The sequence below is a fragment of the Mesoplodon mirus genome (genome assembly GCF_964341445.2).
Source record: "Mesoplodon mirus genome assembly, chromosome: X".
NCBI lineage: Eukaryota > Metazoa > Chordata > Mammalia > Artiodactyla > Ziphiidae > Mesoplodon > Mesoplodon mirus.
In genome coordinates, this window is record NC_138981.1 from 13,631,966 (window position 1) to 13,920,323 (window position 288,358).

General features: G+C 40.5%; 1 protein-coding gene across 2 annotated transcripts; it reads left to right on the forward strand.

Annotated features, from left to right (window-relative positions):
- Positions 1–15,436: 15,436 nt before the first annotated feature.
- Positions 15,437–195,162, forward strand: GLRA2 (glycine receptor alpha 2; the record flags this gene model as incomplete). Of its 2 annotated transcripts, none has more annotated exons than XM_082610713.1 (9): positions 15,437–15,512; positions 17,656–17,789; positions 52,010–52,077; positions 60,269–60,492; positions 78,609–78,691; positions 81,358–81,495; positions 83,111–83,325; positions 158,636–158,785; positions 194,884–195,162. In XM_082610713.1, 9 exons carry the CDS (start codon positions 15,445–15,447, stop codon positions 195,160–195,162), a joined length of 1,359 nt encoding a protein of 452 aa, XP_082466839.1. The 2 variants fall into 2 exon arrangements, with proteins under 2 accessions (XP_082466839.1, XP_082466838.1); XM_082610712.1 differs by lacking the exon at positions 52,010–52,077 and adding an exon at positions 51,847–51,914 and having other exon boundaries at positions 15,445–15,512.
- Positions 195,163–288,358: the final 93,196 nt, after the last annotated feature.

Here is a 288,358-nt window from a genome sequence, read left to right on the forward strand (position 1 = left end):
TGTGTTCTGGTGGATGAGGCTGGATCTTGTCTTTCTGGTGAGCAGGTCCACGTCTGGTGGTGTGTTTTGGGGTGTCTGCGGACTTTTTATGATTTTAGGCCACCTCTCTGGTAATGGGTGGCGTTGTGTTCCTGTCTTGCTAGTTGTTTGGCATAGGGTGTCCAGCACTGTAGCTTGCTGGTCGTTGAGTGAAGCTGGGTGCTGGTGTTGAGATGGAGATCTCTGGAAGATTTTTGCCGTTTGATATTATGTGGAGCTGGGAGGTCTCTTGTGGACCAGTGTCCTGAAGTTGGCTCTCCCACCTCAGAGGCACAGCACTGACTCCGGGCTCCTCAATTTGGGATGATGTGTTGTCTATTCATGTATTCCACAGATGCAGGGTACATCAAGTTGATTGTGGAGCTTTAATCCGCTGCTTCTGAGGCTGCTGGGAGAGGTTTCCCTTTCTCTTCTTTGTTCTCACAGCTCCTGGGTCTCAGCTTTGGATTTGGCCCCGCCTCTGCGTGTTGGTCGCCGGAGGGCGTCTGTTCTTCGCTCAGGCAGGACAGGATTAAAGGAGCAGCCACTTCGGGGACTCTTGCTCACTCAGGCCGGGCGGGAGGGCGGGGCATGGAGTGCGGGGCGAGCCTGCAGCGGCAGAGGTCGGCGTGACGTTGCACCAGCCCGAGGCGCACTGTGCGTTCTCCCAGGGAAGCTGCCCCTGGATCCCGGGACCCCGGCAGTGGCGGGCTGCACAGGCTCCCGGAAGGGCGGTGTGGGCAGTGACCTGCGCTCGCACACAGGCTTCTTGGCGGCAGCAGCAGCAGCCCCAGCGTCCCACGCCCGTCACTGGGCTCCGCGCTTTCAGTCGCGACTCGCGCCCGTCTGTGGAGCCCCTTTAAGCAGTGCTCTTAATCCCCTCTCCTCGTGCACCAGGAAACCAAGAGGGAAGAAAAAGTCTCTTGCCTCTTCGGCAGCTCCAGAGTTTTCCCGGACTCCCTGCCGGCTAGCTGTGGCACATTAGCCCCCTTCACGCTGAGTTCTCGCCGCCAGCCCCAGTCCTCTCTCTGCGCTCTGACCGAAGCCCGAGCCTCAGCTTCCAGTGCTGCGCGCCCCGGCGGGCGAGCAGACAAGCCTCTCGGGCTGGTGAGTGCCGCTCGGCACCGATCCTCTGTGTGGGGATCTCTCCGCTTTGCCCTACCCAGGTATGTGGGGAGTTTCTTGCCTTTTGGGAGGTCTGGGGTCTTATGCCAGCGTTCAGTAGGTGTTCTGTAGGAGTTGTTCCATGTGTAGCTGTATTTCTGGTGTATCCGTGGGGAGGAAGGTGATCTCCGCGTCTTACTCTTCCGCCATCTTTCCCGGAAGTGTCTCTCATCTTAATTTTTAAGTGGCTTCTGGAGACCCAAGAAAATGATTCATCATCCATTATTCATATTTCATTTTCATTCTTATCTGTATCAGTGTGACTTTGTATACATGACATTGAGAATTGCATTTACCATTTCTTTATGGTATCCTATAAATAAATAGAAAAGCTTATTTTCTAATTATATGATGGGAGCCTGTGCAACTAGATTTGTCTAGTATTTACTTAGAAACTGATTTAGTTTTACAATATAATTTAGCCTTATCTTGAAAGCATTGCAAACCATAACAAAAATAGATTTCCTTAAAAGGAGAAAGATGAATGGTTACTCAATTGTTTCCTTCTCTTTAGTTGATTACATTTCTTGGTGCGCTGGTTAAGAAGCAAACACAACTCAATATTTTCCACAGAGTCGGTCTAATGTTTACATTAAAGTATCTGCAAGGATTGAAGACATGCTAAAAGGGAAGATTACGTTTTTAGCATGTCTTCAATCCTTGCTAATCTTCCCTTTTAATAGAGAGGGAGTGTAAAAAACTATACCTCAATTAAAAAAAAAAAGAAAAAGATGGAAGCATTTTCTTCCTCTTTCTAGGAAAAATAAATAAAGAGGGAGTGGGCAACAGTATACAGCTAGATTTTAATCATATTGCTGTTCATTGCATTTATTTTTATTTATTGGTAGTAATAGTATAGGTTTTCCATTTATGGTAAGGACAATGATTTCATTTTCAAACCTATGTTTCTTAGTAAATAAAAAGAATCAGTTTTAAGAATTAAAAATAAATAAATAAATAATCTCCAGCTCCCTTCAAAAATTTTTCTCTGACAAGAAACCCTTTCCTTTGTGTCAATTTAATTCTCCCCTCATTCATATTTAGCAATTTATCCAAGTCGTTTGGCATGATTACTCAACATACTTTTTATTACTAAAGTTAGGAACATAAAAGTTGAATTAGGTTTTCTTTCCAGAAGCTCATATGATAATTTCCCATCTGAAAAATAAAAGGATCTTGTTTTCTTCATCCATATATGTTTTGCATATACTATCCATCATCACTAAAAAATACATCTCTGTTTTTTTCTATTTTCCTAAATTAATGTGAAATGTTGAATACAAATTATAATCCTCTCCTTAGAATTAAGTAAATGATTAAGGAAGCTATTACATAAATGGCCTCATGTGACTGTGATAATGAATGCATTTATTCAAGAATAACAATAGCTTACATTTATTGGAGTCCTCGAAGTTGATATAGCCCTCTATCCCATGTCATTGGATCCTTGCTACCACCAGGGGTGGTAGACAAGGAAGGTGATACATCTCCCATTTTACTGAAGGGAAACTGGAGCTCAGAGAGCTTAGTAATCTATGATTGTGGAGCTAGTAAGCAGGAACTAGAACTTGGATATACATCTTCTCAATTCTCAATATCATGTGCCATAGATGCACAAGCCTGGAGGGAAATAAGTAGGTTTATGACAGACCCACACTTTTTTTTTTAAAGGCTCTGTTAATAGAGATTCCATCCATTTTTCCTTGTCTGGTACAACAGTCAACCATTTGGCAGGAATTCCCATCATTTATGTATCCTAGACCCATGGCCCCTATACAGCTGTCCTGAAAGATGGAGATACGCATCTTTGGCATATTTTAGAAAATGGACTTTATACTCTTGAGGGCAACAATTACATTGTCCTTTAACATTTTTTTTTAATATTCCTGCAGCAGACTGGATGAGTGCACAGGGATGGAATTTTCTAGAAGGAGCTGTGCTGGATACTTAGCTAATGTGGTAGGTAGTGCTTTTGATTAGATAGGACTCAGTTGGGGTCTGCAGTGTTGAAAACATGGGATCCGGAGCAGGGCTGCCTGACTTTGAATCTTTTTTTTTTTTTTATTAGTCTCTGCTTTACAACAAAGTGAATCAGTCATACATATACATCTGTTCCCACATCCCCTCCCTCCTGCGTCTCCCTCCCTCCCACCCTCCCCATCCCACCCCTCCAGGCGGCCACAAAGCACCGAGCCGATGCCCCCCGTGCCACACGGCCACCCCCCACCATCCATCCACCCCACGCCCGGCAGTGTATACACGTCCATGCCTCTCCCCGGCCCCATCACAGCCCCACCCCCTCCCCATATCCCCAAGCCCACCCCCAGTCTCTATTTCTGTTTTACCCCTAAGTTCTTCATGACATTTTTTTTTCTTAAATTCCATATATATGTGTTAGCATACGGTATTTGTCTTTCTCTTTCTGACTTACTTCACTCTGTATGACAGACTCTAGGTCTATCCACCTCATTACAAATAGCTCAGTTTCGTTTCTTTTTATGGCTGAGTAATATTCCATTGTATATAAGTGCCACATGTTCTTTATCCATTCATCCGATGATGGACACTTGGGTTGTTTCCATCTCCGGGCTATTGTGAATAGAGCTGCAATGAACATTTTGGTACATGTCTCTTTTCGAATTTGTCCTTTAACATTCTTATATGAAGTGAACTAATTCTAGCATCTTGGTGTCTGAGAACCTGGAGTTAAGAGAGGGAGGGGGAGGAAGAGAGGGAGGAGAAGAAGGAAGAGGAAGAGGGGGAAGGGGGGGAAAGGGGAAGGATGAGGAAGAGGAGGAGGAGAGAAACCTTTGATGAATGTGTTAAACCTATTAATATAGTCAGTTAACTATGTTAATCCTATTTAACTTCTTTTTTTTTAGCATTTAACAACTTGTCAGGATGCCCCTCTGACCTTCTACTTCTTCTATTATTCTCTCTGCTCATCTTCATCCTCCTTAATTTTTCTTTCTGCTCTATTCCAATGTGATGTCACAGTATAGCTTTAATCCAGATGATCTGGGTACTAATCCTGGTTGTTTGTAGTAAGATTTTTTTCACCTTAAAACTTACTTTTGTCTGAAATTAAGATATACCATTATTATTTATTCATATTTACCCATTTGTATAGCAATTTCTACGTTCACTACTTTTACTTGCATCTTATACCTTCCTTCTGGAGTCATTTTCTTTTTTCTTGAAATAGTCTTTCACTCTAAATTTTATTTCTCTTTTATTCCTCTCTTGACATTTCCATTGTCAGTAAACAGTCTCAGTTTTGTTTGGAAATATATTTATTTCACTCTTGTTTTTGTTTTTAAAAGAATTTTGCAGATATATAATTCTAGATTGGCAGCTATATTCCCTCAGTATATTGAATAATTAATTTCATTATCTTCTTGTCCTCTTATTATTGCCGAGAATTCAGCTGTCAGTCTAATTGTGGTCATGTAGTAATTTTTAAAAAATTGATTTCTGACTGATCTCAAGGTCTTTTCTTTGTCTTGAGTGTCTTCAGTTTTGCTTTCAGTACAATTTATTTCGGTGTCATAGTTTTTTTCATTTATTCTGCTTGGATTTCATTTGAATTTCTGATTCTGATGCTTCAAGTTTTTCATCAATTCTGAAAAATTTTAGTCATTGCTTCTTCACAAATCACCACTCCTGAAATCTATTATTTCTTTGAAACTCCTATTTGTCATGTGTTAGATCTACTCTCTCTATCCTCTATGTTTCTTAACCTCTCTTTCATGTTTTCAAATTATTTGTCTCTTTGTGTTATTTTTCCAGATAATATCTTTGGTCTCTCTTCCAGTAATCTTATATGCTATATCTAATATGATATTTAAATAGCTCATTGACTTGTAAATGTAAATTATTACAATTTTAATTTCTAGGTACTGTATTTGGTTCTTTTTTTTTCTCTCTCTTTTTTTCTTTTGCAGTACGTGGGCCTCTCACTGTTGTGGCCTCTCCCGTTGTGGAGCACAGGCTCCGGACAAACAGGCTCAGCGGCCATGGCTCACGGGCCTAGCTGCTCCGCAGCATGTGGGATCTTCCCGGACCGGGGCACGAACCCGTGTCCCCTGCATCGGCAGGTGGACTCTCAACCACTGAGCCACCAGGGAAGCCCTATTTGGTTCTTTCTGAGTCACTTATTTCTCACTCATTCTTTGCTTCTGTAATTGTTAAACATAATTAATATATTTATTCTAAGTCTGGCAATTTTAATATCTGAAGTGTTTGAGTATCTTCCTTTATTATTCATTGCTTCTCCCAGCTCTTACTTTTGGAGGCCTCGTTTTGTCATATGTTCTGTGATTTATATTTGCAAATCATAACCATTATAACTTTAGCTGAAAGAAAACTTTGAAGTGTGTGTTGAAATTTGTTTCTCCCAAGTGGATGAGCATTGCTTCCACCAGAGATACTTACTTGAAGCCACCAACTCAGAACAACTTTAAATAAATTCTTGGTTTGAGTTATATGGATTATAGATTTAGGATCACAAGCCCATATGATGTTTTCTTGTGGTTACAAATTCTCAGATATGTTTTAGTTCCATTTAGAGTCAAGTTTTGGGTAGGCAAATGATTCTGTGTTATCTCTCCTTTTCTGTGGTTTATACAGAGCGTCTCCAAATAGACCACCCACCTCGTCCAGGCTCTAGGCCTTCTCTCTCATTCTCCCTTCCCCCTCCCACCAAGCTGCCATTAAAACCGAAGTCATAACTCTTGGGGGACAAAGAGATACTCTAGGATAACTCCTGTCTTTAGCATTTGAATTTTAGTTTGGATTCATGCTCTCTTGTTTCGGGTCTCTGAGAATTTCTCTTAGTTCGTGGCCAGTTCAACTTTGTTTTTAAAAACATATCTTATCCACTAATTTTAGGTGTTTTGTCTTGAGAGGTTTTTTTCAGTCTATCTACTCTTCTTTATTGCTTGAACTGGAAGATGACACAACAGTCTCTGTAAACATTAATACTGACAATCCTTTGACATGGTTGCTATAGTTAATCTTCCAAGACAACTGCCCAATGAACCATACCCTCTAGTATTCACACCCTAGAGAAATTCCCTTCCACATTGAAACGGAGCTGGCCATGTGTAACCAGTAAAATGCAGCAGAAGTGACACAGCATGACTCCCAAGACTGGGTCATAAGAATCCTTGCAGCAGTATTTTCCTTACTCTCTTGGAATGCTCACTGTTGAGACACACCTTCTCAGAACCCAAGGCACCATGTTGTATGAAGCCCAAGTCCCAGGGAAAGGCCATGTGTACGTCCACTGGTTGACTGTCCCAGCTGAGTTCACATCCAATACCCAACAAGTAATATCAATACCAGTCAGGCAAGTAAGCCATCTGGAAGTCTGACCCAATTGAGCCCTCAGATGACTCAAGCCTCAGCTTCCATACAACAGTTTGAGAGCCCCCAAACAAGAATGTCCAGATGAACCCACTCCACGTACAGACCTTGAGAGACAAATAGTTGTTTTAAACCATAAAAGTTTGGGGGTACTTTATTATACAGCCACACATTACCAGAAGAACACTTACGTCTTTTTAGATTAGGAGCCATTTTATCTCTTTGAAGTGCCTTTGCAAAATTAGGCTCTAATGTGTTATTCTGATATTATAGGGCATTTTAATTTCCAAATTCTTAGAAGGACAGCACCTGGTTCCTGTTTTCATATATGATCTACACCTATCAATTAACAACTAAAAGTGCATGACACTCACATAGACAATTACAATGGACAACATTTGCTCTAGGTATTAATCATTTAAATGTGAATGATATTAAAAACTTTGAAGATAACAGAAGAACACATCTTCACAATTGCAATACTGATACTTATATTACAAGACAAAAAGAGCAAAAATCGTAAAGGAAAAATTAATAAAGTCATATTAATAATACGATAAAGAAAGTGAAAAGCCACAAACTGGGAAAAGATATTTGTAACATATATGACTAGCAAAAGATTGCTATAAAATAGTTTTACACAAAAATAAGGAAAAGGAAAAACCTAATTGAATAGTTTTCAAAGGAAATAAACAGATGTTTCACAGACATAACACAAATGGTCGGTAAACATATTGAAAAGGTACTCAGGCTCATTAGTAATTAGATAAATACAAACTGAAACCACGAGATGCTATTTAACATTCTCTAGATTGGCAAAAATTAAGAAGTCTGACAATGCCAACTGTTGGTGAGTATATAAAGAAACTAGAACCCTTCTCCACTATGGTGAGAGTGTAAATTATTAGTACACTGTAAGAAACAACTTGGCATCATCTAATAAAATGAAGCTTTGCATACCTTAGGATTCAGTAATTCTTCCTCTAAATATGCACATGTACAGGAGAAGAAAGGCACAAGAATATTATGCAGCATTATTTATCATAGCAAAAAACCTGGAAACAACCCCAAAGCCCATCTATCAACAGTGGAATGGATGAATAAATTGTGGCATGCTCAGAGAACGGAGCAACACAGTATGAAAATGAATGACTTCTTGCTACGTGGCAACAATATAATATGGACCAAACAAAACAAGTCACGGAAGAATACAAACAATCTCACTCAATTTATGTACAGGTTAAAACATGAGAAAGTAAACAATATGTGTGTATGTGTGTGTTAGAATAATAAAGCAAAGCAAGAAAACGATGAGATTAGTAGATTAGCATTTAGGGGGCTTCAGAAGTGTGGGTTATTTTCTATGTCTTATGCTATGTGTGGTTACATAGAAATTTGTTTTATCATTATTATGTATATTTTATAGATATTCCAGATATATATTTTTATAAATATCCAATACTTCATAATACACCATTTTCAAAAAGCAATTTAAGGTAATAATTAGCAGTGAAGTTTAATTAGAAATAGAGCATCAAAGAGAGAGGTCTGAGAGCTAACTCAAACTCCAATCCAAGGAGTGAATAGTAAGAACAGATAATATAAATGTTCATAATGGGTATTATGAAGCTGGAGATGGCTCTATGAGTCTATTTGAGATAGGTTCTACTCAACTTTTTCACATTTCAACCATATGGTCAGATGGTTGACTATAACTCTATAACTCTAACTTCATGTTTATCATGAAACCTTCCTAGGCAGAATGCACCCAAGAAGCTTACACATCATTCAGTCCACATGGGTTACTTGGCAGCCTGATAGCTACATTTTCATTCTGGTTTATATGTCAGGTTTATATGACATATAGTTGGCATGTCACATCCTTGATTAGTAACATATTTGGGGCACAGACAAGATTAATTTTGTGAACCTGCCAAGCTAAGAACCAGAGTTTAAATGGTGAAGAATCCATAGGTGAATGCCACATTTTGAAGCTCTTGGGTGTCAGTAAGCTGACCTCCCCAGATGATACTCTGACCTAGAGCCCTGATCCCATAATATTTATTTTTCTTACCTTCACATATAGATCATAAGTCCCTAGAGGGCAGAAATAATGTCTTATATTACTTTGCCTCATCTTCAGAGAAATACACAGTACTTTGTATATAGTAAATGCTCAATCAATATTTGTTGACTGGTCGATTGACAGGACTGTTGATTACCTACATCCTTTCCCATTAGTATCTATGCTATGCTTTACAACAATAATAAAAATGTTGTCATTGAATATAATGAATGGAACTCCACTTCAACTACCAAGTGCTAGCTTACTTGCAAATATAAAACTATTGCTATTGTCCAACTTAAAATAATTCACTCTTTCAAAATCAGCTTCTTTTTAGTCTTCTGTGAACCAAGAAGAGGCATTTTATATGGGGGGGGGACAAACATTATCAAGTCAATAATAAAAATTTAAAATCTGAGAACTCTCCAAAAGAAAATTTCAGCAAGAGTATCATGATAACTCAGGTGATGTCGAGGCGGTTTTCGTGTCAGTTGTAGAGCCAAACCTAGGAGATTCTAAGAGAAGTGATACTGCAGCAGTCAATCTTACTGTTATTCGTTATTTTCATTTTGAGAATTGTGGCAAAGAAGGAACCTTTCCAACACATTCAAGTAGGATTATATTTGATTTATCCTCCCAATTATTGTTTGCCTACTTGATGTTTATGAAAAGAAATGCTGCATTTCTCACGTTAGCCAACAGAGAAGCAATCACTTGTATGAATCATCACTGGAAATAGAAATTGTTTCAAGTGCTGGACACTTTTGTGGTCTATGAACATTGAGCACTAATAAGCAGAAGAATTCCAATCCTAAAATGATTTTTCTGACATTTAAGTCATTTAATCCAGAAATGCTCTGGACAGACATCCAGTTGTCTGCACGGAACCTGGAAGAGCAGTGATTTCACATTTACACTTCACGGCCTTGAAGCTTGCCTCTGAATGCTGAGCATCTTTATTCACTCCACAAGATAAAGAAGAGAGAAGCAAGCTAGATTTCTAAACATTAGAGAATAAATGCAGGGTGACAGCAGCTCTTTAGGCATCCCTGCTCTGTAGACAACGCTGGCCACTGAAAACTGCTTTAAGTTCATCAGTACTAGTGCTTGCAGCAGCCTGCACAAATCAAAATGTGGGAACTACATTTTCGTTACCTCCCTTTTAAAATTCCTGTCCTGGGGCTTCCCTGGTGGCGCAGTGGTTAAGAATCTGCCTGCTAATGAAGGGGACACAGGTTCGAGCCCTGGTCCGGGAAGATCCCACATGCCACGGAGCAACTAAGCCCGTGCGCCACAACTACTGAGCCTGCACTCTAGAGCCCATGAGCCATAACTACTGAGTCTGCGCTCTAGAGCCCGCATGCCACAACTACTGAGCCCACGTGCCACAACTACTGAAGCCCATGCGCCTAGAGCCCACGTTCTGCATCGAGAAGCCACCGCAATGAGAAGCCCTCGCACCGCAACAAAGAGTAGCCCTGCTCACCGCAACTAGAGAAAGCCCGCGCGCAGCAGCAAAGACCCAATGCAGCCAAAAATAAATAAATAAATTTATAAAAAACAAATGGGGTTTCCATTTGTCATTTTTGTGTATGAATTTAATGGAGACCAAAATTCCATCAACAAAGGGGCACTTACTACAATGGACTCATAAACATAGTTATTAAAAATAGTGTGGGTATATAGTAGTTTCTCTGTGACTTGAAAAGTATCAGTCATACATATGATGAGAAATAAGTCTGTTCCCTGGATAGGAAATATAGAAAGTATGACTTTGTCACTTAATAATCATGTGGACTTGGGAGAATTGATCAACTTACATGAGCTTTAAATTCCTCACTGGAAAAAATATAGTGATTAATCATTGTTCTGCCTACTACATAGTATGGGTATTTTGAAAACTACAAAGCATTATGTATATGTTAGAAATTTATCAGTGGCAGTAAATGATACTGATGTTCAAACGATTCTGATGTTCACAAGAAATGTCTGTTTGTTTACATCTGCTTAGAATTCTTTAATATGTGGCATCATATAGACCAAATATTGTGTATTGATCCTTATGATGTTATAGGATGGGTCAGAATCCTCTCATTTCTCTGATAAGGGTACAAAACAAGGGTGCCGCATGCCTCAACCAGCTGTGATTCAGTGAATTAGAAGCTTAGGTGGATTCAACTTCAGGATTCTATTGCATTGCAAATAAGAGCTTTTCCAAGCTCCTGAGACTTACTGTCTTTGAAAGTGGAATTGTCCAAGGGACAGTGAAAACATGAATTGTAGCAGTCAACACATGCTCAGAACTGAGATTACGAGCCTAAAACACACAGTCAGCTATGATGTGATAAGACTTTCAAGAGTATTCCGTATTTTCTGTAGCAATATCATCATCTGTATTTTATATATTATGACAATGAGGCTCAGTGGTATTAAATGACTTGCTCATGGTCATATGACTGATCAGTGTTAGAGGTGGTACCTGGATTAAGGATATCAGATTAATAGTCTCCTAGTTGTATTTTCATCTCATGCTATAGACTCCTGAGCCACTGAGCTGGGTTTCCTTTCAAATCATCATAGTTCTCAACTTGTTAATTCCCTAACAAGTCATTTTTTTTAGATTTAAAATGATTAACAAGTAATTTCTGACAGAACGATACATATGTAAGTATATCGGTTTTTGTAAGCAGCACTTCTGGGTGCATTCAAAAAATTACATTCTCATCACCATCAGTACCATTATGATTCCTGTCATTAACACTGAATGGATGGATATACCATGGTAGACAAAACCAGATGCTGCCCCTGTCCATTACAAAGCTCATTATCTAAGCAATTAATCATACACATGTACATGTGCAATGGTGACAAGCTCTTTGAATCAAAGTTGCTGAGTAGTAAGGGAGCCTGTAATAGATAGAGGTGTGCAGGTCAGGAAAATCCTTCTTGAGAAAATAACACTTGAGAAGAGATTTGAAAAATAAGCTGATGTTAACAAGACAAGACGGGAGGCATGAGCACTCTCTGGGATTAAGCAAGATGGCAAGCACGAGGGACTAAAAACAGGCCGGTATGGATAGAGGAGAAGGAATGAGATGAGTAGGGAATGAGATGAAAGACAATGTAGGCATAGGCCAGACCACGTGGAACTTCTAGATCATGTTAAGCAGTTTTCTTGTTCTACCTAAAGATCAGCGGAAAGTCATCATGTTACTCAGAGGGTATGACGTGATCAGATTTTGATTTCTGAACAGTCGTTGTGGATGCAGTGTAATCACGAGGTGGAGGGGGATCTGCTGTTGGCGCAGGTAGAGGAGTTGGGTAACTGTTGCCGCAGTACGAGCAAGAGATCAGGGTAGCTCAACTAGGGTCATGGAGGCAGAGAGGGAGAGAAGTGGACAGACTTGGTAAATATGTGAGAGAAAATCAATAGAGCTTCGTAGAGAACTGAATATGGTAGGCGATGGAGAGGGAGTCTTAGCGTTGATGCCTTGGCTTTTGGTTGGTGATCATGAAACTGGCACAGCAGAAAAGAAACAGGATTTGAAGGAAGTATTAAAAGTTTGGTTTTGACCTGTGGACTTTGTGGAGCCTTTGAGACATTCAACAGGAATTGTTTAGGATGTGCAGGTCTGGAAAGAAATATATATTTGTGTCATCTGCATAAAAGGAAAATGCAAGTTACAGATGCGTATAATATTGTCTAAGAGAGTGTAGTATGAGAAGATAAGAGGACCTCGAATACAGACTTTAGAAAATCCAACTTTTACAAGCCAGGTAGAGGAGGATATGGCTGCCAAGGAGACAGAATAGGAGGCAAGCCAGGAGTGTACTGTGTCACAGGGTCGAGGGAAGAAAGCCCTTCAAGAGAGCAGAATGGTGGCTCTTAGGGACAGAAGAGAGGAGGAAATGAGGAGCTGCTAATCAGTGGGTATAGTTTCAGTGATGCAAGATGAGTAAGTTCTAGAGATGCACTGTACAATATTGAGCCTATAGTTAACAACATTGTATTTTACACTTAAAAATCTGTTGAGAGAGTAGATTTCAAGTTAAGTGTTCTTTCCACAATAAAATAAAAATAAATTTAAATAAAAGAAGGGAAAAGAGATCGATGATGTTAAATGCCATGTAAATGTCAAGTAAGATGACAACAGCAAAAATATCTTTCGGCCTTAGTTACAAGGAATTCATTGGCAGACTTAGTGAGAGCTGTAGATTGACGGAGCTGGAATCCAAATTGAGGAGAGCTGAGAAGTAAAACGAGGAGGATACACTAGATCCTCTCTAAAGTTCCTTCCAACTCTAAAATAATACGTGCTTTGATCTCATGCTGCTAGCCAGAGTCTCCCTTTGTCACAGGTTTCCCTACTCACCCTACTCTTGTTTAATAACAAAACTCTGCTGTTGAAAGAAATGACTTGCAAAGACTGTATTACTTTAAGCATCATTACAACCTCAAAAAATTTTAGGACGAATCATTTTCATATACTTTTACATATATATTTTCTCTTTTGGAAAGAATCTTGAGCACAAAAAAATCTTGTAGGAGTTTTCCATAGCACCAATTGAAGAAATATATTTCCAAGAATTGATTTTATTTTTTGGGTCAGGACTGCAGGGATAAAATCAGGTCTAGAGTTTCCATGTGGATGAATTCGGAAGTGGACAGATTTAAAGCTGCAGTCCAGGGATGTCTCACCCTACACCATACTGTTTTCCTTTTAAATTGAATCACTTTTTTCTGGGCTTTGGGAGTTAAGAGAACACTTCCAAAGAATTGATTTTGTATGTAAGCAGAATGCTTGGGCACTGCTGCTTTTCATCTAAAGAAAGGTCCTACATTCTCACTGTCTTGGTGGGATACATTTCGGATAAAAGGGCATACAGACCATTGCTACTTGACGTGTGATCGGTGGACCAGCAGAAACCACCTCAGCTAGGAACCTGTTGGAAATGCAGAATCTCAGGCACCACCTCAGACCTACCAGATCAGAATCTGCATTTCAACAAGCTCTTCAGGTGATTTATGTTAAGATTAAAAGGTGAAAAGAACATATATTTTTCCTCAGAATCGACTTTTTAAAAACATAGAATTCTCTGTTACTCTGCCATAATATTTAAACTTATCCATGGGCATATTAGTCATTTATGGACTGAAAATTAATCATTTCATTTTGTTTTAAAATTAAGATCTGCAGTGGAGTGCCAAGGTGACAAACAAGGTACATTTTACAGACAAAAAGTAGGTTACACACCCAGCTCATGGCAGAACATGCATTTTTCATTCCCCCTTGCCAGAGCTGATAATTACTTACACTGAACTATCTACCCTTCCTCTTTTTTATTAATAACAACATTTGTAAGTTTAATTTGAAATAGCAAGGTTACCTGTCATGCTTTTGTACAGGATTTATAAACTTTCACTATTTTCTGTCTCTTTAGCCAATTTAGGAGAACATTTACACTTTATTACATGACTCCTCCCTGGTGATTAACATCTGGAATGCGCAAATGAAACTCCACCCACAGCCTCACCCCTTCCTTGCTCCAGTTCCTACTCCGCGCCCTACTCTCTAACCTTTAACCAGGGCAAGAAAAGATTGCTACTGCCCCCTGCCGGCCCATTGTATTTTTCCTCCTCTACAAATCCGTGACTTGGAGAGGATGCCCAAGGATTTTGAGCCGCTGAAGAAAGCTCAGAGAAGGGGCTTTCCCTAGTAAAGAAGTAGAGAGATCCTTTGGGAACCGGCAGCTAAAATCAAACGAAAACACTCAAGGGGCGAAATTAAATTATCGATCCTCATGAACCATTTTCTGCATATGGGCTTCTCTATGCCAATGAAATGTCCCCTCCTCTTCAGCACAGGATTCCTCTTTTTCCTCTAGCTTTCACTGATAACGAGCAGACTACCCACTCCCCTATTATAATTTCAGTACTCTAGATCCTGTTCTCTGCTTCGCCCAATTTTCTTTTCCCACGCCTAGACCTTATTTCCCTTCTCTTTTCTGCTTCAAACTCCCGTCCCGCCCACCCGCTGACAGACTCGCATTTCCAGGAGCTCAGACCCTAGCCTTCTTCACCCTCTCCATCTACCCTGACCTCTGCTCTTCCCTGGTCATCACCGCACCCCTTCGCGCGGAACGGCCAGTCACTCTTTGCCTTGGAATAGCAGGAACGTCCCCTCTGGAATGCCTCTCCCCGACCCCCGCCCCAAGCGACTGAAAAAGGAAACATGCGCACTTCAGAGCTAGGAGCTGTCCGAGTGCTGAAATTTATAGGCTCGGTAAGATCACGTCTCCGTCTTTCTGTAGCCCTCATTCCAGCACAGGATTTCAGCAATTTTGCCCTCTTCTTCCTACCCACTCCAGCACGCAGAGTCCTTTCTTCTCCCTCGTTTACAACTTCTTTTAAAAAGAGAACATCTTCTAGAGAAAAGGGATTTGCTAAATAGAAAGGACGTAAAACAAAAGCTACAGCAACCCGACTTCCAGCATGGCATTGTCACCAGCCCCCTTTGCATGGTGATGCGATTAAGGTAGCAGCATTTTTATTATTCAGGAAAAGCAGCTGGGGGATCCATCAGTTCTAAGGCTTTGTCTTTCCCAGGTTAACTGATGGTCCTAAGCCCCCGTTTGACCTGACCATGATGCCCAGTACTGGCACTTTTTGTTTTTTCTCAGCAAACTGTACAAACCCAAATCTCTTTTTGATTTTCAAGGAAACTAGATTCCTGCCAGATTTTGAGTCTGGACAATAAATAGATACTTTGTCCTAGCTTCTTTCTGGAATCATTTCGGGAATATTTTCCACAAGCATCACAGATACAGGAATGAACCGGCAGCTAGTGAACATTTTGACAGCCTTGTTTGCATGTTTCTTAGAGACAAACCACTTCAGGTACGTGAAACGACTTTGCATGCTGATATTTTCCACATGAAAACTGTTTGAAAGAGAACGTGTCATGCAATTTTTATCTATTTCTCTATGCCCCGGACCACATTATATTAATTTTATAAAGGAGAGTTAAGAGTTCTTTTGTTCTTTAAAAAAGCTTAATTATGGTGGGAAGGTGGTAAATTTTTACAAAGGCAAGTTTTATGATGCATAACCCCACTCTGTGCATTTCAACGTATTTTCACAGCCAATGTGATATTAAGATACTCTGACGAGTTGCATGCTCTTTACATTTCTATATAATGGTGATTTTTTTCTTTTTTGCTTTCAACTTCTTCTGGAAGTCATTTAAAGGGATTATTGAATGCAGTGCTTTTCATATGGTGGAAGTGATTAAATTAATTTGCCAGGAGCATGCTCATTTTATGTAAAATATAAAAGAACCCAAATTCTTAGCTAACTTGGGACTTCTATTGTATTTCAGCAACTAGATGCATATTATGAGAACTACAATTCAGGAAATTTCTTGAAATACCAAAAACATTTAAAATCTCATTTTACCACTGTAGTCTACTGTTCAATATATTTAGAAATGTATTACCTATCAAAACTGAATGACATCTTTGTATTCATGCAGGCATGAGAAATGGACTATGCATAATTTTAAAAAGTGAGAAATCATTATTTGCATGCTTGCATTTTCTACTTAATTTACAAATCGTCTAATCAATTGATATCTCAAAATACCAGATTATTACCAGTAAGTGAAATAGCCATCCTAATGGCTAAGAGGTTCTAAGACAAGATAGAGATAAGAGATGTTCATACAACAAAGTGTAGGACTCTTCATTTAATTTTCACCAAATTTTATGGTATTTTTTCACAGAACCAAGAGAAATGGCACATATAGCAATAATGCTATGAGTACTGGGAAAACCCACTATGTTCCTTTCAGGTTCACACCTCCTACTATGATTAAGAAAAACTGTAGGCTGGGTTTTATTAGAATCATCATCATCATCATCATCTTCATCACCACCACCATCACCATTATAATCAAATAATACTTGATTAATCAGATGAACCTGCATATGGGAATGTGAGTATTTCTAGGTGATTGTATCAATTTTTAACTCTTACTGAATGTTTATATCATCTTTGTACTTATATTTAATATTACTTCTTTGAAAAACCGGCAAGAATGTGGTATTTTCCTAGTGGTAAGAATTAACAATATTATTTGTTAAAATACTGAAAAGAAAGCTTGTAAAATATATACTTTATGGAAGAAATCAACATTCAGTCAACCACTATGTATTGTCAAAGAATTCATTTCACTATAAACCATATATGCTCTTTTTATAAGCCTTTTAAGGAAAATGAAAGTCTGATAAATTTTCCAATTACCATTTAGTGTTTTTGATCATGCAAAAGACAAAATGCTTTAGAAGTTCTTTTTCATTAATACTAGAGAGTCAACAATTTAAATGCTAATACATAAATAACAGCTGATAAAATAATAGAAGTATAGACATGCTCATTGTTGACCTATTTTAAAATGAAGTTAAATTTCCAAGTGAAGATTTTCTTTTAGAAAACACATTGGAAATTATTAATAGCTGAAAGCTGGAATAGAATCTAGCAGGTGACAAAATAAGCAATGGGATACTTAGTTCATGATTTACTTTGTTCTGCCCATCTTATTAAATATTTTTTATAAAAAGTAGAGGACATATTAAGGGCCGAAATGCTGGAAGAATGTTTTGGAAGTCATGGGGAAATAATTTAAGACAATCACATAAATTTTAGAAATTATCTTCATTTCTCTGATGACACTGGAAAGAAACAGCTTTATATATCTGTAAAACCTACAACCTAAAGCTATGCATGTTGTATCATCTTAAACATCTTATGGCAAAGTTTGGTAACTTAGGAGATATGACTCAGGATTTATACCTTTCGTCACTTAAAGTTAACTCGAGACCATGTACAGGTTAGGAAGTTGACCAAAGAGTTTATAATTTTCCTTTTCTTCTTCTTAACATATCAAATATATTTACGAAACATGATGTAAAACATTCTGTGAGCATTAGTTCTCAGGTGATAAGAATGTAATTGTTGCTAAAAGAGTTAATGATGTGTTTAGGGCAGCTTTCTGCAAAGACCATGACTCCAGGTCTGGAAAACAACCTTCGCAGACCCTATCTCCTTCAGATTTCCTGGATAAATTAATGGGAAGGACATCAGGATATGACGCAAGAATCAGGCCAAATTTTAAAGGTAGGTTTCACTGAAACTTACGTTAATTAAGCCTGTGGGAAATCTAGATGTTTGAATACTCTGAAAAAAAATTTTCAGGGCTTTTTATTATAAAATGAAAACAACAAGCATAGTATTCATTTCATTTTGGCATTCTTTGGAACTAGTTGATTTAATAGCTTAAATTTTACATGCTGCTTGCCACTTTCAAAAACTTTCCTCATTTGTGTTATGTTCCACAAAGAAAACTAACGTCAGAGATTATTGCCACATTTCCTATGTTATCTAAAGTGGGAGTGGGACTGGAAATGAATACAAGAACAAATGATGGACTTGATTTGTATGAATCGTTACACCAAAATCTTTGGTTTGGGTTTTAAATACGTACTCCCAAAATGAAGTTTACATCTCAATATATAACATGCCCTTTTATACACTTTCAGGCCTCTCTCATTTTTAAACCTTGTGAGAAAAGGCTCTAACTGAATATATTACAAAGTTTTGGTTTCCTCTTGTTTAAACATTCTAATTCTTTATTTGAAATTATTTATCTGAAGTTAACAAAGAAGATCATAGAATTGCAAATTGCGTACGTCAAAGATGGTGGATACTTTCTTTGTTCAATTAGAAACAAACCAAAAAGTTTGGTGTTTTTGTATGTTTAACATTACAAAAATGTAATTAATAGAAATTACTTTTTAGAAATTACCTTTTATCTATTTGATTTATTTTTACTCTGAATCAGAAAAATACTGATATAAGAAAGAACCAACTAATTATTAATTGAATTGTTTTTGATGTTTTAATTTTTAGATACATATTTTAAATAAATGCATTTTATCTTGTAATTTAACTTAAAATAATGCATTGTGAAGTGCTTATATTTTATAAAAGGATAAATCTATAATATTCTAGGTATTATGTCATAATTCATGCATCGCTTTGGTTTTGCTTATTAGCTATTTAATTGGATTGCTTTCCTTGAGGTTTGATTAATTTTTATTATTGGCAAATATGAGCATGAAAACTAAATTCAAAATTCCTTTCTTCTTTAAATGCTGCACCTCTGAATATACCCAGCTAAGGGCACATTTCATAAAGAAACATGTCAGAATTTTGACCAAACAGATGTTTTTGACTTATAGAGTACTTCCAAGAGAGACAACAGAACTTAGTTCAAAAGCTTGATTTTGCTGAAAACAATTTTCATGTTCGCCCAATTTTATATTCATTTTGTGGTCACTGGAAGTCAATATTTGAAATAAAATCCTATGAGTAAGTATTCGAGAGTCAGCTTTTTCAATGGGCCTGCTCACTTGTACATTTATTCACTGAGCCATTCAATAACTTTTGAGTCTGAACTACACACAGGATACTAACTACTGCATGCTTTGAAAACTTGAGAGTTGAAACAGGTTTGGATGCTACCATCAAACATTTCATTGGAGAGAGCAGATGTTACGTGAATACTTATACAATAATATATAATACTAGATAGAAATAGTTAAGTATTTAATGGTTAAGTAACATTAAGAAGTACAGATAAAATACTACAGGAATCCAACAAAAGCAGAGATGCTTTCCTATTAAGCTATTCACGGAAAGCTTCATAGAGAAGGACCAGAGATGGAAAATTGTTTCAAGTTTATGAGCATCTTGTTTAATAGCAGCTATTATTCATTATTTTCTAGAAATAATTTTTTAAAAGGGAAGAAAAGTGCAAAGAGTAATAAAACAAACACCCATGTTGCCAATGCTACTTTAAGTGACCACATAGAATGAGCAATAATTTCCACACACAGCTTTTTCTTCTGGTTCTTCTGGGGATGTCACCCTTTGGAAATAACATTTCTCATGATTCTAAAGAATAAATAAATGAGGGGAATATCAAGCATAGCAAAGCATGGCCATGTTTTTGAGATCTGTCCTAAAGACCTGAGTACAGGATGTTTTAAAGACTTATAAAAGGGAAATGGGTGAATATAATTTAAGACTCTAACATTAATGAACTTTACTGACTTTGTCTCCCTCTTCCCTTAACTCTCCGATTCAATGAACCCTGATATTCTTTCATAACTTTTACTTACATGGACCATTTATATCAGATCAATTACCTAACAGCTCTCACAATTCTCTTTACTGTGAGGATCTTGGCTTTTCCTAGATGTAAAACATTCCCCATTATTTTAGACTAAAATGATTTTTCCTCCTTGGTGTTCCCATGAAACTTTATATGTCTAATATAGTTCTTTTGCATACTTATGTTTTATCTACTCACCCCCGCACCGCATCTGAGAGGGCAGGGAGGTACCTTATTTATATATATATAATAGTATAGTTTCAGGTGCACAGCATACTGACTCAGGTGTTTTTTTTTGCAGATTATATTCCATTAGAGGTTATTATGACATATTGGGAAGGGGTGGGAACTTTTGAGGGATGAACCAGTGGTCGTAGTGGCTAGCAAAGATGATTTTAGCTGAGCTGAGGAGAAAGAAATAAAAGAAAGAGATAATAGGGAACTTGTAACAGCAAAGAGGCTAGGAAGACTATAGTACCTGCTGCAGTTGATTAGCAATGTATCGATGAGAAATTTTATAGAGTAGGTAGAAATGAAAGGTGATTAGGAAATGTGATTGTATCTGGAATAGTGATAGGCTCCCTGTAAATGCCAAAAACCAAACTGACTATGATAACAATAAACATGGTGATGACGGTGACAATGATATTGAAAATAACAATAATGGTGATTAATAAGAAGACAAAAGGGCAAAATCTGACCACAAGAATATAAGCAAGAGCCAAACATGGGCTGTTGAGATAAAGGCTATGGCTTTTCTAGAAGTCTTATTAAATATTAGCACATTTCTCTGTTTTCCTTGCTGCCGTGCATTGGCAAGGGAAAAGAAATGTATATGCGCAAGTTTTCTTATTGGAAGGAATTTTTCCTGCATCCTTTCAAGTCAGTAAAATATTTCATGTCTATTCCATATCCCTGATGGGCTCTGAAAAATGTCATAATGGGCATATATACAAGAAGGAAGATGGATGTAAGCTAGAAAAGGGAACCAGAAATGATTCAGACTTAGACTCTGTAATTGAGAGTCATTCTTAGAAACTATAGGGAAAAAATAGCTTTTCTGATGTGCTGAAGCACAAGTGTATAAACAAAGTCATGAGTCAGAGTTGCCAATTGCATTCCATCTATGAGAGCCATAGAGACTTGGGTGAGACCTCGTTAAAACATAAATTTTCAAAATCCTCAGTTCAAATAAAAACACAAGTTATGTCCATTCACAATTACCTGTTTCTGAAACCATGGTAAATGTTGATTCTATGTCAACAGAGAAGCCTCCTTCCCCACTTGGGTGATTTGTCTCGTTGTCAGTTGATTCATCATGGTGTTATTCCATCATCCTATCAGATATTCCTTTGTCAGTATTATTGTATCTTGAAAATACCACTTTAAACATTAAGCTTTTAAAGCAGCCAAATGAAATGCTCAAACCTGGGCAAAATGCATTACTTCTGATTCTCTCTCTTTGAAACAAAGCCTTTATCTATTTTAATGAAATTTTCTTTGAAAAGAAAATTAACTTAGAGTTATATCCTAAGTTTCATCCCAATGTGAATAAATACATTTCACCAGAACATTCATTTTGGGATAGGATCTGGAATAGATAATGCCAGGAGATAATTATTCCCTCCACTTCTTTGTGCAGGCCATGCACACTAATCTTTTTTCCATATCCGGAGACGTAAATTTTAAAGTGTGATGTGTGATATTAAAACCTACATTTGCATGCAGTATGGTTTCCTTTATTTTCCAAGGAGTTATCAGCTCAAAAGGTGTTTCAGATATAAGTAAGAAACAGATCCACTTCCAAAAAACTAGAGGTCTTCATGTTTCTCCCCTTGTAAAGTTTCTTGTCTGCAGCCAAGTGGAGCTCAAGCTCATGTGTTGTGCTTACCAATCCCTGGAGGGGGGACTTGAGCACAAATGTGCAGCAGAGACACTTGGAAAGAGTGATTCTCTCAGTTGGTGATAACGTAGCCCTAGTGTGATCATTTCTTTGATCACTCTGGCAGATGCGGGCATCAGATATTACCATGGATTCTGAGGAAAAGAACAGAATGCTTACAAGTCTCAGAAGGTTTTTTTTTTTTTTTTTCAGAAGTATTTGACTTGAGTGCAGAAAGTAGTGGAAACCTTCAGGCACCTGAAAGGGTACAGTCATCATTTTATATGGAATAAGACAATAGGAGATAAAAGGGGGGAAATGATTATTGAAAGGAAAAGCTGGGTGTATCAAAGAGAAATTTATATATGACAGTTTTGTTCAGGGATGATGTTGATGAAGATTTTTGAATATCCAAAATCCACTGGCTGTGTCACAACTTATTTTAGCTTTTGTGTACTGTATGTATACCAACCAACATATTTGTATATACTAGGCTGCTACGATGGGCCTGCAAGTTGCTTGTCAGGGATTTGAGGTAACATCAAGAAGGAGGCACCTACAGCATTCTAACACACTCTGGTAAAGTCTATTCCAAAGGATAAGTTCATTTATTGGAGTACGTCTTCCATTCCATGGTGACAGAGTAGTAGAGCGGGAGGGGCCTTGGACTTGGATCCAGAAAACCCAGGTTCATGTCCTGGTTCAGCCACTTTGGAGAAAAGATGTCTCCACCTCTCCATGACTCAGGTTTTCTTCTGACTTTGCCCACCTCATGTGGGTTGTTCTGAGCATCAAATGAGATCATACATCTGAATGATTTGTTTCCAACTATTAAAATTATTACAAATAATTTGAATTATTATTACTAGTCTTCTATTTCTCTTTGATAACTGACACTGACTATGTATTCTCAAAGCTTAGCCTTCATGGTGATTGGGTCCTTAAAGTTGTTTGGATTTTTTTTTAATGGAAAAAAACGAGTCAAAGAAGTTCTAGCATTTGAGAGTCCTACCACAGTAACCAGGATGTAGATGTCACATGTCTCAGCAGGTTCTCCTTTATTAGTCTGGTGGGAAGATTTCCAACCTGAAAGGGCTATTTCATATTCCTAAATATGAGACAAAAAGGGAGCCATTTGTGGGAAGGAATTATCTTTATCCATTCAAATCTTATCCCTGATTATTTTCTTAGACTCATTTTTTAAATGAACCAAGTAAAAGACATAGGACCAATTTCGCTTGGTCCTAGAAAGGGCTCTAAATTTAATGGAAGATATATGACTGTCATTTCTGATGTATTTTCTTGTCCAGTTACTGTAGTTGCAAGGGTCACTGCACAAACGTGAATTGATTTTCTATTTTAGAGTAAGTATTTTAAGGAGAACATTTAGTTTCTACAACATGGCAGGTTAAGAGCACTGGAAATGGAAGCCCATAATTTAGTTTTTGAGAATGTATTGTTCCTTGGTTGATTCTGGGTGATTTCATGTCCTTAATTTTCATTAATAAAAGAGCCTAAACATTTTATCCTGAGTTCTATAGTGCTTTCTGTTACTCCCCACGCTGAAGAATAATTCAGTCCATTTTGCTGATAATCTGAGACTTCATTTAAAAAAATAATGGCATATATATCAGGGTATCTCGGTACTTAGAGAGTGGACTTAGAAAACATTAGAGTCCACTTAGAGTGGACTTAGACACATTATAATGTGTCCAGTTGGCACTATCAGGCTTAGAGAAAGAATAGTTATTAGCTTGTTCTTGGTGGTGTTGGGTATTTTTCTTGGTGTGTTGGATCAGACACGTTTGGAACAGGGTCTTAAAAATGAATATATGGTTGATTAAGCCTCATAACAAGGTCTTTGGAAGCATTCTGTGTTCTCCTTGGAGTTAACACCTAAGAGGCCGTCTCGACTGTAGGATGCAGCATATTCCTCATTGACTTCTTTCTTGAGAGGGCTACTCTGAACACTTGTGACTGATTGCAGACACTTTTGGCCATGTGAAGCCCATTAAAGGAAGGACATGAGCAAAAGGATTAGGTCTCTAACTGGTATTCTTAAGTGTGAAGGACCTGTAAGAATAAAGTCACTAGATTTCCATTTTGGAGTCTAGCCTGGCTAGCCAACCAAATGTGGTCATGGGGCAAGTATGAGAGGGAAACTGGACACTCTCTCTGACTCATGCCCTGGCTTACGCACTCAGCACTCCTTTAGGAAGTATAATACATGAGTACACCAAATGATGGCTCTGTTTTATTAACATGTCCATCCAAGAGGGAAAAATAAAATCCTGGATCGAGTCAAAATGTGGAAACTCAATAGGCAATTATCATGAATGTGGCTGGATAAGTCTTGTTTTCTATTTCTTCTTTTTTTCTATCAGGAGGTGGCTCATACTTTCTTGAGGAAAAATAAGCTACACTTGCCCATGCATTGTCAAAGCAATAGAATAAATTTGCAGCAAGGGAGCACATACGTGAGCACAAAAAAATTACATGTAAAGGTTTTCCATCTTTATACTTGAATCTAAACACACAATTCATTTGTTTATTCCTTTAATAAATAAGTAGTGAGCAGTATCTATATGCCAGGCACCATGTTCCTTGCTAAGTATACAGTGGTAAACAGAAATTTAAGCTTTTAAATGTCAGTTCTCACTTCAGTAAAAACTGGAACATAATTTGTAAGCTTAATGCTGTACCATCCAGGATCTTTGCAGGAAAGAAATGACACACTCCAACAGGGTGTGGGAGGGTTTGGAAAAAACCAATCCCTAAAGGCAGAATGTAGTACTCTGGGACTGCCAGCAGTAGACCTGAAGAGGCAAGGGAGGGAGTAGCTGCCAGAACCTAGAGAAAGTGGCTCTACAGAGAGGCCACCTAATGAGATCTATGGAGCAATGTGGTCAATCTGTGCTGGCCTAGCAGGGAGGAAGCTAGGGAATAAATATTCTGACCTCACTCTCCTCCTGCATTCCTTTTCCTCGTGGGAACCTCTCGTTGGCCAAATCCAGCTCGAAGTCTGAGGGCAAGGGAGCTCAATGATGCAAACCCGGAAGGTCAGCTTCCCAGAGCACAGAGAAGAACAGAAAAGAGGAGAGTCTCTGGGGGCAAATGGAAGATAATCAGCACAAAGTCAACATATGAGCAAAGCCACCCTTCAACCTGGTCGAGCAGACAGCTCCCAAACTGCTAATCCATTTAGTAAGCCTTCCTTTATCAGTCTTGGGAAAGCAGGGAAGTGAGAACGGGATATCATCTGGATATACTATCCCAATAGATAAATGATACCTCCAAATGCAGAGAAGAGAGAGGAGGAGAGTGGAACGTGGTGGCTGTTTCCTAAGCAGACAACTGAAAGATGTGCAACCAATGGACGGGGGTGGGGGCGGGGAGGGAGGGCGGGAAGGGAGGAGGGAGAGATCTTCCTGTGGAATATATGAAAATAATTAATATAGCTTCCTTTCTATCTGATTTAATATGTTAATATGTTTGCTAATATTGTTGTGTTTGCCCCACAGTCAATCCCCTCCAGGCTCTCCATGCTGGGATGGGTTGTGGACTTAGATTTGAGCACAAGACTTAATGCCAAGTCTCTTCGGGCAGCATTTCTGAGACACAGTCTTTCCTCCGTGCTCTTCTGTCTATACAGAGCTGAAGTAGAAGTGTTAGAAGAAAAAAGGACTGGGTGGGAGGGTTAGAAGAACATGAAGCCCAGGGGCAGAGTATTGTGCATTTTGAGGAAATGGCAGGTCTAAGGGAGAGTTGCTTGTTTCCCACTCCTTGGTTGGTTTGATTACTGCACCTGGAATACAGCTACTACTCGTGGCAATTCTGCTACTTTAGGAAAACCTCAGAACCACTTTACCACTTAATTTTTCTTTCACTTTTAAAACCCAAGTATACGTAGACGATAATATAATCTATCTTCTTCTGATTTATTTACATTTAAATACTTCAAGATGTTGATTTCTAAGAACCAATTCATGCCCAACAAGGCAGCTGAGATTTCTTTTATCAGGCTTTCTCTTAGAAATAGCATTCTTTGCGCCCCTCCGCCTCAAATGTATTCAGAAAACAAGGGGTCTGTTTATTTAGCTTTGAACCTCCAAGTCTCTGAAAAGTGAAGGATACACACATTTGGCAAACACACTGTAGCAACTCCAGTTAGATGATACAATTCAGGATAATTTACACATATACTGCAGAGCTCACAATGGATTTCTCATATTCTACTTTTTCCTTTGAATTAATTGTGTCTTTCATACTTGAACGTTGTATAGAGTACGCCAAGTCAAAGGACTTAGGATTTAATGCTAAACTAAACTGGCAACCAACCAGATGTGTTTCTCAAACCACGCTTTTCGGAATACCTGCTTTAGAGCCTGAGTCCTGTTAAAAAGGCACATATCTAGGCCCCGCATTTCTCCAGCTCTACCTCTCCAGAAACACTGAACGATGGGATCTGAAAATACTGACTTTAACGATTTCATTACTCCCTATAGTTTAAGAACTACAGGACTAGAATGAGAAATTTTTGCTCCTGTATCTGAAGAATAATATCTTCCTTAAAGTATTTTTCCCAAGATACTGTGGGCCAGCATTGCCTTACCAAATAAAGGCGGGGGGAGATCCTACAAGAAAAGAAAAATCTAAACTGAGACTCATGAGGCCTTGTTTTAACTACACTTTTGCCAGCTGTGACCTAGAGCATGCCACCTAACCTCTCTGGTATTAATTCTTGTCATCTCCAAAATAAAGGACTTGGACCAAGATGTCTAGGTCCAACTTTGATAGTCCCTAGTCTTTACAGTCCAACATCTTTGAGTATGTCCTTTTGTAAATTATTGATTCACCCACAGAAGAGCTTGGATGCATCCAATCTTCCTAGAGAACTGGTCTCTGAGAAATTATTAATTCTATCCAGAATTCTTAACAGTTGCTGATATCTTATTTCGACTCCCAGTATCTCAAGGATGATCATTATTCTCTGGAAGACTCCGGAAACTTATGAGAGGATTACTGAAGAAATGAGCCATTCACAATTTTTGTCTTGTTTTTGAAAGATTCGGAGGTAGCAAATTCATGTACAGAGGCTGCTTCTAGGAAAAGTAGCTACCATGTTTCTTTAGTTCAGCATCTGGCCAAAGATGTTTCTCGAAAGTCTAGTCCCATGAGATGTTCTCAGATATAAGGTTTAAAATGTGAAATAAGAGTGGAAATTCTGCAAAACAGCCTCCAAAAGACTCCCAATATTCATTAGCATATTAAAATGTTTTGAGAAAACCTGCAGTAAAAATATACAAATAAATAGATGTTTTTAAAACTTTTACCCAGGGGCTTATTCCCTACTTATTAGATCATAGATTCCTTAAATGAGTAACATTCTGGGGAACTGGTGTTTCATGGAATACACTTTGGAAAATGTGGTCTTGGTAAAATCCATAAACCTAAAAAAATTTTTTTGCCATGAAAATAGGTGATGATGATGGGAAACCTACATACACATAAAATACGATGATCTGCTAGAAAGATAACATTCCTAAGAGTGGGAAGGCCCCAGCATTCGTAAATGTGGCTTTCATTTTGATACATGGTCAACATTAGCATTCTGATGCCACAAGAGAATTACTCTACAAGTTAGATTATTATTGCAGGCTATTTATCTCCTGCTTCATTTACATGAATAAACAAACAGTGGCATTTTGAAAAACAAACATTGAAGACAGTACAGCAAAATACTTTGATCTGATAATCACCTTCCGTTTTAGTCTTTATGATTCTTGAATGCTGAGTGACAAATATGCACTTAAACAAGTGACCTTTAACCCTGAACTAAAGACGTTTTTTAGCAGGATATGACAAAGTTGCATGCCTGTATGGAAAATTTCCTTTTGGATTGCCATTCTCTTTCGGGCAGTTTTCCAGGACGGATAAATCTCGTACCATTTCCATTCAACTGTTTGTTGAGAATGTTTTCCCCATCACTTCCTTGAAATTTAAAAAAATTTGAATCCATACTAAAAAAAACTTCATATAATAATTGAAAGTATGCAATATTTATCTCAAATAACGTGTGTAGATTTAAGGTTAAGGTCTTCACTTATTAGTATTTTTTTATAAATTTATTTTATTTATTTATTTTTGGCTGCGTTTGGTCTTCGTTGCTACACGTGGGCTTTCTCTAGTTGCATCAAGCAGGGGCTACTCTTCGTTGTGGTGCACGGGCTTCTCACTGCAGTGGCTTCTCTTGCTGCGGAGCACGGGCTCTAGGTGCGTGGGCTTCCGTAGTTGTGGCACATGGGCTCAGGAGTTGTGGCTCACGGGCTCTAGAGTGCAGGCTCAGTAGTTGTGGTGCACGGGCTTAGTTGCTCCGCGGCATGTGGGATCTTCCCAGACCGGGGCTCGAACCCATGTCCCCTGCATTGGCAAGCAGATTCTTATTTTTTTATTTTTATTTTTATTTTTTTTAATTTTTTTTTTGTGTGGTATGCGGGCCTCTCACTGTTGTGGCCTCTCCCATTGCGGAGCACAGGCTCCAGATGCGCAGGCTCAGCGGCCATGGCCCACGGGCCCAGCTGCTCCGCAGCACGTGGGATCTTCCTGGACCGGGGCACGAACCCGTGTCCCCTGCATCGGCAGGCGGACTCTCAACCACTGCGCCACCAGAGAAGCCCTGGCAGGCGGATTCTTAACCACTGTGCCACCAGGGAACTCCCCACTTATTAGTATTAAAATATATTCTAAGTTGGTCTGCTCAAAATTGATGTTTCATATAGTTAGATATATAAATTCCCAGGAAAAACTATTGAAAATTGTTTTCAATGAAGATGGATGCAGAAAGAGAAATGTCTTTGAAATATCACTAAATGTCTTGGGAAAAGAGTTATCTATATATAAAACTTGTTTATTAGTAGTTCTTCCTTCATACTTTCTCTGAGTTTGTTAAATAAGCAAGTACGATTTTTTCTTCCTGTTTCTTACTCTAGGGTCTTAGTAAAATATAGAGAACAAAGTAGGGGGTGGGGAAATACTAAAGCTACCTTAGCCTTAATGGCTCCTGATCCACGTCATTTATAGTTGACCCCTGAACAATGTGGGTGTTGGGGCACCGATTCCCAGCAATTGAAAACTCACGTATAACTTTACGACGGGCCCTCTGGTATTCACAGTTCTGCATGGGTGCATTCAACCAAACATGGAGCGGATTGTATAGTACTAGCAGGTATTTACTGAAAAAAATTTGTATGTAAGTGGACCTGTATAGTTCAAACCCACATTGTTCAAGGGTCAACTATATCTCACACAGTAGATGAAGACAAATTGATGATGGAGCCACTACACATTCTGTATCAAACAAGTCCTTTATTTGAAACATTGCTACAAGGTATCCATGTGATGGCACTGGCGTTGCTGATATTCCACTGTACAACCCACAGATAATGGAATACCAATGTTTAAGCTTTTCTGGTAATTGAGGGTTGGCATATACTGGACCTTGAAGAGGAACTGAGAGAAGATTAACTATAAAGAAGTGATTTAGCACGCACACGGTTTGCTTACTCTGTCTTCAGACTTTGTATCATATAGCCTGGGTGCCTGACTCAGGTTCCTTGTTATCATTTGCTTCCAGTATCACTGAGGCTTCTGCATTTCTAGGAGGCAGACAGTGGCATCATAGTGGCAGATGGGGAGATGGCTTTGCTGAATCCTTAGTTATAGAAGTCATGGAATATGAATAAGAGGATAACAGTTTCCCCAGCATTTTCTGAGATTTGATTTTAAAATGAAGTATATAGTGTCTTCTCAAAATATAAAAATTTAAGAAGAGATCGTCTCTGTTTGAAAAGAAATGTCACACAGGCCCAATGCCATGCCTTGTGAATAGGAAACCCTGGCACCAAATTTTTTTTCAGGAAGATTTTTTATAGATAAAATGCCACTCTGCTTGTTCTCTCTAAAATTTGAGGTCATAGCTTGTTACCAACAAGGTTGCTATGCTATTCAGTATTTATTTTCTCTGGAATATTCCTATTATATTTTCTGGAGTTAGTGACCTCTCTGTGACCAGTGGCATACATGACCTGACCCTTGCCAGACTAATCCTATATTATCAGACGTGTATTCTCTAGTTCTCCAAAAATAGGAGGAATTACCCACAATCTGGGATACGTATTCCTTTTATTTCCCCCAAGCACCTACATTTCCAATATTCACATTTGTTTATCGTGCACATATGCCTCATTTAAGCTCATCCTTTATTCAAATCTTCTGAGCAAATATTCCCACTTAAAACTCAGCAGGCGGCTTCCTGTTCCATACATCTCATGATGCCAACCAAGCTTGTAACATGCAGGGCTTTCAGCAAAATGTATAAATTTCTGACTTGGGGCAAATATCCCAAAGCCCATTAAAGAAAGGATTTCCTCAGCAAGAGAATACACTTATCTCAAGGAAAAAATTCCACATTTCTACTTGTCAACAAGGCTCTGCAAATAGCATAATCACAGGCACATTTTTTATTTTCCTCCTACTGGAAACTGGGCTTCTGTGAGCCCCTGGGTGAAAAGTCTGCTACAGTACCCATTTGCCCAAACTGAGTTCATTTAAGAGATGTCAGTGTACAATTAACAGCAATATAGCTTGCATGAAGGAGTCTTTGCAGAACTCAGTAGAAGTGGATGAACATGTGAAGCGTCCATGATTGTTATGAGTCCTGCACCATGGGACCTTTCTCACTCCTCCATACATTGAGAGAGCATAATTATTATATAAGAATCTGGAAGCAGGTGCTAATATTGTGCCATAATAACTGCATATGTAAAGTCCCAAGAAAGCAGGTATCCCCTCAGTGTCTAACTTTCCATATAAATGTCAGAATAAATTATCTGCTTCAGTGATGAAGCAAAGCAGTTGAGGGTATTAACAAAAAGTGTCCATCAGTGACATCGTGCAAAATGCCACATAAATTGCAGAATAACGCCTCTGAAAAAAGTTACTGACTTCTGAGGGGGGATGTGGCAGGTGGAAAGAAAGCAAAGAAATACAGAGTGAATAATAAATAGATCCTTCAGGAAAGCTGAGATCAGAAATAAACTCCTATGCTTTTTTTTTTAGAAAATCCATAGTGCAGCTGTTCCGGGTGCCTGATTGGTTATGTCTTTATCTGAATGCACAGGAAAATCAAGCTGAGCTGTCACCCAAGGGAGTGAAGAGCTCGGATACTAGTATCCTTGAATTTCTAGGCCCCTCATGCCTCTTGAAACTCTCCTGGGACTTCTCATCACTTCCGGATAAAGTCTGTACACCTGTACATGGCTTACCGGGGTTTTCACGGTTAGGTTTTTGACTACATCTGTCTGAGGCTGGGTTTCTGAGAAGCAGATGCTGTGTGGAAGTGATTTATTAAGGATAAGTGAGCAAGGGAGACATAATAGAGTGATGAAATCAGAGAAGGACGTGGGGGGAAAGCCCAGTAAGGGTGTGATCTCAAGCAAAGTCCAACAGTGGATGAGTTCGACCTGACCCCTCTGAGGAACTCTGGAGTGTAAGACACACCTCAGAGCTGTCTGAATGGAGGCAAGAGAGCTGACTTTTCATACCCCCTCTGTTAGTTATTGGGTAAAGACGGCCCTCAAGGTATGCATGAGGGGCACGGTAGGGAGAGTAAATTCCCACATGCTTCTATCTCTTCTCAGGTGCGTAAAGTGAGCTCCAATAGCTCTGAGACAGTCCTCTGTGAAAAAACACATGTTTTGGCTACTGGCATGGAATTTTGCCATCTGCAGCAACATGGATGGACCTAGAGGGTATTGTGCTAACTGAGATAAGTCAGACAGGGAAAGGCAAATACTGTTTGGTATGACTTATATGTGGAATCTAAGAAATACAACAAACTAGGGAATATAACAAAAAAAGAAGCAGACTTACAGACCTAGAGAACAAACTTGTGGTTGCCAGTAGGAGGAGGGAAGTGGGGAGGGGCAAGACAGGGGTAGGGGATTAAGAGGTACAAACTACTATATATAAAATAAATAAGCTACAAGGATATATTGTACAACACGAGGAATACAGCCAGCATTTTATAATAACTATAAACAGAGTATAACCTTTCAAAATTGTGGATCCCTATACTGTACACCTGTAACTTATATAATATTTTACATCAACTATATGTCAATTAAAAAGAAAAAAGCATACTGAGGTGAGAGGCACAAAATGGCAAGTGGGATCTAAGGAACTTGAGGGGGAGCATCAACATCGTCTTCTTCATCGTCACCATTCCACATGCCCAGCCATGCCCTCCCACTCTGTTCCAACCTCAGTGCCCTGTTTCCTGTTCTCAAACCTTTTATTCTGGTGCTTTGCACTTTCATTTCCCTTCACCATGCCTTCCTTTTCACCAGCCTAATTCCTACTCATCCTACAGACTTCAGCATCAATACCATTTCCTCTAGAAAGCTTCCCTTACACTACTAAGTCCATCCTCTCCTACATGCTCAGTCTACAAGCTCTCTTGTGACTGGCTGCTTCCCTGTCCCCTTCCCTCCTAGACCAGTTCAAGGAGGCCAGAGATTGGACTTATCTCATTCTTCATTGTACCTCCAAACACCTGACAGTAGGCAGAAGCCAATAAACATGCATCAGGTGAATATAAAAATGTATAACACCAATCATTAATCACAGAATCTGTACTAATGCAAAGGTGGGTGTGAGCAATTGAACTAAGATAATAAATTATTATCTAATATTTGTGATTCTTTGAAAATGCACAAAGTCTTTTGCCATGTATGATCTCATTTCACTCCTTACACATTTCTCATAATGGAAAACAGCTGTAATTTTGTTTACCATTCTTGTTATTTAGGGGGGAGAAAAAGTTATCTTGTTACCCGACAGGACTTAGACCAACACTAGCTCTCCAGATACATAAAGCCTAAGATGGGGAGGAATGTAGGCCATCATTTAGAGAATGATGACAATGACACTCATTCTCAATCTGCAATACTTTACTGAAGGTATTTTTAACATATGTGTCCCCCCTTTTTCTTACAGGATGATTCTAATTTACCTTCAAAGTTGCAGGTTTTTGTGTACTTCCTGTCTCTGTAGGAGTTTAATAAATGTTTAATGTTGAATGAGATGAGTGGATTCATTCACATATAGATACATATCAAGCATTGATTATGCATATGTCACTGTGCTAGGCACCAAGTAGAGGAGAATTAAAAGGCAAATTGTTAACGTACCAGCTTTCTAACCTCCAGCCTTTCTATCCCAGCCCCTCTCCTTTGCTACCATTTCAGGACCAACATCCCATGTCTAAAAAGCTTTATTTTCCATGCCCAATACTGAACAGGGATTATGGTGGCATTAAGGTTACCCAGATAGAATCCACTGGCCTGAGGCAACTCTCCTCTTCAGTGCATGAAATGGTTAGTGAATAAAATCAATACACCCAAATGTTAATTTTGGATATACCTGAATTACCAGTAATTTCCAACTGCTAAAGTAATATCAGATTTACTTCATGGTTATAGCATTTAACTCCGTCCAACCAGCAAGCCTGTGGTTGATTCTCCTCTAGAATTCTCCTTTTCAGCCTTATCTTCCATCTTCATCAAAACTTGCAAAGTGGTTCTCAAGTTACAGGATTCTCCCAGATTATGAAACAATGGACCAAAAATCTTTATAAAGCCTGGAAGGCCCAACTAAGGTAGCTACTACTAATGATAATGTTTATATTTCTCTGGAGCCTTTAACATGTGAGAGCTCAATCTGCAGAAGAGAAAAAGAAGTAGCTCTAGGCTTCATATAAAAGGTGATGTTTTAATTGGGTCTTGAGAGATGCATAGGCGTTCAAGGAATGGAAAGGGGGACTTCAGGTAGGGAACTCTCATGTCTGGAAAGAATTTGATTATTTGGGGGGGATAACAAAACATGAGTATAACTGAAGGAAGTAAAAGGATGGAAGTCATAGAAAATGAGGCTAGAGAATAAAGTTAGTTAGGGCTAGAGTGTTAAGCTGATTATTAAGGCATTAAGATCTAACCATAGGTAACAGGAAGTCAAATCAAGGTTTTTAATCAGAGAAGGGGCATGATTAGATGTGGATTCTAAGAAGATAACTCAAGATGCCTTTAGAAGGATATGCTAGAAAGATGGGGGTATCAGGGAATCACGACAATCACCCACAAGAGAGAAATGATGACAGTTCAGGCTTAGGCTGTGGGATTAGAAATGAGAGGCTAAATTAACAAGATAAGTTCAAGTCAAATTGCATCAGGCAAGATATAGAGGGTACAAGAGAAAGAGTAATGTTTGACTCAAGGTTCCAGGTTAAGCAACTGAGCAGACGGTGTTCTCATTTACTCAAAGAGGAGACATTAGAGGAAGAAGATGCTGAGGAAGATAATGAGTTCAGCTTTGAGCATGTTTTTGAGATGACCGCCACAAATCCACATAGAGATGTCTAATCTGCTGTTGAAAATCTGGAGCCAAAAAGAGGTATCAGGGCTAGAAATGTAGGAATGGGAGTCATCAGATCATGCGAGTATGAACTAAGATCACTCAGTGCAAATGTGCAGAATGAAGAGAGAGAGGAGTAAGGATGAGACTCCCATGAACATGAACACTGATGGAACGGGGGGAGAGAAGGACTCGACAAGGAATACGAAGGAGTGGTCACAACATCTGGAAGAGAAGCAGGAAAAGATGTAGTCATTGATGTCAAGGGAAGAGAGAGCTTTGGGGATGAGGAAATCAAACCTGCCAAGGACAGCAGGGATGTTGAATAGAAAGAGGCAAGGAAGTGGGCAGTGGGGTTTGGTCAGTAGGACATTTTTGACCTTAGCGAGGGTGATATCTCTAGAGCACTGAGACCAAAGCCCAGATTGTAGCTGGTTGTAGAGTGAATGAGATTGGACAAAGTAGGGGAAAGTGAGTGTGTAGACTTCTCATTTAAAAGACTAATGCCACATATGGTATTTGTTTTTCTCTTTCTGACCTACTTCACTCTGTATGACAGACTCTAGGTCATCCACCTCACTACAAATACCATATGCTAACATATATATATATGGAATCTAAAAAAGAAAAAAAGGTTCTGAAGAACCCAGGGGCAGGACGGGAATAGAGACACAGACGTAGAGAATGGACTTGAGGATATGGGGAGGGGGAAGGGTAACCTGGGACAAAGTGAGAGAGAGGCATGGACATATATACACTACCAAATGTAAAACAGATAGCTAGTGGGAAGCAGCTGCATAGCACAGGGAGATCAGCTCAGCACTTTGTGACCACCTAGAGGGGTGGGATAGGGAGGGTGGGAGACGCAAGAGGGAGGGGATATGGGGATATATGTATACATATAGCTGATTCACTTTGTTATACAGCAGAAACTAACACACCATTGTAAAGCAATCATACTCCAATAAAGATGTTTAAAAAAAAAAAGACTAATGCCAGGGAGAAAAAGGGAGATCAGATATCAGTTCACAAAGTTTGAGGGAAGAAAGGTTTTTGGTTTTGGTTTTGGTTTTGTATGAAATGGCCTCCATTTTCTTGGTGAAGAAGTGCCCTGTCGTCTGCCACAGAGGGGCCACCACCACCGCCTAGGCTGGCTAGTCCTGAGTATAGTCAGCATGAAGCTGAAAAAGGGCACTAGGCTCTTGATGTTTTGTCTTGATGGCGTTCTTTACCATCAGGACAGATCGCCCAGACATTCAGGAAACATTTGTAAAATTTAAACACATTATAAAACAGAGCTTTCTACTAAAATACACTTCTCAGTAGGCTTATTGAGTTGGGAGAATTTTTTAAATGTAAGACCCAGAAGATGAAGCCAGAAGGTATTAGATGCAGTACTCAAACAGAAGATGAGGGGAAGAAAAGGGGCTCAGGGTCCAAGTTATCCATCATTTGCCTTCTTGGCCAACTCTTTATTCCTCACCGCATCCATCCATATATTTCACACCATTTTAATTATAGCAACTCAGAAAGCGTTAATAACGATAACATTATTTGTTTATATTATTTGAGTCCTTACCATGTGTCAAGCATTCTTCTAAGTACTTTGCATATTCATTCATTTACTCCTCCCAGTAACCTTAGAGAGAAGTGTATTCATGTTATTATTATCCCTGCTTTATAGATAAAGAAACTGAGAAAAGAGAGCTGATGTGTTTGCTCATGGTTATATGGGTAGTAAGGACGCAGTGCTAGCTTTCAATCCCAGGCAGTCTGGCAGGCATCCAGCCTGTTACCAAGAGTAAAGGCATGGAAGATTTGTCTTGTTGTACACCAAATTCATGAGTTAGACTTGTATCTGTTTCTTAATTACAAAGCTATGCTAGGGGCTGTGAGTCTGGAGGCCTGCAAGAGCCTTTGGAGCATTTTGCTTCAGAATCTGTTTATTATTATTCAAATTTGCATCCTCAGACTCGAGCACATTATTAATCCTCCATAAATGTTTGATGAATAATTGAATGAATGAGCAAAGCTGATTTCTCCCCAATCACCCAACAGCTTTCTGCTTGGAATGTATTGGAACCAGCTTGTAGATCATTTTCGGGGGTGGTTCCGTGGGGCATCTGGTGTGTGGGGAGGCAGTCAGTGGCTGAGGAAAGGAGATGGGATACAGCAACTGCTACCTTCATGGGTTACACATTCTGTGATTTTGTCTCTGACTAATGGCATTTTGTAGTCATTTTTTTACATCTTCTTTCAGAACAAATGTGTGATGCATTTAAATATATTCCAGGAAAATGCTGACTATGACATACCAAAAGCATGCCCTTCCATCTGGCATTTTCTCTAGTCCTATAGTCTGCTTCCTAGTACACTTTATTATCTGGGCTCCAGGAAATGTTTTCATTTAATAATCTCAGTCATTTACGCATAGTGGGAGAGAACGCTAAGTCTGAAACCTGAAGTTTGCAATTTGATTCTCCTTATGATTACTTTCCAACATATATGGGGAGTCCAAGCCTGCCAAGGGAACAGAGGAGGAAAGGTTTTGAGTGCTGCTTGCTTGCTGGGGTAGCGTTCTTTAAGAATTGAGACTGCTCTCTGAAATAATGTAGGTGGTTGTTTCTTAAGCACAGGAAGTACTTAGCGCTTATGAACAATGTCAAGTTTACTTTGTAGCAAGGTACAAATGAATCACAAAGTATTTGGGAGAAACACTTATGATGTGCCTAACTTATAGGGGCTTTGGGAACTTGCTGAAAGCAGTATCAGACAACCCCTGTCCTTTAGCAATGTGACGTCTTGCAGAGCAAGTGAAATAGCACACAGAAAACAAGTCTGAGCAACACAAGCCAACTCTTGTCTATGTAAACATGCAGCTACATAGGGAATGATGTCACGGAAACTAGGATTTCTGAGTAAGGGGAGTTGATGATGGCTAAAGTATAAGGAAGAGGTAGAAAATGAGTGAGGACATGAAGTATAGGTGGGGTTTACAGAGAGAATGCGTGCTTCGTGATGTGGCAAGTAACATGTTAGGTGTGTTCCATGCATGATCTCATTCGTTCCCGAGAAAATTGATAAGCACTCCTGTTACCAATTCCCTTTTTCTAAATCTACAAACTAATATTCAGAATCTTTACAGTCGGCACAGCTGTGAGAGGCGGAGCATCTGGTCAAACCCAGGCTATCTGGGGCTGGAGCCTGCACACGTACCCACCGCACTCTTCCTTGCAGTGGTCTAGGCGGGCTACCAGTGTCCAGTAGGGAGCATGCGGAGAGATACGCGTTGACCCAGGCAAATCCCCAGAAAGAAGACACTCTTAGAAAGATTCTTGCCTTTTAACTTGGGGGACACACTCCCTCCATTTCCTGAGAGTTTGAGAATGGGGCCATTTCTCCTCAAAGGATTTTCTTTGCTACAACGCTGCTCTATTGTGTTTGGTACTACAGACAAAATTAGAGCCTTTTAAAAGCCTCAACAAATCTTCTCTCTAGTATGAAAGGATTATGAGTACAAACCCCATTCTGTTTCTTTAGCCAAGCATTCCAACTCCCATGTCTTCGAACTGTAAGCCTCCTGAGGTCCCAAGGTGATGCTGCTGCCCACTGTCATGAGCCCACGGGAAGTGACGGTGTCTCATAGGAGAAGGGCATTCGCCACTCTAAGTACAGACTCAGCAGTGCTAAATGCGAGGAGGCCACTTAGCTTCTTGACTCTTGGAAGGACAGCTCTACTCAGCTCAGCATCAGAGATCCTGTCACACTGAGATGGAGGTGGAAATATGCGATATTAAAATCCAGGGATAGGAATGTTTATCCACAACTTTAAAAAATCTCGAACAATGCAAACTTGGGAGGACCTTCGAATTTCAAGGAAGATATCCAATACAAAGACCAATATGCAGGTAAAACTTTCAATTGCTGATTACACTTTGCCTAGTGATATGTACTTTTTATAAAGTAGAGCCGTCTCTCTCCCTCCCCTCCTCTGTATGTAAAGAAATTCATCAACAGCCCTACAAAGAATCTCTCCTCTCCTTCCCCTTTCTCCTTTTCCCATGCACGATTCATTGCTTCCTCTGCCACATTCCCTTAAAATGTTAGGCTTATTATCATGTTACATCATAATTAGTCTAATTCATGCCTTTCTGCCATGGCAAATTGTGAGTTTATTGAATTCAAGGATCGGCGACATTTTGGTATTCCCAGCACCACAGAGACATCACTGTCGGCTCCCAGCCCATATCCCCAATCCCTTACCACATCGCTGCACCAGCTGACTTCCAAACACTAGCACTTGCATTTCTTTGCTTGAGGGCTTTCTCTGACCTAAGCCACTTTGCCCACCCTTGTGACTGACCAGAAGTGAAGATGAATTAATGTCCCCTGAGAATACTTCCATCTAATGACAGCTGGGTGTTGATATAAAATACCCCAGCTCCTTCTCCCCTTGGGCAGAATAGCTCAGAAGAGTGCATCTTCCAGAGTTGCTTATGGGATAAATCTTCATGTGCTTTTTGGGGATGGATAATAGACTTGCCACAGCACCTTTTCTTGGCTTCCTTCCCTACCCTGTATCTCTTCCCCACTTCCCAACTGGTGTATTATTCGCCTCCTTAATAAACTACCTTCACCTGAATCCTTGATTCGAGGGTAGCCCAAACTAAGTAAGCACCTAACACACAGAAGAAGTCCAGTAAATGTCCTTTTAATTAAACTGAGTTACAAAGCTGGCTAGTGTAGCATGAGATAAGAGAGATGGAAGCCTATGCTACATAAACGCAAGGGGCCTATCCGTCAGATGTGAGCACACGAAAACGCAACAAGCACCACGATTTCAGGGTTTCCCTCTGCAGTAGGGAAGTAGCTGTCCCAGTTGTGCGTAGAGAATGCATGTTAGGAACTCTGGTTTCTATTTTTAGGTATCTTGCTGACATAGAAAACTTGTTTCCTCCCAGTGCAATGGTGACCTTCCGACCCTCTGAGAAATGGTGCAGAATGCCTAATGAGGAAACAGGTTCCCATTTGTGGAAGCCACCGGCGAACAGAGGAGGGATGTGAGAGCTTAGGTACTATTCACTGGCAGACATGGAGCTGTAAGATCTCTTTTGACTGTGGAACTGGAAGTGCTGGGTTGCCCGGCACTGTCATGGCCTCGAACAGGATTTAGGTCTTTAAGCTTCCACAGCCTGGCTCTGAGTCTAACAGTTCCAAAGGGTAATAATTTCTTCTCACAACTCACAGTAAAAGATAATTTTCAAAAAAAAGAGATAAAATCACGACTCTTATGCAGATATAAAATGAATACGTGTTAAATTTTATTTAACTCATTCATCCATGAGGGAAGCAGGCAGATGGCATAACCAGTTCAAAAGAAAATCTAAGAAACAGACACATTTATAGATCAAGACTATTGGCCTGAATGTGCAAATAGAGGCAAAACCAGCCTCTTCACGGTGGGGGAGGGCAGCCACTTGAACCTCTGTGGGACAGGACACGGCAGGATTTGCATGTCTCTAAGCAAGAGATATTTCCCATCGCTGTGAGTTATACAATTTAAAGAGTTATAAAATAGCTCCCATAGAATGAGAGTCAGATGACATGGAGGGGTGTACTATAGACAATCCAGAGTTTTCCCTTGAAGCACAATTTTTCCCTATACTCGTGATTGCTAGATTCAATAATACACTCCTTCTCCAATAAGGAGATCTCTTCTTCTTTGCTAGAGCCTATTTAAAATCCAGGTATTTTTCTCAACACTGTGAGTAAGGGTGAGCATAATAAAATCTAGAGCAGAGATATGATGCTTGAGAAAAGTACATCTAATTGTTAAAGGGAAAATCTCAAGGTTTAGGAGGAAGATCCTTCCTTGATAGGGGAAGGAGATGGTAAGAGAAAAGAAATAGGTGGCATTTCACAAACATTGTCACATTCTGTCCTCCCAATGAACCTGTGAATTAGACGAAGATATTTCTTCTTTTATAGATGACGAAGCTAGAGCCCAGAGTGATTAAATAGCCTACAGAGTTATACAAATAGTACAAAGCAGAGACAGGTTTTAAATCCAGTTCTAGCTCTGAAGTTTATGATTTTTCCCTTTATTCTATGCTGCACTGGTGAGGGATAATGTCAGGAGGCAGGGCAACAGTCAAGAAGTTTCCCGACCCCCACGTCAAACATGGCAGTTCAGTAGTAGTTTCAAAGGGCTATGTTGGGCTTCCCTGGTGGCTCAGTGGTTGAGAGTCCGCCTACCGATGCAGGGGACACGGGTTCATGCCCCGGTCCGGGAAGATCCCACATGTCGCGGAGTGGCTGGGCCCGTGAGCCATGGCCGCTGAGCCTGCGCGTCCGGGGCCTGTGCTCTGCAATGGGAGAGGCCACAGCCGTGAGAGGCCCGCGTACCGAAAAAAAAAAAAAAATGGGCCATGTTGTAATGCTGCTCATTGGTGACTGTCATGTTTTTGTCAGAATTTTATCATTCTTGCTGAGTGCTTTGCAAAGAGAGCAAACAGAACGCACTTTCTATTTCACAGGCTGAGATGAAATAATTGATTTAAATGAAGGACTTTTTCTTTTTTGTTTGTTTGTTTTTTTTTTTTTTTTGGCTGGGTTGGGTCTTCGCTGCTGCACACAGGCTTTCTCTAGTTGTGGAGAGCAGGGGCTACTCTTCGTTGCGGTGCGCGGGCTTCTCATTGCTGTGGCTTCTCTTGCTGCGGAGCACAGGCCCTAGGCACACAGGCTTCAATAGTTGCAGCACGTGGTCTCAGTAGTTGTGGCTCACAGGCTCAGTAGTTGTGGCGCACAGGCTTAGTTGCTCCGTGGCATGTGGGATCTTCCCAGACCAGGGCTTGAACCCGGGTCCCTGCATTGGCAGGTAGATTCTTAACCACTGCGCCACCAGGGAAGCCCAATGAAGGACTTTTTGAATGAACTCCTCTTTGAAGCTGAAGGGATGGAGGCAACTGATGCGGTTAAAATGCCTTGCATTGAAAGTTGCTCTGAAATAGAATGGAAATGCACAGATTTCTTGGCATGCCACTGGCATTTACTTACACAAAAAGGCTTATATTCTGATCAACAGTATTCACTGAGCATTTACTGAATGCCTACTATGTGCTTAGTCCTATATAGATGCCTTAGGAAACGCTACAGGGAATCGGATCTGAGCATACTGTCTAGAACATACTAGATAGAATTAGACAAATATGAAAAAAATTGACTATACTACAACACGGCAAGGATTATAGAGCTCTGGAAGTTCCAAGAAAGATGGCATTCAAGTAGGAAGAATCATGGGAAAATTCACTGTATATGTGTGTGAATTGCACCCACCAATTTCATTATTATAACCTCAAAACCAGCATAGTTCCCTCTTTAAAAATTACTAATGCAAAACAAATCTATTTTCAATTTGTCAGGCCCTAACAAGTTGATGAACTTGCTATTCATTTTGTAAAGTAGTAGAGGATTCAATTAACATGAGAGAAAGTCATCTTTAATCCTACTTTTGTTACTTGCTAAAATGAAAGGAAATATCATTTGGGTTCATGAGAAATTCTCAGATCTCTTCATTTCAAAACTAATTCCAAATGGCATTTAAAATTGTCTTCTTCTAAGGCTAAATGGGCCTTTATTTATTATCCACCCCAATCCCAAGATGGCAAGAATCGCACGTTTTCCAGCAATTCTCCATCTGATGACATTTGATTATAGCATAAATAGAAATATATGTAGATTACACTTACAAATTATTCCCAACATGAAGGTTTCCACTTAGTCTCTGAGATCTTTAAAATAGGAAATGAATCTTGTCACCACCAACAAAGAGCCCTAAATCTCCCAGAACATAAACTGCTCACTAAGGTCACTATGACTCTGCAAACAACAAAAAAGCAGCAGTTTGCTTGTATTAGAAAGAGGCTTAACAAAAATGCCCTCTCTGTGGTGCTTGGCTGGGCACACACTTTTTGTTTCATCTGACATTTCTTGCAGAATGAGTGAAGGGCTTTCCAGAAAATTGTTTCTGACTTGTGCTTAATGCCTGATTTTCTTATACTGTGTCCCACAATTCACCACCTAATTGTAAATGATAATTAGTACAAGACCACGCACATAATGGGTACTCAATAAATGTTTGCTGACTGAATGAATGACTGAAGAGATATAAGATGGAAATGCACAGAATTCAGCAAATGCCTGCAAAGAGGCACCAAATTTAATTTCTTGATGAACAAACCAAACAAAGGAGTACAAATTCCATAATACTGCCATTTACTCATCCAAAGTATGTTTAAATATTTTTAAAAATCCACATTCTTTGTTGAAATACATAAGAGAGATGACTTTCTTATCAGAAAGTCATATGACCAAAACTATTTGAACATGACCCTAGCATTTGTTTGACTAAGCAGAAGAATACTCTGAAGTGCATTTCATTGTTACATAACATGTAATCCTTGTTAAGTTGCCTTTCGACTCATCCAGCATTTTTACCTGCTATTTATAATTTAGTAGTTCTCAACCAGGAGTGATTTTTGTCACCCAGGGGGCATTTGGCAATGTCTGGACATGTTTTTGGTTGTCACAGCAGGGGCTGTGGGAGGTGGGGTGCTATCGGTATCTAGACTAGAGACCAAGGATGCCGCTCCACATCCTATAACTCAAAAGACAAACTCCCACAATAAAGAATGATCTGGCCCCAAATGCCAATAGTCCTTAGGTTGAGAAACCCTATTTTATTTTATATTTATTTATTTTTAAAATATTTATTTATTTATTTATGGCTGCCTTGGGTCTTCGTTGCTGTGCACGGGCTTTCTCTAGTTGCAGCAAGCGGGGGCTACTCTTCCTTGCGGTGCACGGGCTTCTCATTGTGGTGGCTTCTCTTGTTGCGGAGCACGGGCTCTAGGCGCACGGGCTTCAGTAGTTGCGGCACGCGGGCTCAGTAGTTGTGGCTCACGGGCTCTAGAGCGCAGGCTCAGTAGTTGTGGGATCTTCCTGGACCAGTGCTCGAACCCGTATTCCCTGCATTGGCAGGTGGATTCTTTTTTTTTTTTTTTTTTTGAGGTATGCGGGCCTCTCACTGTTGTGGCCTCTCCCGTTGCGGAGCACAGGCTCCAGATGCGCAGGCTCAGCGGCCATGGCTCACGGGCCCAGCCGCTCCACGGCATATGGGATCCTCCCGGACCGGGGCACGAACCTGTATCCCCTGCATCGGCAGGCGGACTCTCAACCACTGCGCCACCAGGGAGGCCCGGCAGGTGGATTCTTAACCACTGAGCCACCAGGGAAGTCCCTGAGAAACCCTATTTTAAATAAAGAAGCTAGCAGCAATGATCTCAAACCCATGGTGCTACGTGGTTGTCCAGACATGAAGAATGTTTATGCATAATTCCTGAAACCAAGAAAGTTATACAAGGTGGTTGGATCCTGCTAAAAATTTCTACAGAGCTGAGAAAAAGCAATTTATGGAGAGAAGAGAGGGGAAATTGGATGAGATGGGCATTATTTCAGGGAAAGCTTAGCACAGAAAAAGTTGGGAAATCTAAGTTGTAGTCTCAACATTTCAGTTTACTCTATATTAAAATGGGTCTAATGATGTACCTCCTTCAGAGGCATACTTTGACAATCCAATGAACTTGTAATAATGATAGTAATACTACTACTATTACTATAAGTAAGCTGCAATTTATTTTACTATCATGGGCTTTCCATACATTACTACCAGTTCTCACAATTAACATCAAGGCAACCATCATTATTCCCATTTTACAGAAGAATTAACAGATACAGAGAGTTTCTATAATCTGTTTAAAATTCACAGGTAATAATAAGCAGAGCTAGTGGCAAAAATAAGACGGACTGGTAGTTACCATACTGCAAATATATCTTTGAGTAGTATGACCCAAAGTCCAGGTTTCTCAGGACAGTACTGGTTTATGCTTGGCATTCTTGTGTCATTATTAATAGCACCCAGTTTCAGCTCGGTGCTTTGTGACCACCTAGAGGGGTGGGATAGGGAGGGTGGGAGGGAGGGAGACCCAAGAGGGAAGAGATATGGGAACATATGTATATGTATAACTGATTCATTTTGTTGTACAGCAGAAACTAACACACCACTGTAAAGCAATTATACTCCAATAAAGATGTTAAAAAAAGTGATCATCTTGCATAAGATAAGGGCCCCTGTCTTATCTCTTCTTTTTAAATCATGGAGAAATCCACAGTATGCAAAGACAGAAACTTGCCAGCATTCTCGAAGCCCTCTGACATGGATCTGAGCCGTGTGCACGTCTGTCCATTCACTCATCCTCGTGTGAGAGCAGCTGACAAGTGGCAGCCATTCGTGGGAAGGGCTCACAGAATCTGCCATTTGGTTCTCTGTATTCAAGCTACCTAAGTTGCTAATTCATTGCTTTGTCTGGCACTTCTATCATTTTATCAGCATGGCTGGTCCAAAGCAAATGGTTTGCTGCATCAGGCTGTGGGAATCAGTAAATATCCAACCTTTTTTACTTATCTGAATAGTTTGCCCTCTGCACAGACCTGGATGTCAGCAACTAAACTGAATGTAGTAGGACTGATAAAATCGTTTTGACCATGTGTCGGGCAGAAGAGTCAATAATATATAGCTCATTAGTGGTGAATTTTCAAGAAGATTTAAAAAAATGCAATGGGTTAGTTTCTGTGACCATTTCTAATTAATATCATGACATAAAAAAACAACAACTTCCTCCATTCTTTAGGATTAGATGCTTCAAATCACCCCTCACAAAGGGAGTACCACCATGAAAAGCCATTCCCTCCCTTTACAACCCTCTCATCCTCCAAGACTCTCTCTTTCATGGGCATCAAATCAAAGTACCATGCAACACAGGAAGCCATCACAAGAAACAGTGCTTCCCCATGTTCAAACAGCAAGTCTCTGACTGTTAACTATACATTTTCTTGATTTCTCTATGTGCTTTATTTTCTCCCTTTATCTCTTGAGCTAATGGTGAGAATCTTCCTGGAAGATAAAAATCTTCTTATTCCAAAAGAAATTTAATTTCTGTATAAATCAAGCACATATAGTTACTGTTCCATTCCCATCCAGGGGCCCCACACTCAATGAGTTGTGATACTCGAGGACTCATTAAATTATTTACAAGGAATAAAATGCAAAATCAAAATGTCATTCTTGTCTATTTGTAACAAGAGAGAAAAAATAATTTTCATCTTAGAACTCAAAGAATGTCCTCTGCTCTCAAGTCTTTTGCCCTAAAATGATGTTGGAAAACAACATAACTGAGGCAAAACTAATGAATAGTGACTAGTTGTTTTGGTGTAAACTCAAGATGAAATAGAAAAATCTCGGACTTATAACAAGTAAAGAAATTGACTGAATAATCAAAAACCTTCCAATAAAGTTCAGGACCAGATGGCTTCACTGGTGAATTCTTACAAACATGTAAGTAAGAATTAACACCAATCCTTCTCAAACTCTTCCAAGAAATAAAAGAGGAAAGAATACTTCCTAATGAGGTCAACATTACCTTGACACCAAAGGCAGATAAATACACCACAAGAAAATAAAATCACCGACAAATAACCTTTGTGGATATAGATGCAAAAATCCAAAACAAAATAGTATCAAGACAAATCCAACAGTGAAGTAAAAGGATTATACATCATGGCCAATAGAGATTTATCCCAGGAATGCAAAGGCCATCCAATATAATGAAATTGATCAAAGCAATACACTACATTAATAGAATGAAGGAAAGAAAACGTGATCATCTCATTTGATGCTGAAGAGGCAGGTGACAAAGTCCAACATCTTTTAACAGTAAAAAAGGAAAACCACTCAGAAAACTAGGAATAGAAGAGAATTTCTTCTACACAACAAAGAGCATTTATGAAAAATTCCCAGCTAACAACATAATTCAACTATATGCCTTCTACAAGAGGCATACTAAATGGTGAAAGACAAAGCTTTCTCCCTAAGATCAGGAACAAGACAAGGATGCCTGCTTCCACCACTGCTATTCAGCACTTTATTGGCAGTTTTTTCCAGAGCAGTTAGATAAGAAAAAGAAATAAAAGGCATCTAAATTTGAAAGGAAGAAGTAAAACTATCTCTATTTGCAGATGACACGGTCCTATACATTTAAAACCCCAAATAATCCAAAAGAAAACTGCTAGAGCTAATAAATGAATTCAGTAAAACTGCAGCATACAAGAGCAACACACAACAATCAGTTGTGTATCTATACAGCTGCAATAAACAATCTGAAGAGGAAGTGAAGAAAACAGTTCGATTTACAATAGCATCTAAAAGAATAAAATACGTAGGAATAAATTAAACCAAGGAGTGAAAGATTTGTACAAAGCAAATCACAAAACATGGCTGAAATAAATTAAAGACTTTAAAAAATGGAAAGACACACCATGTTCATGGGAAGAAATACTTAATATTGATAAGGTGTAAATACTATGCAAAGCAATCTATAATTCAATATGACTCCTATAAAAATTCCAACAGCCTTTTTTTTTGCAGAATTGAAAAAGCCAATCCTCAAACTCATATGAAATTGCAAGAGGCCCTGAATAGCCAAAACAATCTCGAAAGAGAAGAACAAAGTAGAAGGGTTCACAATTCCTGATTTCAAAAATTACAGCAAAGCTACAGTGATCAAAACACTGTGGTACTTACATCAGCATAAACATCAGTTCTATCCAATGGAATAGAACTGAGAGTCCATACATCTATAGCCAATTCATTTTGACAAGGGTAGCAAGTCCATTCAGTGAGGGAAATACCAGACGTCAACAAATGGGGCTGGGACACCTGGATTTCTACATGCAAAAGAATGAAATTGGACCTCTATCTCACATCATATATAAAAATTATCTCAAAATAAATCAACTGCTTAAATATAGGGCCTCAAGCCATAAATCTCTTAAAAGAAAACAGGAGTCAATTTTTATGACCATGGATTTGGCAAATGAATGTCTGTTTGTTTTTGATGACACCAAAGCATGAGCAACAAAAGAAAAAATAGGTAAGCTGGACTTCATCAAAACTAAAAACTTTGGGGTATCAAACGACATTACAAGGAAAGAGTAGAGACAATCTACAGAATGGGAGAAATATTTACAAATTACATGTCTGATAAGGGTTTAATATCCAGAATATAAAAAGAACTCCTGCAATTCAGCAACAGAAAGACAACCCACCCAATACAAAAATAGACTTTTCTCCAAAGAAGATAGCAAATAATCACATGAAAAGATGCTCAGTGTCATCAGTCGTTAGGGAAATGAAATTCAAAGCCACTTCACACCTACTAGGATACCAATTACCAAAAAATGGAAAGTAAGCATTGGTGAAGATGTGGAAAAATTAGAAGTCTTATACATTGCTTGTGGCAATGTAAAATGGTATAGCCAATGTGGAAAACAGCATGGCAGTTCCTTAAAAAGTTAAACATAGAATTACCATATGACCCAGCAATTTCACTCCTAGATATATACTCAAAAGGATTGAAAGCAGAAACTCAAATAATTCATTGCAGCATTACTGACAATAGCCAAAAGTTGAAAACAGCCCAAGTGTCCACCAACAGAAAAATTTTTTAAATGTAGTATACACATACAATGGATTATTACTGAGCCATAAAAAAGAAGTTCTGATACATGCTACAACACAGATGAACCCTGAAATCATTATGCTAAGTGAAAGAAGCCAGACACAAAGGACAAATATTGTATGATTCTACTTATATGAAATATCTTGAATAGACAAATTTATAAAGACACAAAGTAGTTTAAAAGTTGCCGGGGGGCTGGAGAGAGAGAAGTATGGGGCACTATTGCTTAATGGTTACAAAGTTTCTGTTTAAAGTGATGGAAAAGTTTTATAAATAGATAATGGTGATGGTTGCACAACTTTGGGTTTGACCTAAGAAGTTTTATTAATGGACTAGAGTTAACATTTCAAGGAACACTCATGAAAGGCTGAAACAAAGAAATGATTTTGATCTTGAAAGGGAGAAAAAATGGATCTGCAGGAACAAATCCCCCTTGTTAAAGTGCAGACCACTGCAGCAGGACTTGAATGGGGCCTGAGTTTCTGGGACCAACAAGGTCCCAGGTGGTGCTGATTCTGCTGATCTTCCAAGCCTGGTGTGAGTAGCAGGGGATAAAATAGATAGGATGCACTATTCACAGTGATCCTATTCCCTCTTACAGTGAATTTGATCAATTGATCCAAAACTGAAGATGTTAATGAGCAATAATCAATAACTCTATTATCCCTCTCAAGTAGCATAACTGTAATTTTACTTGGGTTACCAAAACAAATGCCTTACTCCAAAGAAGACAGTCTGAGAGAGATATTTAGCAACAAAGAGGATCAGTACGAGATGAGGCTTGTTATACCTTGTGCTGGGGGTCAGGGAGGGCAGCCATCTTTCCAAATCCCTGTGAAGTATTCTAAATATATTTTTTACTTCCATTTATACTTGAGTTATGGCAAGGTTGTTCTTTCTCATAAGAATAAGGAAAAAAATAAAGGAAGAGAGTGAGAAAGGAAGGAAAAGAGGGAGGGAGAGAGGGTAGATGGGAGAGAGGAGACAAGGAAGGAAGGGAGGGAGGGAGGGGAGGATAGGGATATGAGAGATTAGATGTCTACATAATCCTTCTTCCCAGTCAAATTCTCATCCAATTCACTTTGGAATATCTTTGCTGATAAACCAATTAGATGAGGTTAACTAGTGTTAACTCTTTCTACAGTTTATAGAACACATTCATTCGCTGGTGATCACATCTAAGAATGTGTTCTTGTTAATTAGAACACCTTAGCAGATTACTGGGCTAAAACACAGAGGGAAGGTTGTGCTGGCACATGTCAGGATAACTCTTAAAAGTGAAAAACAATTCTGTCATTCAACCCGAAGAACTTGCAGGCATATTCCCATATTTAGGTAACTTCTAAACTTAGAATGAGTCTATTCGCCTCAGGCATTTTATCCCTGTAGTTTAAAAAGGTGTCCCTAAAGTTAAGCAGTTTCTGCCTCTTACAAACTCTGTGACCTTGGGAAAATTAATGAATTTCCTTTATGCCTCAGTTTCCTCATCCATAAAATGGGGGACATGGAAGCATGTAATTACTGAAGAATGAAATAAGGCACTCATTGGCATGCAGCGAGGTTTTAATGTATGTAGGCTCTTATTATATGCATGTGCTAATCCCTTATCAAAAAAAGTCACTTTTTTTCTTTCCAAGGTTTTATATCCAAATGCAAATGAACCTTAAGGCAATGCCCAAGATTGAAGCGATCAGATGTAAAGGATTAAATTATCCCAGAAATGTATAAACCAATGGGAAATACCATGGTTGTCAGGTCAGAGGATATTATGCAATGAATCCAGTGCAGCAAAGTGGTTTAAAGTTTAGGTTTTTGGAATCAGAATGATGAGACATTGAGTCTCAGCTTCTCTAATTACTGTGGCATGACTTTAAGCAAGTCAACCTCTCTAACCCCCAGTTTCCTCATCTGAAAATATTTATTGGAGCAGTAAAACAATTCCTCTTTTGTGAGGATTAAACTAGGTAATTTTTTAAACGTGCTTAGTACAGTGTGTCAATATGTGGTGGCTTAAAAAATATTTTGAATTCTAGAAATATACTCACACTGTCATTTACTGGGAAGGTTAGAAACAGATATACGATGGTAGGACGCAGCCTTCTAATTGGTTTCAAGCCAGGTGGGGAGGCCAGACAATCAGATAATGTACAGTACAAGACAAACTACATTTGGATTTTCAAATTCTTCCTGTTAAGATGACATTTCTCTCTTTCCTGTTTCTTTTCCCACATCATTCATTTTCTGTCTTGCATATAAAAATTCATGGAAGTTTTCCATCCTGAATTGGACCATCTAAAAGGACATATTTTCTTGTGAAGAGGGGGAAAAAAAGCAAAGATACACAATTTCTCATGACGTGCCTCTACCTTGTCTAATTTATTTCTTATTAGCAGAAGAATATATTTGTTATAGAATAAAATTCTATGGCCAAGAAAGAGACTTTTTGTTTTTTGTTTTGCTTTGTTTTGTTTTGAGTAACCAAAACAGAAAAACAAAATCAAGCAGAGTAGGAAGTGACCATGGAGAAGAAATCAATTTGGCAGATGCTGAATAACACAGGGATGAACTAAAAGATGGAATATTTCAAAGATGCAGGCTGAAAATGTTTTGGTAATATGGTGGTGCCTATGATTCCATGCCTGCAAACACTTCTTAAAAAATAAACACTTTTTTTTCATTAATAACAGAAAAGTTAGTTATGTTAAAAAGAAAAACAGCTCAATACATCTCTTTTACCCAAACTCCTTGCTCCTTCTTTTACCAAAAGTCCTTGCCTGGGGGGTACCTTAGCTGTTGAGCCCTTTTCCTTTCCTCACTTTGAGAACTCAACGTTGACTTGTAGAAGTAAAAACATGGCGCTCAAGTGTGGCCACAGCTGTGTTTTACTACCAGCCTTTGAGGGAGGCCTCAAGTCAAACTCCTCCTCATTCAGATCCTACCAGCTTGTTGGGTACTGAGCCAACTGAGGTGTAGCTTGCACCAGGTTGCTGAGCCTTTGTCAAGTGAAAAGAGACAAATTTCCACAGGGGAAAGCAGTGAGTGAATAGACAGTTCATGGCAGTATGAACCACTTCTTATCTCAGAAAGCATTATGGGGAAACTACATGAGGGCAATAAAGATATTGCTCAGCATAACTTGAAACTGGAAGTCATCAGGAAGTGATTTATCTGTTGTCAAAGGGCAAAGAGTCTGTGGCCATACCCCTTGAACACGCCTGATTATACCTGATCTCTGAAGCTAAGCAGAGTCAGGCCTGGTTAGTGCTTGGATGAGACACAAAGGGCAAGAGGAAAGAGAGTTAGTCCCTCCGTCTCTGGAGGAAAAAGTAGGCACTTTGTTCATAGCACATCTAGGATTAATAAATCTTTCTTTACAGTATATTTACTGAGGCAACAATCTGGACTTTAAGTGACACTGCTGTGTTTGGTTCTTAAAATGAGCTAATTTTCTTTGATTTTGTGTTTCTGTGCATCATTTTTCATTGGGGGGGGGTCACAGGATATAAAGAAGAAATTGGGTAAATTCAGAGGTATCAAGAGAATCAAACTAGATCCACTGATTTAAAGGGTATCTCATGAAAGGAGGTGGATATTCCTGACCCATCCACAGTTCAAAACGCAGCTCCATTTGAACTCATAAACGTGGGCTAGTTCATCACCATGGGCGCCTACTGTTGACATCTACAATGTTGATGAGCCTAAGGTCAAAGAAAGCCACCCACCCAAAAGGCAATTTTGATAGCAACTATTGACAGTGAATTCCGTTTAAGAGTCTTCAGCTTATATTTTCCAAACCCAAACCTCTTCAGGGTAAGTTATCATTGCAGAACTGGCATTATTGGAAATGCTGGTGGGAACGCTATCACTGTTAACCTCTCTGGGTAAAAATTTTTTTTCTTTTGCAATCTCACCATCATTTTAATTTTGTTTACATCTCTAGTCATTTGCACAGATGTTGATGGAGCTGTATTTTTGCTTCAATGTCTATTGCAACATTCTTATTGCGTTCTGCAGGTCCTCCAGTAAACGTTACTTGCAATATTTTTATCAACAGTTTTGGATCAGTCACAGAAACCACCATGGTAAGTGCTACAACGCCACTGGCAAGAGCAAAACGTGACTTGATTATGCCATGAACACAACCTGTCAAATTTTCTATTTATTGTTCAACTTGCAGGGCCTCCTGTAAATGTTACCTGCAACATATTTATCAACAGCTTTGGGTCAATAGCAGAAACTACAATGGTGAGTGGGACTGAGCACTGAAGCCATCGTGTGAAGGAATGGGATATGTGATCAAAGAGTACTGTTGTATATTTGTAGGACATTTACTGAGTGCCAATTTCCAAGTTCATTCACCTCTAGAAAACAATTATTTATTTAAAATTCAATCATCTTTTATCCATCATGCCAGAGAAATTTTGGAAACACGTGATGTTCGGTTAGATTTAGGTAGAATTATCAGTATTAAGCATGGTTTATAGTTAAGGATATTTAAATATTTGCATCTCCAATGTTTCAGAAATACAAATTTCAAAGTTTGGGAGATATTTTTCATATAATAGGAAGTTTTAACATAATCAAGCCTCAGACATGCTACATTTAAGACAGGGGTTCCCAACCCCCCGGCCTCGCACTGTTACCGGTCTGAGTCCTGTTAGGAACCGGGCCGCACAGCAGGAGGTGAGTGGCGGGCTAGCAAGCGAAGCTTCATCTGCCGCTCCCCATCGCCCGCATTACCACCTGAACCACCCAACCATCCCCCTCCCCCCCACCCCACCCCCGGTCCATGGAAAAATTGTCTTCTAGGAAACTGGTCCCTGGCACCAAAAAGGTTGGGGACCACTGATTTAAGATATACGCCAAGGAGCTGACCTTACAATGAACACACACACACACACACACACACACACACACAATTTGGTGGCAATAGAAAGTTGTTCCAAGTCCAAATCAATTACATCACATGCATGGCTTTTCGAAAAAAAAAAAAAACCCATAAACATAAAAAACTAATAAAAACCCATCACACTCTAATTACAGACATGTTTCACATACATGAAAAAGATCTCAGATACTGTAAAATCCACCAAGATTCCTTATCAATGTCAAGATGGTGTTGTTGCCTGTGACACAGCCTATTAGATCAGTAGGCTTATAGTGCTAGGCTACTGTGTGGAGATTACATTTTGGGTAAAACATTTTCTTGGCCCCCATACAATTTAAGTCCTAAGTCAATTGGCTGGTTCAAATTTTCAGTACTATGTAAAGTATACAGCCATATTATTGGATGAGATTGAAATAAACTATAGTTGAGCTTGACTATACTACTATGGTGGCCGATGTCCTAGAAACACTCAAGAAGTGAAATAATGAGCATAATGCCATTGAGAAGTAAAAAATAGTGTTCCCCTGTGTTTATGAATTCTCTCTTTTAGGCTACCAGGATTGTGTTTAACAAATTACTGTACTTTTTGGTGTCCTTGATGTTAGAATAATTTACCTCTTATCACTCCTCTCCAATGGCAAGTCAGACATAATGCAACTCCACTACACATTTTAATATTGTTCTGACACAGCATTGTCCAGAAACGAGACTTTTGGGGCTTTGACAGTATGTAGTGCATTAAGAATTTTACCCAACCAGGATAGGGTTGACTCATAAGAAAAGCTGAACATGGAAAGAAGACTCCAACTCTGTACTTGGCATTCAGTTTCTGTCTCTCCCCTCCTGGTTTTATCCTGGTAACAGAGGGGCAAATCTTCCAGCCGCCCAAATCACTATCACCAGCTTTACACGATGGCATTCAATGACAATATTTGCACGACCTAACGCTGATTGCATTAATTAGACCCTTAAATTGCTTTGATTAAATCTCCTCATTGCATTTTACCCTCAATCAAAAATGTAAATGTGCACCTTTTCGGTGTTCATTAATGCAAGAAAAAGCATTTAAGGAGATGAAAATGGAAACGATGGATATCCTTGTTTTCCTGTGCCTTTAAGAGCTACTGAAGGTGTTTAATAAATGGGCTGCTTAGGTGCTTCTTGGCCACTTATTAAGGTGTCCTTTGTCATGTTTCCTATGCGAAAATTTGGAAATCATTGTCCAAATGTAATATCAACGGCCTGTATATTCTGCTGTATGAGACGTACTGAATCGCATGATCAGAAGAATGATGTGTATTGTGCTTCTTTTATTTTATTTCTTGGCTTCTGATGTAATGACAAACTGAATTTGGCTTTTAAAAAATATCTTTTATTTTCTTCAATTATGGCTTTTGTGTGAAACTAAAAAAAAAATGTTTTTTGAAACTCCACCATGCTTAAATCAAAGAATAAACCATGTCATGTAGGGTAGGGACAGGCAAACATTTTTCTCTAAAAAGCCAGACAGTAAATACTTAAGACTTTGAGGACCAGACAGTCTCTGTCACAACTACTTAATTCTGCCCTTTTGGCATAAAAGCAGCCATAAACAATAGTAAGCAAATGGGTGTGGCTGTACTCCAAAAAAAAACTACTTATAAACACAGGCTATGGCCAAATTTGGCCCACAGGCCATAGGTTGCCAACTCTGGGATCTAAGTCATCACTATTTAAAATGGACATTATTCAGGGGCTCATAGGAACATGAGAATTGCTCCACCTTGAAAAGGTCTTACTTTCCCAGACCCCTTAGGCCCTGCCTGGGGATCTACCTGATGTACCCACAGAGTGTCATCACAGCCTGAGCTTCCCTTACCAAAACCCTGAGATTCTACCATCCACGAATATTCTCACAAAATGTGACTCCAAAAAATGGTCAAAAAAGTTAAACAGAAACAGATTCTTCCTTGAACTGTCTTTAGTTGGAGTCAAGACATCAGGCCCTTAGGTTTTATACACAGTAATATATGTAGTCATTGAGGATGCTGATTAGTGCTATGGGCGGGATAATAGTTTTGCTTTCTCTATGTTTTCTGGAATGATTTTTTTTCCAAGAATGTCTCAGAATTTTGAGTTTCTGAGCATGTTGATTTCCCTCTCTTCCCTCATGTCCCACTCTTATCCCACGACCCTTGATAGCATTATTGAAGAATTTAGTTTGGATGTTTGTTTCTAAATAAGAGGCAATAATTATCTGTTTTAAGAATGTGATATGACTTTCTTTTGGTTCTATCCAGTCTGCCCTCTTATGTTTGATGAAATCCCACTAAATTACTGTTGGTACTAACTGCCCACAAAGATTAGGCTCACTTACAGACACAGTATTGCCTCTTACTCCTTTGGTATGTTAGTGTTTAAAGACTGTGCTCACAGGACAATATATTTGTGTTATTCTAAGGAATATTTTTATGAATCATGATCATGCACATTATTTCAAAATATGTACCTCTGTCCATTAAGAGTCACAGGGATCTGGTGATGTTCATTCCTAGCTGACCCTGTGTTAAAAGTATTCAGTGGAACAATTTTTTTTTTCTTATGATTCCAAAAGACTCAGAAGACCAGTAAGGGATGTATGATGAGACAGGTTACCTTTCGGTTTTGGAACGTCAGTTTACCACTTCCTTTTCTTTCTTTCCCCTTTTCCTTTAGCTAGTGATGGCAAGTGAATTTACAGGGTGAGGAGTGTATTTGCAACCGCCTCCTTCCTACTATAAAGGCATAGTTTGGGAATATCGATAATGTCAGTAAAGGTCAAGAGTATTTGCATGCCATCTGCATACAGCTGTCCCCAAGGTTGGGCCATCAGAAAATGGAGAAGAGATAGTCTCCTCAAAGCTTCCAAATGACTGCCTGGAAGGATGTGGGTGAATAGAGTGTGATTTGGACCTATGGGTGCTGGAACACTCCCCATGCTACAGCAGCAGACTCAGACCCTTTCCTCATTTAATATTGAGAGACTGCAATAGGGGGAAGTGGGTAGAAAGAGCTGAAAGTGTACAAAACATGTCCACTTGGAGAGCATCTCCAGAATATGATTCCAGCTCCCCAAACTCTTCCCCAAATTCCACATGCTCTGCTGGTTACAGCTACAGGGTGAAGAGTTGTTTTATCTCCGATCTGACATCACTTTCCTAAAGAACTGGATAAGGTGTAGACAGCCCCTTAGGAGAATGCAGGCTACGCTGTAACTGCTGGAATGACATTACAGGCTCCCTTTCATTCTATAGGTGCATAAGCAACTCATAAGGAGATGCTAACTTACCAGGCAGCTACATTCCTTATTTCTGAATTTTTAAGGGAGAACCAAGAATCTACCTAACATTTTGTTAATCTGAGATATAAGGTGTCCTTGGTCTCTAAATTAACAATGCAATGTTAAAACCTGGATTCATCATAAAGCAACTGCCCCCCCTCCCATAATTTCAAATTCAAAGCTAACTTCCCATATTCAAAGCTAGCACAGACTCAAGATGATGAAAACTTCACTGCAGTGTAGCTAGAAGTTAAAACTAAAGTGCCATATAGGTCTGTGGGAAATCCACAAAGCGTATCTTTGTCTATAATAAATTTATAACATAACTGGATTGAAAAATATATACCTATAAAAATAAAAAGAGAGCAGTAGTAAAGTTTAATAACAATATTTATGAGACACAGTGGCAATCTCTATGTACAAATGCTACACTAAATATAATAGTAACAAAATAATTCAATTTAAGGAAACAATCTTTGTGGCAATGGGCATAGAATTAGAAGGTACCAAGAAAAGTAAAACTTTAGAAATTCTAAATTTGATATGAAATAACAGTATGGAATATAGGTACTTGTATAACTGTGCTAAGAATATAATAAAGATTCTATGACTTACACATAGCTTTTGAAAAAATAAAAGATACGTGTATGTATTTACACACATACACATGTGCACACATACACATATATATATACACACATATATATATAATATATATACATACACACATACTTTTTAATTTGAATGTTTCCATTACCTAATCTAGTACCCAGAGAGTCAATCATAGGAAAACAAATTTTAATACAAGGAAATACATCATTTATTTGAAGTAGAATCTGTCTCCGGAGAGAGAAGGCAGTATAAAAGAAAATTCAATCTACACTTAAGCATGTCTCTTAACATTTACTTCTTTAATATTTCATTAAACCTAGAAGCAAAAATAAAGACAAAGAAAGGCTACAGAGCAATATAACTATCTCCTGTGGTTTGGAATATCCTGAGAGAATAAACCTATCTGTAAACAAACAGAGGTGATGCATAGATAAATCATGTGTCAAGTTTGTACCCTACATTGAAAATGATAGTGAACTGAAAGAATTACAGAGGCACAGCCCCGGAAGATCTTTTCTTTGGCTATCTACTTCTCTATATCCTTGGGTGTCCTTTTCTATTCTTAAAGGTTTTAAGGGTTGCCATTTATTTTGGAATAACGTATAGCATCATGAACAAAATTATGGAAAATTTTAATTCCTATACATTATAAAGAACAAACACTCCCAAAATATCTAATAAAAGTCTTGTTTCATATAACTCCTGTCATTGTGGAGCAAAATGTATTTTCTCCTCTAACTTTTCCACTTTTTCTTGCTTACAAATAGGCTAATTAATTTATTTTAAATTAACTGTTAGAGGGCTTCTCTGGTGGCGCAGTGGTTGAGAGTCCGCCTGCCGACACAGGGGACACGGGTTCGTGCCCCAGTCCGGGAAGATCCCACATGCCGCAGAGCGGCTGGGCCCGTGAGCCATGGCCGCTGAGCCTGCGCGTCCGGAGCCTGTGCTCCGCAACGGGAGAGGCCACAGCAGTGAGAGGCCCGAGTACAGCAAAAAAAAATAATAATAATAATTAAATTAACTGTTAGATATTTAATGGTTCTATTGTGATAAGATAGATTCAGTGCTCTTTTTAAAGTTCTGATATTGGGAGAACCTATTTTATTATTTTAAATATATAAAATTCAAAATAGAAAAGCAGGAAACACTGGAGAAGAATACTTGTGGGAAAGACTTTTTAAAAAGATGTATTAATACATTAGCTGGGACATTTTATATTGAGATTTTTTTAAAAAAGGTCAATGTTTTCATATTGCATGTCACTAATGTAATATTCTCTAGAGTCTCTCAAAATGCATCTTTAAATCATTCTCAGGTTCAAAGGAGGACTGCGACGATGTTGTCCTGGTGATTCTGCTGCCCAGTGCTCGCTATCTGGCGTCTCATGGCCTCTCCCATTCTATGTTTCCTTCCTGGTGGGGGGCCTCAATGGCCTCCCAATGGCCTAAGAAATTTAACCCATTCACCTCTGTTATTTCCAGCTGTGATTACTTCTTATACTTAGAGTTTTCTACCTCCAGAATTGGCTAAGAGATGACATCCTCTTCTTTCCTACTGAAACAAGCTCATAGACCCCCACACACAAAATTTTATGAAGGATAATTGGTTCCCACCCTAAGGGAAATAGCAGGGGTAGATGTCACACAGTGGAGACACTGCATTTTCTTCCTTCAGGAAACCTTAAGAAAATCTCACAGTTGATCTAGCCAGTGCCTATTTATATGCAAATTGGACTATTATATTTTCAATAGCCCCTGTTTTGATTTTCTACAAATCACACATTCCCACTCTTTACTCACACAAAACTCCAAAGGTTCCAGTCACTCCTGTTGCCAATGAAACACTGAACTGGTAATCTCTTTCCAGTTACTACCCTCTGGTCCCTTTGGACAATCCCCAAAATGCAAACTATGTGATGGGGAGAACTTTGAGGCTCTGCCATTCTCTTGGCTCACTCATGGAAGGAGGGGGCAGCCAGTGAGCAAACAGAATGGGATAGAAGCCTGGCTGGCCTCACAACAGCACCCTCTTAGGTCTGGAAATTTGCTGTGCAAGCCTGGTATAATCCCAAATAAAAGTCAGCTGATAAAATTTTCCAAGTCAGAAAGTCCTTATGTTGTACAACAAAGAAACATACAGTTATTTCTTTTAAGATTTCAGCTTTTCCTAATAAGCTGGGTTCTGATGACTGATTTTCAGAAGTTAGTAACTACTTGATTATTAGCATTCTTTAAATCCACAGTGGGCACTCTAAGAACTGCCACTTCCAAAATACTCTATCAGCCTGAACATCAGGATGGCTGTATTTGGGGGGGAAAGTCATGGGAATTTGGAGAGTTTAGTAATAAGCAGAAGGAACTGGATTTGAGGCTCTCTTCCATACACCCTGATCTTTATAACTTACTTACAGATTTTCTTTCGGCTCTAAAGGGATTAACCAAAACCTACCAACCCGAGGTGGTCTCCATTGTACCTTATAAAGTAACCAACCATCTGAGTTTTGCCTAGGACTGAGTGAGTTCCCTGAAAGTTTCATTTTTACCTGAGGCTAAAATGGGAAAGTTCTCAGGCAAATCAAGGACATGTTGGTCACTGTTAGAGAAAAGTAAACAATGACTCAAAATCCAGGTGCCCAAACAAAGGTCTGGAGACAAAGCAAATGAAGGTGAAAAGGGTAAAGGAAAGAGTAAGATGGGATGAGTATATATCACCCTAAATGACCACAGTGGCAGATGTGGACCACTGTTAGCTCTGAACCATAGTCCTGCTTGACTAGGGAATACTGTTGAAGCCTTTATTGCGTCTGCTCTGTCAAGCGAAGCAACAGTTTCCATGAACCTAAAGACCTTTGAGTAGAAATCCTCTGAAGATAAGTTACTGTCCCAAGCTGATTCATTAGCACAGAAATTCCCATGCCAAGTGGGAATGACAGGGTGTACCTGAGGCTCCCACAGGGAGGAACACCTTTATCAAAAGGTGCTCAGATTAGGAAAACATGAAAAAGATTTCTGTTTTGATGAAGCATCCAGTTGACTACTGTAGATACAACCCATTCAGAGAAATGATAAAATATTTAAGAATTTCAAAAGTAAGTAGCTGTAAGGGAATTATCCTGTCAACATGAACCATCTTAATATTTATGTTGATGAATTTTAAAAATATTGCCCCACCATGCCAGAGTTTTATGATAAGATTTCTACTACCAAAATTACAGAGTGGGTTTTCTTCTGCCCAGAGCATCTGAGCAGATTGAAAATAGAGATCATGTCATTTCTGATTTGGAAAATGAATCGGTTTTATTTGACAATCTGCCATCACAGACTGACTCCTATACTTATCATTACCTTTTCTACAGCAAAATCAGATTGAGTTAGTATTATTTCCTCCCAGAACGATTAAGTGAAACAAAAATTCAGTCAGCTCAATTTGTTCCATTAGTGTTCTGGTTTGGTCAGGTCTTCTTTCCTTCTTGCCTCTGTTCCCACTCCTAATAGAATTGAGTGGTTTATTTTGACCAAGATATACACAGCTGGGTTTACTCAGATACCAACACTGCATGCATCGAATCAGGCGGAAGAGTGAGGGGAAAATATGCCAGAGTGGGCAAGAAGTAACGCTTACGCATGGCGTTTCTGTAGGACTACCGAGTGAATATTTTTCTGAGACAACAGTGGAATGATTCACGGCTGGCTTATAGCGAGTACCCTGATGATTCTCTGGACTTGGACCCATCGATGCTGGACTCCATTTGGAAACCAGATTTGTTCTTTGCCAATGAGAAGGGGGCCAACTTCCACGATGTCACCACCGACAACAAGTTGCTTCGCATTTCAAAAAATGGCAAAGTGCTCTACAGTATCAGGTAAGCTTCCTTTGGCTGCCCCCTACTCCCTTCTCCATTTTTCTCCTGACCTAGAGCTGCATGATTCTGCAGGGCAAGATGTATATGAATATTATCCTTTGTGGTCTCTTGTTTATTATTTAAACTTAAAGTTAGTGAGAGTGCCAGTGGTTCCCATGGTCTCAGAAGTGTAATTCTCCATAACCAAAATATATTTGGTAGGATGGTGGGTAGGTGATGGTATCATATAAATATCTGCACAAATATGTTTTTATTTATTTGTTTATTTTATTTATTTATTTTTGGCTGCATTGGGTCTTCGGTGCTGTGCACGGGCTTTCTCTAGTTGCGGTGAGCGGGGGGTACTCTTCTTTGCGGTGTGCGGACTTCTCATTGTGGTGGCTTCTCTTGTTGCAAAGCACAGGCTCTAGCTGCGCAGGCTCAGTAGTTGTGGCTTGCGGGCTCCAGAGCGCAGGCTCAGTAGTTGTGGCTCACGGGTTTAGCTGCTCCATGGCATGTGGGATCTTCCCGGACCAGGATCAAACCTGTGTCCCTTGCATTGGCAGGCAGATTCTCAATCATTGCGCCACCAGGGAAGCCCCACAAATATGTTTTTGATTGGTTCAATAAAGGAAGTGCAGGCCCTTTAGTTCAATTACCACTGAGCATAACATACAAATTCTCATTTCAAATAATTATGCCATTCTATAGCATTTAAACACACACACACACACACACACACACACACACACAAAGATTCAATGGCTCAGTATCGTCACTAACAGCATACTTTGAGCTCAGTGAATGGAAAACTGGTTCTAATCCCAGATCTACTTCTAACTAAACATGTGATCTTGATCTGTTAACATTTCTTGGGCTTGAGCTTGGGATAGAAAATTTCTCAGATGCATTTTTGCTTTTTTATTCAAATATGATCTTCTCCAGAATATGTATCACCCTATAATCAAAATAATCACTCCCTTTTTGGAACTCTAATAACAGCTTCTCTGTGAATCTGTAAGTCTCTGATTTCTTCCTACCCCATATTTTGGCTACTTCTGTACACACATATAGCACAAGAACATAGACTTTTGGAATCAGACAAACCTAGAAGTAAACTGAAGCTTTGCCACTTACTAAGTTACATAAGCTATAACCTTCAGTTACCTTAATTGGAAAATGGGAAACACCATATTTATCTTAGAGTATTCTTGTGAGAATGAATTATATACAGCAGAGGTCACCAAATATTTTCTGTAAAGGGCAGATGGAAAGTATTTTAGCTTTGCCAGTCAGACTGTCTCAACTCTGTCAGAGCTACTCAACTCTGCCATTATAGCACAAAACAGCCATAAACAATACTCAAACAATTAGGTGTGGCCATGTTTCAATAAAACTTTATTTACAAAAACAGGTGGTGGACTAGATTTAGCTCTTTGGCCATAGTTTGCCAACCCCTGATATAGAGTAAATAAAAATACTTGCCACAGTTCATGACACAGAGTATGTTCTCAATAAATGAAATGATGGCTGTTTGCATTTTTCAGAGGAGTTTTTTTTTTTTTTTTTTTTTTTTGCGCGGTACGCGGGCCTCTTACTGTTGTGGCCTCTCCCATTGCGGAGCACGGGCTCCGGACGCACAGGCCCAGCAGCCATGGCTCACGGGCCCAGCCGCTGAGCAGCACGTGGGATCCTCCCGGACCAGGGCACGAACCCGTGTCCCCTGCATCGGCAGGCGGACTCCCAACCACTGCGCCACCAGGGAAGCCCCAGCTGTTTGCATTTTTAAGTTAACATTCTTTCTAAATAATAAGCTCTTTAAAGCCAAGATATTCGGATTTTGCATCTTTTGTAACCCCTCCCAAAGGGCCAAGACAGTGTATTGTATATGAGAGAAATCAAATACATTGAATAAATATTGACATTTTAAAGATCCTTTAGAGAATTCCCCCTTTCTCTCCAATCTTATTACCAAAAAAAAAAAAAAAAAGACAGCTAGTGTCTTTGCAAATGATTTTCACAAGTTTGCTGACTCACCACCACCAAAACTGTATTTCACAACTCTATATACAATTTAGGTCTGTACTGTATATTCCATTCTTAACCTAGTAATATCACAGCTTGCTGATGGCAGATAGCTGCAATGTCTTTTGGAAGGAAAGAGGCTGCTCATTTGTAAAAAGTGGCAAAGTCACCACTTCCACAAAGAACCAGGGAAACTTCCCCCACTTTATTTTTAAGAAACTTTACATTCATTTTTATAAAAATTTTTTTTGGAAACACAGAATATTCCACATGGTGATGCATTTGGTGTAAGATGCAGTATTGGGCACAACCTAAGTTGATGTGACCTGATGAAATGGGACATATATAGAGCATGGTGCTGGGAAGGAGAGTTATAAAAAGCAGCACAGGGTATCAGCTGCTCCAGCTAACCCTCTGGGCCTTGGGTGGCATTTGCTCTAGTAAATACCTGGCATCGTGCACTGCCGAAATAAAACCAGGGGTTTTTTTTTTTCCTTCTGTTCTATAAAGGCCCTTCCATTCTAGAACCATGAAGAATAGAATGTCCCCGAGACTCGATCCAGAGGCAATTCTTCTATCTCTGGTTCCCAGTAGGCTCTGAAATACCCCACAATTGTTTTGGGTTGGGTGGACTTTGTCCTGTGGCAGGCTGGTTTAGACTTTTCCTTCACTGTGGGTATTCTATGAAATCAGGGGAAAGACCCTTGGTGTAGGAGAACTGGGCACGCCATTTTAGGGAAACACAGCTCTTGGCAGATTTGAATTGCAGGAATCTAATTACTCGCCTGGAAGGGTTTTCAATGAGCCAGACACTGTGCTGGGCCTAGAGATCCAGAGGTGAGTAAAATGTGGTCTCTGTCCTGGAAGGGCTCCAGTCTAACAAGGCAGGCAGACATAAGATAAATTGAGTAGTAGGAATAAACAGGGAACAAGGAAAAGAAAAGTGGCTCTAACTTTGCAAACGAATTCTGTGACTCAAATATTGTTAGAATTTGGGGGTCGGCACCCACACTCCTGTTTACTTGAGTCACTGGACTCAATTTAACTAGAGGGTAAGGAGGAATTAGTGCTAATATATGCCCAGCTGCAGGTCCAACTCAAGTTTAAAGTACAGTTTCTGGTGTCTTAAAGGTGCTGGAAAGTCCTTGCTGACATTCCATTAGGAAGGACTTTCCCTCAACTCTAAGGTTCACAATGCAAATATCCCCAGGAGAGGGAATACGCTATCCTCAATTCATACTAAGCCATAAAGAGCTGATACGAAATTTTCTTTCTGATAGTAGGTTTAATGTCTGTGAAGAATAGTGAGAAAGAGCATGTTGGATGCCTGAGAGGAAAAATCAGATAGGACGAAGAGAGTTAAGAAAGATAGAAAGAAGGCATACAACAGAAGTACCAAAGATAAACTCATGAATTGCCTCCACCTGACATATTTTAATAATTACTTCAACGCTGGTCCACATTAAAAAAATAATGTTCTATGGTTATGTTTTGTATTTGAATTTTCCTAAAACCTAAAGCAAATGGATGGTAGCATTTCAGCCAGGAAAAATTCTATGCCTTCTTAGCTTTGTAGGAGCAGAGGTAGAATTAACTCTGCATGGAAACCGAAGCCCAAGGCTTTGATGGCCAAACAAAACACAAAGAGAACTATGCAGCCCACTGACTTCATAACAAGCAAGATCACACTTCCCAAGAGGTAATATATGTTTGCCAGAAGACAAAGATTTAAAAAAGGGAGTGACAATAGACGAGAAATCCATACATGTCCTGCAGATTCAAACACCTGAGGCACCTGAGTAAAATTTAAACAAATCTTTTAAATAGGAACCAAAGGTCTTAGCTCAGTGTTAGAAAATTTCTATCCAGTGATGCAGGACATAGTCTCTGATGATGAAAGTGTCAAATCTATTTCTGTGCACTTATCCTCTGATTACTTTTTAATTATTCACTTCCCTCATATGTTTGATCTTACTCTGTTTTCAAGTTTTTTGTTGACCCACCCCATTAAGTATTGACCATTCTTGACGAAAGTGTAAACAAGGACACACATCTTGCTTTGTATACCCTCTTCAGAGACAGTCAAATTCCAAATTCATATTACTTTAAAAGGCCTGAATCCACAGTGCAATAACGAGGTGAGCCTTGAGTATAATACATATTAGTGCTCAAACAATATTTACTGAATCGAGTATAATGAATTGTAGTATTAAGTCAGGGCATCATGACCTATGGTGTGCAACATGAAAGACAAAAGGAGAGGGTGAGCATTTTTAAAGAGGAGCAGCTGGTCTCATATGTCCACAATGTGTTTGCTAATATTTTTTTTCTTCCCTTACTTCCCACTGCTTCTGAGACTTTTCTGCCGAAACTCTGACTTTTATAGAAGCATAGGATTTTTTTTTTAAATTGAAGGTATTACAGGGCAAAATATCCTTGTTCTACTGATGAGGAAGTGACTTCTTTAAAAAGTTAAATGAGCTAAAATAATGGAGCCCATAAATAGGAAAGCTAGGACAAGAATCAAAGCTCTTGACTTCTATTTCAGAGCTATCATCTCCTACCCCACATTAATTCTTTATTTACTCCAACTCAAATCCAAAGACACAAACAAATACAATACCAAACACATGTCATTTTCGAACCAACCTTTTGGGGACTCAATTTTCAAAGAACTAGTGGAGGAAGAAGGTAAGATTTAAGATGAGAATATAAAGTATCTTAAAATTTCGCAAATGTCTAAAAAGACTGTTTAAGTTCAAGATGCCACAATTGACCTTCAAATAGGAAGCTCATTTGATAGTTTTATACAGCATGTATAGCTTATATAGCATATCTACTTTCTGAAAACTTTTACTATCCCAGGGATCAAAGGGCGGAAAAGACCCATTAAAGTTATTAAGTCAACTCCTTACCTTCAGACAACCTGTTGAGAACTTATTCTATTTTTAAAGACCTTCAGAGAAGGAGATTTTATATTCTCTCCTTGGATCTTATAATAAGTTACTCTAACATTGTGCAGAAATTCCTCCTTATATAACTTAAGTTATATTTGCTACAACTTAAATCAGTCGCTTTTTCCCACATTTGTTAACACGATAAACAAATGGCTACCATTTTTAGAAGGATGGAGGGATTACCTCACTGTTTTTGTTTCATTTTCGAAAATGAAATACATTTTCATCCCACCAGAGTTAGTGGACATATGTTTAGTCACCAAAACTATGTTGCTGGTTTAATTTTACAGTGTGTAAAATCAGCACCAAGATGTTCTTCATCTTGCAGTTTTCAGTTCACTGTATGGTTCAGGGCGCCTACTCTGAACCGTATGATGTTGAATGTTATCCTGGTTCCTTCTGATACTATAGTAGACTGGGGTTTTAGAGTCAAACACCCTTGGGCTAGGGTCTCTGGCCTCAGAACTAGCTGTGTGACCTAGGGAAAATCTGTCCTCTCCCTGAACCTCTATTTCCTCAGCTTTCAAAAAGAGATGATTTGGTTAAGAGCTTTAGTAGAATACACTATATGCTATATGCATAGACAGTCAAAAGTGGCATTGCCCTGTACTCTAGGGCCCTTGGTATTTTCTTGTAACTTCATGATTGTGCTTTCTGTTCCAGTCTTTAAGACAAAGAGTAAACTGACCAGGATAGATCCCTACGATCTCCAGACATTACTGTTTGCCTTCAGGGTCTTTTATTTTACTGACCAGGTACCTAGGGGCCCTATGCTACCTGCCAACTGCATAGAGTTCTCCAAACAATAAATAGTTATGGGATTGATCCTCCACAACAGCACCCCTCATCACCAAGACATCTGTGCCCCTCATCATCAAACTTTATCTGACCTGAAACTTATTCCTTTATGGTGTTAGAGGTGATTTACTTGTTAATTCCTTTTGATTCAGTTCATAATTGCAGGTGTTGATGATTCAGTGTTCCACCATCCCAGTAGTATCTGAGTTGTCATAGAGAGCTCTTGGGGATTGACATGCCTTCTACCTCTGATGATAGATTACAGGGACCACCGAGAGTAGGTGGGGTGTAGATTTCTAGACAGACATCCAACAGAGCTCCCTAAATAATCCTGTCTAATGACCAACTATCCACACACATAAAAGGCCAACTTTTCTAACATAGCCTCCCACCCTTGACCCATCCTACAGCCTGATGCAAGAACTTCAAAGATTCTAACTTTAACTATAGAATGATTTTTATGGCATAGGAAAAAAGAACATTCTTTATTTAGATGTCAGAGCTGAAAATAGAATGCACAGTGAACTAAGACCTGCCTAAATGTTACCAATGGTGATACTTTGATTATCTTACTCTCAATTGTGATGAGACACGTAAGCCCCTATTTTCTATTAGAAGGCAGCTATGCAAAGCTGTGATTTCTTCTCTCTGTGCATATTTGGACCATGTTTATCTTTATATCCTATAATCCAGGCAAAATTACATTCTCATTTTCCAAATCTGTGTCCAAATCCTCATTAGTTTTGGGACTTGACTTAATGCAGTAATTAATGACTGTAACATAAGCGCCCACATCAGAATTAAGCAATGAGGCTTCAGAGAAGTGCTGGAAAATGCCATGGAAACCACGATTCCCTTCTTCCTAGGGCAAGCAAGGTTGGGAGGGTGGGAGGTGCTGGCATGCATATACGTCAGTGGCTTCAGCAGGAGCTGAGCTAAGTGGTGCGGAGGGGGGGCTCTTTTGGACAGTGGTCCTCAAAAAAGATGCGCCTGAGGGTAGAAGCATTAAAGTCTAGAAAGTGTGTTCTGTACATGACAGACTCTCTTAAAGCGCTGGAAAGCTCTGCTGAGCTCCTGACTGGGTTCAGAAATACACATACACTCAAGGGCATAATACTGGTTCAAACACAACAGAGTAAGGATTTTACCCTTGTATGAAGGAAAAAAAGGGGGTTATGCAATGAAATACATGGCAGGCGGCATGACCACTTTTCCTTGACTGTTTGCCTGATTGGACTAGCAATAGCAACCAGTAGGTTTTTCTCCATTTGGAGGTAACTTTCCACTGCATTAACATTCATTAGAGTTTGCTCTGAAGGTGATGGTGCAAAGAACAGAATACCAAGAAGGTAGCTTAGGGCATCAGGAGCGCCACACCTCCTTCCATCATTTACTGTATCCTCTAGGCTCAAAGACCAGCCTCTCTAACGTCATCAGTTTATCATTCTGAGTCTCGGTTTCCTTGCTATAAAATGAGATTGAACCAGGAGATGAGATGAAGTCTGAGGCTCCTTCTAGCTCCGTCATAAGTCTATAATAAGTCTCAAAATGATCTCCTCTTTCCCAAACCGCAAAATTCCTTCTGGATGGGGAAATACAAGTGGGTCCTTCATGTCCCTTAGGGTTTGGGAGTCAGCAAGAGGGGATTCTGAATTGTAAGGTGCCTATCTCAAACTACTTTTGGACCTTTGAACCTTTTCCTCCCAAACTGAATATCTGAGGAGAGGAACTGATTTTGGAGTGGGGTAGGGAAGGTTGGACTACCTGCTGTTTAAGAGGCAGCCTTATACTCAACATATAGTTTACACCGTGACAAATACTTAACACTGAGCTCCCTATTGAGAAATTTCCCAATCGCAAATTAGATCATTTGTACCCTCTGATTCAACCAGCAGGAGTATCCATGAGATATTATTTTAGAATGTGTTCATGAATTATGGGGTTTATATACTTTCAGACAATTATACAAAGATGGTTGGCTAGGATAATTATTAACTGGATATGTAAGACTAAAGGAAATCACCTGGTAGATTTGAGCCAACAGAGTTCAAGGGCTAGTCTGCCATTATTAATCACCTGAATTTTCCTGTGGCGGGAAGCCAAGGGAAATTCAGAGGCCCTGGTGAGCCTGCTCAACTTATGTTGACGTGGGCTTCTGCCTGGTCCACAGTGCTGCTTTTCAAAGGCTCCCTGGATGGCACTAATCCCAAAATAAACACAAATAATATCACCATGGCTCTTATGAAACGCATGAATTACTTTAGTGCATTCTCATAGCACATAATTCAAAGAAAAGACACTCCGTTTTAAGATGGGAAAAAATCGTCTATCCTCAAAGCTCAACAGTCTTTCCAATAAGTCTATCCTTGCTTGTGGCATTTAAAATTACAAACCAACATCTGATACAACATTTATCATTGGACAGTCATTGAAAAACATTTAAGGACATATATAATTATGTGAAGTTCTACAACGTGACACACACTCAGAGCAAGGCCGTCCCATATGGGATTGATCATCCCTTTCCAAGGACAACAGAACAAATGTTTTATGTGATGTTCCGTTTTAGTGGGGATATTTTGCTAAATCTGAGCAGTTAGATGAAAGATAGAAAGCAACAAGTAAGCTAAGGGATTAAAGACAACACTCTGGGGGTGGGGCAGATGTCAGTTCTGAAGTTCAGGAGGACTTGGGTTCAAATCCAATCTTACTAAGTGACCATGAGAAGTCACTTAATTTTTCTTCGATCTGCAGTTTTTCTCAGTCCCCGATTCATACTAAATGTTCAGTGAATGTCACAGTCACCCTGGGTTGGCTGTAGAATAAGGGGAGGGGAGTGGCGAGACAGTTCTCCCCATTCTTCCTAACCCATACACACGGACATTTCCTTACTCAGTACCTGTTACACTCAGGCTCCACTCACCTTCCATGAGTCCCAAGCAGATGCCTACTCTCTGTGCCTTGGGTTTCCTCCCTTTGGGAGGTATATCGCTCCTAGCAGAAGTGACAGTTGCATCTTTTTTTCAGCTAATGGCTTGGGCCCCCTCTTTAGCTGCTTGTTAAGAGTCAACTAAGGAATTGTGCTTGGTTTCAAAGTGTTATCTAATCAAGAATGGACCATCCTACCGTCTGACCAAGACTCCGTTCTCACTCCAACCTTTGCCACCAGAAACAGTGGCCAGCAACTCTCCGCCAGTTACCACAGCAGAGGTCTTAGTGCGGCAAAATACCAGCAAAGTAACACAATTTTGCTCTCAGCTGTCAGCAGATGAAAAGTCACTTTGGTTTTCTTAAAACCATATCTGCATTTCACAAGCACTTGTTCTTTTTCTCTTTCACCAAAAGTAAAATAATCCCAAATAAAACATTGCTATACAGTGCTATTCCCTCTTTTTTCACCTCAGTGTCACCATTAAATAGCTGTGAACTGAGGCAACAGAGTGACTGTGGACAAGTCAGTTGTCATTATTTTAATGTGCAGGCTAATAACATTTTATCTTCATGAATATTTGGTTGCATAAATAAATACTAGCTGTGAAATGACTGAAATTTAAAATGTAACTAAACTGTGGGCAGAATTAGTTGTATGAATCTTTGATAATTTTTTTTTTTTTTTTTTTTTTTTTTTTTTTTTTTTTTTTTCTGTACGCGGGCCTCCCACTGCTGTGGCCTCCCCCGTTGCGGAGCACAGGCTCCGGACACACAGGCTCCGCGGCCATGGCTCGCGGGCCCAGCCGCTCCGCGGCACGTGGGACCCTCCGGGATCGGGGCACGAACCCGCGTCCCCTGCATCGGCAGGCGGACTCCCAACCACTGCGCCACCAGGGAAGCCCCTGAATCTTTGATAATTTGAGCTCTTCTTTCTGATGGTGTTCCATTTAGCCCTCTCCCATTCACCATCTTCGAAACATTTTCATTCCGGAAATATCAAAACATTTGGAAAAGTTTTAGCTGCAGATTTATCAGTCGCTCTCCAAGTTGAATCCAATCCATATTTGGACTTAATTAACATGGGCCCACCATATGTGTGCACTTTTTCTGAAAGGACCAGGCACAGATGGGAGCAGATACTGTATTTCTGTCCTTCCCAGCTAGTACTGCTCAATGCATATGGGTATTTTCTGTGTGTGATGCCTTTATAATGTTTGGTAAACATGGACCTTCCTAGTCAGCCACTGGCATTTTAGTCAGGGGAGAGGAGTAGAACAGCTGATGAACCAGCAGCGTTGCCATTCATCTCCTGAAGATCCCAAGGTCAACACGGAAAAACAGGTTTTATATTTATTTGGAATTAACTAAGGGGATAGAGTCTATCTGCACAGCTAACGACCAACCTGGGGTTTAGTTTCAGCCCTAGACAATATTGAAAAAATGATTTCTCTCTGGTGTCCTAGCCACAGAGTTCTGAGCCCTGTTATCCACCTAGGTTCACCCTTCCATTTGATACTCTCGGTATCAAAGTCTGCTCTCAGGGATAGCGGTGGGGAACCTGAGAATCTATCAACTCATAGGCACAAAGGAGGAAATGAGTAACTTGTACTTGAAACACTATACTCTCCCTAGATTTGCATCTTAATAGTCATGGAAGCCTTTAGCTAAATGTCTATTAGCTCATTATACTTGGCAGCCATGAATTTTCAACCTTTACTTATATAAAAAAAAGCACAGCCACATTTCATGCCTTGCATGCCTAGCCAAACTTGGACCAATTACTTTTGTTCTCTGTGGACGAAGATCCTTTCGCGGGTACCTTGAGTTTTGATTCAGGATCATCAAATGATTATTGCAAGTCATACTTCCCTGACAGACCCAAAGGGCCCTCTCAGGATCTAGGTCTGGAAGGGTAGGTTATCTGCTCTACCCGATCAGTGTGAGCGCTTATCTAGGCCCCAAGGGAGTAATGAAAAGCCTTTTACTTGATTTAGTTCAGCTATGTCTGATTTACATAATCTGGAAGGATTCTTTAAATGAGAATTTGAAAACAACTTTAAAAAGTTGAATAATAAATGCAGAACTATTGGGATAGACTCCATTAAAAGAATATGTGTATGTACACACACACATATATACACATATACATTAATATCTTATTAATGTTAAACTATGATCTCCTTCAAGAGAGAAACTCTTATTTCAAGCGTTTGATAAGCATGACGCTCAATAAATGCTTGCCAAAAATTGCTAAATGGATGTAGTAGATTACAGCCCAGGTGGAGTTCCGTTTAACACGAATCCCTCCTCACTAAAGACCTGGAGCTGGTCTTCCTCCACGCTCTGACCTCCTCCTTGCTCAGTACCAGGAGCTTTTGTAAATTTTTAGTTGGGGTTCATCCAGTGAATGTTGCAGCCACCACCCCAATTTCCTTTGAAATTTCTCGGTGGCTGATTTTTCTAGTCAGAGACCAGAGACAGCGCCCTGAGTAGAGTTCCACTGTCCACCTTTGCACACTCGTGTGTGTTAATAAGCACGTGGTCTGGCTTCCTCTCTGCTGTACCTTCCCCACCCCTCTTAGCAGCTTTCCCAATTTTCTAGCCACACCCACCATATTCTTGGTTGCCAACGAACTGACCTTGTTTGTACTGCCTTGACCTTACCAGCATGCCACTCCATGGAGACTGAGGCTCGTGATTAACCCCCCTTGTCTCACTACCCCCAGTCCAATCACTTAGAAGCCTACTTGGGCCTCATTGTCCGGACCCGGGTTCAAGTAGAAAGTCATATTTTCCAAAGAGAGTGCTAGAGCTACGGAAAAATCACAGACCCTTTTCTCAATCCCTTGCTATTTCCCTTTCAAATTTTTCTCCTTTTAGTCCATCACAGGGACAGTAAATGAAAGTCCTCCCTTGGGACATGCTGAAGTAGAGCTTCTTAAAATGTGCTCCACAAGACCAGCATCAGTTTACCTAAGCTGCTTCTCCGGAGGGCCTGCGAACCTGCATTCCTACCAAGCCCTTCGGGTGACACGCCCACCAGAATTTGAAACCCATGGTGCTAAAGGAGATCTTGATCAGACAACCAGCCTGGTGGGGCCTTTTAATCCAATGACTCCTCTAACTCTTCCCTCCCTCTCCCCATATGTGTGAGTTGTATAAATGATGCACATTTGGGACTTTCCTGGTGGTCCAGTGCTTAAGACATTGCCTTCTAATGTAGGGGGTGCAGGTTCGATCCCTGGTTGGGGAGCTAAGATCCCACACGCCTCGTGGCCAAAAAACCAAAACATAGAACAGAAGCAATATTGTAACAAATTCAATAAAGATTTTAAAAAATGGTCCATGTCAAAAAAAAATCTTAAAAAAAAAATAACTTGACTTCTAACTTGCCCCACGCTAATTTCACTTAAGGTCTAGGTATGTTAGGAGGACACTCTTGTTCAATACATGATGCATCCTGTCAAATCTCTCTGACATTAGAATGTCACATGGTTTAGAGATTTCCAGGTACACCTGAGAGGAAAGGGTCAACAGACCTACACTGTACAGTAAGGCTGTCCTTATGTTCTTGGAGAAAGAGTGGATAGCATTCTACGATGTTGGATGACAAAGCCCTATGGGGGCAACAAATATCTCACCTATATACCCAGACTGCCAGAAAGTTCCAATTTTAAGAAGCATTATTATTTGGACTTAAGGCTTTCATCATATTCAAGAGTGGAAATTCACCTATAAGAGGAAATCTTCATGCTGGTCACTGTCACTTACAGTTTAGAATCATAGAAATTTTGAGCAGGATGGGGTCGTGGGTGAGGAATGAGGCCCAGAGATTTAGTTAAGGTCAAATTGCTCTTACTCTGTAAGCCTGGTCCACCACCCAGGTACCTGGATCCCCAGTCAATGGTGCTTCTCCTCTGTGAGGTGGCCAGGAGAGGCTGGAGTTTTTAAAAGGAAAAGTCATGGGAAGCCTGGATGCCTGCAGAAAAGTCATGGGAAGCCTGGATGCCTGCAGAAAAAATGAAAGGTCTACAACCTATTCTGCTAGCTTCACAGACAAAAGAGGGTGATAACAGATTCTTTTTCTAAGGAGGAAACGTGATAGAGTGGAAAATAATAAATAAACTTTGACATCAATTAAAGTTGGGTTCAAATCTAACTTTGGTTGCTTACTGGTTTTGTGACTTTGGGAAAACAGCTTAACCTCTCTGAGCTCCGATGTGCTTATCTCAAAGACAGAGAATGCTTTGTGTCTCGTGAGATGGTACTCCATGACTGCAAAATAATGAGAGCACCTGACCTACAGCAGGTGCTCAGAGAATGATTATCAATACTATTGACATCACTTGAATTTTTATCTTTCCTTATTAAGTATTTTAATCCTAAAAGAACGCCATAGGTTCTATCCCCTCTGATATTTCTGTGAACTGCTAGGGTTTGCAGTGTGCTACAGAGTGTGCTAAGCATGGTCTCTGACAGAGGAACAGCAGCAATATACCTGAGACTCTTGTTTTTCCTGAAACACAGAAGCATCCCCTTACCCTTCCTTTCCAAACAAGACAGACTACTAAAACCATCAGAATTCACTCTCTCAAAAGAGGATGTTGGCAATCTTTGCTTTAAGCAGGAAAATCCCTAATGACAATTTGTAACTCCACCTGAAAATTCATTTTCCCTTCAAGTGGCTTTTTTTCCCTCAAGAATCTTTTGCTGGGAATGGACTTCCACTTCTAATACTGAGTGCCTTATGAACGAGTAGTTGCTTTGTGAGTCAAGGAACCTCCTGTCCTCCATGACGTTATAAAGTTAAGTGATTAGTTCGCATGCTTCTAGCAATAGGAGAACAGTCCTGGCCGTGGACCCAGCTACCTGAGCAAGGCTCAAGGACAGGTGGACAGGGCTCCGGGCTTTCTTTCAGCTTGATTTGCCTTATTTCTAGTTCCCACTAAAATGCTAGCAACTTACAGAAAGGGCCAGGCCAACTTTCTGGCTTCTTTTGCCAGTCTGGGAATTTGGCAACATCCCGTGGGCTCAGATGACCCTTCTTCTCTTCTAAATCCTCTGTCCTTTCCCATTTCTGCTGAATAAAAGCCTTAAGTTCTCCCACAGAGCTTGAGGATGAAGATTCATTCATTTGCTCAACAAATATTTACTGAATACCTAATCTGTTCAAGGCATTATTTTAGATGGTGAAAAAGAGAGAGTTGTAGCCTTTGTGCTTCTTGCATAAGGGAAGAACCTTGCGTAGGAGAGAAATAAGTAAATTAAAAAGTATATTTGATTTAAAAAACTATAACATTAACTCAGTTTACAATGTCTGCATCTATCAGTCTTTTAAACTTTAAGTAAGGTATAAACCCAAGAGCTGGTTTGATGGCAAGGTGAACTGAATAGGAGAGTAGTAAGGAAGGGGAGGGAGATTTGGGGGGAAGCTGACTTCCTGTGCTTTGTCTTATTCTTTTCCCTTTAAAATCAAAATGTTCACTCAGCCTTCTTACTCTCTATAAAGAAGTAGGGCCTCTATAAGGGAACTTTATTCCTTCCCTTGGGCAAACAGGAGCAGAGGCGCCCTGAATGCATGCATGTCGCCACAGTGACAGTGGGGGATACGCGACAATGCTTCAGGAAATGAGTTCTTTAAGAAAAGTCAAATGGAAAATGGGTGGCCTCAGCTCACTGCCTTCACACACAATGGCCTTAATATTTTAGATGGTGAGGAAGACGAGAGCAAATCTGACATGCTGTAGGCAGTGTCTGCTAGCAAAAAAATCTGACTTTCAATAAAAATACTTAATTCTGTGAGACCCCCTCCCAAAAAAGATGGAGAGCCAGAGTAAAGGGGATAAAAATAGTTCGCATTTTAGTATATGTTGTATATGTCAGTCTTATTTGGTGCAATTTCTGCATCTCTGTACAAAATAATATCATCTCGTTCTTTCCCCAAAACTCATGTTTTTAAATTAAAAAATAGCTTTTAAAAAAAGCAGTGGTGGTTACTTTTGAAGGTTCTTGACTGAGAAGAGAGCACATGGGAATGTTCTGGGGTGATGGGAATATTCTAAATCTGGTCTGGGTGCTTGTTAAACAGGTGCATATAGATGCAAAAAGGTATCACGCTGTAACTTAAGATTTGTGTATTTTTACTGTGTATAATATATACTTCAATGAAAAGGAAAAAAATAAGTAAAAGGCAAGTCTGAGTTTTAGGCCTGCAGATGTGTGGTACACTAGACATCATAAAGTATGGGCTCTGCTGGCCATGAAAGAACTGATTAGATCTTTCCAATCGCTTCCCATTTGCTCAGCGGATGATGTGATTTAGCAAAGTCGGGAGCTGTTAACTTGACTCCTTGTTATTGGCACCCATTGAGTTCCCATACAAAACCTACCTAGAAAGGAAATTAGAAAAATAAATAAGGAAGAAGGGAAATACCCACTGAGTTCTCAGCTGAGACAAAATTCAGAGAGAGTTTCATGCTCATTGGGAATTTCTCTCAGGGGGGTTTTCCACGGCTGTTAATAGTTTTGACCTCAAGAATTTTGGGTCCCTATAGGATTGTTAGGTCTGCCACAAAGGCAGAAATATCATGTCTGAAGCCTCTTCCCCCTAAATAAATGTGAAAAGTTCACTTCACAGAAGAATTGTATTCAGCAAATCTATGATTAAGAATACTAAAATTGGGTTGTTTCCAATAGCAAACAAAATAGAACTGAATTTCCTGTTGCATGTTTTTAAGCTGCATTCATTTTTGCTATTATTATTTTCTAATTTCTCAAAAGTAAACTTTTCAAAATCATAATGAAATTTCCAGGTTTTCTAGTTTTGATTCACTTAAACTATACACATGCCCTCTTGATTATTTTTATATGATGGACATATTTTTGTTTGATGTAAATATTTCCTCTTTAAAAAAATAGAAAAGAATAAATAGATTCTTACTGTGTTAGTAACAGTTTTAAACCCACAGAACCTTTTGAGATTTCCCTCCCTTAATAAAGTGTCAAATTTTTAAAATTTTTTGATTACTAGAGATTTTCATTTTGATTCTTTTACTCTTCCCTTACTTTAAAGAGTTCATGGCAGGGGCCTCCCTGGTGGCGCAGTGGTTGAGAGTCCGCCTGCCGATGCAGGGGATACGGGTTCGTGCCCCGGTCTGGGAGGATCCCGTATGCCGCGGAGCGGCTGGGCCCGTGAGCCATGGCCGCTGGGCCTGCGCGTCCGGAGCCTGTGCTCCGCAACGGGAGAGGCCACAACAGTGAGAGGCCCGCATACCGCAAAAAGAAAAAAAAAAAAAAAAAAAAAAAGAGTTCATGGCATTGATCTCAATAAAATAAAACCTCAGAAAAAAGTCTTTATGCTGTGAAGAAATTTAAATATCTTTAACTATATTTACACTGCTATCTCTAAATGAACTCCACAACTGACAAAAATTATTTTTCCTGTCTAAAATGTTATTTTAACTCAGATGTTTAGAACCCAAAACTATTGTTTTTCCTTTAGAAACATGGTATTTGTGTTCTCAGAATAGCTCAGAGAAGGTAGGTAATTTATTTAGCAATGAAGGTGAAATACTGTATGTTTATGGCAAAATTTTAATAATAATAATATAATTATAATATAGCAAAACAATATTGAATAAAACATAATTTTACCCTTCAGATATTCTTTAAAGAAAGGCATGTTTAATTACATAAAGACAGCCTACATGTCTTTATGTAGAATAGCCTACACTTGTCAATATAGATAATGCAGAATGAACAGAGTTAAAAAAAATATGGGGCTTCCCTGGTGGCGCAGTGGTTGGGAGTCCGCCTGCCGATGCAGGGGACGCGGGTTCGTGCCCGTCCAGGAGGGTCCCATGTGCCGCGGAGCGGCTGGGTCCGTGGGATGGCCACTGAGCCTGCGCGTCCGGAGCCTGTGCTCCGCAGCGGGAGAGGCCACGGCAGTGAGAGACCCGTGTACCGCAAAAAACAAAAAAAAAAGAAGAAAAAAAAATATGAATCATCCCACCAACCAGAAATATCTACTCTTAATATAGTGTTGTGTTTACTTCCAATATTGAAAACATATTTACATAATTGAGATTATACTGCACTGTTTTGTATCTTGCTTTTCCCAGTCACTGTTGTATTTTGATGATTTTGAAGATTGTCAGCATGGATTCTTTGTCTAACCTCACTTCAAATCCCAAACCTTTTCTTTCTTTAAAATAACTGGGCCACTCTTTTTTTAATTTTGTCTTGGCTTGTATAGAAGGTATAACATGAAGCTGAGAAAGGAAAGAGAAGGGAACCAGGAGGGGAGAGCATGACAGAAAGGGAGAGTTTAGGTAATGGTGTAAGAGTCAGAAGGGTCTATGGATAGAAAAGATGTTTGAGAGAAAATGAACAGAACTTGGAGCAGTGAACTTCAGAATAACATGGATTCTAGTATTAGAGCTAAATGGCAATAAGCATCATTTGATCCTACCCCATCATTTGGTGAGGATGCGTGTTTATTGAGTTTAAGATCTTGCTTTGGGGACAGAGACAGTTGGAGGCAGTACTTGAAAGGGAACACAGGTCTGCTGATTCTCAACTTAATTTCCTCCCTTGAATCTCTGAGGTATAGAAAAACTGAAGAGCAAGAGGTGTGTACCATTTCCTTGAGGACTAAAAAAGGAAATAGTAGAAAAGAGGTGGTGGCTTAATCAATATCCTGATAAAAGACTTGATCAGAGCTGGCTGGAGCTTGGAAAGTTAAGGAAATGGGGAGCATAGTAGTCCCCCCAGGGTGCAGAGAGGAGAAGACTATGTATTTATACAAGCCACCATCCTCAAATGGTTTGGTTTTGTTTTTTTTTTAGATCAAGGATTACCCGCTCCAGATTGGTCAAAATTCTAGAATGAATGCTACAATGTACAACTGACCTATCCACGTAGTTAGCAAATGAAAAGATATTGAAGTTTTTGCCCACCTGATGGAAGGAGAACGAATACTTATCATAACCAATTATGCTTATCACATCATTTATTGTCCTTGAAGCAAAGCCCACCTGTCCAATTCTACAGCAGTATAAACTTTACATCTTTTGGACATCAGTGTGTGTAAGAAGAGCCCACGGTTCTTGTTACACTATTTCTCAGTGCTCTTCTTGATTCTAGAATAAACTTGAGACCAGTGCCACTGGGGAGATGAGACTCAGAGGCTGGAAGATGGGAAATGGAGAGTGAGGGGTTACAGCAAAATTCTATAGTATTTAAAAAATTTACCAATGACTACTGTTCATTTGAAAATTAGAAAGCATTGTCCTGAGTGAGAGCTGAGACTCCATTACTTGAATCAGTGTCACTCTGCTTAATGCCAAATGTGTTTTTGGTTTGCTTCTCAAGAACCAGACCTCAAAAATTAAAAACTTGTTTTTAAAATTTTTTTTCTCTGCTAAGGCTCACCTTGACCTTATCCTGTCCCATGGACTTGAAGAATTTTCCAATGGATGTCCAGACGTGTACAATGCAGCTGGAGAGTTGTAAGTCACTACTACTGAAATGACCACCTGCTTGTTTTAAACAATGACCTGGTTCTTTCAATGTGTCATTAAGGAGAAAAACCCCGTAAGACTCATCCTCTACCTACTTAACAACTCCCGAGGTCCTTAAGGGAAGGACAAGCAAAAGTGTGTGTGCATGTCTTATATCCAATAGAGAGAAGACCATTTTTCAAGGTAAAATGCCAAATAACTTGCCCTTCCTCAAAAAATGAGCCTGATTTAGTAAGCTTTTCTTTGAAATGAAAATGTCTCCTGGGAAAATTAAGATTATTAGTCATTTAACCTGTATAATGAATCGCATTCTAGTCAGAAAATTGTATCTCCTTCTATCTTATGCTTGTATAGACCTTCACCCCAAAGGAATTTTGGCAGGAAGGGATAATTGATTTGAGGACAAGACGCAGGGGCCTTAGCCAGAGGAGGATGCAAAAATGAGGGGCATGAGATGGTAAGGAATAAAGGCATCTCCCTTAGATGAGCAATGGATATCCAAAGGCCTGGTGAAGGGAATAGAAAAATGCTACTACTTTGTCCCCTTTATGCCATGGCCCTGACGCCACTGAAATCTCTGACATGTGCCGTAAGTTGCTGATGCCTCCAAGGTAATGGGATTTTTAGACAGGAGACATGAAATTTTTTCTGGCTTGCTCTGTCAGTTTCTCTGTTTGTAAAATGCAGAGAATAATAAGTGCTACTGACCTACAGGGATGTTAGGAGATTTAATGAGGCAGGGGCAAGAAAATACTTTTAACTTCATAACAAATGTAAAAAGACATATCAACTATTATTAAAAAAGAGGCGGTGACAGGGTTTCCTTCTGATCATTTAAAATCACTGTAGATTTCCCTTGAAACTTCCTACAGAAATAAACAAAATAATGAAACATCTTTGTTTGAGGAAGTTGTCAGGAATAAAATGAGAATTTCTGGTTTACAGTAGGCTTTATGTATTCATCTTTTCCCTATCGCCCCTTCTCTTGAGAAGACAGTTAAGAAAAACTTTTTCCTACGTAATGATTCCTTCTTTGTGACTTCTCTACTGCTCCCAACTCTCCCCTGACTCAACCCAACACTTAGTTTCTCTATAAAACAGCAACCATAGCTGTCATCTGAGGCTCCTCCAAGGCTTAAAAACTCCAATTAGTAAATATGCTTGGCCCTTGCAGGACCTAGAAGTAATGAAATCAAAGAAGCAGTGATGTGTTTACCACTGACTTTGACTGTGAAGGGTGGGAACTGCTCTTTACTTTTCTACCCTCATATTACGTCCTCCTTCCCCACATCTTTACCTCTTGTGTTTGCCCCCAGCTGGGGTTTCCGGGTGGCTGACAAGGACTATTATTGTAGTGGTCAGCAAGAAGCTGACCAGATAAGAATAGGGGGTGTTTGGCAAGCTTCTAGTATTTGGTGGAGATACCCCAGAAGGGCTCATGCAGCACTGATGTGGAAGAGATAGGGTTGGCCATTCTCTTTGTTGACCATCAATGCTTATACAAAGTCCCCTTTGTGATTCCTTACTTGTTTTTATTTTCTGGCTTTGAATGGAAAAGGTGGCCCAAAGAAAGAGGAAAGTAGATTCCAATTAACTTTGCCATTGATTTCTGGGTAGCTCTGGTGAGTCACCACCTTGCAGTAAACAAGAATAAGAATCTATAAACTTAATAAACTTGCTGAGGTTACTGGCCAGCCAAAACCTCACATAATAACCCTTGCCCTCCTCAATCTCCTTTTAGAGTTCAAATATCACAAATAAAGAAAGAAGGGAGAACTGATGCCTGAAAAAAGAGTAGCCTTCATTTCCGGGGTGTAAAAAACCCAGAAGCCCTTGACATAATGACCTAGTTAGCAGGAGCTTGGAGACTAAGTGCTAACTTTGGTTACTAAACTGATAACAATCTTACTCTCGATGGTTCAAAAGTCACATAACAATATGATTTTATATAACAGAGAATCTGTTTTACTTCATATTAACCATTGTGATGTGTGGGCCCCTTTAGCAAGACACTAGCACAAATGAATATGCTTGATTTGCATATCCCACAGCTTCCTCTTAGGTTACCTGCCTATAGCCTTCCCCGCTTGCTAAAGCAACTGAGGATTGACCATAAGGACTTGAACATAAACTTTCTCAAAACAAAGCTAATAGACCCTAGGAGAGGGGCCAAGTTTGCAATGGAAATATTTTAAATTAATATTTATAAATCCATCCTCTTTTTTTTTTTAAAGGAATGCTTTTCATTTGAAATACTAAGACTGATGCCATGAACTGCATTGTCTTAATGGATATCCACAGACACAGCTCTTTAAAGTAAAGACAGTCTTCAAAGGATTTCTGTTTGTTTACTTGTTTGTTCTTCAGAAACATTTAGTGGATAGAGTGGGCAGAAGAAACATGGACTTTATAAATTCCGTTCTCCCATTACACAGAAAAAAAATCATTCAGAAACAGCTTGCTGTCTTCCATTTCTTTGGCTCCAGTGACATGTAGTTGTCATGATGATTGCAGCTCTTTTATTAAAAAATGCTCTTGAATTGATTGAGCATGTCACTTTAGATGATTTCCTTGTTTGTTTCTTTACATGGCTAGACTTTCAAGCTTTCTTGGAAAGACGCATTCAATTTTTTACTATGATTTGTTTACTCCAGTTGGGTACACGATGAATGACCTGATATTTGAGTGGTTAAGTGATGGCCCAGTTCAAGTTGCTGAAGGATTGACCCTGCCTCAGTTCATTTTGAAAGAAGAGAAGGAGCTCGGCTACTGCACAAAGCACTACAACACTGGTAAGTTTCCTCTGAGATGCTAAACCCAAGGGGGCTCCATCTGCCGCTTGGAGTATATATCCCATCACCTTAATTGCTGCATATTTACCAAGAAAGTGGAGCTATAAGGCACCGTCCTGGGCTTGGCTCAAAATCCCCGCAACACATAAGATGCCTATATCCTTTCGAACAGGTCAGGGAGCCCAACAGATAATTTTTCCAAAAGAGAGAGAGAAGGAAAAAGATTTGGGGATCTTTTGCTGTTCCCTTGCTGACCATCTACTATCACATGAGTCTGAGGAAAAGTGTATGAGACCTTGTAAATGGTGCCGGAAGTGTATGAATTCTGGCCCATTCCCAGTATCCATTCTTGACGTTAGCTCCTCGGGTCAATTTGCACTGTCTGCCTTAGTGGAAGACAGAAATAATAACATAGGTCTTTGCAAGCCCAGAAATACAGCTGTTGTACTCCCCAGTCCTATAGACAGCGTGCACGAAAATCAGCTTGCAGGGAGTCAGCTGGCTCTAAAGTCACGCATTGTCTGTGGTGCTGACAGACACATGGGGCAGGGGGAGAATGTGAGGTAGTGGCAACAAGCGGGCATCTGTCGTTCCCTGGAAGATTACGCCCGCCGAGGAAAGTTGATAGCTTTTCCTATGAACGTCCTCATCTTTGATGCCACACAGCTGATCAAGGAGAGGCAGTCGAGACATGATGGTTTGCTCAGTGACTGCTCTGGTCCATGAACACTTGTTCCAGAGGTCAACAATGCTTCCTATGAAATAACTAAAACCTGACTCTAAGGTGTTCTTCCTGGCCAAGAAGAACCCAACCCCACCTCATAATTCGTGTGAGCGAAGCCAAATTACCTTCTGGGTTTCTAACTCCAAGCCAATTAAAGAGGAAGGAAAGTGGTAAGGGGCAGTAACATCTGTCTCTTAATAGTATGTTACAAGTTTTAATATCTTTATATGCACTCTATTTTATAGGCAATGCAACACTGTAAACAGATTCTAGGCATATTCTAAATGTCCTCAAGCAATCACCCAGGAGGTTATGAAATTTTTAGTGACTAGATTATATTCATGCTTTCTACAAATGTATATTTTTCTTTTGCTATTGGTAACACAAAGATAGATACACAATTATCCAAATCCTTTAGGAGCCCCATGTGAACTTTACTACTTAGGAAGGAATGGTTTCAACTATTTCATACTATATGTTATATATTATATGCTGTGTAGTATATGCTATGCATATATGCTGTAGGTTATATATTATATCCTATATATGACATACTATAACCCCCACAAAACATGAATATTTTCTTTCCAATGGATAGTCTAGAAAATTCTGAAGCTCTGTCTAAATAATCAGGCTGCAACAAGCACAGATTTGAAAATTAAATACGCCACATGGTTTTGGTCCAGTGACTCTTTAGATCACTCGTTCTCACACTGTCATTTCCATTACGGGTTGAGTTGGAAAAGAGTTGAATTGGGTGTGTAGTGTCAGCGTTTTGTGCAATCTTTCAAATCCATCTTTAATGCTCCTTTTTAATATAAATAAAGTGGGAGGCTGGAATGGGAAGGATAAATTCAAATTGGATTTTAAATCATCACTTCTTGTTTCCAGGAAAGTTTACCTGCATCGAGGTTAAGTTTCACCTGGAACGCCAGATGGGATATTACTTGATCCAGATGTACATCCCCAGTCTGTTGATAGTCATTTTGTCCTGGGTCTCTTTTTGGATAAACATGGATGCAGCCCCTGCCAGAGTTGCACTGGGCATCACGACAGTCTTAACGATGACCACCCAGAGTTCAGGCTCCAGGGCATCTCTGCCAAAGGTAAGAAATCTCCTCACTTGACAACAAGTGACCTGAGAGGTTTGTCAAAGGTCTTATGGGCTGGAGAATTCTGTGAAGACAGAAATGTTTGCTACCCTGTGGCACTGTTGGAAATGCAAATGCAGTAAGAAGAGAATGGAAAGCTGAGTTTGAGAGTTAGAGCTCTGAGGACATGGGGGATCTTCACAATCAGATCAGTTAGGGGAAAGGAGATTCAGGGTTGAGAGAGAAGAGGAATGAGTGGAGGCAGAAACATGTCTCAGGAATTCTAAGAAGCCCTTGAGTACTTTTGACCTCGTGTTGTTTATGAGGCATGAAGCTTGCAGGAACTGGAGTAAGATCGATGCAACTTACGTTGTATTGTCAAGTAGTTACTGGGGAGGCTATTGTGGTTCACATGCTCAGTGAAGTCATTTACAGTAATAAAAGATTGACTTAAGCTCCTGCAAATTTACACAGAAAAGCTATATGCGATGAGTATACATAAGAAATAAAGGTGCAGTATGAGGGTGCATCCAATCAGACACATGGATGTTTGCTATGCCTTAATTTACGTTCATGGCTAATAACACTACTATTTTGAGTGACACAGTTACCTAGAGAAGAACAGTGGACTCACTGAAGATGGTGAAAATTCTGGCTACTGTGGCAGGTTGATAGAGAAGTGTGGAGTGGATACTGGGGACAGAAAGACATTTTGTAGCACCCTGAATAAGAAATCATAATGGCTACATAATCTATTTTTATGTAAGAGCAGCCCTCTGCATTTGTAAATATTGCTTAAGCAAGTAATGATAAATGTTCTGCTTGTGAAATGCCCCAGCACCCCAAAATGTGCCTATGTGTATTTCCCCCTTTCACTGAGTACACTGAGCCATTAGCCTCAATTTTCCAGGAATCTGAATTCAATTTCGTATTCAGTATACACTGTCTCATACTGGTTTAGCAGTCCGTCCAAAACTCAGTTCCAGAAAATAACTGAGATGTAATCCCCTATCTTGGCTGGCTTGGGCTTATGTTCAGTTGTGCTGCAACTGACATGATGAGAAATGTTATATAATGCTCCACATTATCTCCTATGTTGGAAGGTAAGATGACGTACGAAGAGGCCTGTGGCTATAATGGAGTCAGGTTGAATAGTGGGAAAATAGTTATACAAATTTTTCAAGTTCCATGCATCCAAAGATAAATATTAGATTTTGTATGCTAATAGAGAAAGGAATAGATCTGTCTCTGATACTTTTTTACTTTCTAGAATAACAAATAGTACGAAATAGCTGCGTCATATTTCTGTTGGAATACAGATGTCAAAAATGGTAACAGCTTTTTTTTTCAGCTACACAATCACAAATCAATATTGCCTAACACAAATTCTAATCCCCTCTGTACGTCCTTCCAAACAGGTTCACTTGATTATATGCCGTTATTTATTAGCTACTGCTATCACTGTAATGCCATGGCACTGAACACTAGGACACACAAATATATTTTACATTTTACTAGACAGCTAAAGTACTGGTGGCACACTGCAAGCAGATAATGTGAAAACATAAGACATTTAGCCTCCAACTAGTCACTGCTGCCAAAAGAACAGTCATTTATTTTCAAAATGAGAGCTTGAGGTTTTTTACAAATTTGTTATTCATTCTTATTAGCCATTGTGATTTTACATGGTCAAAACTATTGTTAAAAACGAGATCAATCAAGACGGTAGAATAGGAAGACATGGAAGTCACCTCCCCCCATGAACACATCAAAAATACATCTACATGTGGAACAATTCTCATTGAAATCTAACTGGAAACTGGCAGAAAGACTCCTGTACAACCAAGGCTATAAGAAAGATACATATGGAATTGGGTAGGAAGGGAAGAAAAGCAATCAGGTCAGGACCTATGCCCCTGGGAGGGGACTCAGAGGAAAAGGGAGAACACACGAACAGACGCCCGTCTTGGGGAGTGTGCAGTGAGAACCACAATTGGAAGCCCCAGTCCTGGCATCCTACACAGAGAAGACAAGCCCCCTTGGCTGCTTGCAGGACCACTGGGACTAATAGGAGGGCTGGGGGAAGCCTGGACTCCGCTCCTGAGGAACATGCATGTGCACGAGTGCTTGTGCACTGGCTTGCCCCTGGGGCAGGGCAGAGAGGGTGGTGAGAGGACTGTGCCAGTGGCTGCCAAGTTTCCCACAACTGCCTCGGTGGAATCTAGGGCTGCCACAACCAGGGAAAAAACTTGGTCGTGGGATGCAGAGATGACCCAGTCCCAGGGCAGAGCCTGGGTGAGGCGGCAGTAGCCAGTGTTGGCGCTTACTCAAACGTCATATCAGAAGCAGCCCAGAACTCTGATGATGGCCACTCCCCCACAGCTTACTCCAATACACAAAGAGAGTCCACACCAGCCCCGCCTGCCCTGCAGTGCAGCTCCACAAAAGCGCAGTGGTGGCAGAGACTGGGGGAAGTGATTAGCAGTGAGGGACTAAGGGGACTTGGACCCGAGGCTGCATCTGAGCAGATCGAGGGAAATAACTGCTGGCACCTGTACTGGCAGCACATCGGAGACAGCTCAGACATCTGTCTGCGGCAAAAATGAGCCGAGACTCCACATGGGCCTCCCTTGCCTCAGCAATCCCCAGCTCTGGGGCAAAGGTCCCAGTGCCAGGAAAGGGGAAAGCAGACACTTAAAGGGAACAGAGCCAGATCAAGCCCAAGCCTCAGGGCTTCTACTCCAGCAACTTGGAGGGCAGTGATGGCCACTGAGCAGAAGGGAAGTCCCACCCCACACCCGGCTACATCTCTAGCCCCTCCATCTTCAGCCTCATGTCCTACCAAGGTGATAGCTACCAGCACATCCTGAGGAAAGACCTGGCTTATGTCCACATCAAATCTGCTCTCCCACCAAAGGCGTTAGGCACATACAGTCTAGAATATGAACACCCCTTCCAGACTGGAATAGGTAACTGTTTCATTTAAATTCATAGAGGCAAAGAAAGTTAAGCAAAATAATAAGGCAGAGGAGCTACTCTCAGCTGAAACAACAAGAGAAAACCACTAGGCACGTGGGCTTCAGTAGTTGAGGCATGTGGGCTCAGTAGTTGTGGCTCACAGTCTCTAGAGCACAGGCTCAGTAGTTGTGGCGCACGGGCTTAGTTGCTCCGCGGCATGTGGGATCTTCCCAGACCAGGGCTGGAAGCTGTGTCTCCTGCATTGGCAGGCGGATTTTTAAGCACTGCACCACCAGTGAAGTCCCTCTCACCACTTTTTTAAACATAGTATTGGAAGTCCTAGCAACAGCAAACAGACAAAAAATAAAAAACAAAGGAAGGAAGGAAGGGAGGGAGGGAGGGAGGGAGGGAAGGTGGGAGGAAGGAAGGAAGGAAGAGAGAAAGAAAGAACAAGCATCCAAATTGGAATAGAAGAAGTAAAACTGTCACTATTTGCAGATAACATGGCACTTTATAGAGAAAATCCTAAGGTCTCCACCAAAAAACTACTAGAACTAATAAATGAATTCAGAAAAGTTGTAGAATACAAGGTTAATATAGAGAAATCTGTTGCTTTTCTATATACTAATAATGAACTATCAGAAAGAGAAAGAAAAAAATCCTGTTTAAATCACATCAAAAAGAATAAAATACCTAGAAATAAAACTTAACAAAGGAGGTAAAAGACCTATACTATGAAAACTATAAAACACTGATGAAGGAAACTGAGGATGATACAAAGAAATGGAAAGATATGCCATGCTCTTGGACTGGAAGAATTAATATTGCTAAAACAGCAATACTACCCAAAGCAATCTACAGATTTAATACAATCCCTATCAAAATACCCATGATAGTTTTCACAGATCTAGAACTAATAATCCTAAAATTTATATGGAATCACAAAAGACACCAAATTGCCAAAGCAATCTTGTGAATAAAAACAAAGCCGTGAAATCACCCTCCTTGACTTCAGATAATACAACAAAGCTACAGTAACCAAAACAGCATGGCACTGGCACAGAAACAGACACATATATCAATGGAACAGATTAGAGAGCCCATAAATAAACCCATACACCTACGGTCAATTATACAAAGTAGGCAAGAATATACAGTGGAGAAAAGACAGTCTCTTCTATAAGTGGTGGTGGGAAAACTGGACAGCTACATGTAAAAGAATGAGATTAGAACATTTCATCACATCATATATAAAAATAAACTCGAAATGGATTAAAGTCCTAAATGTAAGACCTGAAGCCATAAAACTCCTAGAAGAGAACACAGGCAGAACATGCTTTGACAAAGGGTACCAATATTTTTTTGGATCTGTCTCCTAAGGCAAAAGAAATAAAAGCAAAAATATACAAATGGAACCTAATTAAACTTAAAAGCTTTTGCACAGCAAAAGAAACCATCAACAAAACGAAAAGACAACTTACCAAATAGGAGAAAATATTTGCAAGTGATATGATTGACAAAGGGTTAATATCCAAAATAAATAAATAGCTCATACAACTCAATATCAAAAAGCAAACAACCAAAACAAAAAGTAGGGTAAAGACCTAAATAGACATTTTTCTAAAGAGGAAATGCAGATGGCCACCAGGCACATGAAAAGTTTCTCAACATCACTAATCATCAGGGAAACGCAAATCAAAACCAAAATCACCTCACACCTGTCAGAATGGCTATCATCAAAAAGTCTACAAATAACAAATGTTGGTTGGTGAGGATGTGGGGAAAAGGGATTCACTGTACATTGTTGGTGGGAATGTAAATTTGTGCAGCCACTAGGGAAAACAATATAGAGATTCCTCAAAAAACTAAAAGTAGAACTACCATATGATCCAGCAATTCCACTCCTGGGTACAGATCCAGAAAAAATCAAAACACCAATTCAAAAAGATACATGCACCCCAATGTTCATAACAGCACTATTTACAATAGGCAGGATATGGAAGCAACCCAAGTGTCAGTCAATAGACAAATGGATAAAGAAGATGTGGTATAAATATACAATGAAATATTACTCACCATATAAAAGAATGAAATTCTGCCATCTGCAGCAATGTGGCGGGAGCTAGAGAATATTATGCTTCATGAAATAAGTCATACAGAGAAAGACAAATACTGTATGATATCACTTAAATGTGGAATCTTAAAAGTAAAATGAATGTATATAGAAAAACAGAAACGATCTAACAGATATAGAGAACAAACTAGTGGTTATCAGTGGGGAGAGGGAAGCAGGTGGGGGAAGACAGAAGTATGGGATTAAGAGATACAAACTACTATGTATAAAATAGATAAGCAACAAGGATATATTGTACCTCACAGGGAATTCTGGCCATAATTTTGTAGTAAGTTTTAATGGAGTGTAATCTATAAAAATATTGAATCACTATGCTGGACACCTGAAACTAATATAATATTGTAAATCAACTATACTTCATTTAAAAAAAAACTACTGTTAAATAAATGGTCACTGATTAGTGATCTTTGTATGAGAGGCAGTGAGAAACTCAGATAAACCAAAAGAGGGTATAATACAAAATCATTTTATATTCAGCTCTGAACTCATCATGGTTATCCTGTTGCCATCACAGGTTTACCTTCCTACGTGTTTTTCTTAGGCTATTATTAAACATGGTTGGCTCTCAACTGACTGTGGGGAGTTGTGACTCATATGGATAACAGTAAGAAAGGAAAATGGGATACAAAATGAGTCACGGAAAACAAATAATTACTTACACACATACACACGCATTCTAATTTATAAACATGGCCATCCCTGAGAAGGTGCTTCACTGTACTAATTGTACAGTTGCTCCAGGGCCTAGGGTGACACCCTTTACAGAGTAGGCCTGCACACTGCACTTCCTAATCTATAACACGTAAGACATGCTTCTTTATATATACGATAGAAAACACAGAAAGTATCATTAATGTTAACCAGCCTGTATATAACTGTCGAGTGTTTTTTCCACGCGCGTTTGTAGGCAAACCCCCACACATGCACACACAGAAAACTTATATCAAACTTTTATACATTTCTATATCCTATTTCACATGGCATTAAAAATCTATCATGACTATAATTTGCAGTAACTTAATAGTCTATTTGATATAGACTAAATAAATCATCATTTATTTTACCGTCTTGGATATTTCAGATTTTCTTTTTTTGCATTTGTGAGTATGATCATTATAAATATATCTGTATATGAGTTATATCTTTGTTTTAGACGATAAATGCTTATATTTTCTTAAATATTATTTTGCAATGGAAAAAAGAAGGAACTGAGGATGAGTAGAGTAAATGAGAGATAATCTGTGGGAAGAGGCTAAATGGGATGTATGTTCCTTTCAGGGAGAAACTTTGTCTTGTTTATCATGTTAACTTCAGCACCTAGAACAGTGTGTGACTTAGACTCGTTGATCAATAAATCCTCACCGGATGGATAAATAAATAAATTAATGAACAAGCATGTTCCCCCATGTGAAACCATGTAGAAGATATAGAGTAGGCTTGAAGCAGAATCTATGGGTAAAGGTTTTCCAGAAATATATTAGGGCTCTAATGTATGGAATAATATCATAATACTGTGACATATACTATAGAAGAAAGGAATTTCTCTAAAGGAATGTATCTCCCTTTTCAGAAGTTCTCAAGTAGACTTTGGGAAGTTAAGAATATATCCACGATGGTATCTTAATATTTTGAAACACAGACAGGCCTGTACCTAAATCTTAGAGCCTTCACTTCACTCAACCTCTCTAAGCCTGTTTCCTAATTTCTGAAATGAACATATTATTTTCTACCCCTTTCATAAATTAAATGAGGATAAAGTAGGGCATTATGTGCATACATTGTTGAGCTCAGTTTTTTTTTACATGGTAGGCAGTCAATTCCTTCTGGTTATTTGGTCATTTTTCCCTATCCATAATGTAATAGAAAAGACTGCTCCATGGGATGGGAGGTTGTATTAGAAGACTCATACAGGGCGCTATGAATAGAAGACACCATGTTCTTTGGATGGCCCGTTATTTGCTTATAGTCATGCTTCCAATGTGATGAGCCAAAGTTTATCATATGTGTGCGTGTACACGTATGTGTGTATTTTTCATAGGTAGGCAGTTTATTGAATGGGTTAAGCTCTAGAGGGTCTGAATAAGCAATGGCTGTTTTTCTCCAATCACTGACATTAAACAGTTGGCTCTGTTTACCCTGTCCCTGGGGGACTTCAGGAAGATTCCATAGATTCTCAGTCACTACATATTATGTCATTAGACCCAGAATGAACAAATGTGTGTTTTACAATTTCATAGACACCTAAAATATTGGTGATAGATACTTTATGATAGTCCACTATCAGATTTTTAAAAAGTCATCTAGCCTGAAGCAAAACTTCATATTCTTTCCATCCCTTGCTCCCAGCTCAGGCCTGCCCTTTGGCTTGAAGATATGCAGTGAGGCAGGCACACTGTCTGTTCCTTCACAGTTCCTCCCCTTGCTTTTCCAATTCTCTTCCCCGCTCCTGTTGCTGAGTTCACCAGGCTGAGGATAAAAGGGTGGATGGAAGAAACTTGTATGTGACTCATGCTGTTGTATTCTAACTCTTGCCTTCTCTAATGGCAAGCCTCCAAATGCCAGCTTTCTTGTGAATTGAACTTGATTTCTTCAGAGATTTCTGGGGGGTCCCACATACCACGCCATCCCTGGATGAATAATGCATTCTGGCTGATGTCTTACAGTCTCCTCTTAGCTATCGCATCCTAGCAGCATATTCCATACAGTTTCTTACTTGCAGGGCCTCCTTTCTCAACTAGACAGCCCTCTTGGTTGGCACGCTTACAAGATTCACATCTGGCTATTTCCCACACCATTTATTTGGCCCACCAAGAACATGTGTTCTTGCCATGCTAAATAGTGGAAATGCAACTTAATTGTTAACCCTTCTGCCTTCACCCTTTCATCTTGGGTATTCCAGCTACCTACTGCCTTTGGAATTTATCCAGGTAAGAAAGAAGTACTAGTGTTCATATTTTCATACAAAACCCAACCTGCTGAGGACACACGACAGGTTCTCCTAAGAACTCTTTTACTCTCCAATTCCAGGGAAACTTGGAATTTCAGCAGCTCAGCAAGTATGACATGTGGAGGAGAGCTCTTCTCTTGCTGTGGTGGGGTGAACCACCTTCTCCCAACCCCCTTTAGGAGAGTAGGGAAAATGCCATAGCGCTGTCAACACCCACAAATTCCATGACTTCAATTAATTCTTTTCAAATGTCTAGTCTTCCAGAATACAGGGTGTCAGGTAAAATGGTCTCTAGATAGCATTTCTTCTAGAAAGTCCTGCATCCTGCATGCGTATGTGTAGATTCTCCCTCCAGAGTGAGGCTTTAGTCGAAATCCCATTCCCATACTACTATACTTACAAAATAAACAAACATACGTGATTTTAGAGTTTTAGCCCTATGAGGGCAAGGACTCTTGATTTTGTCCATGTTTACCTACCCACCACTTAGTATAACACCTAGCTCATAGGAGGTGCTCAGTAAAGAGTTGGTTAGTGAATGAATAAACAGTGTTGAAAAGCCTTGTAGTCAAGTGGTATTCCAGGTATAATTTAATTGGCAGTTCATTCATCCATCATTTATTCAACTAACATTTATTGAGCATCTCCTCTGGGCTATTCATTGTGCTGGGAGCTAGGGAAATCAAAGATAAAAAAAAAAAAAACAGTCCTTGCCTCTGCCTCAGGGGCTTGTAATCTGGTATGCCAGAGACAGATACGTGGAATGGTGATTATTAAACAATGTGGAATATAAGGGCATCGATGAGGATGCCTAACATTATTAAATGGAGGAGGGGGAAATGGAGGGGGAGGAGGGAAGAACAACAGGGGAAGGGAGTCAAAGAAGGAAGGAGCAGTGCTAGGAACATGGCCTGAAGGAGGGAGCCTGAGCTGAATCTATGAAGCAGACTAAACAGGTGGAGGAGGAGGAGGTAAAGGTCATTCCAGGCAATGAGGACTTTGCTCTTCATAATATTTGGGCTACACTTATAAAACAAGTTTTTCTAGAAGACAATCTGGGAAGGTTTCCAACATGCTTCATGAATTTTAAACACATTTCAAGTAAGAAACTTGTGTTTATTGATTCCAAGTTAATTCCCTGACTTCCTGCCAACCAAAGCTTTTTGTGGTTTTTGCTTGGTTTGGTCTGGTTTTGTTTGGTTTGGTGTTTAGAAGTTCAGTCTCTTCCCTCAATACAGAAAAATGAAATACTGGCATTATATCTGTTCCATAGGTACTTTCCCACTTGAAGCTATAAAATTCGTTTTTAAAATATACATCTTTATCAACCTCCAAGAAGCTGTTCTGCTGGTAATGTTCTAACAGTTTGGCACATAAAACCCCTAGTGGCAGTTATCACCAACAGTTATCACGTGACTGTAATATTATCTTAAACCTGGAAATCCTTGGGACTTGGGACATTTTAAAGATTTAAATAGAAACAAACTCTGGCTTTTAAAAAGCTTTAAAAAAAAAAAAAAGACTGAAGGCTGGGTGTATTGTCGTCTTTCTAACCCACAGGAAAATATCAGGATGAACTGAAGAGAAGGCTGTGAGACATCAGGCAGGCTTTGAGTGTGGCCAAACGGAGCTGAACAATTCTTTGCCTTTACACTGTGTTTGTTATTATAGCTAAATGATTCGCAGCCACTCCTAAGTGTGTCTTGAGTCCCATTTGTGGCTACAGTCCAGAGGCTGTAGAGCTGAGAGCAAGCGTTGATAGGGGGCAGTTGGGATGCAGTGTGTAGGTGACTCTGACAGGTCCATAACCATCTCCTTGGGGCAAACATCCAGAGGCATTATCTTTAGCCATTATTAACTGAAATGCTCTGTTTCCTATATAAGGAAATTTTGCCTTACTTTTCAGCCATCTGGTCAACTAAGACCAGCTGGACCATTTCAAGAAGCTGGCAAACCCAGGACAGCTTGGAATTTAAAACAAAAGAGTCCTGCCATGTTTGGTCTTGCTTTATTCCCCATGAGAATGTTTCTATCTAGAAACTGCAGCAAGAGAAACTATGAAAGCAGAAAGACTGATACCTACAAAAGTTCTGAAGTAAGGATTTTGGGGGGATGTCTGTTTTAACTCTAAAAAATAAAGATGAATGCTCCTTGAATCAGGTACGTCCCCAGCAAGTTGGAATGAATTTCCTAGGAGAGATCGGTATTTCTGAAAGAGGTGGGTAACAATTCTGTTTTGTGAAATCAGGACTTTACTGAGTTCTTGGATAAAACATTGAAAAGTAACAAAGCCAAGCTTTGGCAAATTGATCCGCAGGCCTGCTTACTTCAGCCAGATGTCTGTATACGTGGGAGACTTCATAAACTTTCCCTTCTGACATTTCCTGAGCCACAGCAAACTGAAGAGTCATTGATGTAGTGACTGTGTGATAAAAACATGCAGAGATGATGTGTGCAAATTCTCTTGGGACAGAGCTGGAGCACTACTGGCACTTTAGTTCAAGAATGTTGTTGGCAGCTTTGACAGGGAGCTGACAGTGGGAGAAGCTACCCAGGCTGTGCTTCCGCTCACCTCCTGGTGAGGCTTATAAATATTTTGGGGAGAGCATTTTGAGGTTCAGGATTATTTTGAACTCTCTTTCCATTTCACTAAAATGGGGAACTCCATCTGGGTCATATAACCTAAACGTCTTCGGTTCTTATAAATGCCACACAGTGAAGAAAAAATGAACTATTATGGAGCATGTACTACAAACTCAGGATATAGACATGAAGAAACAGACTAACATATACATAAAATAGGAGATTATAATTCAGTAAAGTAAGGGCAATGGGGTAGACTTTTAACAAAACTGGCTATAATAATTCCCTTCTCTGTATCCATACCCTTTGGGTAATAGCCCCCTCCCACGTTGACTGTCAACTTGACCATGTGACTTGCTTCAGCCAAAGGAACAATGGCAAATGTGACATAACCAGAGACTTGAAAAATGCTTGCACATTGTAGCTCACTTTCTCTTGCTGCTCTTGGGACCCTATGAACACCATCATGTGAAAAAAGCCAGGCTAGCCTGTTGAATGATGAGAGACAAACAACCCAGTTGTTCAATTACCAAGATGGCAGCCAGCTAACTGCCACTTTCCTGCTCATTACTCCAGGCACACTGGCCTCCTTGCTGTTTTCCGAATATGCCAGGTACATGCTGTCATCTCTGGGCCTTTGCAATGACCGTTCTCTGTGCCTGGAATGCTCTGCCCCCCAGATATTCACATGACTAACTTCTCTACCTTTTCCAAGTCTTTATTTAAACCTTATCTTCTCAATAATGCCCGTTCTAGCCATTATCCCTTCACCCATGCCCTCATCCACACCTTGACCCAACTCAACTTTTTGATTTGTTTCCCCACTGTATTTTATCACCTTAGAGCAACACTGATTCATATCAAATTCTATTACGGATTGTCTTTATTTCATACTGTCTGTTTCCTTTACCTTGAATATGAACTCCATGAAAGCAAAGATCTTCATCCGGCTTGCTCCCTATAACAGCACCTAGCCTGTAGTATATGCTCAATAAATGTTTGTTGATTGAATTAATGAATACATACATCTCTAACGTCTAGTCACTGAGAAAACTCCATCTAACCTTTCTCTAGAAGACAGAACAAATAAAAGGGAAACCATATAGCCAGGGGCCCATCTTTCCTTAACTGGCTATTCTTTACCACCAAGAATCCTGGCTACCTACAGTATGTCACTCTAACAGAATATCATTTTTATAAAGTTTTACTTCTCTGACAGATTGTATCAAGTAGTGTTATATTCATTTTTCTTTGACAGCTATTTCTTATACAGTAATATAACCAAAGAAACAATAATAAAGCGGCAATGGTTTAGATGAGAGGGCATCCAGACAGACTATTTTTATCTCAGTTTTGCTTCCTCAGCACCATCACAACCAATTTGGAGGTTTCTCAATGTGTCGATGCAAGTGCCCATTTCCGCTTCCAGCTCCTCCAGTTTGTTTGGATGTAAATATATTCTTTGAATTCTGATAAAGGCGTCCAGAGCCCTCCTCAGCTGAACTCTCTACAGCCACTCTGGGCCAGAGGTGAAGCCCTCATACTCTTCCATAGGGGTACAATCATCAGAAAATACCCCCTTTTCTTTACCTAACAAGAACCAAGTGGGTTTTGCTTTCCTCTGATTTTAATGTGTCATTAAAAAGTATCTGTGCATCTGAACTTAAGGATTGCTTTGGACTGCATCATCATCTAGGACTTGAGAAGCCCTGAGCTCCAATCTGAAGCAAACTGCATGATATGCCTAAAGCAAACCATTTTCCATACCTAATGGAAAAAAAGGGGGTGACCCCAGTTTGCTTTCCAAAATTGACCATGCCTTAAGGAAACTGGAATATCCAAATATTTTCCAAACTACACAGGAACTGATAAAATCTAAAACTTTTGTGTTGTTAGCAGAAGGGGTCCCAGCAATCCTGTTAGGGATGGGAAAACTGATGACTAGGAGGTTAATTCACTTTCAATCCTTCAAGATCTGCTTGAAGTAGATGCCACTTCTTACATGAAGCCCTCATGGATCCATCAAATATAAATGGCCTCTCTTCCCTACCTCCATGGTACTTTGTGTCTTATATCAGTCATTGCATTCAGACTTGTGGCTTAGTGATTAGGGCCTTATGTACTTGCTCTAATGTTTTGTAAACTCTTTGTGGAGAGGACCAAGTATTGTTCAACTCTGAATGACCTGAGTGACTTACACAGAAGAGGCCCTCAGTAGTTATTATTATAAGGGGACTGTGTTCAATGGTTCCTGATGTTCTGTGATTGGAGTAGGAATAAGTGCAGGAGCTTAACTGGCCTGATAAGGAAGTGTCCGTAAAGCAGGGGCCTCAACCTTTGCTGCACATTCGAATCAGCAGAGATTTTAAAGCTTTCCCATACTCCACCACAGATAAATTAAACTATCTGGCAGTAGGGTTCAGGCATCAGCATTTTTTAAAGCTGGTTTTAATGCGTAGCCAGGGTTGAGAACTGTGGCTCTAAATTTTGTTGTCTTGGGAAGTGTTTTCACTGTGTATCATTTGCCGGAATATAGATGCGTTTAAACTTCATGACAACACTATAAACTACATATTATTATTATCACTTTGTAGAGGAGGATACTACGGCACAGAGGGGTTAAGTAAGTAGCTCAAGTTCCCACAGAGCTAGACTTGAATCCAGGCAGTTGAGTCTGAGTTGGTATGATTCATCTCTTGGCCACACCACCTCCCGTTGTTAACGGTTACCGAGTTTCTTCAACATGCCCAGCACTGTACTAAAAGCTTTACGTAGGTTATCTCACAGCAAACATCTGAGGTAAGTATTGATACAACTTTGCATCACCAATTTACAGGTAGGGAAACTGAAACATCAAGAGGTTAAGCAATTTGCCCACAGTTATGTTGCTAGCAAGTAAAGAACCAAGATTCAAACCACTGGTCAATTCAAATCCTCTCAGAGGAAGAACTAAGAATTTTAAGTTTCATCACATTGTCCGTACCGTGCTAATTACAGGTGGAAACTCTTGAGTGTGAGATAAATTATTTTCCAGGCTCTGTAATCCCTGTCTTTTGGCTTGCAGATTGCATTCACTGTGTATTACATGCAGTTGGCAACTTTGTTCACCATTCTGATGAAGAGACAATGTTTGCCTGATTGCCCTTTCTCTTTCATATTAAGAATAACACAATGATTCCTGAGGCTTCTGTTACACATTCATCCTCAACAGACTTTCTAACTGAACTCAGTTGCTGTTTATTGCTTGTACCAGCTGTAGCCATTTGAACCATCATTTGCATCAGTGTGATTATGTTAAGAGCCCAACCTGGTAGAGGCTATTATCCATCACTTAAGGGCAAGTAAAAAGGTTGAAGGAAAGCAGATTGGATGACCATGAGCAATAAAATGGTTAAATAAATTGTGGCCTATTCATACAATGAAGTGCTAGATGGAAATAAAACTGTAAGAACTGCAGTCACACATAACAACAGAGATGAATCTCTCAAATCTTACATTAAGGAAAAGTTAACAATCATAAAAAAATAATCATAGGCAAAATTCATCTATGGCGTCCCAACTAGAATTCTGGTAGGATTTGGGAAGTAGCGTGGGACTAGTGATGGGGATGGACCATGAGGGGCTGAGCTTCAGGGGGCAAGAAATGTTATATTTCTTGACCTGGGTGGCAATTAGATGGGCATGTTCATTTTGTGGTCATTCACTGAACTGGACAGTTGTGATCCTGGTGCTTTTTTTCTCCACTATGAATGGGACATCTTGTTTATAAAAAGATGAATAAAGGTTGTTTGGTAAAGCAAAGAAATACAGGTTCCCTAAATAAACTTAGAGGAACATTTTAGCACAAGCCCATTCTTTCTCCTTCTCTTTTTTTGATCCTGGTACTTTTAAATGTTTTATTAAAGAAGTTAAAAAACCCAGATTGCACCAATAATGAATAAATAATAGAGGATACTCATACATTTTAGGCAGTTTCCTCCTCTTCCTTTTTCAGAATGAAAACAACAAAAGCTGATACTAATTGACTCTAGGTTCCAGACCTTCTACTATGTGCTTTTCATTTATGTAGTATTTAATCTTCTCAACAACCCTATGAGCTAGATATTATTGGTCCCATTTTCTAGATACGTAAATTGAGACTCAAGGTTATACAACTAGTAAGTACCAAAGCCAGAATTCAAACTTAATTGGACCTCAACTCTATTCCTGTCTTACTTTATAGTCACTAATGTCCCTTCAGCCTTTAAAATGGATGTCCTTTATGCCTGTTGCAGTTTATACACTTGAGGGTTGATTGATGGGACTCAAAGAATTCAGTAACCTAGAGATTCCTTCCATATTCTTAAATTATGGTTCACAGTTTGGAGTAATCATAGTGAGTCTTCCATACAGTTCTGAATTCGCCCTGGAACAGTCTCACCCTTTATTTTGCTTTCCACTGCTGTTTTCTGCTCACTTCCTAAACAATCCTTTTTTATGGAAAGGGAAATTAGCACCTTTCTGTCATCGGAGAGAATCTGAAGGTACAAGATACTAAACAGAAATTGGTATCTATGAATGTTTCTTGCCCCCATGTAACCCTAATTAAAAGAGGAATTGAAACAGGAATTAACATTTTGTAATTGGCTCACGTAGAAGACCATTCTCCATAAACCATACATTTTATTGTTGGTTCTAAATCATATACGTGGATTTCTCTTTTGGGGAGACTCCAGAGGAAGGATGCTCTGCAAATATGGAAATATGTATTATAGGATTAGTTTGTACTCATTCATTCAGTTTATTTACTCTTCATGGTATATCCTGTATTCTAAGATCCTTTTTTTCCCCTATTTTCACAGCTTTGAGTTTGGGTTGTAGCTTAAAATTGAAGACAAATCAGTTTAATTGGAGATGTTTTTCTTTCTTAGTGCTGTGTAAAATAATGGTGCATCTTATAGTCACTGACATCTTAGATTTAATGAACTACTATACTGAACTTCAGGAGCCAACCATTATGCTTGGCACTGGGCATACAGAAGTGAGTAAAACAGATGTGCTCCCCACTCTCATATCCCACTGGAGTGACAAATACTGAGCATGGAATTAGCTGATAATGCTTGTTAAGAAGTAATTCTGGCTGCCATGGGAGCATGTAACAAGTAAATGGGTGCTTGTCCAAGTGTCAGAGGAGACTCTTCCCAAGGAAGTGAAGTTCGAGTGGGATGTGAAGGCTAAGTAAGAGGTGCCCAGATGAAGGTGACCAAGGATGATCCCAGAGGAAGAAAGAGCTGGCCTGCAGGATTTGAGGCTGGAAAGAGCCGGTGAACTTCAGGGAAGTAGAAAGAAAGAAAACCTGACTAGAATGTAGAAAACTAAAGGGGAAGTGGCAAACACAAAGCCACCCAGGTCACACAGGGCCTTGTAGGCCTCAGTAACATGTTTGTGAGTTTTCTGACCGTAAGGATATGACATGATCTATCTTTTTAAAAGGCTATGATGACCACTCTGCGGACTAAGATTTGAGCGGGGCCAGGGTGGATGTAGGGAGACTAGTTGGGGAACAATGGCAATAACAAGGGAGAGATGACTTGGATAGGGTGTTGGCTATGGGAATAAAGAGAAATGGATAAATTTGAGATAAATTTTGGAGGTAGAATTGGACATGGTAAGAAACATATGACCATATGTAAGGAATTGGTGGAGACAGAAATGGAGCCAAAGTCAACGACTGGAGGACAACTCATCCTAAGGGAATTAAAAATGAGGGCCTAGACGCTTGAACGTAGGAAAACATCTCAGGATTGGAAGAAGTAGGATTGGAAGATGTTTTGAGTACAGCCTGGGATTTGTAACTCAGACGTGAGTACTAGGGAAGGAAGGCTGTGAGAAGCCATGGAAAGCCTCCCCCACAAAGCCCTGGGAGCACAAGCAGCACTGACTTGTAGCTAACATATCAAAGAGTCATGTCATTGGGTGCCAAAGTGTACTTCCCAATTCGGGGTTATTGGCAGAGCACAGTGGATTGAGTAGTGCTCGTATGAACCAGAGAAGTAGCAGGAGAGTCCATGGCCTATGGTTGGCATCAACAGGAAACAGTAACTGCCTCCCCACTTCTGTGACACCACTAACCTGTCAGGTTCATGACCATTAGCCCTTAGCAGAAAACCCCACCCAGGGGTTTCTTAACTGGGATGTTTAGAATATTCACATTTAATATGATTATTGATAAGGTTAGATTTAAATCTATCATTTTATTATTCATCTTTTATTTGTCACCTCTATTCTTTAACCTTTTCCCTCTTTCACTCCCTTCTTTTGGATATAGTACCTTAGAGTGTTGTATGTGATATCTTCTGTTGGCCTGTTGTCCATGCTCTTTTTGTATTATTTTTGTGATTGCTTTAAGGTTTATAATATAAATCTTCAACTCATCAAAGTCTACCTTCAGCAAATACTATACTCCTTCTCATATAGTACAACAGTCCTACAAAGCAAACTTCCATTTCGTCTCATACAGCTTTTATGCTACTGTTGTCATATTTTTTATTTTGAAATATATTACACACCCTATATTATTTTTGTCTCCAATTATCTTTTGCATGATTCTAATAATTTGAAAAATATCTTGTATATTCACCTGTAGAGTTACCATTCCCAGTGTGCTTCATTCCTTGGGTAGATATATAATTCTATCTGGTATCATTTTTCTTTTGCCTATGGGACTTTTTTTAACACTTCTTGTAGTGCAAATCTGCTGGTGATGGATTCTTTCAGCTTTTGTATGTCTGAAAAGTCTTTTATTTCACATTTGTTTTGGAAAGATATTTTTACTGAACATTAAATACTAGGCGTTTTTTTCCAATCAGTACTTTAAAGATGTTACTCCATTGTCTTCTTATTTGCACTGTTTCTAATTTAAAAATCTGCTGTAATCCTATCTTTTCCTATGTACATAATGTGTCTTTTTTCCTCTGATGATCTTAACTATTTTCTTTCAATCTCTACTTTTGAGCAATTTGATTATGACGTGCCTCAATGTCATTTTCTTAATTTTTCTTGTGCTTGGGGTTTATCAAGCTTCCCAGATTTGTAGATTCATAGTTTTCACCTAATTTGGGAAAACTGTATCCATTCGTTTTTCAAATAAATTTTCTGTACCTCTATCTCCTCCTCTTCAGAGAATTAAATTACATGTATATTAGGCCACTTGAACTTGTTCCACAGCTCACTGAGCCTGTTCTTCTTGTGATCTTTTCTCTATTTCATTTTAGTTTCTACTGTCATATTTTTAAATACATTAATCTTTTCTTCTGTTAAGTATCATCTGCCATTAATCCCAATCCAGTATATTTTTTCTTTTCAGGCATTATATTTTTCATCTCTAGAAGTTTGATTTTGGTCTTTTTTTTTTTAACCTCTTCCATGTCTCTTATTACCCTGTTCAGTCCTTTCTCCAGCTTTTTGAATAGACTGAATACAGTTAAAATGACTTTTAATGTCCTTATCTGCTAATTCTAACATCTGTATCTATTCTGAGTTGTTTTCAAATGGTTTATTTTTCTCCCACTTATGTGTCTCTTTGGGCTTCTCTGCATGCCTAGTAATTTTGTATTACATGCCAGGCACTGTGCTTTTTACTTTGCTGGGTGCTGGATTTTCTTCTTCTATAAAAATTATCAAGATGCTCTGAGACACAGTTAAGTTACGTGGAAACAACTTGATCCTTTTGATCTTGCTTTTAAGATTTGTTAGGTAGGCTCAGAACAGTAATTTAGTTAAGCAGGGCCCTTCTGAATACACTGTCTAATGCCCCATGAATAATCAGGTGTTCTAATCTGGCTTGTAGGAACAACAAGCACTATTTTCAGCCCTGTGAGAACTCCAAGTACTTTCTCCTCTAGTCTGATTTTTTTTCTTTTTGGCTGCGTTGGGTCTTCATTGCTGTGTGCAGGCTTTCTCTAGTTGTAGCGAGCGGGGGCTACAGTGCGCAGGCTTCTCATTGCGGTGGCTTCTCTTGTTGCAGAGCATGGGCTCTAGGCGCGTGGGCTTCAGTAGTTGTGGCTTGCGGGCTCTAGAGTGCAGGCTCAGTAGTTGTGGCGCACGAGGTTAGTTGTTCCACGGCACACGGGATCCTCCCAGACCAGGGCTCGAACCCCTGTCCCCTGCATTGGCAGGCAGATTCTTAACCACTGCACCACCAGGGAAGTCCCTGGGGTTTTTTTCTGTTTTGGTTCTTTTCTTAGCCTCAGCTACCTTCCTCACATGTATGCACTTATCACTACTTTGCTGACTGGTCCAAAGAAACCAGACTTCAGACTTCTGAAGTTCTCTCTCTTTCTCCCTCTCTCTGCAATTCTCTCCATTCTGGTACTCTACCCTGTCAACTCTAGCTACTGTGGACTCCCCAGACTCTCAGCTCCATCTCTTTAATTTTGGGAGTTGGTTGGGCTCTGCTTGGGTTCCTCCTCTCTGCATCATGACGTGGAAACTCTCTTAGGACAGTAAGTTAGAGCAATAGCAGGACTGACCTTGCTTGTTTTCCATCTTTCAGGGATCACTGTCCTTTTTGCCTAATGTCTAGTCCCTTGAAAACCACTTTTTCATGTTTTGTCCAGATTTTTTTAGTTGATTCAGGATGGAGAGTCAATCTGGTCTTTATTACTCCATCTTGGCCTTGAGTAGAAGTCACTGCCAAGGTTTCGAATCTTTGATTTATTTTTTTAATTTATTTTTAAAATTAGACACAGCATGTAAATACAGTGTGACAATTTAGATAATTGAAATAATTACCAGAACCAGCATCAGAATGTAAGTGCTAAGAGTACAATTGTTCTAATCAATGAAGTCTGCATTTATTAAATACATGGTCTATGAACTCTAAGACTGAGAACAAATGTTTTGGAAAATAAATAAATATTTGGTATGTATGGGCAAAAATATTAATATCCTAATGGGAAAATCGGTTTTGTTCTACAACCTGTTTCATCAAAAGATTTGCTTCAAGGGCCTCCCTGGTGGCGCAGTGGTTGAGAGTCCGCCTGCCGATGCAGGGGACGCGGGTTCCTGCCCCGGTCCGGGAAGACCCCACATGTCGCAGAGCAGCTGGGCCCGTGAGCCATGGCTGCTGAGCCTGTGCATCCGGAGCCTGTGCTCCGTGACGGGAGAGGCCACAACAGTGAGAGGCCCACGTACCGCAAAAAAAAAAAAAAAAGATTTGCTTCAAAGTGATATATTCCAATATATTTAGGCTTATAGCTGACTGATTATTCTTACCTCTTTTTTTTATAACACACTCTGGACTGCTTTGGGAAGAAAGGACCTTATCTCTCATACAGCAACTCCTTTTTACATGGCAATTTCTCTTAACGGTTCCTGCTTTTTGCTCCCATGGATGCAGTCACTAAATCACATAGTTATTTAATTAAATTCAACTCAATTCAATAAGTATTCAAGATATTACCTACTATGTTAGACATTAAGTAGGTTTAAAAATAGTAAGATAGTCCCTGCCCTTGAGGAATTTTTAATCTAGTGTAAGAGTCAGCAAATATTGTCTGCAAAGGGCCAGATAGTAAATACTTTAAGTGTTGTGAGCCATAAGGTCTCTGTCACAACTACTCAACTCTGCAGATGCAGCGCAAAGGCAGCGGTAGACAATGCATAAACAAATGAGTGTGGCTGTGTTCCAATAAAACCCGTGATCTAGTGGGAAGAAGCTGAGAAGTACGTTGAAAAGTATATGTATTACAAAGGTGACCAGAGGCAAGTCCTATGGGATGTCAAAGAAGGGAGATTCATATCTTAATAGGTGGTTTGTAAAAACAATGAATGATTGAATGATAGAAGCAGCAATATCGGAGTTGATGTATGAAGATTAGATAGAATTACAACAAGCAGAAGTGACAGGGGAAGATCTGAAATAAATATTAGAGATGAGTAAGCACTGAAGATTTGGGGGAAGGAGTAAGTAGTCCCGTTTATCTGGACTGTTAATTATACTCAGGAGTGAGGTAGGAAAAATAAGGCAATGTAAGGCCTTTGAATCCCCCCAGACAGAAAGAAGGTCTTCCTCCTCTAAACGGTTTAGCTCCTCTCTTTGGTCCATGATCTCATCCTGCCTTATAGTATGGTGGTTTTGGGACTTCTCTTTGTTTCTCTACTAGACAATAGTCACCTTTAGGGTGAGGATTATATATTGCTCATAATTATATGTTGCTCATCTTTGAATCTCCACTGTTTCTAGCACAGAGATGGAACGCAGCAGCAGAGCAACAATATCATCTGTGGAATTAATAAAAGAAACCATTCACTTCAGTCCAAATCATCTGAACTTATTAGACACTGAGGCACCGCAGAAAGAGTTTAAAAACTAGGTGACTGACAAGGAGTGAAAATGTTCACTCGTTACCGCATAGCGCCTTTATTTTTCAACAAGGGTTTTGGTAAGGGATCTTGCAATTGTGCATGGGTTAATTCCTTTAATTCCTCCATCATGTAGATTTGACCATAATTAGTAGCCACTTGAAATACAGCTTCTAAGTTGCAATTCTCCACAGTCTATTTTTCAAGGGAAAAATCCATATAGATAAAGTACTGGGGTTTTATTTTCTAATCAAAAGGTTAATTAAGTGAATTAATCTTTATGTTTGAATACATCTTTGCATGGAATTTGGAATAATTTAAATGGGTTAAAATCAAATCAGTGTAGTATTAAAATGAATAATAAAGCTAAGGGAACGAGTTAAAATCTTATGTGTTCTATTAATTATGCAACAGCAGACAAAATTGCCTCTGGCAAGTTTAACCTGAGAAGGCAGGAAAGCTGATAAAGATTCTCAAATCCTCTTGCAATGGCTAGTATCCCCATAGAAATCATTTTGTAAAATGTATACTGCTTCACAAAGACATAGCTTATGAGCAGTTCTTTAAAGAAAAACACCAAGTGGTTAGCATTTAAATGAACCTTCTGAACTGCACTGAGAGTAAATAACTGCAGAATTATAAACTGGCTTTGTCATGTCCACTGAGAAAATGGAGACAGACAGCAAAAATGGAATGTGACTAAACATGGGTGGCTGAGAGAAGAGGAGGCCAGAGTCATTTACTGAAGATTTTCACAGAGCAAATAGTGACACCATCCATCAGCATGATCTGTTTATATAACACCTGTGTGTCTGTGAGAGTACGTAGGTGGTAGCTTATGAGTGGGAACCTTCTTTTGTTAGTAAATGTCACCAAATAAGCAAATAAGTTAAGAGAAATATGAGGGCTGCAGTCCGTGTCACTATTCAGAAGGAAACAGAAGGATACATTTATAAGAAGGATATGATGTACACTTCGTACACTTCACAATCTCCGAGTGTAAGACAATCTCTGTCACGATCTTTGGGGGGCCTCCAGAGAACTGTTAATTTGTTGTTTATGTGACATTAACTTGGTCATGAGAGATACGTATCTCATGTTCTCTACTGGAGACAACTCCTAGGGAGGAGTTTGGGGTACTGTGTATGTCTCCTAGCCCCAAATCATGGGGATCAAATATGAGTCTGAATTGAGAGCAAAGAGATAGTACTCCTCGTGCCCAAGTAGAATCACGGCTCCTGGTCTTCCCCGGCCATACTGAGATTGGGAAAAAGAAAGAAAGAAGGAAGGAAGGGGGGAGGGAGGGAGGGAAGGAAGAGAGAAAGAAAGAGAAAGAGAGAAAGAGAGAAAGAGAGAAAGAAAGAAAGAAAGAAAGAAAGAAAGAAAGAAAGAAAGAAAGAAAGAGGAAGAAGAAAGGAAGAAAGAAAGAAAAGAAAAGAAAAGAAAAACTAACAGTAGAGGTATGTCAAAGGGACACAGGAGCCAACTGAATGAGTTCCCAGTGGCCAAAGCTGGAACAATTTAAGCAACAAAATAAAGTAGTATTAGATTATAACCAATATTATAAAAAAAATCCAGGACTCCATACTAATATAAATAAATGATTGGATAAAAAGAGTTGAGGGATAGTAGACAAATCTCCCATGCAGAAGAATTCCAAATAGATATTGAGGGTAGATATTCTACCCTCAAGGAGGTGCAGTATAATTCCCCACTTCTGAAGTGTGGGCTCTGTATAGTGACTTCTTTCCAAAGAGGGCAATAAGGAAAGGGCCAAAAGAGGAGAGGAGAAACCCGACAGACACTACCTCAGCCAGATGACCAAGGTCAACGTCAACAGTGAGGAGTCATGCTGACAGTATATACTCTTGATATGATGTCATGAGAAGGGAGCTTTACCTCTGTTATCTTCCATCCTAAAACCCATAACCCTGGTCTTATCATGAGAAAAACATCAGACAGATCCCAACTGAGGGGCATTCTACAAAATGCCTAATCAATACTCCTCAAAACGGTCAAGGTCATAAAAAACAAGAAAAGTCTGAGAAACTGTCAAAGCCAAAAGGAACCTAAGGAGAGACAAGAGCTAAATGTAATATGGTGCCCTGGATTGGATCCTTGAACAACAACAAAAATTAGGCAAAAACTAACGTATCCATATTGGTTTGTTAGGCGCAACAAATGTACTGTACCAAAGTGAGATGTTAACATTAGGGAAAACGGGGTGTAGCGTATATGGAACCTCTCTGTGTTATCCTTGCAACTTTCTATAAATCTAAAATTATTCTAAACTTCTTAAAAAATTTTTTTGAAAGTGATACCTATTTTGAAACAACTGAAAAATCTTATGTAATCTAAGAATTGATGTGCACGTGGGCATCCAAACTGGACTGGAGAGATGAAAAAGAGTAGGAACCTCTTTGTCTGTCTCTAAATAAGAGATGTGATTTGTTCTGTTCTCTCTGTCCCTGCCACCCACCCAGCCCACCCTCCCTCCCTCTCTCTCTCTCTCTCTCTCTCTCTCCCCCTTGTCTCTTATTTGCACAGGGTACAGAGTCTGGCTATAGACTGTGCCAGGATGTTCATTTGTGTAATTCTAGGCACCTGAACAGGGATTGCTTTCTTTCTGGTCCAGTTCCAAATTCCCAGAGGAAAGGGTCATCTGCTTTGGGACAGGACTCCACCTCTGTTTTCACCAGTTGTGATAGGCAGAGTCAGGGATAGGACTCTGATTACCCGAGTTCAGGTTGTCTGTTCACCCTGGACAAATCAATTACCATCAAAGGAATAGTTACATGTATGTACACGCTCGCCCAGAGACCCACCCCTGTGGATAGTAGGGAACCATGGAGGAGGTGAGACAAGGAAGAGGAGTTTCTCCCAGGGTGGACAGCAGTGGGGACAGCAGGGACACTCCCACCAAATAAAAGAATGACCATAAAGTATCTAAGATTGGGGGAGGGGGGAGCAGACTTAATATAAAATGTAAATAGCTAGCATTTCTGAAAATGTACAGGTCCCAGATCCCTTAGCCACACCTCTGAAATCCCCAAAGCTCTGAAAACCAAAAGGTTTTCCATAGCTCATTTGGCAGCAAACCTGTCCTGAACTGATGGGAGGCTAATTATAGGGTCTACAGATCCCATTTAGTGTGAATATTCATACCACTTGCCAAAGAAATATTGTGTTTGATTACAGGGTTGTCCCTAAGCCCTACTAGAAGTAATATGTAATAAATTGTATATGTTACAGCATTACCTTAATAAAATCTGAAAAACTCTGAATTACAGTGCTTAATTGCTCCCATGAGCTTAAGGGATACACATATAATAGTATATATATTGAAGAACATAAATGTCAACTGCCAAACATAAGAGCCACAAAAAAACCATAGAAAACAAAGAAAAAAACCTTTAAAACATTGAAAGGAAAGTACACAGTACCTATGCTGGTTTTGGAGGATAGGCTAACTCTATTAATAAGAATACATTTTCACATAATGCTTAGTCCTCAAATCTGTTATTTTTTTAATCATCAAAACAAGTTTTGGACATAAGCAGGGCCAATGCCTATTATTGCTTTTTATGGATGAAAGAGTGGTACCTAGAGGAGATTTTACTATAAAAAGGGTAGGGTCTCAGTTGCATGTCTCCTAATTGCTAATCCAGTGCCCTTGAATCCCAGCACTCTGTGTCTCAGATGGAAAGGAGTTATTGAATTGGCATTTTCAGCATGTAGGTAAAAGCGTACCAAAGCTACTTAACATGGGGTTTCTTTGATGTTTGAGGACTATGAAAAGAAAGGTTTGCCAAGGATCCTTGGGAAGGGTGGTGGTGAGGCAGCCTCCTGTAGTAGGATAAAATATGCAGGGTTCAGATTTCCGTGGATCTGAATCCCTTATCAGCCATAAGTGCCCTTGGTCAAGCCAGTTATTATAATAGCTACCTCTTCAAGCTGCTGTGGGGTCTCGCATGACATTCTATAAATAAAATGTCACATGGTGTATTCCATAAAAGGTAGTTCTTTTCTCCTTCAAACTCTTGTCTCAGGAAGTCACCCAAACTTCCCTTCCCAGGTGAATCTTAATGGGAATCACGTCCCTAATGCTGAGAAATACGACACTATAGACCATACACTTCATGAAGGCAGAGACCCATTGTGTACCCAGCGTAACACAGAGCTTGGTACGAAGCAGGTGCTCAATTTGTATTTGTCGAATCAATAACTAGAGGAAGATTGGGAATTTCCCATTGGAGGAAATCTCACATCAGAGACAAGGAAATCCCCAACAGTTAATTATTTAAATTAGATGATTTAACACTCTTAGAATAAATTCCCTCCTGCACTGCAATTATTTATGGTTTTAGTTATTTGGTGACAATAACTTGAGCTTTTCATACTGACACTGAAATAGCTTTTCTATTTCAGTGTCAGTACAGGAGCCCCAGGGATGACTGCTGAAGCCAGCTCCTCAGTTCTGGGCCCTGTGCCCCTCTGCTTTCTACCCTCAAATGCTGCCCGTCATTAGCAATTCTGACACTTGGGTTGCCTCTGTAAGATTTTAAACTCTTATAAATGCCTGAAAAGTCCACAAAAAGGACTGAAATCTACCTAAACCTGAGAATTTAATTTTATTTAAATAATCCCCCATTTGTTTGCTATATTTGCTCTTTTTATCTTTAATGGGAATGTTTTCATGTAACTTTTTAAAACTTGTATTATTTAGCAGAATATTTGTAATAATAAAGAGAAATACTATAACAGATGTCAAAATAGCTATAGTAAAAAAAAAAGTTTTTGCATGATGTGTAGATCAAGTATATCTTATATGTGAATTTCACATATTTGGTGATCCAAACAGCATTTTAATACTGAAATTCAATTTTGATTCCTAATTGGGAGAATATTTTACAACACTTTTTCCCTACCACTGCATTGTTTCTTCTTCTTTGCATGGCCATAGTATAGTGACACCCTTAAAATGGATATAAAATTTAAATGTTTCTTTTCCTTAAAGATTTGTGTTTGTGGTCAAAAAAGAAAAAGAAAAAAAGAAAAGCAGCCTATTGCTTTACCAAGACAGAGGCAAAATATAGCAGGCGTTTTTAAGGAAGAAAAATTGCAATGCCTCAACATTTTTGTTTGGAAGATACCTATGTGGTAAATGCATCATAAGAAAAATAATCAACAAGCATTGCACCATGAGGAAAGGAGTATCATGCAAATGAAAAGGAAATGAAAAAGCGCTAAAATGTCCTGTTCAACCATATGTAAAAAAAATTTCCCAGGCAGAAATCTTTTCCTTTTTTCTGGAGTTGAAAAAATACATATGTTAAAATGCCCTAATGTTCATTGTACTGCCTAATGAATTTTAACATGTATATACATTTCAGATCAAGATAGAGAACATTTCCAGTATTCCAGATAGTTTTAGTTCCCCTTCACAGTCAACACCTCTCCCCAGAAGGAACCACTGTTCTGACTTATTTAACTATTGATTAGTTTTGCCTCTTCTTGAATTTCATATTAATGGAATTTTACAGTATGTATTCTTTTATAACTGGCTTCTTTTGTAGGACGTAATGTCTGTGGGATGTATCCATGTTTGTGTAGCTGTAATTTGTTCCTTTTTGTTGTCCATTTTCCCACTGACAGGCATCACTTCCAGGTTTTAGTTTATTATGTGTTAAATCTGCTATGAACACTTGATATGTAACTTCTGATGGATATACACATTCATTCATTGTAAGAATATATCTATGAATGGAATTGCTGGGCCACAGGGTATGAATATGTTTGGCTCCAGTGCATATTGACAGTTTTGCCAATTAGTTGAAACAATTCACACTTCTCCAGTAATGTATGAGAGTTCCAGTTGTTCCACATCTGTGTTAACACTCATCATTGTCAGTCTTTTTCATTTTGGCCATTCAGATGGTATTTAGAGGTATTTCATTGTAGTTTTAACTTGCGTGCCCCTAATGACTAACGATGATTAGCACCTTTTCATATACTTAGTGGTCGTTTAATTATCTTCTTTTGTGAAGTGCTTGTTCCAAGTTTTTGTACGTTATGTTATTGCCCAAGCACAATTTTTGAGTTTAACTCGGTTATCTGAGTACACTATGTTGAGTTCTACATAATTTTAGTAAACCAATCTAATAAGGTTTTTCAGGGGTAACAACTTTTACCTTTTAAGAAGCTCTCTGTGGTGGTTTTCAAAAACTGATTTCAAAATGATTTCAAAACTGATTTCAAATTTCATTTCTTAAAGTGTAGAATTCTATATGATGGGGTTCTTATCCTGCATATATTATCAGAAGTGAGATGAAATCCTGCATAGTTTAGTAGTTCAGAGCATAGACTCTGAAGCCAAGATGCCTGGGTTCAAGCCATATGATGTTGGTTGTATTTATATGCTTCTGACACCTCATCTGTATAATGAGTATCATGACAGGACTGGCCTCACAGTGGAGATGGCTGGGGTTAACCTATATAAAGCTCTTAGACTATGCACAGTGTACAGCAAGCTCTCGATAGCATTACTGATAACATTACTTGGGGGGTCAGATTATGCCCTCACTGTGTCTGTTCAATCAAAAGAAGGCTAAAACATCATCCAACGAATTGAGGAAGCATTCACATGTGGATCTGGACCACTCAAACAAAAACTGTGAGATTGGATGTGAATTTACAGAACTGGCTGTGTGAAATGACCACTGAAATGATCACTGAAGCCTGTTGAAAATGTTCTTTCTGGTCCATTTGGCTTTGAGGACCCAACATATGCCTAGTGGCTCCATTGGTGTATGAGTTAGGAGGGCCCAAGCCAAATTATACACATTCATGACTTGTAAATTGTTCAGCCTGGCTCTGAATAGGAACTAAAAGATTTAGGAGAAAAAGAACAGCTCCCCTTCCAGGCAGCCCAAGACCCAAGAGCACTTTAATAAAATGAGGACTTGGGTTCCACAAGAATCAATTTCTAAAATCTGTAATACTCTCCTCTAAAGGTTATATATTCAAGGATATCCAAGTGACGAGAGAGCACAAGTCAAATGTGGCAGGGCAGAAATTGCCTAAGTAAGGGCACTTCCTTTCTGTCAGTAACGTAAAGGAGGCCACGAGCTTTTCCTCTCATTAAGTCCATCTGTCTAGGCTAGGTGCCTGGCAGTTTTTCTGCTAATGAGAATCTGCTCTTCCTGATACTGGAAGAAGTAAGTCTTCATCTCTACTCCTCTGCATGTGCCAGCATCCTGTCAGGAACAATTTTTCAGGAAAGAGACATTTCAAGGTACAACCAGGTATGATCATTCAGTGACCAAGCCCCTCAGTCATTTGATGTGATGCAGAAAGAGGACAGTGCTGACTGACTGTCCTTCCTCTCGTGATTCATTAGATTCAGAGGGGAATCACACCCTTATTATCCAATGCCATCAGAATGTTAGCTTCCTATAAATGTTCACATAAGAATGTGCAATGATTTACACTTGGTCATGATTTTTTTTCTTTTGCACAATTCAAGTTATAACTACAAGGATTTCTTGCTATTAATATGTCCACTGAGCAGATAGTTATTTTTATTTTGCTTATGTTTTTTTAAAAAAACTTTCTACATCATGGATTTTAATAAAATGATTCTTGAGAATTATTTGGCTCAAAGGAAAGTCAGTCCTGGGACACTTTTTCATATGCTCTTTGGCCCGGTGTGGTAGTCAGAGTTCTAAAAATGCCCTTCCCCACCAAGACTCCATGTCCCTTTCCCCCAGAATCTGTGAATGTGACGAGATGTCACTGCTGTGACTGTGTTATGCTGTATGGCACAGTTGACCCTAACATGGAGATGATCTGGGTGGGCCATATCCAATCACATGAGCCCTTAAAAGCCGAAATCTTTCTCTGGCTGGTTGCAGAAGAGGAAGTCAGAGAGATTTGAAGCACAAGGAAGGTTCAACTCTGGCTTAAAGATAGAGGAGGTCACAAGAGAAGGAGTATGGGCTGCCTTAAGGAGCTGAGAGAGTCCCCTGGCTGACAGTGATCAAGGAAACAGGTACCTCAGTCCTACAACTACAAGGAATTGAATTCTGCCAATAATAGGAATGAGCTTGGAAGAGGACTCCAAGCTCCAGATGAGAACACAGCTGACTGACACCTTGACTTCAGCCTTGTGAGACCCTAAGCAGAGAACCCAGCCATGCTGGGCCTGACTTCCGACCTACAGAAATTAGCTAATAAGTGGGTGTTGTTTAAAAGCCACTGAATTTGTGGTAGTATGTTACACAGCAATTAGAAAACTAATAATTCTGGTTTCTTCTCTGCATTCTTTTAAAAGGCCAAGCAAGGATTGGGTAGAGAAAATTAAAAGGCCTGAGAAACACGCAGGGATTAACTCAGGTTATTAGAGATCATGGGGTCATCTCAAGAAGAGGAGGGTCCAATTGATACCATCTTGATAGTAATTATCACAATACAATTAGGGCAAGGAAAAGAATATTGAGTCTTCTAGTGGGAGTATAAGAGAGTTCACCAGGTGCTGAGTTTGACAGTCATTTTTCCTCAAATTTGAATCATACTAGGAATGTCATCTTGCTTTTTGTGCTTCCCTTTCTTCCTTGACTTTGAAGGGCTCTTTCTCATTCCTGTAGCAACATGGCCAAGATCAGGAGCACCTTGACAGCTCCATCAATGAAATGGGAACATGCTGACATCATACATCACTGTCATGAAATCCATTATTAAAGCCTACACAGCATAGGTGTCACAAGGTGTTAGAAAAATGGAAGGTGGGAAGTGGTGATAAAAAAATTAATTTCCAGGATTACAAGAAAGTATAATATGTAGATTCAGGAATCTTCTCAGAAGAGAAAGAAGTTAGGAGTACGGGTCCTGTGTGTGTTTAACACAGAGCAAAAGTAGGAAGCCATTAAGCCAGGAATACACTTCTCCACCCCCTACAGCTTCTAGAAACAGCTCTGCGGGCCCTCTACTCTGGTGCAGATCACCCCCACTGGGCTCTGCTTACCCAGGTGTGCCACCAAAATACTGGATTTTCTCTACACTCCTGACCTCCTTTGCCCTTCTCTTTCTGTGGCCATTGGGACAGCCCTTCCAGTTCTTAGATTTTTTCCAGAGAGTTTCTTCATGATCATGCCCAAATGGCGCTCTTCTTTCTGATTTTCAGGGGCCTCTCCTCATCAGAGCTCACATCTCCTGCTTTATTTGATGGAAAACTGGAGTTTAGACAGACTAGTGAGATAATCAAAGAAAGGAAGTGAATTTTTTTAGCAATAGAGAAATTGAGGATAATGGATTTTAATAAACTAATGGGGCAAGCTAGACATTTGGAAAATGCTTCTTTCAAATAATATTCCAAACTTTCTAAAAAAATAGAGAATTCTGTATGGGAAAAAAAAAAGTGAATTCAAAGCTGTTCGTTCAAGCAAGGTAAAGAGGTATGGCATTCCCTAGGGCCAAAATCTCAAAAGGAAAAGCCCAGGACATCAAGTCAGAGTAAATTAATTTTATAATCCTAACTTACAGTGTTTCTTTTGCTGACATAAGGTTTCAGAGGATGGATTTTATTTATCTTTTTAATTAGTATGCTTTAAAAAACTAAACACCTAGAAGGTTCCTTGGTCTACCAAACAATAAACTTTATTTCCTACCTAAGTGAGTGGTTCTAAATTGTTTAAACTATTGCTCTGTCCTTAAACATTCTTACTAGTCAAATTAAATGCTGGTTTGAGGGAAAGGAATTAACAGGAGAAAACAATTCAGTTCAGTATTGGCTTTTGGCTTTATAGTTTGATAAAAGCAATTTCTTGCTTGCTTGTTTATCCTATACCTTTCTAGTGCTGACCTCTAGTAGTAATCACAGCACTTTAATGGGTATTGTAAACAGTGTTCATTGTTCGATCTCCAAACACATATTAATGCTTAAGCCTTCATCTTTGGGTGAAGAATTCTGATGGAGGCGTAAATAAAAATGGCCTGAGCAACTTTCTTCTATGAACATTAATGAAAAATATCGATTTTATACAACTGATATGACTTCTGTGATCCATAGTAATGGCATAGGCAGGTAAAGGTGAACAGCAAATTCCATGCCTGCTCTGCCCATGGTTTGAGTACTCAGATTGGGTAGATAAAAGGTAACTGCAAGGTGGAGGATGTATATTTTCCTTGATGTGAGCCATAGACTCTTTTTACCCACAGATCAAAGTGGCTAATAAATATTCCTCCTTTTCTTGCACTAGAGTAAAGGTGAACACTTAATTGACACCCTCATTTTTCTCTTCTCCATTCCTGATGGCTGTACATGATTCATTTTCTTATTGGGTTATATTTCCTAGTCTCTTCCTCTGGGATAGGAATTAAGTTATACTCTTAGCAATAGAAAACTGAGAAAAATATGGAGAAATAACCGTAAACTCTATTTTGCGGTCTTTTCTTCTTTGAGCCCATAATAAGACACTGTACACAAACGTGTGCAAATGGCAGTGTCATTTTTCAAAGAAAAAAGCTTTGAACACAGATCCAAACAAAAGGCAGCTCTCAATCCATTATCTTGCCTCTTTCGAATTAACCTAAAGGAAAGACTAGAACAAGAACTCATCACAGCTTTTGGAACAGAGTCCACTTGGGGCTTGCCAGACTTGGTGCAGTATTAGATGGCTGGTTTTTCCCACAGTGTGAGATGATAGATGTGCTTTGAAAACTAATTAAAGGGCTTTTATTTGTTGGGTTAATTTAAACTGCCCATGTGCTTGCCTGTTCCCTTGCTTGTCTTCCTTGTATAATACCTCTGTTGATCCTCTGTGAGTTGAGAAGTATCACAAATCTAGTTTATGCAAAAATAGCTCTTCTACCTTCTGACCGGACTTTACGAATATACGATGAAAGCCATCCCTCTGGAATAAGTGGAGACATTTGGACAATGCTCCAGAAGACCATGATTAAACAATTAGGAAGGGGAATTCTAGTCATCTAAGAAATAAAAGCACCCAATTCAAATGCATGCTTATTATGTACCAAGCACCATGCTAAAAGTAATTTAATACATATGTTATTTAATGCTTAACATAACCCAATATGTTAAAGGTACTATTATTACAGATGAAGAAATTCAGCCTACAAAGATTAATTACCTAGACTTAGACTGTGTGGCCAAGAAATGGCAAAAACAAGATTAGAACATAGACAGTTAAAGGTGTGAAGCCATGTGCTTTATGTCTCTGTTCTAGGTTCAATTCAATTAATTGGCATATAGCACTTGTATTGACTGCTTACTTGGTACTGGGCACTTTAATGAATTCCTTATGTGATAAACTCATTAAACCCTTTAATTGACTCATTTAATCCAACAAGAAATGAGGTAGGGACTCTCAGTAGCCCATTTTACAGTTTTATAAACTGAGGCAAGAGAAGTTCAATAACTTGCAATCATCAGAAAGAGAGTACGGCAGAGCAGGAATTTGAATTCAGAAAATCTTGCACCAGAGGCTATGCTTTTAACCATGGCCTCTCCTCGTGTCATTAAATAACTAACTTGAACCTTCCCCGTGAGAGGGAGTCGGGAAAGTAGGTGCACTTAATTTGGGGAACCAGACTCAATCTCAGACCAATCCAGAGGGCGTGGAAGAAGATAACTGGGATGTGCAGGAAGACATGTGACAAAGGCGACTGAGGGTGATAACAGTCCAGAGGGGAAGGTTTAAGGAAAGGGGAGAGGGTCCATTAGTCAAAGGAAGTGGGCAGCCCAGTTGCGATCACCTCGCAGTTAGTTTTGCCTGGGGAGGTACAATCCTTTGATGGTGCTGAAAACAGGAAGGGACTGTTTACTCTGGGCTTCAGCTTTCCTTTCCTGCCATCTGGATCCCTGCCCCTCATAACAAGACAGTGACAGCCACATTCAGGGCAGGTTTCACAACTACAACAACTGGAGTAAATCAGGCGAAATAAGTCATCATTCCCCCTCACATTAGCTGTAGAAAGCCTGTCAGGAGGAAGCATGCACAGATGTTGAGTGTCGCACAGTGGGATCCAAAAGCGTCTAACTGAACATAAAGCAAAATGTAGGGAGGAACAAGAAGGTGGTGTTCAGGGCTCACCTAGGCCACAGGGAGGCTCAGGAATTAAGGGCCACTTTAAGCAAATGCCATAAGTACACCTGCCCTAAAACATTCCTCCCAAACACATCTGTCTTCAACTGTGAGGGCTGAGAGATGCATGGAATCAAGCTAAACGTTGATTTCAATAATGGTTATAACAGCTTGTATTTCTGTGGCATGTTAAATGTACAAGTGACTTTCCCAGCCATTGTATTATTTAATTTCTAGAGCAGTCTTTAAAGGCAGGCAGGACTAGATCTCCTTTGCAAAGGAGACAATTAAGGGGCCAAGTCCCACCGCCAGTGGGACTGACAGAGCTAGAGTTGGAATCCAGATCTCATGACTCTTTGTCTGCGGATATATGAGGCCGAAGAGGGCAACTTGGAGGGAGGAGCATCAGCGAAGCAAGGGGAACCCACGAATCGAGGAGAGCAAGCACGCCACAGCCAGGAGATAGGTACCAAGAGAAAAATGGTCTAAAGCTAAGGACAAACATCATTTTTTTTTAACTTAAGGTAAAAAAGATGGAGGTGTCTGGTTGTGTAAAGGAAGGAGCAGTCACATTTAGCTGGTCATTCACCTGGTCAGATCCTGGGAAGGTACATCAAAGCATTGGTTTTTGAGATGAGTAGGATATTCTCAAGCAGAGATGGGGTGGAGAGAATTTTAAGGTGGAAGAGATGAATGAATGTGAAGAGGCAGAAATCAAGGGCACAGATGAAGAACATGGCCCAGTGCAACTGTTCCACTGGCTATGTGAAAGGGGATAGCAGAAAACAAAGCTGGAAGGGATGGGGGGAATAATATCATAGACAGTTTTGAATATCAAGCTAAATACTCTGATCTTAATTCATAAGGATTTAGAGAACCGATAATAGTTTATAAACATAGAGGTAACACAATGTCTGTCTCACAGGTTTCTTGTGAGATGTTAATGAAGTACTGACACAACAGTGCTTTGTAAAAATATGATTTAAGGAATTAATATTGTATAATTGCATTCTTTCATTTATTCATTCATCCATTCATTTCATAAGTATTATTTGAAGGCCTATTATATATCAGGCATGGTCTAGGCATTTGGTATTTATAAATGAGTAAGACTTATCACTATGCACTGAAGTTCACAGTCTAGTGGGGAAAATAAACATTTAAATAACTGCAATTAAGTACTCAGATAAATGTACATATGGTGCTATGAAAGTACGGAAGGAAGGTTTGATGAACTCTTCCTCGAAGAGTCACAAGGAAAATGATACTTGAAATGAATCTTGAATAACCACAGATCTAACACTCTAAGAGTTAAAATTATTAAACTTTAACAAAACGCAGGAGAAAATCTGAAATACTGGATTAGACAAAGTTCTCTCAGACAAATTTAAAAAAGCACAAACCATAAAATAAAAAGTACTAACATGGACCTTATTAAATTTAAATTGTCATTTAAGCAAATGAAAAAGCAAGCCATAGACTGGGATAAAATATCTGCAAGACATGTAACTGAAGAGAAAGCTTATATCTGAAATATAAAGAGAGCAGTACAAGCCAATAATGACAAGAGAAACAACCCAATAACATGATGGGCCAAAAAGTTTTAACAGACACTACAAAGAAGATATACAAATGGCCAATACACACCAGAAAAGATGCTTGACATCATTAGTCATTAGGGTGATGCAAAATCAAATCACAATGAGACACCATTATACATCTACTAGAATGGTTAAAGTTAATGAGACTGATTATACCTAATGTTGGTAAGAATGTGGAGCAACTGAAATCCTCGTGTGTTGCTGGCAGGAATGCAAAATGTGAAAGCCTGTTAGACAATAATATGGCAGTGTATGGTAAAATTAAAGAGACACATCATAGAACACAACAATCCCACTCCGAGGCACTTACCCAAGAGAATAAGATATACGTCCACATAGAGACATGTATGTAAGTGTTCATAGTAGTATTATTTACGATATTCTAGAACTGAACATAATGCAAATGTCCACCAATAGTTGAACAAAAAGCTCACTGTAGTACATCTATACCATGAACTTTAAGAGTATAAGGATTGGGAGTTGAGGAAGATGGCAGAAGAGTAAGACGTGGAGATCTGGACAAGCTTGTAAATGCTTTGACAGAGTGCAGAAGATCTGATGCTGTGTGACTTCCAACACTAGATCATTAAGAAGCCAGCACCTTATAAAAAGTATGACTACCTCGAGGGCACCATGCTAGAGAGGTCACTTTAGGTGCTCTAGTCAACTAGCTCAAAGATCTCAGCCAAAAAACAACAACTACCAACCTTGTGAATGAGCCCTTTTGGAGGTCCAGCCCAGTTGAGACTTCAGTTGACAGCAGCCCCAGCTGACAGATGAGAATTCCCAAGTAAGACCCACTCAGGAAGTACTTCCACAATTCCTGATGCAGACTCCTGAGCAAAATAGAACAGTTGTTTTATTCCACTGCACTTTGAGGTAATTTATTACGCAGCAATAAATAACCAGAACATAAACTCATTTAAACGTCTAAGACAAACACTTGGTAAAAATTTTCTCCTTTGGGACCTGCCTCTTTACGGTCAATTGGAATGAAAAACCCCAATCTTGGAAAAGGGGAAGATGGCGGAAGAGTAAGGCACGCAGATCACCTTCCTCTCCACAGATACACCAGAAATTCATCTACACGTGGAACAACTCCTACAGAGCACCTACTGAACGCTGACAGAAGACCGCAGACCCCCCAAAAGGCAAGAAACTCCCCACGTACCTGGGTAGGGCAAAAGAAAAAAGAATAAACAGACACAAAAGGATAGGGACAGGACCTACACCAGTGGGAGGGAGCCGTGAAGGAGGAAAGGTTTCCACACACTAGAAGCCCCTTCACTGGCAGAAACGGCGGGTGGCCGGGGGGAAGCTTTGGAGCCATGGAGGAGAGCGCAGCAACAGGGGTGCGGAGGGCAAAGCGGACAGATTCCCGCACAGAGGATCGGTGCCGACCGGCACTCACCAGCCCGAGAGGCTTCTCTGCTCACCCGCCGGGGCGGGCGGGGCTGGGAGCTGAGGCTCGGGTTTCGGGTTTCGGGTTTCGGTCAGAGCGCAGGGAGAGGACTGGGGTTGGCGGCGTGAACACAGCCTGAAGGGGTTAGTGCGCCACGGCTAGCCGGGAGGGAGTCCGGGGAAAAGTCTGGACCTGCCGCAGAGGCAAGAGACTTTTTCTTGCCTCTTTGTTTCCTGGTGCGCGAGGAGAGGGGATTAAGAGCGCTGCTTAAAGGAGCTCCAGAGACGGGCGCGAGCCGCGGCTAACAGCGCGGACCCCAGAGACGGGCGTGGGACGCTGGGGCTGCTGCTGCCGCCACCAAGAAGCCTGTGTGCGAGCACAGGTCACTCTCCACACATCCCCTCCCGGGAGCCTGTGCAGCCCGCCACTGCCAGGGTCCCATGACCAAGGGACAAATTACCCGGGAGAACGCACGGAGGCCTCACGCTGGTGCAACGTCATGGCGGCCTCTGACGCCGCAGGCTCGCCCCGCACTCCGTGCCCCTCCCTCCCCCACCCCCCGGCCTGAGTGAGCCACAGCCCGCCAATCAGCGGCTCCTTTAACCCCGTCCTGTCTGAGCGAAGAACAGACGCCCTCCGGTGACCTACACGCAGAGGCGGGGCCAAATCCGAAGCTGAGCCCCGGATGCTGTGCGAACAAAGAAGAGAAAGGGAAATCTCTCCCAGCAGCCACAGAAGCAGTGGATTAAATCTCCACAATCAACTTGATGTACCCTGCACCTGTGGAATACCTGAATAGACAACGAATCATCCCAAATTGAGGAGCTGGACTTTGGGAGCAACGATATATTATTTTTTTCCCTTTTCCTCTTTTTGTGAGTGTGTATGTGTATGCTTCTGTGTGACATTTTGTCTGTAAAGCTTTGCTTTCACCATTTGTCCTAGGGTTCTGTCCGTCCGTTTTTTTACTTTTTAAAAAACTTTTTTTCTTAATAATTATTTTTTACTTTAATAACTTTATTTTATCTTACTTTATTTTATTTTATCCTCTTTCTTTCTTTCTTTCTTTCTTTCTTTCTTTCTTTCTTTCTTTCTTTCTTTCTACTTTTTCTCCCTTTTATTCTGAGCCGTGTGGATGAAAGGCTCTTGGTGCTCCAGCCAGGCATCAGGGCTGTGCCTGAGGTGGGAGAGCCAACTTCAGGACACTTGTCCACAAGAGACCTCCCAGCTCCACGTAATATCAAATGGCAAACATCTCCTAGAGATCTCCATCTCAACACCAAGACCCAGCTTCACTCAATGACCAGCAAGCTCCAGTGCTGGATACCCCATGCCAAACAACTAGCAAGACAGGAACACAAACCATCCATTAGCAGAGAGGCTGCCTAAAATCATAATAAGCTCACAGACACCCCAAAACACACCACCAGACGTGGACCTGCCCGCAGAAAGACAAGATCCAGCCTCAACCACCAAAACACAGGCACTAGTCCCCTCCACCAGGAAGCATACACAACCCACTGAACCAACCTTAGCCACTGGGGACAGACACTAAAAACAATGGGAACTATGAACCTGCAGCCTATGAAAAGATCCCAAACACAGTAAATGCAACAACATTCGCATTATAGGGGTCCCAGAAGGAGAAGAGAGAGAGAAAGGACCTGAGAAAATATTTGAGGAGATTATACTTGAAAACTTCCCTAATATGGGAAAGGAAATAGTTAATCAAGTCCAGGAAGCACAGAGAGTCACATACAGGATAAATCCAAGGAGAAATACGCCAAGACACATATTAATCAAACTGTCAAAAATTAAATACAAAGAAAACATGTTAAAAGCAGCAAGGGAAAAATAACAAATAACACACAAGGGAATCCCCTAAGGTTAACAGCTTATCTTTCAGCAGAAACTCTGAAAGCCAGAAGGGAGTGGCAGAACATTCTTAAAGTGATGAAAGGGAAAAACCTACAACCAAGATTACTCTACCCAGCAAGGATCTCATTCAGATTTGACGGAGAAATTAAAAACTTTACAGACAAGTGAAAGTTTAGAGAATTCATCAGCACCAAACCAGCTTTACAACAAATGCTAAAGGAAGTTCTCTAGGCAGGAAACACAAGAGGAGGAAAAAACTTACAATAACAAACCCAAAACAATTAAGAAAATGGTAATAGGAACATTTCAACAATTACCTTAAATGTAAATGGATTAAATGCTCTAACCAAAAGACATAGACTGACTGAATGGATACAAAAACAAGACCCATATATATGCTGTCTACAAGAGACCCACTTCAGACCTAGGGACACATACAGACTGAAAGTGAGGGGATGGAAAAAGATATTCCATGCAAATGGAAATCAAAAGAAAGCTGGAGCAGCAATTCTCATATCAGATAAAACAGACTTTAAAATAAAGACTATTACAAGAGACAAAGAAGGACACTACATAATGATCAAGGGATCGACCAAGAAGAAGATATAACAATTGTAAATATTTATGCACCCAACATAGGAGCACCTCAATACACAGGCAAATGCTAACAGCCATAAAAGGGGAAGTCGACAATAACACATTCATAGTAGGGGACTTTAACACCCCACTTTCACCAATGGACAGATCATCCAAAATGAAAATAAATAAGGAAACACAAGCTTTACATGATACATTAAACAAGATGGACTTAATTGATATTTATAGGACATTCCATCCAAAAACAACAGAATACACATTTTTCTCAAGTGCTCATGGAACATTCTCCAGGATAGATCATATCTTGGGTCACAAATCAAGCCTTGGTAAATTTAAGAAAATTGAAATCGTATCAAGTATCTTTTCTGACCACAATGCTATGAGACTAGATATCAATTACAGGAAAAGATCTGTAAAAAATACAAACACATGAAGGCTAAACAATACACTACTTAATAACCAAGTGATCACTGAAGAAATCAAAAAATACCTAGAAACAAATGACAATGGAGACACAATGACCCAAAACCTATGGGATGCAACAAAAGCAGTTCTAAGAGGGAAGTTTATAGCAATACAATCCCACCTTAAGAAACAGGAAACATCTCGAATAAACAACCTAACCTTGCACCTAAAGCAATTAGAGAAAGAAGAACAAAAACACACCAAAGTTAGCAGAAGGAAAGAAATCATAAAGATCAGATCAGAAATAAATGAAAAAGAAATGAAGGAAACGATAGCAAAGATCAATAAAACTAAAAGCTGGTTCTTTGAGAAGATAAACAAAATTGATAAACCATTAGCCAGACTCATCAAGAAAAAAAGGGAGAAGACTCAAATCAGTAGAATTAGAAATGAAAAAGCAGAAGTAACAACTGACACTGCAGAAATACAAAGGATCATGAGAGATTACTACAAGCAACTCTATGCCAATAGAAAGGACAACCTGGAAGAAATGGACAAATTCTGAGCAATGCACAACCTGCCGTGACTGAACCAGGAAGAAATAGAAAATATGAACAGACCAATCACAAGCACTGAAATTGAGACTGTGATTAAAAATCTTCCAACAAACAAAAGCCCAGGACCAGATGGCTTCACAGGCAAATTCTATCAAACATTTAGAGAAGAGCTAACACCTATCCTTCTCAAACTCTTCCAAAATATAGCAGAGGGAGGAACACTCCCAAACTCATTCTATGAGGCCACCATCACCCTGATTCCAAAACCAGACAAAGACATCACAAAGAAAGAAAACTACAGGCCAATATCACTGATGAACATAGATTCAAAAATCCTCAACAAAATACTAGCAAACAGAATCCAGCAGCACATTAAAAGGATCATACACCATGATCAAGTGGAGTTTATTCCAGGAATGCAAGGATTCTTCAATATATGCAAATGAATCAACATGATACACCATATTAACAAATTGAAGGAGAAAAACCGTATGATCATCTCAATAGATGCAGAGAAAGCTTTTGACAAAATACAACACCCATTTATGATAAAAACCCTGCAGAAAGTAGGCACAGAGGGAACTTTCTTCAACATAATAAAGGCCATATATGACAAACCCACAGCCAACATTGTCCTCAATGGTGAAAAACTGAAAGCATTTCCACTAAGATCAGGAACAAGACAAGGTTGCCCACTCTCACCACTATTATTCAACACAGTTTTGGAAGTTTTAGCCACAGCAGTCAGAGAAGAAAAAGAAATAAAAGGAATCCAAATCGGAAAAGAAGAAGTAAAGCTGTCACTATTTGCAGATGACATGATACTATACATAGAGAATCCTAAAGATGCTACCAGAAAACTACTAGAGCTAATCAATGAATTTGGTAAAGTAGCAGGATACAAAATTAATGCACAGAAATCTCTGGCATTCCTATACACTAGTGATGAAAAATCTGAAAGTGAAATTAAGAAAACACTCCCAGTTACCACTGCAACAAAAAGAATAAAATATTTAGGAATAAACCTACCTAAGGAGACAAAAGACCTGTATGCAGAAAATTATAAGACACTGATGAAAGAAATTAAAGATGATACAAATAGATGGAGAGATGTACCATGTTCTTGGATTGGAAGAATCAAGATTGTGAAAATGACTCTACTACCCAAAGCAATCTACAGATTCAATGCAATCCCTATCAAACTACCACTGGCATTTTTCACAGAACTAGAACAAAAAATTTCACAATTTGTATGGAAACACAAAAGACCCCGAATAGCCAAAGCAATCTTGAGAACGAAAAACGGAGCTGGAGGAATCAGGCTCCCTGACTTCAGACTATACTACAAAGCTACAGTAATCAAGACAGTGTGGTACTGGCACAAAAACAGTAATATAGATCAGTGGAACAGGATAGAAAGCCCAGAGATAAACCCACGCACATATGGTCACCTTATCTTTGATAAAGGAGGCAAGAATATACAGTGGAGAAAAGACAGCCTCTTCAATAAGTGGTGCTGGGAAAACTGGACAGGGACATGTAAAAGTATGAGATTAGACCACTTCCTAACACCATACACAAAAATAAGCTCAAAATGGATTAAAGACCTAAATGTAAGGCCAGACACTATCAAACTCTTAGAAGAAAACATAGGCATAACGCCCTATGACATAAATCACAGCAAGATCCTTTTTGACCCACCTCCTAGAGAAATGGAAATGAAAACAAAAATAAACAAATGGGACCTAATGAAACTTCAAAGCTTTTGCACAGCAAAGGAAACCATAAACAAGACCAAAAGACAACCCTCAGAATGGGAGAAAATATTTGCAAATGAAGCAACTGACAAAGGATTAATCTCCAAAATTTACAAGCAGCTCATGCAGCTCAATAACAAAAAAACAAACAACCCAATCCAAAAATGGGCAGGAGACCTAAATAAACATTTCTCCAAAGAAGATATACAGACTGCCAACAAACACATGAAAGAATGCTCAACATCATTAATCATTAGAGAAATGCAAATCAAAACTACAATGAGATATCATCTCACACCAGTCAGAGTGGCCATCATCAAGAAATCTAGAATCAATAAATGCTGGAGAGGGTGTGGAGAAAAGGGAACACTCTTTCAGTGCTGGTGGGAATGTAAATTGATACAGCCACTATGGAGAACAGTATGGAGGTTCCTTAAAAAACTACAAATAGAACTACCATACGACCCAGCAATCCCACTACCGGGCATATACTCTGAGAAAACCATAATTCAAAGAGAGTCATGTACCAAAATGTTCATTGCAGCTCTATCTACAATAGTGTTCCTCCCTCTGCTGTATTTTGGAAGAGTTTGAGAGGGATAGGTGTTAGCTCTTCTCTAAATGTTTGATAGAATTCACCTGTGAAGCCATCTGGTCCTGGGCTTTTGAAGCAACCTAAGTGTCCATCGTTGGATGAATGGATAAAGAGGATGTGGCACATATATACAATGGAATATTACTCAGCCATAAAAAGAAACGAAATTGAGTTATTTGTAGTGAGGTGGATGGACCTAGAGTCTGTCATACAGAGTGAAGTAAGTCAGAAAGAGAAAAATAAATACCATATGCTAACACATATATATGGAATCTAAGAAAAAAAAAGTCATGAAGAACCTAGGGGTAAGATGGGAATAAAGACACAGACCTACTAGAGAATGGACTTGAGGATATGGGGAGGGGGAAGGGTAAGCTGGGATGACGTGAGAGAGTGGCATGGACATATATACACTACCAAACGTAAAATAGATAGCTAGTGGGAAGCAGCCGCATAGCACAGGGAGATCAGCTGGGTGCTTTGTGACCACCTAGAGGGGTGGGATAGGGAGGGTGGGAGGGAAGGAGATGCAAGAGGGAAGAGATATGGGAACATATGTATATGTATAGCTGATTCACTTTGTTATAAAGCAGAAACTAACACACCACTGTAAAGCAATTATACTCCAATAAAGGTGTTACCAAAAAAAGAGTATAAGGATTGGTGGTCCTTATTTATCTGCAGAACTAAAACTAAATTAAGGCTATAAAAGAGAAAACATAGCACATAATGGCTTTATGCTTTGACCGTGTAGATACAGAACAGCTAGCATAAATTAGAGGACAGTAAGTTCATTGCCTAATAATTTCAAAATATTTAAGCAACTTTAAATAAACTTTATTTTTAATGCTGAGGGATTAAAATAACTTTTTTTTTTTTTTTTTTTTGCGGTACGCAGGCCTCTCACTGTTGTGGCCTCTCCCGTTGCGGGGCACAGGCTCCGGACGTGCAGGCTCAGCGGCCATGGCTTACCAGCCCAGCCGCTCCGCAGCATGTGGGATCTTCCCAGACCGGGGCACGAACCCGTGTCCCCTGCATCGGCAGGCGGACTCTCAACCACTGCACCACCAGGGAAGCCCTAAAATAACTTTTAAAGTAAATAAAGTTCAAGATGCAATATGTCATGTTTCTCCCTAATATTTAAGTTCTGAGACCTGCCTCATCTGATTCCAAACATATACTCCTAAGTCTTCTTCTCTTCCTCGTCAGGTATACATGGATTTTGATCACTTACTCTCAAAAAAAAGTAGAGCTAAAAATGTTATCCAGGGCTTCCCTGGTGGCGCAGTGGTTGAGAGTCTGCCTGATAGTGTAGGAGACACGGGTTCGAGCCCTGGTCTGGGAGGATCCCACATGCCGCAGAGCAACTGGGCCCGTGTGCCACAACTACTGAGCCTGCATGTCTGGAGCCTGTGCTCTGCAACAGGAGAGGCCGCGATACTGAGAGGCCCGCACACGGCGATGAAGAGTGGCCCCCGCTTGCCACAACTAGAGAAAGCCCTCGCACAGAAACGAAGACCCAATGCAGCCAAAAATAAATACATAAACAAATGTGGGGTTTAAAAAAAATTTTAAAAAAAATGTTATCCAAAACATTTGGATAACTGTTTGGATAAGTGGATAACTTTTTGGTGATTTCCAAAAATTTGATCTTTAAAATTCTTTATCGTTTTGAATTAGTTAACAAATATGTAATGACTGTTCAATGCAAGAATTCTACAGAAGCCAAATAAAACACCAAGTTATAGATTTATATGAAACATCATCTTCCAACGCAGGTAATGTTATATTGCACGTATTAAAGCATAGTAGGAATATTTTAGTTTCTGATTATGACAAGACTACTGAACTAATCTCCTTCAGGAACTAATCAAACACTGAGGCAAGGAAAACAAAATCTAAACACACCATGATGATTATAGGGAAATCTCTGATGAAATATTATTATATATAATAAACGACAATTTTGAAACCTTTCTCAAACTGTGTTTTAATCATTTTTGTCTCCATTAAGCCTTTAAGTTAATTAACTAGGCATACTGACTTCAGAAAAGGAAATTGATTTTCTGCATAGGACACCCTCAACAGAGTAGCAGACATAAAGATCAATTTTTCTTCATGGTTTGCAAATTAAGCTCCATGCAGGAAAAAAAAATTAACAAAATCCCTGTTCCCTTCTGTTCTTTTGTTCTTTAGTGACATGTTAATCAAGTAAATATGGCAGAAAGGGAAAGTACCTCTGAATGTTCTTGTACCTTTCACCTTTGGGAAAACAAAGAAGTCTCCTGTCTCATTAGAGAGCACCTCCAACCACTCCTCCCAGCCTCCTCCGTAATGGAGCCTGGGCATTGAAACCTAAGGAGTGGATCCCAGCTGCTTTCCACCCACCAAGGAATTCTAGTAGCCATCTATTCAGCATGGACCCAAAAAAAGAAGAAAAAAAGAAAAGAAAATGTGGCTTGTATATCGCATTCTTTTATTACAATAGAGACAACTCACTCCTTTGCCTTCTATTTCATCACAATCTCACCTTCACCGCAATGCCCCCAAGTGCACAAGGGTCTCATTTTCATTTGCATCCTCAAAAGATACACCAGGAGGACCCACATTTGCCTGTATTTGTAAGGCTAGGGAAAGCTCAGTTGTGACATCCCAAGCTTGAGCTCTTTGATATGGGATTTTATTGCTTTAGTGACTTCATCAACGTCCACTTATAATCTGGAATAAGTGCTATGCTGTTTAACTAAAAATCAAAAGAATATGTTTTTTTGTGAATGTTGGTACTGAGAAGTGTGTTCTTAGATGGAAGGTGGAGGAAGGATTTTTCCTATATCCTTTTGATTATCTACATAATGATATTAGGAAAACTCTCTGTATTCCAGAAGATGTGTGTCAACAGTTTAACTATCATAGTGGAGTAGTCACTGTAGAGCATGTCATCTCTGAGATGACTGCGTGCAAACTTGAATATATTCTTTATTCTTCTCCTGTTGAATCTGAATAACACCTAGACCGTAATCATTTGTGATAGTGGTATTATTTCATGAGGGAAGAATTTGCCTATAAATGAAGTCCAAGCAGTAGCTTTTAAATTCAGTTGATCCTTGAACAACATGGGTTTGGACCGCACAGGTCCACTTATACGTGTCTTTTTTCCAATAGCAAATATTAAAGCACTACATGATGTACGGCTGGTTGAATCCACAGATGCAAAGCCAAGGGTATGGCGGGCCCACTGGAAAGTGGTCCTCGGACTTCTGACTGCATGGAGGGCCGGCTCCCCTCACTTCCAACGTTGTTCAAGGGTCAACTGTAATTCCAGAAAACTGTTTTTCCCACACTTTGCAATTCCAAACCTGTGGATAGGGAGCAATGTGCTTTGTTAGATGTGAAGATCTGAGTGTTGAGAGATTTCAAAGTAAAATGATGCCTGATACTATACTGTATATTATAATATAAAATTCTATTATATAATTTAAAATATGAAATGCATTGTTATATTATATAATATTAAAATATACATTTATATTATATATATATATATATCACACAATTATAGCTTAACTCCATGTTATTGTATTCAGATATCCCACAGTAAAATCAGGTTTGTTGAAATGTAAAGTTCCAAAGAACCAACCTAACTTAGAACACAGGCAACTACCTTTGCTTAGCATGCATTCTCAAGGCTGTCATCCAGTCACTCCTTCACCTGCCTGAGCAGAAATCGAGTCAGGGATGTAAATGAGGGCAGAGAGTCATCCTGATGTCCTTGAGGTGGCCTCCCTCACCAAGTTCTCTCTCCATACATAGTTAGCATGTGGCCGTTTCTAGCCCTAATGCATCTGTAGTCTCTGAAATCAGCAGCCACCTCTGGTGAGCTTACATTTATACTCAGTGCCTTAAGCATGACAGATACTGAACATACTTTGGGATGAAGGATGTGGCACCTCGGATTTTCAAGGTATTCCGGGATGTAGGACAGCGACAATAAGCCAGGTGTGATACCCACACTGAACTGGGCCTACCTGCACAGTGGGAATTCTCGCAAGATGGAAGTTTAAGTGCCCACTTAGGTCAATCCCAGAATCGTGAAGTTTCATTTTGGAAATAGGAGATGTCAGGTGAAAACAAACCAGGAGAGATCAGAGCCAGGCTGGGCTGTGTGGAGAATCTGTGAGCAGGGAGGGGAGTGCCTGCCAGGGCTCTCTACTACTCTCGTGGTGGTGGGTACCCCTTCTCCCCCTGTACTCTGGCCAAGGACACCTGGACTGAGCCTCACTTCATTTTCTCTTCAGCCACTCCTGATCTACTCCCTGCTGTAGATTTGGAAAGGTGATGACCAGGTCAGATTCCCATGAGACGTCTGCTATTTTTGGTGAAAATAATCCAAACTGAGAGTTCCTGTATAAACCCCTCCTGACTCTTCAATGGCCACTATTCCCTGGAGGAACCTGTAGTCAGTTTCTGCAGCTGCACTTATGGATTTGCTCTATTCCCAGAATCCATCCAGTAGAAGGTTTCCATAGCTTGGTACTTACTTTCCATTCTTAGGATATTTTTTTTTTTAATTTTTAAACTTATAAAAATTGAACTATAGTTGATTTACTATATTGTGTTAGCTTCAGGTGTAGAGCAAAGTGATTCAGTTATATATATATCTTCTTTTTCAGATTCTTCTCCAGTATAGTTTATTACAAGGTGCTATACAGTAAATCCTTGTCGTTTAGGATATTTTCTTAATTGCTTCCCTCTACATGCTCCCAGTATTTGTGGGGTATGTTTTACAATGGGCTGAGTTGCTTGCATCTGTACACTGTTGTTTTTCAATTTTTTCCCAAATATAAGGGAACCTCACTATGAAATATGCAGTCTATGCCATGTATCCATCTATGTTATAGCATGGCTCTCTACATATCTATTTCATAACTATACAAAGACTTTATTTTCTAACACAGATCACTTCCTAAACTCAGGAACCTCCCTACTGTGATCAAGGACCAGCAGTACTGGCATCACCTGGGAGCTTCTTAGAAATGTAAGCTCTCAGGCTCTGCCCCAGACCTACCACATCACCATCTGCAATTTAACAAGGTCCCCAGGTGCTTCATGTGCACATTAGCATTTGAGATGCACTGGGCTACGGCAATGGCTTTTGAAGCAGGGACTATACATTAGTCACACAGAGGACTTAAAAAAAAATACCAAAGTTGCGCCCCACTCTTAGAGATTCTAATTGTAATTAGTTTGAGGCATAGCCCCGATATGGGTTTTAAGTTTAAGTTTCACATTTAATTTAAAGGGAAACACATTTAATTTAATTATTCTGAGAAACACTTCTCTAGAATAAGCAACATTAGGTAAAATTTGTACAGCTAAAAGCTGTGCATGTTGTGCTTTCCGTGTTAGACTGGAAGATCCGTGAGGGTCAAATCCACCTATTTTTTATGTGTTCTCCAAATTGCCCTTTGTACAGTGCTTAACATATGGTAGTGACTCAATTACATGTTCATGCTTGATGGGGTACTAAGGCAGAAGACTAGGGTTCATGCTCCAAAAGATATGACATCTTTGACCTTGGGCAGGCCCCTGAACTTGCTGGGAAGTCAATTTCTTTGTCAGTCAAATATGAATGACTTTATATTAGTTATTAGTCATTCATTCATTTGCCAAATATTTATGAGCATCTATTCTGTTCTGGGTACTGCTCCAGGCACCAAGGATACAGGAGTAAATAACAAAGACAGGAAAAGCTCTTGTCCTCATAGAACTTACATTATAATGAGAGACATGAATAACAAACAAGCAAATAAAAAACAGAAAGCAGAATAGAGGCATAGATAGTCGTAAATACTAAGAAAAATGAAGCATAGTAAAGTACTGGAGAGTAGTAAACTGTTAGTTGAGAGTGGGGAAAGCTGACTCAGCCAGGTAATCAGAGAAGACCTCTCTGAGGAGGAGACATTTGAGCAGAGACTTGAATGATGGAAGAAGCCAGCCAGGGAAAGATAGGCTGAGATCCTGCAAGAATAACACCCCTGAGGCAGAAACAAGCTAGAAGTGGTCAAGGGGGAGACAGAGGGCAAGGGTGGTTGCAGCAGGATTCTTTGTAAATGTCTCTAGTCTATGACTTAAAGACTCAGGTAGATTTATTTAAGTCTCGAAACTATCAAACCTTTAGTGCATTTATGGGAAACATAAATTACCTGAAGGCAAACACATCTAATACTTGGGGCAGCAGAAAAGTAACAGAAAACTGGAGCGTCACCATCATTGGCTCATCTCTACTCAGTATAATATTCTACTTTGGAATCTGCAGGAGTGTGCTCCCAGCACACAGAGATAATACCACTGCTCTAGGCAGTGCCTTGAGTTCAGGGGATTTACTCCTGCTCTCTTGGGTGATGAAAAGGTCCATTTAGGCACTCTCCTGCTTCTGTCTCTTCTCCTTTGACTTATCAAAGTTCTGTGAATGGCTCAGAAAACCAGGGTCAGGAGAACGCCAGCCCTCTGGGCCTGGAGTCCATGGCTCTGGTTCCAGACTTCATGAGTCTCTGGTTCCAGCCAAGATGCGGAACATCATTATTTTGTTGCTAGCTTCAACCACCTTCCCCCACCCCCAGATGTCATGGTTTTATTTCTACAGTTCAATGGCCAAAATCCATCTAGGATTCAGAGGTTTGTGTCCCAGTAATAGGAATCTTAACTGCAAAATCTTGAAGTTAGAATATAAGCCCCCAAAGAAACAATGCTTGATGATGATTCGTATGATGATAATGATTAATGTATCTATGATGGGTCTCCCCTTTTCCACATGCTATTTGGCTCCATTAGTGCAGGTTAAATATTCATAATTACAACAACATTGACTAACATAAGATAAACTTAATTGTGTTTCATCTCTCTTCTAAGTACCTTGCATGTGTTATCAATTTTTTTTTTTTTTTTTTTTTTTTTGCGGTAAGTGGGCCTCTCACTGTTGCGGCCTCTCCCGTTGCAGAGCACAGGCTCCGAACGCGCAGGCTCAGAGGCCATGGCTCACGGGCCCAGCTGCTCTGTGGCATGTGGGATCTTCCCGGACCGGGGCACGAACCCGTGTCCCCTGCATCGGCAGGCGGACTCTCAACCACTGCGCCACCAGGGAAGCCCCATGTTATCAAATTTGATCTCCACAATCTCCTTATGCATTATTTACTGTCATCTTCATTCCCAGGAACCTGAATCACATAGAGATTGGGCAACTTGTCCAAAGGCCAACACGAAGCGACTGAACCAGACCTGAAACTCCAGACTTTCTGATTCCAAAGCCTAAGCTCATACTCATACCACTTACCTGCTCGACAAACATCTACTTAGCTTACAAAATTCAACTTAGGAGTCTACTCTCTGTGTAGCTTTCCCTTCTCTCCCCCTCATCAGGTAAAAATACTATAACAAAAAAGGCATGATTCCCATTTTAAATTATTATTCTATGTCAGGCTCTGTGCTTAGTGCTATACTTACATAACCCTTATAAAGTTAGGCTGCCTCCTGGCCAAGCAATAAAATGGTTGTATTTCAAGTCCTACGCTGTAAAATTAAATTGTAGTTTTAGTCTTTACTGCACACCCTAAAAACTCCAGAAGGAGAATTACATTCGTAACACAGAGCAACACTTCTTAGAATCCTTCTCTCCCTCTTTCCCCACCCCCATGCACCCCATGCACCCCCATGCACCCTCCAGCCTACAAAGCAGTGCATGAGAGCTGCCTCCAGGAACCCACCTCTTCCAAACTTCTAAAATTCTCCCCCTGAAACCTATCCCAGTATGGCTTTTGTTCTCCTTCCCCCTCCCTCCTAATCCTTTCCAAATCCAGATTTTTCTCTCTCAAGTAGCTTTGTATCCTTTCCAATATAAACCAGTCTACTATGTTTTAGGCTTCTTTTGCCTCAACCTTGGTTCTACAGAGCCAATAGATGAATGTTGAATCAACTGACCTCACCACAGAGGTAGAAGTGCTAACAACAAAAACCTTCCTCTTAGAAGAAAAGGAGAAAGCACAGTGGCCACCCATATGTTTATATTTTGCCCTTGTCATATACACTTTCTCAGTTTATTATCCCCTCTCTGAGATGGGTTAAAAATTTTGCCATTTTAAGATTTTTAAAAATGAGGGTTAACTCATTTACCCAATGAGATAGGTTAAATTAATGCAGACCCAGAATTTGAATCCAGTCTGAGTAGATAAAAACCCTTGAGTTTAGCCACAACAGACATTGGGTATGTGACCCTTCAACTTCCCTTAAGGGCTCCAGTGTCCTCTAGAACTGAGGTCAGCAAGGGATGGCCCATGGGCCAAATCCGGCTTACTCTTTTTGTAAATAAAGTTTTATTGGAACGTAGTCACAGTCATTCATTTACATAGTGTTTACAGCTGCTTTTGCACTACAAAGGCAGAATTGAGTAGTTTTAACAGAGAATGTATGGCCCACAAAACCTAAAATAATTACCATGTGACCCTTTACAGAAAAAATTTGCTGACTCCTGCTCTAGTAGATGACCCTCATAGCATGTCTAACAATTAACTTGAAACAGGGCAATTCATCACAAATAGTTTTTAAATAATTTGATAATTTGAGAAGTTTTTTAAAATATGGTAGATTGGTCATTCGATGAATTTATTTGTTGCAACTTGGGTTCTGGCAAATTTTTTCAGTCAACAAATTCATTCAAGAAATGTTTATGGAGTATCTACTATGTGCCAAGGTCTCTTGGGATTTATGAATGAAAAAGACCTTCCACACTGTTACAGGTTACATTCCAGCAGGGCGAGACAGATAACAAACAATACATATAATAAATAAGTAAACTATATGGTACTTTGGAGGGAGATATGTGCTTTGGGAAAAGGGGAAGAAAAGTCGATAGGCAATTGAGAGGACAAATGGCAGGATACAATTTTAAATACTGTGGTCTTCTCTCATTGAGAAGATGATACTGAGCAAGGCCTAAATGGAGTAAAGAGAAAGGCACATAGATATCTAGGAAAGAACATTCCAGGCAGAGAGAACAGTCCGTGCAAAGACTCTAAGGCAGGAACAACAAATAAGACAGTGCTTCTGGAGTAGAGAGTAAAGGGGAAAATAGTAGATGAGGTGAAAGTAATTATGGTGGATGGAGCGTGTAGATCTTTGTTGACCACTGGAAGAATTCCAGCTTATATTCTAAGTGAAATATGGGCCATGGAAGGTTTTGAACAGAGAAGCAACATGATATGATTTGTGTTCTAAAAGTTTACTGCAGCTGCTCTGCTGATTATAGACTCTGGGAGAACAAGGGAGGGAACAGGGATAGTAGTGAGGAGTCTGCTATGTCATTCAAATGAGATGATAGAGAGTGGGACCAGTGGCTGGCAGTGGGGAGATGAAAAAATGGCCACATTCTGGTGGATGTATATTGAAGTAAAACCAACAGAAATTCCTGATGGATTGGTTATGGAACTTAAATGAAAGAAAGTAGTTAAACTTTTTAGTATAGCCTCTAGAATGATGGAGTTACCAACCAACATGACCGTGAGAAAGACTGCAGGTAGAGCCGGTTAGCACAGATGTTCGTGAGACACCAATGTTCGTTGGCATTGGATATACAAGTATGGAGTTAATAGAAGGTCCTGGCTAGAGATAACAAATTTCATTGATTGTAATGAAATGAAAAGCTCATAGCATTTCTTTGTTTCTTTTATTAGACTATAAATTCTTTGATGGCAGGACCCTGTCTCATTCATTTTTTTTTTTTTTATCTCTAGCTCTTAATATGGTGCCAGGAGCACAGTAGATAACATTGTATTTTATTGATGTTCAAAAATGCTACAGAAATGAATAAATGGATGGACAGATACTTTCATGAGACTGATTTACACACTTTGGGAAAGGAGCATTTTCCATCTGTGGAAGAAAAAAACCTCAAATTGTCTAATTTACCATTAATGATATTTAGGAGGGCATGTTCAAGTAGGTGTCATGGTAAAGAATCAAATATGACCTTCAAACTTGGCAGTATACTGTCATTCCCATCATTTTAGTTGTATTGAGATACTAAATACATTGGCAGTCCTAGTTCTTGTTACTCTTGATATAAGAGAATGGCTCGTATTGATCAAAGAAAAGTTGTCAATTTCTGGACAAGCTGGATGATCAGAGAAATTGAATTCCAAAACAAAAAAATAATTCCAGAAAAATTAATTCATCTGGGAAAAACTCTATAGTTGAAAATTATGCCAAGAGAAAAATAATAAATTCTAGGAAGTATTTAGCTCTGCTAAAACTTAATTTTAAAATAGAAAAGACTTATCAATATCATCCAATCTAAGAATTAAGTACATTTTCAGAGATTACTAATAACTTTTGAGCTGAATAATATTAAGTCTATGATTTATTAAAATTTGCAACTCTGTGCAAATAAACATAATAGTAATATAGTTTATCACTTTTAATTTCCATATCATATCTGAGAAAGGGGGTAGGTAGAAAGAAGTGAAGTGCCAGGACGTCTGGGATTTATCATTTTCCTGGATACTCACTAGTTTGTCACTATAAGTCCATTTGGTGACTTGTGATAAATGAGGGAGAATTATACATTCTAAGATCTATCTCTTTAAAATTCATGAAGCAGAACAAAACATACACTCGTGCATGCATACACACACACAAACACACAGACACTCACTCACACACAAAGACTTATTAATGAAAATTCATGATCAACAAGACAATTTTACTTAAAGGGACAGATTTAACCTGATTTCAGAGTTCCAGAAAGCTCAGCTCAGACTTTTTCACATTAACTTCAAATTATATATTACTGCACAGAAAGATGAACAACACAATTCACTTAAATTAACTCAGTTTCAAAACTGTATTTTAGATGTGAATAATGACTTAAAAATAGAGAAATTATCCTGGTAAGAATTTCAGGCACCAAACAAAATATATATGAATGTTCAGGCTTTAGGTGTTTAGTTGTACTTGATTAATAAAAATGTTTAATTTTCTGAACAGGTAATGCATTTGCATGAATACCCATATAAGGTAATAAAATAGTCTCCCCTGACCCCATCTTCCACAGGCACAGGTTCTAAGTTTGTATCCCTCTCAGCAGGTCAACACTTCATCTTTTTATCAGGAACACATTATAGTTACAAATTTAACCCATAAAAGGATTAAAACTTAAATGATATTGTACCATCCTACACAAGTCCATGGAATGTTTTTTCATTTGTTCAAATCAACTTTTGCATTCTTACATATTTCAAGTTTACTCAAATATTTTATTCTTTTTCTATTGAAAATATTTTTATTATATATGAATAAAAGTTTTTGATTTCTATATATTAATTTTATACTTTGCTGTCTTACTGAATTATCTTAATTCTTGTGGACTTATCAGTTGATTCTCTTGGGTTTTCCAGGTAGATTGTTCTGTCATTCACAAGTAGTTAGATTACCACCACCTTTGCAATTTTTATACCTCTAGTTAAGTTCTTTTGCCTAAATGCTTTAATGTCAGCCTCTAGTACAATGTTGCATGATAATGGTAATGGTGGCATCCCCCAGTTTTGTTCCTAATACTAGTTGTAATTCTACCAGTGTTTCCCCATTAAACATAGCTCTGGCTTTTGCATACATATTTTCTAAAAATTAATATTATTAAATATTTTATTAAGAATTTATGTTGGGGCTTCCCTGGTGGCGCAGTGGTTGAGAGTCCACCTGCCGATGCAGGGGACACGGGTTCGTGCCCCGGTCCGGGAGGGTCCCGCGTGCTGCGGAGCGGCTGGACCCGTGAGCCATGGCTGCTGGGCCTGCGTGTCCGGAGCCTGTGCTCCACAAAACGGGAGGGGCCACAACAGTGAGAGGCCCGCGTACCGCAAAATAAATAAATAGATAAAAATTATTAAAAAAAAAAAAAAAAGAATTTATGTTGAATTTTTACAAATATCTGTTTAGCATATCAGTAGATGACCTTATAGTTTTTCATATTAGATTTCACAGGTCCAGATGGTTTCACAGAGGACTTCTAGTATACCTTGAAAGAGTAAATAATTCTAATCTGTTTTGTCTATTGCAGAACCTAGTGTAGGAAAGAAAAACTTCTAAATCATAAAGCAAACCTAACAGTGATGCCAAAATTCCCCAAAAAGATTACACACACACACACACAAATGAAAGATAACTGCAGACGAGTCTTACTTAGGAAAATGGACACAATAATTCTGTGTGGCAAACAATTCAGTAAGGCATTAAAAACAATAAGTTATGACCAAGTGGGATTTTATTCAAGAATGCAATAATTTGCTATTAGAAAATCTAACACTAAAATACTTCATATTAACTTATCATATGGTTATCTATATGCTGAAGAATGTAGCCCTTGAAGAAATATCTCTATTTCTTCCAGGGAAATGGTCTACTTGATTTAAAAAAAAAATTTCTTCTGGGATCACTTTCAGTAAATCGTATTTTTCTACAATATTGCCCATTCCATTCAGGTTTTGAAATATATACGTTTAAGTTGAACAAAGTAGTCTCTTATGAGTCTTAATTTTCTTCCTTTTAAATTAATATAAAAATTCTGAGTACAGCTCTAGTTATGTCTTACAAATTGTAATACATAGCTTTATTACAAGTTTCTAGATACTACGCAAGTTCAGTTTGTATTTCCCTGTGATTCAAGGATTATGAGAAATTCCTTTTTCCCCCAGAAAGAAAGGACTTTTTATTTTCTGAGCTTTGTTGTTCTTGTTTTTGTTATTTCTAGTTTTACAATATTATCATGAGAAAACGTTTGCTGTACTATTTCCACTTTTTGCAATTTATTCAGATCATCCGTGTAGTCTAATACTTGGTTGATTTTGGTGAATATTCTGCGGGTGTTTACAAAGAAGCCATATTCTTTAGGGAGTTCAGAAAATGTCAGTTAGATCTTCCTCATTAGTTACAGTATGAGATCTTCCATTTGTGCTCGCTTCAAGTCTCAACTTACTGGACATTTCCTCTGAGACATGTTTTCAAACCAGGTACACCCTAAGCCCAGATAAGCTCTTTGCCTATCTGCTCCTCTAGCACCTGTACTTCCTGCTATTTTAACAATTCTTGCACTGTATTATAATTGCTTATTTACTTGTCAATGGGCATTCAAGGTCCTTAAGAACAGAGAGCATGTGTTGTTCACTGTTGTATTCTCAGGACCCGACAGCTCTTGGCACACAGAAGGGCCTCATAATCATTTGTTGAATCAATGGATGAATATCTCCATAACTTTCCCTTCTTTAGAATTCCTCTTAGAGAAAGAGACTGGAGAGAGGGGGTGAGACACTGGGAAGAAAATATTAAGGATAGACTGGAGGTGCCTGGCAAGTAGGTAGTCTTCCAAACAAGTCCTATGATTCCCATCCAGACATTGGCGGTCTACCATATTGGTACTTAGATGTGGTCAGTAGCCCAAGTGAACCAGGAAAAATGGCAAAGCAGTCAGTGTTTATCACCAGCATTTTCTACATCCCTTATTCTGTACCCTGCCCCAGAAGTAGCCACTAATCTCATATCACTGCTCTGGTTCCAACATTCAGAAACTTCCTCAGTCCTTTTTTCCCTTCTGCAATAGAAATTCCAGGCAATTAGGCCAGTCTAAGTTGAGTATTGGTTTTATTAAAGTAACTTGCTATGAGTAGTGACTGACTGTATCAACTTAATTTTTCAAGACATATGTTCATCCCCAAATAGGAGCCAGCTAATCTATATCTTGAGTTAGTGGCTACTTATCTCTTCTGAATATGCCCTCCCCCCACCATGCTTAATTATGCTTGCAAAATGCATGGAACCCACATGGTTTAAAGCAGGCAGACATACACAATCTTCCCCTTTTCCTTGCCTTTCCTCATCTGAAAAATGAGGGAATTTGATTAGTTGATCTAGAAAGTTGTCTCAGCTCTAAATTTCTATGATTAGTATTCTGTCATCTACCCTTTGCAAACTACTCTAAATAGATTCAATCACCATTGGAGAATTAGCAAGGACAACCAGGCAAATACTGAACTCAACAGATCCTCAAATTAGGGGAGGGGGTCATAGAGTCAGTCTTTGACCATCCACAGCACTGCTGCATGGCAAGAATCATCTTAACAGTGAATAAGACAGAAATCTGTTATCAATTATCTAAGACAAATAAAAGAATGGGGAGGGGTCTAAGAGAACATCTGGTTCAAACCCTTTCCAGGGGCATAAATTTCCTGGAAATAGGTATTGTAGGAAGCATTCTGGTTAATCAAATATTCCAATTAATGGTTAGATCTAAGACACTAGGAAATAAAATGTTGAAAGAATTACAATACAATAAAAATATTTCAAGTGTTAAAACTAGAATGAATATGTGACATTACAGTGGAAATAAGATTAGACCAAGAATCCTGTTCCAGGTCTAGCTTTGTTCTTTTTTTTTTTTAACATCTTTATTGGAGTACAATTGTTTTACTATCATGTGTTAGTTTCTGCTGTATAACAAAGTGAATCAGCTATATGTAAACATATATCCCCATATCTCCTCCCTCTTGCGTCTCCCTCCAACTCTCCCTATCCCACCCCTCTAGGTGGACACAAAGCACCAAGCTGATCTCCCTGTGCTATGTGGCTGCTTCCTACTAGCTATCTATTTTACATTTGGTAGTGTATATATATCTATGCCACTCTTTCACTTTGTCCCAGATTACCCTTCCCCTTCCCCGTGTCCTCATGTCCAGTCTCTACATCTGTGTCTTTATTCCTGTCCTGCCCCTAGGTTCTTCAGAACCAATTTTTTTTTAGATTCCATATATATGTGTTAGCATATGTTATTTGTTTTTCTCTTTCTGACTTACTTCACTCTATATGACATTCTCTAGGTCCATCCACCTCACTACAAATAACCCAATTTTGTTTCTTTTTTTTTATGGCTGAGTAATCTAGCTTTGTTCTTAACTGGTTCTTTGACATTAGGAAAATCTCTCAAGCTCTCTGAGTTCAGTATCTGCATAACTATAGTATATGGAGACAGAATGAATTATATATTGAAATATTTTTGAAAGATCAATGTACTCTACACAACATACATAATACTAATTGTTCATGATGACAACACGCCTCAGAATGTTAGAGAAAATTGGGCAAAGTTATGCAAATTTATCATTTTCATACTGTTACTCATTAACGAAATGCCTTCAATATTACCACCATGAGTCATAATACTGGATAAAGCTCAACCAAAGTTTACAGAAAAGATCAAATTCAATTATGAATTATAAAAACATCAATGATTCTCTAAATAGCATATGAGAGAATATAGTTTGCATCCTGTTTATCTGAAATTCCATAGGAATAATTTTTCCCAGTTCTCAGAAAATTCGGTTTGGGATTTAAAGGTAAAATCGAGCCATTTCAGGCCAAAGGGTAATTTTAAAACAAGACCAGTAGCAGGAAAATTAGCCCTCAGTGATAGCACTGATTTCAAGATACAGCAGTTGCTCGAAATCTCTTAAGTGCTTCCATCCAGAAAGAAGTCACACGAGACTGACTCCCACATTTAACTTTAATGAAGATCCTAAATTGGATGAAACTATTAATTAATCTAACTAATTTGCAGTACTCAAGGCATTGACTCTAATGGCAGGACGTGAGTCCAAGAGGTCAGCTCCACCATGGTGATGAGAGCTGACGTGTTTGAGCATTTGCAAGGTACCAGGCCCAGTTCTAAGCACTACATGCTTGTTATTTCATGTGTATCTCAATCTTTACACCAAATCTATGAGATGGGCTTCATTATTGTCCCCATTTTTCAGCTGAGAAATCTGAGGCACAGAGAGATTAAGTATCTTGCCCAAAGTATACAGCTAGGAAGAGGCAAGACCTGATTTGGACCCTCAAAGTCGAACACTGGTGCTAATGGATTTTACCACCACGCCAACCCAGGATTGCTAGAGTACATGGCCATCATCTATTTTCTTGTCTTTCTTTACCTCTATAAAGCAGGTTTCTGAAAGGAATGAACCAAATGTTAATTATCTTTGTGTATATCTCAGCATCTCACACATGGGGAACAGTTTACAATCATTTGTTGACTGACTGCTAAAAATATGCAAATCATTTTGGGACCCTATATCTGTATTGGAAACACAAAATTGAGAGAGAATGTAGGTAATTCCAGAAATAAAAACCCTACAGTGGAATGTTTTGGATTATGAACTATCCAATTTTATTTTCTATGTTAACCAAAATATAGAGAAAATTTATTAATTCAGACTGCCTTGGATAGTGGTTACTTTGAACTATAATACATGATTAGATCAGGAGTTCATTAAAAAAATGTTCTGTAAAGGTCTAGGTGGTAAATATATTAGGCTTTTTGGGCTGTAAGATCCCTGCTGTAACTACTCAACTCTACCACTTTAAGTAGAGAATAAGAGAGCCACAGACAATATGTAAAAGAATGGGCATGGCTTTATTTACAAAAGAAGGTAGCAAGACTGATTTAACCCATGGGCAATAGTTGGCCGACCCCTGGACTCCAGCATAGGTAAATTGATTTTCAATAGCTACTTGATACATGTTTAAGCAGGGATCTTATTTGAATGAATAGATTAAAAAATATATTATGGTTCTTGTTCTCTTATACTGATTATCCTCACAGATATCTTACTGGTTTTCTTAATTAAACTTTCCTCTTTAAGAAATCCGAAAATAAATCATCAAATCTTACCCAATTCTAGATTCATGAGGCCCAAAGTAAACAACTTATCTCTTCTCTCTCCCTCTCTCTCCTAAAGACACCACACATGAGTTATCTACCGTTGCCTGACAAATTCCCACCCGCCCCAGTTCAGTGGCTTAAACAACAACATTTTAATCTCACAGTTTCTATGGGTCAGGAGTCCAGGCACAACTGAGCTGAGACCTCTGTTTCAGGGTCTCTCAGGAGGCTAAAATCAAGGTGTACGCTGGGACTGCAGTCTCACATGAAGGCCCAACTAGAAAAGGATCCACTTTCAAGCTCACTCACGTAGTTGTTGGCAAGATTCAGTTCCTCCTGGGCTGTTGGACTGAGGCCTCAGTCCCTCACTGACTGTTGACCGAAGGCCACACTCAGCTCCTTGCCAGGCAGCCCTCTCCACCAAGGCAAGCAGTGAGGAGAGCCAGAGAGAATGCCAGCAAGAAAGCGCAAGCAAGACAGAACTCCATCCTTTATAACCTCATCATGAAAGTAACCTCCCTTTACTTTTGCCATATTGTATGTTAGAAGCAAGTTGCTAGGTCCAGCCCACAGTCAAGTGGAGGGGGTTACCCAAGAATCACTGGGGTCCACTTTAGAAGGCTGCCTACCACACGCTAGTAAAACAAAGTCTTCATTGGTCTTCTAGTGTAATGCTATTAACCTAAAAAAATTTTTGTTTATACAGCAGGTTCTTATTATCTATTTTATACATATTAGTGTATATATGTCAATCCCAATCTCCCAATTCATCCCGCTATTAACATTTTTAATTGATGTCGTGTCAACAGGAGTGTATGGCTGTTAGCACAACTGAGGCCATCTTGGGCCCTTACAGTTTCTCGTGTCCTTTCACTGACCCTACCCAGGACTGTACTGTGCAGTAAAGCCCTTCTCTGTCAGGGGCTTTGTAGCTAATAGATATTGTTTAATAATCATTAGGACCAGGTGGCCTCTATGCTCTGTTAGTCCCCAAATAATGATGAAAATCTTTGCTGACTTGTTCCCAGCACCCACTAGACTAGTTACCTATTCATGAACTTTGACTTAGGAATGCACATCCTATTTCCAAACACCTACCCCCATACCCTAGGTTAATTATAAAATTGTCCCAGCGGCCCCTTGGCTGTGTGGAGTGCAGCTGCAAATGCTTCCGGATCGTTGTCTGCCTGATCCCGATCCCACACTGTGAGTAGGTTACCCTATAATAAACTGATTCATTAATAATATGGAGCTGCCTCCCTCATTTTTCAGTTCCAAGATGCCTTCTCAGTTGGGTGGGCACTTTTCGTTCTCTCCATTCTCCAACAAGGAGTCATTTGTACCTTCATAATAGCTATATCCTTTTAGGCTCAAAATATAACTGTGATTCTATCTTCCTAACAAACTTCATAGCTAGCATGGAACAGTTTCTATGATGCTTCTACAAATAAGCTGCTCTCGTTATTTCCCTGACCCAAGGAGGGTTGGTATATGCGGGATGACGCTTGCATAGTATTAGGTTGGAAATTAGTTTCTGTTACAGTTACACAATTGTAATTTTGTCAATTTAAAATGAGATGTGGGGCCTCCCTGGTGGCGCAGTGGTTGAGAGTCCGCCTGCCGATGCAGGGGATACGGGTTCGTGCCCCGGTCTGGGAGGATCCCATGTGCCGCGGAGCGGCTGGGCCCGTGAGCCATGGCCGCTGGGCCTGGGCATCCGGAGCCTGTGCTCCGCAATGGGGGAGGCCACAACAGTGAGAGGCCCGCATACCGCAAAAAAAAAAAAAAAAAAAAAAAAAATGAGATGTGCAGAGCAAAAAGGGAAGTAATGGGTGTTAAATGACATGGGTAATATAGATCCCAAATTGATTTGATGCTTACTTCTCCAGATTGGTTTTAGAACTGTGTTGACACTCCATTCTCATTGATGATGAGGAAACAAGCCAGATATAGGTCTTTTGTCAATAGGAAAGGAATTTTCAGGAGGACCTGTGGTTGGTTGCTATCCTGGTTCTAAACGGTGCATGATGTGACAGGCATCACGTTTGTGTCAGCCTTCCCTGATCTAATTTTAGGTTTGGGCCATTTGCTTCAGTAAACTACAGACCCCATAACAAGTATCTGGATGCAGATAGTTCATTTGGGAGGGGGACTCAGGAAGGACAAGTGAGAGAGTATGCAGTGTAAACAAGGAAAGGAGAAAAGCCAATAAAGTCTATCACTGAGCCAGTTACCATGGATGGCAAGCATGGTTCGGTCCTGCTGGGGAGCCTCTGAAAAACCATACAGAATTCTTACCAGATTTATCCCACCAAGTAACTGGAAATCTGGCGTCTTTATCCACTAAGTCCCATCCCTCTATGGTCGAGAGGCGTCCCCCTGGAGTGTTCTAAGCTTCCTTGTATGCAAGTTGAGAAAGTTATTAAAGTGCCAAACAAACAAACAAACAAACAAAAACAACTCTCAGGCAGAAAAGCAGCAAGGTTCAGGGCTTGAGGTGAGCTGCTCATGGTTTACAGGAGATTTTCTCACTAAATTTGCTGGTGAATTTGCAGTACATCTGCTACACACAGTCTTATGCAGGTAAATGTTTTCATCAGTACAATTTGTTTCTAAGCAAGAAATTCACCATTTTAGGCAGGTGCTGCCTGGCACACAGAGGTGCTCAGTGAATACGCACTACTGGATGACACTGAAGGTTGTTAAGAAGGCACAGCAGGGAGCCAAAAGGCCGCTTCTTGTACTCACGGCCCTGATCACCTTGAGACTGGGACCCCATCCTGCTACTGACTTAGGTTCCTCCCTCATCACTTTCTCTTTCCCTTGAGTTATAGATTTTCAGAAACCTTAGAGATGATCATCCAACCCTTTTATATGTCCAAGAAGGAAACTGAGGCCCAGAAGGGTGAAATGACGTGGCCACCTTTGCAAAGTCAGCCAGTGGCAAAGCCAAGACCCACATCCCTGGCATCTTCTCACTGCTCTCTCCATCACAGCCCTGCCTCCGTTTCTTAGCTTCTGTCATGCTTCAGGATTGATGGGACTGGGATTCATCTAAACTCTCTGAAGCAGATATATGCAACTAATGTATTAGAAGTTGATGTGCTCAATAAGCCCAACCCAAATCTTTCCACATTCACAATTTATCTTTTGTTCTTTTTTTAGCAGTCTGTACACTTCCATATTGAAATATAGAAATGCCTCCTGATAGCATGGTCTTTTTAATTTCTTCAAAGAGCTTGCTTATCTATTTGTGTCATTTTATTCAAGAGGCTGTAGGATTTCTTTTTAATTACGAACAGATTCCTGCAGGCTCATATCTAGTGCAAATAAGTAGCTAATTATTAGTGGGTGGTTTGTGTTTCTGGTTTCTGTGGTGAGGAGAAAGGCATGGAACTGACTTGCATCAAAATGCTGCTCGGCTACAGGAAATGGACACAGTGGAGGCCAGCTCTTGGGTAATTTACAGTAACAAAAAGTGAGATCACCAGCCCAGCCCGAGGCTCTTGTACCACGTTAATTCCAGGCCTCTGATTGACCTGGAGCTCTTTTTCTTGTTTTCTTCTCCCCACATGTAACCTTGAACATGATGGGGGCCTGGACTTTTTCCATTTCAGGTTCACTCGGGATGCTATGAGAGACAGTAGGATGCTCCTGGTTCACTTCAGGAGCTTGAGGTTGCCATGGCCCAGGCATGGGTGCCCAGGGTCTCAGGCCAAGAAGGGAAGGTTTCTATCAAGGTGGCTCCCGCAGAGCCCTCCTCACTGACCTGCTGCCTGCACCACGAGCTAACGCTGAAGTGCAGAGCTGAAGCTAAACCAGGCCACAGGCCAGGGGGTGGGTGGTGAAGCTTCTTGGCTACCACTGACTGCCATTCAATAGATACTAATATCTCAGTTGTGAAACACTCTTGCCCTCCACCAAAGGAACACCCGTCCTCATCCCCAGGCTGTGGCATCCCAGCGCTCAGAGGATTCAGGTGCACTGCAGGGAAGCTCAGCACCTGGAGAAGCCTCTTTGTGTCCCAGAGTCATCACAGGATCCCAGGTGCTCTTGAGGAAATGGCTGCTCTATCACTACAGGTTGGAATGGGCTTCTAAGCCTGCCACCGTTTGTAGTCCAGGATCGTCCATTGCTCACCTATCTCACCCATCCCACCGAGCATCTCAGAAGTCCGCTTGCGTCAGAAGTCCGCCACCGTGATTGCTCTGGGATGACGAAGAGCCCGCACATACCCAGCAATGGCCTGCCTGCTCACTCTGCTAAGGTTCAGGGTTTCGAAAATGGTCAGGGGTGAGAGATTTGGCCCGTGCTGCCTTCCTGATCTGGCCTCCTCATGCTACTCCAGGGAGCGCAGCCGACTTGGAAATCATAAGGCAACGAGCCCAGTCTAGGAGGTGGAGACCGCTCAGCTTCTCCAGATTTCCCCTCCCATCCAGCCCCCTCTCTGGGGAGCAGCAGGAGAAAACCACTGTCATCGCTACAAACCCTAGCCGCCATGCCAAGGTCTTTCCCTCACCCTGAGTCAGAGAACGAGACTGGACAGTTTTTATTAAACTTCCCTCCTCTCCTTCCTTGTTCATAAGAATGAAATTTGAACCTGCGATGAGGTGGGGGGGGGGAGTAAATAAAGAAGGGGAAATAGCACCCATGGCTGAGAAAGCAGATGAAGGACAGTGTGGCTCCCTCTCATTTTTCAACATTTCTTTTCATAGTAGCTCCATGGCTGCAGGTGGGACTGTGCTGTCTCGAGCTCGCCCAGCCCGCTGCCTGCACTCTCTCACCTCTTTCACATCAGATGTTGTCATCTGGTGAAACCGCAGTCTGTGAGTAATTCTGCCGACTCACTCCCTGGAGACGGTTTCCCTCAGGGGTCAGGGAGCCAGAAAAGCACAGAGGGTGGAGTCAAGCCAGAGGAGATGCGAAGAGCAGCTCACCCACTCTTCCGCCGTATGATCTTGGTAAAGTTAAAGAGTAAACTCAGTTTTCTTATCTATATCACAGAGATAACTCCTAGAGTTCTGTGGTTGAAAGCTTTTCACTGATGATGGTGGTGGGAGTTTGTTGTTTTGTTTTTGTAACAGCACATCGCAGCCCCCCTGACATACAGGAGTGCTCGCTACAACGAGGTGCCGTTTTATGTGAACTTAGCTTGTGTGAGTTTGAAATAGGGCAATATAAAAATACTAATAAAGTCTTAATGCATGCACAGAACATGAAATACAACAAATTCTACTTTTTATGTATTCCTCTAGGGAAAATTGCCTTGAATTATGCAAGCTTTGAATTATGTAATATCTTCAAGAGCTCATTTCTGGCAAACCAATGTGACTGAGGGTCCACAATCTGCCAAATGAGTGTTAAGATTTACCGAAAGTGTCTTATGCAATCCTTCAATGACCCCATGACACTGGAATCCTTGGATCATTTCCTTCCTTTGCCCGTCTTTATATTCTCCCTGATTCTCTCTCCTTCTCTCTCTCTCTCTCTCTCTCTCTCTCTCTCACACACACACACACACACACACACACACACACACACACACACAATGACTACACAGATATCTACTAAGTGGAGCATCATCTCATTATCCACCAAAAGCCTTTGGTTGCCTTTCCAAAACTGCTATCATCCAACTGGCTCTTTTCTTCATCGTGGTTGTTCTTACACCACTGGGCAATTTGCTCCTGACTCCCAACTCCCTCCTCATTCCTGCCCTTGCCTAAGAAGCAATATACTGCACTTCTGTCGTTGAAGGTGCAGCCACCGGAAGCAGACTGTGGAAGGAACCAGTATTCCTGTCCATGAGCTGAGAACATGGTGAGACATGTGGCTGACGCAGCACGGGGAAGAAGCCCCACCAGCCCTGCTCCCTCCCCTTCCTCCAGATGCCACTCCTTCCTCACCTTGCCGCCCTCCCCCAGACACCTACACGTGCAGAAAGCTGAGCCTTGGGGCTGCCTTTCTCTAGGGTGTCCCTATGATGCCTCTAACAGTGGCTGTCACCTAGGATTATTCGTGCATTCTGGGGCTGGCAGTTCTACCCTTCTCTTACCTCTCCACTCACAAAACTCACACGGAGAGTGTGCTTTGGCAAGCAACTTTGAACAGTCTTCTGACCACCATAATGGAGAGAAATTTATTCATCTTAAGAAATAATATCAGCTAACTAGACCTGTGTGCCACCCAACACCCAAATTATTTGGTCCCTGAGGTTGTTCAGGTCCTGTCCTGATGAAAGCTTTGTGATCTAAGGAATGCCGTTGGTAACTAGTTGGTTCCCGCAGGTACCGGGCTTGGAGGCACTGCCACCCAATGGCTCTTTTTACAAACAGCACCCTCACAAGAGTTGTGTTTATTCAGTACTCTACCCAGAACCCAGCAAGAGTGTCAGACATGGAGAGAAAACAGGGTGCGGTGGTTACAGTGGGACAGGCCAGGTAGTCAGTGCTGCCACCATCCTTCTCTTCCAAGGAAATCTGATTTTCCTGGCATTAAACAGCAGATGTGAGCTCTTTAATTAGGCAATAAAAATGGCAACTTGGCAGTGAAATTGTAAAGATAAATTGGTACAACACCATGAATCTTTGGCACTAGGATTAATTCGACTGCTTATATTTTTTCTGATGATATTTTTACCATGACTCAATGTAGGTAAGAGACAAAACAGAAAGTCAAAGCCAGAATTCTCATTTCCATCTTTGTTGATTACTACCTGTATTTAGACATGCATTTAATAAACTTATTTTTCTCCCCCATAAAATGAGGATGGAGAGGGTGGTGGTGTACTTCATAGCACTCAATAAAAGATGAATTGATTGGAACTACCAAAGGCTTCTGTCCCATGTAATGGAAGCACAAGTCAGGCTACTGTGACCAACGGGTATCCATTTCAACAGCTGCATTAATCAGGGTTAATCAAAAATTTTCCTTCTAAATTGGATAAAAAGAAACTGTACTATACAGAGCAGAAAAACTTCTATTCTGGTTTAGCAGTGGTTTGTAATGCATACTCTGAGAATAATTAAACACTGACTCAAGCAGGTGGGTGTGAGACATCATTCCACCTAAAGCAAGGAAAATATCTTAGTATTTTGAGATTGTCCTATAAATTCCACTTTGTCTCTTTTCTATTAAAAAAAATACTTGGTTTATCACAGTCATTTGTGATTTTTCTCTACTGGAGAGAACTTCTCTTCATACGTAGCCCCTTCATAGGGGCTGGGAATGTGGATATATTTTAGTTGGCACATTGTCAAATGGTAGTGCCTTGCCCATGAGGGATGGAGAGGGCACCCAAGCTGTAAGGACATTCAGGCAATCCTTATACAATGACGAGCCACTCTTCTATGATGGGGATAAACACTGGGTAGAAAATGGCCGAACCCATGAACAACTGGCTTCATGACGCAGGAAATGAATGTAGACAAAACAAATTATGTGACTAAAGTAAATAAATTCATGGTTTGATTTTCCATTTTGAAACTGATCTCAGTGTATAATTAATGAAAAAATTTCCTCATGAAAAACTGCCAAGGTTTTCAAAAATACCTAGATAGTGTTGAAAAAGAAAAAAAAACACTAATGAAAAGTATCTCTAAGAAATGTCAACATGATGCCAAAGTAACTGAGTAATGAGCTAAACTCCATCAACTAACTGATCTGTTCAAATATCAGATAAATGTTTATTTAGTGCCACAAAAACCTAAACAACTTGACTGGCTCTACTATTTCACCAGATATGTTTGTAAACTACAGGAATTGTAAATTCAACAGAATAACTACTCTTCTTTCCCTTAGTGAAAATAAATCTAGAGTAATCTTAATATCATCAGCTATTGGCTTTAAAAGACGTGAGATAAATTTCTTCCCTTTAGTGACTGTGAAAGGAATTTGAATTTATATGCAGCTTGAATAACTTGTCAGTCAACAGAAACTATGGGGCATTTACTCAATGAACAAAGACTTGTTCTTGGGGGTATAGATACAAAAGATATCCCTGGGTCTTTATCCTCCAAGCATCCTAAACTTTAACTGGGCAGATAAAACATGCAAACATGAAGCAAACACTCAACTGTCTGATCCTAACTATCAGTGCATTACAAATCCTAAAGATGGGTAAGACCACTGTGGGCTAGAATAGGCAGAGAAAGCATCACTCTGGAGATGGAGATTAAGCTACTCCTTGAGGAATTACCTGGAAATACATAGGTAGAGAAAGCAGGAAAAGGGAGGAAGGATTTCTATGCTGGGAGAAGAGTGTGAACCAATATTTCTCAGCCTTAATACTGTTAACATTTGGGGCTGGATAATTCTTTGTCATGGGGGCTGTCTTATGCATTGTTGGGCTTTTAGCAGTATCCCTGGCCTCTACTCACTAGAAGCCTGTGGCAAAACCTCACTCCCCAGCTGGCACAACCAAAACCACCTTCAGACATTGCCAAGTGTCCTCTCATGGCAACATCAGCCCCAGCTGAGGACCACTGAACCAGGCATGGATACCTGGGTTGGGGGCGGGTGCTTTCTCTATCTCAGAGCTTATCAATCTCAGAATTATTGACATTTGGGGCTGGATAACTATTCACTGTGGGGACTGTCCTGTGCTTTATAGGATGTTTAGCAGCGTCCCTGACCTCAACCAACTAGACACGAGTAGCACTTCCCCTTGGTTGTGACAACCAAAAATATGTCCAGACGTTGCCAAATGTCTCCTGTGGTGCAAAATTACACCCATCTGAGAATGGCTGGGATTCTCAGTAGGAATGGACTTGGCTTCCTCAGGGTAAGTAGAACTGCTTAAACAAAGCACGAGGTCCATGTTAGGAAACAGTGGAATAAGACTGAATAACTAGGGCGGACACATGCTGTGTGAGATCCTGGATACTAGAGCCTATACTAGGCAGCCACAGTAGTTCTCAAGCTGTGTTGCAAAATGAATTGGTGTTTAAATTTAATCTGGCAGAAGCAAAAGGATAAAGTGCCACGAGGAGGAACTGGGTACAGGGTGATCAGTTAGGAAGTTGTTATAATAACCAGGTGTAAGCATTGATGGCCAGGGTTGCAGTGACATCTTTGGAATGGGGAGAAAAGGGTAAACCTAAGGGTGCTTTGCAGAAGTCAATGTTGAGCTTCTGCAACAGACTGAATAATAGAGGTGAAGGCAAGGAAAGAACTAATGGTGAAACTAGTGTTGCCGGTGGGAAGCAAGATTCAAATGAAGTGAATGGGAAGGGGGGGCACTTAATGATCTTGCTTTTGCAAGTCCTAACTGCGGGCCTTTTTATGTATTTTTTGGCCATGCTGCACGGCATTGTGGGATCTTAGTTTCCGGACCAGGGATCAGACCCATGCCCCCTGCAGTGGAAGCGCGGGCTCCTAACCACTGGACCACCAGGGAATTTCCCAGGCCTTTTATTTTTTTTTAATTTTTTTTTGGCTGTGTCGGGTCTTAGTTGCTGGATGTGGGATCTTCGTTGTGGCACGGGATCTTTCGTTGTGGCATGTGGGTTTTCTCTTCTCTAGTTGTGGCACGCAGGCTCCAGGGTGCGTGGGCTCTGTAGTTGTGGCACACGGGCTTACTACCTGCTGTTTAATGCCAGGAAAATCAGATTTCCTTGGAAGAGAAGGATGGTGGCAGCACTGACTACCTGGCCTGTCCCAGTGTAACCTGTTGCCCCGTGGCACATGGGATCTTAGTTCCCTGACCAGTAATGGAACCACCCACATCCCCTGCATTGTAAGGCGGATTCTTTACCCCTGGACCACCAGGGAAATACCACGCCCTCCACTCCCCCCACCCCCCACCCCCACACTGGGCCTTTTATAATTAGCACAAGAATGCTGGTGAGAGGTCAGGAGGTCAGGACTGAGTGATGGGTTGGGGAGTGCTGGAAACACAAAACCCTGAAATCTCCATGGCTTAAAACAATAAAAATTTATTTCTCACTCACATTACATTCCACTGTGAAGTGGGTGGCCCTGTGTCTTTTAGGGATCCAGGCTTCTTCCATCTTATGGCACTGCCATCTCAGATGAGTGACACCCAAGGTGGCTGCAGAAAGGTTAAGTCCTAATGCCCTCTTGGGAGATTTTAGAGGCCCTGAAGTAGTGTATATTACTTCTGCCCACATTCCACTGGGGATCCAGCTGAACTGGAAAATCTAGTTTACTGGTGTCCCAGGAAGAGGAAATGGGAATCACAAGAACTTGGCCAATCTCTGCTATGGGAGACACACACACACACACACACACACACACACAGAAACTATAAGAGTGGTCGAATTTATTGAGGACCTGAAGATACAGGGAAAATCGAAGAGGAAAGAGTTCAAGGACCACAGATAAGAAATCGAAGAAGATTCAGCAAAGGATTCAGAGATGTTGTTAGAAAGCTTGGAAGAGAACTGACTCTGTGTAGAGTTGAGAGTGTCAGGAGAAAAGGTAAATTTCTATATGGAGGGAAAATGTCTACTTTTGCTAAGACTCTTGCTCTTGAGACAAAGAAATTCAAGCTAATTAGAAAAGGACTTATATATCCATACCCCACCTCAAAACCATAATTAGCTTATCTTTACAAGCAGTCTGAAACCCAGATGCCTCTGCCTGGCCGTTGTGTTGGCCCAGCCATACCTCACCATGCACTTCCCTGGTACCCAGCACAGCCCAGTCACTGGATTGCTGACCATCCTCAAGCCCACCTATTCTCTCCCATCTTCATGGTTTTGCTTTCATAGCTTCTTCCACCCATCAAAGTCCTGGCTTTCCTCAAGGCCTAAGTCAAATGCCATGCCATCCAGGAACGAAGCCTTTTCTGATTTTCCCTGTCAACACTGAACTCCCCACATCTTCCAGCCACCTTTTGGTTTTTCCTCTACTTTGGCACATGAGACCATCTGCTTTGTATCAGTTTTATGCTCACTTGACTGTCTCCCTCACTAGACCATGGTTTTCTCAAGCACCAAACAGGGCCACCAAGATTTACATCCCCAGGACAAACCAGACAACACTGCAGTCTATGTCAGGGGCTGGCAAACATTTTCTGTAAAGGGTCACATAGTATTTTAGGGTTTCCAGACCGTATGGTCTCTGTCACAACTACTCAACTGTGCCATTTTACCGTAAAAGCTGCCGTGGACAGTATATACATGAATGAGTATGGCTGTGTTCCAATAAAACTCTTTATAAAACGTGGTGGGGCAGATTCAATTCATAGGTCCTAATTTGCCGCTCCCTGAGCTATGTGAACGATGCTTTCTGGAGCACAGCATGAACAGGTTCCCCCGGGGTATCATCTGGGGAGTCCTGGGAAGAATCAACGTGCATCTTAGTTATTCATGTATCTTCTGCCCCACCTCCCACCAGCATCTACTACAGTGCTTTCCACATAGTAGGCCCTCAGTGTTTATGCTTCTGAATTAAATATGCCTGGAAAGATACCACTAAATGAATCATACTAGCATTTTGAGAGCTTCATTAATTTGAAAACTATTTTGCAAGATTGTAGTAATGTAGTTCAGGAACGGCTCATGTAAGCCCAGGAATCATAAAAATAATGTGACAGGACAAAATGTGAGGTAAAAATGTCTAAGGATTAGAAGCCAAAGGGAGAGAACGTGACATCAGAGCTGGATAGAAGCAACAAAAAGGCATTTCAATCCTGAGATACCAGCGCTGAAGGACACCCCAGCATAGGTAATAGATGTCCCACGACATCACCTACATCCGTGTGAATAATGCAGTTAATACCAGCACTTCAATGCTGGAAAGGCGATCATGATTTGGAGGAAACTCGCAGACCAACCAAAATGATTAAGAGACTGAAAGGATTTGTGTATGAGCAGCTATAAAAGAAGCCAAATACGTGCCTGGCCCGCTGATGGCTAGAAGGAGAGGGGGGAAAGGTTTACAAATGACTGAGTGCTGTAAACACTAGCAAGGGGAGGAATGAGGGTGAGTTCTACTGGACTTAGCTTTTGGTATGGACATCTATCAGGCATTGACAAATTCTTCTCATTATTAGGTCTTAAAACATTCAAAGGCCATCTGAATAATATATAACCGGAATGCTGTGATTGGTAATGTTCTATTATTACAGGAGAATAGGACTGCTCCAGAACAGCAAATACAAGAAAATTATTGCTTATTAAGGAAAGAAACATTCCAGGAATGCTTGGTGAGCTAAGAGAATTTAAACGCACTAATAGTCCACTCTCAGAAATATCCAATATGTGCAATTGTGGGTAATGTTATATAGTAAAGAATTGTTGAAGTTAAAGTACAAAAATGGAAAGATAGCCAGGTATTTCCTTCATTCCTTCCTTCTGTCATTCAATCATCCATCTATCCATCCATCCCACATATCTAATGTTTACTCACTATTTGCCAGGTCCTGGGCTGGTGATACAAAGAGTAGTACTACACAGGACCTTTCTTAAAAAAAAAAAAAAAAGTTTCAGTCTAGTGAGTCTAGTGGTGGGGTCAGGGAAGCTGCTGGACTGAAAAAGAACAGACAGGCTCAATAGAGAGTTATAAGGGAGCAAGGAAAAGTGGCCCCCAACCCAGATGAGACAAAAGTAGGAAGGTTAGGGATGCTTCCCAGAGGAGCTGGTATGCAAGCCAAGTCATGAAGGATTCTGAGTCATCTGTTAATCAGAAAGACTGAGAATAAGCATCCCAGGTGCTATACCACTTTGTCACAACATATGTGGGACTGACAAGTAGTTCAGATTGATGGAGACAAATAGTGTAAGGCAGGTGGTAACCTTAAAAATAATAATTGGAATATATTAGGACTGTGGGCGATTTTTATTTTCCTTGATGATTTTTCTGTCTCTTCCAAGATTTTTCTATTAACAAAATCACACCCTTATGTAGTCAAATAATTGCAAACATTTATATAGCACTTACTCTGTGCCAAACACTATTCTAAGCACTTTGAATACATTAAGTGATTTTATCCACATAACTCTATGAAATAGCTACTATTATTTTCCTTTATACAGATGAGGAGGGGAAGCAGAGACAGGTTAAACAATCTGGCAAAGTTGGAGTCAAGAACAGAGCAGTGTTTCTTACTTCAGGCATCTCATTCTAGAATCTCTGCTTTTACATCCTCTATGCTCCTACTAACTTTCTAAGTCAGGAGCATATTTTCTTAGCATTTACTCCCATAATCCCAGTCTAAAAATTGACCTAACAAATAATCAGAGATACAGTAAAATATTGGGGGGGGGGAGAATATTCATAGCTCCCAAATTTACAATAGCATAAAATGAAACTAAAAATCACCTAAATATCCTATCATACAGAATGATTAATGATGGTATAGACAATTATACAAGCACTGGAAATTATGATTTAGAAGAAAGTTAAATTACATGGGAAATGCTCACTATAAAGGTCAAAGGGAAATGCAAGATACAAAAGGTATAATCCTAGTAGTATGTTTGTGTGTGTCCAGAAAGGAGATTCACTAGTCAGACTGGGTTCCAATTCCAATCTTAGCTCTGCTACCTTTTAGCTTTCTCACTTTGGGTAATAATTTAACCTCTCTGTACCCCAGTTTCCTCACCAGGAAATGGGGGTAATACAGTTGTCATAATGGTTAGAAAATTAATATATGTAAAATGCATAAATTCTGGATGGCAAACACTCAGTGACAGCTATCAAAAAGCAGGAAACCCTATTTAAAAATTAGAACTAGATAGTACACATTTGCACAGGCAGTTGAATAAGAATCGTTTGTAGTCTGTGGTCCAACATGTTACAACTTCATCTAATTATTTTCCCCCTCATATTTTAAAAAATAATTGGAAGTTGAGTGAGATGAAGGGAACTTTGCATTGCAAGTAAAAAGTATTTGCTTTCAGAATCTGCTTTATCAAATAAGATGTACAAAGCACTCAACCAATCACTGAAGGGTCATAAAAGTTTCCTTTTTAACCAGATACCTTCCCAAGGCTACAGCCTTGATATTTTACTTTGGTTGAATATCTTGAATTGTGATAGTTTAAAACTATTTAACCTCAACATAATGAAAGCCATATATCACAAACCCACAGCTAACATCATACTCAACAGTGAAAAGCTGAAAGCATTTCCTCTAAGATCAGGAGCAAGACAAGGATGCCCACTCTTGCCACTTTTATTCAACATGGTATTGGAAGTCCTAGCCACTGCAATCATAAAATAAGAAATAAAAGGAATCCAAATTGGAAAACAAGAAGTAAAACTGTCACTGTTTGCAGATGACATGATACTATACATAGAGAATCCTAAAGACGCCACCTGATACTACTAGAGCTCATAAATGAATTTAGTAAAATTGCTGCATAAAAAAATTAATATACAGAAATCTGTTGCATTTCTATACACTAACAACAAAATATCAGAAAGAGTAATTAAGGAAACAATCCCATTTATCATCACATCAAAAAGAATGAAATACCTAGGAATAAACCTACCTAAGGAGGTAAAAGACCTGTACTCAGAAAACGTAAAACACTGATAAAAGAAATTGAAAGTGACACAAACAGATGGACAGATATACCACGTTCTTGGATTGGAAAAATTAATATTGTTAAAATGATACTACCCAAGGCAATCTACAGATTCAATGAAATCCCTATCAAAATACCAATGGCATTTTTCAAAGAACGCTAATAATTGTAAAATTTGTATGGAAATACAAAAGACTCCGAAGGCCAAAACAATCTGGAGAAAGAACAGAGCTGAAGGAATCATTCTCCCTGACTTCAGACTATACTAAAAAGCTATAGTAAACAAAACAGTATGCTACTGGCACAAAAACAGACACACAGATCAATGGAACAGGATAGACAGCCCAGAAATAAACCCACACATTTATGGTCCATTAATATTCAAGAAAGGAAACAAGAATATATAATGGAGAAAAGACAGTCTCTTTGATAAGTGGTGCTGGGAAAACTGGACAGTTATATGTAAAAGAATGAAATTAGAACACTCTCTTACACCATATACAAAAATAAACTCAAAATGGATTAAAGACCTAAATGTAAGATCAGAAACCATAAAAATCCTAGAGGAAAACATAGGCAGAGCACTGTTTGACATAAATCACATCAATATTTTTTTTGGATCTGTCTCCTAAAGCAAAGGAAATAAAAGCAAAAATAAACAAGTAGGACCTAATCAAACTTAAAAGTTTTTGCAAGCAAAGGAAATCATGAGCAAAATGAAAAGACAACCTACGGAATGGGAGAAAATATTTGCAAATGATATGATCAATAAGGGGTTAATATCCAAAATATATAAACAGCTTATACAACTCAACATTAAAAAAAAACGAACAACTCGATTAAAAAAGTGGGCAGAAGACCCGAATAGACATTTCTCCAAAGAGGACATGCAGATGGCCAACAGGCACATGAAAAGATGTTCAACATTGCTAATCATCAGGGAAATGCAAATCAAAACCACAGTAAGATATCACCTCACACTTGTCAGTATGGCTACCATCAAAAAGAACACAAATAACAAATATTGGTGAGGATGTGGAGAAAAGGGGTGCAGCCACTAGGGAAAACAGTATGGAGGTTTCTAAAAAAACTAAAAGTAGAACTACCATATGACCCAGCAATTCCACTCCTGAGTATATATCTGAAAAAAACAAAAACACTAATTCGAAAATATACATGCACCCCAGTGTTCATAGCAGCATTATTTAGAATTGCCAAGATATGGAAGCAACCTAAGTGTCCATCAATAGATGTATGGATAAAGAAGATGTGGTGTGTATGTATACACACACACACACACACACACACACACAATGGAATGCTACTCAGCATAAAAAAGAACTAAATTTTGCCATTTGCAACTAAGTCAGACAGAGAAAGACAAATACTGTACGATATCACTTATGTGTGGAATCTAAAAAATACAACAAACTAGTGACTATAACAAAAAAGAAGACTCACAGATATAGAGAACAAACTAGTGGTTACCAGTGGGGCAAGGGAAGAAGGGAGGGGCAATTTAGGGGTAGGGGATTAAGACATAAAAACTATTATGTATAAAATAAGCTACAAGGATATATTGTACAACAAGGAGAATACAGCCAACATTTTAAAATAACTACAAATGGAGTACAACCTTTAAAAATTGTGAATCACTATATTATACACCTGTAACTTGTATAATATTGTATACTTCAATTAAAAAAAAGAAACTTGTTTCTGCATCAGTTAGGATCAAAAGCTGAATGGAAATTACAAATTGGTTTTTGAAGGACCCAAAGCCATATACAGTTTATTTCTCATCCAAGTTTTGGAATTATCTTAATGAGTTTTTAAATGGTAAGAAAAAATACAAGGAAATGAGCAGTTTCAAGAGTAGCACCCACTGTTTTACCTCAAAGTTTTTTCTTTCTTTTTTTTCATGAAGGCAATTCTTGTAGCCACCTTTGGAGGTGGTCTCAGGGATGAGGCTACTTGAGCAGGTGGGCTATACTGAGAGAAATGGAACAAGGGCCTGGGGCAGGGGGGCATGTAACTTTCACTGCTCTGCCCAGAATCTGCAAAGTGGGATGGAAAATGCTTAAGCACTTTCTTAAGGAAAGCCTAGAAAAGAATCCTTGATGAAGGGAAATGAGGTTATTCTGCTGCTCACACCATAAGGAACCTGGTTTCCCCTCAAGTTTTCACGGTGTCTCTGTCTCTCCCTCTCTCTCAGGTCTCCTACGTAAAAGCGATTGACATCTGGATGGCAGTGTGCCTTCTGTTTGTGTTTGCAGCCTTACTGGAATATGCAGCAGTGAACTTTGTCTCCAGGCAGCACAAGGAGTTTCTGCGGCTCCGGAGAAGGCAGAAGAGGCAGAATAAGGTACCGTTGACCCTAAGTGCAGACAAAGTCAGGTAGAGCTCGAGGTGGTTATCCAGGCAATGTAATTTAGAAAATATAACAATACATAGTGAGCAAGAAGCTGAAGTTAATTTTTGTCCTGATTCATCCTACCATACTGAATTACTGCTCAGGTTAGTCCTTTAAAATTGGGACAGAGTTGTCACATTTAGCAAATAAAATTCATCGAGAGATGAATGGATAAAACAAATGTGGTGTATACACACACACACACACACACACAATGGAATATTACTCAGCCATAAAAAAGAATGGAATAATGCCATTTGGAACAACATGGATGGACCTAGAGATTATCATACTAAGTGAAATAAGTCAGACAGAGAAAAACCAATATCATATGATGTCACTTATATGTGGAATCTAAAAAAAATGATTCAAACGAACTTATTTACAAAACAGAAATAGACTCACAGACATAGAAAACAAAGTTATGGTTACCAAAGGGGAAAGGGGGAAGAGGGATAAATCAGGAGTTTGCAATTAACACATACACACTACTATATACAAGGACCTACTGTATAGCACAGGGAACTATGCTCAATATCTTGTAATAACCTATAAGGGAAAAGAATCTGAAAAAGAATACACATACACACATACATATACATATATATAACTGAATCACTTGGCTATACACCTGAAACTAACACAACATTGTAAATTTACTATACTTCAATTTAAAGAATATATAGGGCACACAGTTAAGCCTGAATTTCAGATAAATAATAAATATTTAGTGTAAGTACATCCAAGATGTTGCATGGAACAGACTTATATTAATAAATTATTTGTTGTTTATCTGAAATTCAAATGTCACTGGGAGCCCTGTGTTTTACCTAGCAGCTGTAGTTGGAGATATATATTCCATTTGACAAAATTACTTTAAAATCCTGTTGTTTTGAACATTGATAATTTGTGTGTGTGTCTTTGCTCACAAAACCGCTTTGACTGACTTTTTTATGAATTGCTCGGCTTTATGTAAATAAGGTCCCTACTCATGTTGATTTCAACCTGATAAATCCAATTAGACTGATCTCATTGTCTCAACTTTAACTTTAATGCAGAAACCCAAAACTTACATTATCTAGAAGTTTGAGGTTGGAAATACATGGCTCAAAATCTCCAGTTCAGTGGTTCTCAATCTTGCCTGCACATTAGAATAGCCTGGAGATCTTTCAAAAATCCCAAACCTTGGCCATACCCCATACCCATGAATCCCAGTCTCGGAATGGGGCACAGGTGTATCTTCTGAAGGTCCCCAGGCAATGCCAGTGTGCAGACACATTTGGGAAGCAGTGCCCTGGTTTATAATTTAATTTCATACAGGACTCCAGAAGCCTTGCACTTGCTTTCAGTTTCAGATTCTGGGAGAGAAATATGATACGGAGAACTCCAGTGCCTGTAACAATATCACTACCGAACTGAAGTTAAAACTTTACATACAAGAGATGAGAGAGAGTTTTCCAAATCTGTTCCCCCTAAAAAATGATAAATTAAACCCGCTGGGAGCCTAGAAGATAGCATGGAAGATAATGTGGGATCATGGGAGGAACCTTTTTTCAAAATGGAAAATAAAAGAACATGTTTGACAACAGGAATACTGTAGCAAAAAGGGAGAAATCAACACTGCAGTGAAAGGATACCATAATTTCTAGGAAAAAAAAAAAAAAACCTTTAGAAGTTGAGAAAGGATGAAATCCAGAGCCAAGGGTCAGGGTTGGCCTTACATGGGGACAGATATTTCAGCCATTTTAATAATGACTTAAATTAGTGTCAGTTCATTGATGAGGATACCAAAGCACAGTTAAATAATTTGCCCATGCTCATGGGCCACAAAGTGGCACAGCAAGATCTGAGGTGTGATGCTGTGTCTCCAGAGCCCGTGTGCTACACCACTGTACCGACAAAATGGGAGAATGACGATGGGTGCTGATCCACTGGTAGTTTGATGATGGTACGATGTAGGAGCTCCTATCATTTCCAAGGATTATGAGGCAGGTTACCAGCTGGAAATGGGATGGAAAGGAGAAACGTAGAAGGTTTAAGGAGGAAAGACATAGTATTAAATGGTAGTTTGGGAGAATAAAAAAGCCATTGCTCCAAGGAGAGAGATGGGGTCAGAATGCTGAGGCAGAGGTAGTGGGAGAGCCCATCTGAGGTCTGTGGTTATGAATTTAAAGTTTACAATTAAATTTAAAACTTTAATTAAAACAATCAGCAGGTGCCCCTTTGCAGTCAAGGCTCTAACTATCATTGACAATTGACTTTTGAAAAAAAAAAAAAAAAAAAAAGGAGGGGGAGGCATTTCCAATTATTTGTCCCTTAGGAAATGGCACCTTTCCAAGGTAGCACTTTCCAATTTTTTTTGAGTGTGAATTATGTTTAGAAACAATGGTAACAAGAGCTCACAGTGATTGAGGGGTTACTATAAACCATACTTTCCATACAAGAATTGATTTGGTCCCCACAACTGTGCGTACTGTGATCATACAGCCCAGTTTACTGCAGAAAGTCCTGTTTCTGCCTATTTTCCTGATGCCCTGTGTAATTTAGCATTTGTCTTGGATTATTCATTTTAAACCAAAACACTTATTAATAGTTGCATTAAAATAAACTCACATGGGTTTGGCGGACCTCCACTCTATACATCTGCTTTCTGTCATGGTGTGATCTTCTGGGTTGGGGGTACACAGGTGCAGTACACAAGTTCTCACTTTAACATGTGCTGAAATCTAAAAAATAACCATCACCATCCCTGGTCTCTGTTCTTGACCCTTTCCAGAAGCAATGTCATGACTAACACTCTTTCCAGGATAGCTGGAAGGGAGCTTGCTGATAAAATGAAGTGCACTCAGACACAAGAGGCTAGGGAAAAATCTTTCTTTCCTTTGGTCTGTCAGTGATGAGATACTGCTGTCCTGCTGGCCATTTGGGGCACCAGCCTTGGCCCATGACATGGCATACAAAACCCAGAAAGCCACTAGGCCACCCTTTGGTGGGGTCAGTGGAAAACATGGGAAAATCCTAAGTTCAGTGAACATGAGACCAACAAAACAGAGGCTGAGCAGTATTGCTGTGGGCATCTAAATGCTCATGATTGAACGGCCTTGTCATTTCTTGATGATTTAAATCTGTAATTGTCTTACTGTTTGATAATTACTGTAAAATAAAAAAGCATCAACATTATAGAGCTGGATTGTCCGAGCCACTTTCCACTATGAAAACTGTCCTTGTTGGGATCAATTAAGTGGTCATCCTGCCAATAATGAAGGCAGTGTTCTTATCTCCATTGTACAGATGAGGAGAGGAAAGCCCTGAGACGTTAGGTAAAACGCCCAAAGCCACACACGCAGGCAGCCTGGCTCCAGCGTCCCGGACCTCAGCTGCTGCTCTGCAGAGTTCACGTCATTTTACATCTTACATTCTGATCCAGTATCTCTCTCCCACTCACACACTTGAAACAAACATCTTTAATGCACCCTAATATTTTCTATTTTGTTTTTTTAAGGCTGGTCCGTCAGGGATGAGATTAGGGTGAGGCAAGTGAGATTAGTCACACAAGTAGAGGGTCAGATCTTGTTTTTATTTAAATTTGGTAGTTTTTCCCCATGGATTTTTGCATTAATAAGGAATTTTTCAAATACTGCATTAAAATATTGACCTGAAGTACTGGGGTTTTGGCAGCCCCTTACATTTTGCACCTGAGACCTTACCTTGCCCTAGTTCCAGCCCAGCTGGTCTTGAACCATTAGATTTTCACAGACCCTAATAGGCTGTGGCCTGAGTTTAAAAACAAAAACAAGGCCACCATGTTAAAATGTTCAATATTCCCAATAAAAAAGTCATCTCTTTAATTTCCCATTGGGAAACTGACCTCCTCAACACAATCCAGCCTGATTCTTTAGACGGTATAAGAAAATCCCAGAGCAGATTACTTCCCAAAGTGACACTGGCATGATGATTTGTTCAAGGAAGATGTTTACTGAGAGAGCCCTGAAATTACATTTCCTTACATGGAAAGAGTGCCTGGTGTTTACTGAACCATCAAGTTATGAAACAGGGTCACTTTCAAGGAGGGGACCAGGCAATTTGCAACTAGGTATATCTGCTTTACCTTTTCTACATCTCAAAAAGCAGCCAATTTTATCAAAGCAGAGTTTCTCAGCAACAATCAAGCTGAGATCTTCACTGACAGAACTTGCAAATCCCTATGGTTGGGCCAACCCCAGCCTGTTAGAAGTTGATGTGCCCCAGGTCTAAGTAGTAAAATCCTATTTTTATGTTATGCCCTCAGCTCCAGCAACTTTTCACCATGGTTTAACAACTTCCCCATAAGAACTTTAAAGCCTCACCTGCGCTTCTCTCGCCCTGTCTTTTTTTTTTTTTTTTTTTTTTTTTGCGGTACGCGGGCCTCTCACTGTTGTGGCCTCTCCCGTTGCGGAGCACAGGCTCCGAACGCGCAGGCTCAGCGGCCATGGCTCACAGGCCCAGCCGCTCGGCGGCATGTGGGATCTTCCCAGACCGGGGCATGAACCCGTGTCCCCTGCATGGGCAGGCGGACTCTCAACCACTGCGCCACCAGGGAAGCCCGCCCTGTCTTTTTATATCTGGCCACACCACTCCTGACTTTGGCATTGTGCCGGATTTCAGGTTTCCAGTTACCCAAAGAGCTCTGACTTCTTTATTTTCAGTGACTAAACAGAAAATTGTAGCTGCTTGAGAACATGGCTATGGCTTCTAGGCCACCTGAGGATGAGCCGCCTTTTAAAGGGAATGTTGTGAACACACTGTTTAGACTTCAACCTCCCCAGAAGAAAAGATGGAGCCTCAACCTAATTAGACAACAGGGTGAGAATGTGAGGCCCTGACCAAAATGTCTCACGTGACAGTAACTTGGGAAAGTACTCATTTTTTTTGCAATTTTCCCTTTCCCTCCCTTCATTCACCTGTCCTTTAATTCTTAGATTGCCAATTTCCCAAAAGATAACTTCCTAGTAATCTGAAATATATATACATATAACTGAATCACTTTGCTCTACATCTGAAACTAACACAAAATTGTAAATCAACTATACTTCAATTTAAAAATAATAATTTCCTGATCCTACCGGGTGGAAATGATACCACTCTTTCAAGCACGCATAGTATGTAATTTGTTCCTTTCCTAAGGTGTCACCCATTTGTTGTACATTTTACAGAAGAATATAAAATTGAAATGTATTGGGGGTATTATTTAGGACACTCTACTTAGAAATACTTGAATCCTGCTCTTAACTAATCATCTTCCCATTGGAGGGGAACTGGACCCCTCCAATCCTCCTCCATTGGACCTACTGGAGGGGAATAAACCTACAAGAACAGTAGCTATTTTATCGTTATCCAGGCTTTAGCTTCAAATCCCAGTGCAATGCCCCAGGAGGGGAACAACTTAGAAGCCCTGTCCCTCCACTCGGGAGGTCCAGAGCCCTGCACTATTTCCTCCTCAATGTTCCAAGGCCCTTCGATCTTCCCGTTCCAGTGGGGCATAAGCCCCACTGGTGAAGGCCAGAAGACAAGGACCCAGAGCAAATGGTCACCTGGGAGTGGCTTTTTCACACCCATGGGGTCCTGGAAAGTCCCCAGTCAGACCAACACTCCTTCTCCTTAAGGACCAAAGTCTCCTCCCTCTCCTCCTGGAGACATCCCTTCAAACACTTAAGGGTGGTGAGCCGGCGGGTCTTCTCAAAGTTTCTGAGCTAAGCTGACCTTGTCCTTCCTAGGATACAGCTTACAGCCCCTCAGCACACTGGTCACCCTTTCTCTAGTTCACTAGTGACATCTTGAAGTATGAGTCACAGAATGCGATAGTCCAGGCATGATCAGTATGTAATACAGAAAAGCAGTAATATCCCCTCTCTTTATCTGCACTTTTTAATAATTTTAATTAAATTATAGTAGTGCTTTTCAGTAGTCATATTCCACGATTGGCTCATTTTGACGTTGCTAATGCTTGTTCATTTCCCAAGTCTTTTTTTTCCTATTAATACAAATAGCTGTCAAGTTATCTGTTCTTGATTATGTGCCTGATTTTTTTCAAACTTAAAGAAAGGACTTTATATTTATTGCTAAAAATGTTCACCTCGTTGGATTTGGCCCATTTTTTAGAATGTATTAATCTTCTTGATAGTGATTTACTCATCTGGAAAATTAGCTACTACTTCTGGCTTTTTAACACTGACAAATAGGTGTCAGTGCCCTTCAAGCAAAGGCCACCAGGAACAAGCTGGTAGTTAAGTTGGGTTTACTACTCTTTGCTGTGAGGGGGAACATAGAGAGGGCTCTAAACTGAGCGATTTGGGAGGAAAGCCTACGGAAGCAGAGGTTTGCTCTAGACTGGATGCTGTCAGAAAGCAGGGGAAATTCAGTGATTAGGTATCTCAATAAATCTTATTTATAGGAGGGCAGACTAGAGTGAAAATAAAACTGTATTTGGTAAAGAAGCAGCAGTCACTCATTTTAACTGAAAGAAAGATGTTGAGTGTTTTCTGGGTGTCACAGTGACCTTGTTTTCATCTGTGCTTAGATAACATTATGAGGGGGCCTTGTTTTGTCTCACTCTGTCATGGTCTCAGAGTAACCCTGAGCTTGGTATTCTGTGAGATTACTACAACTGGCAACATTCAAATGGAGGCTCTGTAATTTACCAGGTCTGTGACCCTGGCAGGTTACTTAAAAAAAAAAAAAAAAAAAAAAACAACTCCCTGTGCCTCAGTTTTCTCAGCTGTAAATAGAGTTAATATGTATTCACCTCACAGGACTGTGGTGAGAACAAAATGACTTCCCATGGGTAAAGCTCCTAAAATAGGCCCTGGTATGTGCTAAGTTCTACGTTTAGTGATTGCTTGTTTTAGTATCCACTTTCTGCACCACAAAGGTATGTGGTAGACTCAGAGTCATAAAGGTTTTGCTCAATGTATGGGGGAACATAGTCTACAGATTAAAATCAACTATCTTAGAATACAGCAATAGGCTGCCAACCTGCTCCCTCCCCCATTTTTACTCCTCTCATCTTTCTTCCACAAAGGGAAATGAGACTGCACAGCAAGATGTCAGACAGGTACAGCTATTTTTATAATCATAGGGTTGAAATAATGAATTCGTGCTCTTACTCTACAGTGTCCAAACAAGAGAAGTAGAAAGATTAAGGGTAAACTGAATTCTTCCATTTTACCTCCCACTGCTAAGATGTAGTTTAGCCACAGCCAGTCAGTACAAGGGCACTTTTCTCAAAGTTACAGAGCCCATTAAGACCCTGCCAACCCAATTAGAATGTAAACGGACTTTGAAAGAAGGCTGCTGAAATGCAGATATCACTACCACTAAGCCTAACAGACCAAACAAATCTAAGCAAACAGGGGACCCACTGAACTATATTTAGAGTAAGGTCAACCTTTGATAATCTTGATTATTAAGGTCTCTCACCTTTTTCTTCCTCTTCAAAGGATTAGAGCAGTGGTTCTCAACCTGGGCTATTCTGCCCTCCCCCGCCCCCAAGGCACATTTGACAATGTCTGGAGATATGTTTGGTTGTTACAGCCAAGGGAGGGATGCTACTAGCACCTAGTGGGTAGAGGCCAGGGATGCTGCTAAATATCCTGCAGTGCACAGGACAGTACCCACGACAAAGGATTATCCAGCCCTAAATGTTGACAATTCCATGGTGGAGAAAACCTTGGTTTAGAACATTGGTAGGTTACACTTCTCAGTATGAAACATTCTAGATTATTTTCTGTTTCTTGTATGTAAATCGTGTCACCCTTGCATACACCCGCCCACCAAGGCAGGAGAGCACTTCCGGTTCTATTAACATCAGTCAGAGTCAATTCCTGCTTGATTCACATACATGTGGGGCCCATTGGGTGATGGCCAGTTGTCTTTCCCTTACATTAGAAAAAGGCAAATTCTATTCAGCAGCCTACCTTCAAAAAATTGATTTCTTTATTCAAATGCACACTCAACTGAGTAGGAAGGAAAACTCCATCTGATTGGCTTCATTTATTAAGACACAATTCATGTGGATGCCTCCCACTCCCAAAAAAGATCTATGATGCTATGCATAGCTTCCTGCATGAAGTAAGGCAGGGTCACATCTGGAAAATACTAGGTTCAGACTCTGAATTAACATCCTGATTCTGAGAGATGAAGATGCTTGTATGTGGGTAGGAAAAAAAATTAAGCTCTTTATCACACCTATTTAGGGAATGCTCATTGGTGTGAAGAGCCATAATGTAAACTTATTTTTAGGATTAACACCTGAACATGTGTGGTTCAATAGGCGCACACATCCACGTTTGGTGTTAAAGAGAAAGGGAAGGCGGTAGGACAGCATTAAACAAGCAACAAACAGTTTCATTCATTCTAGAGAAAACCCAGTGCGGAACTCTTAAAGTGGGTTTGTTACTCAGACTGGGAGAATGCCTAGGAATCCTCACTCCGTAGACGAGCACAGGAATTGAGAATAACCAATAACAAGTGCACTTGTCCAGTTGCAGGCTGAAATGAACAATTCACAGGTGGTGCTGGTGTATGGACTCCATCTTGACTGTCCTGCTCTAGATCAGTACTTCTCCAACTTCGGTGCACATGAGCATCACCTGAAGCCTAGGCAACACACAGAATTCTGGGCTCCAGCCCAAGAGATGCTGACTCAGTAGGTCAGAGCCTGGGACTTTTCCAACATTTGCGGGCCAGGTGATGCTGATGCTGCCAGTCCAGAGACCCACCCTTTGAGTAGTGAGGCTCCAGAGAACTCTGTAAAATGGCTTTCAGTAATAAAATGCCGTGATCACCTCATACCTTTGCTACTAAGGTGTCCAGAGTCATGTCAAGGACATTAACCCCAGAGATTCCACATTGGGAAACTAGCCACTGAAAGATTAACAAACAGAAAATACTTTATAAAGATATTTTTAGATTGAAGATCCCTACAGGTCTCCTTTTTCCTTGTCCTTGGAAGGAAGCTTTTTTTTTCCTTTCAAGAAGAATACAGTGCAACAGTGTATGTTCTCTTTTGTCATTTAGCATTTTTTCCATATTCTGCCACATGTTTGCACAAAGTGCTTAAAGAGGATTTCATACATCATTAATTAAGGTCCTTAGCAAGCAGGATGTTGAAGAGGTTGTAAATGCTTCTCCTGGGAGGCAGGAGGCATGTTTGGTTTTTGTCTTAAAGGTTGAGGGGTTTAGATGAGGCTTTCACAGACCTGTGTGGATTAGGAGTTTGGACGTAACTGTGAAAGCCAGCAAGAAAAAAGAAATGTCACTGTACTTTGTAATTCCCCTATACCACCAAGGTACAGAGCTGATACTTGTCAGGGGTATAGAGGCCTGAAATATTTTTCAGTTGTTCCTTCTTACCAGCTTCTTCCATTTTGTTAGGTATTGTGACAGACTGTTCTTTTAGGGCATCCAGTATGGAATTCCCTTTTGCAAGATGCAAAGTGACTTGCAGAAGCAGCCTTGCAAATTAAATGTCTGGCTTTGTAGTGTCTCCCTCCAATTCCTTCTTTCATCTCAGGCTATTTCCCATTATCTCTATTTCCTTTACTACCTTCCTTCTTACTAGGTCATATTTTTCTGACTCTGATTTTCTTCTCTTCAAAATTTTCACTTTCCCTTACCTTCAGACTATTTTATTGATTCATTCACTCATAGATTCAATGTAGATGTATTGCACACTTTCTACAAGCCATCCACAAAGTCTGCCCTTGGGATGCTCACAGGCCAGGGAGAGACAGAAAATGTGTCGGCTTATCAGTCTATGTACATATGACATATTGTGATACAGACTCTACAGTAAACACTGTGGACGCCCCACCCATATCCCCACGGCACTCTCTCTGCTTCTAAATACAGTGGTGGCTTCCTACTACAAGTTCTGCTCTGCCTTGGTGTGAGGAGAAGGAGGATGTCTTAGGCCCCAGAAGCATGCTCAAGTTTTGCAGGGCAAGCTGGCAACACTGAGAGCTTACTCCAGGAACAGCCCTCTATCAGTAACTGCTGGAGGGGGTGAAATATCCCAACTTCCTTGTCCCTCTGAGGCATGTTCTACACTGGCTCCCAGGGATTCCAAGTGGCACTGAGCCCCAGTTGCCCACACTGTAACCTTTGTACCAATGCACCTTTGACATTGTTTCTTTCCCCACCTCACTTTCCCACTCCTCTACTGGTGCCTCCTGAGATCGCCTCCCAAGATGACCTCCCATATAAACTATTTGTACTCATATCTTTGTCTCAGGGCCTTCTAGAAAAAGCCAACTAAGACAGTACCAAGCCAACATGTGGACTCCCTCAGGGTTGAGTAACAAGACAGGAAGCTGGAGAGGTGAACAGGTGCTAGGCAAGGAAAGGCTCCACACCATGCTAAGAGGTGTGCCCTCCTCAGGGCAACGGGGAGACACTAAGTTTTTAAGTAGGGAGGGGATGCCATGGTGAAATTTGCATTATGAAAAAAAAGTCCAGTTGGGCACTATGGAAAATGCTTCAGACAGAGCAGGACAGGAGGCAAGAGGAAGAGGAGAAGGTTCTTGTTGTAATCAATACCAGAGATAATGAGGGACTGAAAGGTAATAAGAAATTAAATAATTTCTAAAAAATTAAGAAAGCAAAATCACCCACTCTTCTCACTTTTATTCAAGATAGTCCTGGCCACAGCAATTAGGCAAGAAAAAGAAATAAAAGGCATCTAAATTGGAAAGAAGAAGTAAAACTGTCACTTTTTAGAAAACCCTAAAGATTCTACCAAAAACCTGTTAGAACTAGTAAATGAATTCAGTAAAGTCACAGAATACAAAAATCAATATACAAAAATCTGTGGCATTTCTATACACTAATAACAAACTATCAGAAATAAATTAAGAAAACTATCCCATTTACAGTTGCATTAAAAAGAATAAAATACCTAGAAATAAATTTAACCAAAGAGGGAAAAGACCTGGGCACTGAAAACTTTAAGACACTAATGAAAGAAATCTAAGACACAAATGGAAAGATATTCCATGCTCATGGAATGGGAGAATAGTTAAAATGTCCATCCTATCCAAAGCAATCTACAGATTGCAATCCCAATCAAAATTCTGATGGCATATTTCACAGAACTAGAACAAATAATTCTAAAACTTGTATGGAACCACAAAATATCCCAAATAGCCAAAACAATCTTGAGAAAGAAGAACAAAGCTGGAGGCATCACATGCTATGATTTGAAACTAAACAACAAAGCTATAGTAATAAAAACAGTATGGTACTGGCACAAAAAGAGATCAATGGAACACAAAGGGCACCCCAAAATAAACCCACACATATATGGACAATTAACTAACAAAGGAGCAAAGAACATCCAGTGGAGGAAGGACACTCTCTTCAATAAATGGTGTTAGGGAAACTGGACAGGCACACACAAAAGAATGAAACTGGACCACTATCTTATACTATACACAAAAATTAACTCAAAATGGACTAAAGACTTCAATGTAACACCTGAATCCATAAAATTCCTGGAAGAAACCATAGGCATTTGGCTCCTTGACATCAGTCTTACTGATTTTTTTTTTGGTGGATCCGAACCCAAAGGCAAGGAAAACAAAAGCAAAAACAAATGAGACTACATCAAATTTAAAAGCTTCTACACAGCAAAGACAACTATCATCAAAACGAAAAGGCAACCTGTGCAATTGGAGATAGGATATTTGCAAATAATATGTCTGATAAGGGGTTAATATCTAAAATACATTTAAAAACAACCTAATAAGGGCTTCCCTGGTGGCGCAGTGGTTGAGAGTCCGCCTGCCGATGCAGGGGATGCGGGTTCGTGCCCTGATCCGGGAAGATCCCACATGCCGCGGAGCGGCTGGGCCCGTGCGCCATGGCTGCTGAGCCTGCGCGTCCAGAGCCTGTGCTCCGCAACAGGAGAGGCCACAACAGTGAGAGGCCCGCGTACCGCAAAAAAAAAAAAAAAAAAAAAACAACCTAATTAAAAATGGGCAGAGACTCTCAATAGACATTTTCCCAAAGAAGATATACAGATGGCAAACAGGCACATGAAAAGATGTTCAACATCACTAATTATTAGGGAAATGCAAATCAAAATCACAATGAGATATTTCCTCACACCTGTTAGAATGGCTATTACTGAAAAGAAAAGAAATAGCAAATGTTGGAGAGGATGCAAAGAAAAAGGAACCCTTGTACACTGTTACTGGGAATGTAAACTAGTGCAGCCACTATGGGAAACAGTATGGAGACTCCTCAAAAAATTAAGACTAGAACTACCATATGACCCAACTATTCCACTTCTGGGTGTTTGTCCAAAGAAAATGAAAACACTACTTCAAAAAGATATGTGCACCCCTATGTTCACTGGAGGTCACATACCTGTGAAGAGTAAGGTTTTTGCCAGACAGAATGGATAAATAGACAAAAGTATGACTCATGTGATGGTCCAAGGAGGGGGGTAGAGAAATGGATATAATGTCAAGAGGAGAAGAAGGAGAATGAAAAGAGAACATTTTCTATGTAAATGAAAATGTGACCAATACAGTAGTTACCCCCACCCCTTTTTGGCAATAAAACAGTTACCCCAGGTCCTTAACATCAGTGATCCTCTACTTATCAAACTTAGTTAAAGTTCTAGTTTTGCACACAGACTCTTTTAAGAGACTTTTGCTATACTATTTTTTTAAGGGAATTCAACATTAAAATAAGAAAACTTGCATCAACTAGTCTCCTTTTGGTGCTATTTATGTTTTGTTTGCTAGGATAGACAGACTTCCAGACAAATGATTTCAACACAGAGTGTTGTGTACCACATGAGAGGTTTAAGTGCAAGATTTGGTGATGACCAAGGAGAGAGCATCTCCTCCACTTAGTAGCACCAAGGAATTGACTGTTCACCTGGGTCATGACACAGGAGTAAGAACTTGACAGACGAAAAAGGGGTGAGGAGGATGATGTTCCAGCTGAGGGAACAGTTATGCAAAGGCTCAGAGGCAAGAAACAACAGGGTGCTTTCAGGTCATCATCAAGAGTTGGGTCTCAAATACCATATGATATCACTTATATGTGGAATCTAAAATATGACACAAACGAACTTATTTACGGAACAGAAACAGACTCACAGATGTAGAGAACAGACTGGTGGTTGCCAAGGGGGCGGCGGGGGGGAGGGATGGAGTGGGAATTTGGGATTAGCAGATACAAACTATTACATATAGGATGGATAAACAACCAGGTCCTATTATATAGCACAGGGAACTATATTCAATATCCTGTGATAAACCATAATGGAAAAGAAAATATATGTGTATAACCGAGTCACTCTGCTATACAACAGAAATTAACACACCATTGTAAATCAACCATACTTCAATTAAAAAAATACTTTCATAAGGATGAAAACAGATAATGAACTTAAAGCAAAGCAAAAAAAAAAAAGAGCTGGGTCTGGCCAAGTGTTGGGGACACGGAGGGATGAGGAAGAAAGACTACAGCTGCTCACGAAGTGGGAGCCACCAAAAGGTCTCAAAGATGCTCTAATCAGAATGGAACTGTAGGAATGTCGCTCTGTACAGAAATGGCCAGGCTGGAATGAGGCAGTGTCAGGAAAATGCTGCTGCAGCGTTTCTAATTAAAACACTTTTAATTGTACACTTACCTAAAAGCCCCTCCCCAGAGGCAAAGACTATTATGAATACACGTTTATCTTTTTGTAGTTTTGCTGCAACTACCTTTCCAAATCTGACATACATACTGTGACCTTAACAAAGCTTGCCTTACACAAGTGTAAATACGAAAATGCCTTTGTGGTTTGAATTATTTGCAGTAACACATGCTTCTCTCTTTTTTTATTTATTTAATTTAATTATTTATTTTTGGTTGCGTTGGGTCTTTGTTGCTGTGCGCGGGCTTTCTCCAGTTGCGGCAAGCGGGGGCTACTCTTTGTTGTGGTGCGCGGGCTTCTCATTGCGGTGGCTTATCTGGCTGCAGAGCATGGGCTCTAGGCGCGCAGGCTTCAGTAGTTGTGGCACGTGGACTTCAGTAGTTGTGGCTTGCGGGCTCTAGAGCACAGGCTCAGTAGTTGTGGCACATGGGCTTAGTTGCTCCGTGGCATGTGGGATCTTCCCAGACCAGGGCTTGAACCCATGTCCCTTGCACTGGCAGGTGGATTCTTAACCACCGTGCCACCAGGGAAGCCACACACACATGCTTCTTATCGTTGCTATAATATCACCACAAACTTAGGAGTTTAAAACAAGACAAATTTATGATCTTAAGTCTGGAAGTCAGAAGTGCAATACGGGCCCCCCTGGGTGAAAATCAGGTATCGGCAAAGTTGCATAGCTTCTGGAGGCTTGTGGGGCTGTTAGGATTCGGGGGCTGATCTGGGGAAACTGTGCTCGCGAGCGGCAGTACCACAGCACAAGCTGTAGGGATGGGCTTGGGCAGGACTGCACGGGGGGGATGGGGGGAGTCCCTCACGGCAGGCCTCGGGCCAAGGGCTGACAACGAGGAGCTACTGACGAGAAGGGACGAGGGCAGGGGGACTCCTGGGGACGAGGAGATCCGAGAGCGGGCCTTATCTGTCTTGGTGGCAGCATTGAGCAGCATGCAGGCAGGGTCCCACTGGAGAGCTCCGAAGGGCAGGAGCGGCTTGGGGTCTTCTAACCACAGGCTCCACCTTATCACTGGCCAGCAGGCGCCGGGCATAGTTATATGAGGTGTGCGAAGCAGGCAGGCTCTGGGGACTAACAATCTGCTTGTTTGGGCCACTTAAAAAATTATTCAATGTGTAAAATTTGCATTTGGTGCCAGCAGGCTTTTGAGCTAACAGGTCTCAGCCTACAATGGAGAAATAAACAACCTAGGGGGCCAGTACACGGTGGCCACCTTCATGTTGTTATGTAACAAAGTTCTAGGGGAGAATCTGATTTCTTGCCTTTTCCAACTTCTACAGGCCACCCACATTCCCTGACTTACAGCCCCCTCTCTCCATCTTGAGAGCCAGCAATGCTGCATCTCTCTGACCCTCCTTCCATAGGCACGTATCCCTCTGACCACAGCTGGGAAAGATTCTCCACTTGTAAGAGCCTTATGATTAAATTGGGCTCACCTGGATAATCCAGGGCCCTCTCTTCATCTCTAGGGCCTTAACTAATCACACATGCAAACTCTCTTTGCCCTGGAAAGTAACATATTCACAGGTTCCAGGGATAAGGACATGGATATCGTTGGTGGCCATTATTCTGATGACCACACATGGCAGTGGTTTCCTGCGACTGTCTGAGAGCGTCCACAGACCACTCTAGCGCTCTCCATGCATCCTTGAGGCCAGAAGTGCCAGAGCAGCTCTCAACCAATGAGAGCTGGGGTGTTGGGGGCCAAATACTCAGCTTCCTCAGCCCTTGGTAGGTCCAAGTCTGAGGCTGTGAGAGGTTTGACCTCCACTTGCCAACACTGGTGATGGCTGATCATTCACACCCCCTCTACTGACTTTCCCCCTTGTCCTGTCCCACTTCCCGCCAACGCTACATTCCAAATAAACTACTTGCACACAAATACCTTGTCTCAGGGTTGCTTTGGAGAGAACAAAAGCAACGTCTCCTGGGCAGAGGACTGATGACAATCACGGTCCCATTTAATCCCGTCCTCTGCCTCCTCACCAAATACCAAACAGATCCTGGTGTACCTTTTGTGCCCAAAGTGTGAAAACAGAGGGCTAAGGATCTAGAAAGAGCAGCAAGTGGCAAAATAGTGGTTTCTTCAAATTACAGATAAACAACTGCATTCCATCTATTGCAACCTAGAGTTGGAAATGCTAAAATATGTTTGTGCTACTGGTTTTTCCAAACAACTTGACAGGTTTCATGATACAATTCTATCTCTTTATGTCCGGGAAATCTAAGCCTGTGCCTTCAGCTCTGTTACTGTCTGAGAAAGACTATGATGGCAGATATCTTAAACCTTGTCCTTTGACTGGATAGCTCTTAATTGCTGTCGAATTCTTCACGATGATGTAAGCTGTAGTTATTTCAACAGAACTGGATTCTCCTAAAAAGATCAAACTAAATGAAAGAAGTCTGGTGCCTCTCTGACATTAAATTAAAGAGATGTGGGTTTACTAATCACAATATTAACTTGTCTTCTCTCAGTAGTATTCTTGTTTGTAATAAACTCACTTGAGGACAAAATGCTTAACTGAAGCTGGAGTTATTTCCCACCTGACTGATGAATGGTCATCAAAAGCAAGTGCAACCATTTACAAAATAAATGATCCTGGCTTTGCGCTGAAGCGGTTATAAAGAAATGGGCTGTTTTCTTAGTTTTCGCTCTAAGCTGCTGGACAACCCTAGAATTCATTTGATTAACAAATATTTTGTATAATGCTTGCTTTGTACAGAGTTATGTTTTAGTAAGGGGGAGTGAGGCTATGAAAACTGCTTGAAACTGGCTCCATGCAGCTTCAGAGATCAATAAGAAAACAAATTAAATGCAAAAATTTTCTAATATGGAACAGAGAATGTTAAGAACCATAATATAGTCGGAGCCGTGGCAATTCCTAGGAAGGGAAGATACTCCCAGCTGATGAGGAGGGGCTGTTCTCAAGGAGGAAGTGGCACTTGTAAACTTCATTTCGTCTTGGAATGTTAAATGTAAGGTATTCTAATATCATTGTGTTATTGTGAATAAATAAAATAGAATTAGAGATTCTATTTCATAGGTAATGAAAATTCCACTCTTGAACTTGACGTTCAATGCTCACCAGAAAATGGTCTCGTCCTATCCTGCTGAGAGTATACCTCTCATTTGCAATAGATGAACCTGGAGAGCTTCCCACACTGAGACGTTCAAGGTGAAAGCGAGAGTCAGTGACATGGAAATGTCCTTTAATCTAAAGCAGTGGTTCTCAAGCAGAGGCTAATTCTCCCCTGCCCCAGGGGACACTGGCAATGTCGGGAGGCATTCTTGGTTCTCACAACTTGGTGGGGGTGAGGGGGAGAGTATGTGCCACTGACATTAAGTGGGTAGAGGCCGGGATACTGCTACGCATCCTACAAAGCACAGGACACAGCACTCACAGCAAAGAACCATCTGGTCCAAATGTCAACAGTACCAAGGTTAAGAAACCCTGATCTCAGGGCCAGAGACACACAGAGGGCTGAGGCTTTTGAGAGGAAGAAAAAGTTTAGCTTCATAATTACAATCTGCTTACAAAGATACTACTCAGGTGAGGAGTAATTAATTAGAACTGGTATAACCCAAAAGAAGACAGAGCCAGAAAAACCTTTTAATTAGGAATTTCCTCTTTAGTAAGTTATATAAGCTTCTATTTATACCAGATAGTAAAAAAAGGGGATCCAAAATATGGTTCTTTGTCCTGGTAACAAGAGTATGAATTTTGTTGGGCATATAATTTAACTGCTTTTCAAGAAGTTGACACGAGTGTAAACATGAGAAGGTTAAGTTATTGAATGTTCCCATTTCATTCCACTCTGTCTGCTGCTGGATTTATTCAAGAGCAACAAAAGTCACATCAGAAATGAGTCCTCATATTTTCTAGAGACAAGATAATGCACTAGAGCAAGGTTCTCAATCCTGGCTACACAGTAAAGTCACCTGGGAGTTTTTGAAGATTTCTGCACGCCCAGACCACACCCCAGACCAATTAAGGCAATCTTTGTGGGGGGGGGAATCAAAACATCTTGATTTTTTTTTAAGATTTACCAGCTGATTCCAAGGTGTAGCCAAGTTTGAGAACTACTTTGCTAGATCCTCGCTTCTTAAACTGTCACCTGTTGACCAGCAGCACAGGCATCACCTGGAGCGGGTTAGAGATGCAGACTCTCAGGCCCCAGCCCAGACCTACTGCATCAGAATCTGCATTATAACAGGACCCGCCAGGGGATTCACAAGCACCTTGAAGCTTGAGAAATGCTGCTCTAGAACGTCTTGCAAAACAATCCATTTTTGTTTGTTTGTTTTGTTTTGTTTGGTGGTGCGCAGGCCTCTCACTGCTGTGGCCTCTCCCGTTACGGAGCACAGGCTCCGGACGCGCAGGCTCAGTGGCCATGGCTCATGGGCCCAGCCGCTCCACGGCATGTGGGATCTTCCCGGACCGGGGCACGAACCCGTGTCCCCTGCATCGGCAGGCGGACTCTCAACCACTGCGCCACCAGGGAAGCCCAACAGTCCATTTTTTTAATGTACACATATTGCAACATGCACAGTCTAAAATAAGGCACGCTATTAAGGCATAGGAAAATGCCCCAAAGCGCTAAATAAAATTACTTTTCACGTGATGAGGAACGCTAAGTTCATCACTATGACTGCTCTCTTTTTCAGTAATTATATTTATTTTTAATTATGAAAGATTTCAGGCATACAGAGTAATTTAATCCTGTGTTGCTTACTGTTGTCAGTTGGTTTTGTTTTTCCTAGAAGAGTAGCGCTAGCAACTAGCGTTGCTACGCAACACCTTTTCCCATAACTGACAAGGTGCCCTCTCTAAGCTCTGCGTTCACACGAGCGGGGAGGGGACGATGTGAAATGCCATCCAATAGAATCCATGCCAGGGTGAGGAGTTTCACTGTGGTTAACAGGATTGAACTGTGCACGCCTGTATGATAGTAAAACAGTTGTTCTAAATAGTCATACGATTTCTGGAAAGAACAAAATGCTTCGAATTAAGGTAGTTTGGCTGTGATATCTCCATAGGGAGTTTCTGAGGTTTGCTAAATGTCGTACAGACAGCCAGTTCCTGGCTGCCAGACCACAGATGCCTTAATTCATCATAGTATCAACAAACGCTCTTTCACACTTCCAGTCTTTGAGGACAGATTGATGAAAAAAAAAACTTATAAAAATCCCTGTCATAAAGCCAGATTTTTTAATACCAGCCAAATATCCCCTCAACATGTTTCATTATAGCACACTTTTCTAGAATAATTCTGCCATAAGAATTCCTGTCCTCTTTAAAAATATACACCTCTTCTCTTAAAATCATAAAAATAAAGAGATAGGAGACAATCATGGCATAGTGAAATGAGCTTTGGCCAGGCGTCCAGCTGGCTGAATTCAAATCCTGGCTGGTACTATATCTGCTGAGTGATGTGGAGCCGTGGTCTTATACTCTGGGTCTTAGTTTCTTCATCTGTAAAAAGGGTCTAATAGGGCTTCCCTGGTGGCGCAGTGGTTGAGAGTCCGCCTGCTGATGCAGGGGACACGGGTTCATGCCCTGGTCCGGGAAGATCCCACATGCCATGGAGCGGCTGGGCCCGTGAGCCATGGCTGCTGAGCCTGCGCGTCCGGAGCCTGGGCTCCACAACGGGAGAGGCCACAGCAGTGAGAGGTCTGCATACCGCAAAAAAAAAAAAAAAGGTCTAATAAACCCTTTGTCACAGGGTTACTATTAGGAGGAAACAAGATTATGCATGTGAACCACGGTGCCTTGCACACAGCCAACATTCATCAAATATTTCCTTTCTCTTCCCTTCGTCTGTTTTTTAAAAAAAAACTGCAGGAAAATGTCATCAGAAATCTAAACAGCAAAAGCTATTATTCACCTTTCAATCTGAAGAGCCTGTCACATTGTCTGGTACATACTAGGTACTTGAGAAATGTTGAATGAATTGCGGGTTTCTACTCAGGGCTCATAGCTCTGTGGTCTGAAGGTGGGAAACCAGCCAGCACTAAGTCATCAGAAGTCATGCCATTTCTTATACGGGGCAGTTAAACGTACAGAGCTGTGTCTTCCTAAGGATCCAGCCCACTGGCATCTGACTTCTAGCCCAACACACAACAAATCTGTGGGGAAAGGAATGGACAGCTACCTGGAATAGTATAATTGAGCTCTTGATGTAAACGTATCTCCTCATGCTCATGTACAATGTCCTCTGACTCTTGAAAACGATCCTATGTATTATTTTGACTAATTCCATCACCCACTGTTTAGTGCACAAGAGACTCACAACTATAGTACTCAACTCCAACCTAATAAAGGCAAGCATTTAGGAGAGAATAGGAAAAAGGCATGGCTACTGCTACACAGAGGTGAGCTAAGGACGGAAGGTTGACTTGTCATTCAGCAGGCAGACAAGTCAGAGAATCACTAGACGCGAAGAATAGGACATGGAAAGGCCTAGAGATGTGGAAAAGTTTGGGCCACTGAGGGAACAGAGTTTCTAAAGCATAGGTTATGTCACGAGAAATGATGGAAAATGAAACTCCAACAGTCTGTTACGGCCTGATTATAACGGGGCTGGCAATCTGTGCCAGCAGGATCTGCATGTTTATTCTGGAGGCAAATGGTCAGTTCATGGATAACCAGAAAAGTGAATTCAGAATCCGTGATCACTGGAGCTTATTTCCTGGAACAGAAAGTTGCTTCTCCTGGGAAGCTCTAGAGGACTTGGAAGCATTTACTGCTACCTTATTGCGAAAATCAAACCAAAGCTGTATACATGTGGAGTCTAGGGCTCGGCAGGAAGTGGCAGGGCCTAGCACCACGTCCGGTCACAGTGGCCGTCTCCCAGACTCCCTGTGAAATCCCACAGCCTTCTCAAGCATGACAGATGACAGCAGCCACGCGTTTAAACAGAACCTGTGGCTCTTGGTCGGGACTCTCCTGTGGATCGGGAAGCCTCTCTTTTAGATTTCACCATGACAAGCACATGCCCATCATACAGCAGATGCTCAGTAAAGATGTGATGAATGGATACTGACAGCAAAGAAACCAACCAAGGCCATTAAACATGGTACTTTTCAAACTGTGGGCTGTGAGCGACTTGTGGGTCATCAAGTTAGTTCAGAGGCTCACCACCAGCTTCTTTGCAAATTAAAAATTAGAAAAAAAATTAGAAAATATCAGAGTGAATCCTCCTTTGAAAAAGTAAATACCACTCTGTGAACCTTTTGTTTCCGTTAGATATATTCATGTGTGTGGGAGTGTGTGTGTGTCCTGGTTGGGAATGGAAAATATGTTTCCTACCTTGGGTCACGACAAACAAGTGACTTCAGGGTACAGCGGGTTAGGTAAACAAGTTCACCTTGCACCGCTACGCCTCACCACAATGCACTGAGCCCCTCGCCCTTGACTTACCAGCCCCACCCACTCCCCACCTGAGCACTGTGGTGCCCATAGCCCTGTGGGCTCACCAGGAAGTAACCTGTGTCTGCAGCGTGGAAGCTGCGTCGTACTCAGCTGGGTGTGACACCTGCCTTGTAAGGAGGCACTCACTGGGGGGAAAGAGACACCTACCCGGGACTTAAATCTGTTTTCCATGAAAATGTATCTTCTTATCACCACTTAAGTTTTCTTCTTTGCCTCTGATTATAACTATTGCGTTGGCATCTTTGAAAAGGAAAAGGAGGCACAGTCCCCATTACATGCCATGTCCTGTGCTACATACCTTCACGCACACTCTCTTAATTAGAAACTCGACTGGCTGACAATTAGATCAATGGATCCCGGTATTATTTTCGAATTGTGCCCAATCTCTGTCTTCTGGGTTTACTGCAATCAATCTTCCCTCTGGGCCTACAGACAACTTTCTGTCTGAAATCTTAAATCTGGTAACCATAGTAATGAAGCAGAGAGGAGGGGAGATCTTGGAAATGCAGTACAGATACAAAACAAGAAAAAGGAAAAGGAAAACAAAACAAAACAAAACAAAAACCCTTCCATTCTTTCCCATCTTCCTTTTCCTAATTTTTTTTTGCAACAGTTGCCTATAAGAAGCTATAGTTGAAGCACTAGTGAACAAGTAGTTGCAGGGAAGGTAGAAGAGAGCTGGGGCATAGATGATCTGCAGAACTAAATAATAATCCAGAAGGATGGAGCACAGGTCGTGTTTCTGGTTCGCTTTGCTGCTCTGAATGTCCTTGGAAGAAGCAACAGGAAAAGTGCCTCCTCATGGTTTACAGTGTTCGACTGCTGTTAATTTTAGAACAGAACCTACAGTCCATCCACACTCAACAGAGAAGACCTAGCTTATCAGGATCATTCAAATTCCATAAGAAATACGATCGGCCAGAGAAAGCAGGTTTATAGTTTTTCACCTGGAGAAAACGTGTTTGTTCTGCAACTGTGGAAAGCAATGAAGTAATGGCCCGGGGACGTCTCTTTCCTCAGGATACGCCTCACTGCCCCTCTGTCAACCCTCCTAAGCCTTCTCCAAGTCACACCTGGGTGATTTCATCATGATATTAACCTATCTCTTCAAAGTTAGGAGGAAGGGATCAAGGGCAAGACCAAATATAGATCGACTCCTGTGGACTGAGTTCTCAGTTCTTGAGTTTATTGAGCTCCCTGCAGAAATGAATAGCTCGCCAACCTTTGACAGCCAACAGCGTCTACTCCTTTCTCTCTGAGCTCCTTTCAGCAGAAACTGAGCAGTGGGAGGCAAGAGGAGAAAGAAAGAAGCGGCTATTTGGAAGGGTACTACTATGGCGTGGAGCCTCTAGGATGTCAAAAGTGGCTATCATAAAGACAGGCCTCCACAAACATGTTGTGTAGACCTCTAAAAATACATCCATTCTGTGCCTAGTTTACATAATATGAGGTTGCACATTACTATTTGTGGTTTTTTAAATTATTCTGTATTATATATTTTATATATTCTATGTTAGAATCTTCTTCAACATTATAACAGCAGCAAGGGACTTGCTGCTTAAATGAAGCCCTTAGAAATGAGGACATAAAATAGTGTGCGAGTCAAAAATAATCAAAAGAGAAAATACACCTGAACCAAACTGTTGTTGTGGGTTGATTACATTAGAGCAGGATTTCTCAAAATGGGATCAAAGTGATCAGACACTTCCGGGAGGTCAAGGAGGGTCATAGCAGGGCACAGTTTACTAAATACATCTTTCCTGCACTTGGGTCAGCACCTTCAATTTGGTTTTCCCTCCTGGACTTCTTAGCTTAGCAATTTTCATACGCAACCAGAGACTCCCACAATTAGAAGATACATAAATGGTTATCTTGGCCCCTAACCCACATGTTACATCAATACCAAACATCTCCAAGAAATGATCAAACACTTGAATATCTCTAGCAACAAGGAATTCATTACCTTCCAAGATGTTGTGCTCCATGTTCAGGCATAGAGTTGTTTAAAGTTCTTTCGCGTGTTGAGTTGAATTCTGTCTCCCTGTAACGTTAACCAATTGTTTTTGATCAGCAACCTTGGAATCATTAGTACAGATGCTCTTCCCTCTTCTGAAAACACCTATTATATGAGCCACGCTCATCTGTTTTCAAGGCCAGCCTCTCTTGTTCCTTCTATGGTTCCTCGTGTGGTGGGCTTTCAGGAACACTCAGCACCCTGGAAGGGTTCCCTTGCCCCCTACCCTGCACTCAGGCTGTCCTGTTTATATCTCCTACCCCTTTTCCTATCCGATGACTCAAGTACAACAGTCCATAAACTGGGATGTCAGTGACATTCTCTCTTTCAAGAATTTGAATGAAGAGGGCTCTAATTAGTAAGCTCTAATGGTAGTAAGGACCTGAGTTGAAAAGGTTCCCATAGGGTTGAGGTTGGAGTGGCCCAGTTGAAATATGCATAGGTAAAGGAAGCTGAAAGGAGAAAAGCAGAAATGGGGGAGAATCACAGCCCTGAGAGATGGTGAATAATCTCATTTGCTGACTTGCTTATTGGAGCTCCTGGACTGGTAGCCCTGCTTACACCACCATCAATATCACCATCGTTGCTAACAGTTACTGAGTACATACTATATACCGGCACTGATACAAGCCCTCAGTGTGCATTAGCTCACTGAATCCTTTCAAAAACCCTAAAAGGAAGATGCCATCATTCTCTATTTTTACTGCAGAGGAGACTGAGGCACGTAGAGATCTGAGTGACTTATCCAGCTCCCACACTGGTTAGTGACAGAGACAAGACTGGAAACCAGGAGTTCTGGATCTAGAACCCAGCCTTCTTACCTTTACAGGGCACTGCTTCTCTACCCTTGGTGACTCAAGAGATTTTCTTACAATATTTTTATAGTAATTTCCTAAAGAAATTCCCCCATTTAAGCTGTCATGAGCAGGTTTCTGTCCTTTGTAACAAATCTTCCCTGATTAAGATACAGGAAGATTAAAAGATACTAACACCTGGCCAAATGGCACAGACAAGTGTCCTTGAGCTGCTCTGTAGTTGCACTAGAAAGCAGGCTCAGTGAACCAAACGAGGCTGCCTTTACATTCGCTTTTCTGTAACATATCTGTAATATTCACGTATTCTTCCAGAAGCAGTGCATTCCATAGTATTATTACAGAAAAAAGTGCCATCTAACTTTCCTTTAATGACTCTAGCCTAACATCACCTCTTCCAAAGTATCCCATGGCCTGTACATTCCTTTATCATAGCAGATATCACATTATATTGGAGTCATCTGTCTGTATCAGGGTTTCCCAACCTCAGCATCATTGACATTTGAAGCTAGATAATTCACACTTTGTTGTGAGGTGCTGTCCTGCGTATTGTAGGATGTTTAGCAGTGTCCTGGCCTCTACAGACTAGATGCCAATAGCACCCTCTGCCCCACTGTGACAACCCAAAATGTCTCCAGACGTTGCCCCATGTCCCCTGGGGGACAAAATCACTCTTGGTTGAGAGCCACTGGTTCACATGTTCTAGACCCCCTCCACCAATCCCACACTGACTTCAAGGGCAGCGCTCTGTCTTTTGTGCCCTTATTTCTTTCTAATGCTTGGTACATTATGATGCTCAATAAATCTTAATTGAAGAAAACTACAGTAACTTGCATCAAGATGCTGTTTTGGGGCTTCCCTGGTGGCGCAGTGGTTGAGGGTCCGCCTGCCGATGCAGGGGACGCGGGTTCGTGCCCCAGTCCGGGAGGGTCCCACATGGTGCGGAGTGGCTGGGCCCATGGGCCATGGCCGCTGAGCCTGCGCGTCCGGAGCCTGTGCTCCACAGCGGGAGAGGCCACAACAGTGAGAGGCCCGCGTACTGCAAAAAAAAAAAAAAAAAAAAAAAGATGCTGTTTTGTACTTGTAAGCCTGGATTACCTGTACATCTGTATCTGGATGGGTTTAGTCAGGAAAACAGAGACACTATACACACTACTAGGATAAGGGGTTTATTATAGAAATTACGGTTTATATAAATATGAGAGTAACTGGGGGAAGGAAGTTCTGGAAGGCTATAGTCAGAGGACAGAACTTTAAGCTGAAGCTCTGGGGGGAAAAGCAGGTATTGACAGGAAAATCTGAGAAGCTATCATATCTGGCCTCCAAAGTGGAATCATAAAATGGAAGCCCACAGAAAGGTCTGTAATGCCGCTGTGTCTAACAGAGCAGCCTCATCTGACTCCCAAAGACTCCCCAAAATAATGGCCTCTCCTTCCCTTCTACCTTCCAAATCTCCCAAATTCCTCTCACCGGCAAACCCTTACCTGGAACTAATCAAGGAGGGAATTCTGGAAAATTCCGTAGGCAGGCACTTCTACAGGAGTGGAAGTGCCAGGTAAACAACAGGTAATCTCACCCAGTAACCACTTTTTGACACCAAGTGTGTATGTTATATATAGAGATCAAAGCATGATAATGGTCTGAAGAAGTTGGCAGTCGCAGCCATCCACGTTAGAAAGCAAGTGAATGCTTGACATGATGCGCTGTTGCTGTCGCTGTTACGCCTTTTAGTTCGGCAGTGGGCTCACCCTCTGACCACCTGTCCCCTCCAGTCTGCACTGTGTAGACAGTCTCAACATTCACTTTGTTTGTACCCTGAACAGATGGCAAACTACGCTAATCATCGAACAGCTCATACTCCAGATGGAAGGTGTTCACCTTCACGCTTCTTAGAATTTAGTGTGTCTTCCGAGCATTCTGGCCAGACCAGACTTGACAGGGACTACTACGAAAGAATTTCCATATGCAAGGCGCTGCTTCCCTCTGGGCATTGAAACATCACAACCATGTAACTGATTTCTAAACTACTCTCTACGACTGCAGCTGACATTAAGTGAAAACATTTCTGCTTTATAGATTTTGAGCCAAAAATCAAACAATTATTTTCAGATAATTATTTCCAGTCTATTAAAAAACAGGGTGCTGGAGGTGAGGTGTGGTCCAAAATAGAGTGAAGTACATAGTTCACTTTAGGAAATTAGATTCAAAATACGCATTAAAGGGACCTATACTTCAGGATGGCCCATGATGTCTAAGACATTTACTACCTGGCCCTTTACAGAAAATGTTTGCTGACACCTGGACTAGAGGGAGAGCAGCAAGCGCTGAGCTCTGAGAGGTAAAGGGGGGACATCACAAGGACTTGTACTTTACTGAGGTGAGAGCTGCTGGAGGTTCGAGCTCATGAAGATCTGACCTGACTCACACTTTAACAGGATCCCTCTAGTTGCTGGATTGAGAAGAGACCTTCTTGTTGGGAGGGAGGGTCTAGAAGCCAGGGGATTAGGTAGAAGGTGATCACTATAATTCTGGTGGAAATGGTTCCGATGCGCCACTGTCAGGTAGCTCAGCTCAGCACCGAGTGGAGGCTCTGGTAAGAGGTGCCTAGATTCTGGTTTGGAGATTGAGCTGGTTAGACTCCCTGGTACTAGATGTGTCGCATGGTCCCACACAGGTGCAGGGGACGCTAGAAAATACAGCCTCCCCAGGCGCACATGGGTGAGCAGCTAAAGCAGGGCTCCTTAAGTACGGGCGATTTTGCCCACCGAGACACCTCTGGCAATGTCTGGAGACACTTTTCATGGTCACGACTGTGGGGGAAGTGTGTGTTACTTGCTTCTAGTGGGTAGAGGCCAGGGACGTCGCTAAATATCCTAAAATATACAACATAGTTCCCTACCACAAAAATAACTACCTGGTCCCAAATGTCAACAGTGCCATAGTTAAGCAACCTGGAGCTCAAGAAAGACCCACCAGGGGAAGAAGAAAGAAAGATGGGTTTTCATGGGTTTTCATGGGTTTTCTTAGCCCAGCTCAACTCCCAATGCCCCAACCCCTGCAAGCCATTTGCAGGCTGGGGCAACAGCAGTTTTGGAACCCCAGCTCACACCACAGCTGAGCTCTGTTTGTCCTCTCTTGCCCACATAACTTCCGCCTGTTATTGGAGGTGAGCTTTGGCCCGAATGAGAAACCTTGCTGGCTTTTTTCTTTTTATATACACAGAGAGGCTTGTAAAAATAACATGTGTGATTGAGGCAATGAAAGAGATTTCGTGAAAGAGATTTTGTGTAATGATTTTGTGTACATTATGCACAGCACCATAGTGCAGGTATTAATGTGTTTTAAGAGATTTGTGAAGAAAAATGTTCCATTAATTAAAATTTCAAGACTTAAAACTGATATTTGGTGATGACCGTAGATTTATAGGAATTTTACTCTCTTCACCAAACCCAAATGGATGGCATATGAATTCAAATACCCTTAATATTATGCAAATACTCCTTAGTCTTTGCTATGGGTAATAACTGATAAGGTCTCATTTATTTGGGAAATACTTGCAAGTATATAATACATACTGGCTTTTCATTTACCTAGCTTTATTATTTTGATTTGCGAATAGATGCATAAATGAAAAACTATTTCTCTGTATTCTGGAGTGTTTGTCTCTTCTATTTATTTTTTTTGCAAAGAAGCATGCATTTTTTGCTAAGATTGTTAATAAGATGGATCTAATTTTACATATTTTCACACTCTCTGGGCTGCTCACTAGCTTAACACTGGGCCAAAAAAAATGGACAGTGTTCCAAATATAGATCATAAATACCTCAGTTCTTTTCTTTGTTGTTGTTGTTTTGTTTTTTTGTTTTTTTGCTCTATGCGGGCCTCTCACTGTTGTGGCCTCTCCCGTTGCGGAGCACAGGCTCCGGAAGCGCAGGCTCAGCGGCCGTGGCTCACGGGCCCAGCTGCTCCGCGGCATGTGGGATCTTCCCGGACCGGGGCACGAACCTGTGTCCCCTGCATCGGCAGGCAGACTCGCAACCACTGCGCCACCAGGGAAGCCCAATACCTCAGTTCTTGAGTGGCACTGTTGAGTTTACGTTTGCCCTAATTTTATATAAATTCAATATGCAAAATAAACCATAAAATAAATAATCTAGGAAAGCATTTTTCATATCACAAAAGACTTTTTTCCAACATTCATTTAAGAAGCATTTACCTTATATATAATATTCAACATAGGCAGCTTTAGCCAAATATTGTTCTAGGTACTGGGGCGATCAAGATATGCAAAACTGGGTCCTTCCACTTGAAGGTCACATAAAAGAGGCCGACATGTAAACTATGATGACAGCAGGTTCCATTATGGAGGCATGCGACCCAGTGCTACAGGAGCTGAGGAGAAACCCAAGGCCCAGGCTCAGGGGTCAAGAAAAGGCACCCTGAATAGGATGAGTAGAGTCTTGAAGGACATGGAGGAGCTCGCCAAGTGAAGAGAGGTGAGGAGTATTCTATGCAAAGAATAAAGCCAAAGACCATGAAACCCCATGAGAGAAGCAGGTATAAGACAGGACATAGGGGGTCCTTGAATGTCACAAAGGAGCTTAGGAGTGGTCATTAAGGAGATGAGAAACTCTTGAAAAGTATTAAGCCAGGAATGAAAGCAATGGGCCAATGGCATTCCTTTAGTTCCACTGGAGCAGAAAGCAGGGCTGGCTTCAAAATCTGTGGGACCCAGTGCAAAATGAAAACGTGGGGCGCTTGTTCAAAAATCATTATGAATTTCAAGATGGCTACAGCAAAGCATTAAACCAAGTATGGTACCCTTCTAAGCACTGGGGCGTATGAGGGCACAGTATGCATGCCCACAAGGCCAACCCTAGCAAAGGCATGAAGGCGGCAGGAGGAAGAAGACTTTAAGATCCTTACTTGCATACTGTCTAGTCTGCAGTTGGGAAGAATGTCTTAAACATATCAACCAGCTAGAGATTAGTCTCAAGGCAATATACTAGCCAGCATTATAGTCCTATACTCAAACTAAGAAAATGGCCAAATGGCTAATCTCTTCATTTTAAAGAGGAAATAGAAGAGCAAAAATGTTGAGGGACTGAGGGAATTCAATCTGAGCCTTCTAGATTCGAGCCCAGTGTTTCCTCTGCTCCTCTACAATGCCAAGGCTAGTGAGTCTGCAGTGAAAGGGATAGGATGGAAGTTCTTTGGGCAAGACTGATCCAGAGGCCGCAGAAAGGGCTGCAAGTGTCAAAGAAAGGGAAATCAGCTAGGAGACAATTGCTGTCCCCTCCCTTCCCCCAGGAAGCATGTCCTTTCTGAGACTTTTCTCAGAATCAAGAGGATCTTGCCAAGCACGAGTTTTGAATAATTCATAGGCCCAGCATTGTGCCAGGGAAGAGGACTACAGAGATGAGGTGGGCATACTCCTAGGAGCTTATCCTTTGGTGAGTAAAGACATTAGTGGAAATCAGCTATCATAATCCAGAGGCCCTGTCTATCTATTCTTTAACATGATTGGGAAGCAAAAAATTTAAATAATAATAAAAAAAGAAAATTGGAAATGAGTTCTAAACACCAATAGGTAGCTACAGACTCTTTTTCAGATTAGGGGATCATAGATGATTTGCATGTTGCCTTGTATATCTCAGCAGCATTACCATCCATACCCTCACCAACTCTAAAGGCTTCAGGCTCACCTGAGCTCCAATAAACCTTTGTACGTATCTCAAGAATCTCTCTCATATAATTCTGTATTTGGTTCTGTATCACCCCCCCAAAACCCAAGGTCTTATTCATCTTTTCATTCCCTTGGTTCTTAAGATAAAGCTCCAAACAGACACCACGGTTTGCAAGGCCCTGTGTGATCTAGCCCCTGGTCTTTTCTGAAACTTTGTCTCACCCCGCTTTCCTTCTGCATTCCACGAGCCATCCTACCATCTCTCAATTGCAGCAAACCTTCCTATCTCAGACATCTCCCAACTCTGCTGTGCCCTCTTTAATGCCTCTCATTTTTCAGATCTCTAATGAAATATCACTTCCCCAGGGAAAAGCTTCTCCTATCAGCCAGATTAGACCGGGACCCCCGTTAATATGTTCTCCTAACGCCCTATAATTTTCCTTCAGAGCCCTTATCATAGTTAGTAATTCCGTGCTCATGAGATTCTTCCATGAATGTTTGTCTTCACCTCAAGGTTGGGAACCACCTGAAGGCAAGAGTCTGATCTGTCTTGCTCGCCACTGGATTCCTGGCAAATGGCATAGTGCCTGGCATGTCCTTGGGACTTTTCTGACCACTCAATCTATAACATCCACTTCTCTGTCACTCATCTCTCTTAAGTGTCTTACCTTCATTGTTTTCCTTCAAAGCCTCCATCATTATCTGTGTGTGTTTGTGTATGTGCAAATGTGTGGGGTGTCTTATCTGTGTATATGTCTATGTATAAATATGTATTTGTGTGTGTGTCACATAATTTCTCTATTTGTTACTGTTCTCCCCACTAGAATGTAAACTCCAAAAAAGAAGAGACTTCATCTCCTTGTTCACTGCTGTACCCTCACCACATACCAGGCACATAATAGGTGCTCAAGGAATCATTTGTTGGAAATATGAATACATAAATGGCAAGTGCTCAAGAAATGAACACCAGAAGTTCATTCTTCTTCAAAAATCAATCATAATGATATCCTGCACTGAAAAAGAGATGATCCACTGATTTGCTTTTCTTTTGGAAAAAATGCTATTCACTGTCTGCCCCCAAATGACACTGTGACAGTTTTAATTTATTTCACCACATGCCATTAAGCAACAAGGGGTTATATTTGGTTTACTTTATTTCAGATCTGTTGTTCTACAAATTTCAGTGGGATTCTTCTTCCATAATCTTGAATGGAAGCCATTTGGGGCTTGCTAGGGACAAATTCATAAAAACCAAAGACTTCCAGAGTCTTTGGAATCAGACAATTTGGAGATCTGACAGACCTGATTTGAATTTCAGCTTCAACATTTATTAGCAATATAACTTCAGGAAGCCACATAACTTCTCTCGGTCTCAGTTTCCTCTGAAACCATGTGATTTGTAGGGATGGTTTGGTGATAGGACTGACTGTGGTTTTAAGTGCATGGTATATAATTATAATCAATACGTGATATCTATTTATTGTTTATATCTACTCCCAAACCCCCATGATACAGAGGAGAAAACTGAGGCCATAAGAATTGAGAATTTCAGGGCTTCCTTGGTGGCACAGTGGTTGAGAGTCCGCCTGCTGATGCAGGGGACACGGGTTCTTGCCCTGGTCCGGGAAGATCCCACGTGCCACGGAGCGGCTGGGCCCGTGAGCCATGGCCACTGAGCCTGCGCGTCCGGAGCCTGTGCTCTGCAACGGGAGACGTCACAACAGTGAGAGGCCCGCGTACCGCAAAAAAAAAAAAAAAAAAAAAAAAAGAATTGAGAATTTCTCAACACCATCCCTCCTCCCCAAGGCTAGGAAGCCCAAGCAGGGCTACCATTAAGCATCACCCAGCCTTCATTTGCTCAGGGGACTTTTTTGGTGAAAACCTGCTTGTGTTTGGACTCACACTGTTTCCTAAGGAGGGCTGGAGACTGCATAATGTTCTTGCATTGACTGAAGCTCACTGCAAACTTCAGTTCCAACTGGGCCATTTTCTATTCCAGTAGAAGGGCAAAGATTCAATCAAAGAATCTCGGTGAGAAATGGGATGGAAAGAGTTTTCCCCTACCCCAGTTTATAGGAGTCCTTTTATTTCCCCCTTTCTAGGACATAAAAGATAAATTGGAAATATGGGTCCCACTGAAATCTTTCATTATATAAATCCTATATTCTTTAATTATATTGAAATTATTTGCTTAAACAATTCAGTACGATGCAATTCTGGTGAGCTTTAGGTTCAGTTTCACATCTAGACAAGAGTTATTCCAAACACAGGAATGGGTGAATTTTACAATAAGTAAAACTGATGGATAAGATAAAATAAGATGATAAGTCTCCAATGAATTGCATAGCAATTGCATGGCAGTGCTTCCTACAGCAGACAGGGTTTAAGGAGATTTTATCAAAGTGGGATATAGAAATTGCACGTACTGAAACTTCGAATGGATGATTCATTTTCTGTGGGAATTTAATCAGTGAATAACAAAACAGAGTGAGCTAGAAGTATTTACTGCTCAAAGATACTGAAGATGGCAGGTCAGTAGCAATAATTAAGTAACTGGTTTTCTGGCTAATGAGAAGAAATGGAGAATATATGCCTGAAATTCTTTCCTCACTGAGAGGATTACACCGATGGTCCCTGTGAATACATTCAACTAATCTGTGCCTACAGATTGTTCTTTATTTTAGCTTCAGTTTATCCATGACTCAAGCTCATCTCCCTTTGCCCTCATATAGGAATCTTGCCACATTACCATAACGTTTTTATTCTGAACCTGCTATAAAGGCAATTAGTCATTCATTATAACACAAAAATTCAAATTGGTTGCAATTATGTTTTCTGAATCAAGACTATACCCTTTGATGTGGGTAATTTAAGGCTCTATATTTAAAATGCATTGAATGAATCATAATGGTAAATAAGAAGACCCTTAAACTAGCATTCATATCTCCTGCACATGAAAAATTAAATGGATAAATTCTACCTATGACAGATTTATTTTTCTGCTGGAGGGTTTTAAAGAATTGATTTAATTAGTTGTAACTATGCTCAGAAGCATAATTTGAAATACTGTTGAATGAATGGTGAAAGTATTTTCAAGCAGAGAGAAAACGCTCTTAAAATTCCCTTTGTTCATTATTCAACAAACTTTTTTTGCTTTGTTTTGTTTTGGTTTTTTTGCGGTACGCGGGCCTCTCACCGCCGCAGCCTCTCCCGCCGCGGAGAACAGGCTCCAGAAGCGCAGGCCCAGCGGCCATGGGCACGAACCCACGTCCCCCGCATCGGCAGGCGGACCCCCAACCACTGCGCCACCAGGGAAGCCCCAACAAACATTTATTAAGCGCCCACAGTTTGCACGGCAATGTACGACATAATAATAACCTAACCTGGTATCATTCTATTCTGCTTCTCCTAGTTAATTGAATGAGTTAATCTCTTCAGCTGTCCATTCACAGTATGTGAAGAAAGACTACAGAAATTAAATGAATGAGTCAGTCTGAAAAGAAACATGGATGTGTGTATTTAGGTTTCCTTTTGTTTCATGTGCTAAAAACAGGTTACTAGCCAACTACTCTTTCTATTTCTTCAGGGACCTAGGAAATTTAAAAGAATCTTATCTTACTCAGGCAGTGAACTATACACTTAATCATGACTTTCTAAGTGTTTACAGAAGTGAGAGCAGCAATTTGTAAGATTCTACAGATATGTAAAGGAAAAACAGCACAGTAAATTTAGGCAGATAAGGGAAAATGTATTTTGAGGGATTGTTTCCACTTGAAAAGTTATATTAGACTTAAAAACATAGACTAGGTTAGAGCTGGACATTAGAGCTGATCTAGGCCACTGGTTTCCAACCTTCTGCATTAGAGTCATTGGATTTTTCTAAAAAATATGGATTCTCAGCTCTCATTCCCAGAGATTCTGATTCAGTTGATCTGGAAGAGGCTGGGAGGGGAGGCAATCATACATATACTTGTAAAGGTTCCCTAGCAGCCAAAGCTGAGACCCACAGACCTAGTCCAGACTCAACAGTTTGGCATGAGGTCTCTGAGCCCTTGAAAGAATAAATATCTTGCCTCAGATCAGCACAGCTTATAACCTTTGGAGCCAGGCCTAGAACCCAAATAGCCAAATTCCTAGTCTGGATCTCTTAACTAAACCAAATCACACCGTTTCTACTTCTCTCACACACTGGTTAAGATCTAATTACCAGTTAGTAATAGGCAGGAAGAATAAGACTGCTTATAACCCATGTGACTAACAAGTCCCCTCCTCCTAGTGACCTGTGTGCTTCCATTCTTGCTAATAAGTCTTCCAACGACACTGTAATGATTAATATACCTGTTTAGTCCACATTTTAAAATATTTCACATATTTGAAACTTTTGCACCCATAAAATATATCATTCCCATTTTAGACAAAGAAACCAGATTTACTCTTTGAATCTGAGTCCAGTTGAAGTCTTCATTATAGAGCTTATAGAGCTGAGTACACGGAAGTACTCTAATGTCTGGCTGGGTTTTCTTAGCCAGCTTCCCTATATGAGAATGCCTTTAGGTTGGCCACTTCCACTGGGTTCTGAAAGCTCCATGCAGGTAGAGCTCTTGTCCAACTTCATCAACTGTCTCCCAGCATCTAGCAAAATGCTCGCCATAGACTCAACACTCAACAATTAATTGTTGAATGAAAAATCCTTATTACATTTTGTTAACAAATGAGACAGAGTATCCTGAACCAACTTGTGCAGGACAATCTCATATACATAAAAGTACTGGGAAGATGGTTTTATAAAGGAGTAGTTTTACAGTTATTTTATTAGAAGAGCTTTGGCCTGATTTTCCTGACCTAAATTTGTCCTTGCTGTACCATTTGGATTACAGTTGGGCTATCTCACATTAATATTATGTTAGAAGTCCTTCATTCAAATGATACAAATGAACTTATTTATAAAACAGAAACAGACTCACAGATTTCAAAAACAAACTTATGGTCACCAAAGGGGAAACGTGGCAGGCGGGGGGGATGAATTAACAGATACACACGGTACTACATATAAGACAGAGAACCAACAAGGACCCACTGTAGAGCACAGGAAACTCTACTCAATATCTTGTAATAACCTATAAGGGAAAAGAATCTGAAAAAGAATATAGATATATAGATATATATGTATAACTGAATCACTCTGCTGTACACCTGAAACTAACACAATATTGTAAACCAACTATACTCCAATAAAATTTTTTAAGGTCCTTCATTCAGTATATCTTTTATATGTGTGAAGGCACAACTGACATGCAATAAACATCGATGAAATAAAATTAATACCAAATTTTACTGTCTTTTGGAAAAATATAACCAAATTAATTAATATAACATTCTTCTCTAGCAAGATAAATAGTGCAGTGTCTTTGGTGTTTCAAAGGGGTGGCACAGTATTGTAGAAAACAGTAATCTAGTTGCAGAAGATGATGATTCAATCGATGGCTATTTAGAACTAGATTTTTATTAAGCAGGTCATTTCAATCCCATCTTTTCAACCCAACCACACACCCAAATTCCATACATTTGTCTCTATGTAGGGTATTTGCTCTTTACCATAAGGTTACAATTTTTCAGTCTTTTATCTAATTCATGTAGAAATAACACAAAAAACCACTGACATCAGCTAAAACGACATACGTTCATATGGTAGATATGAATAGCCAAAGAATCAATGTAAAAAGTTGACACTAGAAAAACCATGGTAGAAATATTCAACTCCAAACACTGAATATTTTAATCTCTGCTATATAACTGAGGTAAACTAGAGGGCTGGAGGGGTAAAGTTATACATTTAAGGGGTTAATCTTAGATCTAACACAAACATTAAAGCCAATGTTAATGGAAGGAACTGGGCTATGAATGAGCCACAATACTAGAAGTTCCTGGCTCAGAGCCAGGTACAAGGCAGAGATTCAGTAAATGCTTTGTTGAATGAAAGAATGGGTGAACGAATGAAAGAGTGAGTGAATGAACGAATAGTCCTCTTCTTAGATTTAGAGTGTAATACTGGGATTTGGAGATTTAGCTTTAAAACAGTCTATTCAAAGCTGTGGATCAATAAACTAGAATTTGGGAACGTCAGTCAGTGCTGAATATAATGTAGGTATTTCTGTTTGTTAATTAATTTAAATGACCATGGAGTCATTATTCTTACACTTAATTTCTCAGCCTGAAAAGTTAATGAACTGTATCTGTTCCATGAATAATTGAGTTGAACTTGAAAGACAACTCCCCATTCCAAAAGCCTTCCACACTACCAGTTAACTGTGATTTATCCTTTTACTTCTGAAGAATTTTAAGCACCTTCCATCTGATTTGACTGACAACCTATCTGTGCCTTCCCTGTCTTTATTCTTCCAGGAAGAAGATGTTACTCGTGAAAGTCGTTTTAATTTCAGTGGTTACGGGATGGGTCACTGCCTTCAAGTGAAAGATGGAACAGCTGTCAAGGCCACACCTGCCAGCCAGCTCCCACAGCCCCCCAAAGATGCAGATGCCATCAAGAAGAAGTTTGTGGACCGGGCAAAAAGGATTGACACGATTTCTCGAGCTGCCTTCCCATTGGCCTTCCTCATTTTCAACATCTTTTACTGGATCACATACAAGATCATTCGGCATGAAGATGTCCACAAGAAATAGATGTGCTCTTCAGACCCTGGGACCTTCTTGCCTAACTGTTGTGCTTGTAAATACACAGTGAAATTGTCTTTATATCACTTTGACAGAGGAGAAGACTGGGGGAGGGGGGAGGGAGGATCATGGGGGCAGGTCTCCTGGCACCTACATGAAAAAAGATAAGTTATCCGGGCAATGAAGGAAAATGTTTGCACAAAATTATGGTGTTGCAGAATCACGTGAGCATAATTCCCTTCACAGTCTTTAGCACTGCTCTTTCAGATGATGCATTAAATAGACATCATATGCAAAGTCAAGTACTTGAGGGCTATTTGTCTCTTGGTTTGGTTTGGTTTGGTTTTGACTAATTCTGGTACTGAAAAGACAGCTTAAATACACGCGTGTGCGTGCACACACACACGCACAAAAGGAAAATGCTTACCATTTGACCATAGTGACTAGCCTAGAGTGAGTTGAGGACCAAACTTTTTCAGGAAAATGCTGCCTCGTTTTTAAAACAAGCTTCCTGAGCTACGTTCTTTACAATGTCTGTAATTAGTGCTTCACCTGAGGAATCCTTTTGTGGGTCATAAATAATTTCTACTTATCGAGAAAACAACAACAAAAAATGAATACCAATCACAAAGAAGAAGTTTATACTTTACTGTCCGTGTAGGTGTGCACTTTAATACTCTTTTTCTTTCCTAGATGTAATTTGGGGATTTGAATTGTGTATTGTGAAATTGATTTGATCGTATGTCCTCTTAAAAATAAATGCCCATTTTCTTTTAGATCCAAGTTAGCACACTACATTTTTTTTTCACTTTGGCTATATTTACGTGCAATTAAGTACTCAAGTGTGACTTAGCTGTCGCAGCCTCTCAGCCACAGTATTTATGGAGATGATGTGTCCTGAATGGTGTAGCTCATATTAGCTTGAACTTCCCATTTCTGCTCTCATTGTAGGTGTAACTATTAGTCCTGATGTCAACTGACCCATGATTTCTACTGTCAATCCAAGTGAATATTGTTTGAAATATCCTTAACTAACTTAAAGAATTTTAAAATTGTACTGTGATTTTCATAACCCGTTGCCTTTTTGGTACCAGAGCTACGTGGTTTGAATCCTGGCTACATGTTTTAAGTAAGAAAAAAAAAAAAAAAAGACGTATTTTTGCTTACTCAGATAAAAGACAACCTGTAAAAAACATAATGAAAAAATTAAATTTTACATGTGCTGTAAAAGGGGTTATTAAAAATATTTGTTCAATTTCAATAAAGCTAAGTGTGCCACAGAAGCTATGAGTTTTTCCATTTTTGCATTACAATGTAAATAATTTAGATGACAATGGTAACTCGGATTTTTGTTTCTGGTCTTCCTCATAAACTTGAAGCATTTACATAGCTATTATATTTTTGTTGTAATATAAGAGTAGCTTATAGTATCCCCATGAAGAAAGAAGAAAGTACATTATTCTCATTGTAGAAACAGGGAAATGGAGACATGGAAGTATTAGTAGTCATTGCGAGCAGAATCTAATACTGGATACTTCATATGAGATATGGAAAAGTTCCAAGAGCACTGCATAATCGTAAAATACCAGAGTGAAAAGCAATTTAAAAGACCAACCTGTCCACCTATCCATCCTGATCTTGTCAGGAATGGAGTTCCATGATGAAAAACAATTCTGAGAACCCCAGTGAAACAGAGGTAACTCATCTTAGCCCTTGTAGATTTTCCTTAACTAAACGTATCCTTCATAAAATTTTCAGGAAGATGTGGATTCCTAAGTTGATGTTTATACCCTTTTAAACCAATTCAGATATTGAATCATTTCCATAGAGAAGAATATCACAGAATGGCTAAACACATGAATTTTGGAGATAGAAAGACTAGCTCGGCCACCTGTCAACAGGGTTATCTTGGATAAGTTACCTGATTTTTCTGAGTAGCTCCTATTTCATAGAGTATTATGAGGATGAACCGAGAAAAATGCAAGGAAAGCCATTAGCTTGGTGTCTAACATATCCTAAATTCTCAATAGCTAACAGATAATAGTAAAATTATTATTATTATGAATTGCACTACACTAAGCAAGAAGCTACACAATTCCTAGCTTTGGCAAGATTAGTGCCATGCTTTGTGCCTCTTTCCTAAAACACTATCTCTGTCTTATTGCTCGCTTCTTTCCAAACAAATAAGGCAAAGACTTTGACTGGTCTCAATTCTCTTCCTCTAAAATTGAGGCTAAAATGCCTCCCAAAGATGGGCCTGACCCCATAAGTGTCCTAGGAAGAGCCCTGATGCTACATATGGTGGGATGGGCGGCACCTTGGGGGAAAATCCTAAGCTAAACGATCATGTCTAATCAAAGTGTAATTTTCGGAGGCAGGGTGTGGTCCCCACATGAGAAAAATGTTTTAATATTCACCTCTAGAGGAGGAGCCTCAAGATGGTGGAAGAGGAAGACGCGGAGATCACCTTCCTCCCCACAGATACATCAGAAATACACCTACACGTGGAACAACTCCTACAGAACACCCACTGAACGCTGGCAGAAGACCTCAGACCCCCCCAAAAGGCAAGAAACTCCCCATGTACCTGGGTAGGGCAAAAGAAACAAGAATAAACAGAGACAAAAGGATAAGGACGGGACCTGCACCAGTGGGAGGGAGCCGTGAAGGAGGAAAGGTTTCCACACACTAGGAGCCCCTTCACTGGCAGAAACGGCGGGTGGCCGGGGGGAAGCTTGGGAGCCATGGAGGAGAGCGCAGCAACAGGGGTGCGGAGGGCAAAGCAGAGAGATTCCCGCACAGAGAACCGGTGCCGACTGGCACTCACCAGCCCGAGAGGCTTGTCTGCTCAGCCGGCGGGGCGGGCAGGGCTGGGAGCTGAGGCTGGGGCTTCGGAGGTCCAATCGCAGGGAGAGGACTGGGGTTGGCGGCGTAAACACAGCCTGAAGGGGTTAGTGCGCCACTAACTAGCCGGGAGGGAGTCCAGGAAAAAGACTGGACCTGCCGCAGAGGCAAGATACTTTTTCTTGCCTCTTTGTTTCCTGGTGCGTGAGGAGAGGGGATTCAGAGCACCGCGTAAACAAGCTCCAGAGACGAACATGAGACGCTAAGGCTGCTGCTGCCGCCACCAAGAAGCCTGTGTGCGAGCACCGGGCACTATCCACACCTCCCCTCCCGGGAGCCTAGGCAGCCCGCCACTGCCAGGGTCCCGGGATCCAGGGACAACTTACCCGGGAGAACACACAGGGACCTCAGGCTGGTGCAACGTCATGGCGGCCTCTGCCGCCGCAGGCTCGCCCCGCACTACGTGCCCCCCCCCGCCCCCGGCATGAGTGAGCCAGAGCCCGCCAATCAGCGGCTCCTTTAACCCCATCCTGTCTGAGCAAACAACAGACGCCCTCCGGCGACCTACACGCAGAGGCGGGGCCAAATCCAAAGCTGAATCCCAGGAGCTGTGCAAACAAAGAAGAGAGAGGGAAATCTCTCCCACCAGCCTCAGGAGCAGCGGATTAAATCTCCACAATCAACTTGATGTACCCTGCACCTGTGGAATACCTGAATAGACAACGAATCATCCTAAAATGAGAAGGTGGATTTTGGAAGAAATGATACATATTTTTTTTCCCCTTTTTCTCTTTTTGTGAGTGTGTATGCGTATACTTCTGTGTGTGATTTTGTCTGTACAGCTTTGCTTTTACCATTTGTCCTAGGGTCCTGTCTGTCCGGGGTTATTTTGGGTTTTTATTTTTATTACCTTTTAAAAATATTTTCTTAATAATTATATTTTATTTTTAATAACTTTTATTTTACTTTATTCTATTTTATCTTCTTCCTTCCTTCCTTCCTTTCTTTCTTTCTTTCCTTCCTTCCCTCTTCCTTCTTTCCTTCTATCTGTTCTCCCTTTTATTCTGAGCCGTGTGGATGAAAGGCTCTTGGTGCTCCAGCCAGGCGTCACAGCTGTGCCTCTGAGGTGGGAGAGCCAAGTTCAGGACACTGGGTCCACAAGAGACCTCCCAGCTCCATGTAATATCGAACGGCGAAAATCTCCCAGAGATCTCAGTCTCAACACCAAGACCCAGCTTCACTCAACAACCAGCAAGCTACAGTGCAGGTCACCCTATGCCAAACAACTAACAAGACAGGAACACAACCCCATCCATTAGCAGAGATCCTGCCTAAAATCATAATAAGGCCACAGACACCCCAAAACACACCACCAGACATGGACCTGTCCACCAGAAAGACAAGATCCAGCCTCATCCACCAGAACACAGGCACTAGTCCCCTCCACCAGGAAGCCTACACAACCCACTGAACCAACTTTAGCCACTGGGGACAGACACCAAAAACAACGGGAACTACGAACCTGCAGCCTGCAAAAAGGAGATCCCAAACACAGTAAGTTAAGCAAAATGAGAAGACAGAGAAACACACACCAGATAAAGGAGCAAGGTAAAAACCCACCAGACCTAACAAATGAAGAGGAAATAGGCATTCTATCTGAAAAAGAATTCAGAATAATGATAGTAAAGATGATTCAAAATCTTGGAAATAGAATAGAGAAAATACAAGAAACGTTTAACAAGGACCTAGAAAAACTAAAGAGCAAACAAACAGTGATGAACAACACAATAAATGAAATTAAAAATTCTCTAGAAGGAGTCAATAGCAGAATAACTGAGGCAGAAGAACGGATAAGTGACCTGGAAGATAAAAAAGTGGAAATAACTACCGCAGAGCAGAATAAAGAAAAAAGAATGAAAAGAATTGAGGACAGTCTCAGAGACCTCTGGGACAACATGAAACACACCAACATTTGAATTATAGGGGTCCCAGGAGAAGAAGAGAAAAAGAAAGGGACTGAGAAAATATTTGAAGAGATTATAGTTGAAAACTTCCCTAATATGGGAAAGTAAATAGGCAATCAAGTCCAGGAAGCACAGAGAGTCCCATACAGGATAAATCCAAGGAGAAACATGCAAAGACACATATTATTCAATCTATCAAAAATTAAATACAAAGAAAAAATATTAAAAGCAGCAAGGGGAAAACAACAAATAACACACAAGGGAATCCCCATCAGGTTCACAGCTGATCTTTCAGCAGAAACTCTGCAAACAAGGAGGGACTGGCAGGACATACTTAAAGTGATGAAGGAGAAAAACCTACAACCAAGATTACTCTACCGAGCAAGGATCTCATTCAGATTTGATGGAGGAATTAAAACCTTTACAGACAAGCAAAAGCTAAGGGAATTCAGCACGACCAAAACAGCTTTACAGCAAATGCTAAAGGAACTTCTCTAGGCAGGAAACGCAAGAGAAGCAAAAGAACTACAATAGCAAACCCAAAACAATTAAGAAAATGGTAATACATATCAATAATTACCTTAAATGTAAATGGATTAAATGCTCCCACCAAAAGACATAGACTGGCTGAATGGATACAAAAACAAGACCCGTATATATGCTGTCTACAAGAGACCCACTTCAGACCTAGGGACACATACAGACTGAAAGTGAGGGGATGGAAAAAGATATTCCATGCAAATGGAAATCAAAAGAAAGCTGGAGTAGCAATTCTCTTATCAGACAAAATAAACTTTAAAATAAAGACTATTACAACAGACAAAGAAAGACAGTACATAATGATCAAGTGATCAATCCAAGAAGAAGATATAACAATTGTAAATATTTATGCACACAACATAGGAGCACCTCAATACGTAAGGCAAACACTAACAGCCATAAAAGGGGAAATTGACAGTAGTACAATGATAGTAGGGGACTTTAACACCCCACTTTCACCAATGGACAAATCATCCAAAATGAAAATAAATAAGGTAACACAGCTTTAAATGATACATTAAACAGATGGACTTAATTGATATTTATAGGACATTCCATCCAAAAACAACAGAATACACATTCTTCTCAAGTGCTCATGGAACATTATCCAGGATAGATCATATCTTGGGTCACAAATCCAGCCTTGGTAAATTTAAGAAAATTGAAATTGTATCAAGTATCTTTTCTGACCACAATGCTATGAGACTAGACATCAATTACAGGAAAAGATCTGTAAAAAATACAAACACATGGAGGCTAAACAATACACTACTTAATAATGAAGTGATCACTGAAGAAATCAAAGAGAAATTAAAAAATACCTAGAAACAAATGACAATGGAGACACGACAACCCAAAACCTATGGGATGCAACAAAAGCAGTTCTAAGAGGGAAGTTCATAGCAATACAATCCTACCTTAAGAAACAAGAAACAACTCAAATAAACAACCTAAACTTACACCTAAAGCAATTAGAGAAAGAAGGACAAAATAAACCAAAGTTAGCAGAAGGAAAGAAACCATACAGATCAGATCAGAAAGAAATGAAAAAGAAATGAAGGAAACGATAGCAAAGATCAATAAAACTAAAAGCTGGTTCTTTGAGAAGATAAACAAAATTGATAAACCATTAGCCAGACTCATCAAGAAAAAAAGGGAGAAGACTCAAATCAATAGAATTAGAAATGAAAAAGCAGAAGTAACAACTGACACTGCAGAAATACAAAGGATCATAGATTACTACAAGCAACTCTATGCCAATAAAAAGGACAACCTGGAAGAAATGGACAAATTCTTAGAAATGCACAATCTGCCGAGACTAAACCATGAAGAAATAGAAAATATGAACAGACCAATCACAAGCACTGAAATTGAGACTGTGATTAAAAATCTTCCAACAAATGAAAGCCCAAGACCAGAAGGCTTCACAGGCGAATTCTATCAAACATTTAGAGAAGAGCTAACACCTATCCTTCTCAAAGTCTTCCAAAATATAGCAGAGGGAGGAACACTCCCAAACTCATTCTATGAGGCCACCATCACCTTGATACCAAAACCAGGCAAGGATGTCACAAAGAAAGAAAACTACAGGCCAATATCACTGATGAACATAGATGCAAAAATCCTCAACAAAATACTAGCAAACAGAATCCAACAGCACATTAAAAGGATCATACACCATGATCAAGTGGGGTTTATCCCAGGAATGCAAGGATTCTTCAATATACTCAAATCAGTCAATGTGATACACCATATTAACAAATTGAAGGAGAAAAATCATATAATTATCTCAATAGATGCAGAGAAAGCTTTCAACAAAATTCAACACCCATTTATAATAAAAACCCTCCAGAAAGTAGGCATAGAGGGAACTTTCCTCAACATAATAAAGGCCATACATGACAAACCCACAGCCAACATCGTACTCAGTGATGAAAAACTGCAACCATTTCCACTAAGATCAAGACAAGGTTTCCCACTCTAATCACTCTTATTCAACATAGTTTTGGAAGTTTTAGCCACAGCAATCACAGAAGAAAAAGAAATAAAAGGAATCCAAATCAGAAAAGAAGAAATAAAGCTGTCACTGTTTGCAGATGACATGATACTATACACAGAGAATCCTAAAGATGCTACCAGAAAACTACTAGAGCTAATCAATGAATTTGGTAAAGTAGCAGGATACAAAACTAATGCACTGAAATCTCTAGCATTCCTATACACTAAGGATGAAAAATCCTGAAGTTAAATTAAGAAAACACTCTCATTTACCATTGCAACAAAAAAGAATAAAATGTCTAGGAATAAACCTACCTGAGGAGACAAAAGACCTGTATGCAGAAAATTATAAGACACTGATGAAAGAAATTAAAGATGATACAAATAGTTGGAGAGATATACCATGTTCTTGGATTGGAAGAATCAACATTGTGAAAATGACTCTACTACCCAAAGCAATCTACAGATTCAATGCAATCCCTATCAAACTACCACTGGCATTTTTCACAGAACTAGAACAAAAATTTTCACAATTTGTATGGAAACACAAAAGACCCCGAATAGCCAAAGCAATCTTGAGAAAGAAAAATGGAGCTAGAGGAATCAGGCTCCCTGACTTCAGACTACACTACAAAGCTACAGTAATCAAGACAGTATGGTACTGGCACCAAAACAGAAATATAGATCAATGGAACAGGATAGAAAGCCCAGAGATAAGCCCACGCACATATGATCACCTTACCTTTGATAAAGGAGACAAGAATATACAGTGGAGAAAAGATAGCCTCTTCAATAAGTGGTGCTGGGAAAACTGGACAGGTACATGTAAAAGTATGAAATTAGATCACTCCCTAACACCATACAGAAAAATAAACTCAAAATGGATTAAAGACCTAAATGTAAGGCCAGATAGTATCAAACTCTTAGAGGAAAACATAGGCAGAACACCCTATGACATAAATCACAGCAAGATCCTTTTGGACCCACCTCCTAGAGAAATGGAAATAAAAACAAAAATAAACAAATGGGACCTAATGAAACTTAAAAGCTTTTGCACAGCAAAGGAAACCATAAACAAGATGAAAAGACAATCCTCAGAATGGGAGAAAATATTTGCAAATGAAGCAACTGACAAAGGATTAATCTCCAAAATTTACAAGCCGCTCATGCAACTCAGTACCAGAAAAACAAGCAACCGAATCCAAAAATGGCCAGAAGACCTAAGCAGACATTTCTCCACAGAAGATATACAGATTGCCAACAGACACATGGAACAATGCTCAACATCATTAATCATTAGAGAAATGCAAATCAAAACTACAATGAGATATCATCTCACACCAGTCAGAAAGGCCATCATCAAAAAAATCTACAAACAATAAATGCTGGAGAGGGTGTAGAGAAAAGGGAACCCTCTTGCACTGTTGGTGGGAATGTAAATTGATACAGCCACTATGGAGAACAGTATGGAGGTTCCTTAAAAAACTAAAAATAGAACTACCACATGACCCAGCAATCCCACTCCTGGGCATATACCCTGAGAAAACCATAATTCAAAAAGAGTCATGTACCCCAATGTTCACTGCAGCTGTATTTACAATAGCCAGGATATGGAAGCAACTTAAGTGTCCATCATCCGATGAATGGATAAAGATGTGGCACATATATACAATGGAATATTACTCAGCCTTAAAAAGAAACAAAATTGGGTTATTTGTAGTGAGGTGGATGGACCTAGAGTCTGTCATACAGAGTGAAGTAAGTCAGAAAGAGAAAAACAACTACCATATGCTAACACTTATATATGGAATCTAAGGGAAAAAAATGTTCATGAAGAACCTAGGGCCAAGATGGGAATAAAGACACAGACCTACTAGAGAATGGACTTGAGGATATGGGCATGGGGAAGGGTAAGCTGGGACAAAGCGAGAGAGTGGCATGGACATATATACACTACCAAATGTAAAATAGATAGCTAGTGGGAAGCAGCTGCATAGCACAGGGAGACCAGCTCGGTGCTTTGTGACCACCTAGAGGGGTGGGATAGAGAGGGTGGAAGGGAGGGAGACGCAAGAGGGAAGAGATATGGGAACATATGTATGTGTATAACTGATTCACTTTGTTATAAAGCAGAAACTAACCCACCATTGTAAAGCAATTATACTCCAATAAAGTTGTTTATATATATATATATATATATATATATATATATATATATATATATATATATACCTCTAAACGTATCTGCCAACCACTGAACTAGGTGGTAAAGGCATCCTGGATGGCAAGACGGGTTCTTGACTTTTCTGTAATTCTAGTCCACATTCAGTGGAAAGAACTCTTGAATTGGGGTTATATAAATAAAATCTCGGGAAAAGATTTTGTGCAACACATCCTCTGGCAAAATAGATAATTCCTCTGTAATGTTACTGGAGATTTTATTGAGGATGTTTTTCTTTCACAAAAGTATTTGAAAGAAAATAGTTCAAGAGTAAAATCATGGCTCTGACGAAGAGAACTTATTACCAGTTTTCATTAGATTGGAAGCTTCTGGAAGAGAATGGTTATGGTTCCATCGGTTTTCTGCACTGCCTGCCAAAGCTCAGATGCTCAATGAATATTATTACTATCACTAGGGAAAAAGTTGGTGAAGGTGGCTATGCTGTGCCTATTGACAAAGTTACATAAGTTTTTCCCAGCCAAGCAATGACAAGAAGTACCCAACTACTGCTACCATTTTTCAGATAATGGATTACTGGGGGATTCGTCTTTTAAACACTTTTCAATTCCTACCACTTGGTTTTAAGAACAGATTGAGATGACTTAAGGCTTAAGACTCTTTATGGCATTCTCAAACACCTTGGTCCAAAACAGATGCTACAAACCAGACTGGCTGTAGATTTTTAAAAATCCTCCCAAACAGTATTAGCATTAAGCTCCTCATCTATGCCACTGGAGAGACTGCCAAATTCTGAAAGCAGATTTTCCAATAAAGATTAAATGAGTACCATTTTACATTTTGCTTACTCCATTAACATCAAATAAGTAGGTTCTAACCAAAACACAGCATAAAATTCCATATCATATGATTCACAGCTCTGGAAAAGAGAGAACAGCCTCTTCAGAATATTTTTTAAGATTTTTGCGTCTCCTAGTTTAAGCCTGAAGCCCATTTGTCTAATAAATGTAAACCATCTATCTGCCAAATAGCCTTTTTTAATGTTTTAACCTGTGCTTTAAACTTCTTATTTTCACCAATTTGGGTTTGTTTTTTTTTTCTTTTTTTTTCTTCAGTATAGATTGAATGATTCAAGTAATGCATACTCTTCATAGATCATGAAGTAGAGGAATTAAAAATAACACCACAACTTCGTATTCATATAGTGCTTTCAACATATCAACATGTTTTGATGTCTACAAGAGCATTCAATTCTAGTAATTGTCCAAGGTGGCCAATCACAAAGAGTCAATAGATAAACAGATGCTCCATGAATCAGACACCTCACCCAAGCCACCTATCATATTAGAGGTTGAACATCTGGCATAATTTGCTTCCTAACGCCTCAGACTATATCCTTTCACTATATCCACACTGTCTAGGAAAATAAAAGCCTGGAAAGTAAAAAGTCATGGTACCACTGACCCACCCTCATGGATAACAAAATAAATTGGTAAAGGACAGCGTACAATAGAATATTTCTGTTGAACATGCCTAAGAGAGGTAGCTCAAATGGTGCATATAGTATTAAGAACATCTTCACTGACAGTAAATATCGTGTGTTATTGAATGGACCAAAAGATACTGGAGTTGAATAAAAGACCAATGGAATTCATTTTAGAAGGTGTTTATTTCCATTTTTAAAGGAGGGGAAATGATCTTCACATCCTCACACATGTCCCCACATAAGAAAAGATGGAATATTCCTATGTTGGTGCAAATGCATCTCAAAAATAACAAGTAATATAGTTTCCCCCAAGCTGAGGGTAGTGTGTATTAGATGTTTTTAGACCATAAGTCAGCATTTAGAAAGTACATTATTACTTTGGCATAAATGATTCATAAATAGGTGAATGTGTCTTCAAAGAGAAGAGCAAAGCTCTGGGGTGCTCTCTGTGAAGTGTGTGCCATGCCAGCCTTTTTCTGGTAGGCCCTAGGGTTGGTCATGGAGTGGACAGCTCGGTCAGTCCTCACGCACACTGAAGCCTCATCAGAAGCTCCAGGTCCTCAAAAATGATAGAATCAAGAGCTAGGAGACCCTTCATATGCAAGGATTAGAACTAACCAAGGCTTCATCACCTCAATGTAAAATCATTTCTTAAGCTATCCCTGCTTTCTGAGGAGAAAGATTTAGGGGCAGGGTATTGAGAAAGGCAGAAGAGATAAAAGGAAGACAGTAGCGAGAAAGCTCCTTTCAAGGCATAAATCAGATCATGTCACTCTGCTTTAAACCTCCAATGGCTTCCCATCTTACTCAAAGAATAAGCCAGAACCTTCACTGTGGCCACATGATCTGACCTTCCCTCCCTCCACCCCACAACCCTCTCCCATCCATCCCCACTCCCTCCAGGCATACTGCCCAGTGCTTAAACATGCCAACCACACTTCTACCTCAGAGCCTTTGCACGTGCTATTTCTTCTGCCTGGCACCCTCTTTCCCTAGACCAGGAGTTGTCAAACTTTTTAAGGCCAGATAGTAAATTGGTTAGGCTTTGCAGGCCATACCATCTCTGCTGCAACTACTCAACTCTACTCTTGTGGTATGAAAACAGTTATAGACAATGTGTGCACAAATGGATGTGGCTGTGTTCCAACAAAACTTTATTTACAGAAGCAAGTGGCAGGCCAGATCTGTCCTGTGGGCCGTACTTTGCCAGCCCTTGCTCTAGATACACTCAGGGCTTTAATTCACTGGTTTAATTAACACATCCACTGATTTAATTCAGGTATCTGCTCCAATGTCTTCTTATCAGAGAAGCTTTCTCTCACCACCTTATATAAACTAGTAGCCTCTAACCATTATAATCATTCCTGCCTTATATTTTACATAGCATTTGTCACTTTCCAAATGATGCTTTTATGTATTTATTGCTTGTCTCTCTCTCTCTCTCTTCCCTCATCCCCCCCACACACACTTAAAGGACAGCTTCATGTAAGAAAGTAGAAACATAGGTTCAATGTTGTATTCCCAAGGTCTAGATCTGTGCCTGGCATTTAGTAGGTGTTAAATCAGTATGGTATTTCTTCAGTGAATATTGAATACTTATTAAGGACTTAACTGAGTGTTGCATGAGAGGCTCAGAGAACTAAGGAACCTATTACTAGCCAGTAAGATAAAAATTGCTGTGAAAACTTAAGCAGGTTTTGGGTCTGTAACAATGAAAGACTTGCACTAGATTAGGATTTTTCAAAGTGTGTTCTGAAAAACCTTAATTCTACAGATCCTTAAGGGTCTGGGACATTAGCAGTTCTGCCTGTATTAAGTTTTTGTAATAGTTTCCCATTGACCTTTTCCTTTCACTTTTTTATCAGAAGACATGGGCCTTCTAAAACATGGAGCTCTGAGAGGGGGTCTCCTGCATTTCAGATATATTTACATACTTCCCTTTATTCCCATCATATAGTAGCAACTCAGTTTCCTCTTGATCCTCAGGAGCAACCACCCCAGCTAGCACATAACCCCCTTCTTTGCCCGTCAATTGTTGCAGGAGGAGCCCATTGTGCCAGGTGACTGTCTCGACTTCCAGTGCCATTGCTGTGTCACTTGGAGGAAGCAGAGGAAGAGATTCCAGAAAAGCCTGTAGATTTGAGGCTTCCTAGCTAAAAACTCTTAAACCATAATTTTCAAATCATGACTCTCATACAAATATAAAATTAACACAAGTCAAAAATCGTATTTAACTTATTAGTTGATTTAAAAAAAAACAGTAAAGTAGTAAAACCAGTCCTAAGAGAATTTGAGAAGTTAGGTATTTATAAGCACTGTTAGAATAAAGTTTTCTGGCCTTAGAAACCAAACTGGTCGATGTGCAACAGGCCATAAGCAGTAACCTTTGGAGTTCTCTCTTCTTCAGACAGAAATTATTCACATTTCTACTGAATAAAATTCTGCACGTTCACCTCTGCCTCTACAGAGTGGTAAAATGGCCCAGATAATGCAATGTCAAGCCCAGCACCGCGCCGAAAGAACACTTGTAACCCCCCTTTTTTTTTTTTGCCGATTTGCCTATTTCCAAGTTTCAGATAATTTTTCTGAAAGACAATTGCAGTTCAAACTTAATGCTTAACTATTTTCTGACTATTAATACCCTATCTTATCAGGACCAAAACACATAGCATTAGAGTGACATGCCTCATACCACACAGCATGTTAATGTAACTTTGGGCTCAGAAACCAAAACGCTGAGTGCTATCCCAGTTCCTTTCTAAATACTCCCATCAGCTTTTGCCATGTATACCAGGTAGGAAAATTTAGAAAGGGAAGTTTTTCTCCTTCAAATTATTCTACCTCTATGTAGTTAGTTGCCCATTCTTCTGGAAGGCAGGTGGCATCGTTGTAAAGGTATAGTTTGTGGAGTCAGATCTGAGTTTAAATTCTCCCTTGGTCTCATATTTGCAGGCTGTCCTTGAGGAAAGCTTTAATGCTCCAGTACTGAAGATATTGTAAAATACATATAACAATAATATCTACCTTATACATTGTAGGTAAGGGCTAAATTGATTGGTACCCGAATAAACATTAGTTCTAATTTCCCATCCTACCCACCTTTAATTAATTATGTTTTATTTCACTACAGACACCATTCAGAATCTATCACCTATGAATGAAGTCTATTCTTGTGTGGTCTACTGTAACTCTTACTATTTTAAATAATCATCTAAACATCAAAAAGCCTGACTGAAAATGAAAAGACCCCATCTATAGACAGTCTGAACAAACTTCTTTGGTAAAAGGGGACAACAGAGTTTTTACTGTTTCACTTTCACCTAATACAGAAAGGAAAACATTTTCCTGATTTAAGTGTTGAAAATGCCTAAGCTGGCATAACAAGGCCAGTGGGAGGAATTTATTAGGAGGACTTTTGCTGTATATAACTAACATTTGTGCAGCACAAGGACAGTTTACAAATTGCTTTCACACAAATTCTGCCAGATCATCCTGTGATCACAGGAATGGTGGCCTTGGGCAGTTTATTCTCCTGTAAAATAGAGAAGAATGGTTTCCCATCAGAGACCCTAGCATGGAGTTAGCCTGCGGTGCATGACAACCATCATCATCACTGCCATCAGCAGCAGCATCACCACCATCATTACCATCATCATCATCACCATCATCATTCTAGGGATAAGGAAACTGAAACATAGCATAGTTAAGGGACTGATCCACCGTCACAGAGGCAGATCCATTCACCATGTCCTAGTGTGTGACTCTAGGCAATGTCTTCAGCCCATTTTTTTGATTGGGTTTTTTTTTGATGTTGAGTTGTACGGGTTCTTTATACATTCTGGATATTAACCCCTTGTTGGTCATATCATTTGCAAATATTTTCTCCCATTCTGTAGATTGTCTTTTTGTTTCATTGATGGTTTCCTTTGCTGTGCAAAAGATTTTAAGTTTAATTAGGTCCCATTTGTTTATTTTTGCTTTTATTTCTTTTGCCTTAGGAGACAGCTCCAAAAAATATTGCTACGATTTATGTCAAAGAGTGTTCTGCCTATGTTCTCTTCTAGGAGTTTTATTATTTCCAGTCTTACATTTAGGTCTTTGATCCATTTTGAGTTTATTTTTGTATATGGTGTGAGACAATGTTTTAATTTCAGTCTTTTACTTGCAGCTGTCTGGTTTTCCCAGCACCACTGACTGAAGAAACTGTCTTTTCTCCATTGTATATTCTTGCCTCCTTTGTAGTAGATTAACTGATCATAGGTGCCTGGGTTTATTTCTGGGCTCTGTATTCTGTTCCACTGATCTGTATGTCTGTTTTTGTGCCAGTACCATACTGTTTTGATTACTGTAGCTTTGTAGTATAATCTGAAGTCAGGAAGAGTGATACCTCCAGCTTTCTTCTTTTTCCTCAAGATTGCTTTGGCAAGTTAGGGTCTTTTGTGGTTCCATATACATTTTAGAATTATTTGTTCTAGTTCTGTGAAAAATGTCATGGGTATTTTGATAGGGATTGCATTAAATCTGCAGATTGCTTTGGGTAGTATGGCCATTTTAGCAATATTAATTCTTCCAATCCAAGAGCACGGGATGTCTTTCCATTTCTTTGTATCATCTTCAATTTCCTTCATCAATGTTTCATAGTTTTCAGAGTATAGGTCAGTAAGACTTCATCTTAACTAATTATAACTACAAAGATCCAGTTTCCAAATAAGGTCACAATCTGAGGTTCTAAGTGGACATGAATTTGGGGGGAACACTATTCAATCCAGTACAGGCACCAATTGTGTTTAATTTTTTACAGTCCTCTAGGCACGTAGCCCAGTGTAAGGTACATACAGATTCAGCCAGATATAGCTTAGTGGTTGGGCATGCAAGTGCTGGAGTGAGACTGCCTGGGATCAAATCTTTGTTCTGCCTTTACTAGCTGTGAGCATTTGGGAAAAGGTTCCAAACGTTCCATGCATTGGAGTCCTAATGTGAAAATAGTACTGATTTCACAGAGTTCTAATGAGATTTAAATCAGTCAATTCATGTCAAGTGTTTGGAACAACCATTAGCCTGTAACAAGTGTTCAGCAAATAGTATTAGCATTATTTTTAGAGGAAAAAAACATAATATTTGTTAAATAAAATAATGAAATCAAGGAGTGTCAGAAAGCACTGAAAACAGCTTATGTTCAAGCTGTTGACATTATAAAATATTTTCATATCAGCCCTTTGTCTGTGCACAGTCTTTTTACAGCATGAATGAACATTCAATTTAAAAGAGAGAAGGGCTGTAGGAGAAAAGAAGGTGAAAAGGAAAAGCTTGCTTTTCCTTCTCCCTCAGGGGGAAAAAAATTCAACAGAGCCATGGAGAAGCAGTATTATTTCTAAGAGACCAATGCTAGGAAAATGGAATGCTTTTCTGAAAGAAAGGAGATTAATACCTGGAGGGTCTAAAATGTAATTATGGTATTGATTTCAGGAAAGCCTTGGATGGATCTTTTTTTTTTTTTCCTTTTTGCTCTCCAGTGTCATTAAAATGGGCTCACATGTAAGGGTCTGCAGACTGTAAATATCAGGACAGCACACATCAAGACAGGTAAAAAAAAAAGTCCTGTTAGTGGATCCTGGGAGGTATCAAAGTGATATTCAATACATGGTGCTCCCATTGGTTCCCTCTTACCAGGAATTTTCTTAATGGCTTTAGCGACTGGTTTAACAGCTGCTAATGAAGTGGTAAGGCAACACCGGGCTGCAAATCAACCTGAAGTTACCATGACCTAGATCCATCCAGCCTGTGCGTTGTCTGCGGGTGAGAGAACCCTGAACCCACATAGCACAGGGAGATCAGCTTGGTGCTTTGTGACCACCTAGAAGGGTGGGATAGGGAAGGTGGGAGGGAGGTGCAAGGGGGAGGAGATATGGGGTTATATGTATACATATAGCTGATTTACTTTGTTATACAGCAGAAACTAACACACCATTGTAAAGCAATTATACTCCAATAAAGATGTTAAAATTTTTTTTTAATTTAAAAATTAAAAAAAAAGAATTAAGGCTGACTTACAACTTTCCTTTCTAGCCCCACTGAGGAGATGACCTTTTCTTGATTCCAGCTATACCTTCGCAGCTTCTTTGCTTTCCTAGCTGTTTGGAATCCAACAACGATAGTCACCTTTCCCATTTGGTTGAACAAACACATAATCCAATGTTTTGCTGGGAGCCTCTGGTCACCTCTAAACCCAATAAAAGCCTTGAGACTGATGACTGGGGACTCTGAATTTTTAAGAAAGTCAACTCATTATGAATATACTGGGGGTACTTTGGGGCAGTTGGTGGGCAAATTGGAGATGTACTTGAGGCCTTTTGGGGATATGATTCTATGGTTATATTTTTACCAAATCATTCGGTGAAAACTCTAAGTGTTCTACATCCTCCTTCATAGAGAAGCTACACCAGCTGCAGATAGTTTAAAATGGCTGGATCTTATTCTGGAATGGGAATGAGAAATGAGGCTGGAGAGAAAAGCGGGGATGGAAAATATGAAGTCGCATGCCTGGCTAAGGACCTTGGGATTTCTCTTATAAGTAATGGTATGCCATTACAAGGTTTTAAGCAGGGGAGGAACAAGATTGATTTTGCATTTCAGAACATAATTTTGGCTGCAGAGTATAAAGGAAATCAGACAAAGATGAAAGAGGGGTGATCTCTAAAGTTTTGAAATTAAATATTCCTGTTGTAACCTGACAAGATCCATCTACTGCTGAACATAACCTAAGCAAAGGAGGAAAACTTCTGGCCTACACAAAGACAGAAGCAAAATGGACCCTAGAAACGTGGATAAAATTTTTTATTAGTTTCACCATGTTATCAGCTAAAAATTCAGTAACATTCCACTTCCACTTACAATGAAGACTTAAACATGGTATGCAAAACAATATGGTATTATCACTCTGTGGTTAAGAACACAGGATTTAGCATCAGATAGGACTGGGTTCAAGTCTCAAATGTGTCACTCTCTGTCCCTATTTGTTCCTGCTCCTTTGATGGGTCTTACGTTCTTAGTTCCCCCATCTATGATGGCCATAATGATGGCAACACCTGATTTGCAACGCCACTGTGAGATTCATGCACGTAAAGTGTTAGAACCTACAATACAGGGTTGGTCACAAGGGTCTTGTCTCCCAAACTCGGGGCTATCCTTACATGTGGAGGGAGCTCACTAGGGTATTTCTTCTGGCCTCTCTCAGCCCCTCCCTGGAAAGGAAAAGTGACTGAATCTGACTGTGAAGTTTGAAAGTGTTTTCCTGCCCCCTCCTCTCTCCTTTCTCTTGGGGGACCACCGATTTTCCAAAATTACGTGTTGTGCTCTGGTCTTGCCATGTGCTTTCAACCTAATAGAAATGTTTCCCATAAAGGAAATGTTTTCAACATTTCCCTTCAGGGAAAGCCCACGGTTCTCCAGCATGAAGTATGACTCAACAGATAAGTCTAAATAATTCTACAGAGCAGAATTTCATTTTATTTTAAGTTTATTTCCAGTTTACGATTCTGGCCTGATCCATCTTTTTTTTTTAACATCTTTATTGGAGTATAATTGCTTTAAAATGGTGTGTTAGTTTCTGCTTTATAACAAAGTGAATCAGCTATACATATACATATGTCCCTATATCCCTTCCCTCTTGTGTCTCCCTCCCTCCCATCCTCCCTATCCCACCCCTCTAGGTGGTCACAAAGCACCGAGCTGATCTCCCTGTGCTATGCGGCTGCTTCCCACTAGCTATCTATTTTACGTTTGGTAGTGTATATATGTCCATGCCTCTCTCTCACTTTGTCACAGCTTACCCTTCCCCCTCCCCATATCCTCAAGTCCATTCTACGGAGCAGAATTTTAGAGCCTGCTCGCCCACAGATTTAAATCACATTTTCCAATATCAGCACTATTTACAATAAAAGTGACACAGGTATATACCACACGGAATGTATCTTTGGTTAATGTTTTCTCAGGAAAATGTCTCTTGGTTTTTTTTTGTTTGTTTGTTTTTTTGCGGTACGCGGGGCTCCCACCTTGTGGCCTCTCCCGTTGCGGAGCACAGGCTCCGGACGCACAGGCTCAGCGGCCATGGCTCACGGGCCCAGCCGCTGCACGGCACGTGGGATCCTCCCGGACCAGGGCACGAACCTGTGTCCCCTGCGTCGGCAGGCGGACTCTCAACCACTGCGCCACCAGGGAAACCCTGTCTCTTGGTTTTTAATATCCAAACTTCACCTGAATACTTTTCAGGGGAATGAGGGTTGTATCAAAAAATTACATTTATGCCTTAAAAGATCAATACAACCTTTTAAACAAAAGAGCATGCAGGGAATGTCTCAAGTTTCACTCCTAATACAATTGGCATTTAGAATAAATCAACTTTGGATGGGTCAGAAGCATGCAAAGATACTGTGAAGTTCTCCAGAGTGTCAGCAGAGGGCATTTGTGGCTAGGATGTTGCTCGCACTAAGAATGAGGTGACTGTAGATGAAGCAACTGCTTGTTAACGGCCGTATTCATTACTTGGTGTCAAGTAAGCCATGTTTTAAGCATTTTACCTCATGATATGACAGTTTGTTCTTTACATAAGTGCATTTTAATGTGCTTTAGTTGGTTGGGGGTGTGGGTTGATTTGTAATGCCTAGTACTTTTTCCCATTTAAAATAATTGAAAAAGGTCTCCTTTAGAATTTTTGTGCAGAACATCTAATTTCATTAACAGAAAACCAGCATTAAGCAAGAGATGTCTGCATTTGGGCCTCCCATCTGCCTCACCTATCTGTCTGATTTTTCAATTAGTTCACAATTCAATGGAAAAAGCAGATGGCTATTTCCTGGTCTCCACTAATAAATACAATATGGCAAAAGGGACAGGATGCCACTTCTGGGATCAGGTTACAAAAGACTGTGATTTCTGTCTTGCTCTCTCTGGTTCTTATTGCTTGCTTGCTCTGAAGAAGCAAGCCACTATGCTTTGAACTGCCCTATGGAGAGGACTATGTGGCAAGGAACTGAGGGAGGCCACTGGCCAACAACCAGTGAGTAACTCCGGCCCTTCAGACCTATGAGGCCTATGAGAAACTGAAGGCTGCCAACAATCATATAAATGGCCTTGGAAACAAATCCTTCACCAGCTGAGCCTTGAGTTGACTGCAGCCCTGGCCAACACTTTGATTCCAGCCTTGTAAGAGACTCTGAGCCAGAGAACCCAGCTGAGCCCTGCCTGCACAGATTCCTCACCCACAGAAACTGCAATAATACATGTTAATTGTAGCAAGCTGCTACATTCTAAGGCAATTTGTTGTGCAGCAATAGATAACTAATACATTCAGTAAATGTGTGCTGAAGAAAGAATACATGCATGACAATTTATTCCCTAAAGAGCTCAACTGATTTGGATCCTTAGGTACTTACTGCTAGGAAATAGACCAAGACTTTCTGAGTCTGCTCTGGTGTTGATGGAAAACTAAATAGGGCATGAACCCAAAACTTGGCTGGATCCCATCAGTGTAAATCAAGCCTAAATTTAGAGAATTTCTGTCTGGAAAGGAACTTTGAGGTCATCAGCCAAATGCCCTTATTTTATAGAAATGGAAACTGAGACTCAGAAGCACTAAATGACTTGCCCAGGGCCACGGGGTCCTTGGAAGTGTCAGGCTAGATCCAGGACTTCTGGTTCCCTCTTCAGGGCTCTTCTGCAGCATCCCATGGCAGTGTTTAGAGGACAGGAATATCAGAAAGGCTGGGGAAACCCTGACTATAGAAAGTAAAACTCGGGAATTCCCTGGCGGTCCAGTGGTTAGGACTCGTGCTTTCACTGCCGAGTGCCTGGGTTCGATCCCTGGTTGGGGAACTAAGATCCCTCAAGCCGTGCACTGTGGCCAAAAACAAAAAAAAAAGAAAGAGAAAGAAAGAGAAAGAAAAAGAAAGTATGGCTCAAGCAGGGCTTGGAAGAGTGGGTAGGATGAGGGAAGGCATTATATACACAGGATGCATGACAGAAAAACAGTGATGGGACTGTACCTCATGAGAATCAAAATCTCCATGGTTTGGTCAATTATCTTTTTCTTTTTTAACTTTCTTTAAAAGTTATTTATTTATTTATTTTTGGCTGTGCTGGGTCTTTGTTGCTGTGTGAGGGCTTTGTCTAGTTGTGGCGAGCAGGGGCCACTCTTCGCTGCAGCGCGCGGGCTGCTCATTGCAGTGGTTTCTCTTGTTGCGGATCACGGGCTCTAGGTGCGTGGGCTTCAGTAGTTGTGGCATTCGGGCTCAGTAGTTGTGGCTCGTGGGCTCTAGAGCACAGGCTCAGTAGTTGTGGCGCACGGGGCTTAGTTGCTCTGCGGCATGTGGGATCTTTCCAGACCAGGGCTCAAACCCGTGTCCCTGCATTGGCAGGCAGATACTTAACCACTGTGCCACCATGGAAGTCCCTGGTCAATTATCTTGACGCTCATATGAAAGGTAAGGGTGGGGAGGCCTTGCAAAGAAATGGTACCTACAAGGAGGAGAAGTCAGCAGAGAAGAAAGGACAAATCTTGGTGGACAGGCAAACCAAGGAAAGAATATTTAATGAGACTTTATGGCAGGCAGCCAGAGTGAGTTTGGAAGTAAGAAAAATGGGTAGGCAGGGGAGGGGGAACTAGATGAAGGCAGTCAAAAGGTACAAACTTCCAGTTATAAGATAAATAAGTACTAGGGATGTAATGTACAACATGATAGATATAATTAACACTGCTGTTATATACAAAAGTTGTTAAGAGTAAATTGTAAGAGTTTTCATCACAAGGAAAAAAATTTCTTTTCTATCTCTTTAACTTTGTATGAGATGATGGGTGTTCACTAAACTTGTAATCATTTCATAATGTAAGTTAAATCATTATGCTGTGCACCTTAAACCTATATGATGCTGTATGTCACCTACATCTCAATAAAACTGGGAGGAAAAAAAGAAAAATGGCCAGGCAGGAAGAGATAGTGACCATCAGAATTTTGGAAACTTGCTAGTTCCCCATTCTTGAAGTAGAAGGAAAGAGGAAGGGCTTACACCTATAGATACAGGGCTCAGATCTGTGCTTAGAATGTGCCAAAACCCTCACCTGGATCTTGTGGCAACTGTATCATCATTGTATGACCATATCAGCTGCTAGATATGGTTATGTAGTGATCCATCTACACAGCTGTACAACATAGCCCTGTGATAGGCTAATAAGGCTTTGGGAACTAACATGTAAAATTAGCCCACAAGAAGCCCACTTTAAAGAAATTAAGAGAATGCTGCTTAGCGGAAGTTGTTGCTTTCTAGGGGTCACGCTGGCTTCCGTTCTGTCGCTCTCAATTCGTCACCCGGAGGAAGACGGAGCAGGCTACCCAGCCCGAGGGCCCATTAAGGGATGCAGTTATGGGTGCTGTCACCGTGGGTGCCCTTTATAGTTGTCAAAAATTTATTGGAGGGGCTTCCCTGGTGGCGCAGTGGTTAAGAATCCGCCTGCCAATTCAGGGGACGTGGGTTCGAGCCCTGGTCCGGGAAGATCTCACATGCCACGGAGCAACTAAGCCGGTGCACCACAGATACTGAGCCTGCGCTCTAGAGCCCGTGCTCTAGAGCCCACGAGCCACAACTACTGAGCCCATGTGCCACAACTACTGAAGCCCGCGAGCCTAGAGCCCATGCTCCGCAACAAGAGAAGCCACTGCAATGAGAAGCCCGCGCACCACACAGAAAGTAGTCCCCGCTTGCCACAACTAGAGAAAGCCCGCACACAGCAACGAATACCCAACACAGCCAAAAAATAAAAATAAATTAAATAAATTTAAAAAAAAGAAATTAAGAAACTGATTTCTTCAAATTACTAATTCTTCAGATCCAGATTGAACAATCTCACATGTAACAGCTGATCATAATGAGGTTTGGTAGATTCTGCCATAATTCCCCGACTCCTGACACAGACACGGGGGCATCACAGAGGAATCAAAAGGACAGTGCACTGAAGTCACTAGTCTGGTTTCTAGTTCAGCATGACTGAACCTCTCTGCACTTCATTTTCTTCAACTGCCCAATGGAGATAATAAAAGCTGCCTGTCCTATGTCACAAAGCTTCTGTGACAGCTGAAGTTTGAAAAGCATAAAAGAGCTGTACAAATTCATGGCCATATACAAAAAGTTCCACTAAGTTTTCCATTGTTGCCACGAAAAGGCCTTTTTTTCATTCTGTAATGGCTTTCTTCACAAAGAACAAAGAGCTTCAAAGGCTAAATTACATTAAATTATATTACATTGTCACAGCACACGCAATAAATAATGGGGCTTAAGATGATTCACAAAGATAATGAGATCAGGGCCCTGCAAGAGCAGAGTGCTTACTTCCTATGATTCTGGCCAGTAAACAGAGTCAGGGAATTACGTCTTCAGGGTTTCAGCCATGGAAACAGTACCAGAATCCAAATGAGGGAAGCAGGAGGAAATGGTGAGATGAGCCTGGAGGCTCACCACGTGTATTAGTTAAGGTAACAGCAACTGCTGTGACAGACAAGCCCCCAAATCTCAGAGGCTTGACACAACAGAAGTTTATCGTTCTTCACTCCTGCAAAGTCCAAATGGCGTGTTTAATTTTTAATACTTATTTATTTATTTATTTATTTGGCTGGGCCAGGTCTTAGCTGCATCACGTGGGATCTTTTTTTGTTTTTTTTTGGGTGGGTCTGCATTGTGGCACACGGGCTCTTTGTTGCACTGTGCAGGCTTCTCTAGTTGCAGCATGCAGGCTCCAGAACACAAGGGCTCAGTAGTTGCAGTGTGAGGGCTCTCTAGTTGTGGCACATGGGCTCAGTAGTTGTGGCATGTGGGCTTAGTTGCCCCGAGGCATGTGGGATCTTAGTTCCCTGACCAGGGATGGAACCCGCATCCCCTGCATTGGAAGGCAGACTGTCAACCACTGGACCACCAGGGAAGTCCCCCAAATGGGCGTTTCTGATTGGCAGGTAGCTTTTCTCTCTTCCAAGCTGGGATTTGGGACTCAGGCTCCCTTGATGGCTTCAGCATCACCATGGACTTAAAGGCCCATACTGAATTCTCGGGGTCTGTCTGGTATGCAGAAAAAGATAGGGAGGAGGAGGAACACCTGCTTTCAACTATTTCTGCCTGGAGATGACGACACATCACTATCACTATTCCTGTAGTGAGAACTTGTCACGTGGTCCCACTAGATACAAGCAGGATAGGAAACAGAGTTCCTGGTTTGTCAGCACCAACTTGACAGTACAATAGGGGAGCTCAAATTTTGGGGAAACAGGTAATATCTTTGTCTCACCTGGGAACAGAGAGAACACAGATCTTTACCATTTTGCATCCTTTTCTTTTCCCAGCATTTCTACGCAATACACACATCAAAGGTTTTTAGAGCTAGAAATGTTATCAATAAAATAAATAGCATTGCTTGGAAAGGCACTACCATTTATCCTTAAATCAAATAAAAATAGTCTGGCATGGTTCTAAATCTGAGATCAGAAGCTTATGGGAGGGCATCATTTAAAACAACGACAACAACAACAGGCTTTGAAGTCAAGCCAGGCTGGGTTCTAATCTCTGCTCCAGTCCAAATAATAAGGGACCTTGCACAATTTATTTAACACTTCGAAACCTCAGTGTCTTCAGCAGCAGCGTAAGCTCAAGAATAAGATCCTGAAAGGATTTTCTGAAGACTCACTGAGATGGCATGGCAAGTGCTTGGGCCATAAAAGCCATGTGCAAAATAATGCCCTCACAGCATCTACCGAAGCTGAGCACAGACATCTCCTAGGGTCCAGCAATTTCACTCCCAGATATATAGCCAACACATACACATATTTATCAAAAGTCAAGTACCAGAACATTCAGAGCAGCACTGTTCAAAATAGCTGTAACACAAAAACAATACATACGCCCGCCAAGAATAGAATGGACAGATAGATTGTGGTATATCTTACATGCAATACTACACAGCAATGAAAATGAACAAACTACAACTACATGTACCAATATGGATGAATCTCACACATGCTGAGTGAAATATACGAGAGAGTACCTACTGTGTGACTCCATTTATGTAAAGTTCCAAAGAGACAAAATTAATATGCTGTTAGAAGTCAGAATGATGGTTACCCTTGGAGGAAACTACTGAATGGGAAGAGAGTGAGAATGGCTCGTGGGATGCAGGTAATGTTCTCTTCTGGAATGGGGGTGGGGGGCTGGTGACAAAGTGCATTCAGTGTGAAAATTCATTAAGCTGTACTTACATCAATACAAAGTTGTTTTTTTTTCAATAGCATCCTTGCTCTGAGAGACTCCCAAAGTGCTTAAATATTGCTCATGAGTGGCACCAGCCTTTGAAGGGGTGAAGGGCAGTAAAAAGGGGCAGGAGGGAAGAAATGTGAAAGTAAGCCATTAAGAGGGAGGAGAGGTGGCGAGGACGCATCATAACGCTGCAGGGTACCAAGAGCCAGAGATACCCAGCACTTTTCTAAAAAATGCCATTTTGTGTTATGTATCCAAATCCCTGACAATAACAAAAGAGTCCAGGACACTTTTCCACAGTGACACTGGTATTCTTATTTGGGCTAAAAATACAAGTCTTCCCTATGGGCAATCCACTACATGCCTTCCAGATTATAAGGTGTCTTTCTGTTCCATATGCCACCCTGTCATTTCTGTCATTGTGATTCTTCACTCCTGTGTCATTTTGGGGAGCTAGGGCTATATGTATGTGTGTACATTGAGGGGGAGGGGAGGGTGTCAATCCTTACTAATCCCAGGCCTTGCAATCTATATCACTTACCCTGATCACCAATGAGGGCCTCCAACGTCATGACTGTGCAAAAATCATTCTCTGCTAATATCACCCCCAGATAGCCTAGCTTCTACAGGGGCAGCCACGTAATAACCCAAGCCTATGCCCACTATACTTCTACATATGTAATGAGGCACACATCTACAGCCATAAATATATGGCATGTGTAGTTACCACATAGTAACAAAGGGTCACTAAGATTACAACACTAGAAGTCACTGATCAACACATTTGATTTCATTTTATAAGTATTTTATAAATGTTAGCAACATTAAGGACCTTGAGAGATCACCTTCCCATGTAATGTAGAAAGAAAACTGAGGCCAAGAGAGTTGAATAACTTGCTTTAAAACTTAAAGATAGTTGTGGCAGCACCAAGACAAAAATCCAGATGTTCTGCTCCCTCTCCACCAGCCTCTTCACTACCCCTTAAAGGGCTTCTGTTGATCTCCACGTGTCTTGGGCATAAAATGAACATGATTCTAGCATCCTCCATTTCCCATTTCAATCATAAGCCCCTAGATCTGATGTCTACATAAATACGTATCTTGGCTTTTGCCTAAAACATATGTATTGAGATAGTGTTGTTAGAGGGTTTCTGAAGAAAGCTGCATCAGTTAATATTTTACTTCCTCAATTGTTGAGTTTTTCCTTTTTACATTTTTGAAGTATTTTTAAACTTCAAGACACAAGACTAGTATAAAGAACCTCTATATAACTTTACCCAGACTGATCAATTTTTAACTTTTGCCACAGCTGCTTTATAATTCTCTCTCCCTCCCACCTTCCTCCTCCTCCTCTCCTTCCCCCTTGCCTCTGTCTCTCTCTCCCTCTTTCCCTCTCTCTCTCCCCCTCCCTCCCTCCCTCCCTCCCTCCTCTCTCACACACACATTATTATTATTATTATTTATTCTTTGAGAGAGAATATCATTATTGTTATTTTTCTCTGAGAGTAGGTTGCACACATCATGTCACTTTACCTCATAACAGTTCAGTGTGTATTTCCTAATAGCAAAGATATTTTCTTACATAGTCACAACATAATTACCAACTTTAAGAAAATTAATATTGTCACAATACTATTATCTATTCTATTGCCTGTATTCCAATTTTTTTCAATTTTTCCCATCAATGTCTTTTACAGCATTTTCCCCACCCAGTCCAAGACCCAATCCACTATGACATGTTACATTTGATTTTCATGCCTCTTTACTCTTCTCCAATATGGAACAGTACTTTTCTTTCACGATATTGACATTTTTGAAAAATGTAGGGTTTTTTGGTAATAGAACATTCTTTGACTTAGGTTGTACCAGTTAGTTTTTGCTATATAATAAACCATCCCTAAACTTAGAAGCTTAAAACAAAAATTTATTATAAGAAAAATTTATCATTTCTCACAATTCAGCAGGACAGCTAGACAATTCTTCTGCTTTGGGCCAGCTTGGCTGGGGCTGGATGGCCCAGGACGCCCTCTCTCACCTCTCTGGCAGTTGGCTGAATATGAGCTGGGGTGACGAGGATGACTTAACTATGTGTCAGTCATCATCTAGCAGGTTAACCCGGGCTCATTCATGTGATGGTGCCCACAGTTCCGCAGCTCAGCAAGAGAGCGAACCCCAATGCACAAATGCTTTCCAAACCTTCGCTCACATCATGGCTGTGAATGTCCCACTGGCCAAAGGAAGTCGCGAGGCCAGCCTGGAGTCGGTGTGGGAGAGCACTCCCCTAGATTATGGACACAAGAAGTAGAACAACTGTGGCCATTTTCACAATCTACCACAGCAGCTAAATGCAGGGGACAAAACTGTTGTTGCTGTTTTTAAGGAATAAAATATGCTATTAATGGAAGAAATGAGAAGACAAGCCAAAAGCCTCCAAAATAGGGAGGTACAAACACTTAAATTTATAACCTTGAAAGAATCTGAAATGAAGATGCTACACCAGTGAGGGAAAAGGGCCTATAGCCCAAGCTGACTGGGAAAGGGTTTGTCACCTGGCTTCTTTTCATTGGTCAAAGGGGTCACATTTAAAAGCCTATAAATGAACTGGAATGATCATCCTCTGAAGCTATAATGCACTTAATACAAACAACTGAATGACAGAGAGTTCTGTGCAGAGTAATAGGTCCCTATTACAAGAAAAACAAGGAGAGAATGTTGATAAAGGGAAACTGACACTCCCCCTCCCTGGGGGGCAACACCAGGGAGTCCTGGGACTGCAGGAACAGCGGCAGCCGCAGCTCCTCTATTGCTGCTGAGTGCAGCTAGGCAGCAGTGGAGGCCCTGGAATACCAAGTTGACCTTTTTTTTTTTTTAAGAAAATACTGAAATCTAGACTTAAGTGTGAAATTTCCAGACTTCTAAATGTTGGTTTAAGTACTTTTAAGAGCCCATTTTCAGGCTGAGTTAGGCCCAGAGGCCATATCTGAAATTTGAAAACTTGACTTTTCTCATCTAAAATTAAAAAAATAAAACTAGGGACTTCCCTGGTGGTGCAGTGGTTAAGAATCCACCTGCCAATGCAGGGGACACAGGTTCAAGCCCTGGTCCGGGAAGATCCCACATCTAAGCAACTAAGCCCATGTGCCACAACTACTAAGCCTGTGCTCTAGAGCCCGCAAGCCACAACTACTAAGCCCATGTGCCACAACTACTGAAACCCGCTCACCTAGAGCCCGTGTTCTGAAGCAAGAGAAGCCACTGCAATGAGAAGCCCACACACTGCAACGAAGGGTAAGCTGTGACAAAGTGAGAGAGTGGCATGGACATATATACACTACCAAACGTAAAATAGATAGCTAGTGGGAAGCAGCCGCATAGCACAGGGAGATCAGCTCGGTGCTTTGTGACCACCTAGAGGGGTGGGATAGGGAGGGTGGGAGGGAGGGAGACACAAGAGGGAAGAGATATGGGAACATATGTATATGTATAACTGATTCACTTTGTTATAAAGCAGAAACTAACACACCATTGTGAAGCAATTATACTCCAATAAAGATGTTAAAGAAAAAAAGAGTAGCCCCTGCTCGCCACAATTTGAGAAAGCCTGTGCGCAGCAACAAAGACCCAACGCAGCCAAAAATAAATAAATAAAATTTAAAAAAATTAAAAACGTAGTGGCTTAAAACCATAAAAAAATCAAACTATAAGAACAGAGAGGGCTTAAAAATTGAATACATGAAATGCTTATCTAATCCCCTTAGAGAGATATAATACCTCTCTTAACCTGTGACTGTGTAAAATATACTTTGATTTGTGCTCAACAACTACAAGACTCAGCATCATGTATATAGCATGCCTCCACCTTTATGTTCAATAACTGTCGTTTTTAGCATGATGTATCATATATAGCATAGATGGTAGAACTCTGTTAATACTGGCATAGGCAGACATTCAAGACATAGTGGAAAACTGACAAAGGATAAGACCGTCACACAATTTCTGAAACCAAAAGACTGAATTTCTTTCTTACTTAAATAAGGGAGAGCTTTACTGGTCAGGCAGAGTCTCCCTGAGCAAAACAAACTGCTGATTTAGGGGATGGGTTTGTTTTCAGGTTACATTTGTCAAAGAGACAGGAGTGGTCAGCCTTACAAACATGTGCAAAATCAGCAGCTTTCCATCAGCTGACTGTCAAAGTGTGAGATTGTCGCTGATTGGCTGCCTTTCAGAGAGTAATCAGTGATGGATAAAACAAATCTTGTTCTGGGGTTTGATTGTTACCATGGCTAGAGAGTGCACTGTCTTTCTCTGGGAGTGTGAGGGCTTTTGTGAATTAGCAGAGCTGTGTAGAACAATGGGGGACACTGCAAGGGTTACACTGTCATGGCTTCACATGGGCATGGATGCTACTTCACAATGGGCTGTGAGCTTATTACCACATGGGTTATGGCTCCTCTGTGAAGTCATGGCTGCCCAAGTATAAAGTCTGGGCCACTTCTCATCTCAACCTAAGAAGAGGTCTATCAGTGTAGACGGGTAGATCTTGCTCCTTTGAAAGGAAATGTTCCCACCCTCGTGAACTACAAAAACCGTAAGTCCACAGAATGGTATTTTGTTGACAGCATAATCTCTTTGATTGCCCCAATACTAGCACAAAGGGGGAGAATAAGAGTAAGTGTGAGATATTGAAGAGGAACAAAAGGGGAAAGACAAAAAGAAACAAAGGTAAAGGCAGTCTTGTGTCTTATTACAACTATGTGTGGAATCAGAGAATAGATTAAAATTCAGGCAGCTGGATAGCACTCATTTTTTATATACTTCTGTGAAACAGTTCCTGAATCCCATGACTGACTTTTTTTCTTATTGATAGCATGTCCCTAGCTTTAAATAAAATAGGATGTGGGGTATCTCTTTAGAAATAAAAAGAAGCACAGGTTAAATCTCATGTGAGATTCCCCTCGCCTGACTTCTCATGTAAAGAGAGTCATAGGTGGCCTTAGAGAATTGGAAGGTCTCCAAAAAGGACCACAGGCAGTAGGTGAGCCAAGAAGAACTTTTCTGGGTGTTCAGTGACAAGTGACAATGCCATGCATTCAATCAGTCTTATATCTATCTGACTCTTGCAGTGGGAAATCTGTTTCCCCTTTCCACAAAATGAATGGGATGTAAGGAATGGCTTTTAAAGCTATATGACAAGAGAATGTGTTATTTCTCATAATTGCTCATTCATCCACTCACTCCACAAACACTGAGCATTTACTAAAGGCATAGACTTCAGAGCACAACAAAATGCATCCCTGTGCTCAAAGCACCATAATCTTAAAAGGAGAAAAAGACACAGATAAACTTACATACCAGGTGAGTACAGAGATAGAATCAGTGCCTGAAGGAAGAAGGTATTTGAATAAGTAACACTTCCTGTGGATATTGAGAATTCACTGAGGTGATATTTGAATTGAGGAAAAGGTTTGCCAGGTAAAGGAAACTGCATGTCCAGGGACTCATTAGAGATTCATTTTGGGTAAACCACAGGATTAAGGTTCATGGTGGGAAATGGAAATTTTAAAAGTAGGTCTGGCCTTGGATTTGGCAATAGAGTCTTAGTTATGACACCAAAAACACAAGCAACAAAAGAAAAAATAGATTAATTGGACTTCATCAAAATTGAGAGCTTTTGTGCAGCAAGGGGCACTATCATGAAAGTGAAAAGACAAGTTACAGAATGGGAGAAAATATTTGCAAATCATATATCTGATAAGGGTCTCATATCCAGAATATATAGAGAACTCTTAAAACACAATTAACAAAAAAGACAAATCTATGGGTAAATGGGCAAAGGCCTTGAAGAGACGTTTCTTCAAAAAACATATACAAAAAGCCAACAAGCACATGAAAAAATGCTGAACGTCATTAGTCATTAAGGAAATGTCAGTCAAAACCACAATGAAATACCACTTCACATGCACTAGGATGACTATAATAAAAAAAAACAGAAAATAACAAGTATTGACAATGATGTGGAGATATTAGAACCATCATACATTGCTGATAGGAATGTAAAATGCTGCAGCCCCTGTGGTAGTTCCTCAAAAAGTTAAACACAGAGTTACTATATGACCCAGCAATTCCACTCCAAGGTATATATCCAAAAGAACTGAAAGCAGGTATTCAAATAAAAACTTGCGCACAAATATTTATAGCACTATTCATAATCACCAAAAGCTAGAAACAACTGAAATGTTCATTCACTAGTAAATGGATAAACAAAATGTAGTATATCCATACAATGGAATATTATTAAATAGCCATAAAATATATATATCATTATAGTGGTAATCTTCAAAGGTTTTAAAGAGTAACATAGCAACTTAGTATTTGAGGAAGAGTCTAGATAATTGTAAATAAATTACAGAAGGGGGAATGGTGACAGGGAGGTCAGTTGCAGATGATTCCAGAGGTGATGAAGGTCTGAATTAGGGCATGGCAAAAGAAGTGAAGGGGCTGGCATGAGATAAGCTTTTGAAAGAGAATGGATAGCAGTTCATGATTGGATACAGGGGTGAGAGATCAGAAGGAGTGGGGGACACAGTGCTGGTAGAAGTAGATGGTATTACTACCCAGGTTGAGTGATAACACCAGGAACAGGTCTGAGGGGAGTCCTGGTACTTAAGCATGCACAGACTGGGGGAAGGTGTGTAGACAATGGATTAGCAGCGTGATTGTGAGATCTGGGCAAAGAGTGAACTTTTAGAGGGCTAAGAAACAACTGCCTCCTTTGACCAGCCCCAAGGAACATGGGTCCATTCTGGGTCCATGCATCTCATCACTTTTCAGAACAGTGATCAACGGTTTTATAGTATGGGCAGCAACAATCTCAGAAACTCTAAAAGTGAATACTGATTGTGGTGTAGGTGGAAGGAAAGTGTCAAACTTTGGGTTTTGTTTGTTCTTCTTTCTCTAGTTGCTTTAGGTGCAAGGTTAAGTTGTTTATTTGAGATTTTTCTTGTTTCCTGAGATAAGATTGTATTGTTATAAACTTCCCTCTTAGAACTGCTTTTGATGAGTCCCATAGGTTTTGGATTGTTGTGTTTTCGTTGCCATTTGTCTCTAGGTATTTTTTGATTTCCCCAGTGATCCATTGATTATTTAGTAACATATTGTTTATCCTCCATGTGTTTGTGTTTTTTACAGTTTTTTTCCTGTAATTGATTTTTTTCCTGTAATTGATTTTTAATCTCATAGTGTTGTGGTCAGAAAAGATGCTTGATATGATTTCAGTTTTCTTAAATTTACCGAGGCTTGATTTGTGACCCAAGATGTGATCTATCCTGGAGAAGGTTCCATGTGCACTTGAGAAGAAAGTATATTCTGCTGCTTTTCGATGGAATGTCCTATAAAGAAAGATCAATTAAGTCTATCTGGTCTAATGTGTTACTTAAGGCTTGTGTTTCCTTATTAATTTTATGTCTGGATGATCTATCCATTGGTGTAAGTTAGGTGTTAAAAGTCCCCCACTATTATTGTGTTACTGTCGCTTTCCCCTTTTATGGCTGTTAGCATTTGCCTTGTATATTGAGGTGCTCCTATGTTGGGTACATGTATATTTACAATTGTTATGTCTTCTTCTTGGATTGATCCCTTGATCATTATGTAGGAAGCCATAAACAAAACGAAAAGAAAACCCTCAGAATGAGAGAAAATATTTGCAAATGAAGCAACTGACAAGGGCTTAATCTCCAAAATATACAAACAGCTCATGCATCTCAAAAAAACCCAAAAAAAACAAAAAAACAACCCAATCAAAAACTGGGCAGAAGATCTAAATAGACATTTCTCCAAAAAAAGACATACAGATGGTTAAAAAGCACATGGAAATATGCTCAATATCACTAATTATTAGAGAAATGCAAATCAAAACTACAGTGAGGTAACGCCTCACACTGGTCAGAATGGCCATCATCAAAATATCTGCAAACAATAAATGCTGCAGAGGGTGTGGAGAAAAGAGAACCCTCCTACACTGTTGGTGGGAATGCAAACTGGTACAGCCACTATGGAGAACAGTATGGAGGGTCCTTAAAAAACTGAAAATAGAACTACCATATGATCCAGCAATCCCACTCCTGGGTGTATATCTGGAGAAAACCGTAAAAGATACATACACCCCAATGTTCATTGCAGCACTATTCACAATAGCCAGGACATGGAAGCAACCTAAATGTCCATCAACAGAGGAATGGATAAAGAAGATGTGGTACATATATACAATGGAATATTACTCAGCCATAAAAGGAACAAAATAATGACATTTGCAGCAACATGGATGGACCTAGAGATTCTCATACTGAGTGAAGTAAGTCAGACAGAGAAAGACAAATATCATATGATATTGCTTATATGTGGAATCTAAAAAAGGCTACAAATGAACTTATCTACAAAACCAAAACAGCTACAGATGTAGAAAATAAACTTATGGCTACCAGGCAGTAAGGAGGGGGGAGGAATAAATTGGAAGATTGGGACTGACACATACACACTACTATATATAAAACAGATAACTAATAAGAACCTACTGTATAGCACAGGGAACTCTAAGTCAATACTCTGTAATGGCCTACACGGGAAAAAAATCTAAAAAAGAGTAAATATATGTATTTGTATAACAGATTCACTTTGCTGTACACCTGAAACTAACACAACATTGTAAATCAACAATACCCCAATAAAATTTGTTTTTAAAAAAGACATTACTTTCTGGACATATGAAAAAAATTGAAGTAGGGGTAGGTAGCCTGGGCAAGGAGGTCAGCTGGAGTCATTTTGTCGGGGTCACTCGAGAGATGCTGAGTGACTGAAATAGGGGTAGAAAATCAGCAGTAAGTGTGGGAAGGAAAAACTGGTCATGAAAGGGTTTTCTGAGATAGAGTAGACAGGATTTAGTGAATGGTGGTGAGAAAGACTATGACAGACAGGGAAAAACAAGTGGAGGGTGGATGGTGGATACATGGGGAACAGACATGACACAGGTTTCAGACAGGTACAGTCCTTGTTGGAGAGGACGGGCATATGCCTACTTCCAGAGTGAGCTTCCTATAAAGGGAGTGAAGAAGGGAGTGCTCTGAACGTGTGCATGATGTAGACATAATGGCTAAGCCTGGTGGGGGGTTTATAAAGACAGCGCCAAGGGGGAAGCCTAGTCATAACATGGGGAAGGGACCATTCTGGGTGAAACTGTCTCAGTGTATGGAGGAGGGGGTGTTGACCACACATGTCTAACCAGAGAGAATGGAGGATGCCCTCTTTGCACAAGCATAGGCCTGCATTTCCATTACTGAAGTACTGGAATCATCCTTCTCCTACTATGGTCGCAGGCCCCGCTCAGACAGTGGCCCTCGGACTTTTCCTGTGTTCTTTATAGTAGCATTTGCAGAGTGACAGCCAACAAAAGCAAGCCAGCAGCTCCACCAGGCTCCCCATTCTTCTGTGAAAAATGCCAGCTAAGCCTTCTGGCTGATCCAAGAAAAAACAATAATTAAATGCAAGGTCCTTTAGCAGAAAACATCAACACCAGACTCATTAAAACCTTACAAGATCAAATATGTCTGTGGTTCACAATTATTGAAATAGTCAATTTGTCTCCTTGCACCAGACTTGCTTCCTTTCAATTCATTCTCTGAAATTTAGCCAGGAAGACATATTTTAAATGAATTTTGAGCTTTTACTTACTTTAAACCTTTAAATGGGTTCTTGGAATAAAGTCAAATTCAAACGTGGCTTGCAGGGCAGGGAGCAATGTAGCACTGGCCTACCCTTCTGACGTCTACTTCGATTACCCTCTCCTCTGAACACTCATATTTCAGAGGGCGGTCTAAGCCAAGCTTGGAAAGGTAGGCTGGTGCTAGATTGCTTCATTCCCCATAAGTCACATTAGATGCCCCACTCCTTGATTTCAAACGGGGAACAACCCAGATCACCCAGATGAACGTGAAGCAATGTGGTCTCTTCTTAAAGGGGAATACTCCACACCCATGAGAGAAAAGTAACTACAGCTACATGCAACAACAGGAATGAATCTCACAAACATAACACTGCAGGGTAATCCAGGTACAGAAGAGCCTATGCTAAATTAGTCTAAGCATGTGAAGTACAAGAACAGTCAAAACTAAACTATGGTGTTACGAGTCAGGACAGGGTTACCCTTGCAGAGAAGGAGGTCGGGTCACTCGCTGGAATGGGACACAGTGGGGCTTCTGGGAGGCAGGTAGGACTGTTTGCTGACCCGAGCAACAGTTGCAGGGGTGTTTGCTTTGTGAAGTTTGTCAAGCCGCACACAGGATTTAGGCACTTTTTCTGTCATACCGCAATAGTTTATACTTTTGAAAAATTCTCTGCCTTCATATTCCGCATCACTTCTTTGTGCCCAAATAACTTACTCTTCCAACTTTCAAAATCACTTCCTCCAGAAGCCCTTTCCTGAATTCCTAGGCTGTTTTATTTTAGCTCACCCTACTGTGTGTTCAAAGTCCCCTGTTGTTCACCTATCGTAACAACTCTCCACATTTAATTACAACTACTTGTTGAATCAAGTTTTTGCAAATTGGCTTTCTGTCTCTTTTCAGGCACACTGTGAAAGTGCATACAGTTTAATAGAGGGCATGTGATGGGAGTAAGATTTACCAATACTCTCCTGAAGGTGGAGTGTCAGCCCCAATGCAGCGCCAAAGATAGAAAGATGAACTAGTGATCTACTGCTTTGTAACAAATTACCACATGGTTAGCAGCTTAAAACAACACATATTTATCTTCTCAGAGTTTTCATGTATCACAAGTCCAGGTACAGATTAGCCGGGTCCTCTGCTTTGGGGTCTCATGATCAAGGCTGTAATCAAGGTGTCACCAGGGCTGCATTCCTTCCAGGAGCCTCGGGATCCTCTCCCAAGCTCACATGGTGGTTGGGTGAATTTAGTCCCTTGCCACTATAGGACCAAGATCCCCGCTTTCCTGCTGACTGTCAGCCAAGGGCCACTCTCTCTCTGCTCCTGAAGGCCACCCACCTTCCTTGTCATAGACCCTCTAGCTGACTTCTCAACATGGCAACTTCCTCAAGGCCAGCAAGGGAGAGTCTCTCACTCTAGTAGGCTAAGAGGGACTCAGACAATGTAAAAGAATTATGAAAATAAAATCCCATTGCCTTTGCCATATAACATAACCTAATTAAGGTAGTGACTTCTCATTACCTTTGTCATATTCTCTTGGCTAGAAGAAAGTCCCAGCTTCTGCCCAGGGGAGGGTATGATACAAAGGGACAACTCATTAGGGGTTACCTTAGAATTCAGCCTACCACAATAGGGTAATATTTGGAGACTGAGGAAGATTTTACTAGCAGCCCTGAAATCCCACAATATAGATGTGGGAACCAGCCTCCAAGATGGCAGCCTATGATCAGACCCTTGGATCAACCCCTCTCACACTGTATCAGAGTTGGTCTAGGTGGCCAACAGAAATTGGCAGAAAGGATAACACGTGACTTCTGAGGTTAGATCATAAAAGACAAAGTAGATTCCACCTCTCTGCCCCTCGTTCTCAGGAAGGCTGGCCACCACGCCATGAGAACACTAAAGCAGCCCTGGAGGGAGGTTCACACAGCAAGGAAATGAGACCTACTGCCAATAAGGTTGTCAGATGCAAAAAGAATGCCAGCTAAATCTGAATTTCTGATAAACAATGAATAACAGTTTAGTATAAAGATGTCCCAAATATTGCTTGTAACATACTTATACTACAGAATTATTTGTGGTTCATCTAAAATTCAAATTTAACTGGTCATCCTGGGTTTTGTTTTTGTGTTTGTTTTCCGCAATCTGCTAAGTTGACCTGCCAACAGCCACATGAGTAAAACAAATTCTTCTGCCCAGCTTCAATCAAATCTTCATCTGACTGAAGCCACAGCTGACGTCTCGACTGCAACCTTGGGAGAGACCCTGAACCAGAACCTCCTGCCTAAGCTGCTCCTGCATTCCTGACCCACAGAAACTGAGATCATATATGCTTGCTTTAAACCACTAAGTGTGGGGAGTAATTTGTTACACAGTAAATGATGACTAATACGATAGATAACTATCTACCCATTATCTTGGCCAGTCAGCCTGTCTCTTTCATGAGACAACCGAGAATGGTTCCAGCATTTAAGAAGCAAACCCCCTTCTCTAGTTGAAGAGTAAGAAGATATCTCAGAAATGACAGTTAAGTTCGTCATTTATTAATGAAATGCCTCAGTATCTATTTGATTGAATTAAATCCGTCAAACAGGACCTCTTGGTTAGGGAAGTCAGAAGGCATTTTCTTGTTGTTCTTGCTTACTGAAGTTGGCCACAGCAGCTTCAACATGACAAAGCCTGACAAGTTGATTCAGCCCAAAAACGCTGATGACGGGCGAGCGATGTTTGTTGCACATATGAGGTCCTGTAGTTCCTCAAACAAAGATAGGAATGGCAAATGCACATTAGACAACTGAGAGACCTGCTAGTATCCACTCGGCTGCTGGGGGAACGGAAAGACCTTCAGAAACAATTTACACATTATTAAACAGGCAGCTGGAGAGAAGGGAGGAAATGGGGAACCGAACGATCTTAAGAGCCGTGGCTTTCATCTGGGGTGATTTTGCCCCCCAGTGGACACTTGCCACTTTCTGGAGACATTTTTGGATGTCAAAATTGGGGGCAGAGGTGGTGGAAGCTACTGGTATCTAGTGAGTAGAGCCCGGGGATGCTTCTAAACATCCTACAGTGCACAGGACGGCCCCACATCAAAGAATTATCAGACCCCAAATGTCATCAACACCGAGGCTGAGAAATCCTGCTCGAGAGAGATATAAATGAACAATTTGTTTTACTGACAAGTCAGATTGCTATAATTCTCTGGTACTCAGAAAACTCTCCTTTGTTTGGGATTGATATGTACACATTGCTATATCTAAAATAAAATGCCTTTCCATGAAAAAAAAGAAGAGAAAAAAATTTCTCCTTTGAAAACATTTAGTTCATTGATGTATTCTACACTTTTCCATTTATTCATTCCATAGTCATTCATATACTCATACGTTTATTTGTTCATCCGATAAATTTTTGAGGGCTTCACTGTGCCAGGTGCTTTGGGAAAAAGTAATGTGTGAAAGACAATTCATTCAACCATTAAATAAATTAGCAAGCACCTGGAAGTAATGTGGGGATGAATCAAATTTGTGTTCTTCCCTCAAAAGACATCAAATTTTGAGTTAATACTAAATGCAAACAGAAAACAAAGCAGGAAAAAATGAAGCAAAACCCTGCTGACTTAACAATCAAAGCTTTGTGTAATTCCAATAATGGGTAATTTTCTTCAGGCAAACATTTAAAGAGCAGTTGTCACAAGTCTATAGGCTAGGCAAAGGATGCATCATTGGGCTTATGTGTGACGCTAGCTGGTCATGCGGGTTTTCATTGATTCACCTTCAGTTTTCTTTAATCTTATACAGCGTATAGCAATTTACCAAGAGGTTATTTTAAAAAGGTGTTTTAAAAAACAGCAGTCGAGTGAAACCCAACACTTCAATGATGATTGAAGAGCTAGCTCTAGGACATACACATGCCTTGCACAAAACTTCGGCTCAGAAGAAAGTCCGAACAAACATTTCAAGTTAGCAAAGGCGAGGGTCGTGAGTGCTCTGAACGTACTTCTTATGAAAGGTGAAGTATTACAATAGTGCTATTCCAATCAGAAAATGAGAGGATCTGGGAGTCTTGGAAGAGGTTTCAAAGGCAAGAAAGACAGAGGTACAGTCATAAAGTACTGTGGCTGACATGCAGGATGCAGGGAGGAACAGGAGAAAAAGATACCTGTGGAAAGGCCGAGACTGAAATTTAGAGGATACTCAACACTCAGTAAGATCCTCACATCTAAACAAAGGCAGGGAGGGAAGGAGGGAAAATATCTCTTGTATTGCTCAGTATTACTTGAAGAAAAACTATATTTATATCACCTCACACCTGCTAGAATGGTTACTACCAAAACGGTGACAAGTGTTGGCAAGGGTGTGAAGAAAATGGAACCCTCCTACACTGTTGGTGGGAATGTAAATTGGTGCAGCCACTATGGAAAACAGTATGGTGATTCCTCAAAATACTAAAAATAGAACCACTATATGATCCAGCAACCTCACTTCTCGGTATTTACCCAAAAGAAATGAAATCAGTATCTTCAGATATCTGAACTGCCACGCCCATTTCAGCATTATTCACAATAACCAAGATATGGAAGCAACCTAAGTGTCCACAGACACATGAAGAATAAAGAAAATGTGTTACATATATACAATGCAATATTATCTAGCCATAAAAAAGAAGGAAAGTCTGCCATTTGTGACAATATGGATGAACCTGGAGGACATTATGCTAAGTGAAATAAGCCAGGCATAGAGAGAAATACTGTATATTCTCATTTATAGATGAACTCTAAAAACGTCAAACTCAGAAACAGAGGGTAGAACAGTAGTTGCCAGGGGCTGAGTGGAGGGGGAAATGGGAAGATGTTGGTCAAAGGGTACAAGCTTTCAGTATAAGATGAATGAGTTCTGGGGATTTCATGTATAGCATGGTGACTATAGCTAATAATGCTGTATTGTATACTTGAAATTTGCTAAGAGAGTAGATATTAAGTGTTCCCACCACACAGGAAAAATAGTAACTATGTGAGGTGACGGATGTGTTAATTAATTTGATTGTATTAATCATTTCAAAATGTATATGTATCTTAAATCATTACATTGTATATCTTAAATATATATAATTTTTATTTGTTAATTATACCTCAATAAAGCTGGAGCCAGGGAGAGAACTATCTTTAGCGAAATGGGACTTCTTGGCTCCCATAACCAGCAAGAGTGTGATTCTAGTTAGAGATACCTGAAGCTAGAGGTCCATGCCACCAGACACTCAATAGGTGTCAGCTTTCTTCTTTCTTGCTACGTTCCAATGAAGTGGCCACCAGACACTCAATAGGTGTCAGCTTTCTTCTTTCTTGCTACGTTCCAATGAAGTGAAACCATCCTTGGTTATAATTCTGGCCTCACCACCTCACATTTCTATACCTGACGAGATTCCCAATTCAAAGAGATCCCAGGGAAAGAGTCTGACTGGCCTGTCTTGAGTCATAGATCCATCTGTTGAACCAACTACCAGGGCGTGATGAGGTTCTTTGTTTAATGGCCCTCAACCAAATCACATGATTAGACTGAGATAGGAGTAATTACTCAAAAGAAGGAGGGTAAATAAAGATCTGACAAAACAATCAACGCCTACAACCTAAATATCCAGTAGCATAATGGTTTGATAAATGAGGGTGTATCAGTATGAAAGAATATTAAGCAGCCATTAAAATTTTTTAATTGTGTTTTATAAATTTAATGAGATCCCAATGAATGCCAATATTTTTTGTCGAGAGTTACACAAGCTGATTATAAAGTTAAATGAGAAAATAGATGAGAATAGCTAGGCAAACATCTGAAAAATAATAAAAGCAATGAAGAATGACAAGTGCTATTAGAACTCAAAACATATTTATAATGGCACAATAATTTAAAAACATGGAACTAGTGCACAGCTAGAAATGCCAATATAACTGAACAGCCTAGAACTATAGGATAGAAATACACATGGGATTTAGTACATGATAGAAGGGGCATCTCTAACCTGTTGGGTAAAGTTGGACTCTTTAATCAGTGGTGTAGGAACAACTGGGTAGCCTTGTGGAAAAAGATGAACTTGGCTCCCCACTTCATGTTGTGCACCAGAATCAAGTCCAAATGCATCAATGATTTCAATGTAAATTTTTGAAATCTTAAAAGTACTAGAGGGAAAAAAATGGACAAACTTCTTTATAACCTGGGAATAGGGAAAACTTTCCTATGATTCATGGGAAGTATATAACTCAGCAGAAAAGTACAAATGTTTCAATACATATTTTCTTTCCTATTCCTTTCACAGGTAGCTAAGGATCAGATTCCTAAAGCCCTGGCCGTGTCTCTATATTATCTGCAAACTATAACATTTCCTTTTGGGACCCACTTCTGTTTCCACTCTGTTATTTCCAGGCATCTAACCCAATCTTTTTTATTTTGGTATCATCTGGTACAAGCTTTCATAATCTGCTTCAAATGTTTTGAAAGAGGGTATATATTAGAAAATAAAGAAATCAATAAAAAAAGAAAAGAGAGGAAAGGGAGCTAGGAAGAATCAGAACAAAGAAAAGAGAGAAAGCATGCTAACTATAAAGGTTGCTGTAATAGCCTTAAATATTCATCACATTAGAATCTGAGGTTCCTAGAAGCCAGGGCATGCAGGGAAAAATGAAATTACATATATTTGGTTTTCATTAAGGAGAGTGAACATCAGTTCCTCTGAGGACATATAGCATTTTCCTGGCACTGTATTCTCAAAGAAGTTAAAACCTTAGAAGGATAACAATGCCCTACACCCAAGGTTGTTAAGTGACTTAAGTATATATAAAAGCCTTTATCAATTGCAAACTCTTATTTAACACTAATTACCATATCACTCTCTTTTCTACACTTGCAGATTTTCCTACTGCCAGTCCTTCCCCCGCCCTCCCTACTCTGTCTTTCAATACAATCAATGTGTGGCCAGTCAGTGTGGATGGAACAGGGGACCCTCAGGAGAAGTAGGCTGAGTCAGAACATGACATGATGAGGACACCTGGGAAGCCTGGTGCTGACAGGAAGCAGCAAGGAAAGGAAGCTGTCTATTCTGGACCAGTTCAGTGGGCTCGAGAAGATTCCAGCTCGTAGACAAATCCTAAACTGTGAGAATTACTTTTTACAGCATAGAGGACTCTCAGCGTGAGCGTCTCCTGGGTCACCAAGGGAATTGAGACTGTGTGGGCATGTCTGTGGGCCCAGAGGGTTGAGTCTTCCAGAAATCTCTTTTTTTGTTTGATTGTTTGTGGAACTAAGGCACCTCCTGCGACAAAACTTTTTTAAAACAAAATAAAACAAAAATTCCTACATAACCAGCTTGATCCAGATACCCAGTAATAGTGATCAGAGGGTTGGGGCCATTTTGAATACCACATCATAAATCAGTTATTTAGAGTTATCACTCTACCCAGCATCTACTATAGGACAAATGTCTGTGCTTTATGGAGGGCTCCCGGTCACGTTCATTAAAAACTCTGTAAAGCTCCCAGGCACAAGAAGCTGCTATAGAGAGGATGACGGAGAACAGAGAGATTCTCGGGCTTTCCTGGTGGCGCAGCAGTTAAGAATCCACCTGCCAATGCAGGGGACACGGGTTCGAGCCCTGGTCTGGGAAGATCCCACATGCTGCGGAGCAACTAAGCCCGTGCATCACAACTACTGAGCCTGCGCTCTAGAGCCCGTGAGCCTCAACTACTGAAGCCCGCACGCCTAGAGCCCATGCTCCGCAACAAGAGAAGCCACCGCAATGAGAAGCCCACGCACTGCAACGAAGAGTAGCCCCCGCTCACCACAACTAGAGAAAGCCCACGCGCATCAACAAAGACCCAACTCAGCCAAAAATAAATAAATAAATAAATTTATTTTTTTTAAAAAGAGTCTCCATGCACTCCACACCAGATCTCCAGGCAAGAGCAGCAGTGCCCAGTGGACAGGCCACCAATGGCCAGAAACTCAGCTGGGAGAAGGCAGAGCCTGAGATCAGTGAGCCTGCTGGGGGTCAGGAGAATGCGAACACAAATGGTGATTTGTTTGTGGGCACGTTTTATGTCCCTTGGTAGCTCTCAAAACCATAGCCGGGGGTAGGGAGGACGGGGCAGGGAGAGGTTTCCTCATGATGGGAGAAGCTACATATCATCAGCTTGGATGTAGTATCTTCTCAGAGAGCTTTTCAGCTCAACAGTGATAAAGCAAATAGTTCAGACATCCTAGAGAAAATGCCTACCTGCTTCAAGTTGTCAAGAATATCTACCTAGTGGACATCTGGCCACGAGGGTTGGGAGGACCACTGAGGAAAGAGCACTGGGCCAGTTCAAATCTTGCCTCTATCAAACACAAGCAGTGTAACTTTGAACTTGTGCCTGTAACTCTTGGGGACTAAGTTCCGTATTTGTAAAATAAGGAGGTTGGACTAGACCAGTGATTTGCAAATGGTCTTGAAAGGAATGCTCCAGTCTAGGGAGTGTCTGAGCTGAGCTGAGAGGGGAGGCTTGAAGACTGGAGAGAGATGGCCCAGGGGCCTCTGCTTCTCCAAAAGCAATGGCACATGTGTCTTGTTTCACAAATAGGGGCTTAGTTGGTTTTATTTGAGGGGAATACTTGGCTGCTAAAATAAGGATTGACAATCACTTAACCAGACTAAACTAGTTATTCATAAGAAAACAACAAAGTAAAGCTGTGAGTAGTGATGGACGTTAGCAAGAGAGGGGATTGTTTATCTTGTGGGTGTGCCACTCTGAACCGAATAAGGATTTGGAGCAAAATGGGACTTGCTAATACAAAGGCTGAAGACCTGCCATCTGGGTCACAATGGGTAGGGTTTTGGGCAGTCAGGGGGATGAAGCTGGGGGGAGAGGTTGAAAAAAGAAGTAGAAAGAGGGAGAAAGGTAGGAGGACTCCTGGGTACCCATGTGAGGTGGGCTGGGGTATCTGGAAGGTGCTTACAGGGGAGTGGCCGGTGATGCTGGCCCTGTCTACTGCTCTCTGCGGGTATTTCTGCTTTCCCACAAGTAAGAATAGGTTGTTTCAGAAGCCTTGCCAGGCACTGCTGGGTCTAAAAGCAGGTTTACAAAAATAAAACCAATCATTATAATGCTGAAATACTTAAAGGTTTATAAACCCAAATCCCGAAGATTCAAAAGCCTCTCTTAAATGAAGGTCTGGTGTAGTGTAAATTAGCTGGTTTTTCCCAGGTGTCTACCAATTAGGGCACCTGCTGGGAGCAGTTTCTCAGCAGTTACCTATCATCACTTTGGGAAAGCTTGAAAACAGCCAATTATTTTTCTAGGATGAGAAAGTAATGACTTTGTACCTGTTCAAATTCCTGAGATTACAATTTGCAATATGCAATATATTTTTTTCAATTCTATCTGCTCCTAATAGAGATATAAATATTCAGTGCTGAAAACTGAATTAAGGGGATAATTACTGGATTAGGATAAAGTTGCAATTATAGTAATTTGATGATTTCAATTACTCTGGCTATCTCTTTGACAAGAATGACTGAAAGAGTTGAAATTGGAACCCATAGGTCATATAAAGATAAGATTACTGGATGGCATTTCATATGGAAATATTCACTCCTAAATATGCCTCATTAGAACCACAGTCACAAAGCATTGTCAATCTTCCTTCTAAATAAGAAATTGGCACATCCTGTCTGACACAATAACACTCATTCTATTCCTCCTGTCCCCAACAAAATGTTATCTAGGAAACCATCAATCATTACCCAATATCATAGGCTGTCAATGGCTGCTTCTCAAACACTGGATGGAGCAAGGCAGTCTGCATTCAAATCCTGCCTCCTTCAGAGACTTGAGATATGATATATGTGAGCCCTCTGGTCCCTGAGATCCAGATGTTGCTCAAAGCATGGCTCCTCAAATTCTTGCATTTGAAATATGTGAATTTCCTCCCTTTCGCCTTCCCCAACGCCAAAGCAAAGCAAAGCAAAACAGCAATGACCAAAACACAAAAACGATGCATGAAAAAAATTGTATTTAAAGAGAAAAGGAACAGCATTTAAAAGGTACTGCTGTTGGGACTTCCCTGGTGGCACAGTGGTTGAGAATCTGCCTGCCAATGCAGGGGACACGGGTTCGATCCCACATGCCACGGAGCAACTAAGACCGTGCACCACAACTACCGAGCCTGTGCTCTAGAGCCCGTGAGCCACAACTACTGAGCCCGCATGCCACAACTACTGAAGCCCACACACAAGAGAAGCCACCACAATGGGAAGCCCACGTGCCACAACGAAGAGTAGCCCCCACTCACCGTAACTAGAGAAAGACAGCGTGCAGCAACGAAGACCCAACACAGCCAAAAATAAATAAATAAATAAATTTATTAAAAAATAAAAGGTGGGCTTCCCTGGTGGCGCAGTGGTTGCGAGTCCGCCTGCCTTTGTAGGGGACACGGGTTCGTGCCCCAGTCCGGGAAGATCCCACATGCCGCAGAGCAGCTGGGCCCGTGAGCCATGGCCGCTGAGCCTGCACGTCTGGAGCCTGTGCTCCGCAACGGGAGAGGCCCCAACAGTGAGAGGCCCGCCTACCGCAAAAAAAATTAAAAATAAAAAAATAAAAAATAAAAGGTACTGCTGTTATTCAACCTGCATGGTTTCCAAGACTGAAATCAACTCTGCACAGTTCCTAGGAATTTCTTTAATCCAGTGGTTCTCAACCAGGAGTGATTTTGCTTCCTAGGGGACATTTGGCAATGTCTGGTGACATTTTTGGTTGTCATAACTTGAGGGAGGGCTACTAGGACGTACTGGGTAGAGGTCAAGGATGCTGATAAATATCCTACAGTGCACAGGACAGCCCCCCACCATTACAAAGAATTATCCAGTCCAAAATGTCAATAGAGGTTGGGAAGTTCTGCTTAATCCAACAACAGATGATGCATCCTTGGTAATGGTGTTTAACTGGACTAAATAGAGAAGCTCATAATTCATTCCAAGTGTCATAGAATAGAGACTAATTCTAGATTATGGCCAGGAGAGCACAAGTTGCTAGAGATTGACAAAGTGGAACAATTTCAGATTTGACACGTGTGGAAGACCTCTCGTGTGCTAGTTTCCTAGGTATCTTTTTTAATCTACAGAATAATCCTCTGAGGTATATAGAACTATGCTTACTTAAAGAAGTACAGTCTAAGAGACTAAGACAAGTTTAGACATATGACCAAGGTCCCTTGGTTGGGTAGGGAGCCAAGATACGCTCCCAGGGCTCTCTCATTCCCGTGGTATTTGGAAGTAGAAGGTGGTACCCGCCACACGGCAAGCACATGCTGGAGGGAACGATGTGATAGAAACTGAGCTCCCTCACCACTTCTGTGCACCCTTCCCTAGCTTCAGTGTGATTCTGCTTGTAACAGCTTGTAGCTGTGACTTTGGTTAGAAGATGCCCTTAGATGCCTAGAGTCACTTTGCCCGCCTGCATGGAAAGCCCACAGTGCCTGGGGTCCTACTTGCCCCTGAGCGGCCCTTAGCCAGGAACTCAGGGCCCTGAGAGCATAAAACTCTAGCTCCTGCTCCGCAAGGCAAGGCAAAGGCTGAGAAGCAACGCCCACTCCAGAGCTCCCCCGCGGGATGAGGCCGACATACCTCTGCGAGACGTCACCTGCAACCCCACTCTTCCCTATCCTGCATGCCCTGCTCCCTCACCCTTTTCTCCCAAGAGCACTTCCGTAAGAAATCACTTGCACACATAATTCAAAAAGAGTCATGTACCAGTATGTTCATTGCAGCTCTATTTACAATAGCCAGGACATGGAAGCAACCTAAGTGTCCATCATCGGATGAATGGATAAAGAAGATGTGGCACATATATACAATGGAATATTACTCAGCCATAAAAAGAAATGAAATTGAGTTATTTGTAGTGAGGTGGATGGACCTAGAGTCTGTCATACAGAGTGAGGTAAGTCAGAAAGAGAAAAATAAATACCGTATGCTAACACATATATATGGAATCTAAGAAAAAAAAAAAGGTCATGAAGAACCTAGGGGTAAGACGGGAATAAAGACACAGACCTACTAGAGAATGGACTTGAGGACACGGGGAGGGGGAAGGGTAAGCTGTGACAAAGTGAGAAAGTGGCATGGATATAAATACACTACCAAATGTAAAATACATAGCTAGTGGGAAGCCTCCGTGTAGCACAGGGAGATCAGCTCGGTGCTCTGTGTCCACCTAGCGAGGTGGGACAGGGAGGGTGGGAGGGAGATACAAGAGGGAGGAGATATGGGGATATATGTATATGTATAGCTGATTCACTCTGTTATAGAGCAGAAACTAACACACCATTGTAAAGCAGTTATACTCCAATAAAGACGTTAAAAAAAATAAAAATAATAAAAAAATAAATAAAAGTGGTGGGGTCTGGCCCTTCTCCCTGTCATTGGTTGCCAAGAAGGGAACCTGAAAAATCAAAGAACCTCCCCCAAAGGAAAGAAACTATTTTTAAATTCCTATTTGTGCTAATGCCTATTTCACCTAGTCTGTCTTTGGCCCTTGTGGCAAGAGAAGGGAGCTGAGGAAAACTGTACCTCGAATGAGCCTTACCATGTTCCTGATAAGAAAGTGAGGAGAAAGAACCCCATAATTAGTATGCAGGAAGCAGAATGGGGTAAAATTGTCCAAGAAGCAGCAATATAATCTTTTATTGGGCCTCTAGTGGTATCAAGAAGTTCATTACCATCCATGGACTCCATGAGTTCAACCTTGCCCTGGTTGCTACCTCCTTAGTGCTAAGCTCTCCATGTTTGTGACACCAGAAGGATTTGTCTGGAATCCAATGATAATATATTTCATAGACCATGGATTTAGAGCCCAGTGAGTTGAATGATGTGAAACGTCAGCATGCAAAATGTTTCAGTGAAGAAAATAGGGATTATGACTCTGAGGACAGGTAACTTTTATATGGCTTCGGTCACTATATGGTGAATTTCTTGGGAGAACATGCCCACCTAGGCTGGGGGGATCCATTAGGGGGAGTCAGAGAAGTAAATGCAAGGAAGTGAGAGGAAAGAAAAACCTCCATTTTCCTCAGCATTTAAAGTATTCTCTTGTCAGTGCCCTTTAAGATTCATTCAGTTCTTGCTTTCTTCATGAAAAGTCTCTTAAAACATATATGATGCATACCCATGTTCATAGCAGCATTATTCACAATAGCTAAAATGTGGACTCAACCCATGTGTTGAGTTCACATTTTATAATAATAAAATAAATAAATATTTTTTTAAAAAAAAGAATTAGCAGGAAGAAAAAGGGAAAATCTGGCTAGATTGTGCCAGAGGTGAAGTTCTAGGTGAAGTCCTGGGGCTGGAGTTACATTTGGCTGAAGTAGCAGGAATATGCCCCACATGGACTGACATCCCAGGAAGCTGGTATCAGGGTCCAGACAGGAAAACAGACACCATGCCAGGTATTTTAATAGAAAAGATTTAATCTAGAGAATTCACTGAACTGTTGTCAAAGAAACCATAAGACAAAGTCAGGAAACTAAAGCAGCAACCTGTCCCTATATAAGAGATTAGAGTTAGTGGAATTTAAAGGTTTGGAGGAAGAGCCCCATGGAATTGGAGCCTAGCCCTGGGGGCATGGGTGGAAGGGGCAGGCACTGCCCAGCTGGTCCTGGTATCTCTGAGGAGTACAATGGGGCTAGTTCTGGGAGTGTGGCAAGTACTGAAAGCAATTGCCACTGGCAGAGTGAAGAACCATTGCTGTGTTGACATTCATTGAAGGAACAAAAGTGGACAGGAAGGAACAGGTCCCTCTCCTCCCACTTTGAAGTCTCCCTCTAGTGCCCCCTACTGGCAGAGCCTAACAGGGCATCAGCTGGCAAAGGCTTGCAAAGTCCCATCCCCAGCATGACAAAATACAATGCTGTCCAGTCTGGTTGTCACTAGCTACAAGTAGCTATTTACGTTTCAATTTAAATACATGAAAATTAAATAAAATTAAAAATTCAGTTCCTCACTTGCACTAGCTACATTTGGAGTGCTCAAGAGCCACATGTGGCTAGTGGCTATTATGTTGGACAGCACAGCAGTAGGAGATGGTGAGGCCCTAAATCACATAAGAAGGAACACAATGCATCTTGTAAGTTTCACTTTCTATGCTGTATCTTCAGATCCAGAGAAACCATCCATACTCTAGCAAAGGTGATCTTTCTTCAAACAAATAATGGTATTATGCCATTAAAAAAGGACTCTTCTTCAATATAATGTTGGTGGTGGTAGTGATGGTGGTGGTAGTGGCAATATTTTATTAAGCATTTACATTTAGAGCCACGTCCTGTGCCAAGTATTTTGGTTTCAGTATTTCATTTACTAGCACAAGACAAAGAGCTAAGTACTTTTTGGATCCCATCTTACAGATGTAGAACCTGGAATTTAGAGTGGGTAAGGAACTCGTCAAAGCCACACAGTTGACTGCAGAGCCCCTGACTTAACCTCTGGAATACATCGTCTCAGGCTGTCAAAGGGAGCTGACATTTCACAAAGAGATTTTATTTGCTTGCCATTGTTCAGTAGAACATTATTTCCTCAGAAAAAAATTAATTACACCAAGAAAACCAACAATTAATAATGGGGCTTAATAACATAAGGAATTATGACAATGAAAGTAATTTCACTTCAGTAAAATTCACTCCCAGCAGACTTGCAACAACCAAACAGGGAGAAGTAAAGGCTCTTTCTGGTTTTGTGATGAGTCATCACACTCCATCAGATTCAATGTGTAGAAATATCTTGGATTGAATCCTTCACCTTTCGATTATGATGTTTGCAAGATGATTGCTTAATTTATGAGTAGAGACTAAAGCTTCGTGTGCCCTCATTTTCTATCGCATTAACAATGCAGTTATCTAAGTTATGCTAATCAGAGGCCACATGATCAAAACATGGTTGGGTCAGTCATAAGCTTTGTGATATTGAATAGCTATGAAGTTCCTCTAAGCCTTGGTTTCCTTACCTCATAGGGATATTGTGAGGATTAAATTAGATCACGGAGATACGTAAACAATCTTAAACGTTCTTTGACATGTATAACTGTGCTATTATTACTGAATTTTAGGTGGCCCTCTAACAGAAGGCAAAAGAGACAGAAACAATTATCTCTTGCCTTTTAAGCATATCTACATTCATTTGTTCACTCAACAAATGTTTCTCAAATGCCTATTATGTGCCACACACTGTTCCAGGTTCTTGGAATATATCAACGAACACACCAGACAAAAATCTGTGCCATTATGGAGCTAACATTATATCTAGTTAGCACTTGTTCTATAAAAGACATTAACCCCATTTGTCACAAATATAAATAGGAATCTTCCCTGTCTTTAAGAAGTTTATATTCTATTACCTTAAAAGCTTGTAAAACACCCTCTAAAAGGAACAACACTTATTAACATATGAAGTATTCCTGGCAACAGGAATTAAATGTATAGTGGGGAAAGATGCTAATTCAGGTATCAGAGAATCTAGGTTCTAGCCCTATCTCTGCTTCTAACTTCTTGTATTATCAATTATACTCTGTGAGCTTCAGTTTTTCTCACCTGCCAAAATGGGAGTAGGTATTTTCAACAATAAAGTTATATTTTCGGGCTTCCCTGGTGGCGCAGTGGTTGAGAATCTGCCTGCTAATGCAGGGGACATGGGTTCGAGCCCTGGTCTGGGAAGATCCCACATGCTGCAGAGCAACTAGTTGTGAGCCACAACTACTGAGCCTGCGCGTCTGGAGCTTGTGCTCCGCAACAAGAGAGGCCACGATGGTGAGAGGCCTGCGCACCGCGATGAAGAGTGGCCCCCGCTTGCCACAACTAGAGAAAGCCCTTGCACAGAAACAAAGACCCAACACAGCCAAAAATAAAAATAAATAAATTAAAAGAAGGCTCAACATTTTTAAAAAAAGTTATATTTTCTATATGTCTACTATAATCATACTAGCAAGACAGGCCACATTTATGAAGACTAGAAAAATATACTTTTCACAGTTAATATCATAATCAGAGGTACTACTATCATGTATAACTTGAGATGCAATCTTATAGAGGAATACTTAGTTTTTCTACTGAAGATAGCAAAAGCAGCTGTCTGGATAGTCCCAAAAGCAGTCTGAGACAAAGAGATCATCTCAGCAGAGTGTTGGTAATTTGTTTGAGGGGAATCCCAAGAAGTTGTAGTAAGGGAAAGGATCAGTGAGACAGGAGAAAGCCAACGTCAGGGTGTGTTAATAAAGTTGCTGTTGTAGCAACTGGGACCCAGTCTTGTCAGGACTTCTGAGAAAAGATGGAATACCTGCTTGCCAGAATAATCCATCCAAAGGAGAGGAGTGTGGTGCATTTTTTCATGGGTCCCATTCCTGACTGATTGAGGATTGCCCCAAGGGTGTCAACAGCCTCACCTTCTCAGCCCAGCAGCTTCCATGGCTTCAGCTCTGAGGCCATGAGACAGAAAGCAAGGTGCGAGTTTAAAATGTGACGCTGCTATAGGTTGAACTGTGTTCCTCCGCAAAATTTATATGTTGGAGTTCTAACCTCCAGCACCTCAGACGGTAACATTATTTGAAGATAGGTTCTTTACAGAGGTAATCAAATTAAAATGAGTTCATTAGGATAGGCCCTAATCCAATACGACTGCTATCCCTAGAAAAAGGGGAAAATTTGGACACAGATATAAGCACACAAGGAGAATATCACATGAAGGTTGAAGTTCTGCTGCCACAGCCAAGGAACTGCCAGGTGCTAGGAGAGAAGCTGGGAACAGACCTTCCCTAGCACCTTTGGAGGGAGCATGGCCTGTCAACACCTTGATCTGGAATTTCTAGCCTCCAGAACTGTGAGACAATTCATTTCCGTTGTGTAAACCACTCAGTCCACCCAATTTTGTCACTGCAGCTTTAGCAAACTGATACAGACGCTGTTGTGGTGCATCTGAGCACGCAAGGAACTGTGTGACACAGCAATGGCTGAAGTTAGAAGTAGGTGAGGGAGGTGACATGGGCACTAAAGACATCTTCTACAGAGTCCGTAGAAGGAGGATGTGCTGGAGCTGAGCAGTTACCCTGCCGCTTCTCAGCTCCACTTCAAGAAAGGGTGAGAAAGCTACAACCTTCAACGGCTAGACCTATAACCCAGAATGTCAAAAGATGTGTTCTGTGTGTTCATTATACTTGAAGCAGTGATAAACCCTCCTATTATCGTCTCAATTGTTAATATACCTTTTCCTCCTAAGGCGGTCATTGAGAGCCCATGTCCTCTTTTATATGAACCAATTACATTTGTTAACACATTCGAAAAAGGGACATTTTAACAGCCTGGTTTCCAGAGCAGCCTCCATTCTTTCTAGGGCAAGAATGACAAAAACAAAAAATGGATGACAACTGTGTTACACCTAAAAATCTTACATTTACATTCATAATATTTTATATTGGGAAAGGTTTAAAAATTGTAATGAATCCACTCAAATGTGTCATAGAAATGCCGTGGAAATTGGGAGCATGGGTTTTTGCCTGACATTTGAGATTCTTTAACTGGGTCAGGAATATCTTGCTAAAAGTGCTGCGCTTAGACACTGTCATTCTGTACTTTCCTTCCAAAAGCATCAATCTCAGAAGAAATATGTGCACAAATTAGTGAGAGGAGTTTTTCAAGACACTGAATATGTTTGATCCGAAGAAAAAGCAAGGCTCTCCACAGAAGTCAGTCACTTCATCATGCCCTACTTTGGTTAGAACCTGACTCTCCCTTCCCACCTGGCTGACCTGTCCCTCCCTGAAGCTAAGCAATTTTCTGGGATGAATATATACATCGAACCCTGTTGGCCAACAGAAATCAGGGGCTGGGTTTCAATATTAATGCCCCATTTTAAAAAAGTTAGACCTATTGCTTTATTGTAAAAGGAGTTATAATTTGTCAAGAGTTAAAAACACAAAAAGTAAGTTGGAAGTAATCTAGACACTTCGTCATAAATAATATTTCATTTATAATACTGTAAATTGAAAAATGGAACTGTGCCATTTAGTATCTATGTTGTTGGATAAGGAATTTAAAGTGCAGATTTTTTTCTAACATGAATTCTCACTTCTTTTTTTCAGTTTTATTGAGATATAATTGATATATAACACTGTGTAAATTTAAGGTGTACAATGTGATGAATTGACACATGTATATTTAACAAAATGTTTACCACAATAAGGTTAGTCAACACATCCGTCACCTCACATAATTACCATTTTGTTGTTGTTGTTATGGTGAGAACATTAAAGCTCTACTTTTATAGCAACTTTGAAGTATAAAATACAGTATTTTTAACTAGAGTCACCATGTGGTACGTTAGATCCCCAGAACTTATTCATCTTATAAATGGAAGTTTGAACGCTTTGACCAACATCTCCCAATTTCTTCCACCCCTCAGCCCCTGACAACCCCCATTCCACTCTCTATTTCCACGAGTTCAATGTTTTTATTTTATTTTTAAGCAGTTTATATTCATACTTAATATTTTTTTAAATATTTATTTATTTATTTATTTGGCTGTGCCGGGTCTTAGTTGCAGCACGTTGGACCTTCGTTGCCCCGTGCGGGATCTTCATTGTGGCATGTGGGATCTTTAGCTGCAGCATGTGGGATCTAGTTCCCTGACCAGGGATTGAACCTGGGTCCCCTGCATTGGAGAGTGGAGCCTTAGCCAGTAGACCACCAGGGAAGTCCCGAGTTCAATGTTTTTAGATTCTATATATAAGTGAGACTGTACAGTATTTGTCTTTCTCTCTTTGACTTATTTCACTTAGCATAATGCCCTCGAGGTCTATCCATGTTGTCACAAATGGCAAGATTTCCTTCTTCTTTACAGTTGATATTCCATTGTATACGTATATAACCACATTTTCTTTATCCATTCATCTGTTGATGGACACTTATGTTGTTTTGAAAGTGAGGTATTAAACTTGCTTACTATTATTTATTGTTGTCTACTACTCCCTTCAGATGTTAATATTTGCTTAATATATTTAGGTGCTCCACTACTGGGTTGATATATATTTACAATCATTATATCCTCTTGATGAATTGATCCCTTTATCACTATATAATGACCTTGTCTCTTATTACAGTATTTGACTTAAAGTCTATTTCACCTGATATAAGTATAGCGACCCTGTCCTCTTTTAGTTTCCATTTTCATGAAATACCTTTTTCCATCCCCTCACTTTCAGCTTACTTGTATCCTTGAAGCTGAAGTGAGACTCTTGTAGGCAGCATATAGTTGGGTCTCATTTTTCATACATTCAATCACTCTGTAACTTTTGATCAGAGAATTTAATCCACTTACATTTAAAGTAATTATTGATAGGTAAGGACTTACTATTGCCATCTTGTCAATTGTTTTCTGGCTGTTTTGTATGTCCTTTGTTACTTTCTTCCTCTCTTGCTGCCTTCCTATGCAAACTGATAAATTTCCATGTTGGTATACTTTGATCCCCTTCTCTCAATTTTGTGTGTATCCACTATAGGATTTTTCTTTGTGGTTACCCTGAGGCTTACTTGAAACACCTTATAGAGATAACAGTCTATTTTAAGCTGATAAGAACTTAACTTTGATTACATAGAAAACTCTATCCTTTTACTCCCACCCCCACATTTTATGTTTTTGATGTCTCAATTTACATCTTTTTATATTACGTATCCATTAACAAATTACTGGAGCTGTATCTATTTTTAATACTTTCATCCTTAATCTTTATACTAGAGTTAAGTGGTTAACACCCCACCATATTATAGTATTAGAGTATGTGAATCTGACTATACTTATCTTACCAGTGTGTTGTATATTTTTGTATGTTTTCATATTACTAGTTACTTGCTTTCATTTCAGCTTGAAGAACTCCTTTCAGCATGTCCTATAAGGCAAGTCTAGTGGTGATGAGCTCCCTCAGCTTTTGATAGGAAAAGTCTTTATCTCACCTTCATTTCTTAAGGACAGCTTTACTGGGTGAAGTATTCTTGGCTGGCTGCTTTTCTTTTTCTTTCAGTCCTTTGAATCTACCATTGCATTCTATCTTGGCCTAGAAGGTTTCTGCTGAATAATACACTGTAGCCTTATGGGGGTTCACTTACCTGAGAGAAATTTTTTCTCTTGCTGTTTAAAAATTCTCTCATTGTCTTTTGACTTTAGACAGTTTTATTATAATGTATCTTGGAGATCATTTTGGATTGAAATTTGGGGGTACTTATTAGCTTCACAAACTTGAATTTCCAAGTCTCTCCCCAGGTTTGGGAAGTTCTCCGCCATTATTTCTTTAAATAAGTTTTCTAACCCTTCTCCCTCTCTTATTCTTCTAGGACTCCAGTAATGCATAGATTATTTCTCTTAATGGTATCCCTAAGGACCATAGGCTTTCTTCAATTCTTTTCATTCTTTTTTCTTTCTCTCTCTCTCTCTCTCTCCTTTTTTTGTTCCAACTGCACTGTATGGCCTGCGGGACCTCAGTTCCCCGATCAGGGATTGAACCTGGGCCACGGCAGTGAAAGCCCAGAATTCTAACCACTAGGCCACCAGGGAACATCCTCATTCTTTTTACTTTTTGTTCCTTTGATTGGATAATTTCAAATGATTTGTCTTTGAATTGACTGATTCTTTCTCCTTTTGGTCCTATCTGCTGTTGAAGCTCTCTATTGAATTTCAGTTCAGTCACTGTTTTTTTCAGCTCCGATATTTCTTTTATTTTTTTCTGTCCTTTTGTTGAACTTCTAATTTTGTTCTTGTATTGTTTTCTTGATTTCATTAAGTTGATTATTTGTGTTATAGCTCTCTGAACATCTTTAGAATAATTATTTAAAGAATTAATTATTTAAAGAATTATTTCATTCTTTGTTGGGCAATCCCTGTATCTTCACCTCTTTGGTGTCAGTTACTAGAGGTTTCCTGTGTTCCTTTGGTGGAGTCATGTTTCCCTGAATCTTTGTGATCTCTATAGCCTACCACAGGTGTCTACACATTTGAAGAAGCAGTCACCTCTTCCAGACTTTACTGGCTGAAAGGAAAGGAAAGACCTTCATCTGTGGGTGGGGCATACTGGAGTATGCTATGACCCTGAGCCTAGTGGAATAAGGTGCCAGGTGCAGGGGTATGTGGCGACTCTGGGTCTGGGGGGCTGTGGTGACTTGGTGGTTCTGGGTACCGTGACCCACAGCATCAACAACTGCACAGTCCTTGGTGAGCACTGTGGGGGGGTCCACAGAGGCTACAAGGGATGTTGGGGTCCTCTAGGGCACTGTTACAAATATGTCTTGTGTGTAATCAGAGGAGTGACATGCTTCTGTTTACATGGAGCCAGGTAATGGTCCAGGTTGAAAAGTCCAGAGTCATAACCAAGGCAGAAGTGGGGAGGAAAAGGACAGGTTATAATTTTAAAGGCAGAATCAACAATTTGTTGACTGACAGATCCTGGGGATGAAGACTGAGGGAGAGGAAAATGAAAGATGGAGGATGACGCAAAGGTTTTTAGGTTGGATGACTGAGTGATGTTGCTGTTAATTAAACTAGAGGACACCAGAGGAGAAAGGATGAAAGGAAAGATAATGAGTTGTGTTACTGTGGTGAAGATGCCTTTATGAGATACCTTTGAGATATGCAGTTGGAATCATGGGTTTGGATCTAAGGAGAAAAGTGGGGCTACATACATTTGGAAGTCATCTGTGAATATGGAAGGCAAAGAAACTGCTGCCATAGTAAATGTTTTCAAAATTATCTCATTTAATGTCCTTGACAACTCTGAGCTGTACATTAGTTTTACTGATGAGGACACTGAGATTCTAAAAGACTAAATCACTTCCCCCAAATCATATAGCTAATAAGTGGTAGAACTGGCATTCAACTAACTCTTATTAAATACAAAGTCCATGTTCTTTCCTCTGTGTCTAGCTGACCGTCTCTAAGTCATGGCAATGACTGACTCTTCCATGAAAAGCCTATAGGATGAGGAGAGAACAGATACATACAATATCGGGTGTGATGGAAAAATCAAATGTAGTCAGTTTGTAGTTTACATTCCAAAAGGAGAATGTAATAAATGGTGTGATTGAGAGAGAGACAGTAGCCACCCTGCTACAGTGATTCTCACATGTATTAATGGCTTCCTAGGGAAATTTTCATTATGCTCTTTGAGTGAATGTGACTTTCAGACTTTGCAAAATAAAGAGAAATCAAGAACACTTAGGTAGCAATAAAAGAAAGGTGTCTTGGATCTCCAGCTTCTTAGTTTCAATATGATGCTTTAAATGTTGTAAAGTGGCCATTAGGTTGCCAAATTGGTAGTTGACCACCAACCAGACACATCTCTATTTTAAGTTGAATACCTCTGTAGCTTCTTTTACTACATCTCTGGTGAAAAGGCTGTAACTTCCATCTTAGGTTTTATTTTCAAGAAAATGAAATACAAACTTTGGGGTAGACACTGAAAAAGAATAACTCTATTCTCTATTAAATGCTTCAGTATTTTCAAAATTAATACATTCACTCATGTATTCAATGGATCTTCATTAACAAGACACTTCCCTTGCTTTCTAGGTTACAACAGTTCAGCTGGGGAAAGAGTGTAGTCTTCAATCATGAGCAGTTTCAATGAGAAGAAGCTAGAGAGAAGAAGCAGCAAAGATGCAGACTCGCCCTTGAGGAGAGGGTGAGATAATGTGATGCAGAGCACAGGTGGGAATGTTAGCCTGTGAAAAGAGGACATAAACTCTTCAAGAATAACAGCCAGAGGAGAAGAAAGATTGGATACAAAAGAATTAAGGGAATTTGTGTCTAGTGGCTTCTATTATTTTTCCTATGGAATTTTCTTCTGAAAATCAAGAGGAAAGGTTCAAACTAGCAGAAAAATTTAGGACAATATTTTGTCTTTCATAGGGCTTTTACTCTGTTCCAAACACAAAGATGTCTACACCCAAACATGAGATAATAGAAGTACTGGAGCTGCAAAGTCAATTCTGAGTGCAAAGAGACAAGGACCAAGGCAATGTAATATGGTCCAGGAATGAAGTTCACCGAAGGGAGGGTTTGCTTGGACATAGGATGAAACTGGAAAATACTGAGAAGCAAAGAAAAGTCACCACTACAGATCTGTTGCTTTGCCTAGACATTTGACAGGCCCCTTACCATATAAACAAGTGGTCAAGATCCCTTTGAGTGCCTAAAAAGCAGGTATTTCATGATTTTTACTGATGGGAGAGTAAAGCCGTTCTCCTTAAGCTTGGCTGCATAATGGAATCACCTAGTGTGGTAGTCATCTATTGCTGTATAACAAATTACCACAAAAGTTAGCAGCTTAAAACAAAGAACATTTACTACCCCATGCAGTTTCTGTGGATCAGGAATTTGGGAATAGCTTAGGTGGGGGATCTGGCTCAGCATCTCTCATGAGGCTTCAGCAAGATATCAGCTTGGGCTGCAGTCATCTGAAGGCTTGACTGGGGTTTCCAAGATGGCACACTCACAAGACTATTGGCAGAAGGCTGTATTAGTCTAGGTTATCCAGAGAGGAACCAACAGGATATAAATGTATATAAAATAAGTAATTGGGGCTTCCCTGGTGGCGCAGTGGTTGAGAGTCCACCTGCCGATGCAGGGGACACAGGTTCGTGCCCCAGTCCGGGAAGATCCCACATGCAGCGGAGCGGCTGGGCCCGTGAGCCATGGCCGCTGAGCCTGCACGTCCGGAGCCTGTGCTCCTCAACGGGAGAGGCCACAGCAGTGAGAGGCTGGCGTACCGCCAAAAAAAAAAAAAAGTAATTGTCTTACACACTTACTGAGGCTGAGAAGTCCCAAGATCTGTAGTCAGCAAGCTAGAGACCCACAAGAACCAATGTTGTAGTTCCAGTCCAAGTACAAAAGCCCAAGAGCCAGGAGAGCTGATGGTGTCAGTTCCAGTCCCAAAGCCAGCTGGCTTGAGACCCAAGAAGAGCAGCTGTTTCAGTTCAAGTCTGAAGGCAGGAAGACTGATGTCCCAGCTCAAGGACTTAGGCAAGAGGAGTTCCCTCTTAGTCTTTTTGTTCTATTTAGGTCTTCAGTTGATTGCATTAGGCGCATCCAATCTGCTTTGCTCAGTCTATCTATTCACATGTTAATGTCATCCCGAAACACCCTCACAGACAAACCCAGAATAATGTTTGTCCAAGTGTCTGAGCACCCCATGGCCCAGTCAAGCTGACACATAAAATAAACCATCACAAAGGCCTCAGTTCCTCGCTGGCTGTTGGTAGGAGGCCTCAGTTCCTTATAACATGAGATCCTCTCTAGGGCTGCTTGAGTGTCCTCATGGCCATGGTAGCTGGCTTCCCCCAAAGCATGTGATTCAAGAGAGAAAGCCAGGAGGAAGCCTCAGAGTGTTTAATGACCTAGTATTGCAAGTCATATGGTCACTGCCTCCATATATTCTTGTTAGAAGCAAGTCACTAAGTCCAGCTCACTCTCAATGAGCTGAAGGAATTAAGATTTACCTCTTGAAGAAAGGAGTATCACAAAATGTGTGGGTGTATTTTTAAACCACTGAATCTGACACATTTAAAAATACTGACACCTGGCTACCTACCGCCCCTAGCCCTTCTGATTTAATTAGTCTGGGAATTTTTTTTTTTATTTTTTATGGTACGCAGGCCTCTCACTGTTGTGGCCTCTCCCGTTGTGGAGCACAGGCTCCGGACGCGCAGGCTCAGCGGCCATGGCTCACGGGCCCAGCCGCTCCGCGGCATGTAGGATCTTCCCAGACTGGGGCACGAACCCGTGTCCCCTGCATCAGCAGGCGGACTCTCAACCACTGTGCCACCAGGGAAGCCCTCGTCTGGGATTTTTTTTTTAAAGATCGCCAGGTGATTCTAATGGGCAGCCAGGTGTTCCCTCTATCATCTGCGTCCACTCTTGTGTCTCTGAAGACACAAGTCCTTAGCCAGCAAACACACAGCCCTGTGATTTGCGCTTTACCAGCCCCAGTGTTGCACCATATCATGCCAGTGGGTGTGAAAACGTCCTCTGATAAAGAACTCAATTTAATTAAAGGAAATATTTAAATAATCAAAATGCTTTCTTAATTAAAAAAAAGCAGTATATTTTACATAGAGGTCTGATACTCAAGAGAAGGGCATTTAATACCTAGTATTTTCAAAATCATATGTACTACAAAGCAAGGCTATAAAGTAAAACAAATACAAGAGACTTCTGGTTAAGTATGAAGCCTAAAACTTACAAATAAAAGTATAAGTAAGTGATACTTTGAGTTTATAAAGGATCAGATACTTAGTGATAATTCATAACAGAATGTGACCAAGTCTGACTTTGGGGATGTGATGGTTAGCTTTATTTATCAACTTGGCTAGGCAATAGTAACCAGTTATTTAATCAAACAATAATTTAGATGTTGCTGTGAAGGTATTTGTAGGTGTGACTAACATCTATAATTAGTTGACTTTAAGGAGATTACCCTTGACAATGTGGTTGGGTCTCATCTAATCAATTGAAGGTCTTAAGAGCAAAACTTGAGGTTTCTTGAAGAAGAAGAAGAAGAAATTCTGCCTCAAGACTGTAACATCAACTCCTGCCTGAGTTTCCATCCTGCCAAACTAGATAGATAGATAGACAGAGAGATATAAATAAATAGATACAAATATAGATATTTAGATATAGATTAACATATGTGTATATATAGTATGAGTTCTGTTTCTCTGGAGATCCCTGACTGATAAAAAATTGTGATACTTGGAAGTGGGGTGCTGCTGTAACAAATACCTGAAAATGTGGAAATGGTTTGGAATTGGGGAATTTTGAGGAGCTTGACAGAAAAAGCCCACATTGCCTTGAAGAGATGGTTGGTCGGAATGTGGACATTAAAGCTGATTCTGGTGAAGGCTCAGATGGAAGTGAGGAACACAGTAGAGAAAGCTTCTATGATCTCCGAGAATACATAGTGTCATCATGAACAGAATGCTGGTAGAAATATGAACATTAAAGGTGCCTCTAGTGAGGTCTCAGATGGAAATGAGGAAAATGTCATTGGACACTGGAGGAAAGACCGTTTTTGTTAAAAAGTGGCAAAGAACTTGGTTGAATTGTGTCCTAGAGTTCTATAGAAAGTAGAACTTGTAAGTGATGAACTTGGATATTTGACTGAGCAGATAATCCAAGCAAAGTGTGGAAGGTGTTCTCCTGGTTGCTTATAAGATGCTAAAGGAAAGGGACAAATTGAGAAAGAACTGATCAGCAAAAAGAGACCAGCAGTTGATGATTCGGAAATTTTTCAGCCTATTCAGATAGCAGCAAAAGATGAGAAAGTGTGCTCTGGCAAGAACACCAAGGGTGTGGTTGGGCAACAGTTTGTTAAGGAGATTGGACACATGATTTATGGATCCAATCAACCATCTCAGCAGAAGCCAGGAGCAGAGAGGGGGTCATCCAGGAAGGATCTGTGGAGGATCCTCATGTCTAATGGCTCAGACTCCTGTGAATTTCACCCGAAGACTGACATATTTTTGAGAATTTTATACCAGCAAAAACACCGTCACCCTGGGCTGAGAGAGACAGAGAGAAGAATACCATGTAAAGACAGAGATACACAGGGAAAATGCCACATGAAGATGGAGGCAGAGACTGGAGTGATGCATCTACAAGCCAAGTAAAGTCAAGGACTGCTGCAAACCACCAGATGTTAGGAAGAGGCAAGAAAGGATCCTCCCCTAGGGCCTCGCTGACACCTTGATTTCAGACTTCCAGCCTCCAGAATGTGAGGGAATATATTTCTATTGTTTTAAGCCACCCGGTTTGCGGTACTTTGATACAACAGCTCTAGGAGATGAATACAGGAAGCATGGAAAATAGATACGAGCTGAAATCTCCTCTTCCACTGAACCTGTATATATTCTGTACTTGCTTGCTGGAACAACATATAAATGCTTTGGTTTTATAAATAATTATATTATATTAAATTACCTAAATAACTAACTGATTTAAAACTTGGCTTAACACATATTTGAAAGTTCTACTACTTGTCATTTTGCCCTGTTTGCCTCTGCCTTGATCTCAAATTTCCTTTTCCCCCTCTCATGCTGTTGTGAAAATACCAAACAAGATTTTTGCATGTGAATCCAATGGAATAAACAACAGTGTTCTCTTGACAAACATCACTGCTCATTAGTAAGTGATTTAAATTCTGCCTGGGCTTTGTTTACACACTCAGCCACTCTTTGTTTACACCTTTTACACTTTGTTTACACTCTTTGTTTACCACAGTCAGTCTGGTATGCAGAGTGAACAACCACATTGGTGTGGCTGCTGGAAGCATTCTCCACTGGTGGCGCCATAGCACAGGCTTCCAAATACCTATGACCAAAGGTGCTGGGACCAAAGAGTCAGTCAGCGGTTGTTCCAGTCTCCGAGTTCATGCGCTGTTAATCAGGCAACGTTATTCAGCTCTTGGAAGAGTCAGAATTGAGCTGCACTGCACATTTCTTTCAGTTCTTTAAAACTGCAAGGAATTCTCCTCCTTAGCTTGATACTGATGCCACCAACCATGTGTGGCTCCCTCCCACAAACGGCTGTTTCTCAGTAGGGCCTCTAGGAATGTGGCTGTCTCCATCTACATACAAGCATGTACCTGAGTCAAAGACAGGCCGCTATGGCAACAGGATTCCTCAGAATAAGGATCATGACCCACTGGTGAATTGTAAAATCATTTGATAGGTCATAACCAGAATTTTTAAAAAGCAAAATAGACCAGGATAGACTAATTAGAATAGAAAATATCAGAATGCCTGCCATATAGGAAAGGTAACCATTTCATGAACCTCTTTTTCACATGTTTGGGTATGTGTTTATGTGTATTAGATCATAACAAAACCATATATCCTTCTGGTGGGGGAATCATGTTTTTAAAAGTTTGAAAAAGAGCTCGAAGCATAATCATGATTCCCAGATTGCCTTCCGTCTAAAGGACCACTAGCCCCTCGCACCGTTAACACAGCCACCCCTCCTCCATTTCTTTTTATTAACACCATGTCCCCAGGCCAACAGCACTGGTGCCTGCTAGGAAAAAAATGAATTGCAAAGACTCCAGGCCTTAGGAAACACAAAGAAAAGGGCAAGATGGATAATAAGAAGAGCTTGTGGCTTATTCTCCTTTAAGAGCTTTGTGATTTCCTTGAAACCTTGGGACTGTGGCCATATGACCTGTCTTCCTCTTTTCTTGTGGCTATTTAGGCAAGAGAGTCAAAGATAAATGGATCCCGGCTCCTCCTGAAGGTGCTCCTGGTCTGACAGCAAAGAAGGATGTTTGAGATAGAACCACTGTAAGGTGATGCTGTGAGTGCTTTACTGAGGGTGCTACCAAGGGTAAGATGTTCTGAAAAGATAACTAGGGGTTTCCCTATCAGAGGAGAGGAAGAAGGACCCTCCAGGCAGAGAATGGAATATGTAGGGTACGTGAAAGAAAGGCGAGGCCATGGAGTCAGGCATGTCATAGGATGGCATGGTATCGTATGATGTGGCTGAAACATTGGGTCACAGGGCAGAATGTCAGACCATAGCGTAAGGAGGGAGGGCAGAGAGCAGGTCATAGAGGGAAAGGCTTGGTGGTTATACTAAAGAGTTCAGGCATTACCCTGTAGTCATGGAAAACCACCCAGGGGTCTTAAGTTGTAATAAAACAATCAGATTTGCAACACAGAAGGGTCACTGTGTAAGGATGCCAAGACGGATTGCTGAGATCAGGGGCAGGAAGCTTTTGGAGGCAGGAAAGTTTGATAGGACCCTGTTACCATAGATCATGTAAGACGTGATGGGGACCTTTCATCACAGTGGTGGGAAGGCAGAGGAGAAAACGGAAATAAGAGATTGAAGAGATAGAATCAAGAAAACTTGGCGACTGGTGAAGAAGCAAGAGGAGTCTTGGGCAACTCCCATCCTTCTCGATTGGGTGTCTGCATGGGTGGTGGTATTATTCTTTAGGACAGGAATTGTGGGAGAGGAAGAAACACTGGGCACAGATGATAAATTCAGTTTGGGCTAAACTGAATTAATGTGAATATAGGACACCCAAATGAATTAGGATATTAGATAATTAAATCTGGTACCCTCTTTCGTTTTCTAAGCTGAAATGCAATCAAACAACCCAAGAAATGTATAGGCCTTAAGTCAAGCAACCCTTTCCTTTAAAGTCACCAGGCAGTGGTTTCTACTATGGTCCTTGAAAATGTACTTCAGAAGGAGAAAAGATTCTGCATTCACTGCATACAAGAAATTCTGGAAAAACTAGGGCCCCAATGCTGGTATCTTCAGATCTAGGTACCGCTGAGACTTGAATAAATTCTCTTCATTCCAGGATATGAAGACCAAGCTTCATTTTGAGAGTCAAGACATTTGCAGTGGTGGAAAAGAGTCAGTCACGAATTTGTCTCTGACTCCAAGAAAGCTACTGTTTTGTACATGCCAAAAGGACTGGGTTCTGAATCATTTAGCCTTGAGCTCTCCCAAAGGGAGTAACGTTTATTCCTAGGGACAAATGTGCAGATCACCCAGGGATTTCGAGACCTGTCTGTCGATTAGCCACAGGCATGGATGGTGCTGAGGCAAAGCAGACATGCTACTTGGATTTCAGCAATAAACTTGGTGCCAGAAAATGTTATTGCAGAACAAGACTCCAGTTTAATCTGTTATCTTAAAGACCTCAGGAATTCTTTTCGCCACTCAATATTTTAAAATGATCACCATGTGTTTCCTCACCGATGAAGAGATTGCATTTTGAAATGCCTGAGTTAAATTACCCAGTAATAACTCTGGGTGTGTGTAGGTGCGGCAGGGGGGAGGGGTGGGGTGGGGCGGAGGAGTGTTGGGGAGGAGAAGAAACTCATGCCAACCTGACAAGCTTCTTTTTTTTTTCCGGGGGGGAGGGGAGGAGGGCAGAAGGAGCATCATGTAGCTATCAGTAAAGTTAAAATAAGAAAAAGTGTCAGAAGTAAAAATTTAGCACGTTTCTGGCTTCCAATACCATGCTTGGTGTTCATCCTCAGCACACAGAGGTAACAGATATAGTTCTGCTGATGTGGGTTAGATTTCACCCTCTTTTCCAAGTTCATTACTCACCTCAATCCCTTTGCAGATTGTTAAAGAACTACCTGTCTCTGCCAGTCGTGAGGGGGGGGTGCCTTGAAGAAAGTAGAGCAAACTCAAAAGGCTAGGGCCCGCTTCTCAGCTCCATGCCATTTAGCAGAGCTAAGAAATCAAGAAATCAAAAGCTACAGTTTGGCAAAATGGATTCAACTTCTGTTTCCCTAAACTACAGCTCCAGTCCTGATACCACCCAAGTTCCAGTCCTGACTTTTTGGTGGCTTTTCTATGCCACGCTGTCTGCTCAAACTCCACAGGCTGAAATTGTATTTATCGTCTCCTCCTTTTCACCCTACTAGCCACCACTCCACTCCTGGCTTTTGTCTTTGAAACCACCCTTCCTGAATTCTCCTGATCCCCCAAAAAGTAGATGTGTGAGTCTCACTCATAGGCTACATGACTCATTCTTAAACACCAATTTTTCACCTCCTGATTTACATTTGTGCTACAGGAATGTCATGCTCCTTAAGAACATTCAAAACCAAGCATGCTAAATCTGTGGGTGCCGGCATCTGGGGGTCTACAGCTGCCGACTCAACATCTTTGAGAGGGTAGCATTGGTACCTCAAACTAACCATGGGCATAACTGAATCCATGGTTTCCTCCACCCCCGCCCCCCGCAAAGTGCTCCTCCTTCCATGTTCCCTCATCTCAGAGAGGGCACCAGCACCCCTCCACTGCTCAAGCCAGGTCCATCCTCTCACTGACTAACCTACCCACACAGCTGCTGAGCCCCTTCGATCCCACCTTCCCAATAGCTCTCAAATCCATTTCATGCCCCTCCCCTTGTCCTGCCTTAGCCCACACATTTTAGAGTTCCTTCTGCAGTCAAAGTCTTATAACTGTTCTCTCTGACTCCACGTTGTGGCCCTCTGACCCAAGCCAGAGTGATCTTTCTAGAATGTACTTTTGAGCATGACATTCTGCTCCTTTACGTCTTTCAAAAGCTTCCTCTCCAGAGATAAACCCATGTACCTATGGTCAACTAATCTATGACAAAGGAGGCAAGGATATACAATGGAGAAGAGACAGTCTCTTCAATAAGCGGTGCTGGGAAAACTGGACAGGTACATGTAAAAGAATGAAATTAGAACACTCCCTGACACCATACACAAAAATAAACTCAAAATGGATTAAAGATCTAAATGTAAGGCCAGAAACTATCAAACTCTTAGAGGAAAACATAGGCAGAACACTCTATGACATAAATCACAGCAAGATCCTTTTTGACCCACCTTCTAGAGTAATGGAAATAAAAACAAAAATAAACAAATGGGACCTAATGAAACGTCAAAGCTTTTGCACAGCAAAGGAAACCATAAACAAGACCAAAAGACAACCCTCAGAATGGGAGAAAATATTTGCAAATGAAGCAACTGACAAAGGATTAATCTCCAAAATTTACAAGCAGCTCATGCAGCTCAATAACAAAAAAACAAACAACCCAATCCAAAAATGGGCAGAAGACCCAAATAGACATTTCTCCAAAGAAGATGTACAGATTGCCAACAAACACATGAAAGAATGCTCAACATCATTAATCATTAGAGAAATGCAAATCCAAACTACAATGAGATATCATCTCACACCGGTCAGAATGGCCATCATCAAAATATCTACAAAGAATAAATGCTGGAGAGGGTGTGGAGAAAAGGGAACCCTCTTGCTCTGTTGGTGGGAATGTAAATTGATACAGCCCCTATGGAGAACGGTATGGAGGTTCCTTAAAAAACTAAAAATAGAACTACCATATGATCCAGTAATCCCACTACTGGACATATACCCAGAGAAAACCATAGTTCAAAAAGACACATGCACCCCAATGTTCATTGCAGCACTATTTACAATAGCCAGGTCATGGAAGCAACCTAAGTGCCCATGGACAGATGAATGGATAAAGAAGATGTGGTACATATATACAATGGAATATTACTCAGCCATAAAAAGGAAAGAAATTGAGTCATTTGTTGAGACGTGGATGGATCTAGAGACTGTCATACAGAGTGAAGTAAGTCAGAAAGAGAAAAACAAATATCGTATATTAACATACGTATGTGGAACCTAGAAAAATGGTACAGATGAACCGGTTTGCAGGGCAGACGTTGAGACACAGATGTAGAGAACAAACGTATGGACACCAAGGGAGGAAAACTGCAGGGGGGTGGGGATGGTGGTGTGATGAATTGGGTGATTGGGATTGACATGTATACACTGATGTGTATAAAATTGATGACTAATAAGAACCTGCTGTATAAAAAAATAAATAAAATTAAATTTAAAACAAAAACAAAAGCTTCATTCTGCCCGCATGATACTTCCCAAGAGCCTCCATTACACAAGCCATTCTGACCACTCCAGTCTCATGGGCTACAGCTCAACAAGTTTCCTGTGCTCTCACATGCTACTCTTCCTCCCCACAAAGTTCTCTACTCCTTCTCATGCTCCTCAAATGCCTCGATGCCTCCTACTGCTTCCTCCTCTTTCTAGAAATTAGGAACTCCCATTTCAAACAATGTGCCAGATTAAAGAAAACGCTGAACTGAAAGCATGTGTTTCCAAAGGGTGTCTACCCAGAGTAGATGGCCTTTGTTTGGCAGAATGTCTGGCTGAAGTTTATAAAATAAAGCAGCAGGGGAATTCCCCGGCGGTCCAGCGGTTAGTACTTTCACTGCCAAGGGCATGGGTTGAATCCCTGGTCGGGGAACTAAGATCCCGCAATCCCCATGGCATGGCCAAAAATAAAAAAAATAAAAAATAGAATAAAATAAAATAAAAGAAGCAGGACCAGGGTTGAATTAAAGATCAGGAAAGTCAAAGTGTGGCACATACTTGAGTAAGGGGGATTATGGGCTTCAAAGGAATGGGGTGAAGAGAGTTTGAGAGAGATGGAGGGAGAGCCCTGAGAAAGGAGGGCAGGGAACATGTTAGAGAGTGTGAAAATGAAAGAGAGCCCAGTATCACGGTGACAGGCTATGCCTGAAAAGAAAGACACCCACCGAGCAATTCCCAGTAATGGGGATGGCCACGGGATGCTAGAGAACTGGCGTGCCTGTGATTCAACGTCATATGGCCTGTCTTGACTATTCTGAGTTGCGGTCCCCCTCTAGTAGCCCTAACCCTTCCATCAAAGTCTGCTACAATAGCCCTGTGTGCTAGCGCAGAGCAGTGCTCTAACAGAGGGGATGTACGCTTGGAGAGAGTGCTGCTGGTGTGGAGAGAAGATAGCAGCCACCGGGGTCCAGAGGTGACACCCCCCGGACACAGTGTGGACAGACCACAAGAAAGTCAGATGCATGGAACAGCCCGGATATCTTCGTCAGCATGTTAGATTTTCTACCACCTGAGAGACTGCACCTCAGGGCAGTTTACTTGACATGAGAGGAAAAGGAGACGAAACTCCCAAAGGCGAAAAGAACTGAGGATTTCCATGCAGCTGACCCTTGTGTTATAGTTACAGCTCATGCAATAAAGATATAGGATTGCTACGAAGTAAATAAACACTTTTGAGTAAGTAAACAAATGCAATAATAAATATGTTAGATATAAGTTATAAAGGATGAGCTTATGTTTAGAAGGGGTTGGTAAAAAGCACATGGGATGGTAGATATAAAGTAATGTTACAAGAGTACTGATGATAACTTAAAAAGAAAAGATTGGTGAAAAGAAAAGATTGGTCTTCAGTCTCTGAAGCCTTAACTTACCAAAAAAGGTAAATTGTTTCCAACAGGTCAGAGAAATGATGACATAGTTTTGATTCAAATTAGGGAGAAAGAGAGAGTGAAGAGTGTGGATGAGAAGAGAGAGAGGTTGATTACCACTGTCCTAGAAATTTTCACACTCTCTAATCTAGAATTCAGGAAACTAAATAAAGTCTACATTATAGCTTACATAACAGAATTTATACAATGAGCAGGTAAAAGTCATCAAACTTGAGATGTCACAATTCAGCACATATTTTAATGTCAACAGAAATTTCAGACATAAAATGTATTTCCAAAGCCTATTTATGGCTGAGTAATATTCCATTGTATATATGTGCCACATCTTCTCCATCCATTCATCCGATGATGGACACTTAGGTTGTTTCCATCTCTGGGCTATTGTAAATAGAGCTGCAATGAACATTTTGGTACATGACTCTTTTTGAATTATGGTTTTCTCAGGGTATATGCCCAGTAGTGGGATTGCTGGGTCATATGGTAGTTCTATTTGTAGTTTTTTAAGGAACCTCCATACTGTTCTCCATAGTGGCTGTATCAATTTACATTCCCTAAGCCTAAAAAAAACGTTCCTTCACACGCAGCCCAGAAACTATATGAGAGAACGTTTGCTGCTAACTGCCAAGTCACTGGAGTTTTATACAGACTAACATCTCTCTAGAACCTCAATGCTAATCAGAATTTGAGAAAGCAGTGTGAGTGAATATGTATGTGAAATATTAATATATCCTGATTCCCAAGGCAGAAGCAACACCCCAGAAATTTGGGGGTTCAAGAATTCCAGAGTAGTTGCTAATTAACTTGGATGTATTAGTCAGGATAAGTTAGAACGTACTACAATAATAATTCCAAAATTCTCAGTAGTATAGCACAACAAAAGATTGGTTCTTACTCACGCAAAGTCTAGCAGATCTGGGAGACTGGGCGGGATTGCTGTTCTCCACTGGTGCAGTTCTCCACATCACTCAGATGATATGGTTTCTCCATACCAACATACACTCCCATGGTTTCTGTGGTCTAGGACAAGAGCATGGAAGATCGTGAACTTGCTTCCACTCATAATTCACATTTCAGTCGCATGACCACACCTAACTTCAAGAGGCATGTACTCAACACGCCCCCCACCCACAAAAATTGGGGGCAAATATTAGCATTGTCTACTACAGATATGTAGCAGATGATTGATTGATTGATTTACGTTTTTGGCCGTGCCATGCATCTTGCAGGATCTTAGTTCCCTGACTAGGGATCGAACCCATGCCTCCTGGAGTGGAAGCACGGAGTCTTAACCACTGGACCACCAGGGAATTCCCCATAGCAGATCTTTAGATTTTACTTGTATTCATATAGAAAATATAAAATAAAAATGTTTTCAGGTATTCTCAAGCATCAGAAGCTCTTTCCCACCTTCCTGCTACTTGTTCCTTGCTTCAGTATGGTGTGACCAAGAAAACAAAGAATAAAAATAGACTTCAAATAATTATTCATTTTAATCCAATCCAAAATACAAGTGAAGGACTAAGCTTTCTTTTATCTATTGTACGGTTCCTCATCCTCAGCATTATCTACCTTTAGAGCTGGACCATTCTTGGGAGCTGTCCTGTGTTGCAGGATATTTAGCAGCATCCCTGGTCTCGACCCACTAGATACCAAGAGCAACTTTCCCATTTTACCCTGGGAGGTAAAATTACTCCTGGTTGAGAACTGCTTTTCTATTTGCTTCCTTTGACCACTAGAAGTGTTCGGGTCATCTAACACATGGTGGGACCCACTGCTGAAGAAGGGGAGAAATAGACCAAAGATAATATATTTTCTCTCAGATCTACCACGGAGACTTCAGGCAAATCTCTGAACCTCTCTTTGCCTAATCTATAAAGTGGGGAGAAATGTTACCTGGTTCACAAGCTTTCTGTAAGAATTAAATAAGACACTAAATAACCCATTCTTTTCTCTCTGTTTTGGGAAACTACTTCTGTATACATCCAGTTCCTATATATACACGGAATCTGTTTCTGGACTTTCTGTTCTGCTCTGTCTCTTTGTGTACTTCTGTGAGAGTTCATCACTATACTGATTAACCATCGTTATCATTAAGCCCACTATTATCTGTTGGTGAGTTGTCTGGGAAACTCAGCCATCAGGAAAGAAGCTTGAAACTGAGAAGTGAAGAAAAAGGCCTGCAGAAGCTCTGCACTGAAGTTCAGACACTTCTCACTGTGCAGTCCCCCAAGGTTATTAAGATGGTTTATAAATTATTTCTTTTTCAGCCCCTGTACCATCTTGTGCCTGTCACACAGGTACAGGCACCCAGCAAATGGTTGCTGAAGGACTACATGCCCAATTTCAGACATAAGTCAAACAAGCTCCCCATTACTGGGTTTCCCCATGTCACCTTAGCTTAGGAGTCCCAAATTACTTGGGATGAGGACAGGGAAGGTATTAATACAGGCAGGACCAGTGTTAGCAATAAGTGACAGGTGACAGTGTGACATTAAAAGAGGACATTAAAGGGCAGACATTAATTAAAAAATAAAAACCACTGCTCTGGAGAGTAAGCACTCATTCACAACACAATAACCCCTTAGCTGCATTACACTGTCAGTGCATAATAATTGACAACCCTAATAATGACTCTGACATTTAAAAAAATGCTAATTTCTGTTCTGCATGTTCTATTTAAAAAATTCAGAGTAGTATGTAAGGCATTTGAGAAAGATTTCCAACACAGAGTTATAAAATATGTGATTTGTAATATACCTTAGAGCTTACCTAATCTCTTTTCTAGATGAAGAAAGTTCCAGAAAGGTGAAGTGCACTTGTCCAAGGGCAGGTTGCCCATAGAGGCAGGAATGGAACTAAAATCTTAGTTTGCTGACTCCGTGGCAAATTCTTTCTCCACTACAGCACATCTTCAAAAATATAAATATATTTCTTTAATTAATTAAAATTGCCATGTTTAATATTTGGCAACTCAATAAGGGTACAATTCAACTATATGGAATATTCTTTTTTTTTTTTTTTTTTTTTTTGCGGTATGCGGGCCTCTCACTGTTGTGGCCTCCCCCGTTGCGGAGCACAGGCTCCGGACGCGCAGGCCCAGCGGCCATGGCTCACGGGCCCAGCCGCTCCGCGGCATATGGGATCCTCCCAGACCGGGGCACGAACCCGTATCCCCTGCATCGGCAGGCGGACTCTCAACCACTGCGCCACCAGGGAGGCCCCAACTATATGGAATATTCTTGCACTGGTCCTTATTGAGCCTTTGTGTTGCTCAAAAAAAAATCATAGTTTAAATCCAGTAGATGTCTCAAATGAAGGAGAAAACATGATGCTTTTTATAAAAATTTATTTATTTTTGGCTGCGTTAGGTCTTCGTTGCTGTGCACGTGATTTCTCTAGTTGGGGCGAGTGGGGGCTACTCTTCATTGCGGTGCACGGGCTCCTCATTGCAGTGTCTTCTCTTGCTGCGGAGCTCAGGCTCTAGGACCACGGGCTTCAGTAGTTGTGGCACGTGAGCTCAGTAGTTGTGGCTCGCAGACTCTACAGCACACGCTCAGTATTTGTGGTGCACGGGCTTAGTTGCTCTGCGGCATGTGGGATCTTCCCGGACCAGAGCTCGAACCCATGTCCCCTGCAGTGGCAGGTGGATTCTTAACCACTGAGCCACCAGGGAAGCCCAGATGCTTTTTTTAAATTTTATTTTTAAATTTTTTATACACCAGGTTCTTATTAGTTATCTATTTTATACATATTGGTGTATATATGTCAATCCCAATCTCCCAGTTCATCACACCACCACCACGACCCACCCCCCGCTTTCCCCCCTTGGTGTCTATACATTTGCTCTCTACATCTGTGTCTCTATTTCTGCCTTTGCAAACTGGTTCATCTGTACCATTTTTCTAGATTCCACATATATACGTTATTATACAATATTTGTTTTTCTCTTTCTGACTTACTTCACTCTGTATGACAGTCTCTAGATCCACCCACGTCTCAACAAATGACTCAATTTCTTTCCTTTTTATGGCTCAGTAATATTCCATTGTATATATGTACCATATCTTCTTTATCCATTCGTCTGTCCATGGGCACTTAGGTTGCTTCCATGACCTGGCTATTGTAAATAGTGCTGCAATGAACATTGGGGTGCATGTGTCTTTTTGAATCATGGTTTTCTCTGGGTATATGCCCAGTAGTGGGATTGCTGGGTCATATGGTAATTCTATTTCTAGTTTGTTTTTTTTTTCTAGATTGTGAGTTTAAATAGGCAGGGATTTTTGATTCTCTTATTAAGTACTATATTTCTAACATCTAGAACCATGCCTACCACTTAGATGCTCAATAAATATTAGTTGAATTAATTATGCTTACTATGGGGGCAGGCACTGAGCTAAGTGTTTTTTTTTTTCACATCTTTATTGGAGTATAATTGCTTAACAGTGGTGTGTTAGTTTCTGCTTTATAACAAAGTGAATCAGTTATACATATATATATGTTCCCATATCTCCTCCCTCTTGCGTCTCCCTCCCACCTTCCCTATCCCAACCCTCCAGGCGGTCACAAAGCACCGAGCTGATCTCCCTGTGCTATGCGGCTGCTTCCCACTAGCTATCTACCTTACGTTTGGTAGTGTATATATGTCCATGCCTCTCTTTCGCTTTGTCACAGCTTACAGTTCCCCCTCCCCACATCCTCAAGTCCATTCTCTAGTAGGTCTGTGTCTTTATTCCTGTCTAACCCCTATGTTCTTCATGACATTTTTTTCTTCAATTCCATATATATGTGTCAGCATACAGTATTTGTCTTTCTCTTTCTGACTTACTTCACTCTGTATGACAGACTCTAGGTCCATCCACCTCATTACAAATAGCTCAATTTCGTTTCTTTTTATGGCTGAGTAATAGTCCATTGTATATATGTGCCACATCTTCTTTATCCATTCATCCGATGATGGACACTTAGGTTGTTTCCATCTCTGGGCTATTGTAAATAGGGCTGCTATGAATATTTTGGTACATGACTCTTTTTCAATTATGGTTTTCTCAGGGTATATGCCCAGTAGTGGGATTGCGGGGTCATATGGTAGTTCTATTTGTAGTTTTTTAAGGAACCTCCATACTGTTCTCCATAGTGGCTGTACCAATTCACATTCCCACCAGCAGTGCAAGAGTGTTCCCTTTTTTCCACACCCTCTCCAGCATTTATTGTTTCTAGATTTTTTGATGATGGCCATTCTGACCGGTGTGAGATGATATCTCATTGTAGTTTGGATTTGCATTTCTCTAATGAGTAAAGATGTTGAGCATCCTTTCATGTGTTTGTTGGCAGTCTGTATATCTTCTGTGGAGAAATGTCTATTTAGGTCTTCTGCCCATTTTTGGATTGGGTTGTTTGTTTTTTTGTTATTAAGCTGCATGAGCTGCTTATAAATTTTGGAGATTAGTCCTTTGTCAGTTGCTTCATTTGCAAATATTTTCTCCCATTCTAAGGGTTGTCTTTTGGCTTGTTTATGGTTTCCTTTGCTGTGCAAAAGCTTTGAAGTTTCATTAGGTCCCATGTGTTTACTTTTGTCTTTATTTCCATTTCTCTAGGAGGTGGGTCCAAAAGGATCTTGAGATTTATGTCATAGAGTGTTCTGCCTGTGTTTTCCTCTAAGAGTTTGAGAGTTTCTGGCCTTACATTTAGGTCTTTAATCCATTTTGAGCTTATTTTTGTGTATGGTGTTACGGAGTGATCTAATCTCATACTTTTACATGTCCCTGTCCAGTTTTCCAAGCACCACTTATTGAAGAGACTGCCCTTTCTCCACTGTACATTCCTGCCTCCTTTATCAAAGATAAGGTGACCATATGTGTGTGGGTTTATCTCTGGGCTTTCTATCCTGTTCCATTGATCTATATTTCTGTTTTTGTGCCAGTACCATACTGTCTTGATTACTGTAGCTTTGTAGTGTAGTCTGAAGTCAGGGAGCCTGATTCCTCTAGCTCCATTTTTCACTCTCAAGATTGCTTTGGCTATTCGGGGTCTTTTGTGTTTCCATACAAATTGTGAAATTTTTTGTTCTAGTTCTGTGAAAAATGCCAGTGGTAGTTTGATAGGGATTGCATTGAATCTATAGATTGCTTTGGGTAGTAGAGTCATTTTCACAATGTTGATTCTTCCAATCCAAGAACATGGTATATCTCTCCATCTATTTGTATCAACTTTAATTTCGTTCATCAGTGTCTTATAATTTTCTGCATACAGGTCTTTTGTCTCCTTAGGTAGGTTTATTCCTAGATATTTTATTCTTTTTGTTGCAATGGTAAATGGGAGTGTTTTCTTGATTTCACTTTCAGATTTTTCATCATTAGTGTATAGGAATGCCAGAGATTTCTGTGCATTAATTTTGTATCCTGCTACTTTACCAAATTCATTGATTAGCTCTAGTAGTTTTCTGGTAGCATCTTTAGGATTCTCTATGTATAGTATCATGTCATCTGCAAACAGTGACAGCTTTACTTCTTCTTTTCCAATTTGGATTCCTTTTATTTCTTTTCCTTCTCTGATTGCTGTGGCTAAAACTTCCAAAACTATGTTGAATAAGAGTGGTGAGAGTGGGCAACCTTGTCTTGTTCCTGATCTTAGTGGAAATGGTTTCAGTTTTTCACCACTGAGGATGACGTTGGCTGTGGGTTTGTCATATATGGCCTTTATTATGTTGAGGAAAGTTCCCTCTGTGCCTACTTTCTGCAGGGTTTTTAATATAAATGGGTGTTGAATTTTGTCAAAAGCTTTCTCTGCATCTATTGAGATGATCATATGGTTTTTCTCCTTCAATTTGTTAATATGGTGTATCATGTTGATTGATTTGCGTATATTGAAGAATCCTTGCATTCCTGGAATAAACCCCACTTGATCATGCCGTATGATCCTTTAAATGTGCTGTTGGATTCTGTTTGCTAGTATTTTGTTGAGGATTTTTGCATCTATGTTTGTCAGTGATATTGGCCTGTAGTTTTCTTTCTTTATGACATCCTTGCCTGGTTTTGGTATCAAGGTGATGGTGGCCTCGTAGAATGAGTTTGGGAGTGTTCCTCCCTCTGCTATATTTTGGAAGAGTTTGAGAAGGATAGGTGTTAGCTCTTCTCTAAGTGTTTGATAGAATTCGCCAGTGAAGCCATCTGGTCCTGGGCTTTTGCTTGTTGGAAGAATTTTTATCACAGTTTCAATTTCAGTGCTTGTGATTGGTCTATTCATATTTTCTATTTCTTCCTGATTCAGTCTTGGCAGGTTGTGCATTTCTAAGAATTTGTCCATTTCTTCCAGGTTGTCCATTTTATTGGCATAGAGTTGCTTGTAGTAATCTCTCATGATCTTTTGTATTTCTGCAGTGTCAGTTGTTACCTCTCCTTTTTCATTTCTAATTCTATTGATTTGAGTCTTCTCCCTTTTTTTTCTTGATGAGTCTGGCTAATGGTTTATCAATTTTGTTTATCTTCTCAAAGAACCAGCTTTTAGTTTTATTGATCTTTGCTATTGTTTCCTTCATTTCTTTTTCATTTATTTCTGATCTGATTTTTATGATTTCTTTCCTTCTGCTAACTTTGGGGTGTTTTTGTTCTTCTTTCTCTAATTGATTTAGGTGCAAGGTTAGGTTGTTTATCTGAGATGTTTCCTGTTTCTTAAGGTGGGATTGTACTGCTATTAACTTCCCTCTTAAAACTGCTTTTGCTGCATCCCATAGGTTTTGGGTCGTCGTGTCTCCACTGTCATTTGTTTCTAGGTATTTTTTAATTTCCTCTTTGATTTCTTCAGTGATCACTTCGTTATTAAGTAGTGTATTGTTTAGCCTCCATTTGTTTGTATTTTTTACAGATCTTTTCCTGTAATTGATATCTAGTCTCATAGCATTGTGGTCGGAAAAGATACTTGATACAATTTCAATTTTCTTAAAATTACCAAGGCTTGATTTGTGACCCAAGATATGATCTATCCTGGAGAATGTTCCATGAGCACTTGAGAAAAATGTGTATTCTGTTGTTTTTGGATGGAATGTCCTATAACTATCAATTAAGTCCATGTTTTTTAGTGTATCATTTAAAGCTTGTGTTTCCTTATTGATTTTCATTTTGGATGATCTGTCCATTGATGAAAGTGGGGTGCTAAAGTCCCCTACTATGAATGTGTTACTGTCGACTTGCCCTTTTATGGCTGTTAGCATTTGCCTTGTGTATTGAGGTGCTCCTATGTTGGGTGCATAAATATTTACAATTGTTATATCTTCTTCTTGGATTGATCCCTTGATCATTATGTAGTGTCCTTGTTTGTCTCTTCTAGTAGTCTTTATTTTAAAGTCTATTTTGTCTGATATGAGAATTGCTACTCCAGCTTTCTTTTGGTTTCCATTTGCATGGAATATCTTTTTCCCTCCCCTTACTTTCAGTCTGTATGTGTCCCTAGGTCTGAAGTGGGTCTCTTGTAGACAGCATATATATGGGTCTTGTTTTTGTATCCATTCAGCCAACCTGTGTCTTTTGGTGGGAGCATTTAGTCCATTTACATTTAAGGTAATTATTGATATGTATGTTCCTATTCCCATTTCCTTAATTGTTTTGGCTTCATTATTGTAGGTATTTTCCTTCTGTTGTGTTTCTTGACTAGAGAAGTTCCTTTTGCATTTGTTGTAAAGCTGGTTTGGTGGTGCTGAATTCTCTCAGCTTTTGCTTGTCTGTAAACGTTTAAATTTCTCCATCAAATCTGAATGAGATCCTTGCTGGGTAGAGTAATCTTGGTTGTAGGTTTTTCTCCTTCATCACTTTAAATATGTCCGGCCAGTACCTTCTGGCTTTCACAGTTTCTGCTGAAAGATCAGCTGTTAACCTTATGGGGATTCCCTTGTGTGTTATTTGTTGTTTTTCCCTTGCTGCTTTTAATATGTTTTCTTTGTATTTAAATTTTGACAGTTTAATTAATATGTGTCTTGGCATATTTCTCCTTGGATTTATCCTGTATGGGACTCTCTGTGCCTCCTGGACTTGACTATTTCCTTTCCCATATTAGGGAAGTTTTGAACTATAATCTCTTCAAATATTTTCTCAGTTCCTTTCTTTTTCTCTTCTTCCTCTGGAACCCCTATAATTCAAATGTTGGTGCGTTTATTGTTGTCCCAGAGGTCTCTGAGACTGTCCTCAGTTCTTTTCATTCTTTTTTCTTTCTTCTGCTCTGCAGTAGTTATTTCCACTATTTTATCTTCCACGTCTCTTATCCGATCTTCTGCCTCAGTTATTCTGCTATTGATCCCATCTAGAGTATTTTTCATTTCATTTATTGTGTTTTGAATCATTGCTTGATTCATCTTTAGTTCTTCTAGGTCCTTGTTAACTGTTTCTTGCATTTTGTCTATTCTATTTCCAAGATTTTGGATCATCTTTACTATCATTATTCTGAATTCTTTTTCAGGTAGAATGCGTATTTCCTCTTCATTTGTTAGGTCTGGTGGGTTTTTATCTTGCTCCTTCTCCTGCTGTGTGTTTTTCTGTCTTCTCATTTTGCTTATCTTACTGTGTTTGGGGTCTCCTTTTTGCAGGCTGCAGGTTCGTAGTTCCCGTTGTTTTTGGTGTCTGTCCCCAGTGGCTAAAGTTGGTTCAGTGGGTTGTGTAGGCTTCCTGGTGGAGGGGACTAGTGCCTGTGTTCTGGTGGATGAGGCTGGATCTTGTCGTTCTGGTGGGCAGGTCCACGTCTGGTGGTGTGTTTTGGGGTGTCTGTGGACTTTTTATGATTTTAGACAGCCTCTCTGCTAATGGGTGGCACTGTGTTCCTGTCTTGTTAGTTGTTTGGCATAGGGTATCCAGCACTGTAGCTTGCTGGTCGTTGAGTGAAGCTGGGTGCTGGTGTTGAGATGGGGATCTCTGTAAGATTTTCGCCGTTTGATATTATGTGGAGCTGGGAGGTCTCTTGTGGACCAGTATCCTGAAGTTGGCTCTCCCACCTCAGAGGCACAGCACTGACTCCTGGCTCCTCAATTTGGGATGATTCGTTGTCTATTCATGTATTCCACAGATGCAGGTTACATCAAGTTGATTGTGGAGCTTTAATCCGCTGCTTTTGAGGCTGCTGGGAGAGATTTCCCTTTCTTTTCTTTGTTCTCACAGCTCTCGGGGCTCAGCTTTGGATTTGGCCCTGCCTCTGCATGTAGGTTGCCAGAGGTCGTCTGTTCTTTGCTCAGACAGGACAGGGTTAAAGGAGTAGCCGCTTTGGGGACTCTGGCTCACTCAGGCTGTGAGGGAGGAAGGGGCACAGAGTGCGGGACGAGCCTGCTGCGGCAGAGGCCGGCGTGATGTTGCACCAGCCCGAGGCGTGCCGTGCGTTCTCCCAGGGAAGCTGTCCCTGGATCCTGGGACCCCGGCAGTGACGGGCTGCACAGGCTCCCCAGAAGGGGGTCGTGGACAGTGACCTGCGCTCACACACAGGCCTCTTGGCGGCGGCAGCAGCCCCAGCGTCCCACGCCCGTCTCTGGCGTCCGGGCTTACAGCCGTGGCTCACGCCCATCTCTGGAGCTCCTTTAAGCAGCACTCTTAATCCCCTCTCCTCGCGCACCAGGAAACAAAGAGGGAAGAAAAAGTCTCTTGCCTCTTCGGCAGGTCCAGACTTTTTCCCGGACTCCCTCCCGGCTAGCTGTGGCGCATTAGGCCCTTCAGGCTGTGTTCACGCCGCCAGCCCCAGTCCTCTCCCTGCACTCCGACTGAAGCCCGAGCCTCAGCTCCCAGCGCCGCCCGCCCTGGCGGGAGAGCAGACAAGCCTCTCGGGCTGGTGAGTGCCAGTTGGCACCGATCCTCTGTGCGGGAATCTCTCCGCTTTGCCCTACCCAGGTACATGGGGAGTTTCTTGCCTTTTGGGAGGTCTGAGGTCTTCTGCCAGTGTTCAGTAGGTGTTCTGTAGGAGTTGTTCCAGGTGTAGCTGTATTTCTGGTGTATCTCTATTTCTAGTTTTTTAAGGAAACTCCATACTGTTCTCCATAGTGGCTGTATTAATTTACATTCCCAGAAAGCATGATGCTTGACTCAGTGACTGAACTTTCTAGAAGGGAAGGGAAGATTTACATGTAAGAAGTCAGAACAATGAAAAGTGATACAGAGTGTGGCAACGAATCTGCACATGTAGAAACTAACTCTGTGTGCTCTGGGAATTAAGAAATAGGAGACATCAACCCATGGCATGTGGTCAAGGATGGCACAGGGGTGGGATGGGACAGGTCATCTGAGTTGGACCCAGAGGCAATGTAGACTTTGGAAAAGAAAACAAGGATGTTCCAGATGCAAAGAACAATGACAGAAAACACTAGAAGGGGGTGGAAGCCTAGATCACATTTTCTAAACCATTCGTTTGAACAGGTTATCTAACAATTATGAATTATTTATGAAGATGGAGGGGGTGGTTATAGGAAATATTAAAAATTTAGCCTGCCCTGGAAAATCTAAGTTGAAGGGAGGAGAGAATAAGGAAAATGGCCCAATTATTCTAGAATAGCACTGCCTGATAGAAATGTAATACATGCTACACATGTAATTTAAAATTTTCTATTTAAAAAAGCAAAAATCAACAGATTAAATTCACTTTTAAAGTATATTTTATCTAATTCAATATATCTAAAATGTTATTTCAATATGTACTCTCTATATAAAAATTATTAATGTGATATTTTACATTCTTTTACTCACACTAAGTCTCAGAAATTTAATGTGCATTTCACACTTACAGCATATCTCAATTTGAATGTTAAATTCATCTGAAATAATTAACCTACATTTAGGTATTGTAAAATTTACAGTTGAAAAGATGAACTCGTTTACCCAAGTTGTTCCAAATACTTATACATAAAACTTTCCCTGGGGCTTCCCTGGTGGTGCAGTGGTTAAGAATCTGCCTGCCAATGCAGGGGACATGGGTTTGAGCCCAGGTCCGGGAATATCCCACATGCTGCGGAGCAACTAAGCCCATGTGCCATAACTACTGAGCTCGCGTGCCACAACTATTGAAGCCTGCACGCCTAGAGCCCATGCTCTGCAACAAGAGAAGCCACTGCAATGAGAAGCCCACACACTGCAACAAAGAGTAGCCCCCGCTTGCTGCAACTAGAGAAAGCCCACGTGCAGTAACAAAGACCTGACACAGCCATAAATAAATAAATAAATAAATAAATAAATTTTTTTAAAAAAAGAAAGTTTCCCTGTAACTGAATCAAATACTAAAAATAATTTTCTGTTAATATTTGCATCCACATTGACAAAGGTGCTTCAGTTCTTAAATTTAAAAGCCAGTCAATTAAAATTAAATAAAAAGTGGCTACGCATTAGGCTGCACAGGTCTGGAAGTGGGTGTCAGGGGTGGGAAGCAGGATGGCCAGGTGACATGCAGCCCTTGGATGGCTGACTCCGAGTGCCTGGAGGGAGACTCTGCATATGAGCTAGTACACAAAACGGTGCCACCCTGTCCTACCTGCCAAGAAGAAAGGAGATATCAAGACAAAAACAGATTTCTAGGGAGACTAATCAGCAACAGGATACAGAAAAAAAGCAAAGTCAGGAAGACCAATGGACAGTTAACTGTAATAAGTAGAATGTGAAATAACAAGGACTGGAACTGGAGGTGGGAAGGAGGAATGAGGGGGAGTTGATGATCCGAGAGGCTGTTTGTTGGATAGAAGAACTGACAAGACTGAAGAATGGGTGGGACATGTAAGTAGAGCCACTGGTTGAAGACATCAGAGGGACCTGGTTTTTGTTGGCTTGTTTTGTGCTTTGTTTGGGGGTTTTGTGTTTGTTTTTTCTCTATTCTCTCTTGTATGTGCATAGCGGTTTCCAGGAGTTCATGGATTCTTCAGGTTCAACACTTGGGAATGCAAAGGGTCTATTATTATGGACAAGAGCTGAAAAGAGGAGAGGAGGGAACAGTGGAGAGGTGAGGAGACAGAGGGAGAGGCTATAAATTCTAAATTTAGGATTTACCAGTAAATAGAAGATAGATCAAACCATTTGAATGAGTGAGATCACCCAGGGAGGTATGGCGAGTGAGAAGACATGGGCCACCTCAGGGATAATACATTTCCAGGGACAGAGAAGCCTTCTGAGGAATGTTTCCAATATACAAAGTGACTGAACCAGACAGGTTAGGGGTCTGCTCCAGGGCCTCGTTCACTTGACCAACATTTACTGAGACAAAGGTCTAGGTGTTCTCATTCTAGATACAAGTGAGGTGGGCCACCCTGGAAGAGTGCCCTCCTGCTAGGGTCACAGCCAGGACTGAATCCCCGATGGCCTCTGCCCGCAGCAGGGTCTCTGTCCTACACCACAACAGAGCAGGAGTCATGCACGGTGTCACTGGCGAGGTTCTGGCCTTGGAGGTGGGTCAGTCTAAATCGTGTTCTTTTCCCTTGACGTTTCATTTGCCATTTCTAAGAATGCTCGTCAAGGAAGACCTTACTTTTACCACCAAGAGCAAAGTAGTTAGATTCACATTTTAAAGGGAAAAGAAAAGATGGGGCTGTGTAGAGTTGGCATGAGGGAGAAGTCTTCTCCTTTACAGTAGTGATGGTGTGGAGGCAGCACAGGGCTTTGGAGAGGGAAGTAGGAGTTGGTCTCCCATCCATTAGCTGATACAAAAAGATGGGTGTGGAGGTATAGAAAAGACAAATTATGATGCAAGAAAATTCAGAAGACGTTCCGTTCAATATGAACTGATGACACATTATACTATTTAACTTCGGAAAGGAGTAGTGCTCAAATTGACTTGGGATGGAAAGGTCTAACTTTGTAACTTCTCTTTCCATAGAAATGTCATAACATTTTCCCTTAAGGCTCCAAGGGGTCACCATAGTTTCACTTGCTGGAACACAGATTTCTATCCCACCCTGGTGAACAATTATGATTTTACATTGGTTAATTATGAAAATTCTATTTTGCCTGCTTTGTAATTTGGAGGAACGTTTAGTATTCTGGGTTCAAGCTGTGAAATACAATAGAGAAAATTACCCATCTTGGAAACATAATTCCTTTAATTGCATAGTTGACTTAAAAAAAAAGACCTTTAAAGGAACAATTTATTCATTAAATCTAACAGTGTGCATAAAACAATGCCGTACCTCAATTCAGTCCTTACTTCTTTCCAAATTTTTCATAAAAGGTAGAATTCAGTCTCATTAACTTCACACTTCTCTCAGTGACATTCAACATTCTGAAATCAGAGAACCATGGAACCTGCAGTAAGAAAAAGCAGCTGCCTGGGGTGTCTTTCTTCCCCCTCCATCTGACATCTCCTACACATCATTGATGTGGACTCCTCTGTGCCCTTCCAAAATCTCTACTCTTTTGGAGAAATCTACTTGTGTTTTTCTTATGTGTGAATGCATCTGACTGCACCAGACCTTCAGGGAAGGACTCTCATGCACGTCTTTGTATCTCCAGAGGTTACCCCAGTAACTGGTCTAGGAAGCACCCAGTAAATATTTGTGTAAGAAATAAAGCATGGATATATAAATGAACAAGCAAATGAATTAGAAGAACTGGATTGAGGACTTCCCTGGTGGTGCAGTGGTTAAGAATCCGCCTGCCAATGCAAGGGACACGGGTTCGAGCCCTGGTCCAGGAAGATCTCACATGTCACAAAGCAACTAGGCCTGTGCACCACAATTACTGAGCCTGCGCTCTAGAGCCCATGAGCCACAACTACTGAAGCCCCCCTGCTTAGAGCCCGTGCTCCGTAACGAGAAGCCACCGCAATGAGAAGCCCGCCCACTGCAACAAAGAGTAGCCCCCGCTCGCCACAACTAGAGAAAGTCTGCGCACAGCAACCAAGACCCAACGCAGACAAATTATTTATTTATTTATTTATTTAAAAAAAAGAACTGGATTCAGAGCCGGAATTCTTACTACCTAGAGCAATTCACTCCACCCTTCTGAGCTTCAGTTTCCTTATCATAATAAAGAGAAATAGTAGACTGCCTAGTGAACTTCTCAGGGCATTGGAAAGCATAACATATGGTAATATATGTGAAAGCCCCTGACAAATGGTAAAGCACTATGCAAATATTCGTTACTGTCTGGTGTCTGGATAGAGACATAAAAACCTAGCCAAGTATAAGACATGGATAGGAAGCAAATTCCACATGTCTGGGAATGGTGCCATTGTTGATCCAGATTCCAAAACAAAATCCTGAGAAACATCCTGGATTCCTCCTTCTCTTTCACTTCTAACAGCCAATTAGAACCAGTGTCACCTGTTTCACCATCACTAAGGACAATACAGGCATGAACAATTATACATTGAAGGCTCCACCCCTGCCGGTAGCAGCAAGTCCATTTCCTCCCTGTATATCACACCTCCCCATAATTGATCGCGGCCTCCAAGGCCTTACCCAATCCCAGGGGTTCGATCAGGACACAAAGGATGGGTTCTTCATACAAACACCCACTGGAGAACCAACTAGAGGACTGCTATCTGACAGAGTTCTCCCACAATTTTGTGTTTTAAACAAGTTCTGTACAGTGACTGCTGCTGGAAAGTCTATTCCAGAGCCCATCTCAGGCTGCGAGGCATGTCACACCACAAACTCCAAAACCCCTGTCTTGGTCCCTGTTCACAAGCCCCCTTTCCTCAGTCATTGCATTTACAGGATTTCATTGTCTGTCTCTGCCACTGGTTCTCAGAAGAGGTCTTTCTAGCCTAAGTTTACAGGTCTTCCTAACTTTGAATCTTGGGAAGCAGGTACAGAGTTCTCACATATTATCCCACACTGAATAATGGGTGCCTTCCCATCTTATATTTACATCACCAAAGGAATTCTGTAACTTTTATAGAACAATGAAGATCATTTCAAGGATACCACCCACCATGGGCATTCCATTCAATATCTGCCTTAACAGGCAATCTATTACACAAGCAACCACAAAGTTCTGCCCTTTTGAATGCCAAAATGTTTCTCAATTCCATTCATTTGCCTCACCACCACCTTGTTCAGGCCACATCTTTCACCTGGATTATGGTGGCGGCTTCCTAACGTTGCCTGCTTTGTATTGCTCTGTTCTAATCCATTCTCCAAACAGTAAGCAGAAGACCCTTTGGAAACACGAACCAGATCATGTCACCTCCTTGTTCAAAACAAGTCAGATGTTTCCCATTGGCCTTCTAGTGAACCCCTTAACATGATTTTACAAGACCGTTGTGATCTACATACTTCTTCAGCTTTACATGTCGTCTTCCTCTGCCTCCACCACTGCTTACCAGTCCCTTCCCTTCTTTCCTAGTCCTATCCTCCCATCTCCCCAAAGGAGTTTCTTGTTGCCTCCTTGACCCCCTTGACCTAAGTTTGAAGGAGGAGAGAATGACCCCACGAGGAAGAAAACAAAAATACCAGGATGTTCTCATTTCTTTTCACTTTGAGAAATCACCTCTCTTCTAATCTTTCTAATAAGTCTCTCTGGGTTTCTCCTGAATAAGCTGGCAGAGGTGGTGGGCACTGAACCAATCACTTGGGTGATTAAGTCATCACCTGTCTTTAGAATGACTAGACACGTGACACCCGTTGGCCTCAGCTCTGAGGGCTTCATGGGACCCCTCAGACAATAAGAAAAGCACCATTTAATATCACTTTACATTAGCTTAACATGGCCTGGTTACGTGACTATATGAATTTGTAGCAGATTAAAAGAGAACCTTCTGGAAAAATAATCTGTTTAAATAATTAGGTTGTGTATATCATAAATCACATTAAATGTTTTATTCTATTTTATGTTCTATGTCCTATGTCATAACCATTTGTCATCCGTATGACAGAGGGTTAATTTGTTAGAGGGCAACATTTTCTGAATACATATTTTAAAATATAATGAAAACATGAAATTAGATAGATGCCTTTTTTCCTGCTTTACTGGCTTTTATCAAGCTTATGCCCTCAGCATGGGGCTTCACTTTTCATGTGATATTTTTTTTCTCTGTCAAGGGTTTTATGTAATTGAGACTTGTAACCTATTACTGAACTGTGGTACAACGGTAGTGTATTTCAACAAAATTGATGTGGCAGTTTCTTACCTAAAAATAATATTTTAGCCATTGTAGGCATTATGGAATTTTGAGAATCAAAGCTGTTTATGGTAAAAATATCAATTTTCTATATACGCTTTTATCTTTATAGAAATAAAAGAAATTTGTAACAGACCAAAATCATTATACTTTTAGTAAAGCAATGAGGAGAATATTTTAGGCACTCCAAATATATATCTGAATTTCTATATCAGTATTTACTTTGAAAAATGTTCAGGTTCTCATCTCTTTTGTCTTGACATATCTGTGGAATTCATTTTTTTTGAAGGGGATTACATAGCTAAGGAAAGAATGTATAGAAAAAAGCATTTTTAAAAACTTTTAAATTTGAGTTCCTATATAGAGTTCTTGTATACTACCCCTCAAACTTCTCCTTATGCTAACATCTTGCATAACTATAATAAAATGCATTTTAATAATAAAATACTATTTTGTATAAAGTTTTAGACAGCTGAGGTTATTGCCATCTATCTTTCTCAGTTATCTTTTTAGATTTAAACTTCAAGAAGGTAAAATCTAGGTCTAACTGGATTTGTACCATAACAAAGGCTATTTATTACCAGTGCCCTTAATTTAATAGTTTAGTTACTATTCCACCAGGCTAAGAAACACTATTATTTCTGAGTAGTATTCCATAGTAGGGATATTATACCACAATTTGTTTACCTGTTTTCCTATTGAAGGACATGTGAGTTCTTTCCTTCAGCGGTTATTAAAATAAAGCCACATAAACATTGGTATACAAGACTTTTGAGGGATATATATTTTTTTGCGTTTTTTTTTTTTTTTTTTTTTTTGCGGTACGCGGGCCTCTCACCGCTGTGGCCTCTCCCGTTGCGGAGCACAGGCTCCGGACGCGCAGGCTCAGCGGCCATGGCTCACGGGCCCAGCCGCTCCGGCATGTGGGATCTTCCCGGACCGGGGCACGAACCTGCGTCCCCTGCATCGACAGGCGGACCCTCAACCACTGCACCACCAGGGAAACCCTATTTTTAAATTTATTTTGAGTAAGTACCTAGGAGTGGACTTTCTAAGCCATCCAAACATCTATTAACCTTTAGTGTTTAACTTACAGATTACAACGCTTTTTTGGCTTACTACAGCTTAATACAAACTATTATTTTTTCATTTTCCTGATATGTTTAGAACCTGCTTTGTAATTGTTGCCATGCATTTTATATTAGTATTTTAATAATTTATTTACTTATTTTTAACAAATAAAAATAGTATATTTTAAGGTGCACAACATATTTTGATATACTGTGAAATGACTACCACAATCTAATTAACATACCCATCGCCTCCCATAGTTACTTTTTTTTGTGATGAGAATACTTCAGATCTACTGTTTTAGCAAACTTCAAGCATATATTAACTACATTCACCACGTTGTACACTAGGTTCCCAGAACTTATCCGTCTTATAATTGAAAGTTTGTACCCTTTGATCAATTACTTCTTTTCCTCCACCCCCCAGCCTCTGGTACACACCAATCTACTCTCTTGCACTACCAGTTCAATTTTTTTTCCTTCCTCTTTTTTTTTTTTTTAGATTTTACATATAAGTTAGATCATGTGATATTTGTCTTTCTCTGTCTTGCTTATTTCACTTAGCATAATGTCCTCCAGGTTATCCATGTTGTCACAACTGGCAGGATTTCCTTCTTTTTTAAGGGTGAATAATATTCAACTATGTATAAATAACACATTTTCTTTATTCATTCATCTATCAGTGGACATATCTTGCCTGCTGTGAATAATGCTGAAATGAACATGGGATTGCAGATGTTTCTTCAAGATACGGATTTTATGTCCTTTGAATATATACCCAGAAGTGAGAATTGAGGGGTAAGAATTTTTCATTAATTAAATTTAATTTCCATTTTGAATTTTTTGAGGAAACTCCATACTGTCTTCCATAGTGGCTGTACCAATTTACATTCCCACCAAGAGTACACTGCTCTTCCAATTTATATTTTTGCTGTCACAATTTACACCTTTTTATATTGTGTATCCAATAACAAATTATAGTAGCTATATTTTTTAATATTTTTGTCATTTAACCTTTACACTAAAGTTATAAGTGATCTATACACCACTATTACAATACTAGTGTGTTCTGAATTTGACTATATATTTACCTGACTGGTAAGTTTTATACTTTCATATGATTTCATGTTACTACTTAGCACTCTTTCTTTTCAACTTGAAGAACTTCCTTTAGCTTTCTTGTAAAGTATGTCTAGTTGTGATGAACTCCTTCAGCTTTTGTTTGCCTAAGAGTATAATTCTCCCTCCTTCATTCCTGAAGTTCAACTTTGCTGGGCAAAGTATTCTCAGCTGGCATTTTTTTTTCTTTTAGCAATTTGAATATATCATCCCACTCTTTCCTGGCCTGCAAGATTTCTGCTGAGAAATCTACTTATGTTGGGGGGGTGGGAGTGGGGATGTGGTTTCTCTTGTATGTAATGAGCTTATTTTCTCTTGCTGATCGTCCTTTCTCTAGAAAGATGCTCTCTTTGTCTTTGATTTTGACAGTATTATTACAATGTGTCTCAGTGAAATCTTAGTTGGGTTGAACCTGATTGAGGACTTTTGACCTTTATGTACCTGGACATCCATATCTTTCCCCAGATTTGGGAGGTTTTTGGCCATTATTTCTTTAAATAAGCATTCTGTTCCTTTCTCTCTTTTCCTTCTATGATTTCTATAATGTGAATATCATTTGGCTTGATGTTGTCCTGTAGGCTTTCTTCATTCCTTTTCATTCTTTTTTCTCCTCTGACCAGATAATTTCAAATGAACTGTCTTCTAATTCACTGATTCTCTCTTCTCTTGCCTAAGTCTGCTGTTGAAGCTATTGCATTTTTAAATTTCAGTCATTATATTCCTCAGCTCCAAAATGTGTTTGGTCTTTTTAATGTTTTCTCTCTCTGTTGAACTTCTCATTTTGTTCTTGCATCATTTTCTTGATTTTGTTAAATTGTCAATCTGTGTCCTCTTGTAGCTCTCTGAACTTTAGAACAGTTATTTTGGATTCTTTGTCAGGCAGTTTGTGGATCTCCATTTCTTTGGGATCAGTTACTGGAAGTTTACTTATTCCTTTGGTGGTGTCATGTTTCCCAACTCATCGTGATCTGTGTAACCTTGTGTTGTTATGTGTCTGTGCCTCTGAAGGAGTCACCTCTTTCAGATTTTATGGACTGATTTTAGTAAGGTAAAAACTTCACCTGTGAGTCAGGGCATGCTGGTGCATGCTATGGTCCTTGGTCTAGTGGTGTGAGGTGCCAAGTGTGGGGGCATGTGGTGTCTCTGGGTCTGGGGGGTACATAGTGTCTCATTGGCTGAGGCAGCTGTTTATCACAATGTTGACAACTCCAGGATCCTTTGTGGTGAGAGCTGCAGGGTATCTGGTGGCTGCAATGGATGTTGGGGTCCTTAGTGATGCCTCCAGGTCCAGAGGTGTGGGACTGGTAATAGTTCTGGCCAGAGCTAGTGGTGTGCACGTTTGACTATGGGAACTGGCTGTAGGTGCCTTTGTGGGGGCAGAGGCCAGTTGCCGGTACACATGCAGTGATAAGGGCCAATGTCAGGGGCTGGGGCCATCAGTGGACACACAAGTTATCTGCAGGGTTCCAGGCTATATAATGTGCCCTTGTGTGGCTGCAGGGGCTAACTGCAGGTACGTGCATGGTGGTAAGGTCCAGTGAAAGGATGCAAGGCCAGCTCCAGGCATACAAGGAGCTGTGGTGCCTGGGCTTTGGCATGCACTCATGCATCTACTAGGGCTAGCTGCAGGTATGCACATGGTGGTAATGCATGGACCTAAGCTGGCATTACACACCCACACAGTCACAAAGACCATGGCTAGTTGCCAGTGCAGATCCCGGGTCCTGTGCATCCTGCAGCAAGGTCACCAGGAGAAGGTAGGGGAAAACAGGAAGGGACTCAGGCAGATGCTGTCTGCAAGTGCAAAATCCTGTGGGGCCCTCAGTAACAGACGCTGTAGGGGGTCCACAGTGGCTGTGCTGGCTATTGGTTCCCTCAACATCGAAAGCTGTTGGGATCATCTATGGAGAGGTCTGCTGAGGTCTGTGATGAGGTCCTCAATGATGAAAGCTGTAGGGGTTCTGCAGCATCCTGAAAGCTGTCGTGGTCCTCAGTGGCAAAGGCTACTGGGGTCCTCTGCAGAGAAGGCCACTGGGAACCACGTTCACTCCCACTGCATGGCTGATACTGGTAGCCCCTGCCATTCTTCCTTATTCCTAGCCATCTCTAGATGTCTCAGCTATGCCAGTCTCTGGGTAGGATGAAATCAAGCAAGTCTTTTGTGCAGTGCCCTGAAAGCCTGGGTAAGCTGATCACTCATTCCTTTCTCCTTTTCCCAGCAAAGGGAACTATTTTGGACCAGGCAGCTCCCTCTTGGCACTGAGCAGCGTTGACTTGGTACTGGGATGATGCAGGCAAAATGAAACTGTTCTTCCTACTCTTGTTTTATACAGTTATTCTCAGGTTTGTGGTCCACTGAGTTGCTGAAGCTTCTTAAGTGGACTCTTGAGCACTCCCAGAGCTATTTTTCTTTGTGGATTGCTAATTGTAGTTCTTTGTAGGGAGACAGAGGCTTGGGTGTCCTGCTGCAATCTTGGCAATGCCACTCTTCTGTTGTCATGCATTTTAATTGTACATATAATTTAAACTCAACATGACAATTATTGTTTTGTACAATATTTATTCATATATATTTACTATTTATCTTTTAACACATTCTTCATTCCCTCCTGCAATTTTCATGTTTCCATATAGCATTATTTTGTTCCTGCCTGGAGAAATCCCTTTAATATTTCTTCTAGAGCAGGCCTGCTGGCAATGAAATCCTTTAGTCTTTGTCTGAAAATGTATGTATTTTATCTTCATTTTTTTTTTTTTTTTTGCGGTACGTGGGCCTCTCACTGATGTGGCCTCTCCCGTTGCGGAGCACAGGCTCTGGACACGCAGGCTCAGTGGCCATGGCTCACGGGCCCAGCCGCTCCGCGGCATGTGGGATCTTCCCAGAACGAGGCATGAACCTGTGTCCCCTGCATCGGCAGGCGGACTCTCAACCACTGCACCACCAGGGAAGCCCTTATCCTCATTTTTGAAGCATATTTTTGCTACACCTAGAATTCTAGGCTGTTATTTTCTATAAGCAGTTTTGTTTTAAACATCTTTATTAGAGTACAATTGCTTTACAATGGTGTGTCAGTTTCTGCTTTATAACAAAGTGAATCAGTTATACATATACATACATCCCCGTATCTCTTCCCTCTTGCATCTCCCTCCCCCCCACCCTCCCTATCCCACCCCTCTACGTGGTCACAAAGCACCAAGTTGATCTCCCTGTGCTATGCGGCTGCTTCCCACAAGCTATCTATTTTACATTTGGTAATGTATATATGTCCATGCCACTCTCTCACTTTGTCACAGTTCCCCCTTCCCGTATCCTCAAGTCCATTCTCTAGTAGGTCTGCATCTTTATTCCCGTCTTTCCCCTAGGTTCTTCTGACCTTTTTTTTTTTGATTCCATATATATGTGTTAGCATACAATATTTGTTTTTCTCTTTCTGACTTACTTCACTCTGTATGACAGACTCTAGGTCCATCCACCTCACTACAAATAACTCAATTTCGTTTCTTTTTATAGCTCTTAAGTACTCAGAATTCCATGAGCATCTGGAAAACGTTCTCAAATAACTGAAGGGTAACTGTTTTGTCTCAAAGTTTCAATGGAACAAGATAGAAAGCCCAGAGATAAACCCACACACCTATGGTCAACTAATCTATGACAAAGGAGGCAAAGATATACAATGGAGAAAAGACAGTCTCTTCAATAAGGGGTGCTGGGAAAACGGGACAGCTACATGTAAAAGAAGGAAATTAGAACACTCCCTAACACCATATACAAAAATAAACTCAAAATGGATTTGAGACCTAAATGTAAGACTGGACACTATAAAAGTGTTAGAGGAAAACATAGGAAGAACACTCTTTGACATAAATCACATCAAGATCTTTTTTGATCCACCTCCTAGAGTAATGGAAATAAAAACAAAAATAAACAAATGGGACCTAATGAAACTTCAAAGCTTTTGCACAGCAAAGGAAACCATAAACAAGACGAAAAGACAACTCTCACAATGGGAGAAAATATTTGCAAACCAATCAGTGGACAAAGGATTAATCTCCAAAATATATAAACAGCTCAGGCAGCTCAATATTAAAGAAACAAACAACCCAATCCAAAACTGGGCAGAAGACCTAAATAGACATTTCTCCAAAGAAGACATACAGATGGCCAAGAAGCACATGAAAAGCTGCTCAACATCACTAATTATTAGAGAAATGCAAATCAAAACCACAATGAGGTATTACCTCACACCAGTTAGAATGAGCATCATCAGAAAATCTACAAACAACAAGTGCTGGAGAGGGTGTGGAGAAAAGGGAACCCTCTTGCACTGTTGGTGGGAATGTAAATTGATACAGCCACTATGGAGAACAGTATGGAGGTTCCTTAAAAAAAATAGAACTACCATATGACCTAGCAATCCCTCTACTGGGCATGTACCCAGAGAAAATCATAATTCAAAGACACATGCACTCCAATGTTCATTGCAGCACTATTTACAATAGCCAGGTCATGGAAGCAACCTAAATGCCCATCGACAGATGAATGGAAAAAGAAGTTGTGATACATATACACAATGGAATATTACTCAGCCATAAAAAGGAACGAAATTGAGTCATTTGTTGAGACGTGGATGGATCTAGAGACTGTCATACAGAGTGAAGTAAGTCAGAAAGAGAAAAACAAATATCGTATATTAACGCACGTATGTGGAACCTAGAAAAATGGTACACGTGATCCGGTTTGCAGGGCAGAAGTTGAGACACAGATGGAGAGAACAAACGTATGGATACCAAGGGGGGAAATCGCGGTGGGGTGGGAATGGTGGTGTGCTGAATTGGGTGATTGGGATTGACATGTATACACTGATGTGTATAAAATTAATGACTAATAAGAACCTGCAGTATAAACAAACAAACAAACAAATAAAAAAACAAGTAATACTAAACTTTCTTTGGGTTATTTGTATTGAAATATGTTAATATAAATGTTTCAGACATTACATGAAATTTCTAAAAATCTTATATGTTCTGGTATAATGTTATAAG